At 41.0% G+C, this 241,828-nt stretch overlaps 6 protein-coding genes across 8 annotated transcripts; 2 read left to right on the top strand and 4 right to left on the bottom strand.

Annotated features, from left to right (window-relative positions):
- Window positions 1-2,443: 2,443 nt before the first annotated feature.
- cers5 (ceramide synthase 5) lies at window positions 2,444-25,179 on the bottom strand. Of its 2 annotated transcripts, none has more exons than XM_079340885.1 (10): window positions 24,815-25,179; window positions 12,814-12,919; window positions 11,987-12,117; window positions 11,612-11,669; window positions 11,437-11,487; window positions 9,915-10,007; window positions 8,534-8,662; window positions 8,004-8,110; window positions 6,860-7,016; window positions 2,444-3,473 (listed from the first exon to the last, which is right to left on the bottom strand). In XM_079340885.1, exons 1-10 carry the CDS (start codon window positions 24,985-24,987, stop codon window positions 3,309-3,311), a joined length of 1,170 nt encoding a protein of 389 aa, XP_079197011.1. In that variant the 5' UTR covers window positions 24,988-25,179; the 3' UTR covers window positions 2,444-3,308. The 2 variants fall into 2 exon arrangements, with proteins under 2 accessions (XP_079197011.1, XP_079197012.1); XM_079340886.1 differs by lacking the exon at window positions 2,444-3,473 and adding an exon at window positions 6,162-6,414.
- Window positions 25,180-27,207: 2,028 nt separating this feature from the next.
- Window positions 27,208-32,415, bottom strand: gpd1b (glycerol-3-phosphate dehydrogenase 1b). The gene is made up of 8 exons (XM_079342693.1): window positions 32,281-32,415; window positions 30,174-30,351; window positions 29,940-30,080; window positions 29,655-29,793; window positions 29,155-29,267; window positions 28,637-28,873; window positions 28,434-28,540; window positions 27,208-27,805 (listed from the first exon to the last, which is right to left on the bottom strand). The coding sequence occupies exons 1-8, from the start codon at window positions 32,322-32,324 to the stop codon at window positions 27,709-27,711; spliced, it is 1,056 nt and encodes a 351-aa protein (XP_079198819.1). The 5' UTR covers window positions 32,325-32,415; the 3' UTR covers window positions 27,208-27,708.
- A 2,307-nt stretch (window positions 32,416-34,722) lies between these two features.
- smarcd1 (SWI/SNF related BAF chromatin remodeling complex subunit D1) lies at window positions 34,723-48,826 on the bottom strand. Its single transcript, XM_079341161.1, has 13 exons — window positions 48,592-48,826; window positions 44,416-44,591; window positions 43,433-43,475; window positions 42,740-42,862; window positions 42,195-42,317; window positions 41,894-42,010; window positions 41,272-41,373; window positions 40,948-41,109; window positions 40,256-40,353; window positions 39,966-40,101; window positions 38,012-38,134; window positions 36,521-36,622; window positions 34,723-36,208 (listed from the first exon to the last, which is right to left on the bottom strand). Exons 1-13 carry the CDS (start codon window positions 48,775-48,777, stop codon window positions 36,155-36,157), a joined length of 1,545 nt encoding a protein of 514 aa, XP_079197287.1. The 5' UTR covers window positions 48,778-48,826; the 3' UTR covers window positions 34,723-36,154.
- A 3,598-nt stretch (window positions 48,827-52,424) lies between these two features.
- Window positions 52,425-213,701, bottom strand: asic1b (acid-sensing (proton-gated) ion channel 1b). 2 transcript variants are annotated; one of them, XM_079341160.1, is made up of 11 exons: window positions 212,325-213,701; window positions 202,376-202,571; window positions 73,634-73,784; window positions 69,518-69,645; window positions 62,981-63,131; window positions 62,020-62,076; window positions 61,355-61,508; window positions 57,187-57,278; window positions 56,758-56,837; window positions 55,561-55,662; window positions 52,425-54,901 (listed from the first exon to the last, which is right to left on the bottom strand). In XM_079341160.1, the coding sequence occupies exons 1-11, from the start codon at window positions 212,684-212,686 to the stop codon at window positions 54,806-54,808; spliced, it is 1,569 nt and encodes a 522-aa protein (XP_079197286.1). In that variant the 5' UTR covers window positions 212,687-213,701; the 3' UTR covers window positions 52,425-54,805. The 2 variants fall into 2 exon arrangements, with proteins under 2 accessions (XP_079197286.1, XP_079197285.1); XM_079341159.1 differs by lacking the exons at window positions 202,376-202,571; window positions 212,325-213,701 and adding an exon at window positions 81,919-82,708.
- A 12,481-nt stretch (window positions 213,702-226,182) lies between these two features.
- LOC306822816 (elastase-1-like) lies at window positions 226,183-228,610 on the top strand. The gene is made up of 8 exons (XM_079342051.1): window positions 226,183-226,262; window positions 226,546-226,643; window positions 226,759-226,859; window positions 227,241-227,366; window positions 227,647-227,783; window positions 227,888-228,030; window positions 228,196-228,345; window positions 228,477-228,610. Exons 1-8 carry the CDS (start codon window positions 226,223-226,225, stop codon window positions 228,486-228,488), a joined length of 807 nt encoding a protein of 268 aa, XP_079198177.1. The 5' UTR covers window positions 226,183-226,222; the 3' UTR covers window positions 228,489-228,610.
- A 3,738-nt stretch (window positions 228,611-232,348) lies between these two features.
- LOC306822817 (elastase-1-like) lies at window positions 232,349-236,863 on the top strand. The gene is made up of 8 exons (XM_079342052.1): window positions 232,349-232,412; window positions 232,519-232,622; window positions 233,669-233,769; window positions 234,134-234,259; window positions 234,620-234,756; window positions 235,113-235,255; window positions 236,434-236,583; window positions 236,770-236,863. The coding sequence occupies exons 1-8, from the start codon at window positions 232,373-232,375 to the stop codon at window positions 236,779-236,781; spliced, it is 813 nt and encodes a 270-aa protein (XP_079198178.1). The 5' UTR covers window positions 232,349-232,372; the 3' UTR covers window positions 236,782-236,863.
- The last annotated feature ends 4,965 nt before the right edge of the window (window positions 236,864-241,828 follow it).

Here is a 241,828-nt window from a genome sequence, read left to right as displayed (position 1 = left end):
ATAATGTTCTCAGCAAGAAAATGTACTTTTACATGTGAAAAAAATATCTGGGTTCAGCTCTGTTTGACACTTCTCTCTCAACCAGGAATTGTCAAACAGAGCTGAACCCAGCTTTGGGTACATATAATTAATGGGGGGTGTCAAGTGGAAGGTGCCATGTTTGGTAGAAGTGGAGGGATGTTTAGATTGTTCAGATTAAAAATGTTATCTAAAAGGCAGTTTTAACATTTTAATCTCAGTATTTACTTAACTGAAATGTATTTTGACATGCTTTAGCGTGATTGCAGATAGTTTGTGTTGTTTGTAGAACCGATAATACTCACCTGAGAGTGAATTGATTTACACACCCTTATGGTTGGTTCCAGCTCCTACATAAGAAGAGGCTGGGGAGCCTCTGAGGTAGATGGAGTTTGGAGCTGGAGTGGATCAGAGCTCTTTGGACAGTTTATCACAGAGCTGAAGGGCCCAGACTGGTATTGTTTAGAGCTCAGTATCTTTGTTTGTTTGGCACTTTGTTGCTCACGTAAAAATAGAAAAAGTAGCTCGAATTTAAAAATAGACTTTAAAAGGGATTCATTATTTTTACAGTGTATGGTTTGGACCATAGACTGTAAAAATGTTTGGACCATAGACTGTACTATTAGAACTGAATATCCTCCGGGTCAGTAGGTGGCGCTGTGTTACACTGCGCGCAGTTTTTACATACGAAGACCAAACTCCCCTCTGGCTTGCCGTACCTTACGAAAGCAAAGGTTAGTTAGCCTGCGTGCTAATTTCGCATGTTGGCGTGCTGACATTGAAGATAACACATCTATAATCCGTGTTGGATATCGTTCCTCTCTTTAACAGTAAAAGGTAAGAGAGGTAAATTGTTTTTATTCAGAAGAGAACGGTGACTTTTTGTTTTTAAACTTAATAAATCAGTGAGCTGCTGTGCACAAAAACGATCAATGACCAGCTCGGAGCAAAGACTGTAAGACTGAGGAGATAAGGTGCACAAACACGACTGATTCTGAATGTCGATCATATTTATTTCACAGACTGTAGAGTAGAAACTTTGGGTTCAGTGATCAGCTGAGATGCGACTAATGTGACATATCACTCTTCATCAGATCCTCTTCATCATGCTTTAATCAGACTGTACTGTTTTTAATGTGCAACCATTTCAGTCTGAGATAAGAAACCAGATGAAACTGTGAAGAACAAAATCTTCCTGCAGAACTAAAGGCTCTGTTTTATAACATCACATGTAAGATCAACTCTCTGTGAGTGCTTTATTTCACTGGTAGGAGAAGTGTGTGTACACACACACACACACACACACACACACACACACACACACAAACACACACACAGAGCGTTGTCCATCTCATGTTATTATAAGAAACACTTGTATTGGTATTGTGGGTGCTTAAAGTGAAGTTTACTTTTATATTATAGATTGACAGGTTATATACCAAATAAACTTTGTTTTTCAGTTTTGGCCTGCATGTAAAAATATTCATTTGTAAGTTACACCTCAGTTGAAATAAAATATAAACACTCCTGAATATACATTTAAAGAGCTATCCAACATCAGATACATATAGAGCAGTAGGGGGCGCTGTGGTATGAGACTTTTACATTTCATTTAACAAAGAGCATCTTGACCTTGTGAGGACTTTAGTTGGCATCAGGTGCAGTTTATAAGTTGTACTGATTGGGTAGATTTAAGATTAAAATATGAGCATGATATTGTGAAAACTGTCTTTATAAAGATTAATTAATTCATCCAACGATCCAGAACACTGACCTGCAGCTTTCTAATGTTATTAAACACATATACCTTGTTTTATGTCAAAGGACATAAATTCACAATGTCTGAATTTGTTTAGCCATACTTGTATCAACAAATTAACCTAACCCAGTAACCTTTCCACCGGTCCATTTTTACTGATCCTGCTCTGACTTCTGCTTTCTGGTTCCTTCAGGATCGTCATCATGGTTTCTGGAAAGCGCCTGGCTGACATCGGCTATCGGACCTTTTCCGCCTCCATGATGCTGCTGACGGTCTATGGAGGATACTTGTGCGCGATGCGAGGATACCGCTACATGCAGAAGCAAAAGCAGCTGAAACTGGCAGCAGAAAACCAAGATCCTGAACTCATCAAAGACTGACACTGGAGGGACTGTTCTTCTTTATTTGCACACATGTGGACATTGCCCATTCCTCTTCTGCAAAATCATGGAGTTTCCAAATCTTCTTTATGTGTTTGTGTGCAAACATGTCCTCCACACAAGGAAGGACATGTTGTTATAAGAGCTGCACCGAGCAGATTTACTAAGATCATCTTAGCATCAGCAACCTGTTTAAAATCCATGTTGTGGCTGCCACTGTTCTAAGAGTGATTATGGCTGTAATTGTTTGTATTATAATAAATTAAATGCCTTTAAACACACACCGTATGCTTTAGTGTTTATAAACACAACCACAACAAGACAGACATGTTTGTACAACAGAATATATTTGGAAATCTATTTTTGAAAGGCACTCAGGTGAGAGCATGATACCAAACATGTGGTACAGTTCTTTTACCTGGATTCCTCTTAAGGCAGTGACGTCAAACAATGTAATAAACATTTGGTCTCAACAGTAAAAAAAAAAAACATCAACACAGAAATAAGTCACAAAGGATGCGTTTCATAGAGTGAATCCAGGATGCATGTCATAAGGCAGAAAATGGCTGTTTCAAGAGAGTTGCACTTTGCACACAGAAGGCGCCCTTCTTTACAGAGCTGATAAAGTCACAGCTATAGCAACATCTTTGTTTATGTCTAATGCCTGCTGTGAAATGCAACGCGTCACTTTTGACTTTCAAAGCAGCATTTTTCTGCCCTTCACCATCTAGTGGGATAAACCCTCAACACAAAAATAACCATGTTTATCTGACCAATAAAACTGGGACAGAACATTAAAGACAAAACACATCTGGCAGCAAATCAATCCCATCATTTAAAAAAAAAAAAAAAAAACTGCAAATCACTCACTTCAACTTATTTGCATTCGTCTTCAGCTTTAGATTTCACCTTGTAATCGGTGTCTTCCACATCGTTACACGGCTCCTTAAAGCAGATATCAGCGTCTCCTCTATCCACCTTTAAGTTTGTCAAGGTGTGGATTGTGAGCAGTCAAAGTCAGTTTATTGAAGTGTGTATGTGTGTGTGTGTGTGTGTGTGTGTGGGCGTGAGCCTTACATGTTAAGGGAACGTCATAAGACATAAACATGGGAGGGACGGACTGCGGGGAGATCCCAGCGTCAGGCTTTGTGTCACCAGCTGTTGTGGTTCTGCTCCCAGGCTTTGGTTGCGGCACAGTGGCCGTTAGTGCCGTTCTCCCCTTTGTTAGGGCGAGGAGAAGCTTTCAGGCTGTCTGAGGGCGTGTCCTCCTCTTCCTCAGAGCTGCTCTCGATGTCGCTGCGGACATCGTTGCACACCTGGATGGCAGATGGAAGAGTAAACGTCAATTAGCACTTGCAGGAAATTATAAAAACTGAACAAAGGTAGAGATGAGACAAAGAATAAAACGTTTAAACCTTGCAATGAACAAGCTATGTTGAGTTCAGTTCATCTTTTTGATTTCTGATAATAATAAACTTTTTTTTAACTCATGTATGTAAAGCAAACTAATCAAACCATGATGGAGCACATGTATGTTTAATTTGAAGTCATTGAAATGTAACGGACAACGATTCCCTATTTTGATGTCAGACTGGAGACATGAAGCGTTCACGATCCTGCAGACATTTTTCACCTCACTACAAAACTGTGTTGTTGTTTATGGTACTCCAGGGGTTTGCAATTGTGAAAATTCATTCCTTCAATATTTCACTTTCAAAAAAGGGGGGAGAATTTCACATGCTGCAGAGATGGAATAAAAACAAGAGTTAATTTGATTCTAATACGATGTTGGTGCTGTTCACATAGAGCACAAGCTGGTCTGTCATCACTTTAATACCAAAGTGATGACAGAGAAAGATTTCATTTGTGTACTAGAATAAAAAAGGAGAAAAACTAGCCAAGCTGGGTTTGTGAACTCTTCATGGCATCGACTTATGTTTAAGTTCAGGGCTTCTCAAAGTGGACGTCGGGGATATGCAACAGCTTAGAGAAGAATGTTATAGGTCAGAAGAGGATTTCTCATGGACGGTGTCTCGTCTTATTATCAGACTACACTCGTCCCTTCTTTTTGTGTCATTTTATAAATTCATCTAAAGAAACAGAATCCCTGAGTGAACTAAAGGCTCCTCTCTTTTGGAAACCAGCTGAGTTTGAGACTCTTCTTAAGTGTTATTACACTATTGGGAATAGCATGGCTGCTCTCATGTTTGTCGACAAAATAATTGAACAAAAAAAACAACAGTAAAAAGCTTTCATGGACAGATTACACTGTTCTGTTAGATTTTTAGACAATCAGCTCTGGTGCTGAATATTAGCAAAAGTATGATTTAATACTTGAAGACAATACAACTGGACGTGATGTCTGTTCAGTTTGACTGACTGTTTGGCTTCATATTGAAGGATGAGGAGTCATTGCAGAGCAGATGAAAGCTGGTATCAGTTTGGTAAGTGTGCCTCTTCTGCTCTGTTTCACAACTCCTGTAAATCTGTGGTGTTCATTACAACCACAGGGTGGTGGTGAGGTGCAATTTCATCACGCTCCCTAATAAGGAACAGTTGCACGTACCTGTCACTCATGACACTGGAAAATAGAAAAAGCCAATGAAACGCACACAACACGCAGTTAGCTGCTGAGTGGAAACAATACTAGTTATGATGCAAACAAAGACTCGCAACTCTCTGGCTCCTAAATAAAGACTTGATTAAGAGCATTTAAGTTAAATAACGTTTCGAGCCCGACCGCGCTCTTCCTCAGGTGCTGTACCAAAAACAGGGGCGTGGACATTAAAAAAGGACAAATAGGATGGAGCAGCCTTGTCTTACTCCAGGAACCTGGAATTCATCAAAATGTGGATATTAGAAGTACCGTAAATTCCGGACTATAAGCCGCTACTTTTTTCTCACACTTCGAGCACTGCGGCTTCTACTCCGGTGCGGCTAATGCATGGATTTTTTATGGAGGACAATGAGCTTCTGCCGCAAAAACATTTGACTTCGTCACGTCGGATCTTAATATCAGTCATTTTGCGCTTCATGCACGCACCCTCATCATGGAAAACACACGGAGAAATACATATGATGTAGCTTTCAAGTTAAAGGCGATCGACCTGGCTGTCAAAGAAGCTAACAGAGCTGCTGCACGTTAAGATGACACTGACAGCGACAACAGAGACTGAGGAAGTGAGTAATGAAGTCATTCTGAGGCAGTGAATGGATGGACTTTTTCTTGTGAAATATATTACGGTCATCTTTTTCATCAGCCGTGTTACAGACACCGCCGGCTAGGCTTCGTATTGTAACGGTTCATGTTGTAAAGTCAGTAGTTGATAATGTGTTCATAATTCCGATTATGTGGAGAGTCAGTGAATGCACCAGCGAGAACGTGTTGAGTGGCTGTATGAGAGAACGCTGGGGGAGAGAGTTGGATTGTTACGGCAAGTTATGTGTTGCTCTCTGCTGTAAACGGCGTGGTCACGGCCGACAGTGATCGGGTTATTAAAAGTTATTATTTGAACGCTCTCGTCGTCCTTTAACGTCCGTACGGACGCTACAGTATTTGCGGATGTTACCGGTAGCCTACGTCTGTGTAAATAGCTCTTGTTATAGCGTGGACACCTGCGGCTTATAATCAAGTGCGGCTTATATATGTACAAATACATTTATTTACTTATTTTTAGCCGGTGCGGCTTATATCCAGGTGCGCTCAATAGTACGGAATTTACGGTATGTGAAACAAATACATACAGACACTAGTAAGCACAACGTATAACATAAGCTCCATCTAATTTTTCCCAATTTGAATGTCCACGTCCATGGATAGGATTCCATGATTGTGATAGACATCACCTTCATATGTTTTTTTGTCCAGCACCTGAAGAAGAGTGCAGCCGTTGTGATCCTTTAATGAACACAGATAAACATCAGTACAATCACTAAACTACCCATCATTTACAACTCTGCTCTCACTGCTGTCTCTGTGACTGTTTACGTTCTGCAGCCGTCGCCCCAATCGAACCCACATGAACTCCACTGAAGCCTCATGGGAAATGATGTCAAATGTATAGAAACGGGTGGGAATAAGAAGAGTAACTACAGGAAACTTACAGCCACAACAGAGAGAAGGCGAAAGGTCTCAGATGGACAAAGTAAACGGAGAGAAGCGAAAGAGCAGAGGAAGGAGGGGGCTCACTGGACAAAGACAGAGAGAAAGACAGGATCTCCCTCTCTCACTCCAGAGGGAGAGGAAACAAACAGCCTCTGCAGAGAGAAGAGACAGAGTCAGGGACAGCTGGGGGGGTGGGGGTGGGGGGGGGGAGGTTAGAGGCAGCAAATTCATTCCCAAAAATAGCTATGATGTGATGTTCATTTCTATAAACATTCAGAGTATCGACGGATGCCTGGCTGGGGTGAAGATTTTTTTTTTTTGGTGGCCTTTATAACCTCTCCACTACTTACCATAGTGTTGTTAAAACCACATTCATTCATGATCAAATTGTAGGTCCCTGCACACGTCTGTAGTACATGTTTCTCAGCTCTATCAGGCAGTTTTAATCTCAATCACTTTTAACATATTTTGACATATTCTTTATTGACACGTTTTAGTTGATGGTCTTTTTCTCATCTATCCTTTCATACATATCCTTTCTCTTTCTTTACATTTAAACAGCACAGATGCAGAGACTCGATTTCTGTAGTGACCCACCTTGCCCCGCAGAATGGCTTTAATAGCGATCCGGGCTATGAGGTAGGACCAGATGATGTGCAACACTTGGAGCACGAGTAGTAAGATGTTGAAGAGCCACCAGGACGGGTACGGCCCCACTATGGCCCAGCTCTCAAACATAGTGGAGTTCAGGATCCTGAAAAAACAACAACCAGGGACACAAAGAAGTGGGTGAAGGCACATCACTTACTCAAAGGTTTTGTTCACTCTGAAGAAAATAACGAATCCCTAGGAGAGGAAACAGGCTGTCCTTTCATCATATTATTAATCAGCATTCCTCTAATAAGGAGACCTATTACATGGTACAGCTTGTAATTCCCAGCTGGATGCCAATGGCAACCCAGCAGGGGAGTTACATGGATGAACTGTACTGTCAGGTAAGTGTTGGTGAGGTCATGGCTTCCTTTAAATCCAGGTGAGTGACAGCAGCCGTCCTGCTCCAGCAGAGGTTTGGATTTCAGTCCAGATAGCTGCAAGGGCAACACTAGCTTTATCACTCATCCGCACCATGACACTGAATATGGCTGCTCATGTTACTTCACCAATGATCGGGTTCCCTATTGTCTGCCTCTCTGGAGGTTGAGCTTCGACATGCAGCTCTCTGTTGAGGATGACTCACTTTCCAGACAGCTCCCTCAGCCCGAAACATAAGCACAGATCTCAGCTGTATAAAAAGGTGTCACTCTCTGTAGGGTAGGGGGGCTGCAAACCGCCACTTCTGACTGACAAACATGGGTTGATGCATCTTACTTTAGAGGTATTTCTAAACAACGGAGTGCGTGGTTTTTACAGAGTCCAGTTTGAGTGCTGCTGACCAGTGTTACAAACGACAGCTGCAGGGGAAGAGCTGAACTTGCAGTCGTTTAGGAGATGAAAGCCCAGCAGGAATCGAATGGGAATGAAAAAGCCTAAAACAGCTTACGCAGTGTTGTGCACACAACTTCTCACCACACCTCCGCATTAGACTTTAAAGCTCGCAGAAACATGTCCAAAAAGATGTTATATAATTCCCGCTTGAAAATGTGTACAATTATAAATACATTTAATTTGGCAATGGAATCCTGCACATCAATAAACAGTGAACTATTATTATGAGAATATACTTGTATCTATTAGAACTCACCATATTGGAAATATAACAAGTCGTGTGATGAAGAATACCACACTGAACAAAATGAACAGGGAGTCACACAGACGCTGGGACTTGGCATAGTTGGCCAGCTTGGCTGCCTGTAGGATATTAAAAAAAAAGAAAAGAAAACAGCTGTAAGAGGTCATTATAACCATTTGTGTGTGGAGCGTTTTTCTTCCCCCGAAGCAACCAATGAGTCAAACCATGGAGCTGAATGTATGTTTGAGTTTCAGCCATGAGGAAGGAGTGACTCTGTAGTGTCCAGGCTCATCATTGTATCCACAGCAGTAGTATGATCCTATATCTTCTCTAGGTTTATTCTTTTGTTCAGTGGCAAAAAGAAGGGTAATAAAACACAAACAGCTTTAAATAGAGTTTGAAGTATAAGCAGAAGGTGAAGCTGAACAATGACAGTGTGAGTGTACGTCAAAACACATCAATCAAAGGTCGACCTTTAGGTTTGAAATGCCCTTAAACATGTAAAGTGAAGTTCAGTTTGTGTGATCACAGTCACCACTGACCTCGAGCAGGAAGTCAGAGGCATCGTGGACACACATCACCAGGCTTCCTACTCGTGCCATGTTGTTCACGTAAGAAAAGCTGATTAGGCTGACAGTCGCCAAGTGGTGGATGAACATGATGAGGAAGTCCTGGAATTAAAAACAGAAAGAGGGTGTGTGAGATGACATGTGTTATACAAAGAGTCACACCTTTATGTTTTGCAATACATGGGGGTTTTGTAACAGACACAATGAAACGGAGGCTTAAAAGCGACGCACAGAGGCATCGCGGTGAACTTGTGGTTTAGACAGATACGTGCCACCGCCAACTTCCCCAAAAGGTAAGCCTCTTTCTTTCCTCATGTTTCCTGCCTGCCAAGTCTAAGGTCAAATTCCCCCCAAAACAAAAATGTATTTCCATAAAAATGAAAAACAATAACATTGATAAAAAACATTCCATCTGTGTCTGTGGGATATAAACGTACAGTACATCGCCCACGGCAGATTATTAAAAGACAGAAACTGAGCTGAGCTCAAGAACTGAAACTGAACGACTCGAATGAGGAATATAATCAAGTAAACATTAAAGGATATAAACAGATTTAGAATCAAATCAAAGAGCATTTAAAAACAGAAATAAAACTTCTGACACACACACACACACACACACACATGTACACGTAGATGTTTAAACAGTATGAGCCACTTGGGAGCAGCTTTAGTTGAAACTATTAACATGAGGAAAGTCATAAGACAAAAACTTGGGTGGAGACTTCAGAGGGAAGCCGGTGACATTTGTATCTGACAGATCAGTGTTCTGCGCTGACAGCAACAGACTGATGGGGTGAATAGATTTGCAGACTGAGGGAGACATGAAACAACGCAGAAAAAAGGCAGACAGTTTTTACTTTTATTTGCACATTGAATTTGACTTCGTAAACATTTAGTATTTTACCACAAAGGATGAGTTCATGAAACCAGCAATGTGCAACAAACGTCTTTACAGAGCTTCCCAAAAATCTCTCTCTCTCTCTAGCTCTAACAGACGGGTCCTCTGGAATTTCTGTTATTCTAATTGGGTTAGGCCCGCTCTATTCTGCGTTCACATGACACCCTGTGCCCTCGTGCTGAAAATCTAAAGCATTCACAGACCTACTCGCACCCTCCAAAAAAAAAAAAAAAAAAATCATGTGACTTTTCAAAATTAACACAAGTGTAAGAGCTTGTAACAAAGCATGGTTTGAAATGAAAACCCACATGGACACACATTCCTACCCACAGACTTTCTGCCACTGCCAAATGAAGAAGAATAGGCGTGTTAAGAAACGTTTCACAGGGAGTGGCAGCTGCGGTGTTCCCGATGTGATGTTTGCAGAAACAGATCTCCTACATCTGTGCTTACCTTTCTTTGAATGTCTGTGAACTGGGAGAACATGAGAGAACAGTAGAAGGCCAGCTCTGTCACATAGTAGTGGTAAAGACCCGGAGTCATGACCTGCAGAGACAGACAGGACAGGAGAGGTTCAGGGAGGCGGTCAGAATAAGTACCTAATTCATTTTTAAAAACACACTCTGCTGAATTCTAAACAACACTAAGAGGGAGAGATGATCAAGTGACTACCAGTGTACAAACACATCCTTGCCTTATGATGTCAAAGTTACTGAAGCAGCGAGGTGTAAGAAGTGAAACTGCATGTGAATACTGAATTCATATTCTCTTGTATAAATCACTGTAGAGGTTTATTTGGAACTACAGCATGTATGCAGACGATCCGTCATTAAAGCACACGCAACTTCATATTGTGATTACAGCCTGATCCTTTCTGAGATGCTGAGCCTGATAGATGATTATCAAAAAAAAAAAAAGGAAAAAAAAGAAGAACCGATGCAGCTACCAAGATGACCCTTTCATATCATCATCTATAGAGTTCCAAATAAAGTCGATGCTCAAATGTGTTGCTTATTGAAAACTGGTCCAGTGAGTTCATCACTTAGCAGGATACTTATCAGATTAAAACTAACTCAGCACTTCCTGGTGTATAATAATGACATACTCTAGTTTCTAGATAAGACTGAACCTGGTTTCACATTTTCTACTTCAGTGTATACAGCTCATCAGCATGACATGTGGAATATTAATACCGTAGATCAATTACAAACTCGATTTAGAACAAACATTCTGTTATGTAGCTCATATTTTGCTACTGCTGTGCATAAAAACAGTGATGCATTTAAACATTTTACCCAGAAGATAAAACAAAAAACTTTGTGTTTGATCATTTCTTCAATAAACACAAAAAAAAAACAGATAAAAGTTTGATTAAATCCAATATTCGCACAGCTCTTTGATTTACAATACAGATCCACATCAGAGGAAACCAGAGGCATCAAAACCAAACCGACTTCTGTCTTTTCATTTTTTATGTCATCATTAAAACAACTCCAGCCATCAGTGCTGAATATATGTCAAGTGTTGACAATAATACTACCAGTCCACGTGGTGAGTCAGAGCGCCATCTACACTGCAGCTTCTCATAAAACATGTCAAACGCAGACTGAGTCTTCTAGCTGAAAGCAACATGAGCACGAGTACCTGTTCAGGACGTTAACACGTGTCTGACTGCTTTTTATGACACATCTGTATTCCTATAAGAACAGTCAAGGGGCAGTGAAGCAGAAGGAATCAAATGCTAACAATGCTTTAGCTGTTTGCTCAAGTGTGAGGATGGAGAGGGGGAAAAAAAGTCAACACAAGTTACTTTTCTTTTTTCCATGATGAGCCTGGCACCAGTTTATTACAGGGCAAAGTCTTGTCATTCAACACAACAGCCCCTGCTTATTTTCTATTGGTTCAGCTATGCTGTGGTTGTACTGGAGGAGTGCACACAACAGATATTATAGATAGAGGTTTAAAAGTGTCATACCTGATAGGGATAACCGTACCAGCAATGCCGCGTGTCCCACATCCAGGGGGACTAAAACAACAACAGCATTAGTTCACCAAGCTAGCCAGAATGTTTCCATTTATAGAAATGTTTCCAGCCAATCAAATACTTGCATTAGTGGTTCTTTCATTGATAACAACAAATGTTTGCCCACCTGCCAAAGAAAGTGGAGCCCATAGGTAAATATGCACAAATAAAATGTAAACCTCCACCTAGATACAAAGAAGAAACAGGACTATGTGATAAAAGCAAACCACACTCAAAAGTCCAATATGCATTTTTTTTAACTGCACACGCAAACTAGCAGAGCTTCACCACAGAAACACACATTCACCACGTACACACACTCTCACAACCACACACACACGCTCACACACTCACTCACACACACACACACACACACACACACACACACACACACACACTCACAAACACACACACACACACACACACACACATCTGTACAGGAAAAAGCAACCGCTGTGTGCTCAGTGTGGGTTAAAGATGAACACAACAGGCATCAACCTACATGCTCTCACAGAACTTCGTGTGCGTGCTGGGTTTATCTTGGTTCCTGCGGTGTCTGAACCAACGCTGGACCTTCCGCACCTCCCAGTCCAACTGCTTGGAGAGGCCATTCAGGTGGCGAGAGTCTGGATTCTGTGCACAGAGAGAGAGAGAGAGAGAGAGAGAGAGAGAGAGAGAGAGAGAGAGAGAGAGAGACACCACTCCATCAGTATCAGTGTGAGCACTAGCATTATGCAATTCTGCTGATGATCCCCTATTCTGGCTTTAATCTCAGAGAGAATCAAAAGAACGAGAGCATGTGAAGTCAGCAAATCCTAAACTGGTCAGGGTGAAGGTAAGAGCAGGCTGCCCCGACTGAAGTTAGACGTTTCTGTGAAAGTGACATTAAGAGCAGAAATATTTTGTCACACGTGCAAATCTCATTTTCTTTATTCAACCAAACATCTCAACGTCAGTTTGTTCCTGTTTTTTTTTGTCATTAAAATGAAATGGATCTACTACAAACGGTTTGATTCAATAAGGGATTTGTCTAAACGTTACGTGTTAAACTTATTTTCTCTCTGAAGATGTCAAGAAGATAAGGCAAGAGGTTTGTGAGTTCAGAATCAGGACAACGTTTTCACTGAACTGTTTGATTTACTGGCAGACATCAGCCTGACATCCTTCATTATTCATCTCTGGATGAGGCAACTTGAACTTAACCATTACATGACTTCTGCAATCCTCCATTTACCCCAGACGTTGACAGACAGAGTGAATATTATCATCCATGACTGACACAAATGCATCTGTAAAAGAAGCAGGAATATGTCAAGAATGAAACCCAACCTGTGTGATGGATGTAAAGACTTTCTCCAGCACTGCGTTGGGCTGAGCTCTCCGTCCAACACCAGGATGGATTTGGAGACTCCGGGCGCAGGTGCCTGCAATAAATCTGTGTCGGAGGTAAAACACAGAAACAAAAAGGAGATATGAAGGGGTCATGAGATGTGTTTAAAACGTACATAACAAGTTCGAAAAGGAACAAAAACAACAGGACCGGTTTGGCTGAGGTTTTACACATCATTCAATCAATGATCAGATAAAGATGCGGAACTGTGCAACATTCAAACAGTCAAATACCTGACGTTTGAACATCATTTAAAGTCAAGAGGAAGGCAGTTCTCAGCAGCAGTATTACAAAATGAGATGCATGAATATGATTTCCAGATGGGAGCCCAGAGACAAGATACGTGTCAACAAATCAGGAATGATCTACAGCCTGAGGAAGGTCTGAAGACGAGCTGTGCAGCTTAAGACTGCTGGTAGAACAAACTCGCTGATATTCTGAAGGTTCGTCTTTCTATGTGAATGAGGCCTTTTGCATAAGTATGCATAATGTGCTTTTTACAATTGCATACAGAATATACACAATATGCACAATATACCATACCGCCAATTGTGCCAAGTTATTGTAATGAATTACAAATGCAAATCAGTTTTCTAAAATATGCAGCAATGTACCAGGAATGAGTGACCGGAAAAATCCTTCTTGTTAATTAAAACTAATGAACAACAATGTAGGTTTCAAAAAGTGCGATGAAGAAAATTCATGATTTTTCACAATCCGTTCTTACACATGCTAACATCTCCTGCTAACTTCCCCGCGGTGCATTTTATCGACCCACTTCTTAAATAATCCTCCACGTGGAGTCGAGCTGAGACGATATGTGAACGCTGCAGGAAATACTGCAAGCATGCAAGCAGCATTGATGACATTTATATAACGCCCTCGGTGCTGTCTTTGTGCATGTAATGAATCTTCTTTGTCATGTTGGCTGCCAGCCACCGAGTTATTAACCAGTTGTCAGTGGATGCAATGAATAGGTCTAATTTCGTGCAGCATCAGCATAAAGGCAAAACCCTGTCGTCTTAGAGTTGGACCTTGTGACTTTGTCCTTCGCACCTTGACGTACGTTTAAAACTGACCAAAGAGAATCAAATTAGTATTTTTGTAGACCATTCAAGTCTACTGTTCAAGGTACTATGTCAAGTGTTTCTCTTTTCGGGAAATGATTTTAAAAATGCTAATGACTCATCCTGCACAAATGGATTTAACAGATTTTGCATCTTAATAAAGACACTCTTAAGTTTTTATGTCCTGCCCCACGACGCACAGGACAAATCTGTGTCAAAAGACACCTTGGTATCCCAAATCAAAGTTTGTTCATAAACTGTTATAAGTGTACTATGCACAAGATAGAGCCGTACCACCAGCACCACTCTAGTACAGATCAGTACTCTACTCTTGTATCCTCACACCTATCAGCTGTGAGAATAGTACTGTTTTGTCCCTCTCCTGTCTCTGTCTCTTTCTCTGTTCTGTCCTGGTTCAGGGTTTTTCTTCAGGCTGAAAGTAGACTGGTACTGTTTCTAAAAGATTCCGTGGCAGTACGTAGTATTGGAAAGACGGGAGAACAGCTGTCTTCCCGCCAAAACCTACATTCAGAATCAGTTACGCTCGCACAGCCAGCAAACACATGGGCTAGACAGCTCCCATTATGACATCTAAAACAACACGCTGTCTCTGTATTAATTGCTTCTGAACTGGGTGTGCTGTGTTTTGATCCGTGCTGGATGAAGTCCAGCTTTCCTTTCATTACTGCTGTCCTGCAGAATTGGCCTAACACACCTCTACAGATAAAGAAATCAAATGATCTTGATTCTTTTGGACAATAAATTCAAATAAAGACTCTTTTAAAGCGTACATTCTGCAGATTCGTATGCACTACTGTTGAAATAATGCAGGCCTTCTTCACAGATTACAATCTGTTAACCATAAAAAAAACACTGGCTGATTTCATGATGCGAGTTCTTGATTGAAGCAACATTTGCGTGTCATGATAAATTAAAATAATTGATTCATGAAATGAATTATTACAGAAGAAGTGCAGTGTGGAATTGGGAAAAGCTGTTGCAAATTTCAAGGAAAGAATGTAATGTGTTTGGATTAAGTCTCTCTCTGGATTTACATTGTGAGGACCCGTGCTGATGCAGCAGCACTGTTTAAAACAGAAGATGTTTCTGTTTGATTATTCCAACAGCACAGACAGTAGCTCAGACAAGCTGTGTGTGTGTGAGGTGACGATAAAGGATTGCTGTGTAATAAATGTCCACGGTATGCGTCTGTGCTTGTGTGAAGCCGACTAGCGGTGATCAATGTGAAGAAGTAAAAACCACTCCCACCCGTGAAGAGTGCGGTTAATGTGTCATCAGTTAATAATGAAATAAATGACTGGATGAAATGAAGATTTGCTGATGGGGAGCTTCCTAAATCCCCAGTAATTCTGGGATATCTGCTTTACTATGGGAACACTATGACCTTGAATGCACCGTTCCTGTAGATCTGTCCTGTCACGTTCGGCTGGTTAAGAAGCTTTCAGCTTCACATCAATGCAAAGAGATCTGTGTCACAGCTGAGACAGATTGCTGCAACTTACCATCACAAAAATCTCTTCTTGGCTTGTATGTGTTGGTATATTTCCAAAAACCCTCCATATCCATGCATGCTGATATTATTCTTCATGAGGAAGGCCTTGCTTCAACACATCTGGTTGAAATTCAGGTTCAGCCAGGTCGAGCTTCACACGCTTGAGTTTGGGCCAGATTGTGTGTCTATCGAGTCTTTGTGTGGGGAAATACACTGAACAACACTGACTCCCAATACTGCTGTACACCACGAGAAAGCCTGACAGGACAATCGTTTTACTAACAATACACATGTTGTGTTGAGGCTAGACGCTTATGGCTTTACACATATGCATTATGTAACTCAGACCATCGAAGGCAAAAAGGAAATGTTGACTCTCCCTAAACACTTTTATTGTTTAGCTGGATAGTAAGAGGCTCGTGTGTCGCTGTTACAAAAAAGTCAACAGAAACTGTTGAAGGAAAACATTCCTGCGGTTGTAATCTGGGAGATCTATAAATGTGAACGTTCCCTCTCAAAGGAAGAATAAAGGCAAATACTTGTCTTTGTCTGGGGAAATGTGGAGCTACTGCACTGAAACCGACTTCACGGCAGCACTGTTAGTAACCACAGGGACTTTGTAAACAAGACGTCGAGGTCAACCCAAGGGTATTTTAAGTCAAGTACATTTAGAACAATCTCAGTCGACCAAGGTGCTGCACAAGTTAAAACACAATGACACCATAAAAACTAATCCATAAACAGGAGTGTAATAAAAGACAAAACATCAAGCTCAATGTGTGTTAAAATTAAAACACAAAGAGGAGTGTCTTAGACAGGGATTAAACGTTGTTTTTTGATTGAGCGGTTCTGAACAGGTTGACGGCCTGCTTGTAGAAAAATGACTTCCAAATGCGTGAAGGAAGACGAACGACAAAAAGTGGAAAATAAATACCAATCATATTCCGTCAATCAACAAACCTCTCGCTGACCCTGAAGCTGGATGTAAACAGTAGCTTTTCACCATTCAGGAGGAAATTCCTTTGAGTGTTAATGCAGACTGAAGACTATGTTCACGTCTCTGAGGAGACAGATGAGTCAGCGAGGGGTGAAGAAACCCACCCACCCACAGTTTGAAGTGTCACAGTCTTATAAGACCATGTGACTTGATCACACAGCTCTCAGAATACAGAAGTGAAGCTCAGCTTTGATATCAACCTGTTTTAACCCTCATGACTTCATCAACATGTTGGACATGACCTGAATGTATACTGGTGAAAAGGCATGATGATGAAGTGACTTTGAGTCCTCAATGAAGGTATTGTAACTTTAACAAAGAATGATATGTAAGGTCATGTGACACTTTCAGTCACAGCATCTTAGTGACACATTTAAATCAACTCAAAATGTAACCAGAAGTCTTACCTGGGGGGGGGGGGGGGGCAGAAATGTATCAAGGTCAATGGGGGGGAAGTCCCATGTGTCCATGTGTATGGCAACAGCATGGGAGTACAGTTTCACAATTCATACATAGGTGCAACCTGAAACTGCTTTTTAAATGTTTTTCACCAGTTTTCTAAGCTAGCCATGAGGCATCTGAGCTCTCATAATGCGACCACACAAACCACCCTCAGTACGGATCGTCTCGTCCCAACGACTGCCCTAAGACCTTCATTTGTCTCATGAGAGACCTTTAGTAAGACTTTTAACAGAGGACTCAAACTATGGCTGAAATAAAAAACCCTCCACGCCCTGAGTACCTCTCTGACCGCCTTCACCTGTGCACTCCGTCCATGAACCTCGACTCCTCAGACATCAGTCTGCTTCCCACCCCCCACGCCAGACTCTGTACCTATGGAGACGTCAGCGTCACAGCTGGCACCCTCTGCAGCTACCGCCCTGCAGACATTCTCAATGCCCCATCTTTGGACACATTTAAAAAGCTCCTCAAACACCATCTGTTCACCCCAGCCGACAGCCTGTCATAGCTCCGCCCCTCCCTCAGACCCCCCACCCTTTGTTACCTGTCTAAGTCTTGTTTTTTTGGTCTGTCTTATTCTTGTCTTGCACTTCAGTGTTTTTTGTCTCTATCGTTGTGTTGATATATAATGACACAAAATGTAAACAGCTTGTTTGCCTTCACAGCCGGACGCTGGCACGCTGTCTCGCCAGCCATTTGCAAAGTGAAAATGTTTAAGGTGAAAATGTTGTCCTTTAACCCTTTATGTGCAGTTGCTCCTGCTTCTTTGTTGGTGGCGTATGTATGTAAATGAATAGGATTACTTCTAATGGTCACTTTACATGTAAACTACTGGCACCAGAAAAGCATTATAAAAGCTCAAGTGCATTTACCATTTAACCTTAAGTCTATGTTTAATGAATGCTGGGAGCGTTAATTGATGCAGAACCACGAGTGAAGAAGAGCGATTAAAGTCGAAACCAGGCAAGGCAGCTTTACCTGTTCATTCAAATAGTGCCACGCCTCGTGCCCAAGCTCAACAACCTGATAGCATCAGGTTCATTGGCTATTTGTGCTGCAATACTGAACCACCCTTGAACCTAAATGAAGTTCTCTGTAATGTTGAAACCACCATTGTCTGACTGTAGATAAGGAGAGTGTTCCTGGTAGGAGGAATCTGACACCTGCCACACAAAAAAAAAAGCCAGAGACAGAATGTTTCTTTAGGAGGAAGGGCAAGACAATAAAAAAGTTAAACTGAGGTCAAACCAGGCAGTGCCCCTGACCCTCCCTGCACTTTTGTCTTTGTTCTCTTTAGCCCTGTTTCAACCACAAGGACTACGGTCTTATTGAGGAACTTCGTGCTCTTCCTCCAGATCTACCAGGGTAGAAGTTCACCCCTAAAAAGGACCCTGCTCAGGCTTTTGTACTTTCTGAAGGTGCAGGGACTTTAGACAATAGGGCATGCAGCCCCTGCAGTGATGAAGGTCTGTGATTGGTCAGTCACAGCAGATCACCCACTGAGCTTAAACCATAAACACCTGCAGCTGAAAGCCCATTGTTTTGACCCTACCTTTTTTTGAATCAAAGTTTGACTGTGACAATTATGTAGAGGTACAAAAGAGTAAAACAGTTTCTTATAGATGAGATTAAGTATGACTTAAAGGACAAATGAACTAAAATAAAAATAAAGAGAAAAGTAAAGTACAGAAGAGGTATAAGGTTTAATCTTGATTTAAAACCTTTATAGTTGAATTTAATGTATTTTCTCCAAAGGTTTTGTTCAAGTTATTAAGTCATTCATGGAGATAAAACAACTACATTTAGATCTCATTTATATTTGAATAAAATAATGAAGGACTCAAAAAATTCTCCATTGAAAAAACATCTTTCAATAAAACATATTCTAACTTAAGATCTTTTTCAGAAATACAGTTTTAAAAGGATCCCTACACAGATCTAGTGTTCTAAAGTTTAGACGTGACCATCAAAAATAGAACGATATTAACTTTAAGAAATTCATTAACATAATTTCTCTTCTTAAAAGGTGTGTTGGTGAAATGAAGGGAGTGAGGTGTCCTTTTTTAATTCTTCCAACATTTTGATCCTCTTTCCTTTAATGACACTGAACACACCGCTCGTCTTCTTTTCATTGTTAAATCAAAGCAACCATTCACAAAGCAGCACAGCCTGATTTATAAAAACGTCCCAGAGCTTAAGGCAGCGGTGGAAACGCAAACAACTACGGCCCACAGGAACCTTTTAGTTCCTTGAATAGAAGTCCCTAAACCTTTTAGTTCTGGGGGCCTTTGGTGGAAACCGGCCTCTTGTCCTGATGTGATGCTTAGTTCAGAGCGATGAGAAGTATGTGGATCAAAGAGCCAGCTCTCATACCGAAGACCTTCTTCAAAACCAGAGCCAAAAAAAACGGTTGTGCTTCTTGTTGTAATCAAAATCAAATCAAAGAGGACACGTTCTGCAGAAGGAGTCAGACCGGACAGATGACTTTCTTAGGCAAAATCTTATCTAAACTTACTCAATGCAATCTGCACGTCTTTGTGTGAGTGCAGTATGAGCGTTCAACATTTCTAATGAACGGAGCGAGCATGCAGTGATAGATGTCTACAGTTTAATCAGCTCCAAGCTCAAGGGCGGCAAAGTTTTAAATCGAGAGCTCGAGTGTGATTTATTCTGAGTTGACTTTGCAAACCTGCAAAAAATTTTTAACAATCACCTCGAGTAAACTGATGAGGGGGACTTCGCGTGATCTGTTGAGTCCAACGGAGCTGATTTTGGCCGGGGTCTGCTGCAAGTCCCAGGTCTTTGAAATGCACGACAAACAGGAGGATGAATTAACGGTTAAATATTTGGTGCAAGTCTGAGCCTGCAGAGTTAATTGGCTGCAGCATCAGGAGGACGGGGGGGAAATGCAGGAGACACACAAGCTTATCTATTTGTGTAACATGTCGAAACATCCCAGTGACTCTCCGAACCGGACCGCTCTAACATACACAGAGCTGTTACCAAGGGACCGGCTCCGTGTGGACGCGTGTTGCCCTGACGGCTGTGAACACAAGAGCAGCGGGCTTCATGCAACCTTGACGCTGTGAAAGCTCTCAAGACTGAAGCACGGGCCTGACCCTATTCATAGCACAGACCTTCATGTAAATGTGGCCTTTCTTTCACTTCCAAGGAACATGTTCTGAAAGAGAAGTGACAGTTCCTGGAGAAACAAGAGACAATGCCAGACTACGTGTAAAATAAACAGATCTCCAGACATGGAAATAAACTCAAAATTTGGATCGAAATATAAACACCCATTTATGATTTGAAAGTTTAGATTCTACAAGAGATATTCACAAACGACTGAGGGGATGTTCAAGTTTATTACTGCAAAAAAAAAACCCGTTCAAAAAAATACAAATAAACAGTGCTGTTTCTGGAGGCTGTTTAGGCGTGGCAACCTGCACAGCAGCAGCTTTATGTTTGAGTCACATCACTTCAAAGGACAAAGCATGATCCCTGAAATCGGAGTATAATTGGTTTCCATTTGTCCCTAAGTGGCAAGTAAGAAACTGCTTTGTGATCCATTTTACCCCTGACTTAACACATCTAATATATTGGCAATAACATGGCTTTGGGCATAAGAAAGTTTCAGGTTTCTGTTCGTAGTGTTATGATCCTTTAGCATTTCAGCAAGCTTTATTTCAATCTGTGTGCAAACAAAAGAGACAGAACAGGCCAAATATCCTGCACGGTTACAAACACTAAGAGAGCACTATAGATGAGGACTTTTATTTGCTTATGTAAAAAGCCTTTAATGGCACACTTGGATAGCTATTGCCGTTTTGTTTTTCAGCGGCTTTATTACGTCAAATCCACTTCTTGTTTTGCATCTACCCTCACTTCCTCGAGAGTTCTGACACGTTTAATACCTGGTTGTTTTATGAGGAAACAGTCAAAATCAGCCGCAAGAGATTACAAGTCTGGCTTCTCATAATCTCACAGGCATACACACAACACCACCAGGCAACACATGACACAGCTTAGGAGGGCCTGGCCTCGCACACTCTTCACAGCCTGGCTGCTCTCTGTAACAAAGTCACTGCCAACACTGAAGCCTTGATTGTGATCAAACAAGAAGAAACTGGTCTGGAAGGGGAGGGGCCGGCTGTGCACAAGAGAAGAAAGAGGAAGAACTTCTCCTGCAGATATACTGTGCTTTGATTTTGACATGTCAGACCACAGCAGTGGCTGGTGAAATGTACGCTGTCCTTGAAATAAAACATGATCCAAAAATATACACGTGTCACAGCCATGCCAGCACCTACCTGTAACTGTATTCTTCCTAACAGCACTACATCATCTCTTCTTCACAGCATCTTAGCACGACGGTCAACAAATAAACATGTAGAGAGCATTACTACACCACATACTCTACATGTACCCTGCTAACTCTATAATACAGGAGTAGAAAAGGCAATCATACAGAGTTACTGTCACTTTCACTTTGAACATAACCACTGAAACTTACTTTACTATTTTTACACAGGGGAAGTGGTTGAAGAAGCATTGCTGCAGGATTTTATCAATGAATTATAATGTCTAATCCAATGGTATATACATCTATCTATCTATCTATCTATCTATCTATCTATCTATCTATCTATCTATCTATCTATCTATCTATCTATCTATCTATCTATCTATCTATCTATCTTGTAACAATTTATTTTGCTTTTTTTTTCTTTATTAGAGAAACAGAAAGATAGAGTCAGAAATCAGGGAGAGGGAGAGAGAGAGAGAGAGAGAGAGAGAGAGAGAGAGAGAGAGAGAGAGAGAGAGAGAGAGAGAGAGAGGAACAACATGCAGCAACATCAGCCACAGGTCATCACTGAGCCCAGGCCGCCCACTTTGAAGACTGTAGCCTCAAACTGACCACTAGGCCACCAGCGCCCCTGACTTTGGCTGGTCCATCTTTTTTTTCCCCTTCGCTCACATTCATAACTAAAATCATTGAAACCACAAAAATCAGTCGGTTAACCTGACGGAAGAATAAAAACATTATGGTCAAAGCAGGGCGCTGAAAGAAGGTTCACAAATGTAGCTGGACGTTTTTAAAATGATCAACACAAAAAGCTGCTGATTGACTCTTAATTGCTCTTTCAGTGCTAATGTTGGATTCATTCAATAGATTAAGTTACTAAACTGCTTTAAACAACAGCATCACAAAAGGGTGAATTAGTGATTGGACTAAATGCCCTGACTGTGAATTCAGGTACTTTTGAGCCAATCTGAACATGACATTTATAATAATTACAAGTCTAATTTTGAAGTGTTTCTATTGTGAAGTATAATTAATGATAATGTACAGCTCTTTAAAAAAAGACTAAAAGGGAAGTATCAAAAGAACGAGATAAGTGCAGTGTGTGTGTGTTTGGGACCTGCTGAGAGGAGTGGGATCTCAAGCTGTTTGTTTTTTTTTGCCTGATAAATGAATGAATGAGGCAGCAGGCCGGTTCGAGTGTCAGACAGTGACAGAGCAAACACTGTGTGATAACATCGCTGTGAAGCAGCCGCTCCACGAGGTCAGCCTCACACCACGAGAGGGGCAGACGGTCAACTCTGGCAACTGAGAAAAGCGGCCTCGATCCTTATCAAACGCCTGGAGGAGACATCACCAGTATCTGATTGCTCTTTATTTACAGTGACTTGAGCTTGTTTTACTCAAACAGACTGAAGGTGATGCAGTGCCAAGTCTGGAAACCATGATGCCAAGAGTGATGACAAGCAAACTCCTGCTTCCAATCCGATCCAATTGAGATTTGATGGAGTATTGATGAAAATTATTATCAATATGTACTTCCTGTAATGAAAAGAGGATAACCTTTTTATCTGTGTTCATCATGCATAATAATAAAAGTGAAGTCCCTCATCTACAAAGCCACACATTGAGAAACAGATACAGTACAATGCTAACAAGCTAATGGTAACTGTCTGGCTCTCTTTCTACTCAAAATGTGCTGCACAGATGACATTTCTATCAGCCAATCAGAAGACAGCATTGTTCTTGTTTCCTCTACAAAGTGCATCATAAGGCATTACAGCCATAATAAGCTCTGTGGAAAATAAAGTTTATGTACACCTATCCATTGTTGTCAGATGAACACAACTTCATTCATAAAGTTAAAAACACAGTCACCTGATTTTAACGTCAACGCCACTAAATTTAACAAGAAGACAGAGTTATGAAGAGATGGCGTCTTAAGTCCCAGACAATCTCAGCACGTTTATCCACACACTTACTAAACTCCAAGACTTGAAAGGACTTCATAAATGCAGAGTAGGGTTAACTACTGACAATTTACTTTTCGATAAGCAAAACTTCCAAATATGTAGAGTTTGTTTGAACCACCAACATTAATTGATGCATCTGATTAATTAATGTCTGAGTTAACATTGACATCGAGAAGAGTACTGGATGGGACTAAATGTTGTAGCAGTCTATGTGAACCTTGATCTGATCACTTTTTATAGCCGTGTCATTGGGTAACAATCTAAAAGTCAGGATGTGGTAACAGCTGTCTTATGACCATACGTTACTTCTTTACACTTAACAGCAACTTCAGGATAAAAAACTCATCTGACACACACTTCTGTGGCCAGGATGGATTTTTCTGTAAACTTCCCTTTGTTTTATTTGATCTCATATTAATGTTGCAATATAAACTAATACATTTTTTTTTTATTGGGGTCATAAATCAATGCCTTTTTATTCTTTGATTGCCTTGATCATTCCAATCAACAGCTTACACAACTCTCCTCTTTTTTTAGACTTAACCTGCAGAAAATAAGATGTACAATACACACAATGTGAAATCTATAGGATCAATTAGAGGCCATACCCGAAAAGAAGCAAGAACATATCACTTAAAGACTGAAACCAAACAAACACAGGTTTCTTGGTGCCACTGTCTCACATCAGGAGTGACTCTTCCAAAAAACAAAACCTGCTCATTTATTTTTAAATAAGTTAAAATAAACTTCTGTTCTTGTTCTGTTCAAGGTTTCCGACTGTTAAATTGAATTTTTCCTCTTTCCACTCATACATAGATACATTTGGGGTCTCCATAAATAATATGATAGCTTATGGTCTATACATATACATATAGAAAGTGTAATAGATGACTTAATTGTTGTGATTTATTAGTAAGAAAATATGAACACAGTAATACCAGAACCAGACCAGACAGACAAAGCTGCACACACTTGACCTGATATTGATTAATATGTAACTTCACTCTTTCCTTTCTTATCAGCACCAACAGTAACATCCGTAGTCCTGCAGATGGATGTTATCCAAGCGTGCTTGCTGAATGCCATGTAATCACACCTTCACTGTTGAAGCATAAACTACAGCACACTTCCCAATAAATAGAAATTGATCATACAGACAGTATGTGAAAAACTGATGAGCCAGGGTCACTGATCCAGCAGGTGGAGCTTAAGATACTATAATAAGAGGATTGTTCAGTGATTAGTTATCCAAACAAGTCTGTAGTTATTCAGACATGGATGGAAAGGTGTGTTTTTTTTTTGTTTGAAGACAGCTATTGATGTAGGCTTAGTGGAGTATGTAGTGCACTCTGTAGCACTTTATTTAAAAAGTCAATTCAGACAAAAAAAAATTGTAATTTTAATTTTGACATTTAATTAGAGGCGGAAGAATTTTAAGTACAATTAAAAGTATTACTTAAAAGTTAGAATATGTGACAATGAAGAAATATTGGTGTTTAACAAAGAAACCATCGTTGTAGACTATGTGTAAACCCATCACTCCCCTTCTGTGTTAAAGTCAAACTCCCGTTACTCGTATCCTCAAACTCACAAGGAAACACTGGAGGGATCTGGAAAGTACTCACCTTTCGAAAAATATCCGGACGACAAAAATTCCCAAAGCCAGCGGTAAGGCATTCAACAAGTGTCCGGCTTTGGGGTACTCCACCCCGGGAGCTGGGTCCGCCAGGTCCGCCCAGGTCACGTTGTGTGGCAACCAAAACCTCTCGTTCCAGAACCAGGCTGAAAGAGCAGCCATGTTTCACGGAGTTCCTGTCCCCCCGGGGGTTTCACGAAAATGTGTTTCTTGTCCAAAAGAAAAAGAAGAAAGAGACTCTCAGTGAACCTCTCCTGCCCCCCCAGGACACTTCTGTGAGGATAACTGGTCACACTCTCATCAACTTCACCTAAAGAGCTGTGATGGAGAACAGAACCGAGACACGACTTCCGGTTTAGAGTGTCAAAATAAGATTGTTTTATTCAACATTGTGCAGCGATTAAAGTATAGTTTAACGAACAAGCCATGATTTTTTTTTAAAATATTAGATTTGTAACTTGTGCTCTGTAAATGTGTAGAAATCATACAGTGTCATGGCAATCGTGCCTCGGAAATTGGTCCATGCTTTAACCTGAAGGCAAAATAAGCTAAGACTCAAAGGTAGACTGCAAATAAATATATTCAGTTTAGAGTCCGTACCTACGATTATGCTAGAATGTCATGCATTTTTTTAATCTCATATGGCTATTTCTATAAACTACCTAAAGAGTTTGGCCATTCATTTAACAATGGGTGTTTTCAAAACAAACAGTTCCGGGGACTTCTATCCACTCGGGAGTGAGAATTACACACCATGGGAACTTTTTTCTGTCTGCATTCACACCATCATGGTACCTGTTCCGAAGCAGGAGCTTGAAAGGTTTATGTAATTAAAGAGTTAATTAAGAGTTAAATCAATAGTTCATAGTTCCTGCAATGCTGAATCAATCAAAAGGGGGAGGGATCCAACAGTTCCGAGAATACAAAAGTTCCTGCAGTCCTGGACTGTGTGTTTTAATTTGGGAAAAGAACAGCTAAGCTTCCTGTGTTTGATGGAAGTCATCAGCTTGACTTCTCTTGGCATGCAGCCCTGAGATGAGGACTGGAATTGAGGAAGTGAGGCGGGTCCCTCCTCCGTCACTGAGGGGATAGGTACTGTACATGCCTGCATGGCATCCATCCCTGTTGTTTCTCCTGAGAACCAGTCAGCAACCATTTTATATTGGAGTTGAGTTATTATAAGTGAATTTATCATGTGACATTTAACTGCTCGCGTTCAGATCCTTCTGACAAAGGGAGATAAACTGAGCGGAAAGAAGGTATTGTGATTGATGTGATGGCACCCCCAGGTGGTCAAATTATGTATTACAACTAGAAATTGTCAGAATATTATGTTACATCTTGAGCTATAGAAGTTGAACATATTTTATCGCTGTGAGGGATCAGGCATGTTGCACCCAAGTGATAGTCATCACATCTGTAATTATTAATTTAAAACATGCAAACTGTAAAAACAGCTGAATATGACACTCGTTGATTTTAAGACAATACAATGGTGAGAATAGTTGGAAACATCTTATCCATCTATCTGTGTTGTTGAGCAGGGATGAGGCAGCTGCCGTGCTGTCCAGGGTCTAATTATAGATGGACATTTGCCCCTCTGGAGCGCGTTATTATTAGAGATCTCACAAGGCAGTTGACTCAATAACTATGCAAGGGATTTCGGCAAGGGAATCTGGACTTAAAAAAATGGGGAATGATGTAACTTTACAGCCCACAACATCGCTAAGCAACAAAGCTGATGAAAATGAAGGAAAAAAAAATACTTAAGTCTGATCAAAGAGCATAATGCAAAGGATTTTTTTTTTTCCATTCAGTTTTATCTTTTCGAATACAGGCAAGACAGACTGAATATATAATAACATTTCACAGCCAGAGGAAATAGGCTACCCTTCTGTCTGTCAAGGCGCCCTTAGCTGAAAGTCTCACCCACAGTGACTAAAGAAACTTAACACTGATGGGATGCATTGGCATATGGTGTCAGTCAGTACAGATGGCTATTAATGAACACACAGGGGCTTCTTGCATTTAAACAGAATCTAGAAAGAGGATGTTTGTGAAAGAATAAACAGAATACAAAAACAAGTTTTTTCGAAAGGAGAAGGAGAGAGTTTTCCATTAGTTGCAACTGCGCCAAATTTATGACAGTATTGTTTTTAAGGCCATACACGGCCGTCGCATATAAGTGTCGAGGCAAGATGTGCGCTGACAGAAAGGTTGAAGTAGACGCTGTAGAAAATGGTAAAGGTGAAAAGTTTAGAGTGGCAGCCTGGCTGAGCTCAGGTCATGTTACAGAGAGGCAAGAGAGTGTGCACAAGTGTTTCATGCAGCCAGATTTCACAATCAAGTCAAAAAGAAACATTAAAAGTAAACTAAAAGTCAAAAAGTTCAATAATTTATTCCAAAATAAATGTGATGACTTTTTTGGCTACAGCTTAAGAAGACTCCAAAAGAAGAAAAAAAACTGTGCATTGTTTAACACTGGAAAGCATACATGTCAGTGAAAAGGCAACTTAAGGCACTTTTTTTTTTAACCAAGAAATGATGTAACATTTCGTAACATTCAGGTCGGTTTGTGTATTGTGTAAGATTCATTCAAATTTAAGACTTGGTAGATTTAGATAACATTTTTGTTTCCACATGTATGTGTCTTATCTGTAAAAAAAAAAAAAAACAGGAGTTCTGTTTTAGTAACAGCAGCTCAGGTTTAGAGGGCGACTTGGCTCCTTTTTACATTCAGCTTGATGTTCAAACAGACAAGGTTCAAACAGACGAGGTCAAAAACAGTCTTCCCATACTACCCCCCCCCCCCCCCCCCAAATCACAGAGGTTATACAGTAGTGTAAAAGTCCTTTTCCGACTTTCACGCATTCGTCGGTCCTTTCACATGTGCTCCGGGTGGTTCTGCAAACAGTTGATGAACTCTGTGACTGGGTGACCGTTGAAGCAGATCTCATACACAGCAGTGAAAAGAGGGAATCTGTAGAGGCCAAAGACGGATTCATGGATGTAGTTAATTGGTTAATTAAGCATTGGTCAGACATTGTAGGAAATACACTTAATCATGCCATTGCTGAGAGTTATATGAAAACATAGATACCCCTCTTTTGTCTGTTCCACTAAAATATGGAGCTATAGCTAGCAGCTGATGAGCTTGGCTTAAATACTACATAAGGGAAAAGCTCATGTAGCTTTGTCGAAACAGCAATGTAAAAATCCATCTACGAGATCCTCTCAGCTCACATTTTTAAATACAGTAAATATATTGTTTGTGCAATCTCTACCTAAAAGAGCAGCAAGCTGTTGCTCTGTAAGCTTCCCTCCAGTGTTTCCTGGCAACCTCACAGAGATAACAAGACACCAGGGAGTTGTTGCACATGGCTAACACGTAATCCAGCACATACAGTAAGACTTACAAACAAAATACAAAAATTCTAATTTGTTTTTCGTTTTCTAAAATATTTCAATTTTTTTTTTTAAATAATTTCTTGTCTTGAATTAAATAAGCAGTCAAAAAATATTCAAACAAAGTCATTATAAAGAATATCAGTAATAAATTACAAGACATATTTTAATGAAGTTTCTCTCTTTGAATCAGACAAACTTACTTTTCCGCCATGTTTTTCTGCTTTAAGATTACGTGGACTTCAGATGCAGTTGCTGGACCTTGAAGCTTCTGTCCATTTAGCATTTCATTTTCTAACTCCTCGATGGTCTAAACACAGAGACATTTGATTTCACAGTGTAACAATTAACTATAAAAAGGAATCATATGGCCATTCAAAGAGTGACTAAAAGCAGTTTCTCTTACTTTGCCTGTTTTGGCGAAAGCTTCTCCGATCTTGCGGTTGCGTCCCCCGTAGCAGGTTGTGATGAGGTCAGCGATGCCGCAGCTCTCCAGGAAGGTGACGGGGGAGACGGGGCATTGCGTGCAGAAGACCTTGGCGAAGGCGATCATCTCCATCAGGCCGAGGCGGATCACTGCTGCCTTCGTGTTGTCGCCAAATCCCAGGCCGTCACAGAAACCTGCTCCGACTGCAACAATGTTCTACAAACACCATGATGAAGTTATTGTGCTGCACTTTTTAAATGTCAGTGTGCACACTGGCACAGTTTTATTAAGAACAAAAAAACATAATCTCTGTTTTACAGACACAGTTTTCCATATTTTCTTGTTATCTCTCAAATTATCAAACATGCAATTAGCTTTTAGAGGTCGATTCTTTTGGGCACATTTTTAGAGCTACAATGCTGAATGGTCTGCCTGTTCTTAGATGGTTGTAAAAACATTAACTGTGAAAATGTTAATGTGCTTTTAAAGAAGCTGACCTTGAGCGCCCCACAGATCTCCACAACATCAGACTCCTCGACCACAGTCACACGGAAATTAGTGGTCTGCATCAGCATCTTCAGGATGGGCCCGTGAACTTTGTCTTTGCACCCTGCGTCCAAAAATGACAAATCAAAACATTTCTGCACATCGTCTGGCAGCACTTGTGGGATGTATATTTTATGAAACAATAAATGTGCATATTCACTTATAAATAATAATGTTTAAACTCCAGGATGTTTTGTTTGTTTGACACTGGGGATTTGATTCCCATTACAGTAAAAAAAATAGAGAAGAAATTTTATGGTGTTTATGGGGATTTACACAGAACACCAGAGGAACAGAGGTCACCACAATGAAGAAAGCAATGGAGAAGGCTGCTTGACTATAAAAGAAAGTCTTTGGAAAGACTATAACTTAAAAAGAAAAAAAATCCTTCACATTACTCTTGCTAAGTATCACCAATGTATTCGAAAAAATATTCAGTTATCCTCCATACCGATGGTTGTTTCACAGAACTTCTCGTCAGCCACCTCGTTGGCGATGTTTGCTCCCATGAGAACTGTCATGGCAATACCCAGCTTCTCTATGATGACCTCTGAGATCAGCTTTAAGCCCTCTGGACCTCCATCCACACCCTACAGCAGACAGTAGAACACAAAATGAGCAGAGACACTGTGAATCATGAGAGTATCCATCCCAGTTGTACATGCATTGAAATGGGAACCTTCTGTTCCACTACTGTACTGTATGAATTGAAATGTTCGGGTGAGAAAAAGGTCACCTTGATAAGAGACATTCCTACAACATCCTTTTTGATGTGGTCTTTAATGGTGTCACAAATTCTAACAATGAACTGATGTGGGACCACAAAGATCAAGATGTCTGCTCCTTTCACAGACTCAGCCAAGTCTGGAACAGCCAACTGGTGGAAAAAAAACAAGTAAATCAAATGAAAACATTGAACTTTGACCAAAAAAATGGTGTTAAATATCTCTTATAGTTATTCCATGCTCACCACGTTGGGGGGCAGCTTGTGTCCGGGCAGATATTTCACATTTTCATGGTCTGTGTTGATGATATCTGTGAGTTTGCGGCCGTTAATCATCTCTTCAAACACCCACATGTTCACAGTGGTGTCAAACTGGTCGTACTTGGCTGCGTTGGCGCCCACAATCTTAGCAATGGCAGAGCCCCTTCGGAGACAATAGACACACAATGATCATCAGTGACAGTGTTCGTTTCAACTGCCGCCTCTATATCTCACAGAGAAATGTCTTACATCCACTACATTTGGTCAATAGAGACCAATCTGATATGGAGCTTTTTGGTCTGATGTTGATATTCTGAGATTTATGTTTGATCAGTAGAGATAGACACACAGTCATCTAACACTTGTGGAAAAGATATACTGTATAAGAGAGAGAAGATAGTCACATAACTGGAAAGTAGAAGAAGATAATCATGTAACTGTAAAGTATCTGTGCATGTACATGAATCATGACCTGACACTCTTTAGAGTGAAGATGCTCATTGTAATCCATACAGCACAATAGCTGGTGAAAATGAACTTCTAGCATAACACAATAATACTCAATTTAAATGATTTTCAACTGGTGAATAAATCTAGTAATATCCGTATGTATCTGCAATAAATACAGCCGATGGCAAAAGTCACTCAATATAATGATCGGCACTAAAAGAATCCCTAAAAACAAACACAATGACACACATTTTAATACATTTAGCAGTTTTCAAAGTCCTTTTTATAATGTTCATACCGATATTTAGTCCATTGTCATTTTAATCCAGTAAAACAACGTAATCAAGTTCTAATACGGGCCGCTCTGCATGATGAGTAAAATTCAAATTCTGATGCTGAATCTTCTGTTATTTTTGTATGTAATTTCCAAAGGACATTGACTTTTACAAATTTTAACACTGTGGTTACGACTTTACTCATGTGTAACATGATAAAGACTTCACAATTTCTGAGCAGGAAACACAAAGTCAAAACACACAAGTTTATTTTCAGTAATTTCATGGCTACTTCCAAAGAGTGATTTATTTAAAGACAGTAAACAGATGTCACAATGACCTGTGACTCTTGGACTTGTTTTAGACATTTAGGGCCACATGACTGACGTTGTTCTTCAGATGCTTTCACAGACAAGAGGAAACATCAGAAGAGATTGTCAGAGCAAAAGAGGAGCTTCATTTAAAAAAAAAAACTTTAAGAGACAAGAGATATACACATGTAAATATTCCTTGCATTTTAATGTTTACATATTTTAAATGGAATAACTATAAGTATCTATGATGACTTTTAAATGAGTGTAATGTATGCTGTACAAAAAAAATCTAGACTTAATTAAATCAAATACAAGTCATAACTGATATATGCATCAATGTACAAGTACTATATACTTGTATGATGTATTTTTTATTTTCATACAATTTCCAACGATTTTCAACTTTAAAATATTGAAAATAAACATTGTTAGAGTCTGCCACTAAGATGTATAACTCGGTATACAGTTGATCTTTTCTTTAGTAGCCTACAGCTAAATACATCAAAATAAACAACAGTAGTCACACTGCCAAAGATCAGTCAAACAGTTTGAAGTATGTTGTCTAACTTCTTCAACTCAAGTAAATATCTGAACACTTCGGGTTGCACTCCTTAAATAAATGTCATGCTGGCTGAGGGATATCAACACCTGAAGGCTGACTCAGCGTTCATACAACTGATAATAAAAGACAGGAGCTGTGCCTTAAAAAAAAAACAAATGTGTGCACTCACACATCAAAGGTCAGTCAGACCAGACTGTGGGTCTTCAGTCTTGCAACCCCCCTGATTAACTCTGAATTATTGATCACCTGTTAATGATGCTAAAGTTGCTTTTATTTTTCTATGCTTTCAAACTTTTTTGGCAGGATTCATTGAGAAAAAACAAACAAACAAAAAAACCTTGAGTGAGTGTGAGTGAAATCTAACACTGGGAACAGAAATGATATGGTGACTCTAAACTGCGCACTGACACCCTTTTCTCATGTAATGCTTGAAGCGTGTGCATAAAAAGTAGCAATAAAGCTGATTCAAACTTTAAAGTATACAAACTCACCAGTTACCAGAGCCAACCACGCAGACTTTCTTCGGTGCTGCCATCGTATGTTCGGCCGTAGGGCGGAGCTGCTACCGGGTGACACCACGGAGCGAAGCCGGGAGTGAAGGTACTTATACTGGACACGCAGCTGACACACCCTCTGCTGCTGGTTGGTCTGCTCCACAGTCTCTCAGGGACAAACTCTCACTCTTAGGGCACACTCATTATCACATGTATGGAAAACCATTTTCGCCACTGTGATGGAAAATAAGCTCCTGTAAGTCATTATAAATGTGTAGGGTATCTAAAAAAAAATGACCCTTGTCACTACTCAAACAATGACTCATTACTTACAAGTACTTTTATTTTGTACACAATCTCCTCGTGGAAATAATTAGATGAATCCAGTTGTATGTTAACACTTTTGTAGTTTCTCCGTCTTTCATGATGATGTGTAGGTGATGAAGAAATCGCCACTGACACTGACTTTCTTGTATAATAATAAGTTTATTTACAAAGACAAGAAACAGCATCAATCCAGGTGAGAAATGGTACCTGGGAGAGTCACCAGCCAATTGTGATCCCTCTCGAACAAAGAAAGAGACTGGTAACAGAAGAACAGTGACATCTTTATTTAGGTTCAGGTCAACTAATGTCATTTAGGTCAGCATCTTTTCCAACATCATGTCCTCCTCGTGTTTCCTCAGGACATATGACCTCAAAGGTTACAATTCACTGTGGGGATGACTTATTTATCTCCTCCTGTGTATCCTAAGGGTAATCTGTTTTACGCATGACTTAGATCCTATCAATAACCTCACTATAACAAATTGCTATCCTTCACATTCCTAAGTAATTACCCCTAATAAACCTCTTCAGATTCTTTAATGTTAACCCAAGCTCTTCTTTAAGAACACTAATTGATTTACCAAAAGTTCACAGTTTATCAGCACAGTTTCAATTCACATAATTGTTCATATCACACTGTCGCAAGTATATTATACACTTCACTTTAATCAGCGTTAAAGTGCTTTGATGAAACATATCTGTATTACTGACTTATTCAAGTTGCCCCAGTGTGATCTGTCTCTTAATCTGTTTCTGAATCTCTACTTTTTGTTGATCGAATATATATATTTTTTCAAACTTGTTTCTCCATTGCATTTCTTTATGGTTTGTTGTGTTCATTAGTGTTTTCATAATAACATAAGTCACAAATCCTTCTTTGAGTGTTCCCACATCTTCCAGATCCTGCTCTAGTCCTCCTCTCCTGGATGTCTCCTGTGGGAAATTACATAGACTTCCTGGAGCCACCAAATTTGGTCTGAAAGAACAGAGAGCCACAGGAGGGCCACAGGAGGGCAACCTCTTTCTCAGGCAGTACCATACAAAATGTAAATACAGATGTCATTTCATTATCATCAGAGTCATTGTCTCCAGAAGGACAGGATACACCTACATCAAAGAATCTTTGTAATGTAAAGATAATGTTTTATCACCATTTGTCACGGTAAGGTAACCTCCTCTCTGTATTGCACATAATTGAAATGTGAAGGTTCGAGAGAGAACGCTGCAGACTGCGGCCTCCTCTCCACGCTGCGCGCCATTAAAGAGATCTGATTCAAGCGCCGAAGTCTGAAGTTCTTCCGAGATTTAGCAACTCTCCACCTCACAAAAGAGAATTTCCACGACACTCCTCAAGACCGGTTCCTCTCTCTCTCTCTCGGTCCTTAGAGACATCACACAGCACAGAACATGATTCACTGCCATTCCTTTTTTGTTCCAACACAAATAAATGCTGTACTACAGAATACAAATCTCTAAAATAGGTGTCTAAAACAGTAATCATTGTGGTTCAATTTGAGTGTATAGAAGTCGATGACATTCTTCCATCATGTAGCAGAGTGTGATCCTAGAAGAGTTGTTTGGGTATGATGATTTTGGATTAAAGAATTGCATTAATTCTGGAGTACTCCTTGATAAAGGTATTGTGATCTACTTTGATTTAACTCTTAAAACACTCAGAAAGGTTTGGATCCTGCTTACATGTTCTAGAAAGATTTTAACAGCCATCATTCTTCTTCCTGTGGTTTTTGATTAAAGTTCAGTCTCATTAATGAATCAAATGATAGAAGTTTACTGCTTCACTCTATTCAGCTTAATTCTTCCTCAGCACATCTCTCACTTAATACAGCAGCTGTAATTATACAATAAAAACTGCAACGCATGATCACATTATAATTTGACAGCTCTAACCCTAATAAGTCTTTTAGTCTACTCTTTGTGGTACTTGGACTGTACGAGGAATGTTAATGAAACTGGCGTTTACGCAATTTATCATTTATGTCTTCTTGCAAATTAGCTCTCATCCTTTACCTGATGTCAGCGTTTTCACATTTAAAAAAAATCAATGATTAAAGCCAAACATGTAGACAAAAGAACACAAACTCCCAAACACACTAACATTTTACATATGCTTTATTCTAACATTAGAACATACAGAAAAATAGGTTTGGTCCATGAAAAAGTCTGCAGTTGAAATAATACTACAGTACAGTACCCCCCCCCCCCCCCCCCCCCCCAATATTCCCACCCTTTGTCTTTTAAATCTTGTACCTGCCAAACCCACATTAGTGTTTTCTTGGATTCAATGAATGAAATGCACACACGCTAAAGTTTCAGCCAGGACTCTCGTCTTTAACTTGAACAGGGAAACAACCGTAAAATGAAGAAGGTGTCAGATCTTCAGCCAGTGTACAAAAAAGCTGCGACCTTGACAGTTCCTTCAAGTGTTTATGGCTTTTCTGCACAGAATTTAAAATGCACAAAACTAAAAAGAGAAGACGTCAGTTTTCCTCAGCTTGCAGGGCACATGAATGCTGCATACATTTTGTCCTGCAGATCAGCTTCTTCAGATGTTTTGGCGCCGTTCTTTGTCGCAGAGATAAATCCCTGTGCTGTAACAATGAGGGCCGACTTATAATATAAATACTGCTTCAACTATCTGAGCATAGACAAAAGAGTTAAGAAAAACATCTGCCAGGATAAGAGATACAGTTTCACTTCACGTCCATCTTCAGTTTATTTATGCTCAGTATTTACAAAACTATATAGACTAGAGGTACTCATACTAGCTACTTCCATGATAATCTGTACTAGCTAACAAGACAAGTACTGATATAATACATATTTGAAACAATCATTGAGAATAAAATAAGGAAAGAAAAAAAATCTTCATACTAGATGCCACACATTCTGAAAACAGGATGCAGATTCTGCCATGATTGAGCTTCAAACTTCTCTCAGACTGTGGCTCAATAAAACCAATGACAACTTAAGACAAAGTGACACATTAACAGCCAATGTGCAGCAAAAACAAAATCAAAAGAAATCCTGATTGATGATTTAAACAGTATCCGACCATATTGGCGAGGATTAGGGGTGTAAAATATCTATTCACTTTCCTAAAAGGAGAGCAAAAAGCCAGAGGCAGAATTAACAAATTCCAGCTGATTTAAGAGTTGCCAGGTCCGCTCTGCTCGCCCATGTTCACTCTGCATTTTGGTTTGGGCAAAACATATCAAAATGACAGGAATGCTTTCAGGTGAGGCTTTAGTACATGCACAACAAAATACAAGGAGTTGTGCTGTGACAAAAAAACAAACAATAAATCATACAAAAGATTGGAAATGGCAACCGAACTGTGAGTGTTACGGAGCGGCAGGGTAAAAAAACAAAAAAAAAAACAAAGACATCCTATATAACAGTAAATCTGTCTAGTATCTATCTGTCTGTCTAAGCTTTCAGAAAACTCTGCGAGGAATTCACTTTGAACATCCCACAAACGCACACACATTAGTGGCCTCAGCAGTCGTCTGTGGACTACATTTGTTTAGGTGTTCCTGATGCCGAGCGCCTGCTCCAGCTCCTGTCGCCTCTGCTGGACCTGAAAGACCATTTCACACAACATTTAAATCAACTCAAGATATGCAGACTATCACGTTTATTTATCACATGTAATGATTAAAGACACAGTCACAGATGAAACAACACTCAGAGTCCCCCTGCCATGCTTGTGACTGTAAATAAACACCAGAGCAGGTAAATGTCTTCTACTCCGACGATGAATTCATTCTCTTCAGATTTCAATGACAAGAAATGAAATCATTCTGGAGGTAACACAGTTTGTGTTCATTGCACGCATCAAAACAAACAGGATGTAATAAAGAATGAGTAGAGGAAAGGGAAATGTGATTACCTTGGAGTAAAAGTAGCGACAGACGGCCTCCTGAGCCCACGGCTGGTAGTAAAACTCTGCTCTCCTCTCTTCTTCTGGGTTTGCGACCACATCGGTCATAGTCTGAAAACAGAGAAAGACACAAAGCTTAGACATCAAAAGCCCATAAATCATTGTATACACAAATAAAAAAATAAAAAACCTGAGACAAAGGGCCTGACTCAAACAGACCAGAGATCGAGAGAGAGAGATGCTCTATTGTCATTGTATCAGGGAACAAAACTTAGCAGGCAGCTATCCTGAACAGCAGCATCTTGGTCACAGATATAAAAACAGAAAGTGATGTACGTATAACTAGAATAGTAGAAAAAACATTTTATAAGTCTGACTTCAGTGTTCCTGCGGAGGCACAGCAGCAAACTTTGGACTGAATTCTTTTCATGTGGGAGCGCTTCATCAGAATGAACTGTGCAGGTGGAGACAGCTGGTCAGCCAGTGTGTGACTCGTGTTTCACAGAGCACGCCGTCGATGCCCCTCTGTGATACACGTCTGTGAGCAGCACCCGCTCTGTGTGGCCTTAGAGCATGATGTCCACGCTGGTTTAATGAAAGCACGTCTACCCACCGCTGAAACAAAGTCGCCTAAAAATTAACCCCAAACATCACCTGAGGGGATTTTCTCAGCTTCAAACGGACTCAATATTCGTGACGCCGGAGGGATCGTTAATGCTTATACTGTGACATTTGTTTCCAGATTGATCGGGCAGCTGACCAGAGAGATTAATAAAGTCAAGAGCAGGCTGAAGAGTGTCCCTCAGAGATACTCTGATTTATTTATCTTAATCAATGCAGGAGTTTTCTTTGCTGTATCCACTTTGGAAAAGTGATGCAGCTTTGATCTATTTCTGTTGTGTTCGTCGACAGTCCAAAGTTTCTCATTAAAATCCTTCATGATACGTTTGTGGTTCAAGCTGGTTTTAAAGTTTTTTAAGTCAAAAGACATTAACATAAGATAAATCTTTTATACATAACGACAAGAGCACTTTCTCCAAACACAATGTGGGAAAAAAAAAACCCTGTAGAAGTTGGATTAAAATACGTTAAAAGAACAGGAAGTGAAACTCTAAAGAACGATGGTACGAGGCTTGTAAGATGTAACATTGAAATCTGACTTTCACTGCAGGTCTTTCTTGCTCTTTTATGGAGGACAAGACGAGATTTCTTTCTATACAAATTCCGAACATTAACACTGAATGGCAGTATATTTATTTCCATCACACCATATTTATCCCAATCTTAACGTTTCCTCTGACTCGCACTTTGTGCTGACAGGGCCCGAACACTCGGCATGTAGGGACGTGTGGTGCAGAAAGACCGTCTCAGGGCTGTGAGTTAGATTTCTGTTTGTGTCCATGCTGAGGCACCAGGGAGTCTGTGCTGATACTGGACCACAGATTAAAGTGCGTCGACTTCCTTGAAGATTCAGCACGAGGTTCTTGATGGATAACTCACCTTGAGGTCTCTGCACTGGGACTGGAGCCAGTCGTTGATAAAGCCCTGAGGATCTCTGGCAAAACTCAACATGAATTCTCTCTGAGTCTTCAGCTGGTTGATGGTCTCAATGGTTTCATGGATCTAAGAGGAAGGAAGACGAGATGTTGGAGCAGAAAGTACAGCATGAGGAGGTGCTCTTCTCTGATTCGTCATTTCTCACGACAGAAAGGGTGCTGCTATGAAATAATCCCACAGCACTTTTTGGAACCGTTCTGTCTTTTATTTAGGAGTGGATCCCCATGGTGCTACCTTACAGTCTGTGAACATATTTATGCCACGCTAAGAGCAAAAGCAAAGGGAGCAGACTGTTAACAGGTCTGACGGAGACACAAAAGCAGAATTGTTTGAAAATAGTTAAATGAGTAAGAAAGCAAATTCAAACTGCACTGAGGCGGGTACGAGCCAACACAGACTTCTGTTCATCTTTACGGACACCACAGAGGACGTTTCAGGCATTCCTTTTTGGTATATTGATTTTAATGTAGACTAATTCATGAACCATACTTCACTGGTTTATTGAGCTTTTAGCCAATGAGACGAAGGTTAAGTACGATCAGGTTTCTTTCTATTTAAAACTAAAGAGCTGTGATGAATCAAAGCAAAAAGACATTTCATTAAATATATAAATAATTTACTAATTAGGAGGCCGTTATGCTCAACTGATCGCTCGGATTCTTTACTAACCCCTGATGGATCCTTTAAATGTCCTCCAGGCTGTCGAGGTTCAAATTATTTATCTTAACCGTGATGGATACAGGACAAGTTCTCGATCGACCCCTTACACTGAAGTGACACTTTATTCTTGGGCTGCATTGTCTAACTATCATGGGAATACTGCAGGTCAGTTTGTTGGGCTGAAGATTGAGCTCTGTTTGTGGCTGTTAAACATCATCTGTGATGAGCATCATGCCCTGTGTTACAAACCGTCCCTTCTGTCACACCAGCAGCAGCCGGCGGTGCATCAGTGAATGTTACAAAACCCAAAACGAAGCAACCAAATGAGTGGTGCCATAAACACTAAACAAACACTCTGTTTCATTGTTGACTTGTCTGCACCGCAGGACGCCTTCGCCTCTTATCAACGTGATTACAGGCGTCCCAGTCAAGGTGATGTTTGTACGCAGGAGGTCGACAAAAGCTGACTGACATCTAAACAAAACGCAGCGAGTCAGAGGCAGCGACTGCTGAGAGCTGAAGAGAGAGAAATAGCCGTCAGCAGGTGAACAGTAACTCAATGAAATGACTTTCCTGAACAAGAACGGCTCTTTACAGCCGAGCGTACCAAAAACAATCTTTACACAGCGGCAACAAAAGAACACAGACACAAAGACCTGGCTGCTTGTTGTGACGACTTCATCAATGTGAACCACAGTGAAGAAAATCCATCTTTGTGTGACATTTGTTAATACAAATTATTCAACAGTTTGGCTCGATGAAGCTATTTTTATGGAGAAACACAAAGTCAGGTTTCTAGATTTGAAAAAAATCTAATGTAAGATATTTATGACCCAAACAAGGAAACATGAGGAGCCATGGCAGTGCTTCATAGGTTTCCTTCGGGACTCAACCCCCTCGATTCTTCCCGTCTCGAGTTGAAAAGCTTTTTTGCATTTTTCCAGTCGATGAATTTCCCCTTGCAGAAGTTTATCTCCTTCTAAACGCTGTTTCTCTCTCTGCCAACCATTCGCTGTACTTTTATCTGAAGCCGCATCTCCAAACACACAAAATAAAAACTATAATTCTAACTTGACAGTGAAGATCTGAAAAAGGCTTCAGACATGTTTCAGTCAAAGTGCCGATTTATAAAACTCTCACAAGCACAAATTAAGATTCGAGACATTTTACAACCTTAACGTTTTAATATATAGATTCAGACTTTTTAAGGACCCTCGGTAAAAAGCACAAAAAGTACCTTGTTGTCCAGTCCTGCAATTTCCTGCTGACTGGCCGTGGAGAGCAGGAAGGAGTTCATCTGGGTCTTCAGTGTGTCGTCCACCTCCACGTCAATGTCATAGCATGCAGTCTTCTTTTGGTCATTTGGGTCCACGCTGATAAAGCACAGTGCGATCAGTTAGAGGAATGTGACCATCAACCCACATTCTTAGGTCAGGGAAAAAATCTTATATTCTTTAATAATCAGAAATATATATTTTTAAATCGTTTACACGAAAAGGAGCTCAAACGTCCTAATAAGGAGTTTACCTGATCACGTGGTTGATGATGATTGGCTCGGGGGGCATCAGGAGAGCATGCAGGCGCTGCGGGATCTCAGAGAACTTCATTCGCTGAGTCTCAAAGATCTGACGAAGAACAACAAACACACTTTGAGCCTTAAACATTTACAGTCTTATTGAAAGCTTTTAAAGATGGCATGCTGACTAAGACACAGAGCAAAATCATGAAGACGGAAGTACAAGTGATTCATCTAAATTCAAATGTGGCAACAAGGAAAACTGATCCGTCGATCTCTGTATGCACGCGTCTATGTGAAGACATGGAGTCTGTAATCATGCTGCAGATATTCCATGTTACTGATCTGAAGCATAAATCTAAGTGCGTCTCTTTGCTTTGTTTAAAAATGTGCTGTGACGTTGCTGTTATTGATTATGTGGGGAGACAGTAAGTCAGTAAATCGATGTATGTTCACAAACTCGACGATCCTTTGTTTATCTTGGCACAGAAGAAGAAAAGACACATGATGTCAGTCGAGTCAGTGAGTTACTCTCCTTACGAGGACCGAGGGTCAAGATCAGGGTTTAACCAGGACATCTACGTGGACGTTGGTCCTCACACTGACATGTAACAGTCTCAGCATAGTTGAGGATTGTTCTGCTGGTCCTTGATCAGGTAACACGGTGAATCACTTCAGTTACATGTGTATCTATTTCACTCACCTGCTGCAGGTATTTGTCACAGTTGATGAACTCGCGCTCATGAGGGTCTTGGAGTTTGTGGGTCTTGACGTACTGCCACAGGGCCTGAATGATGACAGGTCTGGTCTGGGTGTGGATGCCCAGCATACGAGCCAGCCGAGGGTCCAGCTTGAACTGAGGCGGCTGATTGGTCGACACAAAGAACGATGGAGATGAGAAGTGGCTCAGACTGCTTTTTAGATTTGACTTGTTCCTTTTCTGACCTCCCCAACACCGGAGCAATTATTTGAAGAGCACTTACCAGCAGCATTACCACCCCACTGAGAGTTAACATTTTACATTTACCTGGTAGTCGAGCATGAGCAGGACGGTGCAGCGGACCCCCACATCGCCAGGCCTCTTCACTTGGAAGCCATCAGTCTCCTGGGTGGTGGCAGTTCTGTGCCACTGAAGTGAAGCAAAGGACAAGCAGAGTATTTAATGATGCACAGACTCAGTCTATATCTGACCTGAGCAATAAGGAAGTACCTGTACTACATAATACAAACACTGATCTTAATTAACAAGTCAGATTAAGAAACTCCAGCACATATTTTAAAGGACAGATTTCAAATAAAGGTTTGGAAGAATTCGAATTTCGGCACTTTTTGCGTTGTATTTTGTAATTCACAGCTTCATCTGTATTTGTCTTTGGCAATCGGCGGTAAGTGATTCTCTTTGGTTTTAATGTTTTGAACTGATTCAAAATAAAATAAAGGCCATTCCAGCAATTACCTGGAAAATATTTTAAAATAATAAAACCCTCTCTCTGATGTTTTAGTCTCTAAAAAAGACCTCAAATAAACGATGAAAAGACTTGGTTGTCTCCTCTCAAAGAAATAAATCTATACTTTTAAAAAAGTAATCCTGGAAGGGCCAACTGGCTAAACAGCAGCATATACAGCAGCACATCAAATGATCATCTTACCTCCACAAGGTGATTATCTGGACCGTACAGGTCTTTGTCCAACTCAATCACGAGAGACTTAAAGAAAGAGGAGAACTTCCTCTTCTGTTTGGTGGCTTCATACTTGGACACAGCAGTCTGGAAAGCAGTTTTATCGTTATAAGAAATATGAAACTGAAGAAACGTTCAATTCAAAGTGGAAATAGTCCTTGTTCGAAGGCGAAGCTCACAGAAGTGAAACTAAACACGTGATGTTTTAAGTGTGTGACACAAACATGAAACCAGATTAAAAATCCAGAAGAGATCTAGAGACGAGGCTTACATCTTCCAGCAGACGGCCCTCGACACGCAGTTCCCACGATGCCACCGTCCCTTCTCCGTCCTCGGCATCGGGCTTTGCCGGGTTGAAGGTGTTCGATATGAAGATACGAAGCTTTCTCTTTTGCTGGGAAAAGGAGGATTAGAAAGAAACTTTGAAATGACTGAGGAGTTCTGCTTCACTGGATGATTTAGTGAAGGGGAAAATGAGATAGAGCTCCACTGTGACAGAGTCAAGCTGTTTATATGATTCCATCAATTTCAACATTTACGCTTTTTAAACACCGAGAAGATTCAAGCGATGTAAAATATCCAACATGAAAGAGACTGTCACCTGACGTTAAATAATGTCGGTATTCATTTCTAAATCTAACTGGTCTGCAGAAACAACCATCAGGAGTTCATTTCTCTTAAGATAAATTGCAGAGTTGATATATTCATCTGTGACTTTTCTCTGAGCCGTCCACTTTCAGAGAGTTACGGAGCCCCCCCAGGGTGACGATGGCTTCCAAATGACCTCGGCGTCTGAGTGATTGGAGAGAAACTCACCTTGATAGGCCTCTTTAGAGCCTCCTGAATGTCCAGTCTCTTGCGCATGATGGTCTGGTCCAGCTTCCTTTCAAAAGCCAGCAGATCCATGTAAGCCTGAGACTCTGGGACCAGTTCCCTGATCTGGGAAACATTAAAAAGGTACTGGTTAGACTGGATCCCAACATATACAACTAGAGAAACAAATCTCCGTTATCTCCATGTAGTGATTTTCAGTGACAGCTTTATCCCTTCAAAGTGCTCTGAATTACAAACCACACAGTTTTAATATTCTACATAAAGATGTAGATCTGGATTTAGGGGTCTGGATTTTCAGCATGGGAAGTGTTGTTGTCTGTTTGTAGTATACTTGTAGTCTGAGCTCTATTGACCAATTACGTATCAGCAGGTTTTGGTGTGTTTTAAAATCCTCAGACAAAAAATGGATTTAAGTTCAAGTTGAAGAAAAAATGAAGAGAAAGGGAGGTTGATGTCAATTCAGTATGAACACCGCCGCTCTGGGCACAAGACAGACTTCTTCAAATGTCAAGCCGGTAATCTGAAGTGCTCAAAGTCAGTGCACTTCAAATACAGATTAGTTCTGCTTTGTTTGGAACCACCTGAATTAAAATGCAAGTGGACAAGCAAAGGTAATCACGTCAACGCAGTCGAGGTGTGAAATAATGGATTTCCTGTTGTCGGGTTCGTACTCACCCTCTGAGGTAGAATTTTATCAGCCATCTTCTTCTTCTTCGTGCTGTGAAAAAAAAATTAAGAAAAAACAAGATAAGTCAGAGCGGAGCAATGGAACATTTACATAACACAAGTCGAGTCCCAACGACAACAAGGACCTGTTAGAAAACAAACTGATGCATTTCTGTCTTTCATCAACAAACACGATCAGTCCTTCTCTTTGAACGAGCTGATGAGTCTTTCACATCAATCTGATAACATGTAAACCACTCTGTCAATTTACCTATTCATTGTTTAGACTTTAAATGTCATGAATGTGTGCAGAACATCATTGTTCTGGTAAGTTCAAGATTTCATTACAAAACTTTTTAACTTAAAGCTCAAACATCAAGAGTGAAAGACCTTCGATGTGTGACACCGGACCGAGAGAAGCGGCAAAAAAACCATCAGTTCCTCGAGTGTCTGCCTGAATCCGCCTCTAAAGACAACCGGAATGTTCCATACAGGGTTCATTAAATAAAGGCGGTAGAAATTAACATGTTTACAGGCTGGTACGGTAAAAGGTGGCAGAGGTTTCATTGGGGGGAATGTAAAAGTCTTCACTGCAAGAACATTAAACTAATCTGTTGTTCTATCCGTCTGTAGTTCTTCATGTTTAATAACTTTATTAACAACATGATACTACTGATTTAAAAAAAGTAGTGTTTGAGCTTCATCTGACTGGATCCAAGTGGTGACACAACATGGACTTTGGCTCAGGCATCTATCTGTAAACTGATGGAGCCTGAGAGTGCCGAGCTTGTTTATGTAAAACACTGTAGCCCTTTAATTGTGATCCTTTCTGTCTTTTAGCAGTGGATGTTCATGTTTCAATATGCTGCATGGTGAAAGAATCGATGGAGACCTTTGAATGCACACATGCAGAACATTGTTCAGCTTTAGCTTGAATGCTGATCTTCTGTTTGAGGTGAAATACCGCAGCTGAAATCAAAGTGGCGACTTACTGCTGGTTGCGGTTCTGCTGCTGCACCTGCTGAATCTGGTTGGGGGCGGGTCTCTTGCGAGACGGGTCCATCACGCCAGGCATCACAGGGCGAGACACTGGACTGTTGCCATACCCTGGGGGGCCCATGGCTGGCCCCTGAGGTGTCATACGGCTGGACGGAGGCATGCCCGGTCTCTGCATCGAGAAGAAAAGAGAGATATTAAAAAATATATATATCTGCAGTAAACTTTCATTTGAACTATGGTGGCAATGTTCGCTTGAAAAGTTAATGAAAGGTAATTATTTGCACACTATAATCTTTCTAATTTTCAAGACAAAATGTCAAACACTGGCTGGTTCCAGCTTCTTAAAGGTCATGATCTGCTTCTTTACTCTCATCATGTACAATAAAGAAAGTTTATGGATTTAGAAATCCATAAATTCACGGAAACTAATAAGCATTCTTCTTTTTGGCATTTAATTGACCGAACAGCAGCTCAATCAATGTTTACATTTGTTACAGACAAAATAGCTTCAAATCAGGAAAGTAATTAATATGAGTTTCTATTATATCATTCTGTAGATCAGTGATTTGTTAAACCCTAAAGATGCTCAAAGTGTAACGTCTGAGGTTTTTTTTTTTACACTAAACTTTTGAGGATAAAGCAGATAAAAGTGAGCACCCACCTTTTTCTTTATTCTAAATGAACATTAGAAAATGCCATGGCTGCGTTTTGATGAAGAAATAACTTCAACCACACATTTGTGTGGAAAGGTCAACAGCAATATAAAAACCAAAATATCGGTGTTACCAATTACATCTAAATCAGCTCATTTAGCCTTAATCAGTGTTTAGTTTTCTAAGTATAACAAACACAAACAGCAGAGCTGACAGCCTGTAGCACGCATGAACGGTTCACAGGGAAAAAAAACCAACAACATATTGCCTGTTATTTAAATAAAACATACTTGTTAAGGCACTGTTCTTTCAATAATATCGTGCCGTGCAAAGATTTCAACACAGACACCTTTTAATACGTTCACACAAAACAAGTTGTACCTTAAACTTACCAAGCCGTGTGCTAAGAACTCAAACAGGCGACTCCTTGTGTCTAAATGCATGAGAGCAGGTTCGAATCAGCGGATATCTAATTATTGATTGCTGCTTTCCCTTTCGGCAGTCGGTCCAACAACTGGGAGCTAACAGCAAAGCATGCTCCCTCCTCTGCCTGCAGCTGAGGGGGGCTGGAGTGACAACAATACAAGCGAGATGAATGCACTCTGCCTTTTCCACACGCTGCAGTGTGGGCAGTAAGCCGCTGCATGTTGATCATTAAGAGCTCTTTGCGCTATACATCGGTACAACCTTGGCTTCCCTGGGAACAATCAGAGTTCTGCAGTATTCAGAGTATGAAGCCTCTTTGACTATGTTGTGAAAGGCAGCTTGCGTGAGTGAAAAGCCTCAAGGACGCCGAAGAGAGAACAGATGTAACATCCTTTCACTCAACTATGCTTCAGGTCGCCAGTAGCTAAGCAGCAAGCAATACAACTTGTGATGAAGAACTCCTCCTGATTTTCAGGGTCTAATATACAAAAGTGCCATCCAGAGAAACAGCACATTAATTTTAGACGCACTCAGGAGCTTATTCAAATAACACTCAACTGCAGATGAGAGGATTATAAGTTGCTTAAAAATCCTCACTATGTTTGTAGGGATAACAGTAACAACTGATCTGTGTTTAAGAGCACTCTACATGTCGATGGTGCAAACAAGTCTTAAAAAAAAAAAAAAAAACTCCTAACACGGGGGACAAAACACTCGACATAAAATATGATAAACAGACTCTTTAAGTTTTCAATTAAATGTGGAATTGTACTCTTCAATATTACACGGGTAATGAAAAGCTCAATTGGAAAAACACCGGCCTGCGTATCGAGCGGTGGCAAAGCAAAAGTCATTGAACACACATCTACACTGTAAAGCCCCTGAGAGAGAGAAAGAGAGAGAGAGAGAGCAGGGCATATTTCATGGCCGCTTCCTTCGTAGCGGGCGGGTAGCTGGATAAATGATTACAGGTTTTTGCATCAAGACTGCTTTTACCGTATGCTTGTTATCATTTACAGTTGGTAGTATCTGTTTCTTGTTGTCTACACTCTCATTTCGCTGTGGTCAGTTGTTCGACTTAAGCCAGTGGCGTGTGCCGTGTAGCTCTTAACGTACAGACAGTGAGTTAAAACTCAGGTTCAAATAGTAACCTGTTACACTCCTGTCGTCTCTGATTCTCTCCCCTCCTCTGCAGCTTTTTTAACATATGGTTGGATTGAGCGATTCACTGAACAGAAAGGCCCCAAGATGTAGAATCTGCTGCAGCCATCCAAACCTGGCATCGTCCTGCAGGATAGTGCTGATGCGTCAGTGTGTTTATGTGTGCTTTAGAATATGATCACCTTGAAATACTCAGATTAACATTTCTAAATCCCTGTTTTAGTCTTACTAACAGTCTTATGACTTTCTGGCTCACTCAGCTCCTTCTCTCTGGTTAGAGATCTGCTAGTTATTTGTTTTTTAAGCGACCGCAAATAAATAAATTAAAGATAGTTTCATTTGGAACACGTCATTAAATAAATAACTCAAGTATTGTTAGTTTTGACTTTTCAATGTCAAAGTTGGAAGAAAATCTGTCGAACTCAGTAAAGAAAATGACGTGAACTACATCAGCAATGATGTGTAAGACAGGCGAATGATTAAAAAGCTGAAGCTTTCATTATTTATTGGTGCATCCACCCCACACACACTGCCTGATACCATAAACGTAAAAAAAAAAAAAAATCCAGCAAAGATTTTGTTATTTAACATTTCAATGAGTTATTTCAGGACTGGTGGTTAGGGTTAGGGTTAGGGTTAGCATGCTCTCGTCTCCATTTGACCAAAAACACACGTTGTGTAACCAGCCTTTATATGGTGTGTTAATATACAATGAACACGCATCGGCTATCCAAGAATCATCATTTCTTTGTTGAGAAATACTTTGACCTACTCTGTGCGCTGTACATAAAGTTTATACATTAACCGTGGAACAACCAGATGCTTTTCTTCATTTGAATAAAATCTCTTGCACAGACTGCTGAAGGAAATGCATACGTTTCCTGTTTTAAAGATGTAAAAGTTACTTTATACTACGATTGTACATAATGTTCAATTCAATTCAATTTTTACACATTTTCCCTTATCCTCTACCCGATTAAAGAACCAGGATAACTTTTGAGGAGGTTCAAAGTTTTATCGTATGCAGTCTAAGAGTAAAAAACCTCTTAGAGATTAGTTTGTATTTCAATAGAAAGTTTCTCACTAATAACAAAGACTAAATGAAGATTGATGTATGTTTTATAAGGTGCAATGTTTTACATAACTTGACCAAGTGTTGACTATTTAAAAAAAGAAAAAAAAAAAAGAAAGAAAAATCTTTGTGAGATAACCAAATGTCCACATGTTTTGATTTTGTGATACATTTCAGTATCCAGACAGATTTCTCTCAAGTTGTGAACATAAACTTGTCTCCAATAAACATCACTGTAAGTTCACTGTGGGTGAGAGTATTTGTCTTACCACAGTCTGTGGTCTTACCTCACCTGTGATTGTTTCTAAGTGTGTGTTTGGTTTAAAAGTGGTACACTGTGTTCATATTTATATTTAATGCAGTTTCATTGCATAAGTCTACTCATTTAAATGTGGACCAGCTTTGATAGCTTAGCTGCACTGTAGATCCAACTTCTCAGCTCGACTAAAGCTTCAACTTTTCAAGTACGAAGCACGATACAACTAAATAAAGCAAACTCAAGAAAGTTATTGTAAGCAGACCTCATGTTCTTGAGTAAGCAAGTTTAAGTGAAACAGAGATAGCAACGTTAGCAGGCTAAGCTAATTGGCTACCGTGACAAACTAGCTTAGCTTCATGTTAGCTGGCGGGAGTGTGTGCTGATTCAAACAGAAAACAAACTCTGTTAGAAACTCAAAGTGAACAGTCTGACTGTTTTAAACCTAGTCGGGTCTTTACGACGAGGCTGCCGGCGACAGTGAGTCGGGGCCCGCACCGGTAGCCGTTAAGAAACGCTTGGCTGCCTGTGACAAAGCAGCGATGAGAGGCTTTGTTCTCGCGGCTAACGCGTCAGCAGCAAAGATGGAGAGATATCTCACCGGGTAGCCAGGCCCGGGCATCGGGGAGCGATACATGTGGTTCTGCGCCGCCGACGACGGTCCCATCCTTCCAGAAGGAGTCCCGGGGCCCATGCCTGGTCCTGCGCCCGGTACCGGAGGTCCTGGTCCCATTGCTCCGCCACCACCAGCAGTCGGTGCCGACTGAAACCCCCCTCTAGCCGCCATCTCCTCTGTGAGTGTCGCCGCCGGTGGAGGCACGGATCTATCGCGAGAGCAAGAACAGAGGTTTGGGCGGCGTTTACGAGCCTCAGCGACCCCTGCTGTATGCGGACGGTAGTGCACACCACTGTGACCAGTCCTTGATTGTTCTTTTTACAGTCTGTTGTTGACAGTCATAATTTAAGATATAAAGAAAGGAAATTAGTATTATATTAGTATCAGCATTGTTAGTCTGACACACTTGATGTTGCATTCTTTCCTTAAGCTCTGTTTTAATGTTTATCTGTTTTTATGTCTGTAAATCACTGTGAATTGCCTTGTGTCTGAACAGTGCTATATAAATAAACTTGGCCACCTGTCAGCAGGAAACTGCAAAATGGATTTCAACCAAACAACACAGCAGCTGGAACTCCCAGGAGCAAGGTGCAGGAGAAATGTGCATCCCATTTTTCTATTTGAGAAATAAAAATAAAATATGAAACATGTTGTCAAGTGTGTATTTAACCTACCATTCTACAATTCACTTAGCGTATATGTTCTTACTTACGATATACATATATAGTAAGTACAACACAAGCAAAGATCGAAAAAACAAGAAACAATGTCAGTAAGTCCGATTGGACACAATATTGGCGGCAGTTCTTACCAACCTGTACAAAGTATACAATAAACAGATATGACACATTACACCAACACAAAAATACATTACAAAACTTTGCATTGACATTTTCTGCAAAGGTAATCAAACTGGTATGTTTGCACCATCTGAGCTTTTATTGAATTTTTGGTGTATTTTAGGATAAGTTGAATGTCAGTTTACATGCTATTAATGTGTCAATTCAAGTTGTTTTCTGTAATCACAGTCGGGTTCATAATTAACAACTACATTCTGAGCGATCATGGTCCAGTTGGCTTTCTTAAATAGCACCATCGTTGTTTCATGTGGGGAGCCAGAGAGACACTTCTAATGTGGTTTCTCTATTGACAAGAAAACAACAAGGGCCTGTAAGTCACCCACATAAATCTTGTTTTCAAACTTTGATGTCATTACACTTCCTTCCAATTAGTATGGAGCAGCAACACTACAATACATGGCGTCCCATCTGTTTGCAGAGCCTGTTTGTTTGCGTTTGATAAGAACGCGCTTGTGTGCATACAAGGGAGAAGGGGTTAGTCATTTTGGAATAAAATCCATGTTTATGGGACAATCAAAGTGTTTGAATCGCTGAATTGTGCTTCGAAACTCCAGAGAGGATTTTAAACCCATTATGTTGACTAAAACTCTCCTGAATAGGCCACCTGATTGGATTGATATATGAGACAAATTTGGGTTCATACTTTAAACAAATGAAAGGAAGGATGGACTCATTTCTGAAATCTAATATGACGTCTTTGTGTGCTGAGAAACTCGACTGTACTGTTATTATGAATCTGCTTCACAAGCAGGACGTAAAGTGCTGCCCAGAGGAGCAGCCTTATCTATGACAAAAGGCTGAACATCCTAATTGCACTGAGAGATCTGACAGGATAAATTTAAACCATGTGACTCATCTGACATTCTGGCAGAAGTGAGAGCACAGAGATGAGCTGGAGTAGCAATCCTGCTTAAAAATTCATCTCTGTGCAGTATGGATCCACAGATATGAAGTTGTTGAAAGCACAGTATAACAGTGAGCCACAGAGTCAGTCATAAATGGATGTGACAATTGGTTATTTTGTTTGTCGTGGTAAATATAAAATAAACATTTTACTCGAAGTCTCTGTGAGGATTTTTTAAGTGGTTATGAAAAAGACTAAGATTTGAGAAACCCGTTAAGATTGAATATTTCCTATTTTGATCTTGAACGCTATCACCAACAAATATTTAGCATGTGTGACACATGTGACTGTAAAAACACAGACAGATGGGTTTGTTTGTTCAGCAAAGAGATGTACAGCTTTGTTCACAGGGGGCGCCAAAACAAATTTAACATTTTTCACATGTTCCTTTAGTTCACATTAGTGTTATAACTATTAGAAGACAAACATTTAGCATGAACTACACATATAACCAGGTTTAATTCTACCATATTATACCTTTTTGTTGCCGACAACATGTAAAGATGATTTACACATGGCTGCATTGATATTCACTGAATAACACGCTCTGCCATTATAAAGATTTTCTTCTTTTTACTTTGGTACTTTGTGTCACAATGAATTTTTCAATTTTCAATTTTAATTTCTAATCGTTTAATCTAATTGTAATTATCTCATGTAAGTCAAACATAGAAAACAACAACAAACATTGGCCCTGAAATATAAAGAACAATAATTCAATTTACAAATACTTCATTGTTGTTCTTATTCTGATTGTTTGGACCTTTTTGAATCTACACTATTAGTTCATTGTTTTTATTGTCGTGTCGTTAAGGTTATGTTTTGTCATGATTTGATGAGTTTTGCTGCAGAGCCACCATGCTCTCCTTGCTAAAATACAGGATAAAGAAAAAATAAAAAATCGTACGAAAAAGCATTTATGAGTAGCAAGCTTGTCGTTTTCTCTTTTGGACATAAAATGTCCATCACAGAAAGAATGTTTAAAAAAAGAATATAATGAACATTTATTTATATGTATATCTTTCAAACCTTAATTTAAGATCTCATTTACCCATTGAGATCAAGCTCTCTGGATAGAGTTAAGATCAAACTATAAACTAGATATATTTGAAGAATTCAGATGTATATCTCAATACAAAATAATAACTGTGACACAGGTAAAAACAACCCTTTGGCACTGTGTTGAGGTGAACCACGATTGTGTCTGTGCTGTAGTACAGAACAGTGTTAGTGCACCACATTAAGAAAGCTTAAAACAAGCGTGTAATCTCCTTGTTGGCTCAGATCACAAAAATGTGATAATAGGATTAGGAGGATATTACCTTTGATCGTAAAAGATCTTCACCCTGAGTGCTGCTTGGCAACAGCAGAATCAGCATGGTTTAAGTGACAGATGTGGGTGAAAAATAGGCGCACAACTAGACTCATGAAAGTATAACAACTCATTACAAGTTTCCAGTATGAAAACTCCCCTCGCCCCCCACCCGCTGTCTAAATGACACCCAGCTGCCTGAGGTGATTAGATGAGGGTGTTGGAGCCATTTAAGAAGGGCAGGCAGTTTGGGTTAGAATCCATTAAGAATGTCTCTCTTTTATAGCGTCCACAGGTTGGCTGGGAGTCAACCAACAAGGTTAAATCAAGGAGGGAGCATTCGTCTGATCTTTTTATTGGCAGGCTTAATGAGGGAAAATAATCATTTAACCTCAAGCAGAGAGCAGAGAATAAGTTTGCCAAGATTTTTTAAGATCTGCTTACCCAATCTGAAACTTTTGTAAAGCCACGAGCAGCAGGAAATCCTGACTTATTCATCATTTTTTGAGAATATTTACAGGTCGTCTGAACCCCCTCTGGTGCCTCCTACACACTCCCACCCCACCTGTTTTGCCCCTGGAGCCTTATCAGGATGCAGGGAGCATCTTCTGCAAGATTTCTGTCACCGGGAGGCAAGCAGGCAGGCAGGCATCTCTCCTGAATCCTGACCCTCCTCTGCAATCTTAAGAGATGCCGGCTGCTGCTCAGAAGAAAAAAAAAACTACAAAATACCAACAGGAAATGAACAGCATCGTCTTTTATTTTTGATTAATTTGTCTTCTTGGCAGGTACAAACAGAAAGTAATAAAACCATCAGGGGGCAAAATCAGATTTCAATCATTCAAAACAGAGGGAAAGAAAATCTTCATCAGATGGTGGAGCTGGTTCCCAGCAGCTTTAACATATTTACGCATTTAAAGGCATCTCCTTTAAATGATAAATGATGAATCCACTCTCACAGTAGATAAACAATGATGATGTTTGCTTCCCTGCAAAAAGTAATCATAAAAAAATTATACAGCTTAAGTTAACTCCTCGTCCTAGAATAACCCCTCTGTGCACGGTGGACTAATGTGTGGCTGACCGAGCCACAAAAAGGATTTTGCAGGCAGACCATGTTTAAGAAAGTACAACCGAGCTCTGATATTCAGAGTAATGCATCACTGAGCTGCTTTTCTGATACAAGTGTGGCAGTTGGCAGCACCAGATGTACAGTAGAATACGAGAGGAGCCGGCCGTTATGTCCGTCTGCTCGCTGACTGACAATCTTGATGAAACTTGTGCAGGATATTTCTCATCCATTCTTTTGTCAAACAGCAGCAGAAACTGTAATTACATTTCAAGGGAGCTCCAAAACACCAATTTGGTTGCTTGCGGCGGTTGAACTACAGCAAAATGAATGTTGGGGATAAGTAATATCTATATTGAACACCAGGCTCCTCTCCCGCCCCCTGAAACCCCCGTGCCTGATTTAATTCCAAGAAAAAAACAGAAGATAACATGTTGGTTAGAAAAAACAGAGATAAGAAAATGTCTCCGATGAGGTGAGAATACTTAATCAGATATTCTCAGAGCTACGTATGATATAAATGAGCATTTGCACAGTGTCTGCAGTTGAGTACAGTAATTTGAATGTGTTTACCTCTTCAAACAGACAGACAGTCAAAGGCATGAAAGAGGAAAAGACACTAATTAGAATAAAACCCCAGAAGAATAACAATTTCCAAAATGATATCTACATTTTATTTATGCTTTTGATAACTAAATAGACCAGCCTATTACCTGGAAGAAGGATTATCAGGCAATATTGAGTATGCTTTTATATGAAAAGAAAAAAATAAACAACCCAAAAAACAGTCGGATCAACACGATATTAATAATATGACAATATATCAAGAAGAATAGTACGTTGTCTTTTACATCACCTCTACATACTGGCGGTATTGTGCTTTCATAAGACGTTTGCAACTAGAACACAGATACAGAAAAAACTGTAACAGCCCCAAGAAACTCCCAAAGATTTCAGTAATCAACTCTCTCCTGGAGAAGAAGAAAAATTATTCTGCCGTCACCTCAGCCTGCAGTCGAGATAAGAGGGAATGAATGAAGACTCCTCGACTCATCGGGCACATGTGGAATGTAAAAGAAAAGAAAAAAGAAAAAAGAAAAAATGAGAAATGAAAATTAGCGGCAGCTCATCCATTCACACAATCAAAACACTCCTCTGTTCCTGCTTGGATGTAGGCACCCATGACAATCACACACACTGCGGAGCTACACTCACTCACAGAAATATATGGGATGTATCATCTTCCTTTTTCCTGTATATCATTGAGGCAAACTCGGTCATTATAATATTCATATATTTATATTTGAAAATAAAATGAAAAAGTATAAATGATAAATGAAAAACATGCACTGGACAAATACGAGCATGCATTAACATGATGAGACCTGAAATCTTCACCAGTACATTTCAAACGCTAGATAACGCACCTCTATCCCCGCACACCCGACGACACTCATCGCAAACATGGATACATTCTTGTACAAACGACACAGAGTCCGGCTGTTGTTTTACAGAGCGCTGCAACAGTTACAGATGTTGCTACATGTACAGTGGAGTAAGCAGAGAGGATCTTTGTCCAGTGTTGTGTAAAACCAGTTTGTGTTGTGGTTGTTATATAAAGGCATGGGGGCTCTTCTTCTGATCCGTGGTTAGATAACTGTACATGTTCCCTTGGTTATTATTATCTTTTTTTCTTTTGTTTCGGTCTTTTTGAAAGAGAGGTCCTTGTTGGCGAGGTTTCTCCTTGAGCATCCTTATCGGCAGTATTCCAGAGAAAAATAACACAGAGATAGAAGAGCGCAGCTTGAAAAGTTTGCTGGAAAAATGATGTGGTATTTTTACATTTTGGATTTCCTCTCAGCTTTGCCTTGGGTATAAGTTCGTCTACCGTGCCTATCTTTTTTTGATTTGTCTGCTTTACTCCTGTTTCTAGGTAAAAAGTGCCTTTGTTGGATCTTGTATCCGTTCCTCGCGCTCCCTTCATTGGATTAGTTCTTGTTGAGATGTTCGCTTTGGTTGCATAACGCACACTTTGTTGCTTCACCGGCGTCTGCTCAGCAAGTGAAGTCTTCAAAGTTGCCCTGGCCTGGGTGATGAGGTAGCATGTTGCCGGGATAAGTCGATGGTGTACGCAAGTTCTCACAAGGAGTCTGAGAGAGGCAGAGAGAGAGAGAGAGAGAGAGAGAGAGAGAGAGAGAGAGAGAGAGAGAGAGAGAGAGAGAATAAGCCACGTCAGATAAAGTAGAGTCAGCAGGAGAGGGGGGGAGGCAGTCATCACACTAGAAATTTGACCAAAAATGTGAAGCTTCAAAGGTATGACATGAGCAACAAGCTTGGCCAGGAGGCACAAGGAAACAGAATTAATCTCACATTCAAAATAAAATGATGAACATAATGAAGTTTCAAGGAAAGTGAAGACTACCAAGTGAGTCAGGAGAGGAGATCAGAGGAGGGAGACTCCTTTTTTCCCCCTCTCTGCTGCATCTCAAACTTACAATTAAAGTGAACTGGCTTCATTTACACTGGGAGATAAGTGAGCTGTCACACCTTCTAAAGCTCTAACTCCGGCCCGCCCCTGCTGGCCCTGTCCCCGAGCTTTGATTAAATTTGCACCACTCTCTGACTTCTCTCTCTCTATTTTCTCCTCCACGCATTCCAATCGCATTTCCCTCCTTTTCGTGTCTCACAACTGTCCTCTCCTAGCTTCCTCCATCTTTATCGCTTTACTCTCATGTTTACTGTGCATCGCTTTGACAGTGTGTCCCTGTCAAAGCGATGCAGTCAAAGTGCTCAGCAGCAGCATACTGACATGGTGTTTCACATCATCCAGGCTCAGCACAGCTCCCCTGTCGTTGTTGTTGCGGCCTTTGTGTTTCTTCTTCACGCATCGGCACAGCTTGTACTTGATCACCTGAAAAAGGCAAAGACATCCATAACTGACCTTTAGGAAGGAAAACTTTCTATTTCAGACAGTATATTGATAAATTAAATATATCAGGGGGGTAGGATAAGCCAAAGTTGAGCTTCTTCTGTTGGGTTTACAGAGTTCAAGTCCACATGCATTGATCAGAGAAACTGAAATTCAATTAAGATTGATTTTATGCATGTATACATTTTTTTTTCTTCATCGATCCTGCATCCATGAGCTGTATCTTTTCATGCACACACTCACTTTACACTTTCGTCAAGAACTGAAACGCTGTCTTCACACATACATTCCACATGATTTCAGGAGCGGTCTGTCCTAAAATCTTACTGAGTTGCTCATTTACATTTACCGTTCGCAGCATTAAGTTTTTTCTTTCAGACAAAAGAAGGAAAAGTGACGTATATGACGTATGGAAAGACACTATGGAAATCTAAGATGGTGAGTGAAACAAAATGACATTTTTTATATAGGTCAATACCGAGTAAAATTGGACGTATCCACAGTATCAGGTAAAGAGCAGAGAAGACCATACTGACAAGCAGAAAAAGGATGAAGCTGCTCTGACACATGCAAAAAGATCACACCGGTTGTTGCTCCACCTGCAAGATTGTGGCTAGTATTCCTGATTACTTCTATCTGTGTTCATGCATCATCCTGACCTGCAGAAAACTTTAATCTGTGGCTGGCAGGAAAAAGTCTGGGTAAAGTCGACGCAAAAAATGAATATATATGCTTCCACACATACAGCTCACACCAACAATTTGTGATACTGTCATGAGTTTCCTGTAAAAAAAAAAAAGAAATACACATCTTCTGCTATGCTTAAAGAAGTGAAGACATACGTGAAAGTCTACAACACATAGCTGCTCTAATGAGAATGGACAGACACTTCCAGCCTCATCTCAGCTGAAATATGTGTGTGTGCGCACGTGTCTTTGAGTGTTACGCAGAGATGGACGCCAGGGATGTGAGGGAGACAGCGTTTGTCATGTTTCCTCACTTGTCCAACACTGAAATAGTGCAAATTTTCTCGAACGACACGTTTGTGAAACGTATTAAGAAGAAAAAGAATTTTACCTCATATAAATAGTCAAAGAGTTCGAGAATTGTGAGAATGCTGGCTCCGATAAAGAGTCCCATCTGACCTCCAATATCACCTGGTAAGATACAAAAGAAAGCACGAATTGAATAAATTCAAAACAGAGTGCAAAGTCATGTCAGTGCATTTGTACAAGAGACAAGCTCCACAGCATGCTTCTTTCCAAAATGAAACTGCGAAAAGAAATGTGACAGAAAAAAACGACTACAAAGCAAAGATAAAGTGGAAAAAGTCACAACAGATTAAAGAGACAGTTGTGTGTCTTCTGGACCTGAACAACTACTATAAAAATGCAGGCATTTGTACAGGCATTTGTGTTACTGTCAGTCTAGATAAAAAAGCATCTGTTATGTTGAATAGCACATATCATACTTTCCCATGCAAAAACTTCACCGCCATTTCCTTACCCAGAAGGCCTGCCAACTCGTAGGCTTTCTTTTGTTCGATTGTTTCGTAGTTCAGTGCTTCAAAGTAGATATCCAGAACCAAAATGTTATCACTGTAAACAGAGAGACAGCCACACAGAGTCTTAAGGCACAACTCAAATGTCTCAGTTTATATTTTTTAAGTAATTTATTTTTTTTATCAGGGTGTCCTCAGGCGGAGGAGATGACTAGGGGGTCTGCCACTTCCTGCAGACACAGAAGATGTATGAAGTTGAGCACAGGACTTGTTGTAACTAGATAATTTCCCCGAGGTGTATCTGGTCATTTAGGAAAACAAGGGAAATGAGTACATCTGTTTGATTTTCTACGACGTTAACGTAAAAAAAATCTTCTGAATAGCCAAAAATAAATGAAAGGGGATTAGTTGAAAGGCCCTGGGAAAGGCAGACTATTATTTTGATTCCTGAATATCCTCTCTGTGGGCCGATCAGACTACAACCTCCCCCGCTGGAGTTGAGATCAAAACCGACTTTGTAGTTTCCATTTTTGTACCCTGTTTTATTATCTAAATGAAAGTCAAGAAAAGTGATGATCAGTCATTCCTAAAGAGAAACCATCCAGAGCAGAGGGCTGAGCTGAGACAACTAAATGCAAATCATAGCTGATAATGTAGAGATGGAGAAGCACTGATACAAAATGAACCACATATGTTTACTCCATGTTAAGTGTGGGGGATGTACTTTCAACCCTGCGCAGTACAAACTTCATTAAAACACATGAAACATCCCTGGTAAACAGCATGAAAAAACACTCATCATGGGCTTATTTACTCGTCTGGTAAGAAATTATCTCTCTGGAAGCAGTTTCCAACCTTCAAACGTACACCCACAGGCCTGTCGGAGGAGCTCTGTGCAGACCTTTTATCAGAGGAGATATTTTTGCTAATCACAGCAGGGAAGGCACAGGTGGAAGAACAAACATTAACGATGGCTCTGTTCCAGTAAGTGTCCAAGGTTCTTCCTAAACAAGGACAGCTGGAGCTGGCTCAGCTTAATAGAAACCCCCCCCAATGTTAACGCTCATTACATCTGTGTGTTTCATGCTTTGAAAAGTCAAAGCACAACCAGTTCCCGATGAGTTGGTTTCATTTTACTTTAAACTGGTTGTTTTTTGATGCCTCTAATTGGGTAAATATGTCTGTTTGATTAAGTTTGCATTCGTGTAACACATCTGCTTCATATGGGAAGCTTAATGAGTCCATTATTTATTGTTAGACTCACAGTTTATATGTATGGTTTATACCTGTAGCTATTTGAACTCTTAGGCGTCTTTATCAACCAGGTATTAGGGACTTTTTTGCATTTCTTTTGTTTTTCCAACAAGTGTAGCTAACTATCTTAATGGTTTTATGGTAATGATTGCAAACTATTTCAAGTCATTAACCATTCCTTATTGTAAGCTAAAAAGCTGTAGGCTCTCTATTAAATCTGTGTATTTATAAAAGAATAATGAGTATCCTACTGTAATTAGTTACTTATTAATGCTATTTTTATTCATCAATGTAAATGTTTGATAAACATGGCCAACTATTTCCTTTATAATTTTAATCGTTCAGTTGTTGATATCAGTTGTTAACTTTTCATTTGAGCTAACTTTAAGTTGACTATTAGCTATAGTTGAGCCATTTTCTCAGTTTAGCATACGAAAGCTAAATGTTTCAATGGTTTAGCAATCCTGTTTCTTTAGTATTTAAACACGTTATCCGTAACCTTTAGCTAAATGTGAACATTTCAAATATTACTTTAGGTAACTACTTTACTGCTTATCCATTATTGTAACTTTCAGCAATGAGTATCAGTATTTTATCAATATCATTGAAAACTCTTCTCTCAGTTTTTGCTTAATCTAAAAACTTTAGCTAGTAAGATAGCCATTTAGTCTACTCAGTTTGTGTTGCTAAATAATCCTACTGACTACTCATCACTTACAGCTAGGCCTAAACATTTCTACTGTTAATTCCTTATGTTTTAGATATCTATCTTTCTATCTATACTGACTTGCTAATAAGTTTTCATGCCCCTCTGGTCAGTGTGAATATGTGTTTAATTGGATATGAGTGACATTCTTGGCTGACTTCTCCTAATGTGTAGACACACCTGTGTAAGGTATTCCCCTGCAGCTTGAATTACTCATTGAGGAACATGGATCAGATTTGAGAGAGCTGCTGACAGCCCACGTGTCTGTGTCTCTCTACATTAGAGGCTCTAGGTAGAAAGATAGACATAGCCACCGTGACAGACTTCAGTTTCACACCACTGAACACTGTGCAACCCAGATACCAGAACACTCCCAGCTAATGTTTGTCAGATTGACTTTGGGATATGGCCAGTCACAAAAAGAAACTGGATGGACTTGAAACCGTCCACAGGGAATCCAGAAGCTCTGAAGGGAGAAGAGAAAGGTCTTTTACAGCACTCTGACCACATATGGTGTAATTATCATGTCCTCAACAGCTCCGTCGGGAATGACAGATAAAAGATTCAACTGTTATTGCACCCTTTCATCTTTTCCTTGAACTACTTTTGATCTTTTCATTAGTTTTGGGAAAGAAAACACTTAATACTCTGTTAAATTAATCTCTGACTGGTTTCTTCTAATTCTAATTCAACTCAATGAAAACAAGAGTGAAGAGGTATCAGACGTTTTGGAAAGTTAGGTGAGTTGTTTGAAGGGAAATTAACCTCAAACCACCAAAATTCTCTTTAATAGTAATGTTGTAATTGGACATCTTAGATAGATATTGATCCCGATAGATATTTAATTGATCCCAAGGGAAACCAACAAAATGAACAAGATGCAACCCTGTATCAAAAGATTTCCAACACAACTCTGATGTTTTGTATTTTCAACTGTTTCCTGTCATTTTCTTGTAATTCCTCACTACATACCACAACCAAGTACAATGTACGAGGCAACAGAGACCCTGAAACAAAAAGGTGAGGAACTGAGTTATCGCCCAGCATTAGAAAAGGTGATACGTAACACATCATGTTGCCATCCCCTCAAAAATGTGGCTTCTCACTTGGGACGTTTGACCTTCACCTTGCAGTTGACATTTAGAAAAAAATTGTACTTTTACCTGAAGGAGGAAAGATGAGTTCTTTATATTCTCCTTCAAGTGGCATGACCATGAGGTATGATTTGTAGCGTCAATTTTTTTGAAAGCCGGTTACTGTACGACATTTACAAGAATGAAGTGAAAACAGGAAATCTTAAGGTTCCTCATGGTAATTATGGACTTTTTAGGGAAGTTTGAGACACATTGTCTCCAGTAGTGTTTGACTTTTTTGCACATTCAGACACATCAACTTTTTTTTTCCAGAGAGAATGCCGAGACTTGCTTTTAAAAAAATGAACTAAACAAATCATTTTTTTAAATGATGTCTGGAGGGATTCTTGAATCATAACTTGTGACAGAAATGATCAAATCAGAGATTTTCCTTTCAACTGCTTTTTTAAGTGCAGGCTATTATTGTAAGTTGTTACACCAAATTGAATGTTTTTACACTGAAAGACTGAACCATGAGCTTGAATTTTTTCTCTGAAATAAAAAAACCCACATTGTGGTCACAAGGGCACTTCATTTATATGAAGGGTATTTATGTTGAATTAATGTGGAGACACACTTCCATTATCAAAAAAGAGAAAACGAGTCTTTTTTCAATTTCAAGAAATGTGATCTGTCCTTTCAGATTTTTTTTTTACTATTCGAAGAAGAGTTAAAGGTTCGAACTGTGCAGATACAAGTTTAACTCGATTTTTGTATTCAGCGTCACATGTTTTCTGAATGTAAGGTTGGTAAATTAATATGTGCATGGATATAGAGCTTTTCTCTGTGAATTTTATGGACCAACATGTTCCATCCCAGTGCTAGTCATTTTTTGTGTGAAAAATGCAGAAACATGGATATGGTTTCCACTTTTTGAACATCTCCCTGAAACAAGTAAAATCAGTATTAGATTGCAAGATAATCTTTTGTTGGATTGTAAGTGTTGCAGCTTGTATTTCTTTATTGATCTTTAGCAGCTTACCTGCTGCCAGATCCAGATTGTTTACAGATTTGTTTAAAACTCAAAAAAGGGAAGCAGTGCTCATTATTGGATACATCTGACATATGAAAGTGACTTACGAGATGTACTGCTCCGTCTTGTTGAACTTCTTTGCCAGGTACTTAGCTGAGGCTTTGCTCGGTATCTTCACAAAGGACATCTCTTTACCATAGCGTGTCATGTTGCACGGCGTCTCGCAAACACAGTAGTCGTTATCCCTCTCGACCAGAAAGTCTGTAAATGAAAGAAAAAGACAGACTGAAAGAGAGACACACAGAGGTAGATAGATGCATCACCACCCCAGCATGACAAACAAAATGCCAGCAGACTGAAAGGCGTCAAAGAAAACTTGTGGAAAGACGCCTTGAGGAGACACCCCAGAGATCCTTATGAGAAATATAAAAGCTATAAGACACAGACAGAGTCAGAGGGACAGCTGCAGCAAGAGGCCGACACGTGATTCATGTGGTTTCAATAGAGAGAGAAAGATTGCAAGTCAGTAAGGAACAAACAGACATGAAAGGCCTGAAAGGTATCAGTAGATGGAGAGACAGGAGAGTGTGAAATAGAGAGCCGCAGTGGAAGGCCTGAGCTTTTACTATTTGAGAAAGGCTACCACGAGGATGAAGAAACACTATTATCTGTTATCAGCTGGGATAAGGGGCTCTGAACAGTGGGAGATACACATAGGGCAGTGTCTTTCCACACAAACTATCACACACTGCACGCTGGGTTATCTTCTCACCTAAGGCAGGATCCGCACACTCCTTGTATTGCTCTGGGGTGCAGTATGGAGCATCTCCTAAGGATAGAGAAGAAACACAATGTTCTCAGTCTGAACAAAAAACTGGAGACAAAGAAAAGCAGGAATGTAAAGACGAACAAAGGATGACATGACGCAGGGTTATTATTTATTTTGTTTCTTCACTGCCATTACCGTCCTTATTGTGAGTGATTTTTTTTGCACAAATTTGATCATATCTTGTTGACTGATTTTATTAACTTTTTTTTTTAGCTTCTCTCAAATTGTTCTCCATCACCCTCTCCATCTTCCTTCCTTGACAGTTAAGCCATCCCCCTTTCTGGACATTGCATGCAGAAGAAACTCCACACAATGGTTATTATTTCCCAGCTGCAGTTATTCACTGCGTTTTGGTTCATCCTCTTTTCGGAAAAAAAAAATCCCTCTAATGACAGGGAGATAGGAGAGATGAATGGGCAGAGGATTTTAACAGGGGAATGTCTGACTCGCATTAATCAACTGCACAATCGCTTGGAGATAGCGGCTAATCCTGGCTGTCTGGCTCTCTGTATGCAAACACTGATTGAAGAGAGACACATTTACAATCATCAGACAGGTACGAGTAGGTTAACAGAGGCCAAATCCAACCGCGTCTCCCCTGTGCCAAACTTTTTCAATTTGCCGTCTGAGATGCCACACAGTGATTAAATGTAGGAGGTAGACAGCACATGCCAGCTGTAATCACTGCACAAACACACAGTGAAAATAGTGGAGTTTTACGATTCACTGGAGCGAGGAAGAATCTGATTCTCTGCAGATGCTGGCGAATTGTATTTTTTTAAAAGTCCAAATAGAAGCACATTTCACCAAAACAACAGATTCAATTTCTTCTTCTGCAAATATTTTATTTTTTTATAATAATTAGTATTTGTCTTCAGGTTTGAGATGCCCCTCTCGTTCCTACCAGGCATGTGTACCATCCTGCAGTTGCAGTTCTCCACCAGGTATCGTGTCTCGCAGTCGATCCGGCACGCTGTGATGCTGTAAGTGTTGAAGAAGTCTGAGTCCATCGGCGTAGCCTTGCAGTCCCCCCAAGGCGGAGGCAAGTACGTCAGCTGAGCGAGAGAGAGAGAGAGAGAGAAGTGACAGTGCAGATCCACTTCAGCTTTAGAGCCTGCTGTCTGCTGAAAACCCTCTCTGGTGCTCTGTTAATCCGCTCATTTGACCTTGTACTTTCTGTCAATATGATGATAAACTAGTTACTCTGTCCACATGAGAAGCCATTACACATTTATTGAATTTGGCCCGGATAATGAATCTTGTTGCTGAATGCACGTGCATAGCGTTGCCTGAAGCCTCTCTCCTATGCTTCTCCTCTTCCTCCTCTCCCTGCCTGCTTTTCATTATACTGTTCACTCCTCATGCCGGAGCTGTTGCAGTTCTTTAGTACAGTACAGCTGTGATGTTGTAATTTGTGCTCTAAAACAGCTCTGCTGCAGCACAAAAATCTGGGACCATGTTTCTTGTATTGAACTCAACAAAATGTACATTTTCTAGCAATAAAGTGTAACGGTAGACCAGTGGATATCCCTGCAGGCACAAGAAAGACTCTTCCCTCAGGCCATCAGGATGGTATACTCAGTGACCTCTACAACTCAGTCTTTCACACTGTGCTTTGTGAATCCTTTGCAATGCACTCAAGCGTGTATTTAATTCTATTGAAAAGTTACAGCTGTGACTATATGTGTATGTGCATTTTTTATTCGTTTGTAATCCCACTGACTCATACTACTGTCATCCAACTTGTTTGACTTGTGAACCGACTCTAAGAAAAAGCTACTGTATAACCAAATGAAATGAAATGAATGAAAACTTGGCTCATGAACTGTTGATAGATGCAGCCAGCTGTGAGAAATAATGTGAATTGCAGGACACGCTGACCATTAACAAAAACAGGAAAGTGTCTTTTTCAACACATTTTCAATTCATAAATTTTTTTAACGATTTCTGTGATTCAGATGTATTTAAGCTCAGTTATTACCACTCAACACCACCATGACTTTAACATCCTGCCTACTATGCTACTTGTGCGTAATGACCTCTAATGATCCAAAAACCTCTAATAAGTTCACCTTATAATATAGCAATATGTGATATTAATATAAACATTTGTAATGCAGTGACACAGTGGGACATCTTTTTTCATTTTTTAGATATTGAAGTGTATCAATATGTTCTTGCAGACCCACTGATAAAGACTGACTTGATTAATGTTATGCAGAACAAAATCAAAGTCTGTTCAAATGTCTGTCTGAGTAATGAGCTGGTTATGAAACAGAGTGACATTTAAAGAGAAGCCTCTCTGTGAGTTACAAAAGCAAACTGTCAGCAACAAGTCTAACTATTTATGTAATGCTATGATTCATGCATAATAACTATGAGTAAGGGTTACTCATAGTAAGTAAGTTCAAAAAAAGCAGTATGATACTGTCCTGCTTTGCCCATAGGAGGACCAAGATCAGTCAAAACAAAAGTTCCTCACAGGAGCTTTAAGTAGCTATTGCAGTCATGTAACCAAAATCCCACAGCATGACAACAGACACAAAATGTATTTCCTACTGGGGCTTATTCTTGTCGCACAAACTAGACACCACAAGTTCCTCTATAATAACAGCGTCTATAGAGTAACATGTAAAAATAAATACCCCTTTAACTCTGAAACAAGAACCACTGATTCTTGTTTCAACCTGGGGTTAAACCTCACTGCCTGTTTGGTAAAAGTATACCTAAATCACTCTAGGAGAGTGCGTATTTGCATGTCATATTAACATATTAGCTGTGTCCATTTACATTTTAGCTGCCTTAAAAAAGAGGGTCCCAATTTGTTGCATTAAATGAGGTGGGAAGCTGTAAAGCAGCCCGTTTGTTTCCATCTCATCAGTCCAAACAGTGCATCACTGAGTGCTCACACTGCAATAAATTAAAGGTCCCCGTTATGATTTAGGGACCTGCACTTTCAGATCTGTGCCGGAGTGCAAGACGCAGTCACGTGTGCCATTCCACGTATTGGATTTGGTTACTAATAACCCGAGGCGATGTTCAACACGCACATACAATATTGAGACGCATACAGCACCCAGAAGCCTAATCTGGAGGCTGTGATGATTCCTCTGCTTATTTTCACGTCAAGGACATTTTCACAAAGTCAAATAGAACATAAAAACTAACAGAGCTGGGTAAAATATGAAAATCAATAATCGGTGCTTGTATGTTTTCTCACCTCCTCACTTGGACTAGACCTTTTGGAGGAGCTGTTTGAATAGGAGTTCTTCTATTGGATTTCTCTTCTTCATTTTGAAAAGCTCCACTCAGCCATCCTGATCCACCTTGTGGCAACATTAGTTCCCATTGGTTTAACTTGTGCTTGAGCTTTAATTCTGCAAATGTGGAGGGAAGTAGGTCTGGCATGAGAGATTTGAGGACACGCTAGCTGTGCTTTTAGCTGTTTAACGACCATGAACAAGAAAACAAATCATGTTAAGTTGGTGGACTTAATTCCTCCTTTTCTTTGGCTGAGAGAGAGCGAGAGCAAACGAAAGGCGAGTCAGCAAGATTCAGACGTCAGAAAGGAAGAAACATTTTAAAGTTGTTGCTTTTCATGTTAAGCAGGAGGAAATTGCAGATTTTTCTTTTGAAGCATCCCAGTGAGTGACAGTTTGGCCGGCTGAAAGGAGCCCAACAGTTTTACACTGCAGGACTGATGAAGGAGGGAACTGAATGAATTTGAACAAACTGCATTAGATTAATGCAGAGTGGGCCTGCCAGCCATAGAAATACATAAACAAACACAGACAGAGCAGTCGCAAGAGATTGAGAAGATGACCACATTAAAGAGAGTGGAACTGTATTAGATGAATTGAAATGTATGCAGGGGAAGAAAAAGAAAGAGAGAGCTGGGGAGAAATCGAGGAAAACAAAGAGGGACAGTTTTCTGCAGACGCGACATTTGCAGCATGCAAAGTCTCGCTGCAGCCTGCCGACACTGGATCACACTCAGTAGTAGGGTGGACGTGGAAGGACTGAGATCACTCCAAAATCCATCCCCTTCAATCCTCCATTCATTATGCATGCTTTTGTAGCATATTAGGGGCAAGAGCCTGTGATTTGTCTGACTGTATGGTCGCCATCACACATGCAGAGTAAAGTGGAATAACCTCGCTCAGTGGTCCCCAAAGTGGGCGCCTAGGGATACAGAGAGGGGCGGGCCGGCAGATTCATTTCAAAACCATAAAAATCTAAAATAGCACATCTAGTCCATTATTGGGAAAATACCGTAAATTCCGGACTATAAGCCGCTACTTTTTTCTCACACTTCGAGCACTGCGGCTTCTACTCCGGTGCAGCTAATGCATGGATTTTTTATGGAGGACAATGAGCTTCTGCCGCAAAAACATTTGACTTCGTCACGTCGGATCTTAATATCAGTCATTTTGCGCTTCATGCACGCACCCTCATCATGGAAAACACACGGAGAAATACATATGATGCAGCTTTCAAGTTAAAGGCGATCGACCTGGCTGTCAAAGAAGCTAACAGAGCTGCTGCACGTTAAGATGACACTGACAGCGACAACAGAGACTGATGAAGTGAGTAATGAAGTCATTCTGAGGCAGTGAATGGATGGACTTTTTCTTGTGAAATATATTACGGTCATCTTTTTCATCAGCCGTGTTACAGACACCGCCGGCTAGGCTTCGTATTGTAACGGTTCATGTTGTAAAGTCAGTAGTTGATAATGTGTTCATAATTCCGATTATGTGGAGAGTCAGTGAATGCACCAGCGAGAACGTGTTGAGTGGCTGTATGAGGGAACGCTGGGTGAGAGAGTTGGATTGTTACGACAAGTTATGTGTTGCTCTAAAAGTTACTATTTGAACGCGCTCGTCGTCCTTTAACGTCCGTACGGACGCTACAGTATTTGCGGATGTTACCGGTAGCCTACGTCTGTGTAAATAGCTCTTGTTATAGCGTGGATACCTGCGGCTTATAATCAAGTGCGGCTTATATATGTACAAATACATTTATTTACTTATTTTTAGCCGGTGCGGCTTATATCCAGGTGCGCTCAATTGTACGGAATTTACGGTACATACATTACATTACAAAAACGTAGTTTGAGAGATTACGGGTGTTCTACTTCTAGCGTTTCTTACGATAAATTACAAAAATAACAAAACATGTTTTGACATTAGATGTTTTTACCACCCCCAAAATGAAGGGGGTTCCCAGTTGCTTGCCGTTATTTGTGTGTGTGTGTGTGTGTGTGTGTGTGTGTGTGTGTGTGTGTGACGGGGCTGTGACACAGGCTGAAAAGTTTGGGAACCACTGATCTAGCTCATTTGACTGAGCATGAAAGACTTCTACAAGCTGACTGGAGAGAGTTTGTGTTTCTATAATACGATTTAGTCCCCGAGTGTGTAACAATGAGAGCTGCAATGAGATTGTAATAAATGAGGCACTTGCCCTAACTCTGACAGATCAGTCATTTATTTCCAGCTTCTTTAACCTCAGTGACTTTTAGAAAGTAACTGTCCTTCTGACTTTGACGTCATTCACGGGTCTGTTTCACACTGTCTGCCTCGCCATGTGAGAAACAGGATTGATTCCCAGTCAACACTATGTCTTGAACCTTTCTTTGTGTGAAAGCAGAAAAAAATAATTTGTCCTTCAAAACACAGAAAAGTGCTGAGAGTGCAGCGCTTACCATGTGGGATGCCTTGTTTCAACTCCCCAGAGTCCAACAGAGCCTTGAACAAGGCCAGTGACAAATAAAAAACTCTCCCCTGCATGGCTTCATCACAGAGCAACATGCACAGTCGTTATAGAGAATACCAGGACACATGTTGTGTACATGTTCTCTTCTTGTTTACTTAAATGAAAATACTATTAAAACACTACTAATTAAAAATGCAAATCCTGCCCTTAAATAATAAACTTAATATACATACATACACGCGACAGAACCACCAGGCTGGTGCCCTAAGGTCTGCTTTGAAACCAAGTTGTTCTAATAGTAATATTAACTCCATGCTATTGGGGTTAGAGCCATTCCGAGCTGTCTCTGGGCAAGGGGCAGGTTATTGCCTGGCAAAGTCACCAGTCAATCCCCAGGGAGGTTAAACTCTGTATAAGAATTAACACTAAAATCCTTTTAAGTTGTTTCAGTTGCAGCAACCCTTTTCATATTACAGGGAGTTCTTCGATTCAATATTCATGGGAAATATCACTAAGTGCAGCATTAAATACACCACATTCAAATGTGTCTCATGTGGTTTTACACTGGCAAACCCACAGAGATGGACTCTAATTAGCTGTCCAACTGAACAGCTGGTGCTCACTGTTTGAATTTCAAATGATTGAGATTCTGACTGGCCTGTTTCAGTTAAGCTCTCAGTTTGTTGGGAGTGGTGGGTTCAGGGCAGAGGCATCAGGATGCTGCAGAAAGATCCTCCAGATGGTTGTAGATCAAGAGGAGTGATCTGCAGAGTGAGAAGGTTACTGGGATGTGAGCCAGAGCTTGATCAACCCAGACTGTGTCTACTGGACCATGCAGGATAACTGATAGTATCTGCCCTGAAACACTCCCAGTGTTCCCACAACACAACACTGATTGGCTAAGCCCCTGCATGGGTTTGTTCAAACTGGATATGGATTTTCAAAGTGTTTGTGTTGTTGAGTTTGCAAACCAGAAGTCTGCTGTTTTTAGTCTCCACCAACAGCAGAGAGAAATACAAACTTGTAGAAAAGTTCTGCTCTGCTATATGAAAGTTGAGCAGGTGGCATAAAGAGGGTTAAAAATGTGTGTTTTTTTTTTTTTTAACTTGAAACAATTAATATAGCAGATAAATAAAATGATAATGATAATTAAAAAAGTAAATAAAATAGAAGATCCAAATAGCTGAGCCGAGTGCAGTTCTCTGAAGGTTAATCACTACAAGCAACTTGTTTTTTCACCTATAGCATTATTTTGAAAATCTAAATATTGGTCAAAAGTCTTTAAATTTTTCTGAAGATGGTTACTCATTCAAAGTAAACTTAGCTGAATGAAGTCACATATCCCCATTGTTGCTGATTTCCCGTTCTGAACTGGTTTATAGAGAAATTCAGACAAACATCAATGGAAACAAAAGATTGAACATGAATTCAAGCATATGAAAACTAGATAGTTTACATTAGAAATTAGCTAAAACAATGACACATCAGAAAGCAAAATCATACTATTTGTGTGAGCCGCATTATCTTTATAAACCTCAATTTGAAGACTAGAAAACCAGAAATTTTGTGAAGATGAAAAGTAATTGAAGCACGACTATTTATTCTATTCGACTATTCTTTCTGAAAATTAGATTTCGAAGCCAATATTAACTAAAACATTCTCCCTGACGAAATGAGCAGCAATGTATGTTTCTGTTTCATTACTGTCATCATTTTCAAGCCATACCCGCTGTTCCTGACAGGAGACGAAGGTCTGAAACCCCGGCGCCACTCCAAAGCCCAGCTGATCAATGAACGGCGGCTCATCCTGGGTGTGGATCTGAACTTTGATCCCCGCTTCAAACGATGTCTCGTCTGTTGACGAAAAGAGGTTAGGACATTTACAACAGGGACGCTGATTTGTATGCACACACCAGCCTAACTGGATCCAGTCGGCAGCAGTTGTAACTAATCAAATAGAGAATAAGCTTTGCGGCTGAGGAAAATGTTCCAGTCGGAGAGGGAAAAACATACCGGATGCTAATCTTGAAGCAAAAAATAAATAAATAAATAAACATGAGAAATGATCAAGTACTTGTCACTCTGAGTCTTATATTAAAAACAGCCTTCCAGCGGAGCAACTGCTTATTCATTAGTTTCACCTTTGGATTCCCCGGGTTGATAGTCACCCGGTGGACTTATGGGAGGTAACAAAAGCTGGAATCAGGAGTGAAAGGATAAAGAAGATGGACCTCCTAAGTAGCGAGGTGTGTGACAATAAGTCCCCCACAGGAGCTGTATTTACTTCAGGGGAAAAAGAAAGTGAAAGGATAAATTAATAAATAAATGATGTTGAGGATAAAAGGAAAATCAATACTGCTGACAGTTTCCTGCGCTACAGCACTCTGCTGTATAGATTTTAAATGAAGCAGATTGGCTTCTTTGATGCTGAGGATGAGGGGAGGAGGGACATCACAATGACATGGCGCCTCTGACCTATAGTGGCGCAAACATATTTCTCTCACATTAGCAGCGAGCTGGAGCTGCTTATCATGGTGATGGCAGGCGAGATTCAAGAGATTTAGATCCTCTAAGCTCTGGCTCGGAGATAAACTAGGATGTCTGTTTCCCGCCGCCTTTCTTCCTGCTTGTCACTTGGCATCGTCTTCTAAGTGCCAGGCTTTCTCTCTGTTTCCCATTAAAGAGCTCAGGGATGCGGCTGGATTTCAGCATGAGAGCTGCGACAAAGAGCAACAGACTTTAACTGTTACACATCGCTCTTCTGAGACGGGATTTGAAACTGTTTTCCTGTGCTGCCAAGTCAAATTGTTTAAGGCTCAGAGTCGCAGACAGACATGAGAAGTGCCCAAACTTCTGATTGCAAAAGCAGAAGTCAAGTCATCAATCTCTTTCACCTGTATGAACACGAAAACACTGATATGAGGGCTAAAATCTGGTTTCAACCAAAATGTGGCCACACTTCCCATTCTTATTTACATCCTCTCTGTTTCAAAGGACGTACACAATCATGTATGTCTGCTCTGAGTCGGCTTGAATACCACTTGAGTATGATAAGTGAGCTGCCCTATCATGCCTAAACATGTTGGCTGTTCTCCCATACACAACGTAGTACTACATACTCAATGTGACATCACACTTGCTATGAAAGTAATCGGTTTCTCTGAATGTCTGTCTGGGTGTTTGTTTCCTCCCACAGTCCAAACACATACAGGTCAGGTGGAAACACTGAACTGCCTGTTAAACTGAAAGTGATACTCCATATATGTAGTGTGCCACTTGCCTTGATTGTCGTCCTATAAGGCAGTGACCTTTTCATGCCTAAAGCAATCATGTTCTAATTTCTTCATTTGGAGACAGACACGTCAATTCCTTTTTGTACCTAAGAATATGTTTCCACAGTGAAACCCTCAGGTGTACACGGTTCTAATCATGAAAATACAGACAAGTTCCCGAAGACTTCTTTTTGAAGGTCATCACTTCTTTCACTGAAAATGTTTTCCTTTGATTCCGCCATTTCAACTTGTTTCTCGAGCGCTGCATCACTAAGCACCAGTTGCTTCGTGGAACACCCACAGATTCTGTGTATTAGCATTGGACGACATTAATAGTCAAACTAACAGCAAATTGAACATTTTATAGCAAATCAATAGGTAATACATCATGCAATACCCAGACCAACATCTCTTCTGAGATCTTAATTTGTAACCAGTCCTGGTTATGTTTTTTTTAATGAACTTGTTAAACTGTGAAATGAAACACTTTGATGTAATTTTCATCTGGAGCAGTGGGGATCTCAGGTACACTGATGCAACACGTGAACGGAGAAAACAGTGTTCAGGGTAATATAGCAGGTGTAAGATCTTTTTGTTCTTCACATCACGGCGCTCTCTGATCACTGCATTTTCTGGTGATGACATCTATAAAGAGTCTTCAAGCACAATATGAGAAGAAGAACACATGGCATTATAAAGGGAGCTGCTGCACGTGTTGCTTTTATATATCGAACAGCTTTCTTTGATTTCACCCCTTTTTATCCTCATTTCTGTTTTATAACCTCTGACGTCTTTACTTTTATAGTATTGTCATGAGCGATTTTTCATTAATTGTATTCCTTAAATACCGTATGAGACTTGTCTGTTTATGTTCTATTTACTTGCATGCACTTATAAACACTGTTTATTGATATTTTCTTTTTTTGTAGAAATCTTTTTGTGTGGCCTTACAGCTGATGTTTCATGTATTTTTGTCCTGAGTTCCTGCCTTTGCTTTGTCCGTCAAACCACTTTGTAAACGTCTGTTTTTACAGGTGCCTATGAAGTTATGATTATTAAGCCTGTAAATGCAGGGGTTGAATAATCTTGTGATATTCTGAGTCGGTCTTTGTGTTCATTTGTACATGGAAATGTTTGATAAACACCAATCTTCTTGTTCTTGCAGACAGATCCAACGCAAACAATGTGACCGCATGCACGGTTTGAAAAACCAGGCGGCAGGTGTTTGAACTGGCACATTATGCAATGCACGACATTTAACCAGATTAAGCAGACTGCTGCTAAATGCTGTTAATATAGGACTAATTAATGTGCAATCTGCACTGTTCTCTGAGACAAAAGCTCCAGCTTTTGTGTAAACAATGAGGGTATTATATGAGGGATTCAGGGGAATGGGCTGTTGATATGTCTCCAGAATTTAACACAATAGTACGTTGTTGTTTTTTTCACAGCTGTTTAGCATTGCTTTCAAAATATACTGACACACCTGCAGTCTACAAATACAGAAGGTAAGCTCAGAATGCAAAGTGATTATCAAGAATGTACAGTAAAGAAACATAAAACACGAACATCGTAGTATTTAACAAGATGTCACCGTTACGTTTCCACCAAACCCCCTCTCTCGGAAAGTATTAAATCATGAAATTATCTTACATAAAATGCGTAACGCATCATTATAAATAAAACATTTCAGCCTGAAGAAGATGCTGATTCATATTTAAATATCTTAGTCACATAACAGCTTTCTGCTTCATGTTTAATTACTATCACTGTGTTTCTGTGACCACACCAAACTGCCTCTTTACATTCATTTTTTCGTGCACATGAAATATTGATAAAAACACACTGCAGCATATGTCGCTGCATTAAAATTAAGTAGCAGGGTCTCTCTGTGAAACACACGGAGAGGACTCCACTGTGTTGATGAAGGGTCGGGCTCAGAAGGAAAGATCCCGTGGCATTAATTGATTTTATATCCGGCAAATGGTCCTGCTCTCTTCTGAATCATGTGGACGAGAAGCCTGTTTGACAAGTGATGCAATTATACTCAAATGAAATCACATTTTCCAGATCAATAGCCATCTGTCTTAATACAGTTTAATCGATACTATCTGGTGGATCTGTGTGCATTTCATATGATCAGAGGGGGCATTTTTCAGGATCATCACTCATAATTTATGAAAGCATACAGAAGAGGTTTAGCAGTTTTAAAGAATTTAATAGAATCACGTGCATTCCTCAGCAGAAATCAGATTTGGATAAATCCATTTCTAACCCATGTGGACTTAAGTGTGCTCATGTGCATGGATGAAAAGCACCTGCAGCTGAGTCCAGAATCTATCTGAGGGATTAGAGAGGATTCTAAACGATATTTTCCCCTCTGGGATTTCTTAAAGCACTGAAAATAAACAAGCTACTTTGGTTTTTTGTTGATATAATGAAATCTATTTCCAATTTCTTCAAGTCCCCGCTTAAATGCAAACAGAAATACCAACCTACAGGGTTTTAGCTGAGGTCTTAAGAAATGGGAGTTGGAAGTTTTTATGTGATGTATCCAACAGGAAACTTACCAGTCTCTCCCCATACAGGCAGGTATTCATCCTGCTGGATGTCCAACATCAGCTCCAGGCCGTTCCCCATCCCGCCTTTCATCGTCACCAGAAGGGGTCGCCCATCTTGGCCAGAATTAAACGTGTAGCACTTCCCGTAGCGTGTGAATATCTGGAATACACACAGAGATAAAAGTGTTGGCTGATCATGGTCACAACAACAAATCAGATCTGCATCCCATTCCTCTTTTTTTAAACGTTTTTTTGGGGCCATTTTTGCCTGATAGGCAGGAAATGTTGGGAGAAGAAAGCAAAAGAGACGGCGTGCAGAAAAGGGACATGGTCGGATTCAAACCAATGGCCGCTGCAGTAAGGACTAAAGCCTCTGTATATTGGGTATAAGAAATACTGCTATAGGCTTTCCCCTCCCCGGTGGTAAAATGATTAAATTTCAGTTTCAAGCTGTACCCACTGAATGATTTTGAGGTGGAGACCAAACCATTACTGTGCAGTGGGTGATGTGAAAAGCACCTTCAGTACCCAGTTCTTATGATGCTTTCCTCCTCAGACTTCAGAGTCTATTTTGTTGAGATGCTGCTGACAAACTGAGCCCCCCATCAGCCCTCTTAGTGCTGCATGATACAGTGAGAGCTTGAGTGAACTTGACATGACTTGTATTTCAGAGAAGACCACGCCGTGCCTGAGAAATGTCACAAACAACAACAATGACTGCTGACAACAATCCTGCAGAGAGCTACTCAATTATTCTTTTTTTTTTCCTCTCCACATACGGACTGTTTAAACTGTTACAGTTCAGTGAAAAACCAATAAGTCACTTGAAAGAAAGGTACGCAAAAAACGCTGTTGGCAATTAGTGTAGAATTCCAGTTATGTTTGTGGAGAAATGTGTTTTTATAAAACAGCTAAAGAAATACTTTCTAAAAAAAGTGAATGTAGCTTTGGAGTTCAAAGTAAAGCCAGCGAATACATTCATTACATACATACTCTTTTTTAATGGCCAGCAAACGCCTGCTAATTACTATTTTTATAAAGAAATCTATACTGATGTGTATAACAAAAGGACCCAACATCGCCCTTGATTTAAAGGTGGCATATTATTCTCCTTTTCATCCAGTTGAAATAAGTCTGAAAACAAGTCTGTGAAGCTAAAGTTAAAACTCCTCTCAGATCCTGGGAGGAGTTTTGGGGTTATACATAATAGGGCAGGAACAATATTTTTCTCTTAATAATGTAACAACTTTTTACATTTTGGGCAAAAAGTTACAACCTTTGGGACTCAACATTTTGTTACATTATCGACCAGCTATTATATTTTGGGTAGTTTTTACATTTCAGGCTCTAACAAGGCTCATTTCAGTGTCTGTAGCTTTGAATGCCCAGGCCCCTCTCTGGAGGGCTTGGGTGGCTTGGACTTAGGCAGACTCACAGTTTAGAATAAGCACCTCGTTGTAGGAGTGTCACCCACATGGGGGCGGGGTTAATATGCTGATTATTTTAAGATAACACAGCTAGTATATAAATATAGAAAGCCAAACACATACCTGATACCTAATAATCAGTTCAATTCAATCAAAAGGACAAAGTTGACGACTCCATTTCAAGACGCTGAAACACGTTTTTACATCTTGGTTTAAAATTAATTCAGCCTGAATCAAAAGAGATTACTCGTCTTCCCTCAAATTTGGATTGAAAGCTTCAGGAAGAGAAGAAGGACAGATCAAGGGAGCTCAACACGCTCCAGTTCCACTTTCATCTCCTCAGTTCTGACACAACTCTGCAGATGGAACTCAGAGTTCAATGAATACGCTTCACTCCAGTCAAATCCAAACTCTACAGGCACTCAGATTACATTCCTGGAGTTTGTGCTGTCTCTGTTTGTGCAAGTCTTTATCACTTATAGCAGCATCAGCCGCAGAGTCACAAGCAGGAAGCAGAGACCTGTGGGCAAAGAAGTGATTGCCAGTGAACTAATGGATATATAATTTAATCATAGACATTAGGAAATAGAAAGCCATGGCCAGGATCCAAAATAAAACCTTCTCCTTCTTTTTTTCTCTTCAAAAAACATGATCGTGTGCCGTGACTCAAAGCATCCTCGCTCGACATTAACTTATTATTAACCTTCAACGTTTTGACGTTCATAGGAGGAAATGGACAAAGGAAGAGGAGGAGCTGTACATGAAGAAGAAATGACAATAGGAAGAAAAAGGTAATAACTGAAATATGTCTCCTTCTTTATGTGCTCCTTTTTGTCTGTGTTCTGTTCACACGGAAAAACTGGAGATAAGGCTTCATTCTAGGAAAGCTGTACAAATCACTAGAACAAATAGAGAGAGGTCGTACAAAAGGGTCTTTCCTGATGAGAATGTCAGAGAACGTTTAAGCTTATTCCTGTATTCAGACGACCTTGCGAACACATAAGAAGGCGTTGATTCAATAGGTGACGTATGAGTCAGACATTAGCGCTTGATGACAAATCAGGAAAATGTCACAAACTCCACTTTGCACAGAAGTGAAAAAAAAAAAAAAGTCCAGCAAAGTCTGAAAAAGGGACAAAAAAAATCAACGCTAATATGAATCCTGGGCAGTGAAGTGTGTGGGAAAGAATGTGGCATGAATCACGATGAATGGCCTGCCAGGATGATGTTGTATAGTGGGAGCTTTTAAGACACAAAGTGGTGAATATGTAATAAATAACCTTCTGATATTCTGACACAATACGAGATCCGACCTTTTGAGTGTGCAGGTGGCAAAACTGAGTCAAAAGCTGTGCCTGAAAACGCCCTGCATATGTGCTGTGAATCTAGAGCGGGGATGCGTCATCAACATCAATAACATTTCCTATGAAATCCATCTTAGTCCTGGGGGTCGCTTCTCTCCGTAATCAGGTCTTTTGTAATCATAACTCTCTGGAACATTAGGCAGGGAAATCTGAGTATATCATGGCGTCACATGCAAAGAAGATACATTTATTTCCTTAAAGATAGAGACTTTTAAAACAACACATTTCTCCCATGACATGAGCTTAAGCAGCAGACAAAAAAAGCTGAATAAAAAATCCACTTTGTTTGTAATTTCTTTGAAAAAAATTTTTTTAGAAGAAGAAAGGGCTGAAAACTCAGAAAAAAGAAAACACTTGGTCGGCAGATTAAAATCAAGAACACAGTGATAAGAGCGATCATTCGTTTCTGTATGAAAGACAAATTCACACACTGACAACTCGATTAGAAAATGAACGAGCGTGCTTCCATGGACGATTGTGCGTGAGAGTGTGCACATTATTCTGCGCTTATTTGTGCAGCCAGCCCTGCTCTCTATCTGTGTATTGGTTGATAATGTGGTAATTTACTACAGCAGGCCTGTAGTCAGAGTTGCTGTGGTAACCAGGAGATTGTTCTGGCTGTGGTGAGTGAAGAGCAGCAGCAGCAGTGGGTGCTGCTGCTGCTGACCTTGGGGAGTCAGGATCTTCATTGTGCTGTGTGGCTTTGAGATTTTTGTGCTGAGTCTCAACATGGTTCTTCTTCACGCCTGTCTACAGAGCAGCCTGTCTGTCTTATTCAATGTTGATTGCAGTGTTTGTGCAGAGGGACATTTCCCGAAATACATCGGTTCCATTCAGAGTTATGCATCATGTAAGAGGAGAACAGAAACTCTTATCAATGAATCAACAAATCCTTTGTCTTTGCATTGAGCATACTAAGCATTCATTTTGTGCCCCCTTCTAAAGAGATATTGCTCTTAAACAGCTCCACACTAAGCCCTCCCTATTACATAAAAAACATGACTTCATTTTCTTAATGTGTTGCAGATATTAAATATTTAAGTCAACACCACTTAAGAGGGAAAACACAGAAAGAGACATCACCCTCTTCAGTTCTTGCGAGGTGTAAAAATGTCATCTCCGCTCCCTTCGATTAATAATTCACAGAAAGACAGCCCGACACTGTTGAGATGGCTCTCAGCTATCCTTCACAAGACAAAGTGACAGGGATGCACAAGCTGTTCCCTAAAGTTGCCAAGGAACCGCTTTCCCCCCCTCCCCCGCTCCGTTGCATCAGATCTGAGCATAAAGGTGTGATATGTTGTGACAGGTACATAAACACACGCTGTAATAGACGGCCTGGGTTTTACTCGGCACGGAATCAAGTCAGCTGAAAATATACATTTTTGATATTTTTGCTTTCTTTTCTTTTGATGCAATCAGTTCATGGTGATTGACTTTTCTGATGTATCCGCTCTGCTAACTCGGTATCTGTCATGATACTTGATCTGTAGGGGAGTGAGTGTTGCCAGGGTAATGAAAAATGGTATTGTAATCTTGCCTCAAGGTTAATAATTCTGAATGCTAAAAACAAACACAAAGGGATGGAAAGTTTCTGGTAAATTTCCAGAAAATTTCCATGGGAAGTTAAGCTTGGGAATTTTGGAAATAGTCTAAATTGGAAACTTTCCATGCATGGGAATTTATGGGAATTAACTGGAAATTGAGGGTAATTTGATCAAACTGTATCATATCCAAGCATAAATGTGTACATTACATTTTCTTTTGTCTTAAGCAGACATCCATGCAAAATAATACATTTTAAAAAAAGTTTCTACAGATTCACATGACATTTTTAAAATGTATTACCCCATAATGTCATCAAAACATTATTCCCTTTATGTAGTAGACAGGCTAAAATGTGTGGCTTCAATAGTCTTGTGCTCTGGGCTTATAGTGTGGTCCAGAGTGCACAGTGCATGTAGGGGGCGTGGCCTAAACAGCCCCTACAAATAAAGAATTCAAACTCCTCAGAGCACTAGTTTCGAAACATGTGGACCATATTGCGGTGAGATCTCCATAAATAAATAACATTTCCAGATATTTGAACAATAAGTTCAGGTGGCTTAAAAAATCACATCAGTCACAAAATGTTGCTCTTCTGGAAGTAATGTTTTAGCAATGTATTTTTTTTTTTTTTTTAGCACTAGTGATTATTCACAGGCGAACATCCTCAAAATAATCTAAAATGTTTTGGCAACTGCTGTTGTCAAGGTTTGATATAAAACATTAAACTTTTATTCTGAGGCCAACATGGAAGAGTCCAAGAGTTGTTCATGGTCATTAAAAGTTGAGCAAAGCAAAGTGTTGAAAAGGTCTGTGAAAACCTCCAAAATCTCCCAACAGACACAAAATGTGAGGGGAAAAACTTTTTCAACTGAAATATTTATCAGAGTATATATCATGCTGTTGGAGATTTTTCTGGCCACCTGTTTCACTGCATTCTTCCAAAAAAGATTCTTCTAAGTTGTCAGAGCAGGTGTGAGTTAAATGAAAGAAGAGAGAAAGATTTTTTCAGTCCGATAGAATCAAAGGAGTCACATCTGTTCACTAAAAGGTGTAATGTTGTTCGCTGTTTTGGAATAATGATGCTACACCTGCTTGATCAAATTGAATGGATGTATTTTTGCCAAGGGCCATCCTCCGCTGAAGCCAGTGAAGGAGTGCTAAATCCTGCAGTTCTTCAAGATTTCGCTTTAGGCTGACTCCAAGAGCCCAGGAAGGCGCGTCCAAACCAAAAAACTGTATTGGTGGGCAAACACTGGAAGGATGGTGAATTTCTAACAACGCATCCGTTTGATTTTTGATGAGCAATACGAATTATCCATAGTTAGGCACGGAGTGGAGATGATTGACAGGTGGGCAAGCTGTGATGGTTTGTCAGGAGTTATGCAGACCGATTAAACTCCAGCTCTCAACCTGTCATTACTGTTGTCACTCAGGCTGCATCGACTAAAATGTAGTCTATGATTTTTGTCTTTGAGGTGCATTGATCTAAATGAGAAAAAAAACAAAAACAAACTCTCAGCTCACATTTCTGGATAATTCATTCATTCTTTTGGTTTCTACTGCAACATTGACATTTTTACTTCACTTTCAAAACTAAGTAGGTGGCTGTTTTACATGAAGAATTTGAGTGGACGTACACAACACCACCCAATAACAGATGTACTAAGGGAGCAGCTCACTGCATTTTATAAACTATGAGCAACACATATTTCCAGGAGCGAGGAAACTACTTCCAGCAGGTGGTCAGAAACATAACTTTAAAAATCTCCAACGTTTCCCTTTGTCTGGTAGGAAAAAAAAGGCAGCTGTTTGCAATAAATGTGAAAGTGGCATCTTTACAAGGTAATAATATGTTAATGTTGTTTTTACAACTTGTAGTGCTGCTCCCAAATGGCCAGAGCATCAATTATTAGAAGCATTAGAAAACTTTGTACATTTGGAAAGATTTGATGGTAACTGTTTTATATGTTGGAAACTTAACAACCTCATACATTTTATTGTGGCTATACATATCCGGGTGACACAAACACTGATGTTGTTTTTTTTAAATTGGGCTTAAAAGGTTTAGAGCGGATTTTTCTCCTAACACTTCATCTATATGTCCACAAAAAAGCACTGATTACTGTGATCCAGACGGGAAATTAACCCTCACTTAGACTTCCCAGCAAGACTTAAGAAACCTGAGTGGAAAGCTGTCAGTCAATAGGGCTGCACAGGAGGGACAGGGGCTGACTGCGTGCTCTCGGATGGATTTTGTAACAAAAAAAAAATCGATGCCTGAGTGAAGAGAGGCCTGCCTGATGAGAACTCTGTGTGTGTATGTGTGTGTGTGTGTGTGTGTGTGTGTGTGTGTGTGTGTGTGTGTTGTTCAGGCTCAGATAAAGAAGGATGGAGCAGCTGCATGGAGGGAGGGAAGGATTTAAGAGGCCAGTGGACCAATTTTATAGAGTTTCGAGAGAGGCCCAGCAACACGTGGGGACTTCTTGCACTAAAGTCAATACATCCTGGAAACCCTTATATGTGCACATCCTCTTCCTCCTCCACACATCACTTCCCAAGTGTGACTGATTCTATTGGTCTAACTTTTGTCGACGGCTCGTCTCGCCTGCCCCGAGGCCAAGCAGAGCATCATCGATTATCAATGCTAGGCACATATCCCCAAAAAGCAGACTTTGGCATTATGTGTATCTGTGAAATAGGTTGCTTTTGCTTGGTCACTCTTGAAAAAGACTGTGTACACAACATGAAACGTTCCTTAAGAAATTGGTTGGAGGAAATGTGTTTGACTGTGATAACTTGTTTTGTGGTTCCACATGCACTGGGGTTTAAATGTGTGAAGAAATAAAAGCTTCCGTTTGTTGCATTACTTTTGGACACGGTTCGACGACGCAGAGACCGAAGGCTGCCACTAATGCAATCAGTTTCAAATTAAAACACTTCCCTCCAAATGTAAAACAACCCCTCAGTCATGCTTGCTGAAAACGTCTATGAGACTGATCTCTCATCATAAAAATTGTGTTCCAAACACCAGAAGAAAATCTACCTAACTGAAAACTAATTTGTGTAATGAGGTGAGGGAGAAGGAAAGAGAACGCAGGCTTTGACATTGTTCTCCAGGAGATGATGGAGTGCAATTAATGGGGCTGCAGTCTATCAGTGAGGCCGAAGCTAACTGTTCTCCATCACAGAGTTGTTGTAAAGCTTTGCTAAATGAATCAAAAGTCTTCATTAGGAGGCAGATTGGTCTCCTGTGAGCATGGGAGCGTACGCGCGCATTGATCCTGCAGTGATGGATGACAGGAGAGGGAACCTTTCAGACCATCTGCTGAGTGAAGTAGACCGCTGGCTGTTTGCAATATTCCCTGATACAGTTATTTAACTTCTGATGTTGTTACGTGCGGAATTGAAATTGAAATGGGAATTTTCACTTTATCGGTGGGTTCAGATGCAATTAGAGGGACCAATTAAGTAACTGACAGAAGACATGAGAGACAGGAGAGAGTGAAGGAACAGATGCTGAGAAAATTGCTGATGCCTCCTGTATTTTAAAGGTGAATTCAGGAGAATAAAACCACAATGTTAAGGAAATATAAGGTGAGCTGGTATTGACTTATGCATATAAATCACAACAGAAGACCATATGGAAATATTACAGCAGCATCATTGCCAGTTTTATGATGTATATATGTATATATGGATAATTGAACTACTGAGGCACATCTCCAAGCAACAGTGCAGAGGAATGCGCAGTGAGCAAAGACTGAAGATATCTTCAAAGGAAATTAATTGCATGGCCAGCAACACGCAGGATTCTGACAGGCAATTACGCACACGTCACCTTCCGACACACCCCTAAAGATTGAAAAAGCTGCATCCACCTTCAAAAGCTGCATCAACCTGTTGGGGAGGGGGAGTAAAAAAAAAACAAAGAACAGAACTTTGGCGACACACTCACGGTGCTGAAATTGCGCGGCCCGCACAGCTCTCCCTGGTAGCGGCAGTACAGCAGCATCTCCTCCAGCTGGTGTCCAAGCCGGTCCAGCAGCTGCAGCATGGACGGTTGGGACTCCCGCGGAGGAGGAAGAAAGTGGTTAAAGTCCAGAATCCGTGAGAGTGGTGGCCAAGGCGTCTCTCCACCTGTGCTCTCTCCTCCGTCCTCCCTCAGAGGTGTGAGCGCCTCTCTCGCTGCGGGTGACACCTGCCAGTTTCTCCCAAAAAGTCCCAGCCACCTCCCCGCGCTGAATATGTCCGTCTTCTTCATGCGTCGGGGCAGCAGCAGGTTCTGGTTGCAGATGGTGACGGCGGGGAAAACGAGCCTCTTGGCGTAAACCATGTGCGCCTTGGAGTAGACGGGAGAGGAGAGGAGGTACCGCACTCTGTTCGAGGACCAGGTGAAGAGCAACGCAAGAGCCGCCAGGAAAGCCAGCAGCCACGCTACCCTCCGCGGGTAGGAGCCGTTGAGGAAGATGTGTCTTAAGCCATGCAGGGTGGTGTGCTTCAGGAAGAGCTTCCCGGCCTCAGTGAGAGAGCCCGGCGGTCTCGAGCCAGGTTTCGACCCGGCTGAGTCGCACTGGCACATTTTGGAGGAAGGCTGCTGCTGCTGCGCGCTCTCAACATGGGTCACATCTCAGTGAATGAGCCTGAACTCGCCTCTGCACTCTCAGATGGCTGCTATGTATCACAGACTTTGGAGAGCAAAGAGAGAGAGAGAGAGAGAGAGAGAGAGAGAGAGAGAGAGAGAGGGAGCGGAGGAGAGGGAGTGAAAAGCGCACGCAGCTTTGCTCGGTCCTCTCACGCGCTCAGAAGCAGCTTGTGACTGTGATTGGGAGTCTTTTTTTTCCAGTCGCGCAGCGCTCCTTTAGCTTGTCCAGGGAGGTTAGCGAAGTGATTTAGAATAGTTAAATGTTTGTCCCTGCAGCGACAGCCGTTCAGGTTATTATTCCATCAAAAACTACACATAGCTCAGAAGAAAATGCTGCAGAGACGGCGGGTTTAAAGACAACCTCGATCATGTTGTAATTTCAGGAGCTTTCTGTTTGTTTTACGTCTGACCCCCCCCCCCCCCCCCCCCCCCCCCCCCCCCTCAACACACACACACACAACCTCAGTCCACTCTCTCTCTCAGTGCTGTTGGCTGAGTCAAATCACTCGAAGCTACAGAACATTTGTTCTTCTTTTCAAGCCAATCACACAAACACTTGCACATATAGGCTCTCTCTCTCTCTCTCTCTCTCTCTCACACACACACACACACACATACCTACACACACATAAATTCCTCCAGGCCCACAGTTTGTATTCTTCTTCCAAATTCAACTCTGCACCACAGAAGGTAACGCTATAGGGACGGCAGCCATCCTCATAACTGTTCCACCGGTTGAATTTTAAACACTGTAGGTACAAACAAAATGTTCACAGGGCTTAAGCGCCCATTTTGGTGACGCATAGGTGCAAACAAACTGCTGGTTGACATTCCCATCTGTCACTTCTCTGATGTCACGCTGTGAAATATGTTCAGGGGGAAAACAAAAAAGGTCAAGATGCTGCTGCGGTTAAATGAATGCAAATCATGACGCACGTCTAAGAAGCATCCAACCAAATTCCTCACGAGCCTGAAACCGATTTAATGGAAGTCTTGACCCTGTGGTGCCTCATTTTAGGCTGAGGTGAGGGGAAGCCTGTTTGAAGCAGGCGACAGAGGCCTGAACGCACCATTGCAGAGCAGCTTGCAGATGCCATCTCTCTCTCTCTCTCTCTCTCTTGAGGGGAGTTGGTTAAGTGGTGCTTCATGCTTGGCTGGTCATTGTCACAAAGTGTTCCTGTCCACAGTAAAAACTGGGCAGTGTTCAAGACCTGATTCATACTCCATCCTACTTATGGGCGCAGTGTGTGTGTGTGTGAAGTTTATGTGAGGTGAAAAAAGCGAGAAGGAAATGACGTGAATGAGAGCAGAAGAACAGCATGAATGGAGCGTACTCTGTAAATCCCCTTTTTCTTGAATTGCCTTTTCTCTCTCTCGGTGTTTCATGCAGCTTGGGTACCGGTAATTGCCTCCCGGGGAAAAAACTTGTTAATTGCTAAAAAAAAAAAAACATTACAGGACAAGAAAGCAGACTGGTTGTAAAACAACTGAGCAGTTTCACAAGATCTTCAAAAGGTAGAGGTAAAATGGAAACCTAACAAGTTAGTACACTGTGATGATGAACATCTATACATCCATTTATTTTCTTCCGCTTATGGTCTGGTTACGGTGAAAACAGACGAAGTAAGTCACCCCAGATTTTCCTCGAAGCAGCACTTTTTTTGGGGGGATTCTGAGGCGCTCCGAGGCCAGGCGTCTTCTCCCTGATGGATTCAGGAGGCATCAGATGCCCAGATCAGCTGAAGTGGTTCTTTTCTACCCTGCAGCTCCCCCCCCCCCGAATATTCAAGCTCCTCACACTATCTCGAACCTGATTCATTTTTACAGCCGCAGCTTGTATTAGTTTAAGAAATATCTCCTTCTGCTCCAGAAAGTTTCAACGCCTCAAACTTCTGTGGTAGGGTACAGTAGGTGATGAAATTAGTCACTGCAGTTTGGGGTTTCAGTCACAAGCTGAAACCCCAACCCAAAGTGACGTCCCAACACTGAAGCTGCCATACAGAGACACCAGGATCACATCTACAATGTTCACCAGTCAAACAAAGCATAATTGGTTTCAGGTTTTATGATTTCACATAAATTCAATCGAACCTTTGAAGTGGCTGAATTCACCTTTAGGATATGTAATTTAGCCTTTTTTTGGACTATTTCTGTCACTGAGCAATGGACGCCATCTTGACAGTGCTGACCTTTTATTCAACCTGCTCTGTAGGAGTACAAACTCTTCCACTAAAGACCAATGAGTTGTGAAACGAGTCGATGTGTGGACTTATTGTCCTGTCAGCCTTAATGAGCTCGCTAATACTCAGAACAGCTTTATTTTCCCTCCTCATCTTTAAAACAACCTGATTCAAGCAGCAAACAGAAGGTCAGAGGTTAAAGACGAAAAGAACCACAGAGAGACAAAATGCAGAAGTTGTATGATTGTCTCTTTCTTTATATGAACAGTGCTAGCATGCATGGTTTTTGGAGCTGTTAAAGCAGTTCACTGAGTGGCCCAGTGGGAATATATTTACTAAATCACAGAGCGGCTTGAACTTTAAGCTCCCGACATCCTTTTTTTATGCAAAGGCATGCAGATTATTTTATTTAATCACTTTAGCTGTCTGTTCTGTTTATCAACTGTTTTTTTCCCCCCTATTGAATCAAAACAGCCTTAAGGTGGATCCAGCTCTGCTACCTTAAAAGAAGGTGCCAGTGTTTAAAAACCTTAATTTAATGTTCTTTTAACAGCAAGTTCATCTTATTTCTCTCCAAGATATGTCGTGTTCATTCAACATTAAAATGGATTTCCACATGTCCAGATCCAGTTCAGATGAATACTAATCGGACAATAACTTACATTTTGTGTACATTATATGTGTTGGCTATAGCAAACTCATATAAAGTAGTCAAAGACATAATAGCTACCTCGCCTTGCACCATGATTCATTGCCAAGATTGGGGCAATAAAAGTAGAATCCAAAGTTATGTTTATCTTCGTAAGCTAATCATGTTTTTTTCTGAAGTTGGAGCCTTTAATTGAATATTTTGACTTATTCTAAAACTGGTCCGTTGATAACAGGCTACCAACTGCTGCAATCATTTACCAGGACGTGACACTGGGGAAAAAAAGGAATATAACTAAACTAAAAAGAACTTTTAGAACTTTTGTTTTCGTTGAGTCAAATCCTCCAAAACATGCAGGCTTCTCCACCAAAATGGATCGCCTGTTTTTACATTGTTCTTTCGTGCCTGTTCTGATCCACTGTAGTGTGCTGTGAAATGTGCTTTTCTGTTGTAAGTGCTGGGGATTTTATGGTGTTTTATTATGTCTCGAGCATTGCACCAAACAAATCCCCTGTGCAGAATAATAAAGTTGATCTAAATTTGATCCTGCATGATGCTCATCCACAATCATGATCTCCACACTCCCACTTTTCTGCTTGACTGCATAGAGGTCATTGCTTCCTACATTGATGTTATTCTTGGTGATTCTGGGCTGCTTTTCAGTCCAGCCGATGCCTCACCCACCCACAGGCTACATGACACGGCATAGAGAGTACATGATTTGAGAGTCAAGCATTACCAGGAACAGATGAGATCACGCAACCACCAGCAGTTTAATCTCCATCCATGTTTCTGGCTTCACAGAGGGTACAGCCGTCTTACTCATACTTCTCACTCTCCTCTCTGCAATGGACTGTAACCCACGCCATGATGTCCCTTCTGTGGACAATAAGGTGTTCTTCTCGGGTTATTACTCATAATTTCATAAGGGAGGATGTCATGGGTAATGGTTGCATGATGGCTTCCCACTGAGATACCACAATCACACAAGAGATGTGCCGTGAGAGTGAAGAATGTGAGAACGTGCCCGGTTGCAGAGCTGTGTGCTTCATATGTGAACTAGAATAATAGAGAGAACACGCACACAAGGAAGGAGAAAATAACCTCTTTTTATGTTACAGTGCAAACAGTACAGTAGGCACATATGCACAGACATTTGGTTGCATGTCAAGTTTTTTTTTTTTAACCTTTTATCAATGAAAATGGTGGGATGTGTATCAGAATTCACCAGAGACGCATCCTGACACTTGTGGCATTTAGCAGCATTTGTTCTACCCCATTTCCCCAGTCCGCTCATCAACACTGAGAGACATATTGGAGGAGAGCCTCTGTACAACAAAGCTAATCCGTCTGGGTGAAGGGATAATGATGTACTGGCTTGACAGAGGAACACAAGCACACATAACAAGTGTACCAACAACAGAATAACAAATGCAAGTCACTGTGAAACTGCAGTTAAAGAGTTTCACTAATGAACCTGTTCTGAATGCAAACAGGGTTATTTGTTAGGGGACAGTGGAATCATGTCTTTGGTCTATTTAATACCTTGGTGTCGTAGGCGCAAATAAATCCTGTGTTGATTGAGTGCTGAATAAATCTTGTCTTTACTGATGGATAAAGGCTGAGACACTGTTTTGAACACACCTCTATAGCATCAATCAATGTCTTTTTTTTTTTTCCTTTTCTTTTACAAATCCCACAATAAAAGGCTGCTTCCTTGATTAGTAATACCCAGAACAATGCAGCCTATTGATTTCAGAACGTTGTGTATACTCCCCGAGCAGAACTTCAAATAACAAACCGTCTTTGTAAGACATCTTTCCTAAAAAGACATGTGGCTCTAAATTCCCAATTATCAGGAAGTTAATCACGTGAACTGGGGGCTTAAAATGAAAGCAGACAAAAAAGATGCTGCAAGTAACGTGGCTTTTTGAGAATGAATGAAAAACAGGGATAAAAATAGAATACACAGAAATCAAGAAGAAAACAACATTTTCAAGGATTACGAAGAAGAGCAGCAGTTAGAAGTAAACTGCAGAAAGAGTCCCCTTCATCACATAAGTCATAGTTACTTAAAGGATGAAGGGTAAGAGATAAGTTTGAGCTGGCTCCCTCATATTTATAGGCAGAGTGTTGCATAGTTTTTTTTGGGTGCGAATAAAAAAGGCTCCATGCACAAATGTCTTTTGGCTATAGCTGGGAAACTCCAATAAGCCTGCAGCATATAACTTATGTGTTATTCAAGGCAAATATTTAAAGGGAGATCTCAAACTTTCTCTTCATCCAAATTGGTCATATATAATAAAATGCCTGAAACTATTGGTGTTTTTCCTTTTTATCTTTGGGATGCAGCTGTAAAATCTGTCCAGCACCAACTCCATCATTTGACATGTACAGTAATGTCATTTTTGGCAACCTCTGTTTGGACTTTTAGTTTTCACCTTTATTCATGACGTAAACAAGCAAAAAAAAAAAAAAAAGAAACAATACAAATGCTTATTCCTTTATAAGTACTTGCAGCTGGCCAGAATATAAAGTGCTGCATCTTGAAGCTTACAGATCAAGGATCAGGATGCAGCGTTTCTCTTTCTCAACATGGGCTGACAAGTAGGCGTCATGTTGCATTCTTGTTTACATTGGAGAAGTTACTGTTCAAATGTACTGTATGTTTACTGCCAAAAGAGAGGTAGTGATGGAGTTTAAAGCTAGAGCAGCACTTACTCAAACACTTAAGTAAAGTTGTGTGTCATCTGTATAAGATGTCACCAAAAAACCAACTTGCAGCATAAATAATAAGAATGAAAATGGACCAAGGTCATTTGCTTGTGCAATCTGAACCCGCAGACCACTGCAACAGTTGTCGTTGTTTTCCATCCACACCACTGACTCCAGCCTCTTTAGTCCATGCTCGTGTTTCCACTGCACGCTCCGCTGTCAGTCTCAGGGGCATCCCAGAAGATCCACTCCCAGCTGCAATGCTGGAAACGTGTGCAGAGTCTATTTTAAACAGAGCCTGCTTCCGGCACACGTCAAGCTGGACAGAGCAGATCTACCCGGAGAGAACGTTGGATAAGGAAGAGCCTAGAGCATTTGGTCATTTTTTTAAAAATAAAACACAATGTACAGACTGCTGATCGTATAACCCATTATTAACAATATATTATAAACTGATCCAGATGGACGGCAAATCAACCTCAGAACTGGCAAAGTAGTCTGTGTACTTTCAATTCCTGCATAATCTTGTGCACTGGCAAACTCAGCTGCTCCGGACTGGACTGGACTGGACTGGACTGGACTGGACTAGACTAGACTAGACTAGACTAGACTAGACTAGACTAGACTGGACTGTGCTGTGCTGGGCTGCTTTAGGCACAGTTCCAGTGATCGGTGTAAACCCCAGCACAGACTGAACGCAACACACACAGAGGTTGTGGGCTTTTGGGTTACTGTAGCTCAATCAGTAAGACAAAACTGTTTGAGATGATTAATATCACAGTCATCGGTATGAAATCTGTTGAGGCAAAAGCGGACAGAAATTGAGCCTATTTTTTCTTATGAGGCTGAGGTTACTGATTATTGCTGTGAAAGCAGTCTCTGTGATGTGGTATGTTCCCAACCCTGATTGATAGTCAACCAAAAAAACTTTGGAGTCTAAAAAATGCCTTACAACTTATTTCTTCCAAGCAGGCAGATTTCATGCATCTGCAAACGGTTGCCTGCGGGGAAAAGGACAAATGACTTACTGTAATCATAGCCAGCCCAATCTTCATTTTAAAGTGTGAATCTGTCTCTTCCAAAGTCATTTCCACGATGTCATTGAGACAAATCTGAAAGCTTTCAAACATTAATCTGACAGGGACTGAATAACGCACCCAAAGTGTGTAGAGATATATTTATGGACACACTCTTTATTGTAGACCTGTCAGGATTTCTACAATGAAACAAAAGGGATGCAATTACAGAAACATTACCAGTCCACAAATGTCGGTATCCATTACAAAGCGATGTTATGAATTTAAATCTCAGGCCATTGAAATCCACAGAGTATTAGTTGCTTGATCGCTGGGAGCTCATTTGAATAAGATTAATCAGTATGGCTGTGTTTTGGGTGGATTTCGTCTTTGACAGTTCCTCTAAATGAGAAAAACTTCAATCAGTGAAGTCAGTGAAGTAGCACTTGCTTTAAAGCCAACTAGAGACGAATGAAAAGGCAGAGACAAGCACATAAATTAAAAAGCAGCTACTGGATGTCTTATCAGTCTTAGCAAGCCGTGTCATAGGGCAGGAATACATGCTGCATAGTCAACTCCAGTGTTGAAACTTGAACACATTACAGAACTGTCTTCCTGATAGTCAAGGCCTTTAAAGTACCCGTGTATAGACTAATGCATTTGAAAGAGGCTGGAGTCTTTTCTATTCTCTATTCTATTATCGTGAGTGTTATCACATCTACTGTTTTGGACATTTGTTCCTTTTTTGAAATTCATCAGCTTTACATTCCAGCATACTTTTAACTGTGAAGATGATTTGGGCCCAGTTTGTATGTCAAATACTGCAGTAATTGAATATCCACATACTGCAGAACGACTGTATGGTTATAAAGGTACTTTCTGCCAGGCATGCAGAACCCAAATATGTAAAGGGCCTACTTTGTGGTTGTCATTTTTCTGCAGTGTGAATAAATTATAGATTAAGGGTATTTATACACTTTGGGTACACTGGGGAATGCACATCTGTGAGTATGTATGTTGGATTTAGATAAGGCTGGATGCACATACTACTTAAGATAATTGAAAGAGAGGGTTTGAGATGAGGTAAAACAGACCACAGCTGATCTGAGATCTATTTATACCCCCCCCCCAAACAAAACAAAACAAAACAAACAAACACGTCCACGGATCGAGTAAAAATTGATCATCATGGTGTAAAATAAATACACTTGCTGCTAATCCCTGTATAGAGTCTCAATGAAAGACGGCAGTTCTAAAGAGGCGCAGAATGGCTCCATAGAGATCCGAGTTCCCCGCAGGAAGACAATTCAGCCTTTAGAAATAAATTTTTCCTCATCGTGTTTGTATGTATCATGCCAGTATCAGCCAGTGGCAGCAATCAGAAACTTCACATTAGATGCCGTCTGATGCAGTCTGTAGCTGTATACTTACAGCTCCTACACTCCTAAACACAGCACTGTGTTTGGTCCAAAAACTAAAGACACAGTCTCTCAATGAAAGCGCCCAAATTGTGTTGTTATGTCTCGAAGCTACCCGAGGACATACCCATGCTAAAATTAGATAATATAAACGATTGCCTTGAAGAACATCACCAGCTAAAAATCTGAAGCACCAAGATCTCAGACCCATTAAATATTTACCACTCACATTCTTTGAATCCAAAATAAGCGCAGTGAAGAACTCTTTGGCTGTGTGGACAATGACAAGTAAATACAGCTTTGGTGTCCACATTTTTCTGTGTATCTCTCCGCTGTGCTGATGGCAGCAGTTTGTTTGCGAGGGCTCTGTGAAGTCAAAGCACTCGGCAGTTAATCAAACTGTCACGCTGGGTCACAACAGGGGTGGAGCGTGCCAGCCTGGACCGTGACATGTGTAGAGTCAAACGACATGACCCAAGGTGAACACCCCCGCCCCACCACATATGACAGCCTCCCTTTTCACCATTTCACTTCCTGTGCAACCTTTGCCTGTGTTTACCCTCAAATGTAACAGTAACAAAGCCCGTGTTGTTTTGCTGGCGCATGAACACAATGCTCTTCTCCCCGTCCTGCCTATTCTCTGTTTGTTTGTTTGTTTTTAGAATTTTTAGACGTACTCTCCTCGTTCACACTTTTTTCCCCCTCACCCTACTTTTCTCCTGTCTTTTTCTGATCTTCCCGTTCTCTCTGCTCATCCTGGTTGCTGCTGTCTTTTTTTTTTTTTTTGACTCCTGCTGGGAATGTTTTTTTGTTAATGCATCAACAAGGAAGCATCCACAAAGAAGTGTCGAAGGGGGTGGAAGTGGCGAAGGAAGGAGGAGAGGAGAATGGAAATGGGGTGAAGGCACAGGTAACAGCAGCAGTCGGTTTCTATGGCTGCCGGGGGCGACAGAGGACCAGGTGGAGTTTCACCGAGACAATTCTGAGGATAATTGTGTACACGATCTGCTGTAAGGGACACACGTCACAAAAGGCCACTTTTCCAAAAGCTTCTAAATCTTATGGGCTATGAGGGGACATTTAAAACTGCATCATGTAAGTGGTTCTCGGCTGAAAAAACAAAATGACAGATGAAAAACTGTTCAAGCAAATCAGGAGATCGTGAACACAGAGGAAGCTTTAACTCGTGACATTGAATCCAAGCTGAAGATTTTGAGATGTTGCCAACTGCACCCAGAGCATAAAAAATGTAGAGACACAAAGTAAAAGAGCTGTGAATAAATGTCCTTGTTTTTTTTTACTATTATAGTTACACTGCCTGAATACTGTGGAATAGATTTTCCCCCCTCCTGTCTCCTGCTCGACTGCACTCACATTGCTCCAGCCCCGTTCGGCCCTGAGCACGGTTATCTCTTGAAGCTACATGTTCATGTCGTTCAGCTTGCATCTGCCCAACCTTCAACTAAACACTCTGTGACTTCTGTGTCGGGCCAACCTGAACCCTTTGTTTCAAATGATTGTGGAGAGGATCGGTCACATCGATTAGCTGCACGTCATGTCCGTGTTACCTGAAGCTCACCTCTTCTAACCAAAACTCCATTTTATCCATACATTGTCTTTACCACTTCTCCTTAGAGGAGGCCGGAGCCAGAGCCAATCCCAGCTGACGTTGGGCTAGAGTGCAAAGAAAAGGTCATCAGTCAATTACTAAGACTGACAACCATTCAATATAGCACTCACATTTAAGGCAATTAAGAGTCACCAATTAGCCTAACCAGCCTGTCTCCAGACTGTGGGAGGAAGGCAGCGAAAACCCAGCAGGCGCAAAGGAATCATTTAAACTGCACATAGAAAGGCCCCAGCTGGCCGAATCTTAAAAGGCCCATGTTGACCCATTTTTCAGTAATTGTACACTACAAAGCGAGAAAACGCTCTCAGCCACAGTGAGAAGCCTTTGAGATTTTTAAAACCAGCGTGTGAAGCACTGTCTGGGGAAACCGCTGCGTTGAACAACTTTCTAAATAAACAAATACAGTTACTGAATTGCGCACAAAAACAAAATCAACTTTTGCTTGTATGGAGCCAAATCTCAACAACATCAGTAGCAGGTCTACACTGTAGACTACTTGTAATATAAATTACAGACATCCACCACTAATCCATCAATGAGCAATAGTGGAAATCCCAAACTTTCTTTTACCAGGCAGAAACCTTGAGCTGAACTGGAAACAGTCATCAATCTGCCTGCAGCTGCAGAACAGATGAGACAAATACAGGCAGCAGAAGCTCAGTCTGTTGGAGGGTCGTCGGTTCAAGTCCCGCTCATGCGAACCAATACATAGAAGTTAGTCTGGTAGCGGGAGAGATGCCAGGTCACTCCTGAGTACTGCAGAGGTGCCCTTGAGCAAGGCACCGAACCACCAATAGCTCTGATGCTCTCCCTGTGTGTCAGTGTGGAGCAGCCCCCACTCTCTTCATTAAAGGGTGTCCACAGGTCCTGTTTGTGCATGTGTGTGTTTCTAAATAAAACCAGAACTTCTGTTAAAAAAATAATGAAGTAGTTGCAATTAAAAACATTTAAAAATGTCATCAAAATGTTACATTTTCAAACATGAGGACATGTAGTCACTGATTGGACATGTTTACATGCACTTTAGGCAGGGAGATCTCAAGCCTCTTATTCATGTTATGAAAGGAGTGAATTTGGCAACAGCAGCAGGTATGAAACCTCCCCACATGAAGGACTGAGGAGTTTAAGTTCTGTGACTGGATGCATGAATGCAGCAGATTTATATTTACAGCACTGTGGGTAATAAGAGGCTCCCTGGCTGCCTGCATGGGGAAACATAGGATGATACTGCTTATTCATCTTGACAGCATCATGAAAGCAGGGCTGGAGAGAAGCTGGGAAAAAGGGAAATGGTACTGAGGAATGACTTTCAGAGTATGGCCGCTTGTTCTAGCAAACAGTCCCCACAGGCCTGATTCCTACTATTTGCCGCTCAGGGAGAAAAGGGTGAATTGCCTTTTGTGAAAGAAACACTCCCTCTCTGTCTGACATTTACCAATGACTCCCTCTCAAATAACTAACTCCATCTGTTTGCTTTATTAGAGGCGTGGGGGTGAGATTCTTGTGCTGGTGTTGTCACAATCCCACACAGAGGGTCATTGAACGTGGAGTTAAGGAATGTGTGAAATTGTAGATGCACCTGATTCCCATTTGACGCTCGGTGAAAAAAGATTTACAGCTCAAATAAAACAAACAAACAAAACAAACATATAATCATTGATCATTGATCCGATTTGAAGTCAGTGCCTTAAACTTGCAGACAAAGTCGAGGGTTTTTTTTAGGAGGAGTTCTTAGCTGCAGTGACTTAACGCTGCTCTCTGAAGTCACACAAGTGTTGTCATGTGTTGTCACTGAGAGCTTGACACATTGGAGACCTTTACTGATAACCAATAAAGGGTTAGAAATACATGTTTTTGCAGGAAGTTATCTTTTTAAGGTGAAATATTTTTTGTAGCAAGAGAAATGTTTGATGTTCCATTAAATATTTTTATTTTGATGAAAATGTTTTTTTTCTCCCCACAATATAATAATTTAAAAAAAAAATCATGACACATTTACACAGTTGACCTTTAGGCCCTCCATACTTCTCCCTCAGGATGTTTACAGAGCTTTTGCTGCTATGAGGGATTTCTGGTTTGAGTCAAGTTTGAGTTCCCCTGAGGACAGAACAGTTCATCTTTTTTCTCGTCCTCTTCATATAAGTCAACATCTCCCGCTGACTTTTTACAGTAAATTGTCGGCTACCTCTCGCTGCGAATGTGGTAAATGTAAACAAAGTCTATATCTGCACTGAGCTGTACTGATTCCCTTTATCTAAGCCCGGGGGTAGTCATTAAAAGCATTAGGAATAACTTTATAAAAAAAAAGATACATGTCGCTGATGGTCCGGTTTGCTTTTGTAGCTCATGAAGAGACCTCAGTAATGACTTCAGTCTGTTTCATAACCAACTCACAGAAGCTTTAAGAAAAGTAATGATGATAAAAACTATAAATCAGGGACAGTGGCTCTCACAGCTCAGGTTAATGACATCAACTAACACACACCTAGATGTGTGTCAGAAGAAGCAATATAAAACACACAAACTGTACTGTATCAAGTGTTCACAGCCAAACCAGCAGAAGATCCTTCGTCTCTCCGTCTGCAGTTCTACATTAACATGTCCCATCCATCATTTGTTTGAAATATAACTAAACGCCTCGAGCACCACCTCGTCCTACTCAAGAGACAAGTTGTATCATCAAATTCTTCCTCTTTCAAAATATTACATCGACTTAGCTTTGATTTCTTATTCAGCATAAATACGATCCAGAGCTCCTCAGCCAAGGAGATCCTCTGCAGATATCCTGCCACGTTCTATAAATACCAGTCCAAGCGAGGGAACATCTTACAATCAGAGGCTCATCAGCTGCTATTAAACTGATACTACAGAAGGAACGTCTTTGAATAAAGTATGCTATTTCTTGCAGTGTGTTTATTCAAGCTATAGATTTAATACACACCCAAATTCTGTTTGTTCTGCTTGTCCAGAAACTTTTTTTTTTGTTGCACCAAATAAAGCTGGCAGGTTGTTAAAGTGCTGGCAAGATGTGATAGTGTGCGAGCGTATGTGTGTGTTAGGCCTTATGTCAGGGTGCTGTCAGACATGCTGGGAAGGCAGGACTAACGAAGGAGGGTCGATGGAAGTCCAACTGGCTGACAACTCCCGAGGAAAACTGACATCCATGCAAACAGGCACACACACACACACACACACACACACACACACACACACACACACACACAGAGGAGGTTTAAACTGCCAGAAAGCATGAACCTATCAATCTCGAGCCAGCTGCACGGTGGTTTGCGCCTAAATGGATCTCTCATTCTGATTTCATGTTTTATTATGCTGCAGCACAATAATCCCTTTGAAGAGACATTAAACGAAAGCAGCATGATGGATGAAGTCTTCCATGAGTGCGTCTGTGTGTGCGCAAATGAGAGTGTGTTAATTGCGTGCGTGATTTATTTTGGATATTCCTTTTCATAACTGCTGCGGCTTTAACACAGGTGTCCTGATACAAACCTGTGAGCAGAGAGGTTGTAATGTGAATGTGATTTCTTTAATTCGTACATTGTGTGCTTCCTTGACAGATGTTATTGGTGTAAAGATTTGCATCAGCTGTGCTTATTAGGTTGCAGCACTGAATAGTATAATCAGCTCCTCCTCTTCGATTGCCTAAAGGCAGCAGCAGACCCGCTGAGATTGACTCAGAGACTCTGGGATGAAAAAACAACCGCTCAATCAACAGAGCTAGCGCTAACATTAGCTCAGGGCAAGCCAGTTTACCATTTTGAGCTTATTAGCTTGTTTTAAGGCAGTTTGCTGACGCTCTTATTTAGACAGCCTAACAGTGACTGAGCTTGTCTATGTATGGGGCTTCCATTTGATTGAAGAGTAGATAGAGACAGAAGTCAAGGAGTGAGAGTGGGTAGTGATATGTGAAAGGAGCTGGCAGGTCGGAGTCCGCCATGCCTTCTGGCACCACAGGTTAAGAATTTTTTTTTTCAAGTCTGCTTTGTCTATTTCATTTTCATTTTCATTTTCTTTGTAAAAAACAAAACAAAAAAACAAAACAAAAAGAGGGACCGTGTAGTTCTTTACATTCGTGTTACTGTTTGCTGTATTCTCACAGAGTTAGCTTTGAATTAATCGTCCTCCGTAGCCCCATGGCAGTTTATTATTAAAATATGCACTTAGTGAAAACAATAAATACAGGCTTCTACACAAACCAAAGAGCAGTGCATTATTAATACCACATTATCATGCAGAGGCTCTTGACAAATATGTGTCTGTATAGGATGGTAATGCAGCTAATTACTAGCTTTATTTACATACACTGTTGGACAGTGACCTTTAGTTTCTGCATAACAAACAATGTAATCAAAAGAAGTCAGTTGATTTAGCATACACATATTGCACTAAAAGCAGGACAGCCTGCATTACAGGGAGGAAGTCGAGTGAATAGATGGGCCGAACAAACACAGGACACGAGTCAGTGCTGAGATGTTTACATTAATTCATTAACCTCCATCCATCCATCCATAATCTATACTTCTTTTTCTGTTTGGGGTTGCCAGGGGGCCGGAGTCGATCCCAGCTGTCATTGGGCAAGAGGCGAGGTTGAACCCTGGACTGTTTGCCAATCAATCACAGGGTTGACATATTGGGAAAGACAACCAGCCACAAGTGGTTCATTGCTGACGATAATACACGACACAGTGACTCAGTTTCACCTCATCATATTAAATCTCTTATCTTGTCACTGCTGTTCGACAAAACAACCTCCAGAGAGGAGAAGCAACTAGAACACGTTTGGCCCGGCACCCTTTAGGCATCCTTTCCACACGACACATACACACCACTTCAAAATCTCGTTTTTACCATATGATTCCATGCTCATTACGTTTCTTTTTATGGCCCAGACAGTCAGTAATGTATAATTACTCCAACAAAGTGACAAGTTCAAATCTGCCAGTTGCACATGAGCACATGTAGAAGCAGGTGGACACACACTGGAACGAGTTCTGGAAGAACGAACGCACATCCCCACTGACAGAGAGATAGGAAATAAAAAAGGACGAGATCACTAAGCCAGGCTCCACCACTCTTAACAGGGCGCCACCTTTCTCCTCGCAGCTCCTCTTCTGTCATTTAGAGCCAAACGATTCATCGCAGCTCAGATGTAAAGTACAGCGGAACAATCCCAGGAAGCCATTAAGACCCTCTCATCAGCCTAATTAGCTGCTCGCAAGTGGCTATTGGCCTTGTACTGTATAGGACACTTGTCATATGTCTTATTCAGACATAATTGCTTCAACCAGACTGCGGTATCTCTCATTTTCACATCATTAGGCTTCATTTATCATAGTCTGAGAGTTGGTGGGAAAGTTCCTCCCTTTCATTTATGACCCTTTAATGATTCATTAGCATCTGGTTTAAGACTTGTTGGCCAATACTGAAGATAGGTGGCGATGTATCTGTGCAATTTGAAATGACTCAGGGTTTTAAATCCCGTCAGACTCGTCTTGACAGGGAGTGAGCGCTGCTGCATCTCTCATCAGAGGACGACTGATGAGAGATGTCATTAACAGGGGTGCTTTTAAAAACAGAGAGAGAGAGAGAGAGAGACAGACAGAGAAAGGACACAAGTGGCAGAGTGTGATAGTGTCCTCACTGGACTTTAGTCCTTCATAGACTGAGAGACCCTGAGGATGGATGGAGAGAGAGAGAGAGAAAGAGAGAGAGAGAGAGAGAGAGAGAGAGAGAGAGAGAGAGAGAGAGAGAAATGGTGGAGGGATTGATATCTGCCAGCACTGTCCATAGTGAGCAAACTTCAGCTCCATGTTTTATTTGTAATATTTATTCCTTAATCTCCATAACACACAAATAGAGCATAATCCCTCAGGCAAACAGCCCTTTCAACCACTGTTTTCCCCACTGGCAGGCGCTCTGCTCCTACATGAAGCATTAACTGGATACTGGTCACCGCAGCTCAGAGGGTCTGATGTTGTTCTGTGAAGGGAGAACCAAAGAGTCCTTTAGAGACGGGATTAAGTGTATGTCTGAATAAAAAGAGAAAAAGGAACAGCATGCAGTGTCACAGTGCCAAGAACCCCATGAAAGCAGGTTACGGTTCCGAGAAAATTGTAAAACACTGCCCCCTTGTGATCACTCTTTGATATGAACAGAATTAAAGCATGTTGGCAAGCCAAAGATTTGCTGGAAAGCCTTGAAAACAAAGTCGATTAGTATCACAGACACCAATTTCACTAATTAGATCATCACACTGTGTTTAATGGAGATTAAAAGAAAAAAAATCTTCCCTGTAACGCATTAGAGAGAAGGAAATCTGATGTAAGTGAATGTAAAAATGATCCACTGTTAGGGCTCAGATAATTGAAATGCTATAATCTGTAGCCGTGTGTGAAAAAAAGGAAAAAGAAAAAAAGAAGCTGGCTGAGAGGATGAAGATGAAATTTAAACAGTGCTATCTGATTATCAGTGTGACCATAAATGTTCAATGACCCTGTGCTGTCACCTTTCAGAAAGGGGAGGAGACACTCTGCCATCACAAACACGTTTATTTCAACCTCAAGAGTCCATAATGACCACTTTATCACCAAGCATACACTTACTCCAACTCATTTCCATGACATGAAAGATGAAATCCATCCAATCCTGAGACGTTTGCACGCACATTGTGAGACATAACGGGGGGGAAGAGACCAAACTAAACCTACACATAAGGGCAGTGTTTGATCTCCAGCAAAGATGCACGTACTTCCGCACGTTGTCTCCGTTTCAGAGTCGTCAAGACATTCGAATTTAAAACTAATTATGAAACTAGTCAAAAATGTGTTTATAATAATAATAGCTTGAATTTATGAAGAGCCTCCCCGCAGCTGTTTTAAACCAGGGCAGAACAGATCAGATGAACACAATGAATGACAAAAGTAAAGAAGGTAAAATAGGACAGTGTTTTTCTCCAGTAACAGGATTTAACTCCATAAACTCAGTTTAACAGGTTCTTATGGTTAACATTATGGTTGAACATCTGTCGTTTTTTTTTTAATGGCTCCTGCACTCTTTGAAACTATCAATCATTACAATAAGAAACGTTGGTATCGTTTTTAAAACACCTGGCATTGAGAGTAATACATATTTCATCGCCCGCACTGTGTTGTTGTGTTTGATGGATCTCACTTCCAACCAACTAATGAAACAGCAGGAATCAAACATAGATTAAGCTCCACAGAAGGCGTTCAGCTTGCATGATGGAAAACAGCATAAATCACAAAGCCACTACACATAACAAACAATGGGGAACAAAATCAATTTCCATTTGAAGAAGTGACACTTTAATTAGCCTAATTGCACAAGGTGTAGAGGAACTGTTGCTCTGCAAAGTGACAGGAACAAATGGAGTTCAGCTTGCACTCCGAGCTCGATTCATTCAGTCTTTGTTGCTGAGCACATATTGTGATGTACTGCTGTCTGTTTTTTAAGGCTAATTTGCTAATTTATCATTGAATATGCTTGAAGATGATTACATTATACTGTCTGATACAATGTGTTCGCAAAGGCTGCTTTGACAAAGTGCTGAACCATAACAAGTACAGCTCAGAGCCATATGCTCAGGCTAGTAACGACATTTCATATTCCTCTCACGCCGTTGCTCTGTCTGCCTCTCTGTCCAAGTCCAGAGCATACAGACTGATGTTCTTGAGGACAGAGGAGAAGGGTGTAACAGGAGCCACTGGCGGATTCTGTTGACAATGCTGAGTTCTGGATAAAAAGGGAAGCTGTAGCCAATGGGCTGGGGTTGAAGCCGGAAGCTGGGATTTGGATCACGGCTCTGAGGGGGGCTCACATTCTGCTCCGGGACAGAATCGCTGCAACCTGAACCATCTATCTGATCTATGTGTAGGGAAGCAGCAGACTCCACTATTGACCCGTGTGTTAGCCAGAGATCATTGCATTGTGCACACAGACACAGACACACAGACTGAAACCAACGTTCACATACACAAAACACTAGACAGAGACTGTGGACAGAGATAAAAAAAAAAGAAAAAAGAAAAAAAAAGTAATGGACAGAAAAGCGATTGAGATTGAGAGAGAGAGAGAGAGAGAGAGACAGAAAGCAATCAATCAGCTCACCTCCCCTCCCCACTGCTCCTAAAAACTCCAACGATAGAGCCTGCGAGGCCATTAGGGGCTCTTAGCACATCAAATCAACACACACCAGCAGGACATGTGTTCCCCGCTCTGGGACCGCCGGTGCTGCCAACAACCACATTACGCAAAATAAATACACTTCATTGATTTATCATTTGGAACAGAAATAATTAATACGTGATGCTAAGAGAGTTAGCCTGCCGTATAGTTATTACCAGGCCTTTGCTTCATGCCACAAGGGAATCGCTAACATGACAGCAATAATGCTCTATGTCTATCTTTTCTCTGTTTCAGTGTGTTACTGTCATTTCCTCCACAGCTTATCTCTTTATCTACTTTCCCAGAATGCTTGCTTACACTTCTAAGAAAATCAATTTTACTCTTAATGCTTTAAGTCAATAATAGTCAAGGTATACGTATGATACGCTGAATAATTCTCCCCTGAACAATAAGCTGTACCAACTGTTCTGTAAAGGGGCGGCTATTCTCTGCAACACCAATAAGATAACTGTGTCAGCACGGGTCGATTTCAAAGCATTCATAGATACGCTTCATCTCAGAGAGCTTTCACAGAGACAACTGAACCTCTACACGGCACCTTTCATCGGACTGAGAAGCTCAAAGTGTAGAAACGAGACGAGAGAGTAAAACATCGCAGGCTAATTGCGACTCACAGAAATACTGCAAGACAAACCGAGCAGAAAACAGGCTTCAAACATAATCATCATGTCAAAGTTGATGGTTTTATCTGAAAGTATGGGCCAGAAAACAAAAAGCATGTTCTAGTGAGAACAACCCAATTAGCATTTTTCGGGGGACGATTTCTTTAACGACGTGATTATCAAGCACGTCCGTCAACATATCCATGGCATCGTAGAACACAGTATTATATTTGCATTAGATGTTCCCTGATTCTATCTGGAACAGTCAGAAAGATTTAGTTCATCATGTCTGAGCATGAGCTGAAGCAATGATCAATAATTATATTGGTGCGAGGCTGTAAGACGGGTTTAGCTGAAACTGACATTGGCTATAATTAGCTCTAATAGAGCTGACAGAGAAATGGTTACCTGTCACGTGTGTTAGTCAGGTCTTTAGCTTCACTGCAGGAACAACTTCACTTGATACCTGCAGACATACACGCAGCACTTCACTCTGAGTTTAACACCCATTCAGTGTTTTCTTTTTTAAATTCGAGTCATGCATTCATAGATATTTAGCATAAAAGCTTCTAGTATCGTAAAGAAATCCAGAAACAATATTGTGTGCAGTAAAAACAATGTCTGGCGACATATTCTAACCTGACAGTATAATCCCCTCTTTAGCCTTTTATGATGGACAGCTTGAAGATGGGTTCACACTTCCTTCTAATTTAAATGCAAGAGTGTGTCGTAGCTTCACCAAGGTGTGCACCATGATAAGGTGATCCATGGGGCACCTCATCTATTCGAAAGTTAAAACATTTTCAAAGCAAGGATGAGTTTGGAAGTGCAGCATGGCAGTAACATCCGTCATTGAATAAAGCCCGGTCGCTGCCTCGCTCAAACGCTAATAAAATGGTAGACTGCACCTCTGTCACACAGTTCTGTCTTCTTAAAAGAAGAACATCAACAGAGAATGACAGCGCCTCAAGGACAAAGGCCCTCCGTAACTGATCGCTGGACTCGGGCAGCTTTCAATTTGTGCATGCATTAGACGCCGAAACCTAAATGAAATTCTGTAAAGTAAGATGTAAAGTGGCTGTTAAAGGAACTTTTAGCACTCTCTTTTTGTGGTAGAATTACATTGTGCTTTCTTATTGCACAATGTGGCAACGTGTCAGTGTTTGGCCTCACTGTGAAGCAACATATTCAAGCTATTAAGACCTACATATCGTTATAAAGGAGACAATAAAAATGCTATTTGTGTTCTTTTTCTATCCTACTTTTTTTTTTTTTTTTTTTTTTACTGCGGCAGTCATTCCATTTCACTGCAGGATCATTAATTTCCTCCTGCCCGTACTCACTGTACTTCGTAAATAAATCCACGCTGATTTGAAGTGTTTGCCCTTCCACTTCGGGAACCGCCCTGGTGTGATAAAACACTCTCACAGCTCTTCTCTACCCACTCACACGTCCACATTTCTGCACGCAAGTCCGTCTTTTCACTTTCAATTTCCTGAAACTTTGTTTTGGTTGAGATTAGAACACAGCTCTCCATTAGTGACGCTTCTAACCCCATAATGTCAGAACTGCTTTCAGTATTAATCAACTCTGAACAAAAAAGGCTTAAAATATTTAATGTAAAGTCAGTCTGTTTTCTTCTGCCTTTAATCTTTCCTGCATCATACTGTATGAATAAGTAGCATATATGACACCCTTACATATTAAGCACATTTATATTCTTGTGACAGTCTCGGTGATGTGTTCACGTTGATTCTAATTATCATTTCCTTCCTCAAAATACAAAATAACTGCTCAGGATGCGACTTGTGATTATTATGAGTAAGTATTTGATGAAGTCTTTTACGACAGTCAAGATGTTTTATTTAACGAGAGAAAAGAAAACCAGCACTTGATGACAAAACAGAGATCACAAGGCTGGATTTTTCTCCCAAAACTTATGTGAAGAGATAACTTTGATGAGTAAATGATGCTGAGTAAAGTTGCCAATTACTTTCCTGTGGATTGACTAATGGATTGAACCAAAAATCATTTATGCTCGACACGAGAAACTTTGTTCAGTTAAATCCTCAACTTTCACAGCGGCGGATTTATGTTTTCTACAAGTAGCCCACCAATGATGGTTGTTATAAAATTAAATTGTACATAAAGGCATCTGGTAAACCATTTAGTCTAAATGAGAATTATAGTAATACATGCTTTTAGTAATTGCAACTCATGAAACTTTAGCACATCCATTAGCAGTCAGCTCATAAGATTCCATAACTGGGCAAAGGTCAGGCAGATCAATAAACCAATAGCTGGAAATTGTCAACAAGTCTTGGTAATTCAGTATTCTGCTCATGTGCTGTCTGATGTGCAAACTCAAGGGAACTTTAGGCAGCACGCAAAATCAAAAATACCAACAATTCAGCAAATGAGTGCTCAGCAATAGGCTGCCCTTTAGTTTCCTGCCGGCTACACAGGGATTCTTCATTCAGCACAGTTTCATTCAACAACACAGCTGTTTCCCAAAAATGTCACTTTAAGTAATGGAAGCTGCTTTCATTTTGTCAGCTTGTGTTTACATGTACAATGGTTTCATTAAAGCAGACATGCCGACTGGGAAAAACTTTTTTTATTTTTTTTATTTACAGCAATGACTTTTATAAGGATTGTAAGTCTCTTAATTACTCCACAGCCATAAATGATTTCTCTCTGCTGTTTCATTTCAGTTCAGCCAAAATCCTTATTAGTGTACGTTTCTATTCAGCCAACTACAACTGAGTTTTGTATGTCCTTTTTTTATTACAATGAACCCAAACATGAGAGAATTCTCACTTACAACATTATCAATACTTACAATACAGATATGAAATATTCTTGTTTTGGGGAGTTTTAGTTTAGAGATTTGAATGAATGAACTCAAACAGAAGATACTCCTGAATTAAAAACAGTCAATGCCTACCTACATGAAATTTGAGATCCTCCAATAAAATATTTGATCAGTCAAAAACTATCAAGGCTTCCATAGGCAAATGAAATACCTTATGATGCATGAAATGATGAATCTTGCCAATGTCATTTTTAATTTAGGGTCTGATGGTTCCCAGAAAGATCAAACATCGGTAAGTACTTCAAAGCATATTCCTCTCAATGGGGTCCCAGGGTCTCTTACCTCTCTGAAGTTTTCTGGTCCACAATCTAAGCCTCTGAAGTTACACTCCAGCAGCATATCCTCTATGCGGTGTCGAGTACGACTGAAGAACTCATCCAGGCTGAAGCGAGAGCCCGGCGGACGATCCGGCTCTGGTGCGAGCGGGAACCCAGGCGCCATCCCTTCTTCAAATCCCAGAAGAGGGCCCATGAAAATCAGGTCACTGTAGCTCATCTGAGACTTCCGGACAAAGTTGTAGTTACAAATCGTAATAGCCGGAAAGGTCATGTTGCTGGCCATTTTTTCATCCAGCATGGTGATGCGATCATATTGAAGATAGTAAATGACTCGGTCAGCTACCTGGAACAAGAAGGCGGAGAGCGCCAAGGTGAAGACCACTGCCCAAAGACCCTGGCGAAAACCAAACTTCTTGTCTTCCACAAATATGTGGTTGGCGCCATGAAGGGAGCAACCACTGAAAAAAGCAGCCAGGTCGTCCACCTCAGTGACGTTGTCCTCCTCGTCATCGAAATCCTCGGCTCGACTACACCCATCCAGGTAGTCCTGTGAGCCCCCATCATCATAACCCTTCTTTACGCGCTTATAATGGTCTTCAAATCCGTCTTTGCCATATCCTCTGGCAGACTCATCGTCCGAAGAAAAGGAGATGGTGCACATAATCCGGACCGGCATGGTTGCAAAATGAGTAGGTAAAAATAGTTTGAAATAAGAAAGCCAGAAGAGCTGTCCTTGGGTGGTCGAAGAGTCCACAATCAGAGGAACAATGTCGTAGGAAACTTCAAGACCATTAGAACTCGGGGAATAAAACTCAACAATTCTTTCGCAAGATAGCTCTTAGAGATAGGTGTTAACCAAAATACTCAAATGCAAACTGTCCCAAATTGAATCAAAACATCATCTGGAGCAAAGAGCAACAACCTTTAAGGAGGTAACACCTTCACCTCCCCTCGACTCCGGTCTGCATTTAACTGCCTCGCCTTGGTTTGTCCTTGTGTCTGGGGGGCAGATCCATCCCTTAGAGCAATTTCCAAAGAAAGCAGAAGAAGAAGATAAGGAGGAGGAGGAGGAAGAGGAGGAGGAGGGAAAAGGAGGTGAGGCAACGAGGAGCACAGGAGACACACTATCCTCCCAGAGGGCCCGGCTACAGGTCACCGTGCTGGGGCAGAGTTTCACCGTTTACAGGAAAAAAGCCCAGGCTTGACGCAGTGGGAGAGAGAAAATGAGACAGAACGGCAGCCAAAGTTGCAGAAAGCAATAAATAGGCTGTTTATTTCTGCTGATTTTACCGTTCGCAGTGACCTCACTCCACCCCCCCCCCGAAAACACAATGATCTAAGCACAGTTGTGTAATCAAATGCAAATAATACCTAGGTGTTGATGAAATGACTTCAGACGGGGAACTGGAGAAGATTAACACGTCTGAATCTAAATCATTCTTCAATGCAGTGGTTTTATTTTCAAGTTCTGCTGTTATAATGTATTAACACCAAATAAGAGACGTACTTTGAGAAGGTATAAAGAGAGGGAGCATTAAGTTCATGTGTGATGCCTAATTGAGAAATAAGTTGATACAGAACAAAATATCAAATGGAGGAGTGAAGGAACTCGATCGGGCCTTCCATTTGCTGATTGTTATTTCAATCGTATTGCTCATTTTACAAACAGATCTCTTTCAGCCTCCACATAGCTGAGGGCTGCACCTCGGAAAGCGAATTAACTGACACCAAATATGTACAAGTAGTGGAGAGAAAAAACACACACATCTTTAATGGATCCTCTCAATATTGAACACGGAGGTAAATGCAGATTCCCAGAGGTGGTGTTGGTTGTGATATGAAAAGGAAACGTATGAGACCGATCCATCTGTATCGATCCGCCTCCATTAGACTGTAGGATTATTTTCAGAAACATGATGGTGCCAGACAATGAAACGTTTGATCCATTCAAGTGGGATGACAGCACTCTTTACAATAAAAACCAACAGCTAATGAGACCAACCACTGAGGAAAACTACATTAAACTTGTAACGCCAATGGAAAACACATTACCCGAACCGATCCATTGTGTCAGCCTTTTTAACAGTAACAGGCCGCCAGCTTGTTTTCATGAGAGAGGGTGAGAAAGGCAGCACACTTGGTCAATATGTGTCTAGTTGCAGCTGTGAAGATTATCCATCACAGGGAAAAACAAAACTGCTGCTGATAAGAGAGCAAACAAAGAAACTGTGGCTTGGCCTTGATCTGCTTCTATACTGGAACCTGTTTTACAGCCGCCCGCGATAGCCTCTGGTTCTTGAATATGTATTAGTGATCACTAGATAGCCTCCAGCATCAAGCCTGACCTAACAAGAAGGTCACAGAGCTCCCTCAGCTGCAGCTTCTCCGGGGCTGTGAGAGGAAACATGAATATTCAAAAGCATCTTGGATTTGGCACCAGACACCAAGTTCTTGTGAAACTGCTGTGGAGGAAACTAAACAGCGCAGAGAAGTGCAGCGAACCTCTAAATAATATCAGCTGATTAGGTTAATGTACTTTGTGTGGAAATATCTTAATTACATTGTCAGGACAGATTTATTGAGGCGCACAAGGTTACTATAAATCTGTGTTTGTTATGGCAACTATGTTTTTCTGAAAAGAGATAAATCCCAAAACCAAACACGTCTGTCTGACTAAATTCCTCTCCATTTATCTCTTTTCATCCTTCCAATGTCATTACTCAGCGCCTTCAAATCATGTTCACTCCGTCTCATTATGTCTACTGACATCCACTAGGGGGCAGCAGCAGTGCATCTACTCCCGGGTGGAAGCTGCCATGACGAAGCTTCAAAAGACATGAAAGGAAACATTTAGAGAGGGTCAAGGGGCCAGCATGATGACAGAAGTACTTTTGTCACTTTTGTATTTTGGTTGTTAAAATATCTCCTTTTTTTTTCTAGAGGTGTTATTTGGGAAATAAAGGATAATATTGTGGTTTTGTAAACATAAGGCCAAGACTCATTTACAGGATTTGCCACTAGCTACCACTAATAAGAAACTTGTTAAGCAGTTGTTTTTTTAGGTTCAGCGATGAGACACATTTATTTTGTGGAATGCTTTGGGCTTTTTAATCAAAAGCACATCCTCAAAACACAAAGAAATACATTTCATCAGCACCCTTTAAAGAGGCTCTCCTGAATGATTTGAACTAGCACTCACTGCTCTGTAAGTATACCTTTAAATGTCTGCCCTGGTGGCAACAGGTCACAGACCCTCAACAAACCGAGCACAGATTCAAATCAGTGAGACCTTTGGTACATGTTGTTCCCCATTTCCTTTCAAACTGATTTCCCCTCATCTCAATCTCACTCTTCAAAAATGCCTTTAATATCTCAAAAAAAGGATCACCAAAGCCCATTACCTGTGCTTTTAGCTTTTAGGAGAAATAATTAGTTTTAAACATGAACATGTTTTTTTTTTTTTTTTTTTTTGGGGGGGGGGGGTTCAATTTTTCCATCGGGTCAAAAGGTGGCAGTGTTGTGATGTGAAGGATCCTCAGTCACTTTAACAATACAGACATACCTCAGGGGCGAAAATTTCAACAAGGCCACACATTTCGCCATGGTCAGAGTGAGAAGAGCGCAGGGCAGATGAGAGGAGAGGGTTTAATGCTCTCTTTCAAGTCCCTCTCACCAGCTCACAGCTAGGATCGACCTGGCGTTGCCATGGATACATCCTGGCCATCAGTGAGAGAGGATGCACAAAGCCCATTACTTAGAACATGCATATAGTTACACATGCACACACGCACACGCGCACTAAAACATTCACAAACTGAACAACATGGATAAATGGACGACTCCTCCACTGCTTTCTTCATTACACACACACACACACACACACACACACACACACACACACACACACACACACACACACACACACACACACGACAAGATCGCTGCTTGATACTCCCAAATAATTTATGCATACCTCATGAATCTAATGTGTCAAGATTTGACATCAGCAGTGTGATTTAAAATAAAGACATTACAAATAAAGCTGACATGCAAAGATATTAACTTGCTCTGAGGCAGCATTAAATCGATAGTCTAGCATTCATATTCTTATGTTATTATGTGATTCAAAGGATCCAGCCTGTACCAGAAAAAAAACACAAAAAAAACAAACAAAGAGCAAGTACCCAAGCAGCACGCTCTGTTGTTTTCCCATAAGATGCTGCTGTGATAGAATGAGACGGAGGCCAACAGCAGTGACGCTTTACTCCAAAACACAATATTGTGTCCTCACCTTTCAGCAGAGGCCATCACTGTCTGAAACACAGTGTGTGTGTGTGAGACCCCAAAGCTCCCCTGCTGGGAGGAAGTAATATGCTGAGAACAATGACCTATTTTTTTTAAGTGAGTTGCTTTACCCAAACAACACATTTCTCATTTAAAAAAGCCACTGAGGTGATCCGTGGTTTATGACTTCTCTATGAAACGGGTGAAAAGAAGAAAACCAGTCCAGGGATGAGCTGCAGCTGGGAAAGCTTTACCTTTCCTGGGAATAGATGACGCTCTAGTTAGGATCAGTTAATGAAAATGTTTTTTTTTTTTTTTTTGGCCAATTAGTCTAATGGAGGCAGCTTTTTATGCTGGTAGCTAAACATATAGCGAAAATGTACTTGATTTTTTTTTTCCAGTGTATGTGACTTGACTAACGGTCTAGCAGTATTGGAAATGCCTCAGACACAGCCTGGGAGATAAGCTATCTGCAAGTACTATATGCAAGTCAATGCACCCATCCATTATCATAATCTAAAAGCCTCCCAAATATCAACTTCTCAGTCCAGGAATGAATTTCTTTAGCTGCTCTGTAACAGAAGCGTACTCCAATAGCTGAGCTGTGCTGCCATGAACATGTTGCAAATCAGAACAATAATGTTTCGAACCCCAGCCGAGAAGCTGTCCAGTTCAAGGACTATAGCCTCTGTACATGGAGTGCACAAACTAACTACCATGAATGTTTGGAGTCATGCTATTGTTTCAAGTCTCTTTTTTTTTTCCAACATAGTGGATAAAAAGTTCAAAATAAGAGAACTCTGGTGTGATACAGCCATCAAAGGTGAAATAAAAGTCCCATTAAACTGTAAAAGAACTAAGTGACAGGTTTAAAGCAAAGCTCCCCGTGTGCTCAGAAGATATATGAGGTAAACACACAGTGGCACCAGAGCAGCTCCTTTAAACCTGACCTTGTGTTACAGCACATTCAGGGACAGTGATAAAAAGACAGACTCGCTGCAGTGGATTCACAGTCATGTGCGCTGCCTCATAAGCTTTCATCAGAGGCATAATGAGAAAGTGCCGCTTTTCTGACTGCCGTGTGATTTGGGCGTGCATTCAGAGTGAAGGCTGAAGACCAATTTCAACCTTGCATAACCACAGAGAATTTGAAAGTCGATTGAGCATCAGCAAACAGACAACTCGTCTGAAGATCTGGACTGTTTGTTTTTTTTTAAATGCTGAAAGCTTCTCTCCATCTTGATCAAAACACAGTGACATATAACATCTGACCACCAATAGTTTGAAAAGGTTTCTTTCATGATTGATTTTCCACCTTATTATCAGGGGTGAGGGGCTGAAAAGAGCGAAGACAGGACACCAAAAACTCCTCCCGAGCTACAGCTTGTACAGATTGTCATAATGAATGATTGTGCTCTAAGAGAAGTGTTTTGCACTAAAAGCTATCAGACAGAGCCGCAATCAAAAGTGGAATAAAAGGACGCATGTCAAAGGGAGGATTATTGTCTGAATATGGGATCTTGAAATAGTGTGCACAGAGCTAACTAAGAGAGCGAGAGAGAAGTTTAAAAGCTGGCACCTTTATCTCCTACGTGGAATTCACAAAATGAAGTGGATTCGAATTATCGGCTCGAGAGAATTATAAAAATGGTGAGACAAAGACTGTCCAACTTCAGGGAGCGTGCGAGGGAGGTAATCAAAGCTAAGTGACAATCTGATCATCTAACTCTCATGAAACACAGCTACAACTTGAATCAACTATTCATGTTGTGTACAACAACAACAACAATGCAAAACATAAAAAAATAGAAACAACACAGTTTGTCAAAAAACACCTCTTTGAACCACGATCAAAGGTTTGGACTGGTTTGATTTTTTTTATGTGATTCAAATTTCATAGATTATCTAAATAATATGTATTTGATTTTTTTTTTCTTCATATCTATGTGAGCCAGCGTTTACTGAAAATAAAAGAAACTACAGCTTAAGACTTTTTTTTGGGGGGGGGGCATGACTTAAAAGGTCACTTTGGGTCACTTAGACTGAAGCATTCTGGAGGTCCAGCCGACTGGGATGCAGATAACAAAACTACGAGATAATAAGTTTCAACCCAGCCGAGAATATTCACTTTTATTCCCACACTATGTACACATTTGCTCACTTTGTCTCCATTTAACTGTTATCTGAAAAGGGCTAAAACACTCGGAAATAAGGTTAAGAACCAACAGACTCGTCAGTGCTCGGAGTTGCTCCCGGTGTGAATGCTTCAGCTGTAAAAGCTAACAGCTGAGGGCTAGAGACGGCTCCTTGCAGCAGCTGGTTCGTGTCACTGCCTCTGCAGAGCACATCTTGCTTTTTCAACACACTGACACGGCCAAAGAAGCCTTCAAAGAACACCCCACCACGGTCAGGTGCTCCATTCTTCTGCGAGTTTCTGCCCACCTCCGCCCACTGTGCCTCGAACCAGGTCACCGACAATGCAGCAGTGTTACAGAACACCAGCGCACTGTGAACGCAGACTGAAGTCAAACATTTGTTCAAACAAGAGGGCTTTAGAACAGGAGCAGGCACACGCTGCATCTCAAGTGGTGTTGCTATTTATGACATGCTTGAAATCTACACCATGTAGTGATGGTTATCTAATGATGATGGCAGCTGGCAGAAACCAGACTGTCAAGGGCTATTGGTGTAAAAAAAAAAAATCCAAGCCGCACCAGACTGAAACAGAGACAGAAGTGGAGAGGTGTTGCTAAGGTCAGTGCAATTAGCGCTGCATTGAAGTTGTTGATGGATGCCAGATGGAATTTATAGCAGAAGTAGGGAATCAATGGAGATATCATGTCTGCTTTTGAAATCAATGGAATCCATAACAAACTCCAGCTGGTTCAGATGGGAGACACATCAGAGCCGCCACGATTTCTCCGTTCTTGATTGATATGTCAGATGTGGACAGAGCCGCGGTCAGAGGTCAGAGAGAGCCGCTCTTTGATTGGCTCTCTCTCTCTCCCGCGGCATTACGCGGCAGCGCCGGCTTCTCTCCGAATGTGATTATCACTCAGTCCAACCCATTACCCCTTTCGGTGAGGTCCCTTTCTTCTCCAGCCTTTCTTTTCACCTTCTCCAAATCGTTCTATCTGCGTTCGATTCAGTCTGACTCCCTCAACTTATCTCTGTCCTCTACCTCCCCTTCCCTCCCTCCTTCTCTGTCTCTCCATCTCTCTCTATTACGAAGACGAGTGCCAGTGGGACAACATGCCGCCTTTTAACACAAGAGCCGTGAGCGACGCAGTTATCAAGCGGAATGTTTTAAATATGTCACTTGGTGGCATTTTCACAAAGAGCAATTGACAAGGACTGGCCGGGAGTCACACAGCTCGGGGATCTCGACTCTAATATCAGTGATTACTGAGTCAGCTTTTAGGGCCCCCTCTGCATCAATTCATACACACCAACCAAAGCGAAGCTAACGTCTTTTTTTTATCCTGTAAGTTATACGATTCAAATCCTTCACAAAGACAATACCGCATGATTTGTAAGTCGCAATAGTCATCTTATGTTTGTAATTCATAGACACGAGGCTGTGTGGAGTTTCTTCTATGGTTCAGGAAGAACGTTTTCATCTGCATACTGTCATTATTTTCTGTCTGACACCAGTGCAAATTACATGATGGAAATTCGTGACATTAGCTGTGTAACTCTTTTTACCCGACAGGCCATCTCATATTTTGTCGGTGCTCTTTTTCCATGTCTGTCACTGTGCTGTTATATATATATATATATATATATATAAATATATTCAGGGAGAAACTTGGGTCTCAGTGTTTGATTGTCATTATGGTTGTTAAAAAAACGTCATTAATTTTGCACCGCTCTAAATTTAGACTCGACTTGCTCGAACCTCAGCCTGACTTTGCTTCTCACCGCACAGCGTGAGATCTCTGTTCTTTTTCCTCAAATTTAAAGGAGGCAGTGATGACTGAAACTCTCCCCCCAAAAATAAGTTAACAAGCTTGACATGTCTGTTCTTTAAACTTTCAGTCTTCAGAAGCTTCTTCCACAGATATTTTTACTAATAAGGAAAATAATCTAACGTTGTGCATGTGGATTTGAATATCTTTTAGATAGGGTTTGCAGCCAAGAACTGACTGAACATGACATGAAGCATATCCAGGAGTACGAAAAATCATGTTATACAAGTAGATATGTTAGTTGAACCATCTAAAAGACACAGTCCAAGGATGAAGAGGGTCTCACTTTTGAATATGATAAAAGCCAATACAACATGGCGCACATCTCTTAGAATTCTTTCTCAAATGTCTTGCACATAAAATATTCTTTAAATAGATCTTGTTTAATTCTTCCTGCATTCTGCATCCTAAAAAAAGTTCATATCCTGGCACGCTGTCAATCTCAGGGTAAAAAGCCTATCCTGATCGCAGAGCAACAGGATAATATCCGCAGTCCAAAAATGATCCTGGCCCGATGAGTCAGAGCTTGGCAGTCACAAACTCACACCAGCATTGGGTTTAATCAGTTAGGAGCTGGAACACACATCACTGCTGCTCCTGAGGCCAGAGGGCAAACGAAGCTGGACTCTCTGGCTGCAGGACAACTCGCCGTCATCACTGTAGGTTGAATGGGAGCATGTCCGGGCACAGCTGGATGGGAGCATGTGCATTCTGTGAAAAGAACAGTTGGTGCCAATCTGTGTTTCTTTTTTTTCTTTCTTTCTTTTATGTCCTCTACAGATTTTCACCCACATGTCAATAACTACACCAGATTGGTCCATGTATGCACAGGCCAATGCCAACTATGCCACTATTTTTAGCCTTGTATGTGTAATTGTCAGTTTGTAAACCGATGAGCCATTAAAGGCAGCACAAAGTTATTTATAAATTAAAGTTGCTTACAAATGAATCTCAAGTTCAATTAAAATAGGTTAAAAAAAAAGTTAACTTGATAAAAGGACAAGACTGTTACTTTACCTTGATTTTATGTATGAAAGGCCTCAGACCAAAATGCTGTATTGGAAAGTTCAAAACTTGAGGACAGAGAGGCTGAAAAAACAGATTGGCTTGCCAAATGTCTTGTTTGATCCAAACCGTGTCTCCAAACCCTGATGATGGTGTGTTGTGTGTCTATCAGAACAATATCCACCCAGAAACAAAGCTAAGTGGGAACCTACAGCCACATATTACAAAACAAAGGACCACTGACCAAGCGGCTGTAATAGGCACTTTAGGAGTGGGAAATGGTTTCTATCCTTTAGTTATGACTTCACACACATTCAAACACATCCGTATGTGTGATGCTCACACATGCTGTGATGTTGACAAATACTCCATCCCTACCGCAAAATATACAGGACCCCTCGCAGGTGGCAAACAAATATTTTCTGGTGTCCCCTAGCCATTCCTCGACAGATGATGGACGGCTATGGCTAAGGCAAGATTCACCAAACAGCCAATCCCACGTGCCTGTCAGAGCAAAGCACATGTTGCAACTCTGCGTGTGCTTTAAGTATTCAGAGGGGATACCTCCCAGGAAGTCTCAGGAGTGTAGTGGGGAGGTGATGGGAAAAGCAAGTGAAAGGAGAGATGAAAAAGGAGGGGAGGGAAAGTAGGGGAGGGAAGAAAGACTAAAGGTAGCAAAAAGGGTGAGAGGGAGGGAGGGAGGGGGGGAGGGAGGGAGCCAGATGCCTGAGCTCAGATCTATTTGTCATGTCAGATAATATGACAAGCGCTCCAAGGGGGAGTTTATAACTAGATTAGGAGTACCTCGATTTATTTGCAGGGCTAAGAGAGCAAACAGTTGCAGGAGCCCGACGTTCTCATCACTTTAAAGAACAAGATTAGATTCAGTTAATTTGCTAACCTGATTATGTTGTGTCTTTGAATAATACTTCAAATTTGTCAAAGACGTGGATCGTTTGGCTAATAGGGGAGGCATCAGCAAGGGTCGTAGATCCCTCCAGTTTTACTGAGAGGGCTGATTTACGACTTCGATCGAGTGGGCTTGTATAAAGCCCTCTAGCTATCGAAACATCCATCCATCCATCCATCAATCTATCCGTCCATCCATCCGTCCATCCATCCATTAATCCATCCGCTGATAAATGATCACTAATCTGACTGCTACATTTTACACGCTTGCATTTCAGCTTTTACAGTTATTTCATGCTGCAGAGACCAAAAATTCAACCCAAAGCAAATCAATTTTCATCCAACAGTGGAGCAGGTGGGTGGAAGGTTTAAGTCACACATTAGTCAGCAAAACCTCAGCGTCCAATAACATCATAATGAGTCTGTGGCCTGGTGACTGCTCGTTCGTGTAAGTGTAACCAAGGGGCCCAACAAGGGGACTCAGAACAACGACGTGCAAGAGAGCTTTTTTGCTGCTAAATCTCAGGAGTCATTTTCTTTTGTATTTTTCTACATCCACTCGAGGTATTAAACTGTGAGTCATTGTGATGGTGTCATCTCATCGTTCATTAGTGGGGGTGAGTCATGTTGTTATTGCATGCACCTATGTCACTCTCCAAAATGAAACGTAGCCCCCACACAGTCATCTTCAGGGTTGACATGAGCCTGGAGCCCAATAAAGACAATCACATCAGCCTGGCTACTTGTCTCGCAATGACAAATTGGATTTTTTTTTTTTTTTAAATGTCTGGTTTCGCATAAAATAAGTTCCATGCAACAAAGCCTTATGTTACTCAACCATTTTCCCCCCATGCACTAGACATGTCTGGACGAGCTGCCCCTGATATCTGTTCACACCTGCTCATCACAGCTGGAGAAGGATGGGCATGGTGTTAAAGTACGAGACAGACGAAGCAACAGCAATGCCTTGATAATAGCGTGCCACTATATAAATGCTGTAATAATAAAGATTGCCCCAGTGGTGCACTGCAGTGACCAGCTGGTCGCTCACAGGTCGCACAGATCTCATGACATTAATGTCATCGTCCCTGCCACATCACTGACATCGATTTTTTTCTTATTACTACCTGCTGTGTTTTCACATTGGCTCACTCCGACTTCACGCTGACATTTTACTGGCGGTCAGACAGGAAGAATTCTAATTAAAAAGTTGAAGTGAAATAAATCTATAGGTTTTGTTGAAACGTTCAGCTCGTCTGAAATTTTCAGGAGTTTTTGTGTGTATGTGAAAATACCTCAAGACTAATGAATGCCACTCACTGTGATCTATCTAATGTGGGAAAGCAGTTTCCATTCGGTGTGTGGAAAAAAAACCCTCCAAAACTGAAACCATTCTGTTTAATTCTGGCATGTTACGGACACATCAATAATCAAATAAACACATGACTCAACAAATGTGTAAATGAATAACAGACCTTTGGCTAATAACAAACTACATCACAATGACATGCATTTAGTATCATTCCCATTGAAATAACAATGGATTTTTTTATTTAGCTGCTTTATGTAAAACATAACATTTTTAGGAATGGTCTTTAAGTGGCAAAATTAACGTCTACTGGTAAAACTTCAATATCTCTTAAATGTGTACTTCAGACATCTCACAAAAAACAAATAATGAAGCAGTGACCCTGAGATAAAGCATCCAGAAGAAGTTTTAAGACATTCTTTTCCTGCAGCACTTTATCTACGCCTTTTCTTTTTTTCCCCCACCTATGTGTTTTCTGTAAACTGATTAAAAAACAAACGTTTCTTTTATGAGAGAGAATGTCTTGAGAATTAATGTGTAGTTTAATGTTGTATACCCTCCCCAGCCTCAAATGAGCAGTAGATTAGAGCGTCATCAACTGGTGAAGATTAGGATCCGGACAGGCCTTGACAAGGGCTCAGTGTATGAGATTTACCATTTCCACATTCCAAATAAGAGCCTGGCTGCTGATGAGAAGGTGGCAAAATCAATACACCCTCCTCGTTCCCATGCTCGCTTGGAGCACGAGGCACTAAAAGAGGGTCAATGATTTAGCGCATCTCTTGCTGGAAGAAATTAATAAACATGAGAGTGCAGGGTGGTGCTTTGGCATGTATGCCATTCACATCAGAGAGGTGAGAATGATTGGGAAAGTTAATTTAGCCTGCTTAGATATCCAGCACAGAGAGATGGAAGGTCACTTCTATTTCATCAAGGTCAGGCACTCAGCTCCGCATCTCTTGCTCTCTGTTTCTCTTTGCATGGCATTATTCTGTGATTTTCCTGCAGGAAAGTTGTAAATATTCAAATGCATTCAGAGAAAGACTTTTTTTTATTTCGCTGTATCTTCTTACCAAGTATTAGGCTGTAAGTCAAATCTATCCAAACTTTCCATTTCACACATGTGAATTCACCAACTTACATCCTCTAAGGGCACACACTCAGATGAAAACAGGATGCTACATCGGGACTAATATGGTAGAGGAGGGAATACAATCAAAATCTGTGCATCAGAAAATAGTGCTTTCAGAGTAAACCCACATGGCGTCTGCATCAACAAGAGGCGGTCATTAAACCATGTCCTGAGGAAGTGCAGCAGCAGCTTCAAGAAGTTTGGTATTACTCCACCATGCCTAATTTACAAGCCAGATGATATTTGCATCAGTGGAAAAGGATTCCTTGGCGAAAACACAGCTTAGGGAAGAAGCGCATCTTCTGTTATCTGACTGATAAGGACAGCACTACTCGCATCTACTTGGGTCTTTTTTCTGCTGCCTCTGGAGAAAGCTCCTTATGCAGTATGTTTTCCCCCTCTGAATAATGAATCAAAGAATTTAAAATGGCCTTATGCTCAAATTGTATTTCAATGAATCAATGCCCATGTAGTTGGCTGTGTAGTTTTTTATTTTACCATTCCGAAGTTGACACCTACTTTAAAATGTACAAGCGGCTACTTGCGTGAGGAGTTGAAGTGATGCTACTTTGAGACACTTGGGGATTGAAATCCTGCCTTAAGGTGGTGGGGCTCAGTGCTCTTTGAAAAATGCTGCAGGCAGCTACCTGGCTGGATGAGTTAAAAATCACAGAAAAAAAAAAAAAACTGTACGGTACAGGGAGTCTGGGTTCATTAGGGGGCTTGGCGCTCAGAGAGCTGAGAGACATGATGAACTGACGATAGCTGCGGCTGGCTGACATAGAAAAAGTGACCGGAATGAAAACCAAAGCCTGTTTTTCCTCAGACTTAATAAAGCGTTTGGTAACCAGGAACTTTCAAGTGAATGACTGTAGGAAGCTTTGATGTTAGTTGACAGGGAGCAAGTAATGAGGAGGTTGACTTTGCTCAAAGTGAAGCGCCGCGCTTCCCAAACCTCTTAATTATAAATGGCAATGATTAAAAGTCTCTGTGTTCAAACTGGGGATGGCTATCATCAGGAGTTCATTTATACAGTTAAAGACTATTTTTCAAGATCAACACTTACTCGTGCAGTTATTGATACGACTAATTTGGTGTAAATTACAGAAATAAAACAAAAAAGATTGGAAAACATGTATCTCATTAAGCTGCTCTTCTGGCGCACTCTCGACTGTTCGGCTGACGGAGAAACGCCCTTGATTTCACAACTAAACATTCACAGTACAAACACTTTTATTGTATCTTCTCAGGCAGTCTGAAAATCTGATGATTTCTCCATGTGAAGAAAGACTTTATAACGCTTGTGTTGCAGGGAAAAACGTGAAACCCACGCAGACTAGCGTAACATGAATTTGTAAGGCCAGTAAACAATGTTGGATTTGCCGCAGGTTGCTGAAGAATTAATACACAGGTAAAGCCGGGCATGCACTGAACGACAGTATGCACATTTTTCAAAACTGAGTGGTATGTCTCACAGTGAAGAGAAAGCAAGAGAAGACTTTTTGTTGTGGAATCTTACTCATAGAGAGGGCGCCAAAATTAAGGGCGTGTGCGACCGGTTGACTTAACTGTTCATTAGCCAGGCTTCATGGCTTCATGCCTGGCTAATGAACCTTCTCTTCTGACTATAGTGCCTGAATGTAAACCAGCAGCACAGTGGTGATGGCATCTTGTAGGATCAGTATAGTCTGGCAGTAATTAGATATATACAAACTTGGTATAAAAATGTAGGTCTGTCAGGTTAAACTGGCATAGCAATGAGTAAGCACATACGCTCAGACGTGGACGATAACCTTCAAGGACGAGCAAAGGCTGGAGGCGCTAGCAATGCTTATCGCATGTACAGTCGACAAATGAAATTAAATGATTCACCTGCGCACAATTTGAAATACATTTTACTCCACTTTGAGGCTGTTTTCTTACCTTCAGACGATTCAGCTCGTCTGAATTTAATTCAGCCAAATTTACAAACTACAAAATTAGTCACTTGGAACATTCCCAGCTAAAATTAAGACAATATTAAGGTTTCTCCCCGCTGCTTTGAGATTGATAAGAAAAGAACATGCTTTTCAGTGTTTTTCTCCGTCAACCATGACTCCCAGAAGGTAAACAAACAGATATGCAGCTGTTTGACACCAGCAGCTAGACATCATTAGAGGATGGTTAGGGATATGCCAGCTTCATTCGGCTACATTTAAATGTATTCACAATGAATTGCTTGCAGAGCTATAACACTGTTTTTCCAATCAATTATCAATCCCTTTTCCACTACTGACCAGTAAGCAACCAGAACTAATTAAGCACTGGCCCTGAACACCCATCCCTAGCTAATACGCTAGTGTGGGTCCATCTGTTGCTATCGCTTATCTAGCCTATCTTACACCAACTGGCCCTGTGTGAACTGGGGCTTCACATTAGCCTCCTGCTCATCACTGAATCCCTACACCAGCTGTGAGAATCTGCGCAGCCAGAGGAAATAAGATATCATCTAAGCTAACACATAAAATCCTTTGAAGTACTGCACTTGACCCTGCTCTTGAGCCAGGCACTTAACCCTGAGCTGCTACAGTAGAGCTGCTGCTGCAGACACAATGCATTCCTTACTTTTAGTATGTTACTCCTGACTCTTTTAGCAGTTTAGCACCCATGGGAACTCGACTGAGGCAGCATCAGCGATGAAAACAATGAGTCAAAGCAACGTGGGGAAAAGAAAACACACACTTGATTTGAGTTGGGACGCCTCGAATCAGATTTATAAAAGAACGAGAACTGCGACTGAAACGTGTTTGAAACAAATGCAGGAGGAATGAAGTGTAAGAAAACAGATCTTGATGTGTTTTGTTCCAGCTGCTACGCTGATTTTTACTTGACTTAGCTGTCAGTTTAGATGGCATCAGATATGGGTCGCATCCTGGAATAGATACAATCAGTCATCCCCCCCCCAAAAAGGAAACATGAGCAGAGATTGAGAATTCAGCAGACGAGACGACTGCAGGAATAGAGTTATCATTACGCTGTTAGCTTGCATTGCAATCGTGTCAGTAAACATTGTGAGGAATGTAAAACACAAGCCAGTTAGAATTACCTACAAGCTAAAAAAAAAAAACACAGCAAATTTATAACTAATGAGAGCAAACTGCAGCTGTATTCTCACATGGAAAGGGGTTTGAAAGGCTTTGGTCGTAGCTGGATAACAGGGGTTTTGACAGAGATAGACTGTAACAACAAACTTCTTTCTTGCTTGCCGTGAAAAGGAGTGGAAGACCGTGATTAAACAGGCACAAAGTAATTGATATTCCTCGCAGGGCCCCGGGACTCTGCCAAAAGAGAGATGGGGGAAGACGGAGAAGAAGGGGAAAAACGGAAATGTATTACTCAACGTCAGTAATGACCATAAACATATAAATCACAGGGCACCCGGGCTGTTACTGGGAAAATGAATCAGGCGCGGCTGTGAGAGGGAAGGTTGAAGGGAGCGCATGAGGGATGAAGGAAGGGATAGAGGAGTGGAAGGAGTGAGGAAATAAGGGGAAACTGGCAGGCTCAAACAACACTGCACTGCAGGGTGTCTGCTGGTGTTATATCATTGCTCACAAACCTACAAATTACAATTACTGACACGTCTCTGCAGAGGATTCCTTTTGATGCTCAACAGTGCTGCATGATTTATTAAACCCTGACTTAATTTTTCAGTAGTCATGCTATAATAAAACTCCATACTCATCTTTTTTATCGCCTTATTATAGTGTCACTGCAGGTGATTTGATAGTAGTCAAAGCATTAAGGAGGTCTGTGACTAACCTTGTATGTCATTATCAAAAGAACAAGCAGCTGGACAGTTCACCCCGTACAGATGCCGATGGGGCCAATCAGCTGACGAGCAGCAAATCAATCATGATTACCTAGCTTCAAAAAAGATCAATGGAGTTAATGACCAGTGTGACTTTGTCTTGATCCACATGAGAAAACAAGGACACATACATGAGGGCCACTGTTTTAACACAGGACCCTTTGGTGCTTTGTCAGCATCTATCGCCAGTGGAGGTTGACCAATAGCGTTCTTTTTTTAAAAATCCTATATGATAACGATTGTTCAGAGCAGTAACAAGCTGAGAGCTGCTTAATCGTCCAATAACCCATCGAAAGAGTCTAATGGCTTCTTTTCTTCTCTGTTGTATCACAAGCTGATTGTGTTTTAGCATCCAGAGACAATCTTTGTTGGAACACTACACAATAAACATGCAAAGTATGACTCTCTGTAAAATCCAAAGTAAACCCCTCGACTCAACTGCTTTCCACAAAATCTCAACAAAACAACAGGTTGAAAGTTTTCTCAAGGAGAACAGATTTGATTTCTTATAACATAATTACCTAGCTAGCCTATAGAGTAAAACATGAATCCGCCTGGTCACATATTCATAGCTTAACCAGCCAATGACCTTCAGTCCAATTCAAAAAACTTTATTTGTCCCCGGGGGGGAATTCATGTCCCCAGGGGGCAATTCCTCCCCTCTTCCAGTTTTATACCATTAAGGAAGCACAAATGTCAGATATTTACCAGAGATAATATGCACACATTTATTTTCTGCAAAACTGGCATGCAAATGATCTGATTCACTCACTTACCTGTAGCTGTGCTAACATAGTCATTACGGCAAGAGAACATTTGATGGCAATGCTTGTATTTTACACAGCCTGTTCATCTTAAGAAGGTTCTCTCGCCTCCTTGTTTTGTATCAAAGGTACATAACCAGAATGGTGATCATTTGAGTGGGCAATGGTAGAGAGATGAGTAGAGGTTTGTGATAATTGGGATCCGGCCGCGAGGAAGATGGCTGTGTTTGTGTGTGAGACGGACCGACTGTTGCTTACGTGTCACATGGATACAGCTTCTTGAACATTAAGCACGCTATCTTTAATTCCATGTTGGGGCAGCATTTTGGTTCAGTGATAACAAGCGAAGTTCAGCTGATTGCAAGCCTTCTTTGCAGCATGATTGCAGAAATTCTTTGCATAAAGAGCGGCAGAAATGTCAGTGGCATGCATTAATAATGCATTTCTATAATCATCAACCATATCATATCCAGGATTTATGAATTACGCTATCTTATGTGAGGGCAACTTTCATTAAAATATAAATGATCTCAGGTACACTATGACATTTTACTGCTTTTCATTTATGGAGCCTGTGTGCAAAAGAACGCTGTGCGTCCCCCTAAAAGCCGAGTGGAAGCGGCACAGCGATCTAACACTGGGCTGAGTTACAGAAATATAAAATGTTCTTTCAGTCTGGGCCAAGTTATAATACCCCAAACATCTACTGATGAATTTAGTATTTGGTTTTCTTAACAAGCGGCTCAAAGTGACTTTTATTTTTTTTGATAAACGTTGCATATATGCTGATATTTGTATATAAATTGTTGGTCTAAATGATTCATATTTCAAGAGTTGTTTTGTTTTCAAGGAAAAAAAATTCTCATTTCTCTGCGTTGTCGTTGATTGTGCATTTATGAGTGCAGGCAAGATTTAAATTTCAAATTTGAAATATTTTAACTCTTTTTGGATAATTGTTTTTATTTATTTAACCTTTAAATTGAATGGCAAATTTGACAAACCTCAGATTCCCTGTCAAAAAAATCCCTTGTAATTACTGAGAAAGTCAATTATTTTTGCTGTATTGCAAATGCTGAAATCTACACCCATCATGTATATTAGTTTTAATAAAATCAAATCATAAAAGCTTAAAAAAAACAACAACAAAAAAAACCCCTAAAAGAAAACATTTTTGTCAATTCCAGGGTCTGTTGTCATACAGTAAGTGAACTGCAAAAACCATAGCCAAGCGTAGAAAATGGCACTTTTTTTGAAGAATTTCAAACCAGACAAGACTCCGAGAGAGACCTGCAGGAGTGCTGGTAGCCTCGTTTTTCTCTGACACTGCAGGGCACACAAACACAAACCGAAAACAGACGCAGCCACTGTCACTATGAGCAGCAGATATGTAGCCTTGTGAAGTGACAGGGTGATTTCTAACATCTGAGAGGAGAGTGAACCTTCAGGGGAGAGCTGCCATGGTGCAAAAAAAAACAAAAAAAAAAAACTGCCCACAGCAGAACAGAAACAGTCTGCTTCAGGCTTTAAGGATCGTTTGAGAGCTGAAGTGACAAGTGAAACAAGCGTCTGTGGAGCTAGCAGCTTTCTTCAGCACTTTTACAGGAGAGAACAAAACAGGGAAGATTTCAAGACTTTCAAGTATTTGGTTTTGTCTGAAAAATATGTGTCATTGCAAAATAAGTCAATTAAACGTCACTCAGTTCATCAAAGGCTTATTTCACACTTGTTAGTGAGCTCAGAGCAAAGCAATAGCACTATTTAACCAACCTTCAACAATAGAAGAATTATTTTTTTTAAATCATTTACATTTTCCGGTAGGGCACTGGAGTGTAAATATAATTACTTACTCTGTCGCTCAAAGGGGCTGTCATTCAGCATTTCTTTCATCTGTCTTTCTGTCAAAGTGAACAGAGCATTTTTCTATACTTGAAGACAAACTCACATCTACCTCAGCTTCTTCTTATTTGAAGTCTAAACCTTTGTGGTGTAAAAAAAGTTAAACAACAATTTATTTGTGAGCGTAAAAACCGCTACAGCTCCCATCAATATTTCACTTTGCAATGGAGAAACTTGTTTAACTGTATGGTAGTTTTTATGCACATCCAGAATAGGAGCTGTTTCTTTTATCACTCCTCAACTTGCATGAATCAATCGTGAACAGTTCAGTTATGACAGAGGTGGATGGAACTACGTCTTTGAAAACTACTGTATGTAACACAGTTTGTCTTTCTCTTTAAAATGCATTCCCAGTGAGGCGTGCCAGAGGTTATGCCCCCTTGGCAAAGAGGTCGTAGTCTTTTTTTCACAGTGGCCATGGGTTAAAAAAATGTCCATGTTGTGTGTCAGCCCCAACTCCGCACTTCCTGTCTCTTCAGCAGTCCTGTTAAAAAAAAAGAAAAATGCCCAGAAAAGAATAAATAGAAAAAAACCAATATGTTCCTGTGTTAAACTACTTATTCTGAAGAGCTCATGCTGGAGCTGGAGCCCGTTCGTCCAACCTTCCAGTTAAAAGCAGTTTAAAGAATCAGTTTAATGGTGCTCTTGTATCTTTAAATCAGAAGTTGGCTCATATTGGCAAATACTGTAACAATAAAAAAAAAACATGGACGTAGTCCTTGTGATGTTGACGGTTGGTTTCTTGGGAGGGATTTTGAAGTCCCAAAAGTCTCCATATTGGAAATTCTACCTCAACCTAAATTTTCGATTTTGTAACAGAACTTTGAGAATCCTGGAAAACTGCTTCAACCTGCTGAAGCAGATTTTCTGGCTGAATTTCACCAACAAGGAAGATGAACTATATTAAAAATTAAACAGACTTGCTTTGACTTGTGACCTACATCAAGGTCAACCTGCCAACCTGTCTGTCCAACTAGCCACATCCATATTAATGCATACTGATGCAACTCTTATTTACAACATACATATCAAAACAAAGAAGTCAAAAGACCAATTCTTTGAAAGCTTAAATTGAAGCGATAGCTCTAGTACAAAATATATAGTGCTGCTGAGAGTAAGGTTTCAGGAGTAGTTTGTAGAACACCATTTTGATTGTGTTCTTGTAGATTTAAAGTCTACATTGTTTAGTTAGATCCGAAAACAACCGACATCCAGATCAGGAAAGCAAAGTAGTGAATTCGATAAAAACAAACAAAAAAAAACGCAGTCAAGGTTATGTTGGAGAAAGAACGTGGGTGTCGTTTTTGCTCAGTAAGGAGAACTTAAGTTTTTATGTTGGAAATAGTCCTTCGATGTAGATACAAAATAAGTTTGAGAGTGACTGAGCACAATCTTGACCTTGATTTGAAACTCAAGGGAACATTTAAGACTTGTTTATGTCTCAATCACTCCTCTAATTCGATTTAGCCTCGGCATAATCTAACACGCTTTTATCTGGTAAATCTGCCGGGGGGCCATTATTAATAAAATACGACTAGAAGATCAGGCACAAAAATGAGAGATGCGAGATATCAACATCAACCTGTTGATGCAGGCACATCCTAACTAAGAATCACTGCAACAATTCCAAAAATAAGCCCACTGATTTAGTTTTGGTCTCGGAGGAGTCGACTCATTTCCCTGCCACCGGGTGGATGGTAAAATCTGAAGTAAAACATTCAGGACATGAAAATGTGAGAGTTTTTCACAACACTGACACCATAATTTGACGTGGCCTTGATATATTAGACTTGACAGTAAATCAGGATTGAGCTGTAAGTATATTGCTTCATCCTCAGCCTGAGTGCAGCTCTTCCTTGAGGACATCTTTTAAACATATTCTTCTGGAGGAAATCACTTACTCTTACATTTTTCTTCTCTTGTGGACATTTATCCATTTTGCTCCATACTTTCTCTGACTTTCAAATGGACAATCCTCTCCCCACTCACTTCCTACAGAACCTCCACCACCAGCTGTTTTCTTTTTTTTAATGCATCTTTCTTTTCTTCCATCTTCCCCTTTACTCCTACTCCCGTTCTGAACCACACCCCAAGGGATGGAGCTGTCCGATCTGATGGAGAACCAGCCATTCACAGCTGTTTTTTTTTCTCGCAGAGATTGTGATTGCATCTGGGTTTGTTTTTTTTTTTCCTTCTTTCCACCTCTTGCGGTTGTTGTTCTTAACAGAAAGACCCCTGTGGCTAAACTTCCTCATTAGCCGTCCTGTGGAGTAGCACAGCAGCGCTTTACCTGCACCAATATGTCTCCATTTAGACCTCTCCTCGTCTTTCAAGCCTCACAGCTAACCCACAGCTCTGTCTCATGTCGCTAACCACGGGTGCTGATGCACATCGATATTTTGTGCACTTGCGCCGGCTTGCAAATTTATATAGCAAACAGATGCATAAAACTTTACAGATCATTCCATCATCCTCCAAAACTTCATTGATGAACTTGTGATTGTAAGCGTGACGAACAGCCCTGATCTGCACTCCTTTCCTCCTTTCCGCTCTGCACATGAACAGGAAAGTCAACATTAGATACTTATCAAAGTGTAGCTCTCTTATTCCATCCTCTCCAAAGTTGCATCCTTAAACGTTTGTTAAAACGTTCTTCTTCTTTTTTTAAGCAGGAACACACTCCACAGTTTCACTGATGATTTTAATCGTTTCATATTGAATACATTTACTTAGTTGCCTTTTGAATTTGGACTTGTGGGGAAACATTTTTCACTGCTTCCTAGGTTGACACAGACGAAAGGATTATTCAACGTAATGTACTGTATGTATTTTGTATCATTAGATGTGTGACTTTGAGTTACGCATGACCCATCTGGTTTGCTGGTTGAACAAAAAGCGATCCCTCCCCTGTGAGACAATTTGAGTTGCAAAAGGATTTATTAATTTGGGGGTTTCTAGTTTCTGCTCTCTGGTGCATTAACCTTATTATACAGTGAACAAAGTAGAAAAATTAACTTCCAAATGAACCTCCGGAGCTCCACGCTGGAATGAAACACTGACTGATTCCCACCTTTGCAAGTAACAGCTGTAACGTTGGCTTGTGATGCACTGATTCTCCTGATTGCTTGAGAAGAATATGGAGATGAGCCTCTGTGCTACTTTCTTTTTACTCCGTTCTTTGATGTGTGATATCACAAAAGGCTGCGCTCGTGTTTTATTACATCTGGCACATACAAAGGGAGCAGGGGTGGGCAGGCGGGCGGGGGGGATCTCTGAGGGAAGAAGTCGTTCTTGGGCTGCTGAGCACAGTGTAACCTATCTGATGAGTATTAGACATTTATGGATTCTTTTATGAATTCTAATAGGACGGGGGGGCTGCTTACATACTTCATCATGCATGGACTGCACGGGGCAAAAATACACCTTTTCAAAATAAGTGACATCAAGTATAAAGAAAACTAATTGGTCATAACCATGCTTTTTTTTTTTCTTCAAAGAAGCATATTTTAAGTTATGCACATGTGAAATCCTCCTGAACAGAAGGTTTCTGGTTGGATGCCGGCTTTTTAAGCCCACCCACTGCATCGGTGACAGATGTCTGCAGAAACACTCTGTGATTTTGAGCAGACACATTTATTGTCAAGTGAGGGCCAATTAAACAGCAAAGAGCTGTGCCCCCCCGCCTGGCCGGTGTCCTACAACCCTCGTCATGAGGAGCTTCACGTCGCATGTCCTCATCGACTGAATGCTCCGAGCTGCCGTGGACTGACTCGGCATGGCAGAGAGCATTTCATATTTGGAAGGAGGAAAAAAAAAGAGGAGGAAGTAAATGCTGATCCAGCATATGCCCTTGGTAACACAACCTCCTGGGGAGATAGCATCAGAGAGAGAGAGAGAGAGAGAGAGAGAGAGAGAGAGAGAGAGAGGGGGGTGAAGTAGAAGAAGGGGAGAGCAATCGAACAAAGAGTCCCTGGAATTGGAACGAGGTCAGAGAGAAATTCACGTGAAATTTCAAAACAATTGGTCAAGTATCGACAGCTTTGAACAGAAAACAGGCTTGCATTTTGTTTTCTTTGGTGTGTTAATCGGGATAAACAGTCACTTTTAACATGGGAAACGACAAATCACTTGTGCGCGTGTGTGTGTTTGTGTTTGTGTGTATGTGCAGACAAAAATACAACCTCGGGAGTATTCCCTTTGAGACACAGGAAAGCTCAATCCCTTTTGCATGCATAAGCTCCTCTAAAGCCTCGAACCTCCTTCTTGGGCTGCAGCTTTCTATGCGTGAAAGTGGCTTAGAGTCCTGTCAGGCTTGTAGGTTATGCAAACCACAGCATAGAATTATCTCTCTAAACACGGTGGGTAGAAATTCATTACCTTGACCGTCGGGTCTTGTAAGAGCAACTTCACAACTCAATTAAAGAATACAATGGAGAGGAAATGGTGCGATTTAAATAAGAAGACTCACATGGGAACGGCCGGACAAGAGGAAACGTCTTGGTTACATTGAGAAATCTTCGGAAAATCTTCGCGTGATACCGTAAAATGGAATAGAAAAAAAAAGCAGAGACGTTTGTGGCATCATAATTATTCACAGTTTTTAGGTTCACTGATGCTTATAGATGCAGGGGAATATAGTAAATGACTAATGCTGTACATGGTCATTAGAATAAATTAAGAGAATAAACACCACACCATTAGAGTGGCAGTCAGAAACCTAAACATTCAGGTTAGATGAACTTGTGCCTTCTCTTTTTGCTACTTTGTCATCGGCCCACTGAGCCTCACCCAAACAAAACTAACAGCAAACACACTGTTGTCACTGTAACAGAAGGAACCCAGTGACAGACAGCAGATCAGTATACATGCACACAAAGTTTGTTTAAAGCGGTTACTGCTGGTATATGTTGCATCCTCAGCAACACGAGGCGAGAGAGCAGCCGACAAAAGTCACGTAGAAGTTGATGTTATTTTGTACAGGGTGGCTGTGATTGGTTAGTTAGACGCAAGCTGCTCCTGATTGGTTATTTGATTCAAATCAGATACATTTTTTTATGAATACAAAGGGGTGGGGGCCAGACCAGATATAGTTAAAGTGAATGGTAAGTGACATAAAATGTCTAACTTTATTTTACTATACATTTACTATACAAATTCTTCTTCTATAGCTTTAACAACAACATGTGTCGTCATATATGATCATTGAGCAGTCCTAGGTTTGTGAACTGCTGACTTTTGAATTTGGGAAATTAATACCAGGAGTATTTTTAACAGTTAAAAAATGCTGAAAGTTGAAACTTATATATGGAGGGATTATAATACAGTAACTGCGATGTTCGAAACAGAGAAGAGAGGTGACTCAGGGAAGAGGTAAGGCTGCATGGATGGATCATTGAACATGTTGAACTGTCTTCTCCTGAACCAAACAACTTTAAACATTTTATGTCAATACAAACTTCTCTCATTTTTTCCACACCTTAAAGCTCCAGTGGAAGATTTCACCCATCAAAAATCTTTGCCTTTGAAAAAGAAAACAAGTTGTTTTTGCAGTGAGCCAAACACTTTGTCTGAGACATTCCCTCAGCTGCTTTAAAAAAAGGCATAAAAATAATTTATCTGGTGGCTGGTGGGATCTTTTTCTTTAGTGAGTTATGAAGAGACATCAGGCTGACTGAGAGGAGTGGAACAAAAGCAAACAGATTAGTCAATATAGAGGTCACGGACAAACCAGTTCTAGTTCTGTTACATTTGTTGGTCTTGCATACAGTCGTGTAAATGCACACAGGAGCCACTTCTCCAACACAAACACATCATTATAAACCTAAAAGGTGTTTAATACGCTTAAAGGAACAAGAATAATTTCACGTTTACTTCATTGAAAATCTGAGCCGATCCCTGTGGCTTCACATGACGTTGAAATGAGCTTTTACACAGTGTATGTTGCTCCTTTCAAAGCACTGCGAGGCAGGCAGTTGGAGCTGGTGTGACACGGGGATGAAAGCGAGCCGACATATGAAAAAGAAGGAGGGGCAGAGATGGTGACTGATTCTGTGGGTGGCTTGTGTCGCACAGAGATACGGAGGGAGTGACAAACAAACTCAGGCCGAGGCTCGACACCGCGCGCTCTATCACTCTGTCAGAATGTGACGCCTGTAGAAATACAGTGTCTTAACGCAACACGCTGCCGTGACTTTTGTCCCTTTGCAGATGATCATGACGCTGCCACTCACAGCAAGAAACAAAAGCTGGCGTTGATGTGAATGAATAAAATGTGTGGTGGCATGTTTTCATGGGGGGGGGATGCTCATCGAGTTTAAGCGGAAACACACACACCGGTTGTGTAGCTTATGTAAAACCCGAGGTAAGAAGCTTTTCTATTTGTTATGTGTAATGTTTGTTTACTAGTTTCTTGGCAAAACAATGAGCAAAAAAGAAAAACACCTTCTTCTCTTTAATGCGCGGTGAAGGCAATAGTTTGAGGCTACAAAGAGGCTGAGCAGAATGGAAAGGTCAATATCTACTCCTCGCACATGTGAAAGGGTAAATACGTGTTTGTGTTGAGCTGATAGACAGAAAAAACTGAGGGGAGGGGGGAAGAAAGAAAACCAGATAAAGAAAACTGAGAGAGCGAGAAAGAAATGAAATGAAGACGACAGAAGATGGTTGATGGTTGGCGATGCACACATCACTGTTGGTGTGTGCGCCTTCAGCCTGGATTACAAATACAGCTTGTCCGTGCAATTTGCCGAGCGCCGCAGAGGAGATCAATGAAATGAGCAGTTGTAGCGTCCAGTCATGCAGCAGTCAACCTCCTCCAGTCTGGCCGGTGACTGAGCTCCGTCTCCCAGTCAGCCGTGATTGAAGGGCGCTGTGGCGGATATGCTGCTAAAGGTCATTGTACTCATCAACTGCCCACTGCCTCCCAGTTTGATGGAGTAGAGTCTAAAGATCAAATGTCTGGTTGTTAGGCCACGCTGGTCCAACCTCCTCGGCCTCACAGTTCTCAATGTGGCTCCGAATGCTTCCAAAAAGGCGCCGAGATTGGTCCGACTTGTTATTGAGTGAGGCAATGCGAGTGGAGCATTCGGGTGCAGGTAGTGTTGTGATTTGTACGGCGGCTGATGCCCGTCGTCCTCCGAGTGGACGTCACAGGTTAGAATCCAACCAGAGACTTTCTTTCCTGTGTCTTATTCCCAACTCTCTCTCTCCCCCTCATGTCTGACTCTATCGACTGTTCTATCTCCAAAAAAAAGACCCTAAAAAGCCCAAAAAGAAACACTTTAATAAAATGCATTGAAGCTGTTTCTGAGAGAATCAGTCCTTCACTGAGGTAAAGGTTATTATAGTTCCCAGTTAAAATGGCCAGTAGGAGAGGCTTCAGAGAAGTGAAAACCAAAGCATTTCTTCCTTCACTTAATTTTTAATCTCAGAGACAAAAGCGCTTTACAGTGGGAGGGGAAAATACGAGCGCAGAGGAGGAGAGAGAGACGCGAGAGAAGCAAATGCCAACAGGTCAGCGGTGGACAGCCTCAGGCTGAGAGCCACAGACGCAGAGCTCATTAAAAACAGGCTGGCTTTTCCAAGCAAGGGCGACAATATGAAGCAAGAGAAACCCAATGGCGCTGGTGTTTTCAGTGAAGAAGAAGGATAACGCAGCAAAAAAAAAAAAAAAAAGTGGGAAAAGACAATAAATGGAGAATTTGGTACGAGGACAGAAAAGCTGAAGGGAATATGGTCGGAAAAAGATCTCCAAAGGAAGGAAAATCCTTTGGAGAGGCTTTGTTATTATATGATGCTTTTAAGATGTGAATTTGTGAGACCACTCGAGTGGGTGACGGTGTGTTTCTCTGCCAAGATTCAATCTCACTGAAGCAGAAAACAATGGGGACATTTGCTGATAGATTCTGTCACCTGTACAACACGGAACCTTCAGCTGCTCCTTTTGCTCCTCGCTTTTTAATGGGTTAAATGAACAAAGTCCTTCATCAAATCTGTACCACAAAAAGGAATAATATGAAAGGCTTTCCATGTTTTTAATGGCCAAATTTGAATGACAACACACTTGAGCCACTTCAAAAACAGGAACAAGTCGCTTTTTTTATGGTGAATTTACATTTACATTTTTCTCCTCGCGCAATCGACACCTTCCTGTACCGTTCCCAACACCTCTGATGGTTTCTTCAAAGCACCAAGACAATCTTATAAGATGGAGTTAGCAGCTGGCCGGGCTTTCAGGTGAGCCTGACAGAGCTGCAGATATGCTGAAGGTTAAGACGGTGATTAGAGCGGGAAGATGACTCCTTGCCCTTTGGTCCTCAGCCTCGCTATTGATTGCACCATTTAAGTTGCAATTGTTTAAATGAGGCTCCTTTTCTCACATGTGAGGTGAGCGTCTAAAGATCACACACACACACACACACACACACACACACGCATCCCATGGGTCTCTTTAATTTTCTGGTGACGTCTGTACAGCAAAGCACAACGCCGAAATGTCCAAGATGAAATAAGTGAGTGTCATTGTTTTCCCGGCAGACCATCACTCTAATTGTCTGTTTTCTCTTCTGTCATTTATTATTGTGTGTCGGAGCTCAACTGCTCCTAATGAGAATCGGGACAAATATTGCTTTTATCTCACACCAGGCGGTGTGAGGAAATTTTTCAATAATGACAACTCACTTAGATAATGAGACGAGCATGAGAGACATAATTACAGTGGGAGACAGGAAACAGTCTGAGCACTCTGATAATCACTATGTTCTATAATGAAACACAGATAAAAAAAACAAACCCCCAAAAAAAAGTTGCCAAGAAAATGGAGTGAAAATGGGACGCAAAGAAAAGACAGCAGATTGACAGGACTTCTCTTTTTCCCCCTTCACATTCCAGCTTCTTTTCAAGAATAGCAAACACGGTTAGCGTTTCCTGTGAGACTAAAGTAAAGTCTGATGAAAGTCTCACATGAGCTTCTTTGGAGAAGAGACACGTCAGCGGTGAGTAAGCGCTGTGGAAGTATCTATCCGTCCAATCAACACCAACTCAAGATTCTGTTGCAGCTGTCAAGAGCAGCTGTCCTGTCTGCAGCACAGCTCCGATTCAACCTGTCTTCATGCCATCATATTGTTTAATCAGCCATTCTGATATTCTCCAACAGTTCAGCAGCGTGTGCAGTCTGAATATGTTATTTAGTGACTTTGGTTAATATTCAGACAGCAAACAGGGCTTGTGACCTGGTTCTGAAATAATCTTTTTCACTTTGTCTGCACTGTGTTCTGTTGCACTAAAAGTAAGCAGGTTAGTGTGCACACGCCAGGTGCCGAGGTTGTAGTCCTCTGGTCGGGGCGGCCTCGCTTCGAGTCCGACCTGTGGCTCCTTCCCCACAGACAAGTGCATGTGTTTCTTTGTCCGTGTGGGCATCAGTGTGTGTTGACGTGTGTCAGCGAGCCACTGCAAGGCTCGGACATGCAGACGGCAAGAGGAGCAGGAGAGAGAAGTCACGGCTTCACCAAACATCCTTAAAACTCAACGTAAACATGACGAGTATAGACGTTGGCCCGCTTTGTGGCAGATAGCACTCTGAATTGTACTCGTCGGGAATCCATGTGAAACACTTTTCCACAGCATACATTTAATACATGTTGTGTCTAAGCTGTAACACAGAGGCCCACCACTAGATGGGGCTGCTCACACCGCTTTGCTGCCTCGATGTACACAAGTTCAGTCGTCAGATGGCGTCTTCATCATGGCAGGTAATCTGGCAACCAACTCCTCGATTGTCGCAACGCATGACCAAAGTTTGACGCTCAGGTGATTATTTGGCCTAAACTCAAGTAAGAAAAGAAAAAAGTACCATTGTGACGTGAGAAAAGAATGATGTGCAGAAAATCGGCCTTGATTTAACAAAAACGAATCACACTTCACTGCTGAAGTAACCTGGACCCTGTGGAATCAACCGGGTCATTTCTCATTCAAAGAGAGTTCATTCATTGTGTTGTTTTGGAAACTGGGCTCTTCACTGCGTTGGCTTTGATGAGTAAATGTGTGCACTTTGTTTGACATGTGGGAATGAGGCCTTAAGGATTTGTTGCTGAAGGATCAAAATCTGTCACGCAAGATGTCTGACTCTGTGTGCGTGAGCTTCGTTTGCAATGGTTTTGTTTCTTGACTCCCAATAACGGTGAGACGGAGTGCGAATGCAGGAACTGTGCTGTTTGCATTGAATGTCTCTCTGTCTGCTCCACAACACATTAGAGCTGTCAAGGAAAAAAGCTGAAAGCTAAATGCAACAGGGAAGAGTAAATAATCCGTGCAGTGCCTGGGTGTGTTGTGTTTCCACTATCATTATATATATATGTCTTCATTAAGCACGGCTGTGGCTGTTTGAAGATTACAATATATAGAAGACATATTACAGATACCAGATATTATAATAGACTACATAGATGTAGAAAATGATTAAATAAAAAAGCAAAAAAAGCCAATTTTGTTAGGGCAGTTTTGATGATTTACAGAGCTTTCTGTTTCCAATATAAAATGATACCAGTGAAATTTAATACAGGTAGAGCATGACTGTGTATTTGCATAATTTTCATATGAGTACACGCACTTACTAGAACAGATAACACGATGTATTTTGGTTTCACATGTCAGAATTGCTCATAAACATATACTTTATTCAACTATTTACTGGGTAATCTGAAAACTGCCAGCAGGCGGCTGAATGGAGGTTAAGTGGGCAATTACATTGTAGCAAACATGTTCCCATCAACAACACTTCAAACACAAACGGGAGCATCGTAATAATCCTCCTGAACACTGCGGGGAACAACCGGACAAATATCAAACACAGCTGAAACCTGTTATTTTGAGTTTTGATCAGAAAAGGTGTAAGCAGGAGGAAGAACACTAGAGTGTGGAAGCAGTGAAGAGCTGCTTTTAAAAGGAACGAGACGTGACACAAACATTGAGCGCTTGTGTCAGGGCTGAAAGATCGAGCTATTTGAAGTTTCCACTGACAATCTATGGGATGGCGTGCCCATGTAATCATATATCATCTTTCATGTCCTTCAAATATCCAGACAATGGCCCATTACGCCGTTCACTAATATCCAGTGATAATGCAATGTGAGCGCAGCACTGAGACAAAAAGTAATTCAATGCTCCAATGAGCAAATAAAACGTGTCACGCTGACAGGCAGTTTATTTTTTGTGTCACCTGAAAAGGAAGTTATGTTGTTGTGATGATTAAACGGAAAGAGTTAAGGATATCCAGTCCCACAGATGCCACATTTCACAATTTTAGACATAACACCGTTCTAAATTTGGTAGAACACATTCAGCCTTGGATGCTTTGTCACCACAGGTCACTATGACACCAGCTGTCTGAGGAATTCCAAAGCATTTCATTAGTCTAATTAGGCTACCAATTTATCGTTTCCAGAATCTAATTTGTGAATTAATGAAAATGACATGAACTGAATGGCTGTGACAGAATGGAGACTTGTATCATCATGTCCATTTACTGGCCTTACACTCCAGGAAAAAAAGCATGTAAGTTTACATTTCATTTGCACCTCTGACATGAGCAAAATTAAAAATTGAACAAAAAACGTTGACTGTCCATAAATAAAAACATAAAATTGAGAACATTTTGATAATGTGATAACAACGTAATGCTTATTTTGGTTTTGGTTCTCAAATTTGGCCAAATATGAACTATCAACTATAATATCAACTTGTGAGCAGTTAATTAATTAAGTGCTTGGTAGGACGACATAGTGTATAAAGGAATCAGATGCAACTACTGTGACGTTGCCAATTGATTTGTCGACCACCTATTTAAAAAGTCTCTAATTTAGCATTTTGGCCACATGGTGGTAAAGGAAGTGGCCGGGGGCTACTGCGGCTCAGTCAGTAGAGTCGTCATCTCTCAACCGGACGGTCGAAGGTTCGATCTCCTCTCACAGTCCATTTACCATTTAAATCACTTTCATCTATCTTGAGAGGTCGCTTTGGTAGAGATTTCTGATCCTATGTAGCTACTTAGGATCATTGCCTTTTCTACTATCCGGTTTACTCTTTATTAAAAGACACATGAAGAAAAAGATTAACGTCCTACTTTACTGGAAACTTGGAAAAAAGCATACTTTCCACATCTGTTAACTTAGGAATTAAAACAAATTAGAAGTGATTGATTTATCACTTACTTCCCTAAACAGCAGACACATTTTGCAGTGAAGTGGCCCAAAGCAGGCCATTAGAGTGATTCCAGTTTAAGGCTCCTCTTCACTGGCTACACTTTGAAACCACAAGTGGAAACATCCACTTCTCATTTAAATGTTAAGACACTTAGTTTTCTTTGAATTTTCCAGAAAGTGAAACTGCAATTGGTCAAAATTGTGTATGCGACTCCACAGAGGATTAATGCAACATTATGAATGGAAGCAACTATTTAGAAGTGATGGTTATGGACGAGTACTCGGTTGATTAACGAAACATTAATTAGATGCATCCGTCAAAAATGTTTTAAATATGGCTGAGCATGAAACTGGTTTTGGGCAGCCAATTCGACAACTTCAAAAAACTTTTTCATCCTCATCTGTCACCATTCAACCCATTAACACTCGCAAGCCATCACACTCAGATTTTGACATTGGAATCAATGTCTAGACTTTTAAAATCCAGTAACCCGACCCACGGTTCAGCTGAAATGAAGGCTTGGCACTCAGAGTTGTTATCATCAGAAAGTAAAGTGTAACCAGGACATCAACACTGTCTAGACAGCCCATTAGAGTTAAATGTCTCTGTAATTACAACATACAGTAATGCATGTGTCTTATATGATATCCACACTTAGAATGGAGCCAACAGATGAGCTGATGGGTGGCGGGAAGAGGTCAGGGGTTTAACCGCGGTTCAGTCAGTCAGCCACATACTGTAAACTGGAACACATGAAAATGGAGCTGCCAAAAACAAAGTAAGGATAAGTACACCATTACTGTTGTGGGAGTGTCGGACGTACTAGTGTGCTTTGGACTTCACAGTTACCGACTTCTTGTTGTTTTAGTTGTCTCTTTGCACTCAGCTGAGGGAATCAAGAGCACAGTTGTTGCGTTGAAAAAGGGGAAGATGAACAGTGCAAAAGGGGATAAATACACAACACGCGTGTGCTTGAAACTGATTCATTTAACTTATGCGTGAACCTGAGTGTCCTCTAAGATCAGATAACAACTATCTTCTTGTTTATGTTATCAACAATCTGTATTACTTCTCCCTTTTTACCGAGGGCATTATCGTCAGTTATGATGTTAACCTTTGCAGAAAAACTTCAGTTCATGCAAACTACTTCCTTTTACATCCTTAAATCACGAAAGTGAAAAGAACGCAGTCACTGTGAGTCGACTTTATTTATTTTCATTATATTGGAAAAATACCTTGAGAGTCAAGGCGAAGCATAAGCCGTCGCAATGACTTTCTCAAGTAATTAAATTAATCTTAAGGTAAGCTGGTGCAACAAATCAAACAGCATTAGTCACTGGCTATTAATTTGAAATTAAGTTTTGCTCGAAATCTTATCCATGCATGGAATAAACACCTGTGTCTCTCTTCAATTTTGAATTATCTCAAATAACAGAATGTCTCATTCATCAGCGGGAGTGACACGATTAATCATATCATACTGTGTGGGAAATGACAAACCTGTTTTTCATCCAACAGTTGAGAGGTTTTTTTGTTTTTCCACAAATTAAGATGCATCTCATCAGTTTAGTCCTTTACTTGAATTGTAATTCCTTGCACTGTTTCAATGATGACCTCATATTGTAAAGGCATCTCACACTGACATGTTTAAGAATTGACAACCTTTAACAAAAAACCTGAACAGACGCCTTGTGATTTAAAAACAAACACTGTTTTGCCTTTTTTGGATAGGGCAGTTGAAGAGGGACTGCTGGAAGGAGAGAGAGAGAGGGACGACACGCAGCAAAGGGACGAGGTTGGACTCGAACCCGAGGCAACTGCAATGAGGACCACAGCCTCTGCACATCTGGCGTGCAACAGAACCGTGAGGTCATCGCTTTTTATGTGATTTTTGAAGAAAGACTGAAGTGAACATGAGAATAAGAGTGTTGAGAGAAATCCCATTACACCATATTTGACCATTTATGACCCACACAGTGGTTATACTGCATCACAATTAGTTATTTGCCATTTCAGCTAGCTTCAGGTGTTTGGATTTTATAACTTTGAACAAGCAGGACGCAGACTTTCACTCTTTCTTTTACCGGTTTGAGGTAAAAAATAAGAACCATCAGACCTATTGAGGCTAATACAGGAAGAAAAATCAGAAGAGACAGGAAACTTTTCAGATATATCAAACGAGAAGTCTTAGTCAGCCAACAGTGACCAACCCCAAAAAGATCCAAACTTTTTCTTTTTTTTACTGAGTACATGACTTTCATTGACCTGCTGAAAAGTCTCTTGCCTTGTGAAAAAAAGCATGACCAGAGGTCCTGGTATAAAATATCGAGAAGCTTTGGTGTGCTGCATAAAAATACCCAGAACAAAGGCTCTTGTCTTACTTCATCAATAGCAAAGCCAAGGGGGAAAAGCCTTATGTTGGGATTTTCTTTGACTTTAAGCTGAGCTGACAGCCTGTGACTGTAAGTGCGGTAAGTCATCTGGTATCTGTAGCACTGCTGCATCTCCAAGGTGTGACAGATATTGTTTTAGTTCAAAGCTGTAATGTTCTACAGTGTCAGTCATATGCCTACTACACTCCTACCTGCAGTACACTCACTTAAGTCTGTAATTGCTAAGGACAGTTTCTAGAGAGGGTGGGCGCTCAACTGCTGCCTGTATACATGAGAGGGAGACAGAATCAGAGGGAGGGATTACACAGCTCAAAGTGAAAGACAAAAGATTTTCTAAAGAATTGTACAACAAAACACACTGCATCCTACCGTTTGAGGGTGGGAGTTCCTGGCATCTTTTAAGAGAGGATCCTGTTATGGGAGCGAAGCTGTCTTAGCAGGCAAGGAATTTTATCACGACAGTAAACTCTTGCATAAAGTTTATGTTGCAGGAAAGCTGTTACGAGGATGAGCCTGATCATTGCAGCAAGGCTATACACCAGAATGTTCAAATATTCATATTTACAACATCTGAGTGCATTTAAATACGCTCAGATCAAGGAGCTCAGGTCAGGGATGGAAATGGAGTTGCACCAGCAGAATGGAAGTGTAAAATTAATCCAAGCTGTTCTGTTGCTTCTACTTACTCTAAAGCATAGGGACATTACAAGAAAAGAAACATCTTAATATAGAACTTGATGTTCACCCAAGTGTGTGCGATTTCACTTTAAGGAGAGAAAGGGCCTCGCTAAACCTCCTGATATGAAAAGTCCAATAATGGACTGTTTGACAGAGAAGGGCTAACATATGACACATCGCATGGTCGTCTGATACTGAATTAACAGCTGATCACTACTTAGGTGATGTCAGCGTTTTAACCTGAGAATGACTATATCACACATCAAGTAGCTATCTAACACAAACAACCATAAGGTAAAGGGTATTTCTAAGATTCCATAATTACTGCTTCTGATATTGATCGAAAAATCTTGAAGCAGTATCAGAAATAGTAACACAACCCCCCCCACCCCCCCCCCCCCCCGCAAAAAAAAAACAATGCACCTTGAGAAGCAATTAGAAACCCTTCAGGGGAATAAGTACAACATCTTAACGTATACATGACACAAAAAGAGTACGCAGATGTTGAGGATTTACATAAATTAGCGGAAGAAGAAATGCGCACCACCTTTTGTTTCCATCTCAGATAGACTGTCAAAGCAGCTACTGTGGGATTCATGCATGAGCAGTATGCAGACATACTGTACAGCAGCATGCACATAAAACCCACGACGTGTTGGTTCTTCAACCTACGATTGGTGTCACACAGAGGACTCATCAGAGACTGATCTCAGCAGAAGCATTGAACTAAAAACCAAAACTTGAACAGGGATGTCAGCCGCATTTCCCGTCTCAAGTGACGTGAAAGTGTCATCATAAATGTGAAAGGAAGAAGAACGGCCACTGAGAACAATCTGTGGATACACGAAGCTGGTCCAACAGCCTGCAGGATCTGGAACTTCTGCCACCAACAACTTTTAAAGCTACGTTAGAGCACGTAAATATAGTGTCAGGTCATTCCTTTGAGCATCCACTCAGCCAACATCAGATCACAGTCATAAGCCAGAGCGCTCTCCTGCCATGTCCAGAAGTCTTAGTGCAGTATCAGGGATGTATAGGGGTTCAGCAGGGGCCGCTGGAGTGAAGGACTCAAAGAACAACATTTCAGAACACGGCCAGACTGACTGATTAGCAGCCACCGCACTAAACACTGCTATAAATCTCACTATGACTGCAAAGTGCAGTGACAGAGAGTGACACTGATTATACCACCTCTTGGTTGCCATACAGTACTTAGCATTAACCTGATTTATTTCTGTCGCTGCTATTCTTTGGTGAAACCTCCAGCCTTAAAAGCCTACAAATACCAACCCCAAGTAATCTATATGAATCATCTTGTGTTCTTTGACATTCTTTTTTCCAGTCAGAAAGGGTGATGTTTTGCACCAGAGCATGAATGTATTCAGATGGCCAACTCAAATCTGTGTTAATTCCAAACTCAGCCACAGTTTAAAGGTGTCTTGAAATGCATATCCAAGTTTAATTGGATCTCCACAGACGCCCCCTAAGTTTGGCTGCTGTGGCCGCTCAAATCAGATTTCAAAGTGTCCTTTTTGCTTCACCTAAATGCAGCACACGGTAAATAAAGGGTTAATCCAGAGTTGTGGAAATGCATCTGAGTGGTCTTGAGCCTGTGAAATGAGTCCTTTTTTTTCTCCCTGCAGCCCAGGAGATGAAGACAGGTTCCTTATTTGGCCTTCAACAGCATTAATGGTCCAATTTTTCAAATGTTGTTTGCATATTGTATATTCCAAAATAAGAAGAAGACAAGAAAAACTGGGTTTTTTCTACTAATTGCTTCTCAGCAGAAATCACATTATGAATAACTAAGCTCAGCACTAACTGTGTTGTTCTGTCTGAGCCTTTCAATGAGTGAAAAAGGTAATGCACTGGGCTTGTTTGTAACGAGTACAGCAGCAATGGACTGTGACTCTGTAAATGTGAATATTTATCCTTTAATTATTATGGTGGAGAACAGATGACACCTCTGTTCATTATATGAAAATAAGTCGTTGAATTAAAACAAGGTGGCTTTTTTTTGATGAAGTTTTTGCCTGGTTTGGCTCCTTGGCTTTATGAGGAGAAAAATCGGCTCACATTTATAGAAAGCACTAACTCTAAAGGGCGCACACTCGGCAATCCTCACCTCGCCCAAGCACCTTTAATCCCCAAAGTCCAGTTTATATGACAAGTGTGAGTGTTTAGTACCTCACTCAGGCATCGTTAGGAGAGATGTGCTTTGGTATGCTGCAGTTGCTCATGCGCGAGCACAAACACATGAATTCAGTCGGCCATGAAGTAACCACCTCGTCTTGCATAATCCAGAAATCAGCATAGGAGGGGGTTGTTTCCGACCAGAACGACTTAAAATATGCTACAAAGCCAGTAAAGTTGCAATCATCTTCTTTGTGCTGTTCTCCATTGTTAGACTAGACTTCAGAATTGTCACTGTATTATACAGTCTTTGGCTGCCTAAAGTCAGATACCCAACATTTTAAGGTGGAACATTTTCTTTTATGTTACTAAGTGCACAATTTGATGTTGTGAATCAATCAAGCCACATTCAATGTCAAAATGATTACTGACCACAGTATTATTATTATTATATCGTCTCTCTTCATGACACTTTAGTGATGATCAGCTCTTGGTGAGCTCATAAAAAGTGTACATGAATTTAAACCAGAATATTATGCAAACTGCAAACATTCTGTTTCCTCACTGAGCTCCAGCATTACTACATGTATTGTGATGACGTGCAGCGGTAACCCAGCTCGGGCTCAGTTGAGCCTGGAGCAGTGTGAGTGCAGGCCAGCAGGTGACTGCATGGGGAGGGAGGATAATTGTGCCTCAGCACGGTAAGAGGTAACTGGGCCTAGAGTGAGTGCATCTTAATTCTTTCCAACTGAACACTTATGTGCATGTATTTTTTACATTTATTTTTCTCTTACTTCCACCTGACCTGAAATCTCCTGTTGTTGTTTTGTAAATATTTCCAGTGAGCACATTTCAAGCTAATTGACTTGCTAAAGGGCAACCTAGCACTAACCTCTCGGTGAGTATTACTTATTCACTTTTGCTGCCAATATTTTCAAAACAACTCCTATAACCTTTAGTTAGCATTTACTGTACCCACGTGCAGAAGTTAACTCTCCTATCTGTTACAACTGACTCAATGCATGCAATGCAATCTTGTCATATGAATTCAAACATAGGTTAATACAAAATGTTCTGTGGTGCGTTTTTCTTAAACAAAAGGTTATGGCCATGGTTCAGGAGCGTTGTTACTCTCCACCTTGGAGACGAATGGTAGCACATAGAAGCCTGACTTTAACAGATGTGTTGCTCAATTATTACTGAATAAAGCGAAGAGCTATTATTGCTGCTCTCTAGCTGGCCTTTTAACAAACAAATAAAGATCAATGTCCCCCTCGACAACCACAATTTATAAGGTCAACCTTGGCTTGGCTTTGAAAGACGTGCCAAATCTCATCAATAGCCAGAATTCACATCTAAGTGGTTTCCCCTAAACAGCACAGTGTTATTAATATAACCTCAGAAAGCAGGGAATTGGGCTGTTAATGAGTTTAAAACCAAATAAATGTTCTAGCATTATTATTACTTCACTCACACTGTTGCTGTTTATGATAATAATAATAATAATAACACACCAGGCAATAGTTTTCTACTCAATCAATGGATATCACAGCCAAAAAAAATGAATCAAATTAATCCTAACTAAAAAATGAACCGCTGGAGACTTTTCCTACAACAGGCCATTATCATCATTTTCAGGCCTCTAAAATAAATGACCAAAGGGCAGACATATTTCATGACCCAAAAATAAGCAGCACAGCCTCTTACACTCCTGCCTTGTGTGCATTTTCTCTGCTCATCTGTAAGGTATGGATGTCTAATTGTCTCATGCAGATCATATGAATCTATCTTTAAAAAAGGAGTTTTTTTCCCCCCATGGGATAACTGTCGTTTAACAGTCTTCATCAGCTCTCGTGGCCCTTCATCAATTCTGGGCTACCTTGCTGGAATAATGTTTTAAACTTTTGGTTTTATATGCACCATAGTTAATGTTTACAGAGGTTAACAGATGTTACACAATGTGTATTAAAAATGCACTGAATGAACGTTAAGTTATCAAAACTAGTACACGAAGAGCATATCTTTTTTTTATTTTTTTAGCAAATGTCATTTTCTATTGGCTAACTGCACACTACATTAAAAGCACCACATGCCTAAAGATACTAATGAGTTTTGGGATAAATGATGAGTGTATGTCGGTGTATAACTTGAAGCATTTTTTGTGAACGGTCTGAACTAGGACCAATGATACGGTTGGGTTTTTGATCCCTCACATACAATCACTCAACACAAGATAAACATTTACATTGCTATGTGGAAGTGAAGGCAACAGAAGCATAACAAGGAGTGGAGCAGTGATGACTCTTTGCAGCGTGGCCTTGTTTCCTGAGTGTGTGACACGGAGGTTTAGGGGACAGAGGGACACTGACACTGCTCAGTGTAGCACGGAGAGCAACTGGTAGTCAGAACTAACCAGGCATGAGAAGCTGCAGTCAGACTCTCAGAGTTTCTCCTCTAGAAGGACTGGAGTGTGCTGGAGCTCTGACATTCCCTTGAAGAACACATAATAGGTTCACCTGTGTAACAGCTGGTTTAAAAGCTCTGCTACTACAAGATCTACAGTATGTGTGTGAGGGAGTGTCAGTACTGTATATAGCTGCAGTCATCATGTTTATCACATTTTATGTTACTGTTGTCAGCTCTAATTATCCTGTTAAACTCTGATTAAAGTGCATTCACTGGCAGCCAGTGTGTTCAGTTTACTGCCGCTGCGATGCCCGGGAAATCCAACCAATGCCAAAGCATCAGCATTGTGTGTGTGTGAGCTGTAATACAGCCAGTCAGTGAACTGGTAAGTACAACAAGTGTAAAAGCTGCCACCATGTTTGATGTAGAAAACAGACCCCTGAGTCATCACAGCCAAACTTTAATCAGAGGCGGACGAGCTAGTGAAGATCAGGAAAAGATGTACGACATCAGACGCTAACGAGAATCTAAAAACAGCACAAAAGAGTTTGAAGTGCGGAGGTGTTTCTCTTCAGAAGACTTCAGAAGGTTAGGAAATGTTGTGCACATCCATGTTCCCATTCCAGTTCATTTTAATATTCATGAACGTCCGTCAGTTTACAGAGCTGTCGATTTGTTCTCCTGTTAGGTGGCCAACATGCGGTTATTTGTTTGTCTCCAAGTGATGTTGAAATGTGGGTGTGAATAGAAGAGGCAGCTGAGCACAGAGGACTTTAACGCCATGGGAGGGAAAACAAGGAGGGAAGCTTCATTTCCACCTACAGTCAAGTACTCTTTACAGCAGTTCGTTCTAAAATAGGGAGTTTGACATCTTTCTGTCAAATCAACACATGATCCACTCATCATTTACTGTCTTAAAATGTTAATTGATGCACAAAGAGAAAACAAAGGTCTAGTAGGAGGACTGTTTGTTGTTTTTAATTACAGTTAAGAAAATGAAGTGGTAAGTATTTGTAAATATTTACAACAGTGTTGGGCACTATATGCCAAAAATATTTCAATATTTCAAAAGTGAAAAATAACAGAAAAGAAGTTTGACAGCCACTGCTGGAAAGTGTCATGCAGATCATCTGTTTATTAGGAGAATTTCATGAAAAAAAGAATGTGGACTAGAAAGCAGGATATTTTTGTACTTAATTCAGTTTTATCTGAACCTGTTCTACCCTCATTCAGGTTCACCTGTGCATTTATCTAGTTTTCTCCCCGCAGCGAGATCCGAGCGCTGCCAGAAACTCTGGGTCCAGCACCATCTGCCACAAACAGGCTGGAAGGACAAGGGCATTTTGCTTGAGTGTATGTATGTGTGTCTGTATGTCTGTGTGTAAGGCCACCTCTGCCACGAGTAATGAAACACATGCATGAGTGTTGCTTCAGAAACTAGCTTTATTGATGTACTGTATGTGATTTCAAGCTGGTATTAGAAAAGGAACTCGGGATGATGCAACACAGAGAGAGTGTAGTGTGTGTGTGTGTGTGTGTGTGTGTGTGTTTGAAAGAGAGAGGGGAGGGGGAGTTGGAAGAGAGGAGGGGAGGATGATACTATGGCTGTGGCAGATTGATGTGAAAAGCAGTGGAGCATCTCTGCACAGAGTAAACAATGATGAGAGAACAGCTAATGAAGGCTTGCGTGTGGCTGTGTGTGGCTGTGTGTGTGTGTGTGTGTGTGTGTGTGTGTGTGGTGTGTAATGGTGATGCTTAATACATCACCTCAGTGTATGCCTGTGCATGACAGGAAGTCTGAGTGTGTCAGAATCTGCACGCGTGTTTGGGGGGGATGGTAGATCCAGAGGAAGCAATGGGATCCTTCTTCTCCACCATCTCTACTGCACTGTTATTTCCTTACATGTGTTCATCAGTAACATTATCTGTGTTAGAAGCAGTCATGAACATGTGCTACACTGACAAAAGGAACAAAGAGAAGGCTATATTAACAAAAATCACACATATTGCATTTTTATTTCAGTAATGATACAGAACATTAAATGACAAAAGAAGATTAAAAAAAGATTATTAATCCAAAAAGATGTTACTGAACTCAAATGTGCTCACCATGGTGAATGCCACATCCTGCTGACTTTTCAATTGTCAAGGCTGTTGTTGTTATCTTTGATAAAGAAAGAGTTAGCCGTGCTACCAAAACCATGCTGCTTCACTCACGCTCTAGAAATGAACCCAGTGGGGCATGGCGCTTTGTGGCGGACAGAAAAAAATAAATGGGGGCGCTGATGGGACGCAGCACGCACGGAATATGTGGAAATTGGGACTAAGGTGTTGATGCCTTTTTAATAAAAAAAATAAATAAATAAAAAAAAGTGCAGGTGCCTGCAGTTATATTACCATGACAACAAACCTGAATTTACCTGCTTGCGTGTCGCTCAGTCAGTCAGAGGAAGCTCAGTGAGTGAAGGGAACAAGGTCATTTCTGTGACTTATTATGAGGCAGAGGAGAAAGAGTGGTTTTTAAAACTGAAAAAAAAAAGTAGTTTGAATTGATTCAAAGTGGACTGATGGAGTGAAAGGCCTAATGACACTTCACATCTCAGTAAATCCGAGCGCATAATTCAACAACCAATGCATGAGATGACAGTCTTGCTAATTGGAGGCCTGACTGGTTCACTGTCTGTATAAGCAAATCCATGTAGTAAATTGCCTTATAGTGGTTTACCAACATGGCCCGCTCTAGTAGCTGGCTGCATTTCTTTACAGATGAAATCAGAGCAAACTGAGCTGAGCTGATGTGTGACCGACTTCCAAAGTGTGATAAGAGTCTGCTGTGTTTGTGAGATAAAACTGTGCATGCTTTTCCCTCCTTTCTTGGCAGTGCTATTATCCACCGTGGCAAAAAACCCCAAAAAAACAACAACAACAAGTCTTGCAAGCAAGTGGTCTCTAAAGATTCGAAAAACAACAAATAAATTCCAAAGGAATCAAGATTTATAGGCAGAGTCAAGGCTCCAGCTAAATGGCCTGCCTGGATCTGCCTCGACTGAATCAAACGTAGAAATAAATTGTGTTAAGGAGGCAGTCTGAAGTGGGAGCTATCCGGCATCACTATCCTCTCCTCCCCTATCACTCACAAAGTCATTGCTACTCCAAACATGTCTCAGGCCTTTCTTCCAAAGCCGCTGCCAGCACAGACTTTCTCATGGCAAACGCCGTTTTTGAGGACACTTGCCAACGTCCTCTATAAATAACCATCTGAACCACGCAGCTGCCACTCATCCATCTGAGGACGCTCATACACGAGGTGAGCCAAATGTCCCCCCATCACAGCCGCTTGACATTATTCATGATGGCCTTTCAATTAAAATAAGTGCAATGAGCGAAGGTGGATGAGGGAATAAGCGGTATAACATGAATGGAGAGGCTAATAAATACTGTCATAAAAGCAGCTCGATGGCTTTAGGTGATGCTCAGCCTCAAATAGAGTGCCAGTTGGAGGTTTTTCAGGTGAAGCGTAAAAAAAGTGGAGCATCACTTGGCACACGCGTAGCACCACATGCCTAAAGATATGACAGTGTCTCTTTTAAAGGTTTTTTTTTTTTCTCCCCATTCTTCAGGAGCCTCCGAAACAAGCAGGCCAATCAGCCCATGTGAAAGCAGCTGACAGCTTTGCTGAGTCCAGGTTTTTGCCAACATGGGCTTTCAAAGAGTTTGCTACAGTAAAGAGGGGTGTCTCTTCTCTTTGATGAAAAGACTCTGCTTCGAGAAAAATGCTTGTTTGCTTTAAAAGTGACTTTTATCCACACCCATCAATGCTGAAAAAGATTAGGATGAAAATAGATTTGTGACTGACTGTAAAAGTGAACATAAAAGACCAGGACGCGACCTTGGAGTGTTTGAAGAATGCAAAACAGCTCCTTTGAAGGTTTCTTTTTTTTTAAGTGATGAAAGTTCTATGCATGAAAAGATACCGAGGGTGAGGAGGAGATATCAATTATCTGAACTTGTTTAAGTGGCTGAAGTGATATCAGATATTTCAGCCAATGCGTTCTTTGACGTGTTAACAGCTTAGACCCATTAGCCGAGTAAAGATGGCTTCTGTGATTTGTTGAAGATGACTTGTCATGTTCCCAAAAAGGTAACAAACATCACTCTTCTGTTTCCGTTGCCTTAAAGTTGAAAGTAAAGAGTTGAATAGTAAGAGTGTGGACACTGGCAGTCATACATGTAATGGTGATGAACGATGGTGGAAGAGGCCCCAAAAGGAAATGTTGCTTAAAGCGCTGTCAGACTCTAGAATCACCACTGGTTAGGCCGATCTCTTTTATTCCTCATGCTGTAGGCGCTTCGCAGGCTCACCACAGACCACAGATTCATCTAGAAGAAACCAGAAATGTCTGAAATGTCTCTGTATTACTACAACTACTGTATGTCCAGATGACTGGAAACGTTTGAACTGAAGAGCTGATGATGGTGACGGATCTTTAAAAAGCTTGAATGTTTTTTGTTGTTGTTGTTGCAAGCAACCAAATACTGTCGAGAGCGAGAGATCAACTCTGGTCTGACAAAGATTATATATTTTTTTGAGCTCCAGTAACAGAGTTTCCAACATTCTCAGTCTCAGAACCTGAACCTGAACCAATTCTTAGTTAGATTTTCATCAACTTGTATCTCTACATGCTATTCATTGAGAACATCAGTCTCCCCTCTCTGTGTTGCACTGTTACCATAGCAGCGATACTACAAGCTGCCAAAGGCTGATGAGACACTGGTTACATTCCCACTGGGGCAATTTATTGTTGTTCCTTTCAAATGGCGCAATAAAACCTGTTGCTCCGGGTTTCACACAGCTGTGGTTTAGACTACTTCTTTTTTTTTTTATTCAAACTGCTGTGGTGTTAGCAGCTGTTTACCTGTTTGTTTTTTTTTTTGTTTTTTTTTAAACAATACTATGAGGACTTATTAGGTCAGCATCAAAAGGAGGCCATCAATATTTTGTGTAAGAGCAAGTTTTCAAACAAACTGTTGACATGGAGGGTTGGGTCAGATGAACAGCGTTATACAGGTTTCGCACATGAATTTAAATAACTAGCACTCGTTAGTCCATTTCTTTTTATTGATTTGACAAGTATGCAATGAACAGCTGTTGCATTTCAACCTAAAATCATTTTGACTAACTCGATTTTGAAATGATACCTAAAAACGCGATGCTCATTAAACTCCATTTATTAGAAACAGCAACAGCACAGACAAACCTTTAAACACAGAGGTTACAACTGCAACCCTCCTACCACACACACATAAGTCACACTGCCATTCAATGAAGGTTTAGGACACACGACAATAAAAAGTTTTCATGCAGTTGGTGCCTTGAAACAATCTTTACGTACAAGCATATGAAGGAAGCTCTGTTGTTGTTCTGAGATACATTTACACCAGCGAGTCTTATTTACCCAGAGGCCAACAAGATCTCAGTTAGTGAGCAGAGAGGTCTACCGTGCTGTGGAGGTCAACACAGACTGCTGAAGGGATGTTGAGAAGTTTAAAAAAGGTCACAGATGCAACTTGGTAGAATAAGAGCAGTACTCGTGTAACAGCAGCCCACTGCCTGAATCAATAGAGCAGTGAACACAGACACACGCCACATGTACACACACGGATACCATTTTAGCAACACATGAGTTTTTCCTTAAGGTTTGCAGGAAATAATGCCAGTAAGAAAAATTGGGTTTGCATCTATGAGGGTACTTTGGACACACTGAAACTCAAGTTATCCTGCAGGAAACCAAAACTAAAAAGCTGTTCTGATGATTAGCTCTTACAGCACCACCAGAAATATCTCCTTCTTTCCAGCAAAAATCAAAAATCTAAAAAGTTTTAGACACATTGGAATTCTCTAGATTGGATCAAAACAAGCAGAAACATCTGCCTGGAGATATTGCTTGTTGTCAGTTTTTCTTTATTTTATGATGACATCTTTTATCTTTGATGTGACACATGTGCCCACAACTGTCACTGTTTACTTAGTAGATACCAGGTAAGTGTCCTGCCACCTTCTCGATACCAGACAGGGAAGGAGTCAAAGCAGTGATGATGAATCATAACATCTGGATGGATCTCTGGTCACAGTTCAGCACACTGGCTGAAAGCAGTAATGAAAGAGCCATCGTCACTATGAGACCACACTGCCCTTTCTTTAGTTATTGCTACAGAATCTTACCAGTCATTGTGTATATTCCATCGGCATTGTCTTCTTTGTTTTGTTTTTTTTAAAAGAGCCCTCTGGTGCTGTCTGTGAATTTTAAAAATTTCTTGGAACAAGATGAGGTAATGAAATTAGAGCCCAAGTGTCGGCCAACTCAGAAGCTCTCCAGGACCTGGTCATTCTGCTGGGCCTGCCTCGCTGAGAGAGGACTTCATCACGCTGTAATGGTTTACTGTAATTAAAGCAGAAGCTGCAGTGTCTGTGAATGGGAACTTTATTGGCTTCTGAACGATGAAAGATAAAAAAAACCTTTATTGTCTTACACATAGTGACAGAAAAGTACCTTTGGTTAGAGGCTCAGATAACATTAAAACATTCACAGTCATTAGACTCACATAAAAATCTTATCTGGTGTTTCTATGTAATCTCTAAACCATTCAAAAGGTTTCAAAAGGAAAGAAAAATGTTTCGTTTTCAACTTGTGACATCACAGGGGGATGGTGGTAAAAAAATACCTGGTACCTCCATCCATTGACTCAGAACAAAAGCAAAAGTTTTGCACAGGTCTGCATTTTTTATTCTCTACAGATACGTGATGTCCATGGGGCAACTCAGGGGGGGCTCGTTGCATTTAAAGAGACACACACACCGAAACGGAGCGTTCTGAGATAGGGGACTGTTTAAAGAGGTGGAAAAGGGCTATAACATGTTCTAATAAAACAACATGAGAAAATCAATGAAAGAAATGTCCAAGGACAGCTGTGTGTGAACGATGATCCTATTTGATATCCTTCGTGCCCTTAAGCAAGGCACTGAGTCCACCAACCCGGGAGTGCTCGGTGTGGGAAGCAGCCAATCACCCTGACATCTCTCCATTAGTGCATGTCCATATGATCCTCTTTGTGCATGTAAATGTATTTCAGCCTGTGTGCGTGGCATGCTCAGCAACAGAGGGTAAATTTCATTTCCCCTCAAGTTAAAAAACAGTAATAGATCCAGCAAGATATCCGGCAACAAATATACATTCATGCCTGTTATTCTCAAGCCTAAATGTAAACTACACATGCAATGATTGACTGAGTTCTAATTGTTCTGATGGGTTACTTTGATGTTTTTATATCCATAATATGGCCGAGGTCTCCATTGTTTCTAATCAATCAGAAAGCTTTCAGATGAAACCAGTTGTTTAGATTTGCTCAAACATAACAATGACACGTGATCACTCCTGAGCTTCACAACCTGAGCTTGACGTCACAGCAATATGGCCGCCGCCTTGTGAATAGGGTCATAAACTTAACCTTCTGATGGGTTGTATAAATGATGGGCTATAAAGCACTTTGGACTCTAAGAAGAGACGTCCAGATAAGCAAACTCTTCCTGAAGCAAGACAGCTCGAGCCATTATTGAGCCCCACAGTTTGACAGCTGCTTTTGTAGGTACTAAAACATGAGTCATATTTCTCTTAATTATGACAAGGATCCTTGTGTGGCCAGTGAATTCAATGAAATTATGTCCTCTCACACTAAAAGGCTCCTGAAGAGGAAACCTCTTTACAAGTCTCGTCCTCACCCCCGACCTTTTCCACACAGGCGACGCCAGATGTTCATGTATTTTAATCGTTTGTATCAGACAATTAAGACACAGACCGAGGGCTTGCCTAACAAACCAGCTAAAATTGGGTAAAACAGACCTTTCAGGCACAGGCCACTCCATTTGTATTCAGCACAACAGTTTCATTCATGGTAATGGAACAATGCAAGCGAGAGTGAGAGGAGAGAAAAACAAACACTAAGAAAAACACAATTTTCCCTGCCAAGAAAATTCTATGAAGCACAGCCAGAAGGGATGTTGCTCCCAAAAACCTGCTTTCCTCCCATGAGACTCCTCGTCCAACATAATGAGGCGCCCAGCAAACGTTGCCTCTAAAAAAACCAAGCATTCTGGGAAATACGCCCACACGGAGGGAGCTCAAAGGTCAATTCACTTACAGCGTTGAACCACCGTGAGCCGATCCGGCAGAGGTGATCCAGAGACACATGGATGCTTGTCTTTAAATGGCTGCCTGCAGGGGGACATGAAACCCGAAACGAGACAAGCTGAGATGCAAGTGGAACATGTGGAGAGCAGATGGGCAGGGGGAAGTCAAGCTGAATGCAATTTCAAGTGTCTACACACAGACTCAAACATCTTCGCTTCTTCCTCTTTAACGTTGCAGGCCATTAAGATCATCGCTCCCATGTTCTGGAAACAACAGAAGAGAATTTGCCAATCAAAGGCTTCACAAACAAAGTGGTCTCCCTCCTCTGTTCAGACAAATCCAGGATATACAGATCATGATGTTTTCCTGACTTGTGTCTCGAACTCCACAGCTGGAGGTCGTCAGTGTTGCACGGTCTACAAAAATAAATATACTTGGTTTGGTTCAGGTAATGGAGTTTGCCTGGGTAGAGGAAAAAAGGCTAAACGAGTTAACAAATTCAGACAAAAGTAGTCGATCAATGTTTTCTCTGGCGAAGGATTCTCTGAGCACCTTTGGCACAATCTCGTGACAATTTGGAGAAGGTTTCAGGTGCATCAACGTGCTGATGGTTTCCTGCCTTGCCATACACACACACATGCACAGTGGGAGCCTGGATAGAGAACAGAAAATCCTTAAACCCAACTATTGGAAACAAACCCATAATTACTGAAACAGAGAGGGTAGGTGGGGGAAATTTCACTCACATTTTGGGTGAGCTGAGATTTCACACACGCATCCCATTCGGACAATGTCAGGCATTTTTTCGATGCCCGTTTCGAAGAGCTCAAAGCCTTCTGTGCCACTCGTTTAACCATCACTTCTCCGTCCTTCTGTTAAATTCAACATCACGGAGCTCTCCCTATCCTCCTCCTCCTCTCCCTCCACTTAAGTTCTTCACAGAGAGCAGATCATTCATGACTTTGGCAGGAAACAATCTACCCAGGGCCTTGTCCAGTGAATCTACCGGAGGGATCCTGGCTCACAAACTCCGGCATGCTTGAAAACACACCCTTTACACAAACGTCTGCAAAAAGCAAAATCTGCTGTCGTCAGCTCTTGAAAATCACACTGCTCTTGATTAAACAGTTGCCAGTTGTACACCATGCTGCAATTATAATATCGAAATCGTTTCACTGTTATGAAGGCAGATTGTGTTCATAGCAGATATGGCTCTCATGAAGTCTCTCGTAAAACTTGAGAAAGAGTAATTGCGCCCCCCCCCTCCTCCCCTCTCTCCTTCCTCGTCTCTCGCAAGATTTACCACACGGTCACTGTATGACAGCGCCTTTTCTTTCCAAATGTCAGTTTGGACTCAGAGGATACAGACTTTCATAGTATTCAAAATGACACAAGACATAGTGGGTCCTTAATCAAATGCTACAGAAAAGCAATTCTCCCCAAGGTGACCTGCGCTGCTTTGCACCAAGTCACAATAATGAGCATTTGAGAGCCAAAGCCGAGACAGGTAACCCTCGTTTCTTCTTCTCACTCGTGTATCCATCACAAACACAGCATCCGTCTCCGTCTGAGAACCGACAAAACAAAGCAATCTTTGCAAATAAAGTTCACAAACACCTAATTAACGTGTGTGCTCTCACATGTATCTGTGTGAAACAACACAAGCGTCTAATCTTGATTCAAATTCGGCAATTTTCTCGTGTTATAAGCGGGTGACAGGAAAAAAAAAAAAAAAAAAGTCTTGTATTTGAGACACGCAGCCTGAGGTTGTTTACCGAATCAGACACACAGTGAATCTCTTGTCATAAAGAATAATAGTCATTATTAGCTAGCCAAGAAAATAACCTAATCACACTGAGCTGCCTTCAAGCCTGTTTTGATGAATACAACACCGGCGCTAAACCCCCCTGCGCTGACGCCAATGCAATAATCATCGGGGAGCTCTTTCCCTGATAGCAGACGAACATGACCTGGAATCTTTGGGATCCATTTGTCTTGCCTCCCTCTGTCTCTTGCTCGCTGCTGAGTCCTTATTGAATAAATGTTAAGTCGACCTAGGCACAGATGACACATTGCAGTCTACAAAGCAGAGCCGTAATTGAAGCCTATTTATCACTTGGGATAGCTGTGTTGCCGATGTGGGGGGACGAGAGGCAGAGCTGAGGGCAGAGGAGACTCTGAACACAACAAGGCTGGATGTTATTATAGCAGCGTTTACAGCTGTGATAGCACGCGCGAGGATTAATAAGCGTCATTTATTTATTAATGAGGATGAATTGAACTTGGCATCGTTTATTCTTCACAACATAATTATTCCTTTACAATAACGCCAAAACTATGTCCACTAATTGGACTTCCATTTTTATTCTAGTATCTTAAATGTCATTGATTTATTTTATTGGTCAAGTGCTAAAATGTATCTAAAAGAAGAGACATCTGAGGGGAAATCATGTTTGTCCTATTTGCTCCAAGGAGGATTTCATCATTCTCAACATGGTTGCCAACATGCATGAGGGAACATTGGCGTGTTGATGTTTGTTTTTCCTGCATGTGCAAGCATGTTGTACGTCTCCATCATATGTGTACAAGCCTGCGAGTGAGTTACAGCTATGTCTGAACGTCTGCATATATGTATTCAGCTGCAGCGTCTGCCTCCTGACATCCACCTGGAGAGTAATTAATCAGGCCAGCCAGGGAGCACATCAATCATTGCTGTCTGTGACATGGTCATACAGAGAGAGAGACACACACACACACACACATGCGCGCGCGCTATAATTCATAGACACGCAGATGGACTGTATCACTATATCTCAGGCCTACAAGCCAACACCTCCTAGTTGGTTTAGAGGGAACAGCAGATAGACTGATGGCGAGCCTGACCAGGCGTGGAGTTACTGCAGGTCAAACGATCGTCTGGAGTTCACAGGTGTATTGCAGAATGTTTGAACGCATCAGAAGACACACAAACTGCCTCACTCTGTGTTGTGACTGCGCTCATTTGAAATGTGCGAAACCCATAGAAACGGCATATGGCTGTGTTAACACTTCCGCAGACAGGATGTCCACAGTTACATAAACATTTGCTGCTCTTTAGACACACCGTGCCCTTCCTTTTCTTTTGAGTGAAATAAAACTAAAATAACTGGCTCACTTTGATTTGTCCCTGCCAAGCATTTGCAGCCGCAGCTTACCTCCAAGAGTGTTTCAGACAGAGTGATGGCGGCTGGGAGGAGACAAGGGGATATGTTTGTACATTGAATGCATTTGACATAAAACTACAATATTACCATTACAACAAAAACACAAGGAGGCTTATAAATAACTAAGAAGGTGTTTCTCTCTTGCCTCAGTTTTTCTGCATGTTTTATCAAACAGAATCTTTTTTTTTTTTTCTGTCAAAAGCTAAAAGTGCCGGTTTACAAGGCGAGGCAACTGCCCACGATGAAGTCATTCTCTGTGGATTGAAAAGAAATACATCAACCAGAAGGGTAATAATGCTCTCCAGGTGCTAAAGAGTGATTGTGCTCATAAGGATGGGGGAAAAAAACCCTTCAGGTCACAGTGACTCGAAATATCATCAAATCTGTGTTAAATTTGAAGTTGTCCTTAAATTCCAACATAAATGTAATTAGATGTATCATTGTCAGCAAATGAACAAACGGGTGAGCAGAAAATGGTAAGTGCAGTTGTTTTACATGCATGCAGATCCTCTCCTCTGCAGTGTGCACCAGTCTCAAGATAGTATAAACCTCATCACCCCGACCACCTTCTTCACATGAAATTTGACTAGGATAACAAATCCAGAAATATCCAGATTTGTGTTCAAATGTGCAAAAACACCCCACGACATCAAATACGCAAGGAAAGTACAGGAATAAGAGCCAGAGAAGTTTTTTCAAGAAAACGATGATGTCTCAGTGAAGTTGACCTTTGACCTCTGACAAACCAAAATCCAAATAATTCATCCTGGACTGCTTGAGGATATTTTTGGATGCTATGAAACATGTCCCACCGGGAATTCCTGGAATATCTTGATGACAAGAGTCCTGGATGGACAACCTGAAAACATAATGCCTCTGGTGTCGGCTGTCACTGCTGAGGAGAAGCTGCCGAACGCTGCAGATTGGAACTACCGTAAATTCCGTACTATTGAGCGCACCTGGATATAAGCCGCACCGGCTAAAAATAAGTAAATAAATGTATTTGTACATATATAAGCCGCACTTGATTATAAGCCGCAGGTGTCCACGCTATAACAAGAGCTATTTACACAGACGTAGGCTACCGGTAACATCCGCAAATACTGTAGCGTCCGTACGGACGTTAAAGGACGACGAGAGCGTTCAAATAATAACTTAATAACCCGATCACTGTCGGCCGTGACAACGCCGTTTACAGCAGAGAACAACACATGACATGTAACAATCCAACTCTCTCCCCCAGCGTTCTCTCATACAGCCACTCAACACGTTCTCGCTGGTGCATTCACTGACTCTCCACATAATCGGAATTATGAACACATTATCAACTACTGACTTTACAACATGAACCGTTACAATACGAAGCCTAGCCGACGGTGTCTGTAACACGGCTGATGAAAAAGATGACCGTAATATATTTCACAAGAAAAAGTCCATCCATTCACTGCCTCAGAATGACTTCATTACTCACTTCCTCAGTCTCTGTTGTCGCTGTCAGTGTCATCTTAACGTGCAGCAGCTCTGTTAGCTTCTTTGACAGCCAGTTCGATCGCCTTTAACTTGAAAGCTACATCATATGCATTTCTCCGTGTGTTTTCCATGATGAGGGTGCGTGCATGAAGCGCAAAATGACTGATATTAAGATCCGACGTGACGAAGTCAAATGTTTTTGCGGCAGAAGCTCATTGTCCCCCATAAAAAATCCATGCATTAGCCGCACCGGAGTAGAAGCCGCAGTGCTCGAAGTGTGAGAAAAAAGTAGCGGCTTATAGTCCGGAATTTACGGTACATCTTTGGGACTATTTTCCAGCTGTGGATTATTGCACACTTTGTGTACGGGGTGGGGGGGGTTAAGGTTTCATCATCGATGCTAAGAAAAAAATTTAAAATAAATTTTTGACACAAATGGAGGAGGTTAGCAACACCAGGCTTTAGCAGCACAGAAAACACCTGATCGTAAACTAAGTAATTGTTTATATGAGTTTATGTGAATCAGAAAAACTAAGTCTTCTCCTTTCAATGCATATTTGTTATAATGTTCTTCTTAAATCTTTAAGATCCCTGGTGACCTGACAACCACAGATCTTCTACTTTAGCTTTCAAACAGGCCCCGAGTGGTTCAAGGAGAACGACTGTGCTTGTGTGTCGTAAGCAGCATTCAAACCAGTTAGACAGACGATGAGAGATGACTACTGCTGGCGTCGTCACCCAGCTGTTTGTAGGTGTGTGTGAGACAGAGATAGGAGGACAGAGTGTGAAGAAGGCACAGCAGAAGAAAGGGGAGGAGATATGTGGAGGCAATTCAAGAAGACGAGGACGGAAGAAGCAGACAAACCGCCTTGTGAGGGCGGAGTGCTGGGACATATGGCAGTGATGGAAAGAATACCCAGCAGTGGGCCAGCAAAAAAAGCCAGTATTACTGTGGCTGGAGGCATGCATGCAATTCAGCTCCTGGCTGCCAGTGAAAGGAGCTGTTGGACTTTATGTTTTGTTTATGTACATTTCCAAGCACAAGTAGCAGTGATGCAACAGTAAATCCCCGGAAAAATGGACAATATTGGATATATTTAGGATGTTTTGGGTTTTTTCCTGGCTCCAGAATCCTTACACTTGTGTGCCACTGTCGTGTTTTCAGCAGTGTTTTGCTTCCTTAGTGTTCTGTACTTTGTTCTTTTCTGCCACATAAGCGTTATGCCTTACATTGGACAGGCAGCTTCCAGGACGGCAGATGGTTTTCCCTGTTATTATGTTGAACAACTGTTGATGCACAGAGGAGATCTAACATGGTGACTAAATTAATGTCTAACAAGTCACGACTGACAAAAGGTATTGCTCTTGTAGCACATGTTCAGGTAGAAGCTAACAGCAGAACAACAGCTTGAAACTACGAATTAAAATGACAGGGCCTTTCTAAACCTTATTGAGGAATGTTGTTATAATAAATGATTATTCTAGTGCTATGTCAACAGAGGTAAATGTCACAGAGTTATCTATCATCTATCTATCTATCTATCTATCTATCTATCTATCTATCTATCTATCTATCTATCTATCTATCTATCTATCTATCTATCTATCTATCTATCTATCTATCTATCTATCTATCTATCTATCTATCTATCTATCTATCTATCTATCTATCTATCTATCTATCTATCTCTATTGTTACAGCAATAAGAGCAAAGACTGCAAGAAAACATTCAAATCATCTAATGAAAACAAGCAACGCTTCTCACGTACACGTCTGTGTACATTTCAGCCGCTGGATGGATGCCAGGGTGTAAAGGTCTTCTACACGACTTTTCAGACTAGACTCAAGCTATTTGTCGGCTGCTCTTGGATGAATATGTAAAAGAGGTGAAGAAAAAAACTTTCTTGGATTTATTTTAGATTCAGGAGGGACATTCGCAAGTATTGTGCACAACAAGAAAGAACAGCAGCACTTCATATTGCAAATGCAATGTTGAACAACGTTATTGAACGGTGCATATTTTTTCTCATATTCTGCAGGTCGAAGACTTCTGCTCACAACGTGCAACATCTTCTAGTATCATTGTAAGTTATTTTTATATACAAATAATAATGGGAAAAAAAAAATACAGCCAGGGAGCTGTCAGGAAGAAGAGGTGGGGACAAAAGATGATGTCTAGAAACAAAAGCCTCCGCAAAAACCCGCGAAGAATGTCTGGTCACAAAGAAGTTAAGAGATTACTGGCCAGCTCTCTTTAACCGAATTGTAAATAGGAGAAATGAAATAATCCCCCTGCTGCAGCAACTCCCACACGTTTTACTTCGACTGACAAATTCAGTTAAAACATGTCATGAGTAAGTATTCTTCCTCTCTACTCTCTGCTCCCGTCAGGCGGGGAGACATCTTACTTCTTCATCATTGTTTTCATTACATGGATTTTAGTGGCCTCAGGTAATTCCTGGAATAAATCCATCAAATTTCCACCGTGGTGTAATCAGCCGGAATAACTCCAAACACGTATGTGGGCAGGAAAAGCTTCGACAGTCTAAATTCACTGGTCTTCCTGTTGAGTCAATAAAGACCATCCTTGGAGGTTTTCTTAAGCACAGCTACTGGCATCCTGACATATTACTCCACAGCTAACACAGTCTGGGGAAAAGATTGGTGCTCCACAATAAGCCCTTAGATTGTCAATAGTCTTACTGTGGGGGAGCACTTTCTTGTCCTGTGTTTTCCTCTTCCAACCCATTGAACTACAATCAACTCAAGCCTTGATTTGTGACAATGAAGTCCCCTAAACAGTAGTGGAATAAAAGTAGAGGCTTCTTTATACCTTTTTTTTTTCTTTCTCAAACTGCAGTAATAAAAATAAATACAAATGATGCAGTTATCTTAAAACTATGTACCAATTCTGACCTTATGAAGCCGTAAAGAGTGTCAGCCAGCTGGTAGCAACTTTTTTTAGAATTGAAGTTGTTTATAATGAGACACTATCAAATGTCTTTCTTTTATTATTTTGTTTTGCAGTTTGAGACTCAGTTTTTAAACCAGAAGAATCAATAGCGGCATTGCACTGATACTCAACTTTGGTTAGTGCTGAACTCAATGTCAAATACATCAAGGGATTGCTGATTTCCAAGAGCAAATATGTGGAAGAAGAGGAATGGAGCATGATGGGTATGCATATAGAACTATGATGAAAAGCAATGCAAGTAAAGACAAAGACAGTTCTGTAATACATTTCTCAAGTCAAGTAAATAATGGGTACAAAAACTTCTAGGTGCAAGGTTAGCTGCATAAAGTGTAAAAGAAAATAAGTTTAGGTGGTTGAAAAAGTCAAAGTATAAAAGTCAAATATAAAAGTTTAATTTTACAGGGCATACAATAGACAGAGAGAAGTATTGGGGTGATGTAGGAATGATGCCATCAGAAAGCACAATAGACTGCACGTAGACTGTATAGAACATGGACGTAGCCTCAGTGACATCACTCATTGGTTTCTTAATCATATTTTTGGCAGTCGCCAGATTAAAAATGCTGTCTCACCCATATTATTGGCCAGTCTACAGTTACAGCCAAAGAGCTGGAGCTTCCTGACATTCAGTCAACTCAGCCACGCCCACATTATGAAATTCTCACAAAGATGAGAAATTCCACGCCATGTACAGTGTGTGCTGAGAAAGAACCAAGATATTAAGGCTAAATTCACTTTTGCAACCAGGTTGTAAACGTGTTTATTTCCTCTTTACGTTTGGCATTTTACTGTATTTGCCTTTCAGGGCTTTTGCTGCCAGCCTCAAGTGGACACTTCAGGAACTGCTTGTGTTGGCGCTTCAGTGTTATGCATCTATGCTAAATATGTGCAGAACACACAAAGTAAGAACTGATCCTTCATCTTGTAGGTCAGAAACACTATATTGGCCGTGATATATGTAATTGGTCATTTCTTCTAGTAGTAGATATTTTAGCCTCCCATACCTTTTGGACTTTGTTATGACTGCAGTCCAATACTACAGTATACAGTTTTACCGAACATTAGCTTGGATGCCATCTTCCTTATTATGAATTCTTCTCTTCTCTTTGACAGATTATTACCGGGGATGATGGTTGGCAGATGTTACTATAAGCACCTTTCATTTTCTCTCAGCGCAGTAGCTTTTTTTTCTCTCCAAACAAATAGTATGTTTGACATCTGGTGCACACACACATTCAGCTCACGCAGCACAGACACCAGACACACAGAGATGCTGACACACACACACACACACACACTCTACTCAAAGAGACAAAGTGAAACACCAAAAGTGCAGATGAACAGACATCAGACCATAAACAGAGGGAGGGACACGTCAAAACAAGACAAACACACGCGCATAAGAACACAGACATGTCCTTCACATCCCCCCAGCAGGTGGAAGACCCCCCCCCCCATGTGTGTGCACACATGGGGGGGGGGTCTTTCTGCAGTATCGTGTCTGACTTACAGTCTGTCTCATTGTATTATTCTCTCAATTCTTCTCTTACCACCCTCCTCTGTGGCTCAATCTATTTTTGTCTGTTACTTTTCTCCAAGCTCTTCGCACACAGTCTAAACTCTGTTCAAAACTGGTCTCAGTGTCGTTGCTTAGTCAACAGCGGAATGGTTCTCATTCCTTGAGACCTGGATCATTTATTTTAACTACAAGGTAAAGCATCATTTCGATGTAACTTGAAAGATTAACCAGTTGTTGCGAAAGGTGAGCCTAATTAGGATGCATGGTGAAAGATTCAGCAGGACAACAGATTGACCGTGTGTGTGTGTGTGTGTGTGTGTGTGCGTGCGTCATCCTTGGTCTCCATCTGCCTGTTTATTTGTCCTTCCATGTCTGTCAGCCTCCCATCCCTTCTCTCCGCAGTCATTAGTTGTTCCTTTCTCAGCCCACCTACCTAGCTTCCCTGTTTCTGTGTCTCTCCTCCTGCTACCTTGGCTAAATGACTGTAATTTCTGTCCGTCTGTTTGATTGTCTGTCTGTCTGTCTGTTTTGCCGCCCTGTTGATCTAATGCTGGCCCCTGCTGCTCATGAGACCATTAGTGCTCTAACATGTTTTCTTGTTGCCTCGTCGTCAGACTTAAAGGCTCCTGTAGTAGATTAGAGCAAGAAACAGAGTTTGGGAGAAGGCTGATGTTCTTGTCTTTTATTTTTCCGGCTCAAACAAACACACGAGTAGTCACATCAAAGGCAGTGAAACTACAGTGAGGCAAGCACTGGATGCCTTTAAAGTTGTCAACAGTTCCAAAGTCATATTCAGTGGCTTTTGTTATCAACGCTACAAACCCAGATTACTCCTGTATCGACTGTTGGCTGGCTGATAAACAGCCCACGGTACCTTATTTTCAAACAACAGGGCAAGAAAAAGGTTTCCTGCCTCCCAGACACCAACTGATAACGAAGACAGAGTCATAGAGGACACACGAGAAGAAGCTCACTATGAAAAAGATAACACACACTAGTTTTGGTGTTTCCTTTTTTCACTGATCAAAAATGATAAATGTTGTGTTGCATATAGGACTACTTGCAAAATGAGCCAGTGATGGATATCAAAGACAGCTATGTCGTGGCTTTGGCCAGATGTTGCCTTTCTGAGCTGGAAATGAGCCTTGTGCTGAGCTTGATGTGAGAGGAATTTCTAATCTAAAAACTGTTGATCAAAAGGGAAGATAGATGTCGCAAACCCTTGTTTGTAATTGCTTTCACAGTGGACATGAATCCTCAAAGCACTTTTAGAAAACAGGGCTCTCAATCAGAGATGGTTCTTATATTGCTGATGGTAATACCAGTTGTCTTGGCTCGAGCTCTAATAGTGTCCCATGGGGGGGGGGGGCTTTCAAATGTAGTCTTTTAAATCTTTGGCAAAGAGTTTTGGAATACCTTACAATTCTTTTGCATCCTTCTGTTGCCATAGGAACAGAATCATTAGTGAGGAAGAGACTTAAAGAGGATAAAGATCACTGCAATCCATTTAGTTTTGTCCATAGAGAACAAATAACCTCCCTCTTCTCACTTAAAAATAAATCAGTCGAAAATCATTCCAATTAATAATAATCAAAGAGATGCACCATTGTTTCAAATAAAAATGTTGCCAATAGCTGAATGTGTTTTTTTCCCATTACTTCATTCTAATTCTTCGTATCTGTTTTCCAAATGGGCTGCTACGAGATAGGATTCATTGAAATAGCTGCAGGTAGTCCACCCTTTTAAAATGTCACTGGAACATTTTTTACAAGCTGTATACCGCTGATCATTATCAGAGACGACTCCCACACTCCTGCCAACGTCTTCTTTCACATTTTGCCTCGTTGTCCAACAGGTGTATAGGTACACTAGCCTTCCAGTCCACGATGGATACAACTCTTCTGAAACAGATGAGCTAATATTATTGGTACATGCATTATTTGCAAACGAGCCAAAGTCTGCCTACAAGGCCAATCAATCATCTTCAGCAGTTTCATACAACTGATTCGTCTGTGCATTTCATATATATTCCAGACATGCAACATTTTAGTCACAATGGTAAAGAGAGGGAAAGCAAAATAGAGTGTATTTTGGGTAAATGCAACATGTTTGACTACGCGAACAATTCTAGATTATATTGTTTATCCTTTTTGATTTCAATCAAATTGTTGTGGTTCTGATATTAACACACATTTGAGGTAATATTCTCCAAGATGTCAGGATATTCAGGTCATGTTTTCAGCCTGCAAAGACAAGGGAAAGTCCAACACAACTGACAAATGCCGACCTGACATTGAACCTTCCAGCTCTCTCTTCCCCTTTATGTTGTCCGTCTCTTTTTTGTCAAGTTCCCCTCTCGTCACAGAGCCATCTCTCTCTCTCTCTCTCCTCTTCTCCTCTTGTCTTTCTTCCATCCTTCTCTTTCCATTTCATTTCATCACTGCCGTCTCCCCAGCCTGACGACTTTCATCCTCTTTCTCCCCCTCTCCTTCACACGCTCTCTCTCCTTCACCTCACAGTTTGTGTTTTTTTTTCGGTGACAGTGAATGAGAGATGGGGGCCAGCTTGTTGATGCTGGTGTCAGTAAAATCTTATCGTCTCACTGCAGCTTTGGCAAAAGGAAGTCACAGAACATTGGCAACAACACATGAGAGAAAGTGAAACATTAGGACCGACACTCATGTGTATGAGTTGTTCCAGTACACGTTTTTCCTTCTTAATACTTGCCTTGAAGCAAACCTGTACCGGTGTGACATCCAAAGAAAAATGACAGCTCTATAACACAAACTTTGTTGTTGTACTGCTATTGTTTTACAGCTACCGCCTGTCCCTGTTTACAAATGGTTTAAATACCTGAAGACAGGGAACACCATTACATTTAGAGGGAGTTTGCTATTGTTAAAAGATAAGTTTTTCAATAAACCATGTTGGAATTGCTTTCAAGTAAAAAGTGTTTCTCTTCTTCTGAGCTCATGAATTGGCATCTGATTGTTGTATTGAGGGCTGTGTCAGCCATGGAACTATGGATCTATTTTACATGTACTGTATAGTGCTGTGTGCTAAACCAAAGAGCCACAGGCCATGTGTATGTGTTACCATGGTTACCTGATCATAATACAAGTACTTATAGACTTATATATGCCTTTCCTGTCAGTTAAAAAAAACAGCAGATTCATTATACAAGACACAGTTAAATAACACATCAGTATAAAATATCTGTAATTTCCGTGCTTGTTTCTGTTTTTTGCAAACCTCCATATTCAGAGTTGAGTGGAAATGTGTGACACTGGCATAAAAAAACTGCTTTATTGTGTCTGAATGTTTGTTTTTTTTCCTTTATATCCTTGAACTGCTGCCACCTGATTGGCTCGCTAGATGTTTGCATTAAGGAGCAGGTGTACAGTGGCAGCTAATGAAGTGACCACTGGCTGTGGATAATTCGTTTTTCAGAGGTGAAAAGTCAATTAGTCTTCGCCGCCTGTTCGGGGGGATTCACAGGACACAAAAACACGTCCCTGGAGCTTTAAAGAAGTGTTGCTGTGTTGTTGTTTGGAGAGGACACCTCAGGACATACATTCATAATTTAAGAGGCTTAAACTCACAGCTGCACAACACTGGTTACTCCATAGGTTTTCATTCAAAATGAATAAACTATCTTTCGATGTAGCTGACAGTCCCAGCGTATGGCAGCTCCTCAGAGAGTTCAGCTGAACAGGTTCAAACAGTCCCACTGCTGCTCCGCCATTGCTGTTATGACAGTGATACATTGTAATGGTGATACTTTACAGCCATTACCCTTTTATCCTGTCCGTCCCCCAGCTGGACGATCTTTATCAAAATACTCCCTTGTTCCCTATCTCTCTTTAAACATTCTCGCTGTCTCTATTTTGCTTCCCCCCCTCTCCTCTCTTGTGGACATCTCTCCGGAGACATGAGACGGACTGTAATGGAATTTTTTTTCCCATCGTCAATCTAAGGGTGGGTGATGCATGGCTCCAATTTCCCCTCGCTGGAGCAACCTGAACGGCTGAATCACTGTTGGGTCCGGCGATGGTGCTGGATGGCCTTAAGACCCGAGAGAGATGGGGAAAAAAAAGAGTCGATGAGTCGGCAAAGAAGACGAAGAAGTAAAGAAGAAAAGAAGAGAAGCCCAGAGATGAAACGAGAGGGAGGCATGGGGAGGGAGCGAAATGGAGAGTTTGAAGGAAACCAAAAGAGAAAGACCTGCTGTGCACGGCCTCTTTCTCCCACACAAGTCACAGGAATATAAAGGCAGGCACACACAGAAGCAGGTAGAGACCGCTTTTTTTTTTTTTTTTTTTTTTTTTTCTCTCATCAAAGTGTAGCCCACAAATGTTGTCTATTACCAGCACTGCTGAGCCAGTGGCACATTCAGTTTGTACCGCTCACTGTTTCACACACTTTGTTGTCCACTGCTTTCACAAGAACCTTTCTCTCCCCAAGAACTTTGTATTCCCTCCAGCAGGCATGAAAGAGGGCCATATTTAATGCACCAGCAGTATGTGAACCAGGATGAAGCTAGCAATACTAAATTGGACACAGATTTGAACCATTTAGAAAAAAAAAAACCAACAACAACTTGCAAAGTAAGAGAGTGAGAGAGCAAGAGAAGAAGAAGAAGGCGAAGCAAATAATAGATCGGCCACCTGTGGATTACTATTCCCTCTTCACTAACTGAGAGTCCCTTTATTAGCCTGTCAGGATGACTGATAGGCTGACCCTGCTGAGGAGCTCATACCACTCTGTACAGAGAACAACAGTTAACGCTGCACCGAGTGCAGAGGAGTCGAGGTTGCGTTCGCACAACACAACCTCGAAATCATCATAAACAATGGAGTCCCTTTCCGAAGGGCAGACTCTGACGGGGGCAACGTCTCCAGATTGTTTATCTCTTTATCTTTCCTTCCTCTTCTTCTCTCCTCAGCGGGGCTATATCCGACAGAGTTTATTTCAACATCTTGATTTGGCCGTTGGGTCATCGGCGACGGGCTTCAAAAGAGTAAGTCCTTCACACAGGACAAAAAAAAAAAAATGCTTGTGTGAGGCAACATCTGGAGGCAAATGATGACACAAAGAAGGATTGAGGTTAGAAAGAAAGAACAGGAAGATTTTGTTTGCAGTGGGGTTGAATAGATGTGTCTTTTTTTTTTTTTCAGGAGCAGACAGAGCCCGAGGAGGAGAAACACAAACAGAGTGGGAGGAAAGAGAGGGTGTCTGTAAGGAGAGTAGGCAGTACAAGCCTCAGGAAAACAAAGGTGGGAATTATTTATGAATTAAACTGACACAAACTTAACTGGGACATTCAGGATTTCAAATAAGCAATCCATTATGTATACGGTTGTTGAAAAGACACCTCCCAGGATGGTAACAGGCTGTACACACAAAGCACAAATTGAAATTATACTCCCTGCTGTAAAACGTAGTGGACCGCTGGTTCTTCACACCGAGGCATCTATCAAACAAGCTGAGACATTTTCTGTTGATGTTGGGAATGGTTGAGAAGCACAATCACATTTAAAAGGAAGATGTCTTTCTTCATTTCGAAAGCATCAATATATTACACAAGGTTAAGGAAGGTAGTCTGCCTGCTTATTGCTAGACGTTCAAGGGGGAAAAAAACTGCACAAAATACTGATAACTTTGTTTGAGTGGTCGGTTCTTCTATGAGCATTTCTTCAAATATATTGCATTTGTCTTTATTCCACTCTCCTACAACATCTCTTGTCCTTGTTAACATTTTTCTTTAGGCCACTTTGCATGCCTTATGCATGCTAACAAGAGAGGGAGAGAGGATTACAAGAGAGCCGGCCACTGTCACAGGTGTCTTCTTTTCCCTCTTTGTCTGCGTGGTGTCAAAGACTGAATGACAAATGACAATCGTCTCTGAAGACACTTCACTATCAACCTGCCCATTTAGGAAACATAAGTGATTGTCAATCAATTTCTATTAATTCAATACATTTTGTGTGACGGAGAAGCGGAGCAGAGCAGCGCTCGGAGTAAGTTCTAATTAACTTACAGAAACACAGTGTATGCTGTCCACCTTCTACCTTCTCTTCCACTGACTCTGTCATTCTCTCTCTCTCTCTCTCTCTCTCTCTCTCTCTATCTCTCTGTGACACACACACACAGCTTAAGGGTCTGATCACACAGAGACACATTGTGCTGGGCCAAGAGCATCTGGGAGGCAGGAAAACAGCTAGAAGCGCCTGTGGAGCGATGCAGCATGCTCATATAGGCGACCAAATAAAATAAGTTAAAAAAAATAATAAAAAATGGAATCGAGAAAACGTAAAGCACTCATAGGCACTTTCTCCCTGGACAAGGAGAGGTGAAAGTGTTTGGGGACAAGTAAACAGTTTGATGATCGTCTGTATTCGCCATTATCGTCTACAAAACAAGTAAGTGGTTAGTCATATAGGAGCCCTCCTACTTGATTTGATTGGCTGCTGCACAAAAGTGAGATAGACCAATACTAATTTCTATGCTTGCCAAAAAAAAAAAAAAAAACCCTTTTAGATTTTGGGGATTTTTTTTTACATGCAAAACGCCTCTTGTATTCAGCAGGTTCATCTGTGTTCAGCACCACGGACAGCGCAGGTACAGGTCAACGTCCGAGGCCCATTCAGGCTGAAAAGACTCTTTTCTCACCCTCTGGAGAGAATTCAGTTGAAGTTCAGATATAGGGTGGGTGCTGGTCTTAACAACTCCTGACCTGCAAATCACAAGCTTTGCTTATTCTTATACAGGTTCTTATTTCAAGACCAGCATCCAGGCCATTTCATTTTTCTTCTGCATCTGCATGATGTTATAATTACTATCACTAATTCATACAATCTTTAATGTGTCTGTAGTTGCTTACACACTTTACATACATATTACTGCTATTATAATATTACTATTTGCACTCAAGCTGTAGGAGGCAGCCATCTTGAGTCTGGATCTGATTGAGGTTTGTGCCAGTTTGAAGGAAGTTTTTCTTTTCTAGTGTCCCTGATTGCTTTCTTTGGTGGATTACATTTTGTTTTTATCAGTCACAATATAGCATAACATTAATTGCTATAGTAAAGCTAATAGCTAATTACTCCCAGTATTGTTTAAAGAAATGGGCAACAGAAGGTCAAATATCTAACTTTATATAAAGTAACACAGCATTACCAGGAGTAGGTCATCTTTCCATAATGGTTTTGAACCCTCCTCTGGGACACATAACAGATTAAAATGCATAGATGAATGCATTGGTTTATTCTTGTTTTCAAACGTCATCCTAATGTAACAGTAGCAACAACACTCATTGCTGCGGTCTGTCCCAGTTGCATGAAGCAGACCGTTCTCAGGATTTTGAGATCAAAGTGAGTCTCATCTTTCTCTTTGAACCGTCGTCAACCCTCCAAATCAGACTCCAATCAAAGGTCAGAAGGATTTCTGTGTTATCCACGCTGGCCTTAAGTCTTCTCTTGGTATTAATGAGAAATATAATTAGAAGCGATGGATTTCTTTAAGGAAGAGGCGATTCTGATGGGTGACCCAACATTTGGCTTGTAATTACTCTCAGTGCCTCAGAGGATCAAGGCCTCTGCTGGGACCTGATTTCATTGATGGACAGACACATGGGAAAAATACATCAATCCTTTACAGCCTAGTTCTTTCCAGTTTAGTTGTTCTATTTTCTCCACACACAAACGCACACACATCTTCGTTTTCTCTGTCTTGTCCATCACTCACCTTGACACTATAAAGCAGAGGCGGAAAAGAAAACTGATATTGTGGTTGTATTCTGCTCCTTCACTCTTCTCTGTCTGCTGTATTCCAATGTCTGCTCATGTTTAAGTTATAGAAATAAAAGAAAGCGGCTGAAACCACCCACCTGATGCATATTTGATCCTCCCTCTGTCCAAGCTGTTGGATATTCATGCCCTCTTCAGTTTGGCTATTGAAAATAAAAGCGCTCATTTACATGAAAATCTCAAATCCAGCGTGTTGAAGTGAAGACACCTATGCACATACATAGAGAGCCACAAACTGCTCAGTGTGTTCACCTCCAGAGAGGGAGAAACCGTCTCCTGGGCTACTGAGCAGAACTGAATGACTTGAGAGTGGAAGAGGAAGATTGTCAAAAATCATCTATTATTCAAATTGTTTCTGACACACACACACACACACACACACACACACACACTTAATACTTCAATATTTACTTTATACAAGGGTGCAATACGTTCTTGTGAAGATAAAGCAACATTTAACCCCTTGTTAGCTCACTTTTTTCTGTTAGTACTTAATCCTGTGATTTTGCAGTGGGGTTTATTTTTGTGCTAATATGTTAGTTGGTTCAGGTTAGCACATCTTATAGCTTTCACAATTTGACTAATTCCTCAGATGTTGCACCAAAATGTATTTCTTAACATTTAAACACAATACCATGTTTAAGAGAGAGAGAGAGAGACGACCAAAACATGCACTTGTGTGGATAAATATTAGGCGTGACAGGTTCTTGTGTTTGAAAGCAGCAATGGTAATGATGAAGAGCGATTCAGAGCTTTAAGTGTTGTTCAGGTTCATTGAGAGTGAAAAAAAAGGGACTTTATTCGTCAGTTTGCAGGAAGATTTGACATACAGCCTTGAGCTCATGATGACCAACACCTACCTGAGTGTACACACACACACACACACACACACACACACCAGTTGGTCAGGTAGTTCCACAGGAAATAATCCCGATCCAGTGTTCAGCCCCTCCTCATCTTTTGCGTCACTCTTTCAAATGTTAATACGATAACTTTGACCATTTCTCCCTGCTCGCATAATCATTGGATTTTTTTCTTTTCTAATTAATCTCCGCCGTCGGGACAGTAGTTCAGTCTGTCATGTGAAAATGAGTGAGGGAGAAAAAAGAGAGGAAGACAGAGCGAGGGAATCAGTGATCCCTGTCCGGTGCAATCTTCTGCGCTTTAATGAAGTCCAATCTGTGAACACATAGTGGTCGCGTGCCCTGAGGCGAGCAACGTCCGTCCACGACACAGAGGAACACGTAACTCCACTGCTAGATGGATTCAGAGACCTTGATGCCTTTGAAATCTTTCAAACTGTACAGAAAGAGAGGGGCGACGTGCTTCATTTTTTTTCTCGTGTGATCTGCCACAGATTTTTTTGTATCACAAAAAAAACACATGCAACATCTGCTTCGCTCACTTCAGGCCCACTGCATTGATTTGCTATGTAATCATCCGTTCAACAGTGTGTGCTGCTGAGAAAATCAGTAAGCAAACTTTGTGACCTTTGACAGTGTTTAATTCATGACCACATTTTTAAGATGAATATGTTCAGAAATGCTGCTTAATTAAAAATCTTGATTCTTTAAACACCGATGAACTCATTGGGGCTCAGCTCTCATCAAATCCCTGAGTACTGAATGAAAGATTTAATTAAGTCTAAAAATACAAAATAAATGAAAGGTCTTTTATGGTCGCACTTTTTATGACTGACCACACTCCTTCTACAGTCAGCAATCAATCTAAGAACCCACCTAAAGCGATCGATATCCACGACTTCCTGATCCGTCCTTAGTCTGATTTTGACAACGAAATGATTCTACACTTGGATAGCAGGGAGAATGAAAGTGACATGCATCAAAGCAAAAACCTGACAAAATATTCTCTCTCACCATGAGTATATTTTCATTCTGAACACTATCCAGAGGACATGCCCCAGCCTTTTGATTCAGAGGGGAGAGCAGTGATAGCACGGTGACAACAGTTTTCCTTGACAAGAAAAAGGGAGAGTCACAACCTTTAGCTCGGATCAGAACATATCATGCATTGTGAAGGTGTTATAAACACTACACGGCGCTGCTGTCAGAGGTGGTATCATAAATACAAGGGCCAGAGTACAGGGTAATATGGAATGCAATTTTCCCAGACTTTATAAAGTGTGTTGGCTACAACATTTATGAGTTTTGGAAAAAAAACAGAAAAGAAACGAAAAAGCCTCAATAAAGCCCCTGGTCTGTTGATTTGAACGCCAGTTTTTTAAGACTATTTTTGTCGGGTTTTTGGCTTGATTTGGATAATGAAGGCATACAGTAACATGAAACATGGAGAGAGTGGGCAATGACCAAACAGCCTCAGGATTGGGAGTAGAACCTACCACCAGTACATTGCTTTCCAGAAATACATCTGAGTTAAAGGGAAATTGTTTAATTCTCTTAATACTACAGTCCCATAGTACCACCCAAGCAGCTAGCTCTGCGTTACACAGCGGCATTGCTGGTGTTAAAAAAAAAATAAAGCTAATGCAGAAGTGTAAAACACTGCAGTTTGTCAAGTGTCCACATGAGGCTGGCTTTAGAAAGTCACATACACACCCCCTTCAAAAAAGACTGCACATATTCACAGCCTGGTTCAAACACTAAACCGGTCAGATTAGCTGATTTCTTGATTGGCATATGGAGGGTGGATTTGTTTAATAATTCACAATAATGTACAGTAGATGACCTGATTAACAGGCTAACAATGTCACAGTTTATTAAGAGGCTTAAATCTCACTTTAGCATGTTTGCTATCTGACCCAAAGTTGGGGTGAGACATTATTTCTAGAATGGCGACAGCCATCGATGGGACTCCGAAGCCCCCTGCAGTAACAGCCGGGTGGCGTCACTCAGTCTTCACACAGTTTACGCGTGTAAATAGAAGGTTATGCACGAGGGAAAAAATAAGAAGAAAAAACAGCCTGGCGTTGCCAACATCCCACTTTAAACTCACTCTACTCTAAGAAAGCACTTCCATCCTCATCATATATTCACATATGAGAGCAAAAATGGTCTGATGTTTAATCGATAGAAAACCAGACAAAATACTAAACTAATTCCACCAGCCAGATGACATTCTGTTTGTCCCTCCATTACAAAATACACAAACCAGAACAGCAGTTGCCAATATTTGCCATCTGTTGGAGGAGACTTGTCAATATTTGCTGTGTATTGATATCTTTCAAATTAAGAATAAATTAGCATGAGCGTACATACAGGTATATTTACACTGAGGAAACAATGTCTGTGTTTGCACAATGTGATCCGTGCTCATCACGTTGAATGAAAAAAAAACCCTCAACAGCACATACAGTCGAAGGACTGCGTACAGGTACGAATATATATATTGTGTGTGTGTGTGTGTGTGTGTGTGTGTGTGGGTGTGTATGAGCTGTTTGTGTCTGATTGCCAAAAAAAGTACAGTAGGCATCAACTGCATGATCTCACTATAGTCTTCTTAGGTATTTTTGGCAAGGTACAAAGGCAGAGGAGGACAGATTCACACACACACACACACACACACACACACACACACACAAAACCGCACACACACAACCACACACACACACACACACCATCTGGAGAAATGCCCACAAGCATCCATATGCAGCATCAGTTTTATGCACAGGATATTTTGCAGGGAACTACTAGCATGTAGCTAGTTGTAGAAGTGTTACCTTTCTATATTTATCTTTAGAGTCTTTACTGAAACAATAGACTGACATCTTTGCATAATAATTATTTGTTAGAGAATAGTGAAAAGACTCCTCAGTTTTTAGACAAGTGGCTTTTTGAAAACATGGGGAAAATCATCCAAGCCTTGTGTTCATTACGTCTCTTCTTTGACAGTCCCAGAGTTGAAAACGACAGCCGTCCTTTCCACTACCATCTTCTGCTTTGTCCAACTCTCACTCTACAAGCACCAGCACAGCCGAAAATCAAGATGTGAACTCGTGAGATTTGATGAAATGCCCTCTGATTTGATCATTGCAGAGTTTGAAAAAAAAAGCAGCTGTGTAAGTAAGCAACGAAGAGAACAGAAAGAAGGGGGGAATAAAAGAAGGGAAGTGATGACGACAGTGGGGGAGCAGCAGAGTGGAGAAGAACTGAGAGACGGGGCTAACGACAGCAGCAGTGAAGGCAGCAGCAGCTCTTTGGCATTTCTCGAGTGTCCTCTCTGCTGCCCCGAGGCCTTAAACACAGGGAGGGAAATGCCTCTTTCACTCAGCTAGAGGAGGCAGGTTCCCACTTTCCCAACATTGATAGGTCAGTTCACTTACAGTAGCTGAAAGCTATCTCACGATTCTGAGCCACTGTTGACTACAACATATTTAAGGGGAAATTCAGGCAAGAGGTCATATTGTACACTTTAATATCTGTTTGCAGAGTACACTGAAGATATTTTGACTAAACAATATCATTATCATTGGAGAGAAGCATCAGGGGGATTTCAGATCATCACATCTGTATCAAATAGACCTTTTTTTATTAAATGTGCACTAAGTAGTTTTGGTAGAGAAATGTGAAAGTTGGAGAAACGAGTCTGTGGCATATTTTCATCACTCGATACACAAACTGTCCTCAGAGGAAAAATGTGCTCCCATGTAACACTGTATGAAGATAAAACACCAGGTGAGAAATTAGAGTGAAACCAGGACTCTCCAGGTAGCTTTTCAGCTCCAAACAGGAATCCAGAGACCCATTTTCTCCTTTGAATATCGTTTCTGTATCTAGTTCAGAAAATATATTTCTTCAACTTTCATATTTCACCACTAAATCTACATACAGCAGTGCACCTTTCATGGTGCTGGAGCTAATACCGACCTGTCCAAGAGCGGCTTTACATGGTCTGACTGTGAACGAAGCTGTCTCAGTGTGTGATTACAGCATTATTCTCTTATTGGCTTTTACCACTAACAGAAATGTTCATGAGGGGCTCATGCTGGGACTGGACAATATCATGGGTCCCTACTTTGCATGTGAACACATATTATGAATATGACCAAACCATTTTCTGTAAACAAAAGCATTCTCTTTGTGTAGTAGAGGATGTTTCTTGTTGTTAGATATCTACTATTGTATACAAAGACAGCAAGCCTTTTATTATATGAGTCCATCATAGAGGACTGTTCTCATGTTCTCGAGTGACACAAACCCATCCTGCAAATAGAAACCACAGACGTTATAGAGCTGAGAGGAGCTCTGAAGAGGATTCACTGAGTACTCGGCTGCACAAGACGGACCGATACATGTTTTGTGTGTGACACATTAATCCAAGGGAACAAGTGCCCTCACGGAACTTCTCAGATGGAGGACAAGAGATGTCCATTTTCTACATGAATGACAACTTATGTAACCGATGACGAGACGTCCTGTTGTTTTGTTCCCTTTATCTCAGTTTAGAGAGGCAGCCACAATAGAATCACATTACTCTGAGAGGGGCGGCATCTTCCTCCCCAACAACAAGCAAGGACACTTGACAGTTGTTAATGGATAAAGTTGAGGTGACATCAAAGCATTAGAAACGGGTAACTCAACTCTGCCCACGTCGGTTCTGAAATAAGAACCAAGATGCTCATTTAGACCACGGCGGGAAAATCAACTTTTTGGCCTGTTTGCCAGTGGCTGGCAGATTTCACTTTTTCTTTAACCAGCAGCATTATGCATAGATAATAAAGTCTTAAAGTGATATGCTGTTTTATGAACAGTTTTAATTAACAACCCTGTTTTGGACAGTCAAAGCAAAAGAGCATTTTAACTTGACACCAGAAGGCTTATTACATTTCTAACTTCTGACAACAAATGAGGATCTTACTTTACTCTTAAATAAACTGTCAGAGAGAAATATCTCGAGATCTATCAATGTTAATGTGAAGCCACAAATGTGTAAGTGATGAAGTGAACTCTACTCTGACTCATGTTCTGTATTTCTCACACCTACTTCTTATCTCCAAACAGAGGAATGTGCTCACTGTGCAATACACAAATGTGATGGGTGAGCACTTTCGAAGACTCAGTGAGTACCTTACCGTGTGATTTTAGAGTGTTACAACTTTTCGCTTTAAAAAATACTCTTTAAAAAAAAAAAAAAAAGAAAAGTCGTCGCTAAAAGGAAGGGTTGAAAATCTCTTGTGCGTTACACCTCACAACGCAAAAGACCCGGAGATGACATGGAGCTCCACAGTCCTCTCTTTAAAGACTTTGTGCTGTTCATCCACCATCAAAGAGTAGGAGTTTGTGGGAGGGATGCGCTCTCTCTCTCTCTCTCATGCTGACCTCTGAGAGTTTGCTGACACAACCCTCGGAGGGTGAATACCAAATGCTCTTGCTGCAGGCGAGGCTCTACAGGCCTACGTCCTCCAAAGCCCATTCCCAGCCTCCTCTACCCTCCAACCCGTGCCTCCTTCCCCTGCCACTCCTGTGCACCGTGACACAAAGACAGCAGGGCTTTAGCCCCCGAGAAACATTGCGCCTGTCAAACAGAAGCCTACCGACCACCATGCTGATTTTCTTATAGCCTGTGTTTTTCCTTTAAGTGGCTCAGTCGGCGTGTTTGGTCATCCTCCAGAAGCCTGACGCTTAGTGGAGACATAGCACAAGTAACCTCTTAATGCTGATCTCTGTCCTGTGTTGTTGTTGTCTGTGATGATTTTCCGCACACGGTCGGGATGTGACAGTGTCCGAGAGCTGATGGGAAAAGGGGTGGGGGGGCATCCACAGCATCCCCTAACCCCCCCAGGGCTCAGGCTGCAGCTTTATCTTTGCCTAAGGCAGAGAGGTTCAGCTGAGAGGATGTACTCGAGCAGCCAAATGAAATAAATCACTGGATATTGGCTTTGGCTTTACGGACGTGGCCGGGGCTGAGCACAGGCGTGCCTGTCTGAAAAGGTCAGCAGTCCAAATGCTCTGGCTGGGGGGGGGGGGGGGGGGGGGGGACTTTTACACGTTTTAGAGGTCTACACAACTTGTCCTCCTACCACTCTAAAGACCTAAAGAGCAAAAGGGGACGATAGCATCACAGTTTACAAGCAGGCTCTGTATGAGTGTGCGGATAAATGAGTGGCTACGCGCGTGTGTGTGCGTGTGTGTGTCAGAGATGAAATCCCCGCAGCGTGGGTGTAAACTAACACTCTGAGACAGGAATTACAGCATATGTGTCAGAAACATGAGCCGAGACACATCACCACCCTCTTGCTGTCAGGATAATGAAGAGGTACAAAAAGATGTGTGACAAACTGAACAAAAAGTGTATTAGAGCAGCAGCAGCAGCATCCCCCCCCCCCCCCCCCCCCCCCCTCTCACAGAGAGAACCACGAGGCAAAAGAGGGTAAGGGTTCAGTTTGGTTTGGCGTGCAGGAGGAAATCACAAATCCACAGTAAAGCCGGATCAAGTGGCTTCGCTTGAATTCGTTCTCCGATGCGTTCATTTCTCAGAGGGTCAGAACTTTCTTCGAGCCGAACGCAAGTTCAAGAATTAGAAGTAGTTTGAAATCATCCTGGATGCTAAATTATCACGACTCTACAGCCTATCAGTAGAGGCTGCAGGCTAATAGGCAGAACGCTACATTCGGAGAGGCTTATCTAATGGGAACTGACAGAGCAGGGATGTGTATGGATGGGATGTTATATGCGGTGGGATGTTCGACTTTACGCATGCAAAGCGTGTGAGCCCAAGAAACAGGTTGTCTTACCCTCCCTTCTTCCTCCTACTGAGCTCAAGCTGACCTGATACTCGCATGTCACGTTGTGTTCGGTGGTTGAAATTCCGCCATTATTATGTTTATCACATGTGAAGGCACAAAGTCACTTAAACAAGCTCAAAGAAGCAGCAGAGGATGAACCGGGGAAAGTAGAGGAAAAAGGGGAGGAGAGGTGGAGAGGTGGATTAAAAAAAAAAAAAAAAAAAAAGGTGCAAGAGGTGAAAAGGAAGCAGAGGACGAGAGGAGGATGACCTGGGGCCCTGCAGCGATCTCTTTTGCATCTCAATCATGCAAGCGCATGAATATCAAAGCGCCGCTCTTGATGGACAAGCGAGAGACGAAACGAGGGGAGCGATGCAAGGAGGTCTCTGAGGTAATGATGAGGCAGGAGAGAAGCAAAATAATTGCAGATGCATCTTTTTTTTTTTTTTTTTTCTCCCAGAGCTCCAGGGAGAGGGGAGATGAGCAACCTTCCGACTGCTTCACCACATCCATTTAAATGTGAAACACGATGCTTCTGAGCTGTCTTTGTAAGCCGCCTGAGAACAGGCTTGTGCAAATAAACTTTTGATGTATCGCATGTTCAGTCTGTGATGTCTCTTTATGTCAAACACGACCCAAGGAGGTTTGACCTGTTTCATGTTTTTTTTAGAGGGCTTTGTCATCTTCTTCTTTTTGTCCCCTCTGTTGACAGAACGTATGTTGATGATGGATTCATTTTTTGTAAAATGAAACCAATGAGTTGAGGAGAAGATCAAGCTACATGCTTTACCGCATGGCTACCTGTGATGGACAAGATGCTGCTAAAAAAAAAAAAGTCCCCTGTCGATGACTAAAAGAGACCAAGCCCTGTCAGTCCCACTCACACTCATGTTGCAAAGCTGATTTTCGCAAAACAAAAAACCCCATTTATAGCCTCGATCAAAAAACTGTCTTGATTGGAATAGCTAATTATAATATGAAATAACTAAGAGTGTGGTCTTGAGATACATTGTTATGAATTGGTGCTATACAGTCTAAATAAAGATTGATTGATGTGACTGAGAACATCTCTGTGTTTTATACAGTTTGATCCACTCTCTCTTATGGCAAAAGAAAAAAGAAATGATGCCGGCTTGGTCATTTTCACCAAATACAATTTTAGGTTTAAAGGCAGGGCTGGTAATTGTTGAAACCGAGCATGATTTTAAAAGGAGCATTCCCTCAGTGCTCCCTCTAAAGCCACGCCCCTTAATTCAATACAATAGCGCCATTGGTCCAGGAGCAGATTTCGGCGTGCAAGCAGGGGGAGTGCAGACATTGGTCAAAGTTTTTACATTTAGATTACAACTTTTACAGATAACAGATTTTATTCATGTCTGTCAGGACCTCAAGAAAATGTCTACAAAATCTTGAAAAAATGACAAACCCTGTTTTTAATTGTCTTTAGGTCCTGAAAGACATGAACGACTCATGTGCTCTGAAAAAGCCTCAGGCTAACTCTGGTGCAATGCATCAAATGTTTACATTTATGTTTTCATTGCACACGGTCCCTTCCGTCATCTGCAGCAGTTGCAAGCCCTTAAAAACTTCAAGGTACCAATCTGATGAACCAATCACGCCTCACTGTTTCCCTGCTCATTCTCCAACATGCACGCACGAGCCCACACTCAAAGCATGAGCTGAAATCTGCTCCTGAGACCAATGGCACTTGTGCATGTGAGTGAGGGGCGGGGCTTTTGAGGGAGCACAGAGGGGAGGGAGTGGGTGCAGACGGAGCACTGAGGGAATGCTACTTTGAAAATCATAATCAAGTTTTCAAAAATTACCAGCCCCTTTTCTATTATACAGGCCATCAACACATGCACACCTCGAAGCTCTGCTGGATTAATTAGGTCTGGTGCGTTGCTCTAAGGCCTCTCCGTGGTAGTTGCTCAGTTAATGGAGTGTTTTCTCGACTCTCACCAGCCAGGGGTTTCTCAGACACACTTAGTATCTCACCAGTGACTAAGCTTATTATCCTCATCGCTTGGCTACATCTGCCTCATTATTTTCGTTGAACGAAAATCCCCACCCAAACCAACAGACTCCTCCTTTGGGAGCCTTTTTTACCCATGCACATCGAAAGTTAAATATCAATGACTGATGTCAGAATGCATATTGAGAGATGACAAATCCACTCACAGCAATAATAGCATTTAATCAGGATCCAAAGGGATGTCGTTCAGGTTCACCTTTCTCAACTCGGCCGTCCTTGCATGACCCATCATTCCTTTAATAGTAAAACCAGTCTCGTCATTTTCTTTTTCTTTTTTCTTTTTTTTTTTTAAAGAAAATGGTGAATAAAAACGAGAGCAGGGGAGCAGTAAATATTCTCATAAAGGAGATTTGCTCTGCCTCCCTTCATTCTTCTCTCTTAATTAACATTAACTTCCTCTCCCTTATTCTTACTCGTCCTATCTCACAGTCTCAGCTCCGTCTGGCCCTGTGTGACACAAAAGGACACCATAAAAAGTCCAGAGTGCTCGCACCAGTGCGCCTTAAGATCATATCAGGCTCGCACCATAAAGAAAGGCACCGGGGCTGTCGCTCTCATAGCGCCACAGCCCAATGCAATTATCAGTCAGCAGTGATAATAGAAGTCAGAGGGCGGTGTAATGGATTTTAGATTTGCACCTCATCATCATCATCACCCCTGCCAGGACTACAGACAAGCCAACAGCATTACCAAAAACCAATGTATGTTCATAGCGTATATATGTGACACTGCAGGAACGTTGTTTTTCTCTTTCGTTGGCATTGATTCTAATCTTAGATTTCTTCTCTGACACACAGCTCCACTGCCATACATACGAAAATAGTTGTTCAAGCGTTGGTGTCGCAAAAAAATCGAGCACATTATCCTGTCTGTGTCCTTCTCTCTCTAGTTCATGTACAGTGGGTACAGTGATAAAATCATCCAGTCTTAATGCACACGCTTCAGTGTGGTTGGTTGATAAATGCTGAAAATGTGGAAAATAAATTGTTCTTGCAAATCTGACCTTGGAGCAGAGTACAGAATTAACACATTCTAACAATGGGTTTATTGTTTGGCCTGTGTTCATTATTTGTTCATTTGCAACATGGTGTATTAAATGCAGTTTGGACAATGGAAGAGAAGCCATTTGTCCAAGTGAAAATCATAATCCCTTCTTTCTTTCCGTGGATTAGGATAAATGATGTCGTATCTTTTCTTTTCCTTTCTCCAGACAAATTGCACGTATACACCACGACCCAACATTGCTTTTTTTACTCGCTCATAATCTGCTCAATTGCTGTAAATTAGAGATCATCCAATATTTGCTCTCTGTTTTTGGATCCCTAATGGTGCAGAAATGTATGGGATCGCCTTGCAATATTCTGTAAATGTAAAAAAAAAAAAAAGGACTTTAGCACAAGGATCAACTTTGAGCAGGCCGATGTTCTGTATGCCTGCAACAAGTGCAAAGAATAAAAAGGACATGGAGGCAGAGGAAGTGAAAAAAAAAAATATATATAAAAAAAAGTGACAATAACATAGAATGCACTTTCTGAAGAATAGCGGCGTGATTGCTTTGAGCTGAGTTACTGCTTGAGAAGCTGTAAAAGGGTAAGCAGCTGAAGGCGTAGGAACTACAGGAAGAGTAGGAGGGAAGTGAAAAGAAGGACAAAGGAAAGAATTCAAGAAGAGAGGTTGAACAGAGAATGAGAGACAGTCAAGCTGTAAGACACAAGGAATGGGGGGGGGGGGGGGGGTAAAGGGGGAAACTTAAAAAAAAAACATGAATCAGAGAAGTGATGCTTCATGCTTATGCATATGTAAAAGTTCATAAGAAAGAAGCACAGAGGGGACAAGAGACACATTTAGGAAGGTAGCATTAAGGCTGCCAGGACAAATAAGAAATGTAAGGAGCTTGTTATGCAAACCAAACTTCAGTTCAGATTATTACTGAGGCTGGAGAAACAAACATCTGGCAGACTCTGGGTTTGAATATGTGTGTAGATAGAGACTGTTCAGCTACGATGAAGTGTTGCTTTAATTAAAGGTATTACATAAACATGTTTGGCATTATTATAGAAGATAGCAAATAAATGCTAACTAAATTTATCATTGAGTAATGACTTTTTTCCCATTAGAGTCTCTCTGGGTTTGCTGTTCTCAGCGCAGGACAGCCGTTCCTACAGCTTCACTGCGTCTCACTCAGATGCTCAAACAGAGCCTTTTTTTTTTTTAATCTCCATGTTAACCCCTTCCTGTCCAGCTGTTCGCCTTGCCACCAGATGAAGGATGAGAGACAGCACAACTCCGGTTTCTTCTCAAGAGACGAACTTGCAGGGGAACCTATGGACGTCCCAAACCAGAGAGAGGAGACTTTGTTCTCAAACATTTCAAAGAAATAGGAAACGATTCATTGTGGGATACAATACATTCAAAATGTAGACCAGTCCAACAACGAGCTGCACTCGGTCAGAACCCTTAGGGAGGAGAGGTGGGGGAGGTGGTGTGCTGAGGAAGCTTGCTTTTAGTCTGACGGCTTGGTGTTAAAGTGTGACATCTACTGGATCAAAAGTCGCACATTATATCTTTAACCCACTCCAACTGATTCTGAAAATATACATTTTCATGAAGCTGAAATTAACAGAGAATATGAAATGAACAACGGAATGACTTCAATAAATAAAGCATTGAAAAGCTTTGAGGGTTGGAACATTTTGCTCTTAAACAACAGGAATAACTTCCAAAGCAATTATAGCCAGTGATAGACCGTGATAGCCCTACAAGCTCGCCTCGCCACATTATCTTTTGTGCCTTTATAGGACAGATAGGACAGTGGACAGAGGTGAAAATCAGGGAGAGAGAGAGGAAGAGGACTGACATGCGGCGAAGGAGTCACAGGCTGGAGTCGAACCTGAACCCGCACACCCAACCACTGCACAGTCAACGCCCCCACGCCACATTATCTTTGACATTACATTTAACACTGGGGACTCGTGAGCGCCGAAATACACTGGCTTTAAGTGTGACTGAACATTTTCATTACACTGAAAAGCATTAGGAGCATACACCCTCAGGATGACCTGCATCAGACTTTCTTTTAGCTACATAATTCATGTCCAGCGACCCTTGTGCGGTGTGGGCTTAAATAAAGCCATAATGAATAGTTAGTTCTCTGAAAGTATGTGTGGCTGGATATCAAACCCTGCACAAGCAGTTCTTACCTCATCTGGGAAATAAAGAACAATAGTCAACATACTGCAGGTGGATGTAGGGGCTTGGTGAGGCAAACCATAAAGTCTGCCCCTATGTGGACAAGCATACAAGCTAGGAGCTGCAGCCTTATCGGTGATAAATACCCCAAAGACCATCTCAGCAAGGGAGGCTGGATTTTAATTATAGGAACATTAAAAAAAGCAGCTCCAGAGAGGTTAAGGATGGAAGGGTCTCTGTGACATAGACAACTAAGATGTGGAGAAGACGTATAGCTGAAATATAGTTTAATGCATATGCGACAGAGAGTGGGCGTGAAGACTCTGCAGAGGGATTCTGTTAACGGCATACTGCCTTACGTTGAATGGCTTCAGCCCGACTGAAACATGCACGAAACGCCTCAAAACGTCCCAAAATGTTGCACGACTGAGCGTCTGCGCGTGAACTCTAACAGCCACGTTTTTCACCAAAACAAGAGGGAGGGAGTGATGATGTTTATATGAGATCTTTGTGCACATATTGGAACAGCTTCCATATGTTCCCTGCTCAGCAGCTGGTTCTTGTCAGTTCTTGAGTTTATACTGTAAACATCTCCAAAAATGTGGAGGGCACAAAGTGTCAGACCCTGTTGGTGTCTCCTTTTTTTTTTTTTTACGCCATGCCCTGCTTGCCCTAGTCAGATTGTTGGAGCTCTGTTTCTGTTTTTGTTCTGTAAACAGGAAAGGGTCAGGTCTTATTATTACAAGTATGATTATGATTAAATGGATTGCATTCATCATGCTGTCATAATCTCACGCCCTTTCCCAATACAGGGATCCTGACATGCACAAACACGCTCTAATGTGTTTGGCTGTCAGCTTGTTTGCACTGACCTATTGGCAAACCTATTTCCCTCAGCGATGTGTGGAACAATAGCATGTAAAGCACACCGTGGACACTCACTGTGATGAGGATGGATGAGTGCACTCTTCAGAAACTTCATCACCTGCTCAAACACAACATGATTAACAGCCACAGTGGAAGAGGGTTCAACGGGATGTAACACAAGCCTCTTTTTTAATGCTCCAATTTGCCATCCATATAGCCTCTCATCAGCTGCCATAGTTCAATACAGGAAAGGGAAACATGGCACTGGCTGCTTCCCAGATCTAGAGTTAATTAGTCAACCTCTAAATGCTCCACTCCTTTTCATCAACCTTGTTTTGCTTTGAGCGGATGAGCTGTTTAATTGCCTATTATGGTGTCTTTGCAGGGAAAAGAGTGGACTTATATTTCCCCCCAGTGTATTGGGTGAAGTGCTATTGATGTGAGCGTTTGGGTGTGAGAGCGCTGGATCAGATTTTCACTACCTGACGTTCAATAGTTCCCGCAGACACTGCGATATTAAAGACGCCATTGTGAACTTCACCGTCAAACACATGCATTGTTCAGACGCCGTGGTCTCTATGGTGATCACTGGTTTGCTTATTGCTGTAGCTGCTTAACAGCTACAGTTGGAATAAGGGACATAATGTGATGTGCTCGAGTTTTAAAGGGGACCTGTCCTAAAAAATACACTTTCACAAGGTTTTTGAACATATATCCTGAGTGTCTATTAACCCACAAAGTTTGAAATAAATCCATCCCGTCCTCTGTTTGTGGTCTGCATAAGTCTTCCCACACAGAGGAAATTGCTCAGTTGCTCAGTTTCAATTTTTTTTCAGTTTGTGACATCACAAGTTGAATTCTGGTAAGAAAATACTCCCCTCCCCACCCATGGACTCAACCTCCAGCTTAGAGTAAAACTTTTGTGCAGGTCCACCATTTTTATTGTCTCTACAGAGGAGTGATGTCATCTTTGGAAACGGTTGGGGGTGGGGGGGTCTCTGCATTTAAAGAGATACACACTGAAATGGAGCTTTCTGATAGAGCTGGTTTCTACAGGATCCCAACCCTCCTCTTGGTGCACAGGGGACTGTTTGAAAAGGTGGGAAAGGAGGATAATATGTCCCCTTTAAAGGCTAATCTGTTGGATGGCTAGACGTATCAGGTGAATCCTCCTCTCTTTTTAATGAAAAATTACCGCACAAATAAAGGAACATAGCTCAATAAAGTTTGCATATATTTTGAAGCCAAGAAAGAAAATTCAATCACATTTCCCTCTGCTGTCTGACAGAACCATTCATTTTGCTTTCTTAGCTCTCAGGGTCCCAACAACACTGCTTATTGCTTTCAAAGCATTAATACTTTTTCTTTTTTCTTTTAAAAAAACTGGCAGTGTGGGAAGTTTATATTCCTAGCAGCTCTCTCTTGTGAACAAAAAAACAATACAAACCATATGCCAAGCATGCTCTTTGTCTCAAAACATCATGCAATATTTCATTCATTTAGTAAAGAGGATGAATGCCTGCATTATGTCGCTTTGACTACACTCTGAATATCTGCATCTCGTTTTATAGCAATGATCTGCTTCTAAAAATGTTAAAGCTGTTGTGGTAAACACTTGGTAAGTTAGGGTTCTTAATGTTTCTTACAGTCAATGCAATCTATCTGATATTTAAAAGCAATAGAAAAAACACACACATACTTCACTTTGAATGACATAAAGGTCATTTGATGGTTCACTTCTTTGTGTTGGAGAGAAAATAGCTCTTTCATAAACCTGTTCTTTGAGTGAAGAGACCTGGACCAGACTAAGACGACGATCAGTCGAGTCAGTAATGAGAAAATTGCACTCCAAGACTGGAGGATTAAGTCACAAACTATAATCAACCAACCCATCAGTTCATCCTTGAATCCCAGTAGAGGTTTGTACAAGATGTGAGAGAAATTCATTCAGGCCTTCCAGAGGTATCACATTTAAAAGAGCAATATTTAACTCCGACAGCCAGCATTTAAAACTGCCACTGAGGGAGGTAAACATTAGAGAGAGCTGTCTCTCCTCCCCACGGAGTCGATGTGTATGCCACGTCGCTGACACTGAAGCTTCACTATGAAACCAAGTCTGCATCTCGAAACCTTTCTGCCTTCTAACCTCTCTTCATTTTTTGAAAGCATCTCTACTATTTATCCGAGTTCCACCCCCTTTCTGGTTGTGAAGCTTATTGGAAAAGTGCCGAGGCTTTTTAGGTCGGGAACATATCTGAAACAGTTCGCATGCCCACTTCCATCATTGCAACACCTGCTGGTTTACTGTTTACCTAGCAAACTGAGGGGCGTCCAAATCTTAAACAAGTCTACCTCTCTGGTAAAAAAAAAATCATTCCACACCAGAATTGAAACAGAAGGAGGATGATGCTGGCTGCTGCGTTTTTGATAGAGACGCCAGCAATTCAACATAGCATGTTTCTTTAATGTGTGATCATATAGGAAGGTCTTTTGATGATTTAATTCAGTAAATCTTACAATAAATAATAAATTATTATTATTATTATTAAACAAATAATTTTGTAATCAGTTCATTGTTTGGCACAAATAGAGGTTTGTAGAAAGAGACAAATATGAGAATGAGAAAAAGCGATGCCTTGTTAATCACTGGTGAGAAACAAAACAAGGTATTCTTGCTTTACTGCCGTCATGAAGCCAGTATTTGTAGAATAGCGTTGGTTCACGTCCAAGACAAGGAGCAGTTTTTGGTGCAATAATTGCTTTTTTCGAGGCAGCATCTCGAAGAGTTTGCCTTTTCCTGACTACTTCTCTGCACTGTTTTCATGACACTGGCCGGAAAGATGCAAGGGCTTTTTAAAGTACCTTTATTACCTCCCTGAGTGGTGTGTCACATCCTCTGCTGCTGCTTCAGCTCCAACTCATTACCGGTTGCTTTCAAAAAACCAGCATGCACCATTCCCATTTTCTTATCCAATATCTCCGCCTCTCGTCTCGCCAAACCTCGGACACAGAGTCGTTTTGCTTCATGTATCAAACTCTGAACCCGAGTCTCCTTTCTGCAACATTTCACTGAAGCTTCAACTTTTGACGGGGAAATCTTTGTCTTTAAATGAAGGCAAATCATGTGATCTGTACATATTTAAAGGTTACTCACAATTTCACCTGGTTATACTGTATAGTGAATGGAAAATACGAGTCTGACTCTGGACCTCTGCCCTCTGTTGGCAGCACCACAACATCTCTCTCAACTCTTTCATTTCACCGCAGCATCTCCGCTGCTCCCGGTGGGATGCGAAGCTTATTCTCTGTTTTCCTCCTCTCGCGTCCTGATACGTGTCATCACTTCAGACGAGAAGAAGCGTGCCTCCCCGCCGTTATTTATCTCGATTCATTACACCCCTCTCTTCAAAAGTCAGATCAAAGATGACCTCAGGAACACGGACGTTATTTATCAAATCAACTGGAAGGCCTGCTTTGTTTTATAGCAAGACAGCTGAGTTTGCAGCCTCAGACAGCTGCGGGCAAGTCGACCATCACACGTTATACATGTGAGCACAGAGCGGAGGGACTTTTACTGTGCTGTCATCAAAATCATTTCTTAATGGCCGTATGTTGTATGTCCAACGCCTTCAATTGAATTGTTGTACACATGCTGTATGAAACTGACCTCGACTTATCGTGTCCCCTTCCCTTGATGTAAAAAGTTGAATTTGTGTGAAAGACAAATCAACACTCGACTCAGTGCGTGTCTAAACGCCAAACTACTCCACAGAGGATTGTGTGTGAATTTCTCTCTCGTAGGTATTACTTATTCATATTTATCATTCGCTCCTAATGCTCAGCCGTGTTTGGGCCCAGAGAGTTTAGTCAGCTCTGGAGAGTGTATTTTAGTCAATGTTGCATAAGCTTGTTGGAGCTTTTGAGAACACCTAGGACTAAACATTGATTTATGCAACATTTGAATTTACTTCACAGAGCTGCTCAGAGCCTCAAAGGTGATTATGTGCTGAGAGAATCATCCTTTAAAGTGCCACAGTTGTACTTACTTTACAAATTCCTTCCCACAAGCCTCGTCCCAATCTTGAACCATCATTATGAGTTTGAATCTGACGTCTGTCTTCTATTACAATGCCTTTTATCCGGCCTCGTAATATCCTGAAAAGGCGTGTTTATTGTAACATATTCGAGGGGGACGTTGATAATTTGGGGGAAAACAAGCACATCACTTGAGATAAACTGTGAAAAGGTTGGCGTTAAATTGGCTCCCTTTGGATTAGAGAGCCGGGCCTGCAGTGAGTCGAGCGTCTGCTCACCCAACTGAGCAGAAACTCGAAGAAATGAAGGTCTCAGGCCCATAGAGTCTTTGTGTACTTAAATATTCCTTCCCATTGTGGATCATGTAGTTCTCCAAGGAACCAAATAGTTTTAGAGCGAAATAGAATACGACATTTCTCACTATATTCAAATGACTGCTTTTAACCGGATTAACTGTTTTATTCAGCTGCATGGCTTCAAAATAGGACCAGAGATAAAACATAAAGAAAGAAAAAAGAAAATTCTATTTCAGCTCTTGAGGCAAAAATATACGCTCTAAAATGGTCTGAGTGTGATGACATCCAGTCATCACTGATGCCATACTTAATAGAAATGATAAAACCTTTTCGTCATCTCCAATCCATCAACTTGACTCTTTTTCTTTTATTCCGTCTTCCACTGTACTCAAAGGCTCGCCACTGTTTGACTGCTGGCAGCTGTACAGACTTTGGATTTTTCTCTGTCTCGTTTGAGACACTTTAATGGTAGATGTTTGGCTTGCTTCACATTCATTTGCTCAAACCAAGTTTGCTTAAACCCGATGTCTCCTGACCTTCCAACCCATGGCCCCCAGGTTGATGCCTGTTACAGACAGAACAGCTGACAGGAAGCACATGGCGTATTCGATGTGTTTTATGAGTGTGAGAGCTGACACCGCTTTCACATGCACGCTGTTGTGGTTTAGGATTCTTTGAGTTCTTGTGGTGTTTTGACAAACGCTTCAGTATGGATTCATGAATGTATTTATTTCCTAACATGCTGGGGGATTTACCTTGTTCTTTATGCATCATATCAGACAGAGATGTTGACTCTTTACGCTCTATTTTAATCTTCAGTCGGAAACTTTGATCAATGTGTACACCCTCAACTTGCAGCTGTCTAAACAAGCATTTAATTCACTAATTAAATTCAACTTTATAAGAAAAGCTCAGACAGTAACCTTCGATATGTTCTGACACTCCAGACAAGACAGGCTACAGCTGAAAATTGATTTTTGATGGACTTATGAGTGGTTGACCATTTGAAGTTGGAAGCCTTCAGCCTAATATTAAGGTGACACAAATGCATCCATGAATTCTGGGTTTGCCAGAGATTCAAATGTAGAAAACAGTAAAGTGATCTTTCTGTTAAAGAAGCGTCTTTTTGCTATTGGGTGGCCGTTGTTGTGATTACTCCTCATTAGTTCTGGCAGACAGCTTGACAACACTTGACTACAGCGTTAGTCCCACACGTAGCTCTGGTGGGCTAATCGTCAGTCCCCTGTGATGCTCGACGGATTGATTACTTGTCACAATGTCACGCTGTAAGAAGAATCAGTGAACTCAGATGAATTGGTGGATTCTGGATGCAAGCGATATGTCTTTACTCTAACAAGAGAAATATGTAGGCTGTCAACATGTAACGTGGAGGAAGAGAGGGAAGGAAGATATCAAAACTAAAGGAGGAAATGGAGTGTGTTTTGAGTGACAGGAAAAGGAAAAGGCAGGTCGACGACAAAAGTGATCCCAAGCAGGTGCTGCCAGTTACCACATTTGCCACGGTTCCTTCCTGCCTCATGGATGGCTGCCTCGTTCCCCAAACGCTTCATTACCGACTGTTTAACGACAAAAAATGATGCCATTTTGGTAACCCACATTTTAATGTACGACACTAATGGTGGAGCAGATTCACTTGGACCAACAGGCAGGCTCTAATTGTATTGCTGGGCGAGGGTGTGATGGTGCATAGTAATAGCTGTTTACTGCTGCTCTCTTCACTCCTGCTTAATGCGGGAGGTCACGTGGTCGCTAAGAAAATTTGAAGCGCACTTTAGGTTAGAGTGCACTGACCTGTGGGTCTCTACTGAAAGCTTAGGGGATATGCACACATGTTATCATGCATATGAGTGCACACATGTTCTGCATTCACATGCTCAAACTAAGATCTGCTCTAGCATACAGAGTGAGGATGGATGACATGGTATAGGCAGATGACAGGATAAGGACAGCTTTGTTTGTCATTGTACTATTTGCAATGCATGCCATTAAAAAGATCAACATAAAAAAGAGTTGATTTTGGCCTCTAATTGGTTCAGTAGAATAAGCATGATGAGGTCATGCACAACAGTGTTAGAAACTTTGAATTTATTGGACTTATGACCTGAAGGTCTGTTTTTTTAATTTGAATGGACAGCGTCCAGCAAATAATAATAGCAATGCATTCAAATCCCCAGTCACACAAACAGACCAGTATATTCCTCTTTATACTCTACTTATGATATCCTGACTAAACGTCAAAGACTTCTGGAACAATCTAATTCTACTAAAGGAAGATCAACTCTGTGTTTAAGCTGACACTCCAACATTTTACTCTTCGCAAAAAAAATCTGAATGAAAGGAAGCAGAACATCCAGCATTTTTTTTTTTTTTTTTTTGCAATCCACGCAGAGGAATTCATACTTTCAGGAAAAAAGGAAAACCTTTATAGCAACTTTAGGAATTGATTAAATATTTCACAAGACCCAAAACTCCACTTTATGGATCATTTCTTACCTCGAGTAAGAAAGCTCATGTTGGATTTTTCTGTCAGGTCACACACATCTTTATTTCTTCTATTTATTTCCTTCGGCCCGGAAAAAAAAAAAGAAAAAAGAGAAAAAAAATCCTTCATTCCCTCTGCAACAACTCTGAACACAATGAAACAGACCCCCTTTTTAGAATCTGTTGCTTTTAACAGTACAGGCTGACTGCACTTTCTGATCTTAATGTAAGTTGTGTTTAGTGTCTCGTCAAAGGAGAATTCAAGTCTATCTATCTATAAGTCTCAGAGGAGAAATGGCATGTTCCTGGGAACATGCTGGAAATCCTAACAAGCTGTAAGATTGTTTGGCTGATGTGACCCAGGTGACCAGCATGAATCAAAAAGCCTCCAGTAATCAAATCTATGAGGGTAAGATGACGAGGTGGGAAGAAAGGCCTCTTGAAAATGAGGCCATTATAGCTTGTTTTTTTTTGGTTTTTCATATTTATTTAGACACAGGGTCAGACAAACTGGCAACTGCAGCTATGACTAAGCCAACAGTAACATACCCCAGGGTTGCATGAGTGGAGCCACTTGTCAGATCCGGTCTCTGTTGTTTAGGTAATAGATCAGGTTTTCGTAACGCTCCTACAACCTTCCGTCCTCCCTTCATAAACAATCATCTCAGAGTTCATCTGCCCAGCTGTTTCTCCTCGTGGAAGCTGGAGCATAAACACAGAGACGGAGTAAGGGTGCAGCTGCAATATTTTAGCTGAGTCCACTCTGCCCCCCCCCTCCCATCTACTGATTTGTGACCGAAGCCCAGCACATCTATTTCAACAGACAGACTGGCATTAGGACAAAATTACTTTCCCATCTAACAAGAGAAATGCTGCAGTGGCCAGAGTTGCAGCATTACATGAATGCCTTTTCCTCGCCGATACGACAAATACAAGCTGGAGAGTATTGGGGCCTAAGAGTTGTTGATATTGTGTATATAAATAAATAACGTAAGACATCAAAAACACGGATGTGCTGCACATAAACGCGCATGAACTCGCGAAGGAAACAGCGGGAGAGGCAGACCTAACTTCGTCTGCTTGAAGAGATAAAAAGACCGCAAACTTTGCTGACCTCGGACAAAGTTGCAGGTCAGCAATCTTAGCAGAAGCACTTGAATCTGGATATTTAATATAGAGACTGACTTTGTGTGGCTTGCTTGCTTTCACACATGCGTGCAAGAGAAACACACACACACACGCGAAGCAACCCACCCGCCCACCCGCCTACCTACGTACACACGGACTTAACACTGAATAGAACTATAAATTAGACGGACAGCATAAATGTGCTGGCTGAACCTTTCTGAAGTCGGCACACTGCGAACTAGGCCGGTGCGAAGTGTACACTCAGCAATCTGTAAGTGATTTCTGATGCCTTAAATTCCCTCTCCAACCCCCACATGCAGCTGGGGAGGGGGAAAAAAATCCATCGCGAGGGAATAGTGAGATAAAGAGAGCTGCAAGTGAAGGGAAACATTAAAAGATAATGAGTGACAGTTGACTTCAGCAAAGAGGGAAAGGTGAGGAGTGAAAAATGTAGGATGCATAATAAGAGTCGTAGTAGATAGGATGCATATTAAAACAATACTTACAATTAAACATTTAAAAGTGACATTCAGGCAGTGTTAGGAAGGGGATGATAAAAAGAGCAATGCATTGGATCCTGAAGGCAGGGGTGGAATATTAAAACATTGCTGGAAGGCATGTGGGTTTAAACAGTTGGATCTCTGATCTAGCAGCTTCAGACGTTTATGCACCGCTCACTAAAGCACTGAGAAGGGTTTTTACTCAGGACACCCTAGACCTGTTCGAGTTGTGAACACTGGGCCCGGCAGTCTGTTCCTAAAACATACTGTAACTCTCTGTGGTCCGTTAAATGAAAGTCACAGAAGAAGAAGTCTTTATGCTCACTCACGAACTGCTTTAATTCAGGTTCTCTTGTCGAGTAAAGGGGAACATCTTTCAGAAACTAACATTTGCATTATAAATCCTAAGCCTTAATTACAACAGATCCATGTTTGGTCCGTCTCTGCTCGGTTCTGATAGCAGTCAGACAACAAAAGAACTTGAAGAAAATGTGATTTATTTTCAGAATTATACACCCTGTTTACAGACGGTTCGGAACAACAACAACAAAAAAGGCACATGTGTTTTTGTTGAAGTGTTTATGAGGGTTTTATACCACATTCATCGTATCATCTTACCCATGTAAGATGATACATCATGTAAATCTCCTTGGTCTCGTCCCCTCCAGCTGTGCTCTCCGTGCCCGGCCCTGAGCATGCAGCCTGTGTGTGTCGAGGGACGAGGGTGCACGGAGCAGAGAGAGACTGATGCGGACAAGCACTGCACACGTATCTGTAGAAGTTCTGAACTTGATTTAAGGGGTTTGTAACTTGTTGTTTGTTTACAAGAGAAAGGGGGGGGGTCTGAAACATGTCAGTGAAGGTACTGTATTTTACTTAAGCTTATTGTGGATTATGGTTATGTGTTGTATTTGCCAACAGTGCTGCCATGATCATTTAGGAACCATTCACTTCTAACAGTAGAAAACAAAACGTTAATAAATTGACTCTCATGGTTCTTTTTTTTTTTTTACTATGAGCTGGTCAAATCTGTCCAATAGCCCTGCTCCACTCCCTCATCGTCAGCCTATCACATTGCTGCTGCCTTGCTTAAAAACGGCTCTCTCTTCCAGGAGTTCATTCATGCCAGCAACCCTCCACCTCCCTCATCGCCACCAAGTCTTCACATTCTTCATCCCATCAGCCTCAGATGACATCATCAACCGTCTCCTCATCAGCTCTTCATCACATCAACCACAGTCGAACATCGTCCACCAACACCTCTCCACTTCCCAGTGTCTGGACTCTGTGGGGGGCAGACATCTTAAATCATCCTGTTCCCCTGTAGAGTTCAAGCACCAAAGATTCTCTGAAAATCGTTCAATAACACGTGTGTAAAACTTTTTATCTTCGATTCCTTCACTTGTCTCTGCTGTCTGTGTGGGACAGGAAACATCACATCAATGCAAGTGTTCAAGTCAACACTTGATAGATCAAATGTTTGAAGGTTGAGATGTCTCTGACAAATATTCTAAAATACGAGCTTTTCAATGTGTTGCCTTGAAACTATAAAACCTCTTTGGCCTTATTTCACGAGAGGTTTCCGAGTCTTATCGTCTGTTCAAACCCTCAGTCAGAGGTAGATGGATGAGACACTGAGATTCCCAATGTTCCATCTTCACAAGCCTGCGACTACAGAACTTGAAATCAAAACAGTGACAACATGCAGTAAACAATGGATGGGCTGTTGCCTTCAGGCCTTGGTGGATAAACAGATGAGCGCAAGGACACAGAAAGGTTGGACGAGCTTTGAGTGACAAGTGTCTCTTTCCTTATGGAAGGAAAAAAAGAAGAGGCAACTCGCATAGTCTGTCGACAGCTGCTGACTGACTGACTGACTGACTGATTGGGGCACCTATGACATGTAAGTGCAGGTACTGGAGCACATCAAACTAGATTTTCACATCTCATCTGATTAAGGAAACCACAGGTGTATTGAGAGGATCAAAACAATATAAGATAAGGACTTCTCATCACTTCTTCAGTCAGCTCCCTCCCCTTCTCGCTCACTTCTTTGTCTTTCAAGCAGACGTCTTCTGATGATGAAGGCTTTGTTTCATTTTGAAACAAGCTACTTGTTTGGTTTTTTTTGCTCTGCATTTCTCTGCATTTTTATTTCTTTATATAAGCTGATGTGAAAATTGATTACCTATCAAAAAACTGTAAGTCACCGAAACTGGCTGTTAAAAAAAGGCTTTACATTTTAAACTTAGATTACCATGACTGAAAATATTACATTAAAAACAGTTTTACCTTTTATATTGAAACACATTTATCACATCAACCGAGCAAGGAAATGGAAAAACAGGAAAAAAAGACATGTTTAAGTTTCATTTAAAATCAAAATGTTAATGTTTCTTATCTACCACTCAGCAACACAAAATACAAAATGTGCTTTAGTTGTTAGAAACAGAGACTGAAATGTAGGAAAAGACTCTGCTTTCATCGGTAAAGAGTTATTGCAACTACTTTTTTTCCCACCTTTTCAAACAGTCCCCTGTGCTCTAAATGAAACATCTGCACTGTGGTTAAAAAATAACATGAGTGAAGCACCAGAGGTGGTTTGTGACCGTGTAGAAACCAGCTCTCTTAGAACGCTCCGTTTTAGTGTGTGTGTCTCTTTAAATGCAATGAGCCCCCCTGAGTTTCCCTGTTAGACATCCCTCCTTTGAGCGAGAATTAAAATGGCGGACCTGCAGAAAAGTTTTGCTCTAGACTGGGTTTGGAATCCATGGGTGGAGACACCAGAGGAGGGGCGGCTATTTGTTTTTACCATAATCTCCCTGTGACATCACAAAGAGAGCACATTTGAAACAGAGCATTTTTTCTCTTTGTCGTAAGACTCATGCCGACCACAAGCAAAGGACTGGATGGTTTTATTTGACATTGTGTTGGTCTGTAGACACTCAGGTTACCCAAGTATATGTTCAAAAACACTGCAAAAAAGTGATTTTTCATAATATGTCCCCTTTAAGATGTCAACATCGTGAGAGGAGTTCAATTTAAGCATAACCACAGGGTTTTTGTAAGTACATGCCAAGAGACATCAATATCCTCGGAATAACAATCAGACTTTTAAATATTTTTTTCCTAGCTGCTACAAGGTCACAGCCAATGATTCATTAGTGTTCGTCATTTAAAAGCTCTGGTGGATTTAAAAAAAAAACAACACTTTGAAGGTAGAAGATGCACCCAAGAGACAAAGAAAATAAATAAATAATCAAGATAATGGCTGGTGAGATGAAAACATAGCTTCCCCATGGGGACCTTGTGAACTTCCAACTGCTCTTATCGCTCAGTCCCCCCCCCCGACGCTGAAGCACAAGATGACAGCATCTGCGCCCCTTCGTCTGTGACATTAAGGAACCTCTTTTTCGACCTGTCTGTTGCTCACCTTCCCCGTGTGTCATATTTAATAATACAGTTCAGAACAAAAGCTGCTACGTGCAATCACAGGAAACAGCGTGCACTCGTACTCGCAGTCATCAATCAGCTGCCGTAATTACCAGAATCAACTTTGAATGTCAAAACCATTAATCATGAATTCCAGTCATTTACCTTTTGAGAATTCAAAGGTGCTAATGAGCTAGACAGAAGAATAAAATGTACCAAATGTACTGTTCTCAGAGCAATGTATAAAACTATGCAATACGTAAATCACACAGTTAACGAAGAAGGGCAAAACAGTAGAAGACAAAGCTCTGACTCTGGATGGTGATAAGCTGACTAATGCAGCAGGGTGCCAGCGGCCAGTGCCATTTGAATAATCACTTAGTCTGTGCGCACAATCTGAACCGTACATGCACTGTTTGTGCAGCAAACTGAGAGCTTCACACACTGTTTGCATGCAGGGAGGACCTTTAGGGAGCGAGCTTGAGAAGACCCTGCTTCACATTCAGTCCAGTATCCTGCTGGTCGCTGGTCTCCCCTCATAGTCTATCAATCCCCACCTCTTTCCTCCTTCCTTCTGTTCCCACTGGCTGCCCGGCACCACTAAAGCTGAGCCAAACACTGACTCCCATGCTGGCACACACACACACTCACACACACTCACGCACACACACACACCTCCGTTCTTATTTCAGGACAGCTTCCTGCCCCCTCTGCTCTCTCTCTCTCTCTCTCTCTCTCTCTCTCTCTCTTGCTCGCTCACTCTAAAGCCCTGCACTGCCATCTCCTCTGATCTCAACCAAAGTGTTTATAATTGATTCTATGAGGGATAACTTCTCTCTTTCTATTTCGTCCCCTCGCTCGCACCCCGACTGCGTATTTCTCCCCCAGCCCTATTATTAAAAAAGAGTTTAGTTAGGGAAGGAGCAGTGAAGGGGTCACATGGAATAAATGGATTCTTGGCTCTCTGCAGAATGTGCTTCTATCTGTCTTTCCGTCCTCTTCGGACTTTTTGTCCACGTCTGCTCGTCACGACTTGTTTTGCAAAAAAAATTTGTCATTAAAAATGCCAAAAATGGGTCAAATATTATTGGGGCGAAGACAAGAGATCTTTCTTTCAGTTTACCAGGAGCCTTGTAAAATCTTATGTTATCTTATAAGGTTTCCCTGACTACATGAACTTGAATTGTCTTCTAATTTAAAATTATTGTCAGTGTCTTCTGGTCGATGAAAACATTTTAATAATTCAATGTGAATTATTCAAAATGTCATGAATATCAAGGAATTAATTTCAAGCAAACTCTACATTACTTTTTATTAAGAGGACTGTTTAAAGTCACATTAAAAAAGAGTTTTGGTTTCTGCTGCAAATGTCCTGATTAATGCTTCGCACCAACCGCGTCGCAGTGATCGCCTAAAGGGCTCCAAAGTACTTTATGCCATTCTAATTAAAAATTGAGGGGTTGGAAGAGATGGAAGAGACTATTGAAGAGGTCTGTTCTTTGGGTCACTCTGGCCACAATCAGTATGAAACCACTCGACGTTCCCAGGGACCAATAGGCTGCCGACCGCTCGTCTAAGGAGCCAATTTACGTTCTAAAACCAGCAGCTGGTAGTTTTACGAGCTCACGAACTACAGCCGACGACGTTAACAACTCAATATAAGACACTTGCTTCAACTTTTCCCCTCAACTTTTCAATCGCTAAGAGGTACTTGCAATGGTAGGAAAAAGAAGTCAGTGTGGAAATCATTTAACCCTACTCACACAGGAAATAGAAATACATATGAGGCTGATCTTTGGTGTACCCAATAAATGATCATGGCCAACTACATTAGGCTGTCTGCAGAGAAGTGTAAGCAAATATTATGGAATAATTCATCACAACGTCTGGCTTCTGTTCCTGCGAGTTCTGACAGTACGACAGCTCGAGCAACTCTACTGTTCTTTGACCTGCCACAGACTCTATCACTGACCTCTGTATACTCAAAGAGAGCGCCTTTTTACATTAAGGATGCATTCATTACTCAGTAACAACCTAATTGATCCATGTCTTTGGGTTCTACAGTAATAGCAAATTGATTGATTTATCCTCGAGAGGGAAAGAGCTGGGGATTGTTCGGCCGAGGAGAAACAGCAGAATCATCGGCTTGGAGCTCGTGGATACGACTGGAATGGCGATGAGTTAAACAGGGTGGAACAGAGGTGAGCCGTGTCAAAAACAGCTGATGAGGAATCAGGGAATTTATTATTTTACTAGGAAAATGTTCTCCCGGCCAAGACAGCAGGATAGAAGAGATATAAGCATGCTTGAATTTGGGATTTTAAAAATAGCAGGTACTTCTAAATAATAATGGTCTTATCATTCATCACATTTAATAGCTGTACTATAATTACTTCAATTAGGTCATGAATGAAGTTTAGATGCCTCGAGCTGGCCTTAGCCCGAAGCTTGACTACACCAGTACCAGTATCCTTCCACTATGGATCAGTAAGGAAATATAGTCCCTGTAAACACAGAAGAGGGACTGCATCAAGAAAGTCTTTTTTTCTTGACTGGGGGAATAATTGTGCGATGTAATGGGGATTACTAACTCATAAATGTGAAAAAAAAAAAGAACAATACGTCCGACCAACGTTCCCTTGAGATCGATCTGAAGGGTGTTTGTGACATGTGATCCATGGGCAGGTGTCTTTGAAAGGCTTTCTTCATTGATCACATCTCATTAGTGACACTTCGCTCTGACTCTGAGAGCCAACGGACCGCTGAAAAGGAGCCAATAGCTCAATACAATGATCATGGTAATTACGCAAGAGTGGAGGTTATACAAAGGTGGAGGTGGTGGTGACGGGCTTGACAAAGACTTGACAGGGAGACTAAATGAGCGGATGGGGGAAAAAAGGTGTTAATATGGCAATAATTTAAACTTCATCTGATCTACAACGGTGAGTAATTCACTTGAGTAACTCATCTGCAGGACCACACACCGATACTTCATCCTGTGTTTTCACTGTTTGTGGAGATTTCATTTATGAACCGTGCTGAGTTCAGTGCAAGAAGAGGGTTAGAAGCTCTTGTTTTAACTCCAGTACGATAACTTCTTAACATATTCAAGAAATCACAAAATATACAAAAGAGACTGCGCTGATTTATCAAACTAATTTTAATATGAATGGGATTTGTTAAACTGCACTATTGAGATTTTTTTTTAAACATTTCGAAATGTATTTAAAGTCAGTATAATGGACACATTTCATCCATTTAATTGAGTTTTAAGATGTCCGTTTTGTTTTTTTCACCAGGAAAATATTCTTGTTGAGATACAAGATATTTTATTGAGGAGAGTCCTGGCAAAGACAGCAGCGTTAAAATGTTCACACAGAGAACAAAAGAAAGACGTGTGCACACAGTGGTTCAAATGTTCCTTTATCCTGGTTTTAAAAAAACCTTCCAAGCCAACTAAATGATTTCCTTTAAGGTGACTCAGCTCAGAGCAAACACACTAAAAGCCCTTTGACTGAAGACACAGCGAGTGTGTGGAATGACGTCGACGATGACTCCATCAGATCGAAGGTTACACCATCTGACAGCTCCAGGAATCAGCTGAGCTTTCTCCTTAAAGTGACCAAAAACCCTTCTGACCTATGACTTTTTCATTTCCCTATACGCATGCCGATTGAAGTTGACATTTTGTTGTAAATGTAATAATGGAAAGAAGAGACCTGTGGAGCTGACAGACTTCATTAAGTTTGGAGAAACAATAGTGCAGCTGGAAAGGGGAGATAGGGAGCAGCCTCCGAGAGGTTAAATGAGCAGAAACCCGCGTGTCTACTTCTACTGCTGCTTCAGCTGTGGCAGCTGCTTTTGTGTGTCTGTCCCCGCTGCAGCACTTGACCATTATGTTCAGTTACATGCCAAAGACTTTGTTGATCCTGGGCTTCAGTCTCTGCTCCTCTACGTCCATCTTTCTTTTTTTCTCACTTGCTCTCTCTCTCTCTCTCTCTCTCTCTCCCTGACACTCTCTGCCAACTCCCCTTGGCTTCAGTTTTAAAGTTATGTGAAGTCATAAGTCAGTCAGAGTTTTCCCTGGTGATTATACGTGGGTGTCTTGAAGTGTTGGAAATGAGTGGTTGTGACATCAATCACATATCAACATGTGATCTGCAGAGGAGTCCTTAGGGATGAATAAAGATAGACAATGCATAATCTTTTTGAGCTTCCTGTACAAGTCTTGATTTCTCCAAATATTGAAAACGTCTCTTTGATTAGACATAAGGTCTTCTTTTTTTTAAATATCTCCTGCAGCTGTGGATCAGAATCTGCGGGCTACTTATTAATATGAATTGAGGGTGATTTTTCTATCCTGCTGTTCTTTAATGTCAGCCGGGCTAAAAAAAAAAAAAAAAAAAAGGTCAGGTCAAACAATTTGTCATAATTAGCAAAGAGTAATTCAAAAGAGAAGGAGAAAGCAGGTAAATAGTGATTTCAGAGATATTAGTAGATAGAATCAGTTAAGTTTTCAGTATTAATGAAATCAGATACATCAGCGATGGGCCACAGCAAGGGCCGCAATTTAATTCTCACTGCCAGGGGGCCAAATTGTAACAGACAAAAACGACAACAGTCACTAATGTGTCAAATGAACTCAACATAAAGAGTGATCAAATATTATTATTATTATAATTATTATTATTATTTCTGGTTCTTGTGATTTCATGGCAGATTTTGTCATATTTTTCTTCATGATTCAAATGAATTGATTTGTAAAAATTGACCTGAGGGCCACAATGACAGTTGATGGGGGCTGCATGTGCCCCCCCCCCCCCCCCCCCCCCGGGCCGCCAGTTGCCCATGATACATGGTAACATGTCCTGTTGTGCATTGGGACAGTTATCATTAATTCATGACAACATTGCCCTTTATCAAGGACATACTGAACATCACATATGAAAAAAAAAAAAAAAAAAACCTGAACATGGACCCAACTGTGAAATCAATTCTGACAATGCAGAAGCAGCGAAGCATCCAAATGTGTTCATCCATCACATCGATGTAGAATGTAAGCCAGCAGATTCTCACCATCCCATCTGAGACCCCCTGCTCTAAACGCAACCACGGCTGGGCGCTGACTCTTTTATTTCCACTTCTATCAGAGCACTGATGAAAAGATGAGCAGCGACCGGACTCCCTGATGCAATATGCAGCAGAGACCATTTGTTTCTGGAGATCCACCGCAGCCAGGGAGCAGCGCGCTGCTGATGCTTGGAGTAAACAAGCAGAAACTGCCGACGGTGTTAATCACACTTTCACTGTGTGTCCATGCTCTGGGCTTTGGAGGCTGGTGGAAGTGTTCATGCTACTTTTTCTTTTTCTATCGCTCTGATGATTTTCTCCACACCATTAGTGCTCTCTGCTGACTTGTTCTATCCAAGTCCACTACTGTACTAATACAGCCGAGACCAGCAAAGCACCATCTGCCATAAGCACATAACTACGGTAAATGTGGACACATCAGCACATTAACAGGGCTGCACCATGTGGGCCGTGTCGCAGTCATTGCTGTACAAAATGAGTTTTGTACAGCAAGGAGAGGGGAGAGAGAAAAAAAAAAAAAAGTGCTCATGAAATATTCTACCTCAGAGGACCTCCACTGAAGGACACGAGGTGTGAGAGCGAAGCATACGGTCGGGTTTAATATGCCTTTTATTGCCATCTTTGACTCCAGACCCAAAGGCATGACTGGTACGGATCAAACTTGCACGCCGGCCTGAAAGAAGAAGAGGACGTTTCCTTGTCGTCTGACGCACACCTGCAGCATCGACATCAGAGGGAATTTACTCCAGTTTAAACACCTCTATCCCAGCAGAAGCAGGCTCACACATACAAAAAGGAAACGTTTGACATCGGCAGCAAACTACCGCTTGTGAGAAAGTGGGGAAATGGAGAGACGCGATGGAAGCGGTGACTCTTTTCTCCCAGGATGTCCGTTTATTGGACGATTGATCCAAAAGTGTGAAGAGGAGATTTTTTTCCAAGATAACTTCAGTGAACTTAAAAAGGTTCACACAAACTGCCCTGAGTGATGTTTCATCCTCTAAAGAGCAGGAGCGTGTTATCGCACAGACAACAGGGGCAAGATTGTTCCTTTCACAAATGACTTCGGAGTGTAAGACAAGCTTCCCTGAGTTAGTACAGAATCTCAAAGTAGCAGGTGCTCAGTGAAAATATCTGCTTATAAATGCACATGAGAGGCAATATTCGATGAGCTACAGTACGGTGACTGGATTATTAAAGACACTTTCAAAAAATGTCAAAGGCAGCATTGTGCTTATCAATACCGTGTGATCGTCACTCGCCGTGCGCTCTGGACTGAGCCTCTGTCGGATAGTCTCTGTTTGTGGGGATTAGCTTCCTCTCTCACAGCAGGATGCCAAGATTGCAACGGTGTACAATTTTATTGTGAGCCGTTTATTCTTTTTTTTTTCTCTTTTGAGCATCCTTCAAAAAAAAAAAAAAGAAAGGGTTGTGTCTTTTTAAGGATTTATCAAATAAATTATAATGATTAGAAATGAATACTTCATTTCTTCGAAAAAGCAATTTCAACATACACACTCCAGATAATATTATCTCGATGATTACAGTCGTGCTGCTCCGGAGAGTCTGCAGACCTGGCTGTTTACGTACACACCTCACAGCTGGAGACCTATCCCTGTCAGAGATCATAGAGGCCGCGTGTACACACTCCATGCACCGTGCAGCAGTAGAAACACCTCACTCCCCCTCCTATTAGCTCCAGATTCATTCTCCGTGTGACGTTCTTACATCGGCCCACTCGGACTTGCTGTGGAAAAATGACTCAGGGTCTGGATGGAGATACTCCGGGTGAAGTCCGAGTGAAAAATGTGACTCTTTGCGTTCACATATATACAGTGCAGCCCCTCTGTGTAATCTCTGCAGTTCTTCAGGAGATTTCCATATGTGTGAAAAAAGGACTTTTGGAGTGTATCTAAAATAGACTGACGTCTCTTTATGACTTACGAAAACCAAAGACACCATCAGGCAGAAGAATGATTATCACTCAGTCGAAACCACAGGCTTTGTTAAAGCAAAGAGACGAAAGGGAAACACAGGAATCACTAAAATCGACACAAACCTAAAGTTCCTCTCGCCACAGTTAAGAGCATTTTCTGATATTTAAACTTTACTTCACAGGACTTGTTGAAAAGCAAAAAGCCTCATATGACCAGCACCCTGGCATCCGTTTTATTTTTTCATCACTTCCGAAAACAAGCGGGCTCATTAAAAACATATTACTGAATCGTTTCAGATACACTCGAAGAACACAAAAATGCAAAGAAGCCGGCCCACTGCGTCAGTATGTTAGAATAGCTGCCTTACGTGTTGAGAAAAATAAAAAAGGAAGACGGGTGCAACATATTATCAACCTGAGTCTATGGAACCATTATTCATTTCTGAAGCTCAGTTTCCTTGAACGTGTTTCAGCAAAAGCAATTACAGTATCCTGGAATGTCACCACACCTGTGAGGCTCTGATATTATAACACACTGTATTCCGCTCAGCAAAAGCAACGAACTGCAATTAAAAGTTTGATTGTGAAACAAGTCAAACGAAGCATCTGGAGGGAGAATTGCTAAATATACACACGTGAAATCTGTTAATGTGTGCGTGCCATCAAAATATGTGTAAAACAAATCTGGTGGAAAGATTAAAGATAGACCTGTAACCAATGACAACCAAACTGTTGCAGCTGTAGTAGCTGCAATATGAGGAAAAAGGTAAACCCTGCGTGATCCAGACACTCGAGTGTGTGTGATGAATCCAGACCCTGCACAGCAGACACAGAGGTCACACAGGTTCCAGGTAATAACTGGATGTCTGTACCCATCCAATTGATGAGAAAAACAAACACACCAAGAAAATGTCCCGGATGGACACACTTTTTGACTTCCTACTCATAAAGCGAGTGTTATGGCACTGACCCAGAGTTCAGTAAATGTACAAGTATCAATCTTTTATGAGAGCATTGCTCAAACTTTCTGAGACTGCAAAACGACCATACAGCATGCGGCGCGTTGTGGAAACATTATAGATGTACACTCTGCGGCCCCTTATCCGGGGAGTCAGCGAATGTGTACGCAGTTCTCAGTGTCATCCTGAGGGGAGCGCCTCAGCTTGAAGTGACAATAAAAAATCTGTCCATTCATAACCCAACATTTCCGTTCTCAAAAGCAAACTTCAGCGATGATTTCCCAACAGCCGTCACATCATATAGATGTAATAATAAACTATATCAGGCCTGACCTTGTAATACAAATATGCTCTGCTGACCCTCTTCTTGGCAGAGCCTCAGCTGGCTCTGCAGAGGACGTTTAACTATTAACACGCCTGACTCACCACTTTGAAGTCTTCAGCACTGCACTCCATGCCTCGGTAGTAGCAGGACAGCAGCATGTCCTTGATGTCGTGGCCCGTTCGGTCGTAGAATTCGCGCATGTTGAAGGGGCGGGGCTTGTAGCTGTCAAAGTCGGCTCTCTCCTTCAGGATCTGCATGACATTTTCCTCCACCATGTGTGGGTCTCGGATCTCGTATCTGAAAAAAAAATTACAATAAATAAATTCTGGACTTAGTTACACTAGACATGGAGAGGCATTTTCTCAACAAAAAAAAAAGAATTTATTTAGGGATAAAACAAACCAGCACTTAGTGCAATTAAGTATATATGGGCGTGTATTATTCGTGCAATTACTTTCCTTTAAAGTGGTGCACTTTAATATAATTAGCAACAAAGGGGTTCATGAATATCATTCTCATCCTTCTGTTATTCATGACTCGTTTTAGAAATAAACAATCAAACCATTAAGATTAAAAGAATAGAATGACTTGAAGGGTTTTCATTAATCCATAGAGCTTCAGCTGTACCTCGGTCTCATTTTAAAATGTGCATTCAACAGAGTCTGGCATGCAGACAAGCTTTTTTTGGCAGGACAATAGGGATTAACTTGTAAAACATTAATAATGATCCAGCCTTAAGAGCATATTCGCCCTCCAAATGAACTACAGGTACTAATGCTGAGGCCGACTGTGGAAACAACTGCAGTCAGCCAGGTCTAACAACCGTATTCATGTGTTGGATGCAAACTGGCTCCCAAGCTACCCAGGTACGACCATGGGTGATGCAGAGTAGGACAAAATGCTTATTATCTGACGAATGCGACTATGTCTCTCCACACAATCATGTTAATTGTTCTGCCAAATAAATTGGATGAAGTGTTTTTGGCGGCGCGTTTTAATGTAAGCAAAACAATGTAGTTCTAATGCAGTGATTCAGGTTCAAAGTCCTGCAAACTCTGGGAAACACTACGCACACTGTTTAGTGTTTGAAAACCAAGCCAAACACTTCACAAAGCATCTGCTGCAATTTATTTCAAGTGGAAAATGAGCAGTATCATGTAGAGGAGCGTGAGACACAAAAACATTACGGCGTGCGAGTCATTTGCATGTAGCAGCACACCGAGCGGACACTCATTTACAACTCTCAGAAACCAAATCCTGGGAACGTCATTTATGAAACGCCTCTGCCCGACAACCACCATCGACCTCCAGCACCTGCTCACAGCCATTCACAGATACAAATTAACCTCAATTAACCAGCACGGCCTCGCTCGGAGAAAAAGACGGCCCACTGATGACCCCTGCTGAGCGATGGGCCATCAGCGGAACAAGCTTCCAAATTATGGAGTGCTAAGATTAAGCACTACTGACAGACACTTATGAGAATGATTTGTTTGGACACACAGAAAGAACAAGCAAGATGGTTTTTGAATTTGGTTTGGAATTAATCGAAAGACAAGGTTGTCACTCTGACTATGTCTTCCAAACGAGCGAACGAGTCAAAAGGAGAGGCGAGAAGAATTGAATTTGTGTGTAATGTGAGAGAGCAGCAGCCATCGTATAATAACTTCTGTGTATTGTGTTACTCTAATAATTTGGAGCGGCTCAATTTAAATGTGCAAACATGAATAACTCATTTCCAAAGCTGTAGTCACCAGAATTAGAACTGAAAACACCCGAGAGACAGACAGAGACAAAGGCATACCCTTCTCCTGACAATAAATCTGTGGATGACTTTGTGGATGCTGACAGCCCTGTTATTTCTCATGGACATGAGAACCATTTCAAACCATTATTGGTGGTAAATCTAAATGGATTTTTTTTAATTCCACAAGGTCAGGCTTTGTCTGTGCACATGATTAAGATTTTGTCCCTTGACGTTAGGAATAATGTAAGTAGCTGCATGAATTTTAAAAAAAAGAAGAAGAAATATTATTTCTTTTGTGAGCGCAGCCTTAATATTCAACTGGCAGTGTGTTTTCAACTTGTGTCCCGACCAAATGACAAGAAATGTAATATGTTCCGCTGCAGCCCCACTGTTGTTTACCTGGTATACAAACAGAATGAAATAAAATATTCACCATGTGAGGCGGCGTACGCTGTGATTCGAAATGACTGTTTCTCTCTACTGAACTCATAACGCTGATGAGGGGGAATCCATCACACTGTATTGTGAAAGTGGGGTTAAAGATGGAGGTGGTTGAGCTGTGAAGACTGGGACGATCAGTAACACTGAATGTAGCATATTGTAAATGCATGGCGTTAAAAGGACCCTGTGGTTGCTGTATCTACAGTATGAACTAAAGAGCGGAGAAGAACAGATTTGCGGGCACAAATAAGTACGAAGCTATGATGTCGTTCACTGACAATGAATGGGAATATGAATATCATCGCCCCTCCTGCCCCCCCCCCCCCAGTTCATTTTTCAGAAACGTCATGTGGAAATTGTAGTTGGGGGTTACATTTCGGAAACATTGAGTTGAAGTCAGCATGAACGATACGGCTGTTAGCATTCACACACGCAAGGATGGATGGATGTATGAACGCATACTCGGGACCCCTCAGGATCAATAAATTATCTATTTTACTTTTTGACCCACCAGCCAAGGTAGCAGACGTTTTGTTGGATCAGTTCACAGACTTAATCAAGGTCTATCAGGTCAGGAAAATTAAGAAATTGCTCGCCGGTATGAGTGCCCATGCAGGCCAAACCTGCTACCATAACATCACAACAACAAAAACATCAGAGAATAATAAATGAGCTATTATTTACAAAAAAAAAACAAATTGTTGTTCTACTCGATTTAGCTTTGACTGTGTTTAACAGCTAACATTGAGTGTAACACTGGCTGCTCCTGTGGTGTGTGTTGTAAGTGAAAAGGCGAGCGCACTTTTAGTGATGCGAGCGATGTATCTTCAGTGTTTAGATAAAACACAACGATGTTTCACAGAGTCTGCGTTGATAAGTTCACAAACTACAACAGGCTGCGGGATAATTTACAAATGTTAGCGATTGTTGATGACTGCAGACACACTGGCAGTCAATGGAGAAAAGTCAAACCAACCGTCTGCCTGTGATTACAAGCCTTCCCAACTTTTGTGTTCTGTTGAACTTTAAGTAATCAGGTAAACATGGTGGTTGGCTTTTCTGTCTGTGTTTGCAGATCAGTGTCTGTTGATATTACTATTATTGTTCAAACATTTACCTGCCATGTGACGAATAGCCCTCCTGAAACGTTTTGTGTTTTCCATTTATTTTGGAGGCAACACATAATGAACGGTTCTGAAAAGTCCGACAGTTTTCAGAGAGTCATGTCGTGCTTCCAGTGTTTGTTTTTACCGACATCACTGAGGAGACAAGCTGCACGTCCTGATGGTAAAAGATGATGAAAGCTAGTAGTTACCTAAGACAATACTGGGCTGATAGTTTATAACACACATATCTTCCAGGCATCCTGACACTAAAATGGCATTCTTTAGACGGACTCATCAGGGAAGATTAACTTCACTGAATCTTGCAAGATGGAATATAAAAGCAATTTCTTCTGTGACGTCCAAAACTCTCTTCCCCTTCTCTATCGCTCCTCTTTCTAAATCAGTTTTCTCAACGCCTTTTTCAAAAGGTAAAACTTGAACGTCTGACACCTACTGAGTCAGGGAGTTACTTCATATCATCACTGTAACTTGTAGTGCATCTTCGTTCTGGTCTTTTGGGCCACAGCTGTCTTCTCTTTATTTATATTTTTAATAAAGAAGATGCATGAGTAGTTGATACCACCATGGCACAACAGGCTGATGATTACAGGACAGTGCTCATGACCCTTTGCTCATAAATTAACAAGATGATAATCCCAGGAGAGGTTGTGTATTATTAGTTGCTACCTTGCCTTTTGGCTCTGGCTTTTTCTGATGAAGGAAAATGAAGGTTATGTAGGCGTAATGCTTAAAGGCAGAGTTTGTAATTTTCTCCAGATAAACTTTTGAAGATTTTGGTTGAAATTGCCTTAAAGTCCTGACAGACATTAATAATTCATGGGAAACAAAACAAACAAAGAAAAGCCGTCATCTGAAGCACTTGAAAACTTCACACTCGAAGCACGAGCTGAACTCCGCTTCTGGACCAATGGTGCTTTTTTTTCTCTTCTCACAAGAGGTCAACATGAGCTGGTCAGCTAATTTAGGTTTGGGTCAAAATTAGAGATGGAAAGATTAATGGTGAAATCATGATAAATCGATTCAAAGGTGTCAAGACTGACATCGCTGCTCCGAAAAATGAATCACAATTATAAGGTCGAGTGTCAGCAGCTGCAGAGCGAGATTTTCAAATTGAGGACGCTCCTCCGTGTGGAAGCATTTTGGCTTCCCCAGGACAGAAAATAAAAGGAGGTGAGAAGATAACAAACAAACAAAGACAAAAACTATGTGCAAATATTATTAGAAGACACAAATAGCACAACCAACATGATTCAGCATTTAACTGACACCAAGCTCCAATCACCTCCCATTGTAGCGAAAAAAAACAAGACACATTAAAAAGGCAAATCACATGGACAAGCGGGTTTTCAGGCCCTAAAGGAATCTCTTCTTGTCATAATTTGACAACAGTCTCATGTTGTAAGATACACTGCGAGAGAATCGTATGATGAACCCCGTATCAGAAGTCGTACCATAACATGAGTTTAGTGAATCGTTACATCCCTACACGTACTGTAGTCAAAATCTATGTGGTCAGATTTTGAATAAAAATTCACCGGATGGGTTCCATCTTTTTTTTTTCTTTCCTCAGAATCCTAAACTTCTGCACATACTGATCAATCCATCACTCGTCACCAAAATTGTCATCTTGATCTTTCGTCTACAAAAGGTCTACAGGTCTACTGCTACTTTCGAAGCAGTAGACCTGAGCACGGACAGTTGATGAGTTCACATAAGAGTTTGTTGCAAGCCTGGTGCGTCTCATGCAGACACTTAAAAAGGTATCTCTTTGCTTATGAATTATGTGCAGTCATGGAGTCTTGGTATCTCATGTCTAGGGAATGAGGTTTAGAAAGCATTGGTCACACCACGGTTCAGGCACAGATGGAAGCAGCTGCATCTTTGACAAAAAGCACAGCTCAAATCTAGAGGCCACACTGGGACTACTTCACAACATCGCCGTGCCTTATTGTAATAAGAAGATACAGCCTGTTGTGGTAAAGTCTGAATTTAATTGAATTGTATCGTGAGCCTCTGTCTTATAAGCAACACAAAGCTGCCAGGAGAGCACTTAAGACGCCGTGCCCGGATCCCAGAGTCAGGAGGCTTTAGCTGAGGCGCATACAATCACAATAATATGGGAAGATTTTTTAATATTGCCCTGCCACTGCTCCCTAAAGCAATCATAGCAAACTCACTCCATAAGGGTGGGGGAGACTAAATTGGATTATGGGCCACAAGCACTTTAATTTGGTTGCGGGAACTAAAACGGATGAAGAAGCATCTGCATCACTTTGCCATCCCAGGAAAGAAGCTCGTAAATATGGTCGAGGGATTTTTGACGGAGAGACTGGTCACTCAACTTCACTCCCACGAGGTCGGGACGTCAGAAAAAACACACTCTTCAAAGCACTTCATACGCCATTTTTATTTAGTTGGTGTTCAAACCACATGTTGCATGACACAACAATGAACACATGTTGATCTGATCTCAGGTAATTATCCAATTAGTGCAAATTGAACTCCTCTCCTAATGAGGATGGGATTGTTTGTGCAGTGTCCTTGAAAATGAATAACTGTAACGACTCCTGGCAGCACAGTTTGGATAATCACATCTTAATTATGGTGCACCTGTGACAGTTATTATGCCACTTTGGACAAGATCGCAGAGAGGCAGACAAGAGCCGCAGAGAGGTGAAACCAACCCGAACAAATCTCAATTTCACTAAAACACAATCACACCCACACAAATCTATGGAGCCAAAAAATAATAATAATAACGCAGATCATCTTAATAGAATGGATTACTTTTGACCTGAACAAACTTGACCTTTTGCCAAATTTACTACCAATGTCTCCTCAGCAATAATCCCCTCACAAAATAAAGAACTGCTATAAAGAAGCCTTAGACACGGCTCTTTGTTTTTTTGATCTGCCCTTCTTCTGTCCTCTCCCATGCACTTTCTTTTTTTTTTTTACGAACCAATTCCTGAGTAGAACCTGTGAACTTGCTGAGACGGATTTTGTAGCTCTTTATAAAACGCTTATGTGAAATTAGAGCATGTTTGCAAGCTCGGGAAACATGGGAAAGATTAATAACTGTGTAAGCAGAAGACTCGCATCTCTGGCTCTCGTGAACTGATGCGGCAACATAACCAACACCTTTTTCGAAAATGACCTTTGTTTTGTTAATTATCATGTAATTGCCTTTGCGACATAATAAAAATAAAATTAAGCAATTTCCTTGTGATGTTCTGCACTGCTAAGTGTGACTTCAACCTGGAAAATCCAATGAGAAAGTAATTGATTGGGGGGGGGGGGGTATATGAACTGCTGGAGTGGAGTTAGTTAAAGTGAAGTTCCTCGACGTTCAGCTATAAACTTCAAAGCTTCTAAGACAGAGTAGCCTCTCTGCAAGGGCAGATATTGCCCGCTGCGTCCTCCTGAGACAGCGACACTTAGAACCACATGACACTTTTTCTCTCAAATATTTCTTGGAAAACTCAGCCTGATATAAAGAGCCTTAGTACTACAATGTTTTTTGTTTTTTTTCCCGGAATTAAAGTGTAATTTAAAACCACAAAAAAAAAACACCCAATTAACGAGGAAAAAACTTTTCTTTTTTTTTCTTCTCACAGCTCAGATTCAAGTTGTTCACAGTGCTCCGATGTTCTTATCAAACAGTACATTTTCTATTTCTTTGAGTAAGACTGTGAAGCTGTCCCTGTCTTCTATCAAAGACATTTTTTGTGGACTATAGTACAAAAAAGCATTTATTATTATGCACTTATTATTTTATTAATGTTCACTTATAACGTGTTCATCTCGAGCTGTAACTGTTTTCACACACACGCTCGTGAACATTTCTGGGACATTGAAGGACAGCTCGACTCGTGAATCTCTCTGAGTTGCTTCTTCACATGTCCTCAACAGCGGGGGAATTGTCCTTGTCACATGGGTGGGTTCTCAGGAGGCAAAACACGATGTTTAAAAAAAAACAAAAAAAACATACACACTGTACCCGTCCCGCCTCGGTCAGTTGTGTTTCATGAACTGGCTCAAAGTAAGTGACAGGTCATATAAATGTCAAACTTGCTGTGAACTTTCCTGAATATTTCCTGCTGCTCGCTCCAACTTCATGTAGAAATTTAGAAAACAGGGTTGCCTGTTTGCATTCACACATACGGCTCAATTTACAGACTATGTCAGGAATTTTGTGCTCGTGTGAAAACATTTATTTTGCTCTGTCAGACATGACTCTAGATTATGAAGACATTGCAGTTCCTGTTTTCAAAGCTCTCTCCTTGGGTTTATTTGTTTTGTTTCATCTCATATATTCCGAGAAGGAGGAGGACTGCCAGCTTACCGTTACTTGTTCCAACATCTAAATGAAGGAGAATCCCAAAATACTTTGCTGTTCATATTACTCTGAAGGTAATAACCACACATTCAATGTTTGCCGTTGTTCACACTGTTTGTTCTCATATTAAAAATGCAATTATCGAGCTACCATCCATTTTAGATTGGCCTATGGAATCAAATGGGAAACGTTTTGAAGAAATAGATAGATAGATAGATAGATAGATAGATAGATAGATAGATAGATAGATAGATAGATAGATAGATAGATAGATAGATAGATAGATAGATAGATAGATAGATAGATAGAGGTCTCGCGAATAACACTGGACCAATCTGTGAACTGGCAAAAAGTTGGGGGACAACTCCCCCTCAAGGCCAAATGGAACAAGAGGGGGCAAGAAACAATGAGAGAGATGAGAGAGTGTTAATCAGCAAGACAACTCTGTAGCCTAACAAACAGCCCTAATTACACAGGGATAAAGACTTGTTCATCACAGAGCTTACGAGACACAAGTTAATTGCCTCTGCTTGCAGTTCCCTCCCTCCATCTGAAAGCAGCTTGTTCCAAAGTCACTTGGAGCCAATGTTTCCTCTAAGTCTTTACCCCCCCTTTTTTTTCAGAGGTGGTTCCCACTCTTCACATGAATCCTTTCTGAAGCTGTGCGGAGATATCAAACAGAGGGTAAAGCTTACTTTGATATTTTGAATAGTTTGCCATTAGAGTACAAACACAAGAGAACCAGATGCACGGAGGATGTAGGCACGCTGCTTGAAATCTATACCATACAGAGCAGTTAGAGCTGCAGCCTCACATAGTGGAGTCTATTGCTGTAAGGTTATCACCGGTGATATGGATGCATACATACAGTAGAGGTCACAGAGCAATGATATTCATTATGAAAGCAGAGAATTGAATCCATGTCATTCTAGCATGTACAGTAAAAGTACTCCTTGACTGTGCCTTTGGCCGCTGAGCTGTATGGATCAATATGCTAAAAATACCCGCGACTAATGTGTTCAAGATGCTATTTAGATGTGTCTGTATGTAGAAGATCTGCAGTGAGCTGTGCCTGTGTTTGTGTGTGTGGTTGATCGCGGTGCCAAGGACGATTATCCTCTCCACTATGGTAAACGTGATCGGAATGAAATTGGCAGCCGAGAGAAAGTAAAGAAATTTTAAAGTCAAAAGTTTTTACAGTGAGCTTGTCACGCCTGCTGAAAGTCTAAAATGATCAAAGCACGGCAGAGAGCAACAAGTGTAAAAAGGGAGGAAACCACAGCTGTGAATCACACAAGCGTCTCTCGACAAGTTCTCCAACGGGGAGTTTCAAAAAATCGACTCATCTTCTTATGCAGAGATATTCACGTCACATGAACTGAAAAATGATGGGGCCAGAACATTATTTTACATTAACCACTAAGAAACAGCTCTTCCATGATCTGTTACCTGGAGGAGGGTGGGGGATTCAGATGATCTCAGATCTGCTGCTTCTCTGTGTCGACACAATTCAAAGGACTGACGTTCGATATATTTCACAGGCTTGTTTCAGAAACACCGAGGCTCATGTGCAGTGTCGCTGCTGACATGATCAGTAATGTCACTACATTTTAAAATAATTAACTGAAGAAAACAGCTACCACCTATTTTTTTTATATATACATTACCTAAGGCGGAGGTCAGTCCAGGGTCAAATACACAGAAAGCCATAAAAAGGTTTTGCATGTTGTTTGCACATGTCCCCTTTGGCCTCACAGCAACAAGCAGAGGGACAGGTGTTACAACACTGCTTTGCACTTTCAAGTGACCTATAAGATTTCCCCCGAGGCATTTTAAACATTAAAACAGAAATCAAGGTCACTACAACCAAGATCATATTCCATAGATGTCAAAGTTTTCAAGATCTGTGTCCATGTTAACTGCGAGGCCTGACAAGAAGAGCGTCATCACAACTTTTCACTACTTTCCTTTTCGGTGACTTTCCTCTGTTGGTTCAGGGATGAAGTTATTTACTGCCTCTTAATTAATTTTATTGGAGAAGTTAATTGTTTAATTTTCGTGATCACTGCAGCAGAATGTGTACCCACATTAAAAATTTACTGTTTCAGCCAAATGTTTCAATCTTCTGACTGTTATCTTGTGTTGTGCGGTGGACAGAATCAACAACTACTCAATCCTCACAGATGGGTCTGCCTGAGGCAAAATCTTATCACTCAGAGTGTGTGCTGAATAATAGTTTGTTTTATGCCAAACAATACAGAGAAGAAAAAAGTCAGTTAAAAGTTAGGTGCAAATCAAAAATCAGTAGATGTCACCCATACAGACCCCCTGGCATGTTGCTTCTGGCCAACAGGTACTTTAAAGCAAAGGTATAAAGCAAGTGGGGAAACACACACCTGCCGTTGAGCAAGGCAAGGAGCTCCCCAGCGTGGTACAGGTCGTTGCGTGTCACCCGGCTGAAGCGGAAGGAGTTGAGGTTGCAGAAGGTGACTGAGGGGAAAATCATCTGAGGGGCCGCCACCTCGTCCAGCTTGGTGACATGCGGGTACTGGAAGTAGAGCTGCACCCTGTCCACGCACACCATCATCAGCACACCCAGGGAGCCCATGAAGAACAAAATCCACAGGCTGCGCTTGATGCACATTCGCTCATAAGTGAACATGTGCGATATGCCGTGCAGCGTGGACCTGCTGGCGAAAACTTCAATGGGTGCCGGCTGCTTGTAGTCCACATCCTCCGAGTCCGCTTTCAGATCCATTATGTCCCCGAGATGAGTTAAGCTGAATGCAGTGTGTATCCGGTGGAAAATCTGCCTTTATAAGCAGATGCTTTCTTAATTGTAAGGAGGTTGCTGTCTGCAAGTTCACGCCCTTCTACGCATACATTCCTCATGCAGTCTGTGGGAAATGTTGCGTCACTGACAGCCGGGAAAACAACCCGATGTACAGCGCATTTTAACCAAGATATATCCTGAAGACGCCACCGTCTCTTTACATGTAAAACAGTGAAGAAAGTATAGATTTCGAAAGCATGGGTTGTACTTCTGCTGGGGGTCACAGTTCCATAACAATAAACAGCCCGGCGTGGAGGAGCGCGCATGGAGGGATGCCAACGCTGTCCTCTCCTCCACACTTCTGCACAATGACCGAGTTGACGCTTTGGCTTTCTCCTTCACAACAAAACGCACTTTAATGGAGTGAAAGAAAATTGCGAGGGGGGGTGAAACAATCCCAGTTCAGAGGAAGAAAAAACAAGAGGACAAATCACACCGACGGGGAAAAGCAGCGGAATCAGAGCAGAGGAAAAATCAAAGCGGTGTTGTATTCTCTCTCTGTGCACGGCAGGCGGAGAGAGCTCTGCCTGTGTGGCTCTCCATGCTCATCATGTGCAATCCCCGGCAAGTGCGGAATAACAAACAGCAGCTGATTTCCCCGCAGGTTAGCGTTTTAAAAAGCAGTCTTCGGTGTGTCCATGGGTTTTTTTGTCAGCCAGAGTAAACAGCTGCATCACAGCGGAGCTGGGTCTGTCAGGTGTAGCAGCCTCGGTGCGCCTCTGCTCGCATCCATTCCCCCTCCTCCGAGCTGCCTCCACACAACAATGCAGGGATAATTACTCGTGCTTCGTATAGATTAAAGCTGGTTTATCTTTCAATAAGAGAGCTATGAGAAAACATAATGAGTGCCCGGGCTAAAGAGGTATACACCACGGGAGAGATGCTCAGCGTTGAGGATTCAGGGACCTCTGAGGCGGTCGCGCGCTTCGCCCGGATCAATGAAATTCGCCCCAAACAAGAGAGACAGCAACGATAGGATTGTGTGTGCTTTACACCAGGTGACGAAGTCCAACGTAACTGGGATAAGACTTCTCGAAAGCGTGGGGGTTATCCAGAGATCCAGTTTTTGTGTATCCAGCCAACAATTTTAGTGAGCCTATTGCAGTATAATGTGACTCAAAACAGTGACACCAGAGTGTGACTGGCAGTCCTCAGAGCTAGTGAAACATGGAGGCTATTAGACCAACTTTCTTCAGCTAGGGGTTTTTGTTTTGACTTTAAAGAGTTAAATTGTGACAAAATGTCGACTCCTTTTAAAAAGGTAAGTTCAATTGAGTTACTATGCCTGGTTTGTCTGCTTAAAAAAGCTAGCTAAAGTCAGTACCAAACGTATTGTTAAGGTGTCGACACAACGTCTTCAGAGCATTAAGTATGATGGCCTTGAAGGGCAAAACAATAAAACTTTCGCTCAGGAAACAAAAGTCGATTTAAAAACTTTTCACAAAACAATATTCAAGTGACGCGAAATAAGCTGGGAAAAGGGACTGAAAATTACTCATTTGGCCAATTTAATTACATTCACATTCTTCTGAATGTTGATTAGTGTACACTGTCCCTTTTAAAAATAAAATAAATAAACAACATATCACACACATAGCAACATAATGCATAACTGAGCTACATATTCAGTAGCATAAACTCTGTTCATAAGCACTGTTCTCTTCAACTCCTCAATACAATGTATGTATTTCATGTAGGCTGCAGTGTTTTAATTTATTTTGGCTTCTAATTCTATTTAATGATATGTAGTCAAGGATGGTTAGATGACATTTTCAAATGTTCTAAAATACCACTTATTAAATATGTGTTTACCTGCTCTTGACATGGATAGTTTAAGGATTGTTATTCAGTACAGGCGGTAAAAGTTTGAAAAAAAAAAAAAGCTTCTGACTGTGTAATTGTTCAGGGATTGTTCTAATGTGTAATTTTCATTACTGAAAAGTTTTAATAAGCCAGCATCCCATCAACATACAGGCTTTCTTTTTGTACATTCAGAGCAGTAAACTCTGTGTCAGTGAAATGACACTTTATCTAATTAAAATGGAAAAAAAAGGTCTGAATTATAGTTAACTTTTCCCTAATAGCTTGAAAAGGATACCAACCAGAGAGGCTCTCGACTTGCTTGAAGTGGAATATTCCCATTAGTGTACAGACGAGATAATTTAATAAAGGCCTCCCGAAAGGCTACTTTTGCACTCAAAATGAAGAGGGGCAGAGCTCCCTATGAAGAACTCACAGCTTCCAGGCATTGTAAGTGAAAGGCAAAAGATGCATTACTTTGGTGTTAGATTTCAAAATGATTGGATGTTTGTTACTTAATCATATACATTAGTTGATGGAAAAGAAGCAACGTTTTTTAAAAATTCACAAAGAAATAATGTTGCAGTATTAGGTTCATAACTTATCAGACGTTTAGTCATCGGTGCTGCCGACAAACACATTTGTAGAAATCAATATTTTTATACTGTAGCCAGAAACCAAACACACTGTATATCGGTGAGCTGTACATTTCCTCTGCAAAGCAGTGATTTGTTTAAGAAATTCAAACAAACATAAAGGCAAGCATCAATTCACAGGCAGTGTACACACATGCAGAACTGCAGATAAACATTCACCCACATTTATACATGCATGCACACATGAACTAGGTTGTCTGTGGTGTCACACAAATCCCCAAACAAATCCATTTTCTCCCTTGACCAATTCTCTGTAGTTGACTGAATGTAACATCCAAATATGTCAGAGTGCATGAGCGAGCCAAACACAGGCGATAAGGCAGATGTGTCGCAAGACTGCTGGTGCCAAATCTATCATAGACACCGTATTGCCAAGAGGCGAGGGGAGCTCACCCATGAAATTGTTCATAATTCGTCCATAATTGCCATTTGCCATAGTATTGACTGTGACAATGTGGCATCTCATATTGATCAGCAGTGCTGGGAAGATGAGCCATGCCACTGTTTCAGTGAGATGATGTGAATTCTGGGCATTCATTGTGCATCAGTGACACACGGGTTTGATATTACAGTGGATATTAAATTACTGAAGAACATACTGAAAGCAGATGCTGGGATTGAAGTAAACCCAAATTTAGATTTTATTATGGTCACCTGTTGCTACAGTGAGGCAAGAATATCTTACCAAGAGGATACTTTGAGCCATTTAGGTGATACTGAAGAAAATGAAAGAGTATTTCTCCTCAAAGTACCTTGATGAATAGAACTCTCTGACAAAGTTGTTCAGCTTTCTTACGGAGCTCTTCGGTTCAGCTCTGCTGATGTTTCCTGCTGTCCAGGTCTGCTGGCGAATGTATTTTCCAACAACAAATTTATTTTTTAAAGGCCATGTTGAAAGCTAAGAAGTTGAAAAAAACATCAGATTTAATAGCAGCAATTCCTTTAAGTACAGAAGTAGAACTTGCCACCACTGCCAAACTGGTTATAGGTTGTTTTTTCTTTTTTCTTTTTTTTAAATCAGCCCAAATAAGTCAGTGGTAGTGGAGTTGAAATGATGTCATAAAAGGCTTGTTTAAATAAATATAAAGTATAAAGAAGTGGGTTTTTTAAGCAGGACTAATGCAGGTCCCTCTAATGTACTTCAACATAGACATTAAAAGAAAGAAGTAGTCACTGAGCCTTTTAATGCAAGTGAAAAGTGATGTGAGATATATGGGCAGGGGGGGGGCAGAAGCAGCTGTAAGAAGGACTGAGAACAAAGACGGTGTATAGACCTCTTTACAAATGCACTACAAGAGCATATTGAAGATGCTATGTCTGTTTGTTCCATATGACAGTCTTTTTTTGTTGCAGTAATAGATTTTTCTGATATGCCTGCTGTTTAAGCAATGACGTCAGCAATGGTGCAAGAGCTTTTGCAAGGACTGTGTTTTTTTTTTAAAAAAAAGGCTCATGCTGATGACTGCTATTCATGTCTGGAAAATGAGCTGATTTTGAGAGTGAAAACTAAAATGATAAGATGAACAAGACAGACCCCTTTCTGTTCGCTTTTTTCAAAACGTTTCCTCTTAATGGTTTACCCGTAACAATATAACGTACAGTTAAAATATGTGAACGGGTACAACTGTAACCAAGCACATATGTTTAAGCTCTCCAAAGGCACAGGCTCAAAACCAAGAATGTAAGGAATTCACATTTTAATTGGCTCCATAAACTGAAAATATTAGCCCATGGCTATTTAGCTTATAGAGTACTGAGTTAAGGGTATTCTCCAGAGCTCTGTCCTTCTTTAGAGTTAACTGAACCAGGGGAGTGTATGTGCACAGATGCAGAGCTGGTAGCCAAAGTGAACTCCCTAAAGCTAGCTGGCAGCTCTTTCCTTCTCTACTGGAACATGTTGGTACAGATGTGATATTTAGGGCCCTTGGTCAACATATATAACAGGACCAAGAGCCTTACATTTTTTTATGAACTTCAAGTTAAATTTCCGAAGAGGAAACAGTATTAAACCTGTGTTTTGTAGGCAAATTAATCTGTATTTACATTATATGTCAAAGAGAATCCATGTGATAATTCAAAAAATTAAGCAACAATGTAATTCATGTATCACTGTTGTCTTATATCTTTCTAAACCCCAGATTACTTATGATTCCTTTCAACTCAGTTTATGGGCTAATGGACAAGACTATTTTTCAGTAAACAAAATAGTTGTAGTAACAGAAAAAAAATGAAAATTGAAATGAAATATTTCTGATTGCTGAGCAGGTCTAAACCTCCTTAACCTTTGGACTAGCCATCCTGGTTTAGACTGGTTTAATAAAAAAAACTTCCATTAATTGGAGACGGCAGGCGATCAAAAAAACAAAAACAAACAAAGGCAGATTCTTACATCTTTGAGAGGGCAGAGTAACAGGCCATTTTTAAAGGCCCAGCCCACACCTTCCCACAGAGATGCCACCTATTAGTCATCAGTGAGCTGCTCCTTGAACACACGACATAAACACACATTTATAAGCAATATAATAGCCAAACATAGAATAACTGCAGCTACATCATTTAGATTGCATAACACAGAACTGGTTCATGTAAGACCAATACAACGGTTTGTCAACAGAACAATTTGTGAGGTTGGATTTTATTTCATATTTAATATGTTTGACACTGCTAGTGAAAGCAGTCTTTCACAGAGATTATTCAACCCCTCCTCATTCATTTTCTTTCATCCACTCTCTGTCTCTTGTGTCCTCCTTTCCTTTCAGCTCCCTCCATGCTGATTGGCTTTTAAGGCTTCTCGCTGTGCCAACCAACTCAGTGGGAGCTGGCAGTGAATATGAATACACTCTTGGGTCCCATTGACAAGTCTCTTTACTTATCATTGGCACAACCAGCACACAGAGGGAGCAAGACGCTCTTGACCCTGGTGATTTGAGTCTGTTTCCAGCCCACACCTGAAACCTTCCTCCAAGCAACTGTTGCCTTGGCGCTAGTCCAGAAAGGGACATCTTCAGAAGGTGATGGACAAGGTTTTCATAGACAGATGGTCGTTGGATCTAATAATGAGTATCTGAAGATTCCAACCCAGATACAAGCGTACTCCCCAAGTGGGCAGTGACCATTATCACACAAGGGCGCCTTTTTGTCAGCAGGGGGATCCATCATCGGAAAGCTTCGAAACCCACAATTGCAATAGCTCTTTGGGATGCAGTTCACCAAGAAACCATCTCTTTCAAGTAATGCTGCACTGAATCATGTGTGACTTTACTCTCTTCCTCCTTAGCCTTCCCCTTTTATGTCCCTTCTAATAATAGCAAACCCTACAAAGCTGTTGCTTCTGCAGAATGTTAACATGCTTCATTTAAGCAATGTACCTTACACTTATATACTGTATTTTATTTAAGCAATCCACTATATTCACACAGCGGCCATTTTAATCCGATTGACCACTCATAAGGGATCACAGAAGCTGTTGAAATGTCATAATGTGATGCTCCAACCAGTACAAGCTTTAGAAAATGAAGACATTGTATGTAATTTATGTGCAAAGAAAAAGCTTATTAATGGAGGACAATATACAGTGTGCTGTCGGAACTCATTGGTTACTGTGCAACAACAGCTGATGCTAATAATCAAGCTTTCCAGCCAACAATACAACAGACGTAAATCCCTCACTAAAATACTATACTTACCATAGTGTTAAACTATCAAGAAGTCAAATCAGCTTTTAGCCTCTTCCGAAGCCAATGACAATATCATCAAGAATTGTAATATTAGCTATTGTCTGATCAATAATTATGTCTTTTAAACTCAAGGTCTCCCTTTTATTTCAGTCAGTACTCTACCTGAAAGCAGTGGAAATATAAGGACTGTCAGATACATTTGAGGACTCAATTCTTCAGTTGGCTGTCCTTCCTCTGATGTTTGACATGGCCTTTTTTGCAATCTGAGTCTTTAGTAGAATTTGAAGCTATGCTTAAAGGTCTAGCCATTAAAGCCAAATGGCCTTTGGTGTCTGGTTGGTGCAGATGGAACAGTGTGATGTGTGGGTGAGAGGTAGTGTCACCTTACCATTGCTATTTCTTTCCCTTTTAGAGTGGTTGAATGTGTCTGAACATGGGTTATTCATCTGCGTCTCTGGCTCAATACAGCATCAAGCCTCACTGAGGATCTGTCCCTGGAACGAAAGTTTAAGAATCGCCACTCACTAACGTTGTGCATTTACAGCCTGGGGCTTAATCCAAGGTTAGTGTTTTGAGATATTTGTTACGTCAGACCTTTACAATAATTACACACCAAGCAAAACCACTAAATGTACTTCTATTTTGGCCTGCAGGAGATCCACTGTTACCACTGACGTCTGGAACAGCACAACTAAATTGACATCATAAGTTTTTCATAAGTAGGCTAATGATCATGCTACTTCTTGATATCTTTGTGGGCAAAACATGCAGCTTAAAAGAGCTCATTCCTTCAGTAGAGTTTTGAGTGATTGGCTATTGTCCACAGCTGAAGCCTCATTATGGGACAAGACGGTAGCTCCACCTCATTCTTCCAGTCTCATAAGAAGTGCAAAAGAAAATTTTAATTAGCCGTAAGGAGGATTTAATCCCAATGACTTCTTTTCATTCACAACTAATTAAATATTCACATGCAGACTCTCATTCTAGCACCCCACACCTACCCTTTGTATTGGTCTCTTATTTCTTTGGTGGTCTGCTGCACAGTATTTGCCTCTTCTTCAACTGTATTGTGCCAGTGCATGTATGAGATATGGGCTTAGCAAAAACGGGCACCCATTCCATAATATGACATGAAAGGGATTAGTTTTCATTGAAGAGATAATTGAAAATTAAATCGCCTGCAATTACTTTTAACAACTGACCATGAAGAGTTCTTATAGGTAGGCATGTGAACTGTGAGCAAGTTCATAATGACTTGAGCTAAAATCATTAGGATTTTAGAATTTTAATTTTGTGAAATAAAAGTTCACATGTGAAGAACCTTTTTCAATAAAAATCATCTTTTTTAAATTTGTTTTTTGCACTGGCAATTTCAAAAAGACATGACTGCTGTTGAATGTTCTTGATATAGACATCCTGTGATTTCCTTTCTTATGATTTACCAAGCAGCTGGCTGGCCACATGGGGCCCAATCAATAGCTTTAACTCATACTGTTAGCTCTGTAGTGCAGAGTGAAATACAGAGGCATAAGCTGAGTAAAGCCCCCTTCCTCTCCTAAGAATTTTTTTTTTTTGTGAAATCAAATGAAATATCTGAGTGTACCAGTCAAAAAGACCGATGTAAGAAATCTTTTGCATCCTGCACCAACATGAAAATGCAGTTTAACAAATGTGACAGTGCAGCCTTGCAGCATTGAAGTTCACCACTTTCATAGCTGGAGGCCGTATACGTACACCATTCTAACTTCATTTCAAAATTACTGAGCTCAAAGTTAATTTACTCCCCTCTAACTTCTTTAAAAGTCACGCATGAAAGTGTTTTTTCACAGACCAGTGGAGCTCTGAGTCTGTATTTCCAATTGTCAGAGCGTACGAGGTGATTGACAGAATACACAAAAGGTTTATAAATCAAGGGTTTTCTATCTGTTGTTCAATTCACTTTTCATCTCGTCTTCTTCAGACATCCAACAGCTTAATTTTTCTCACACGATTTCTTCACTGCGTCACATCTGACTCTTCTGTTACCCTCCAGGGTTTATCATATGGTAGAAAAGATCATTAATAATGTGAAATAATTGAACAATTCATGCTGCAACACATTTTACTTCAAATTAACAAGTTGCTGTCATCACAGCTGAAGTACTCCGACTGTTTGACGCTGTCTCTGTTTCACTGTGCTAATTGACATACAGCTATTTTCCCTTTTTTCCTCAGGGAATAATTTTGATGACAACTCGTGACAAGTCTAAATGTGCGGTGCTATAAAGACATGCTTTACATAACAGCTGCACAAGCTCTCTGTATGTGCCTTCTTTTCAATTAGATTATTGTGTTAAGCTAATATTATGATACGTTCTGCTTTTCAGTGACTATAGCACTTGCTAAATATTTTCATCTGTTGAAATCGAGTAGATTGGGTGAAGGTGTTTGTTTTTTTGTTTGTTTGTTTTTCCGGTGGGCAAAAATATGAACAATTAAAGTCAATATAAAAACCATTTATGTGTCATTGCTTTGCTAAGTGCTTGGTTTTTTGACAAGTTAGGTTTCGATAGAAAGCTTAAAATTGAAGGTGCAGACTATACATATGTAGAAAGAGGGATAAGACATGAACAAAGTCACTGGTTTAAAGTGAACTGGCAATGTTGCAGTAATTTCGCATGAGCTGTGACCAATATTAAGGCCATCCAGTTGGGAATATTAATGAGCATTTCTAGTTAAAGTGTGAATATCTGCTCCCAAAGGCCCTCTAATAGCCCAACTACTATCGCACACTGTGTGATGACGATGAAGCATCATGGTGTTCCAGTTTTTAATCACCTTCCTCTTCCCTTTATCACACAGCGAGTAAAGCTTGGAGCAGCCGACTTCTTTTCCACTCCAGTAGACCCCATCACTGCTGTAACTAAGGGGCCAGGACCCAGCAGCAAGGCTGCAGCAGTGATGGAGTCTATAGTGAACCCGCCAGCACGGCTGCAGCTGAGACCAGGGCAGAGGGGGTACAGCGGCAAGGGAACCGGCAAAGCAGATAGAGGTGAAAGAAGAAGCAGCAGCAGCCGCAGGAGGACGGAGATGGATGAACAGTCCTCCACAGGATCAATCGGGTACTCGTAGCCACAGCAGATCATCTTTCTCCTCTAGCACGTAAGTTATCTTGCTGCTACACTGCCTTGTCCCTTCCCCCTCTAGACCACATCACCCCCACACTCTATAAGGCACCTCATCGGCACATATGGAGAGAGCGACAGAAAGAAAAGTGAAAAAGGAAACATGAGAGTGAAAGTGAGCTTGGGAGGAGGGCTACACACAGAGGGTGAGTTGGGGCGTGGAGGCATGTATTGATTGTTTTCACTGTGGTATAATTGCAATTAAAGGTTGCAAACAGGCCAGTGGATCAGTTTCTCTGCTGTCAGCCAGCAGGACGCATGGCAGCACTGATGCATCTACATACACATTTTCCTCAGCCAGCAGGGAAAAGTGCTAATACACTGCCAGCTTCTGTAGACTATGGGGATATGTGCCATGTTGTGCAGTAATTCAGCACTGCAATACTCTTCCACATAATGTATTAAAAGTTCTTGAGTGGAAAATAAAGCCAAGATCACAAACAGATGCCAGGTGATTCAAATGTGTTAGTTGTGTCACACAGGGAAATCAGAGGGAGATCATTTCTGCATTCAGATCATATGCACATTAAAGAACGTGCATTGCAATGATTCTGGTGCTCCTCTTCACCTCCTAATGTCCTTGTCATCCTTGTGTTGGTTTCAACCTCCTCTCACATTATCCATGCGGTTTTGTTTGGATAAAACTCACAAATTATGATCAATAAAAGAAAAAGCAGTGAACAAACAGCCTTTTGTTCGAGCTTTGAGTTTCAGTGGTTTTCTTAGACAATCCAAAACTCTTTGGCAGTTTTGGCCCATGCAATAAAACAGGTGTCTTTGTTTAGGTTGGAACACATAATATTCAAGCCTTTGAGAGCTGTGCTCCATGAAGATGTCCATTGTCCAACTGAACTTAGGCTGCTGTTTGAAAAAGCCAACATTACATTGACTCAGATACAAAGGTTGAATAACTCTCTAAAGATTAAAGCTGCATTCATAAAGGTTTTTGAATGCTGAGTTGTTCAAATGACCGCTCCCAACTAGATGAAACCACAGATGTTTGCCACCGGATACGGACGCTCAACTCTTCATCCTCTGTTCATTGTTTTGATCCTGACTTGACTGTTTTCGATTGGCCTCATTGCTTTAACAGCAGTGAAAACGATGTGCTAAACCAATCTTACATCACACACCAACTAGTAGACAGACATAGTTGCAAACCAGCTAATTGCTGGCTAGCCTAGTGAAGCTAGCCTCTGCACTGAGGAGTTGTTGCCATTTTTGTATTTATAACAAAGGTACTACTGCATATTGTTGGTTAGCTAAAACCTTGTGAAGATTTGGGGCTCTCTTACTATTTCAACCATACAAGATTTGAGAACTTTGGACCTTTAAACTGAGCAAACACAGTGAGGTCTGGTGGCTTGCAAAACACATCGTAGCTCCCTTAATGAACGGTTGAAGCACCACTTCACTGATATTTAAAGTTTCAGTCAAAGATTTGAGAAATACAATTCAGAGAAGCTTCTGCATGTAGTTATATGTTTGTGTGCCTGTAAAGTACTTTGGTCAGCTGAAGCTGTTTTTAAATTTGCTATACAAATAGACTTGACTTGACTTGACTCAATGTTTGCCTGGCTGATCCGTCTCCCCTCTGTTGGTGTTGAAAGGCTGAAACATCCTCTGATTCAAAGGTACTCTACTGATGATGTGTCCCAAGATTTACATCCTTCCCACGTCTGAGATACAGTTTTGTTTAGATCTAAGCCCAAAGTACAGTTAATAGATAGTATGTGTGATATTTTTTGTTAAATAGTCTGGATATTAAATCATCTTGTTGTCATTGATTAACGGCACCTCCTGGTTGTTAAGTGTGTTTCTTGGCAATGTAATTTACCAATAATAGTTCATCATTACAATCTAAAGCTTAAGAGACTTGTAGTCCTTAAAGTAGGTAAATATTTTCATTATCTTATTACTTGGTAATAGTTGGAACTGTCATGCTTATTGTTAAGTATGTATGAATGTTAGTTGTTTTCCTACTTACATGTTCCACGAGCATGCCAATAACTCAGTGAGGTTATTTATGATCTTAACTGCTAAACTAAATGGAGCGTCCCCCAAGTGAAGCTGAATCAGTCACATTGACTTCATTGTTTCAAATTCAGCTCTGACTTCTTGTATTGTTACAGTGCACTTCACCACGGTGAAACAGGCTTTCGGAGCGTCTGCATCGTTTGCCCCCTTTTATTGACATGTGAGAAATGTGTGAACAGTTTGTTCTGCTGCCCCCAAGTGGCCAAAAAATCTGTTAACGTCGATGAAAATGAGATGCTGAGTCTCAAGACAGCAAGTCTGCTGTTGTCATGATGAAAGCATCATAAAGCAGCAGATGACAGGATATGCTGAAATTAATGTCTAATGCAATGTTGTTTTCTGACTCTAATGGGAATTTAAATCGTTTAGCTCCACTCTCTGACAAGAGTTTGAGCTTAACAAATAGACTCACGTTGACATAATCAACAGTTACTCTGTGATAATCCCACCCGACTTTTCTATCAAGAACCCAATCAGTGCATCCCATTAATTTTTTTTCCGAACTTCAATTTCCTCCCCTCATTCGTGAGACATCTTTATGGGAACCAAATGGACTATTCATTAACGAGGGGAAGCTGTATCAAGAGCAAACATCTTTAATTAACACTTCCCGAACATTTCCTGTCTTTGATCTCCCTATTTGATTTATGCCTCTGTGAGAAAACGTTGATGTGGTGGAGGGGAACACGAGGAGTTTGGAGAGGACGAGGACGTCTATGAGAAAACACAAAAAAAACGCCCCTGTTGATCAGTGAGACTTGCAGCATTACGACCTTTTCCATATGTGTCATGGGGCAAGCTCAATTACCAGCTAGCGTGGCTATCTCTTTAATTGCCTGATAAGCAATAATCCTAAATCCACAGTTTTAATGACTTTCTGTCTAATTAAAGCTTGTTTAATACAAGACAGGCACATCAGAGGCCTTACTATTGTTTAGAAATCTATTGTTGGAAATATCAGCATGACCTGCTCAGAACAAGAACATGCCTTTTTAAATTATTAATGAATATATTTTACTTAGAGACTCATTTTGCATTAATTATCAAATAGTGAATCTGCGATGTAGAGGTTCAATGTCAAAGAGGTCAGAGAGAAGCAGAGGAGAGAAAGCCTCCTTCACTCAGTTCTCACACTGGATAGAAGTGTTTTAGTTGGGAATATTGAATTTGACTTTGCATGGAAATGTTTTTTTTAGGCTTAATTTATAAACCTAAATTTAAAATGGGATTTAATGTTTGGTGCTTGCAAAGAAAACCCCATGAATGTCATCTGTCTATTTTCAGTGAAATACAGCTGAAATGTTCGTGTACCTGCGCGGCAGAAGTCTGTGGGATTTTTAGACTTTAGCCCCATCTAGTGTTTGACTGAGATCTTGTAGTATGGGCAGTCGAAAGTAAAACTGTTGCCTACTTTACATAATGTTGCAATAAATTAAAGGATTGAAATTAAATAAATGTATATCTATCTATACACACACACACACACACACACACACACACACACAAATAATTAATACTTCAATTGGACAAAAGAATGTGTACGTGTTATATTTATATTCACTAGAACATGCACTTTATTGCATGGGACAACTTATTTTGGGGTTCCTTTTATTGGGAGTAACAGCAAAAATAAAAAAAAATTTATTTTAAGTACATTAAAAAAATAAGTTTCTAAAGCCTTGGGTGAGAATGATGGTAAAATCTTTCTTTATTAAGACTAAATTGTAAGATTCCTCTTCCTATAATAAATGGTTAGTCAGGAAGTCAATATTACACTGATCCCCCCCAAGTATTTGTTTCAATGAATCCTCGCCCAAAATAGATCTGATGAACTTGATGAAAATTGATAAAAATACTCTATATAACTAATATAACTAAGTCTTGTGAAAATTTGTGACTTATGAGATCGGGTGTGTGTTGTTTTTTTCTACTGGTCAAAGCACAGAGGTGTGTGCTTAGAGACTGATAACAGTGTGTGAGACAGACCACAGGTGCATACTTGGCTTCTCTCACATCAGGGTAACAGAAAAAAAAAAACTTTTTCATGCCAGCAAAGCTTGTGTTGAGGTATAAAAGACAGAGGGAAGCTTTGGTTCCGTTGCAAAGACGTTCTGACACATTGCAGACATGCTCAGGTTTCTGCTGTTGACAAGCCTTGCAGCCTTGGGTAAGACAATAACCAAAAACAATTAATTTTTTAACTTTATCTCCCTTCTACTTTTCATAAGTCAGTTGCTCTGCTATCCAATCTGTCACTCAGTTTTAGTTCCATCAACACGCTCAGCTCCAGGCTCATATTCTGCTCTGCCAAAAAACTCTTGCACTCTGGCTGCCCACTTTGCTTGTTTTTTTTTTTTTTTTGGTTTCTTTTTTTCAAAATGAGAGTAAATCACATGATGAGACTTCTGGGAGAGCATGATTGTAAGTTAAGTTTTCCCATTTTTAACCAGTGCTGGCTGAGCTGGAGCCCCAGCCCAGGTATCTGGAAGACAACCTTGAAAGGGTTGTTGGAGGTGAAGTGGCCAGCCCCAACTCCTGGCCCTGGCAGGTAACTCAACATCAAAGGATACACACACAGTTTTGGCAAAACAAAGTGACCTATTAAATCAACTCCTTATCAGAATCAGCAATAAGTCTTTCTAAACTATCTCTCCCCCAATCAGATCTCTCTTCAGTACAAATCTGGCAGCAGGTTCTACCACACATGCGGAGGAACCCTGATTCAGAGAGGATGGGTTATGACTGCTGCTCACTGTGTGGACAGGTAACATAATTACTAATAATTATCTCAAGCACAGGCTCAGTTCTCTTTACCTGTGTAAGTTATTTTTGATTATATGACTTCTGGATCTGCAGCTCTGGTTATAATATCCAGGTATTTCAGTGTTTCTAAATGTCACCAGCATGAGGAAACTTCCCACAGTATTATTTGTAACTGTCACATGCCAAGAGAGTTTACTTATGTGAATAGAAGTAAGAAAAGAAACAATGAAGGATGAAAAAATAGCAGGGTATTGGTGCTTTAGGGTCTTAACTTGTAGTATCAGATTGCTTAAAAAAAACAACACAAATATGAGTTGCATTGATCTCATGAATTGTTACTAATCTTTTGTTTTTCATTGCTTTGTGTTTTTTTATATTGCAGTAATAGGGAATGGCGCGTCATCATCGGCGAACATGACCTCAACAGCAACAGTGGCAGGGAGCAGATCAAGAGTGTCAGCAGGGTTTACATCCATCAGGGATGGGACTCCAGCAGCGTGGCTAAAGGGTGAGCATTTACAGTTTGGTTTCCCACATCCAAGACTTTTTTAAGACCATTAAACGTGCATGTATCTGGCACAGGCGTCTGTTATGAAGAAGAAAACTACTGTGCTTGCCAGCTATTGAAGAGTCAGTTTTTCACACATGTGCGCACACAAATATTCTCTGTTTACTACATCTTTACTTTGACTCAGATTTTGTAATTGAGAATATTTTAATTGTTAATACTTTCATTATTTATCTTTATTTTTCTCACTTGCCATTCATGTCAATCTATGGATCCTTAGATCTGACATTGCCCTGCTGCGTTTGTCCTCTGACGCCACCTTGAACTCCTACGCCCAGCTGGGCTCTCTGCCTCCCTCCGGCCAGATTCTGCCCCACAACAACTTCTGCTACATCACCGGATGGGGACGCACTTCCAGTGAGTTGGTTGTATGATCACCTCTGGCTAACTGTGGGCATTCACAGTGCCAGGTTTAGTCTTTTCTGCTATACATTTTAACTCTCTGATTTCACCTCGTGCAGCTGGTGGCAGCCTTTCCTCTCAGCTGAAGCAGGCCTTCCTGCCTCTGGTCGGCCATGACACTTGCTCCAGCAGCGGCTGGTGGGGCAGCACTGTCAAGCCCACTATGGTGTGCGGTGGTGGTGCTTCTGAGGCTGGGTGCAATGTGAGTCTTCTCTTATACATTCATGCTCAATAGATATCAATTGCATTGGCCTTAGGATGTATTTTTTATTGTTATGCCTTTGTCATCTCTGCGTGTCATTTTAATTTTTTATCAACCACTAATTCTTGTTACCCACGTTCCTTAAGTTGCTTTCGTTTCTCGCAGGGTGATTCTGGTGGCCCCCTGAACTGCCTTGTTAATGGAAAGTACTACGTCCATGGCATTGCCAGCTTTGTGTCTGGTTATGGATGTAACTATCCCCAGAAGCCCACAGTCTTCACCCGTGTCTCCGCCTACATCGACTGGATGGATTCTGTTAGTATTTCAGATTTATATTACAACATGTGTAACAGAATGTAACTAAAAAAAACTATCCTAATCAGTGCTGAAATGTGAGTTTTGATTTGATAGATTCTCAATCCTTATTTGTGTCTCCTGTTTTCCAGATCATGAACTAAACTAAACAGAGGAGTCATCCATTGTGCAGCAAACAAAGACAGACACCACCATGTTTTCATCTGCTGTACTGTTTCCCTCGACTGGTCTCACCCTTCAGAAAATAAACTTTATTGAACTTTGACTGATTACTCATTTCTTATCGAGGAGTTTATGCAGCCACAGTTATTTGTGTCATTATGAAGGTTACAAGGTTCCTTCTGCCTAAGCATCAATTATCCTCCTACTCTGAGACAGACACATTTAAAGGACCCTTAGAAATACCAAGAAATGGGATCATTTAAAGTATTGATCAACTTCTGGCAAGTTCGGGACTTTAACATTCTTGGAAACGATTTTAATGTGAAAGTAAATTCAATGTTATGTAGCAACACGCCGTCACACACACTATCACAAACTCTGATAATGTCTGAGAAGGACCACAGGTGCCACTCTGCCAAGCTCAGCAGTGATCACATCAAATGAAGGTCAGCACAGAGTACAAGAGAAAACAAGACATTTTCATGTTTCTGCTTGTTCACTGCCCACACAGCCGTGGGAAAGAATTTCCAATTCTGTAATTTAAAATAGTCCACTGTTTTCCCGTCCGACATTTAGATTCAATTAACAGAATGGGGAGTCCGTGTTTAAATTGTCTTTTTATTAGTTACTGCTGTGCTCCAGTGCTGGCTGAGCCAGAGCTGCAGCCCAGCCACACAGAGAGCAGCATTGTAGGGAGAGTTGTGGGAGAGGAAGAGGTGATTTCACACAGCTTCTGGTAGTGGCCTCGGCAGGTACAGTATTGCATAGCAAAATATTCAGACAGAACTCGTTAAGTCAGAAACCAGGGAGAGAGAAAGGGGAATGATATGTGGGAAAGAAGCCACATGTTCAGATTTAAACCTGGACTGCTCACTCTCAAGGATCTTAGCGTCTGTTCATGGGGCTCATGCACTGACTGCTGGGACATCGCTGCCCCCCAACTTCACATTTTTAACAAAATATAGAAGCACCTCTTTTTTATATACAATGTTAGCTGCACTTGTTTGTGTTGCGCCTCAAACCCTGTGGGTTCTATTTTTCTAAACTAACCCTGAAACTCTGATGAAATGCCTGCTGCATTTAAAAATCCAACATTTTCCTGCTTAGAGTGGCTTGTGAGTGCTGTCAGCACTCTGTAAGTTAACTCTGTGACAGAAATGGGACAACTTCAGAGGCATATAGAGGGTACACTGAGGACCAGGGACACTTTAGTTATCTGAGTCCTGACATCAAACAATCCTGAGTAAATGCTGACATTCATTTTCAGCTTTCTTGCCCTTATTTGTTAACCTGCAGTTTTTTTTCTTTTTCTTAAATGTTGACATCACCTATTGGTTGCTGAAGCTGACTCATGTAGCACATGCAATGCAGTCACATGCTGTCTCAAACAGACAACCTAGTAACAGGCACAGAGGTGGAGCTGATAGGCTTTCTGACAAACAATTAGTTCGAGCCTGTCAGTTGGATCAATGTCGCCCCCGTATGGTTCTTTGTCTTAATAACATTGAAAATTGAAATTTGGACTGGTCCAAAATAAAGAAATGAGCCAGACCAAATTTTTTTTTGAACCGGGCTATTTAAAAAAAGACATTTTTTGAGTCGACGCGTTCTGTATGTGACTTTGATGGCTTTGGCAGAAAGCATCAGGTGGACACTCAAGGTACTGCAGTTTTTGCACTTGTGCATTGGCTTAATTTTTCCACTCCGGAGGTTGCTATCTTTTGACAGTCAGGCTTGTTCTTTTCCCCTCTTCACACTTTTCATGCTAAGCTAGGCTGATGAGCTGATTAATCTTTATACAAAAACTATGATGTTCCAAGATGACAAACTACTCTTCCAAATCAATTTCCCATTACAAATAACAACGTCACAGATACACGGTATTTCACAGTGTGACACCAATCTGCAGGACACATGCACAGTATCCTTAAGGTCAAATCTACACAGCGAACCTGCTGTAAAGAGCAGATTACAGAGCTGTGATCATACAGATGAGATGTCTGCGTGTTGCTCAGCAGCTGCTGATCATATCGACATCCTGGAGCCTGACACGCTGTCTTTAGAAAGATCAACATAGATTCTGTTGCATTAAGCAAATGTTTAAGCATTAAAACGAAGAGGCACATATTTAACATAATGATGTGCATATTCCATCAACAGCCTGTGTGCATTAAATCTGGCCCTGTGCAACAATGACCTTTTAATCCGAGAATTTTAAATGCTTGGAAAGATAGAGCTATAAAAACCAGCTCCACTGTGTTTGATAAATATTTATCAGTGGCTTTAAGAGGAATACCCGCTTCAAGTTGCTACTTTGAATTAGATTTCTAAATCTTTATCTGATTTAAGCAACAACTGTCAACTTGTCGAACACAAAATACTCTTTGAGTGTCACCTTCTCTCGTCATGTTCCTCTCTATTTCTTGGAAAATCGAAGCACAGTTCTTTATCAGCTCAAACCAGCTGTTGTTGACTTCAGTGCAGTTTGGACAAACATGGGAATTTATATGCTTTTTGAGAGCCCAGTCATGGCTGAGGAGTCTGTGGCTCTTTCAAAGCAAGTTGTGGATCTGTACCAAACAGTAACCTCCGGTCTGAAGTGTGAAGCCAACTCCAGTTTCATGAATGGCCATAGCAGGCAAGCTCCAAATATGAGTCGATACAGAGTCAATGTGTTTAGCCTGGTACAAAAAAATGAGTCTCAACAACTCCAAAATGGGCAAATAAAAATACCAACTTTCACCTTTTATTTGTTTGCTTGAAGCTTTCATTTGGGCTTTTCCAAGGTAGAAGTTGCTTTAAGTGACAGGTTTGCAACCACTGTCTCTCTGCTGGTGTCAATAACTTTCTCTTTACTCCAGATTTAAACAAAACAAAAAAGAATAAATAATATCTAACTGGTTATGGATGCCATGTCTGCTTTATGTGTGGTAAATTGAGAAACGGAATCTGCATATTGTTTTTTGATCTGCTAATATTGAAGCCCAGCTTCATCAAATTGACAGCAGCCATGCATGTATTAAACCTCTAGAAACAGAAGTTATATGTTTTAACATTGATTGGTGGCAATAAATTACACAGAAATACTTTTAAACCTAACCTGATTATCTTTAGAGCTCGAGGATGGTTCTATATTATTGTGCAATAAAATATACATCATACTCTAAACTATACTACAGTGACGGGAGATACCTTGGGGTCTGCACCAACATGGGTCATTACATCATAAGAACAAGAATACTAAATTAAGCTACTATACAACATTTTACATTTGTAAAAAACATGCAGCATGTGTGAAATTTGGTTAGGAAGCAGACCTTTGACCTCTTTTTGTTTGTCTCCAGCTACATGGCTAATATGAAAATGCATTTTATTTTAAAACATGGCTATTGAAACAGACTTTTATTGGGTTCAACTATAACCATATGTTAGTTGAGCTCAATGAACAAGTAACCAAACAAGCTTGAATTGCAGTTTTGCTTCACTGTGCCGTGTAATCATTAACTCTTTTTTTATCCCAGCGTGTGGTCACCTTCATCTGTATCTCCAGAGAAAAAGAACCAAGTCATGAAGTTTAAAGTCTGAATTTTGACAGATATTAGAGGATTGACGAAACATTTCCTTCGCTTCCAACAGGCAATAATGTCAGTGACAGAGTAGGGCCAATACAAGTGGATAAATGAATTCAGACGCTTAGTCAGCTATTCCATATACTGTACTGATAACTGTGAGCCAGAAACAGATGGACACGTGCTGGTATTGAACAGAATTCACACACACATACACGCACACAGGTGGCCTGAGGGTATAAAAAGGGTGGTTGGAGGTTTTAGTCCAGTGCAGAAAGTTTCAGGAGACTGCAAACATGCTCAGGTTTCTTTTGTTGACATCTCTCGCAGCCCTTGGTAAGCACTGCTTTATTCTTCCTCTCCTTTGACATTCAGCACACACACAACTCCTCACACTCATTGTCTTAATCTATTACTGACTGTGATGCTTCCTGTTTCTCAGTGCTGGCCGAGCTGGAGCCCCAGCCCAGGTTCCTGGAGGATGACAGTGCTGAGGAGAGAGTTGTTGGAGGTGAAGTGGCCAAACCCAACTCCTGGCCCTGGCAGGTACAGTACATTATCTACTCATAAAACTTCTACATGCAGCCTCACCAAGTTGGCAGAACATTTGTCTAAACTTAAAACTCTTATTAAGATCAACAATTTCAGTCTGATGTTGAGAAAAGTTGTAAAAAACAACATCATGCATAATTTTGCCTTGAGAATTTGAAAGCTAATTTGTGTAGCACTTTGTTTGACTCAAGCGTATACTAGAAGTGTTTATTTCATTTTTTGTTTAAGTAGCCAAATCTTAATGGGAGAAGTCTTGCAATCAGAAATCCATTTCAACCAGATTACTCTTTATCAAACAAAGGGTTTAAGTGGTGTGATGTGTTGCAATGGTTTACTTGCTTCATTCTAGACAAATAAACATTTGATATATAAATACTTTAACATGTCAAGTTCTGTAGGTGTGAAGGTCCTTTAAGATATCTAGCCTCTACATTTAATTTATCATCTTCTGCACCACTATAAAATAAATAATTCTGGTGGACTCCAAGTTTTTTTCTGTGAGTTATGTTGCCACAAAACTTACAAGTTCACCACCCTTATTAGCTCTTAACTTAACATTAACACATAACTTATCATGGTTCATGATGTAAGTCCTGCATTACTCAACCTATTGGACACTAAAATGGGTACACAAGGCCTAAAGTCTGTAATAATGCATCATATTTTAAATTCTGGGTATATTTTACGCAGGTATCAACAAAATTAAAGAGTGAGTATACCTCACAAATAAATAACAGCAGAGAAGACGACCAATACTACCTCAGATAGAGAAAAAAAACATGAATCTGAATTGTAAATATAAAGATTGGATCATTAAGAGGGAGGGAAAAAATAACACTTGATCGACTTCTTTCCTCTGAAATGTAAATCTGCTACATAAACTTCCCTGAAAACAAACACATAAGTTCATCAGGCCAAATCACAAGTGTGCTGTAGTTAAGCTTCATTTCATATTGGGAATGCTGCCAAAGCCCCCTGAGCTAGAATATCAACATGTCAGCTTCTGGTAGTTGTAATGCTTTCTGTTCGTGTTGCATTAGATCTCTCTTCAGTACAAATCTGGCAGCAGCTTCTACCACACCTGTGGAGGCACCCTGATCAAGAGGGGATGGGTCATGACCGCCGCTCACTGTGTGGACAGGTACGAGTTTCATGCTTCACAGAATAGCTGCAGAGCCTAACAGAGATAAGAGATATAAACGACAGAGGATGAAAGAGCTCAACATTTACATAACTGCATCACTTGTGACCAGCTGCAGTTTAACAAGCTTATCCTCGTCATCTAAATTTAAAATCAGACTGCAGTGTTAATGTATTCCAGTCTGTTTTTATTCAAGTGCTTATTATATATCTCAAAAAAAATTCACAATTTTTCATAAAAGCAACAAGATAGTTTTAATCTTCAGTATGGATTTTCATCAGCTATCCTTTATTGTGCACAGTATCATAAACTGAGGCTGAGTATGTGTGAGTAATGAATATTATAATTGATTGTGCATCCACAGTTCCAGAACTTGGCGTGTTGTTCTTGGAGATCACAACATCAACTCCCACGAAGGCAGTGAGCAGTACATGAGTGTGAGCCGCGTCTACCTCCACCCCTACTGGAACTCCAACAACGTCGCCGGAGGGTGAGTGCGTCCTTGTCGGTCAAGGTTTGAATCTACTTCTGCATGCAAACACAGCGCAGGCTGTTATGTACATACATCATATGAGTCAATGTAGAATGAATAACCAGTTTCTCCATGATCATCGTCCTAAACATTAAGGTTTGTCGCTTTCCTCTGTTTCAAAACAGCCCAAATTCAAGGATCAATCTCTTCTCTCTCAATCTCTATTAGTTATTTTGTAAATCACGCTGTTCTTCAGGAAACTAACAATGCAGCTAAAATCTACAGATTAATGCATCATTTTACTGCAGATTAATTAATAATTTTAGCATTAAACTCTACAACCACATACAAACAGATGAATACATTTTTGGCCTTCAGATGGGATATTGCTCTCCTGCGTCTGTCCACTGATGCTTCTCTCAACAACAACGTCCAGCTCGGTGCTCTGCCCCCCTCAGGTCAGGTCCTGCCCCACAACAACCCCTGCTACATCACCGGCTGGGGACGCACCCAGAGTGAGTTGCACAGTTATATTACCATTTATTTAATTCAATATTTTCAGAAATAATGTAATCTGTCAATTAAACCACTGTACATTAAATAGTAAATACACCTAAGCTTGTATCAGTACTGTTCTGGTGTTTTTACACTGCAGGACACACTGAACCTCCATTCACTCACTTCTGAGAGGCTGCTATGTGAAGTGTCCATCAGGATTAATTAATCCCATTCATGCACATTCACAAGCCACCATCAAAGCAGCGAGTTTAATTGTCTTGTCAAAGGACACATGGACACGTGGCTGCTATTGTCCCGCTCTAAAAGGTGTATCCTTCTAACACATAAAGGATGTTTCTCCTGTCGCCCTCAGCTGGCGGTCAGCTGTCTGCTCAGCTGAAGCAGGCCTACCTGCCCGTTGTTGACCACAAGACCTGCTCCAGCTACGGATGGTGGGGCAGCACCGTGAAGGACTCCATGGTCTGTGGTGGAGGCGGCAGCGACTCTGGTTGTCAGGTAACGATAGACAGGAAAATGATGACCCTTACATTGAGTTTTTCATTAACAAAGAAGAAAAGACTATATCTCTGCTTTCATGTGTTGTCACTGTCATGACGGACGGCTTTCAGAAGAAACATTCTCTCTTTTTATTTTTTAAACCTGCAGTCTTCATCAGCAGACATCATTTCAGGCTGTTTATCAGATGGTTTTTCTGACACATAACTACACACTGACTATCGTGTGTAAAATTTGTGGCGTTCACCTTTCAGTGATCCCACAAATACAGCACATGGTAACTATACCTGGCACTTATACCCATCACAGGAGGACAACCTTGTCTCAATGAAGAGTGATAAATGACTTGATTAATGTTTAGATCAGGATGTAACAGAAGCATAATAAATCAGTCATTGGACATTTCTGACATCTTTAGGGGAAACATACTAATACAATTGAGACTGAGATTTAAAATCAAGCTCATTCACTTTAGACATTGTGTTTTTACAGTGCAGTTCATGAAGATTCATAAAGCTGGCCTTGTCATGTTTTTTTTTTCAACCAGCGGCCCAAAATATGTTTATAAAAGGCTCATGATGGATCTACAAAGCATTAGAAAACAGATTAAATTTAAAGCTATTAGTTACAACTATTAAAATTTTACCCACAAAACGTCTGATGTGGCATTGAAACTTCTCCTAAACTCAAATTTTTCTGACCCAGTTTCTCCACCTCTCGTCCAGACGTCAGTGTCACCCTCTGTTAAGAACAGCAGGACTGATGTTTGAGCACAAGCAGACAGGGAGAAACACTGTAAAGTTAGAATTCAGTCCCACTGCACCATGACAAAATGAAATTAAACCCCCCCCCCCCCAACTCCCTCTGAGCTGAGGTCTGACCCCTTCCTGTCAAGAAAAGATATTTTGGGGGACACATGCAGGATTACTTGCTGCATCAGCAGGGGCATAAGTCAGTTACAATGAACCAGGCTAGTGCTTAAACTGCACAAAGTGTCAAAGTTTTAGAAGCTCCCATTGTGTCCAAACTTTCTTGAGGCTGTAATGGATTGGACAGTGATACGGGAAGAAAGTAGGAAGAAATAAGTTGCGTTGGTAAATGACTCATTAACTCCTAACTCTTCTAAAAGGTCATGATTCATTGACGGTCGGCTTGTTTTTTGTTTTCTATGAATTCAGGGCGACTCCGGTGGCCCTCTGAACTGCAGCGTCAACGGCCAGTGGGTGGTCCACGGTGTGACCAGCTTTGTGTCCTCCTCCGGCTGCAACGCCTACAGGAAGCCCACTGTCTTCACCCGTGTCTCCTCCTACATCAGCTGGATGAACGGAGTCAGTAAAACCAAAAAGAGAAGACTTTTAACGTCAATGCTGGCTATGCATGATTTGAGTCACACATTTTAGGCAGTAACTGAGGGATTGAATAAGCTTGTTCATGCTGTCCTTTTACAGGTCTATTTGAGCAGCAGGATTCTGTAAAGGATAATCACATAATGACTTGTGTCCTTGCTTTGGCAGATCATGGGTTGAGAAGAACGGCGATCGCCATGGAGACGAGCGAAAACACTCTGGATTCATCTCAGTTTTCTGACAAACTCCATCAAAATAAAATCTCTCATAGTGTGCTTGGACTCTTGCTCCTTTATCAGAATGTTCTTACGTGTGGTATACAGCAGACCTTGTTCATATTCAGAGTTATGAAATCACATGTAGCTGAAGGTGAAACGTGGGATAGGTGTTTCTGCAAACACACAGAGAAAAGTAGATTTATTCAGGACCTACATGCCGAAGGTGCTCCAAGTCCTGGACTGGAGTAGCCTAAGAAACAGTTCAGGCTGAACACCAAGTATCCAATTATTTTGAAAATTGACTTGAAGGCATTCTGTCTTCCCACACTAAAACTCTCCTGTCAACAGTCGAAGCCGGTCTAAGAAAGCAGCACCGTAGACGACACACCAGAGACAATACAGCAGACGAGAGTCCCGTTTGTACTGATGTGACAGCAGACCAATCACAAACAAGTAGAACGGACGTACTCTTCCCAATTTGTGAAATAAATTTCGCAGCACGTAAAAGGTATTTGCAAAAGGTGAAATAAATGTAGACAGTTGGCCTTCAGGGCCACTGTAGAAAATGCCCTTGTGTCCGTTGAATTGTCATTTGCATTTAATTATTTGTAAACGTGTAGTTATCACAAATTATGGTTGCTTTCAGGTAAAAAGGGACTAAGCTGGTTATTTTGATGTCATGCACATCTCTCTCTCTCTCTCTCTCTCTCTCTCTCTCTCTCTCTCTCTCTCTCTGGTTTGGTTTGTTTTCTTTGTTTAGCCACTTTGCAATCAGCACTGATTTACAGACTGCATATTCTTTTATTTTGATATTTTGCCTTAGTTTGCGATACATTATTGCTTCACTAACTTTCAAACTGTGCGGTCTACCTGTTTGTCCACTGCAGAGTCAGGTATTATGTGAATACAAATAAGCATCAAATTAAATTCAATGACTGAAACAGTGTACATATCTGTTTAAATTTATTACTGTTAGATAACAAACACATTAAGTGTCATATTGGTCGAAAGGTGTATATTCCCATTTTTAAACCTCTATTAAGGTAATTTTACAAGTGCTCTCATGTACTTCAGACTGTTTAAGGTACATGCAGTATTTATTGTTGCAGGAGGGAAACGCAAACTAAAAACCACAACAAAACACATCTGTCTCGACTCATCCTGATGTCACTCATCACTGTACAAGTTCAGATGTGCTCAGATGGATGACTTATTCTAACAGGTATGACACAAAGTGTGACACAGTTTGTGAGATCGCCTCTAAATCAAAGCATCCCCCAGGCTGTATATGAAAGCGCTTTTACATCCATCTGAAGTCAAACAATGTGTCAACCCTCACCAGCCTCAGAGGGATGGCATAACTGTCAAAACCAATAAATTGCATATCAGATGAAAAACAAACTAAAGTGTAAAATGCATAAAAGAAAGCAGAAGAGAAACAGTACCACCATAAACATTCATGAGGAAACAGAAGTATTGGAAGCAATAAAATGATAAAAAAAAAAAACCTTTTTTTTCCATCTTTTTTTGTCCAGATGTATTAAAGTTGTGTGTGTCTGTGAGAACTGTTGTCGCGTCTCTGCAGCAGCGTGGCCATATGGTGGCAATGATGGCTCTACATCCTGCAGTAATGGCTGTCATATCGTTCTGCTGTAACACTGACATCTGGTGTATATTGAAGCTAAGTGGAATGCAAACTGCATGTTAACGAGAGAGAGGAACATCGGGGCTTGTTTGAAGCTCTCGCGTGTCAAACTTTTAACATGAAAACAGAACAATTATAATAATGCCTTGTTATCATTAGTGTCTAAAACAAAAACAGAAAAAAAGCTTGTAAGAAAAATTTAAACATGTCAGCTTCTTCAGTAGCTTCTGGGACACAGATTTGAAAGTGAGCTTCCCCTATTTAGAAACTTTGAGCTCATGCATTAACACTGGCAGCCTGTTGTTGTTTTTGACATGTGTTGGTTTATATCTTTCAGTTTGCTCATACAACAAATAACCCCAAAGGTGAAGTGCTCTATTATTCTCAGGTCTTGTTGAACAGTGAGTTGTGAGCAGAGAGCTGTGGGGTGTGGTGGAAGAGGCTGAAATGTCTGTATGAAACTCTATGTATGCCTGTTATGTCATTTATTTCTTTGTGTACTACTTTGTATTTGTGTTAGGACCTCTTGAAAACAAGATGATACATCTCGAGAGGCGATCCTTTCGTGAAAATTCAGCTTCGGCCAGGATATGTTTCCAAGTTCTCCCTGATATAATCATTTGGCCGATAATAATGCAGCACAGTTAGTAAACAGATGTTTAAAAACGTGGATCCATCTGATAATCACGCACATTTCTTGAGGTCTTCCTGGACAGTAAAAGGAATTGGAAAAATAACACTGATGTCATATTTGCTTATCAGTGAAGACATTTATTTTTGAGGAAACTTAGGTCCTTTGACTGGTGCTGTGACTGGCATTATCCCAGACTCACTTAAGGTTACCTTTCGAGGACAAAAAAACGAATAAACCTAAACACTGATTTTTGAAGAACTCCTTTGCATGCTCTTTTTAACCTTCAGTGAGCGATTGACCAAGGAGAAAACGAGTTTCCCCTTAAGAAATAAAGTTTTCTAATGTAATGTAATGTAATTTTTGTCTTCATTCATTTTTAAAACAATTTTTTTTTTTTGAGAGATTCAGAGATTCCATTCTGCTGACGAGTCAGTGGTAATAAAGCCAGTTTTATATTAGGTCATTACTTCAGTGCCTCACGCTGTCTGTGTGTCTGGTGTTCATCAAGGTGTGCCATTATTACTTCATATTTTAAAGGCTGTAGAAGTTGGGAAAGCGTGTGTCAGTTGTAGACTGCAGTTGTCTCACAAACTTGAAGGTCGGGTTGATCCCCAGCTCCTTCAGCCACATGTCTGATGTGTCCTGAGACAAGACACTTAACCCCAAGTTGCTCATTCTGCTTTGTTTGCGGTGTATGAAAGGATAAGTTAAAAGCAAGGTTGGTAATTTTTGAAAACTAGCATGATTTTGAAAGTAGCATTCCCTCAGTGCTCCATCTGCACCCACCCCTTCCCCTCTGTGCTCCCTCAAAAGCCACGCCCTTCACGTACATGTTCAAGCGCCTTATCCTGGAGGCCGACTTTAGCTCATGGCATGAGTGTGAGCTCTTGCATGCATGGGTCAGAGAGAGAGAAGGGAGGCATGATTGGTTCATCAGACTGGTACCTTGTGGCAGACAGCTATAGGCAACGACAGTGGCAGCTTATATGTGAATGTATTTTCTAGAATTTTAGAAATCTAGTGTTGTTTGTTAATGTGTTTTATACAATACACAAATTATAGATAAGGTATCAGCCTTATCCAATATGACTGACATGTATGGATGTTTAAAAAAACAGAACGGTTGGCTTCATATACAGTCTTCAGTCTCGGTGTTGTTGGTGAAGTCTGACATGGACAAACCGTCGAGAAGTTTGAACTGGAATCAAAGCAGCACAATGCCTCTCTAAATATTTAATAGCCTCAGCACATAATGTTGAGATATCCAACAGAGATTGCAAAACTAATCACTGATTGTTCCATGAGTTAATCAGCACAAAATTAATGACCAACAACATTTTTCACAACTTCCTGAGCTGATGAAAGTAAATCAAGATGTTAATGCATCTGTGAAATCTCTGGGAAGACGTGAGTGTCTTGACTTTAATGAGAAACTGTTCACATGTAGAACTAATTGCAGCTCATTTATCATGTTTCTGCCTGATTAATTGTGTTCTCGTTGTGATGAAAAGTATTCATCTTTTTATTGTTGCACCCTGTAAGGTGGCCGGTAGGGGTCAAATGCTCGGCAACTGATGAAACGACAAACATTTAGAAAAACGCACAGCAAATTCTGAAATGCTGCGAAACTTAGAAACTTGAGTCCAAAACACTCACATTCAGAAAACAACAGCAAATACAGGAACACACGGCTTACTGCAGGCGGAAAGGCTCTTAATTTTTGGAGATGTTTATGTCTATGTTGTTGTGTTTGTAGCCTGTTCTATATGTGACTTGGGGTTTGGTGTCAGTCCTGATCCAATGCATTACAGTCACAGCTTTTGTTGTTCAGGTTTTATTAAAGCTCCTGTGAGGAGTTGTTTATAAAACAGACTGAAAATAATACTGATGTGTCTGTATAATATATTAAATTCAGAGAGCACAGATTGATACCTTGCATGAAGTACATGAACAAAGCTTCCCTAAGGTGGTTATATGAAGAAACTGTCCTTTTTATGGAGATTTCTTCAAAGAAAATCGAGCACACAGTGTTGTACATTCACCACTGAGCTCTCATTGATGAGACAATCACAGGTAGGTTTTCCTTGAAATATTCAAAAGGCACAAATAAAGGCATTTAACTCTACAGCAGTGGAATTTGTCAAACTGATATAGACATGTTTATCTACAATGAACACAATTTGCAAAGTTAAGAGGACTGAAAGAAGCTGTATTTTACTGCCTTCGAATTGTCTCTGATCTCCTAAACTGCAAAAGGACAACCTGACAGTGGAGGAGTGTGTAGGATGTGTCAGGACCACCTGGTTCTGTGCAGGTGGCAGCAGCCTTTCTCTGGATGTCAGGCCAGTCTTACATAAGCTCTTATCTACTCCATGATGTTCTTTTTTTTCCCCCTGCAGAAACCCGAGCTGCTCTGTTCTGTCCACACTACTGATTGTGCGTCCACCAGGTGAGATTACAGAAAGTTTTCAGATGGTGAAACAGTGCCATCTGATGGATGCAATTAGAACTGCAGCACACATGGACTCAAACTGCAGCAGCTTCATGAGGCCTGTAAGTAATGGGACAGTCTGTAATTTCTGATTAAGTCTACATCTACTAATAAAGATGAGTCCAATAACATCAACGTGCAATATTTAAGCAAACATTATTTATCACTCAAAGCCACAGCTGAAAGTCTCTCTCTCTCATATACTAAATAATAATACATAAATATATTATGTTGCTCTC

This window comes from Symphodus melops (assembly GCF_947650265.1).
Source record: "Symphodus melops genome assembly, chromosome: 4".
NCBI lineage: Eukaryota > Metazoa > Chordata > Actinopteri > Labriformes > Labridae > Symphodus > Symphodus melops.
Note: the sequence above shows the minus strand (reverse complement) of the source record. Positions and strands in the feature narration are given on the sequence as shown.

Coding starts and splice junctions, on each gene's coding strand:
- cers5 (XM_079340885.1), bottom strand. CDS start 24,987: ATGGCTGCTCTTTCAGCCTGGTTCTGGAACGAGAGGTTTTGGTTGCCA. Junction 8,663..9,914: donor TCACAGACATTCAAAGAAAG/GTAAGCACAGAT, acceptor TTTTAATTCCAG/GACTTCCTCATCATGTTCAT. Junction 8,111..8,533: donor CCTCTGACTTCCTGCTCGAG/GTCAGTGGTGAC, acceptor AATATCCTACAG/GCAGCCAAGCTGGCCAACTA.
- gpd1b (XM_079342693.1), bottom strand. CDS start 32,324: ATGGCAGCACCGAAGAAAGTCTGCGTGGTTGGCTCTGGTAACTG. Junction 30,081..30,173: donor ACAAGCTGCCCCCCAACGTG/GTGAGCATGGAA, acceptor TTTTTCCACCAG/TTGGCTGTTCCAGACTTGGC. Junction 28,541..28,636: donor CTTTCGCCAAAACAGGCAAA/GTAAGAGAAACT, acceptor CTCTGTGTTTAG/ACCATCGAGGAGTTAGAAAA.
- smarcd1 (XM_079341161.1), bottom strand. CDS start 48,777: ATGGCGGCTAGAGGGGGGTTTCAGTCGGCACCGACTGCTGGTGGTGGC. Junction 40,354..40,947: donor GTGACAAATACCTGCAGCAG/GTGAGTGAAATA, acceptor GTTCTTCGTCAG/ATCTTTGAGACTCAGCGAAT. Junction 36,209..36,520: donor GTCGCTACTTTTACTCCAAG/GTAATCACATTT, acceptor ATGGTCTTTCAG/GTCCAGCAGAGGCGACAGGA.
- asic1b (XM_079341159.1), bottom strand. CDS start 82,542: ATGTGCCAGTGCGACTCAGCCGGGTCGAAACCTGGCTCGAGACCGCCG. Junction 57,279..61,354: donor AAGACGGAGCAGTACATCTC/GTAAGTCACTTT, acceptor CTCTGTTTACAG/TGATAACATTTTGGTTCTGG. Junction 54,902..55,560: donor TGGATGATGTGAAACACCAT/GTCAGTATGCTG, acceptor TGCCTCTCTCAG/ACTCCTTGTGAGAACTTGCG.
- LOC306822816 (XM_079342051.1), top strand. CDS start 226,223: ATGCTCAGGTTTCTGCTGTTGACAAGCCTTGCAGCCTTGG. Junction 226,860..227,240: donor GCTGCTCACTGTGTGGACAG/GTAACATAATTA, acceptor TTTATATTGCAG/TAATAGGGAATGGCGCGTCA. Junction 227,367..227,646: donor TCCAGCAGCGTGGCTAAAGG/GTGAGCATTTAC, acceptor ATGGATCCTTAG/ATCTGACATTGCCCTGCTGC.
- LOC306822817 (XM_079342052.1), top strand. CDS start 232,373: ATGCTCAGGTTTCTTTTGTTGACATCTCTCGCAGCCCTTG. Junction 234,260..234,619: donor TCCAACAACGTCGCCGGAGG/GTGAGTGCGTCC, acceptor TTTGGCCTTCAG/ATGGGATATTGCTCTCCTGC. Junction 234,757..235,112: donor CGGCTGGGGACGCACCCAGA/GTGAGTTGCACA, acceptor TGTCGCCCTCAG/CTGGCGGTCAGCTGTCTGCT.